Genomic DNA, 240,044 nt, shown 5'->3' on the forward strand with positions numbered 1-240,044 from the left:
AACTAACATATTAGTTTCTATGACACAAGTTTCGATGTTACCTTTCTTAGATTCTAGGTAGGCAGGACAGTTCCTCTTCCAGTGGCCGGTCTGCTTGCAGAAGTGACAGACATCAGATGCCTTGTTCTTTTCTGCTTCTTGGGTTTGGCAGCTTTCTTCTGGAGCTTTTTTGCCTTTCTCTTTTTCTTGCCTGATTTATTAGCTTCAGCAAGCATAACCACATGCTCATCCTTCTTTAGTAGATCCTCGGCACTCTTCAACAGCAAGTGGGAGCTGTTGGACAGTTTTGTATAACCTTAGCTTCAATCAGAATGATGTACATTATGAGTTTATTTTAAATGAATAAAATTACATATTTGATTCATGTTCCCTTGGTATGTTTCTGTATAATACCCTTAAACTGGACACTTAATGAGACTCGTGTTAGTTTAGAATGTTTACAGCTAGTGGGTCAGTCTAGGGAGACCTATCTTGATAAGGCGGACACTGATGTGCAACCAAGTCGGTTGGGTGGCTTGTCTCAGTTGCCAGGGTGAGACCCTAGGCACATGCAGTGTAAGATCAATTAAATCTTTGAACTAGACCAAATTTCCAGTATTGCCCTAGACCTTGGAGATTAATGGGCAAAACTGGAAAGTTACACCCGACCCCTAGACTCGATTATGATACTGCACTAGGTGTTGGATTGGGTTGTCTTTGATGTACCAATCAGTGAGATCCTTAGTGGGGTCAAAACCTAGGTATGTTGGGATAGTTTGAGAATTCATCTGAGTGGGTGATCATAGTGACAAGATCAGCCCCTTTGTCGGACAAAGGTAATGGTCGGGGATGCACTCTCTCAGATGGAAACCAAGAATTCCGACAGCCGATTTCAATCATTGAGATTTGTTTTGCAAAATATATTTTATATGATATATAAAAGTATATATATTATGGTTTCTAAAATGTTTGCAAAGGTTTTAATTCCCGGGATCCATATAAGTAGAGAGTGCAACACTGTTCTTTGCAACCAATGGAGAGGTCCTCTCTTGTCGGGCAGTGTATGATCATTATGGGCCGAGAGGTTGAGTGTAAGACCATTGAGGATAATACATGATGGGCTAATCTTGCATCTGCCCACAGTCCCTGGGTGTTACAAGGTGGCTTGGCCCAGGGACCACTTAGGGTAAGTGTTGGGCCCATAGAAGCCCATTTGATGGGTTTCAGGGGGTGCACTATACATAACAGTGTATTCGGCCAGGCCTTGTAACAAAGGCTGGGCTGAACCCATGTGACTGATGCGTAGATCAATGCTTGGGTCCTACGCCATAGAAGGAAGCCCAATTGGGCAGCAGTTAGGAAGGCTAAGTGAGCACTGGACCTTAATGGGCCTAAAGCCCATTTCGAACGAGGCTATTTAATTAGTTAAATATGGGGTGAATTCTGAGATGGATTAGTAGATAGGATAGAGCCTTAACCCTATCCACTCAGAGAGTCCAGATCTAAATGTGATTTGGATCTAGAAACCTCCTAATAAGATTAGGAAAAAGGCTGATCTAATCTGTAGATAAGATAAGGGCTTATCTGTATCACCTAAAGGGATGTCTAATCCAAATATGATTTGGATCAGTAACTCCTAATTGGATTAGGAGCTGATCCTTTAGGGTTACAAAAGAAGGAAGGGGTGGCAGCCTTTAGAAGACACACATTCACATCCTCTTTAGTGCTGAAATCACAGAAGAAAGAATCAAGCAACCCTGCAGAATTCTTTCTTGTCGCCTCCTTCTTCTTGCCGCCTATCTTGCCAGTTCGATCTCCAGTTCAGTAGGAGAAGTCAAGATTTGATCTTGATATCAGTTCTTTGTGAAAGGACTGATAGGAAGCTGTGCTCACGTGCCATTCTACTATTTTTTGCGAAGGACTAGGTTCTTGGAGAAGAACTCTACTGATTCTGCTCCATCCTGCACTGCGCCATCTTCAGTGGGAGCAGTCTTTGGATCCTTCCTTGGGCGTGAACACCTCCATTGGGAGATATTATTTCTCCGTATCAGGTATAATTCTCTCCTACTCCTTTTATTCCGATCTGGTTCAGTTTATGGTTCAAGATTGATCTTTGAAAATATGATTTTCCAAATAGGGAATTTGATTCCTAGTTGAAAGGGAGATAATTTTTTTTTGAAATTTGCCCACCTTATGCCGCAAGATTTGGGCATCCATACGATGGATCTCTCATCCCTTCATCCTTCAGTGCGCTTTAAAATCCTTTCCACTTAGTTAAACTCAACATTCAATATTTTTTTTGGTTTCAACAATATATAATTCAATTCTTTCTTGAGGACCTTGATAGCCATTGTTGATGTTCTTAACAAAATCCTACTCAACAGAATCTATATCTACAAAGATGTTCCACCATTCCCAACCCAAGCTCTGCTAAGTGCTTGGCCACAATTGTTGGTGGTCGGCCAAGTTGTAGCGTACTATGCTTGATTTGTGCAATGCCGCACGATGTCGTCGCCTAGTCTTTTATGCAAAAATAGCTTTATTTATTCAATGAAATAATTATAAAAGCTTCGACCACCCTTCAACTCATCGTCGTCCATCGGTAATACTTTCTCAGATTATCATAGTTCCAACTTCTCGGTAGAGGGTTTCCTTTAAGTTCTTCAAGCTTGTAGGAGCTTGGTCCCAAAACATTTTGCCCACTTTGTATGGTCCTTCCCAATTTGGTCCAAGCTTCCCCACATTGGATTTCAATACAATAGCTTTACGAAGGACGAGAACTACTGCCTTGAATTGTTTGTAGTGGACACGAACGTCATAATACTTAGCCATTCTTTGCTGGAACATCGCCATCTTGATCTGTGCTCGGTCTTTTGTTTCTTTTATGAGATCTAGTTTGACTCAAAGATCTTCATTATTGATTGCTTCATTATAAACTTCGGTTTGGAGTTTGCGAGACCCGATAAGCCCAGTGGATACTGAGGATCTCTTCTACCAACATGCCTTTGACTTTGTCCTACCGCATCTTTAGGCTGTGTGTTAGGGTGTTGTTCGTGTCCTCGAACTGGTCGTTATTCAATGGACTGTGGATTGTTGTGGTGTGATTGCCTTTTCTGAGGCTGACATAGTACTCCTTGAACTTTCTGAATGTGAATTGAGTGCCATTGTCGATGATCAATACCTTGGGAATTCTAAAGTGGTATATGATTGATCTCCAAGTAACCTTGGGTGCTCTGAATTGTGATCCACGACAGGGGCTAGGCCTCGACCCACCTTGTAAAGTTAGAGGGTAATCACCATCGATGTCCATGCCCCATTGGGTGAAAGGCCATGTTTTAGTGATCAAAACCCGGGTAGTGTTCTCTCTATCTCTCCAAAACAAAATTCTCTCAAAAGTTGTGCAAAAAAAAAAAAAGAAAAAACTCAAGAACCTAGGTAATTGAAATTAGCCCACGACCATCGCAATTTAACCCCCACCAGCACTAGCGTCTCTAAAAGTTGCAACATACCCAATAGAATGCTAAGGTAAATGTTAGGATAAAATTGGTTTTCTCTGTTCATTGTACTCATAAATTCTCCAGTATGATTTAAAATCCTTTACCCTCCCAGAGTCAACTCAACATTCAAAATTGTTTTCGCTTCGACAATAGATAATTGAATTCTTTTTTGAGGACCTTGTTAGCCATTGTTTACGTCCTTGACAAAATCCTGCTCAATAAAATCTATGTTTACAAAGATGTTCCACTATCTCCAACCCAAGATTGGCTAAGTTCTCAGCCTCGACCGTTGGTTATCAGCCATACTTAACCTAAGAGGTCCATGTGAACTTTAAAATCCTTTACACTCCCAGGGTAAAACTCAACATTCAAAATTGTTTTAGTTTCGACAATAAATAATTCAGTTCTTTCTCGAGAACCTTGTTAGCGATTGTTTATGTTCTTGACAAAATCATGCTGAACAGAATCTATATCTACGAAGATATTTGACCATCTCCAACCCAAGCTCGGCTAAGTTCTTGGCCGAACTTAACTAGAGAGGTTCATGTGAATAAGGGTATCAATGGACCGGTTTTGTATTTGACCTTGTCCAGGCCAAAATCAATTTGGATGGATTGGACGGACCAACAAGACATATTGGATTGAACCGATCCGCTCCAAAATATTTATTACATTGGATTGAACCTAGCCCGTCTATAACAAATTTATATTGGATTGGGTGATTAAGCCAATATCTGGTCCATTGATATAAGATAAGAATATATGTGTCAAAGAACCAGGTTTGTGTTGAAACCAATCTAAATCAAAATGAATTTGAACAGATTGGACGGTTCAGACATTGAATTGGGCCGGTCCAAATTGATTCAAAATATTCATTAGATTGGATTGGACCTGATCCATTTATAAAGAACTCGCATTGGACTGGATGGGATTGGACCAAACCCAGTCCAATTGACACCTCTTACATGTGAACTTTATGGTGAGAAAATCCCTCACGTCCCTATTTCCTATTTTCTAATATAGATATAGGTATGAGTAAGAACAAGAGAGAGTTGTTGTATTTGTTTCAAACATGGTTCAACCATCTATTATTTTCTAATTCTTCTAAGATGTTAATTGAGCATTTGATATTTGAATCATGAACAGGAAAATAACGAAGGTGTTATCCATAAATGGCATTGGTTTCTATTTTGTTAGCTGGAGGCTTGGAAATAGCTGAATCTTGGTGACTTGGTACTAATCCTTCTCATGTTACATGAATACATGCACATTTTCCTTCTTTAACAATAAATTGATACTCAGGCCTTATATATCCAGTAAGGTATGTTATATAAAGCTGTATGCAAAAAAACTTAATAAAGCAGCGAGCTGATAAGGGAACTAAAAAAAAGAGTTACATCTAAACATCAAAACGTTTCTTGCCTTCATGATTTAAGCTCTGTTTGGAGAAATTTTTATAAAAATATAAAAAATATAATATAGCATTTGTAAAAGTATTTTATGTACTTTACACTTTGATATTTTTAAATGTATAAAAGTAAAAATTTATCGGCTCATAAGTGGAAATAAGTCAATAACTCTAGTTTGGCCTTCATAGGCTGGGCCTGGGCTTTTTGGGTTCCAGCCCCCACGTGTTTATTGTTTATATTTTTTCTAGGCTCACGAATTATGCAACTCCTGGGATAAGGGTATTACCCAATTATAGAATTGTTTTACACTGCACTATCGTAGGTCCATTCAAATTTTAATAAATTCTCAACTCAAGTTCGCCCAAGTTGCACTCTACACTGGGATGGGAGGAAATGGGCTGTTTTGCAAATCTCAAAACTCCTTCAATTCCAAATCCAAAGAAGGCAACAATTAAACTCAGATCATCTCCGCTACAATCACTTCTTTTTAACTAATTCAACGTTGCCAAGTACAATATATGAAATCATACAGACTGCATCATGCAAAGGATTATGATTCTCTAAAAATCATTCATTCCCAGTTTAGTTTTCAGAAACTTTTGTGAGCTGGGATATTTTATCAATTTCCATGTTAAAAAGATTTTGATCAATTCCCAGGCATGATGGTGGTTGGTGGGTTTTCACTACAATTAATCTTAATCTTCAGTTCAAATACAAACCGCAAATCCTTGTATTCTATATTATTTTATATGCATACATATTTTTGTATTTATACTCCTTCCCCAACTGAAGATTGACAAAAATGGTCAGACCCAACTCTCCACTGTCCACATAGATGATATGGTGATGTCCTTAAAATATGAATGCATTTTAAATTATTACGTGGGACCTATTACCACATTGATTGATCAGTAGTAGAATCAAAAGAAAACCGGCAACTATATAAATATAAAGGACTGAAGGACAAGAGAGGTAGCAACATCATCCTACTAGACAAATAGTGGAGAGCTAGCTTGCTTATTATTTGGAGCGTAGGAGGGACTCTGTGTTTCCGATTCCTAAATTTGGCCAAAACAAAATGCTGCGTAGAAGAATGAAACTCTTCTTTAATTACAAGGCTTTATAAGAAATATAAGATAAAGAAATTAATGGGAAATGATGATTGATTGATTGATAATTCTCATTTAATTGGTAGGACACTAGGACTTTAAGTCATGAATAATGGCTGACAGAAGACTATATAAAGAGTGAAGAGCGAAGAGTGAAGGAAACAAAATAAATCGACCAGTCCATCATATCACAGCAATAAACGTACGTGTAAAGACAGCTTTGGTCAAGATTAAACTTTTGAGCGTAAGGAGATTATTTATTGCCAACGAGAGAAGGCATCTTCTTGTGCTGATTTTCATGTTAATACGAGGCAGTCAGGATATTTATTACTCCAGCATTAGATTTAACACCCCATGGCCCGCTGATGAGAGTGGTCCACGGCAGATTGATTGATGATTGAGACCCCCCTCCAAAAAAAAAAAAAATTAATGCTATATAAAGATTAGATAAGGTCTGATTGGATTGGAAATTTGATGGGCATTCAGTTTCTTTGTTCAGGGTCTAAGTTTCCTTTTCAATATGATGACATGGACCCCTTTGCTTTCAAGACAACGGCCTTGTAGTTGAGATATACGATCGGAACATAATTACTTCCCTTGGACGAGACACAGAAATGTAGTCCATCAACTCGGAAAACAATATTAGGGGCTAATAATTAGAAAATTAAATGATTGTAACCGTAGGTGAAGATCACTGGGATGTGTAGAAAACGGTGGATCGAGCTCTTTTCATTAATATTCATCCAAATCAGCCATCTATATTACACTCTTAGAGCGATGTTTCTGATACAACATGGACAAGTTGGTGCTTAAATAAATATTTGTGTTTTTCAATCATTATTTGCATACACAATAATAATATCCTGAGGCCTTAGGGATTGTTTTAGATAAATCTATACTACCATAATATTCTGTGGAATACCCCTATTTTTTCATATGGTTTCTGTTTAATTGTGAGGATAGAAAATGTAATTTGAATTATTATGTTTTATCTTATTTAATTTACTCTCATAAAGTATTCAAGATATTAATTTTTTATTTTTTAATTTGTCTCCTCTCTAATTTTGAGGGCAGAAAATGTAATTTGAAATACTTTTTTACCTCATTTAATTATTTCTCATTAAGTTTTATATTTAAGGTATTAATTCTCATTCTTTCTTATTAAATCAAATCTAATATTTAACTTATTCTTTTATCACTAACAAATTTTGTCAATTATATATATATATATATATATATCCAATACTTTAATTTAGCAATATAAAACCCATGTGCAAAACCAACCCAAATATGACACCATTCTTCCATCTTGTTGGTGTGTAAGTAATTCAATCATCCAAATCAAATAGGTCAACCCATATGCCATGGTTAAATAATAACACTTTTAAAATGAAAATAAATATAAAAAATTACAAGAAAGTAAAAAAAAATATTGTAGAAAAACTAGGTGCATCTTATTTTATATTAACCATATTAAAGGAAAACACATATGGAAAACAACAATTGTTTTGTTGATGTTGGAAATGAAATAAACATTTTAAAACCAGCCCAAAAATGAAATTCCTCTCCTAGTTGGTGGTGGGTCAATAGTTCAACCTTTTGGGTCAAATGTCTCAACCCTTGATGTCAGAATTAAATAATAATAATTTAAAAAATATAAAAAATACAAAGAAATAAAAAAATACAGAAATTCACTAATGTTTTATTTTAAACATATTAAACGAATTACAAAATAAAAGTGGATCCAAAAGTTAAATGGTTTTACCTATTTGATAGGGAGTCAACATTTTAACCTTTTTGGGCCAAATGTGTCAGCCCTTGATATCATAATTAAATAAAAAATAAAAAAAATAAAAAACAAAGAATACAAATGATGTAGAAATTTGGTAGAAAACATTTGGGCACATCTGTAATATTTTATTGATGACAATATTTTATTAATCATATTAAAGAAAAAATGTAATTAAAAAGAATTGTTTTTATTGATGATAGTAATGAAATAAAAAAAAAATTCAAAACTGACCCAAAAGTGAAGTTGGTCTCATGTTTGGAGGTAGGTCAATATATACTTCAACATTTTAGGCCAAATGTATTAATCTTTCATGTCATGCTTAAATAATAAATATTAAAAATACATAAAAAGTTAAAAAATGAATATATTTTATAGAAACCATTTGGGCACATCTCTAATACTATATATTCATTATATTAAACAAAAATATATGTGATAAATAATAATTATTTTTATATACAAAAATATAAAAAATATTAAAAAGTTTAAAAACATATCATCATTGTTGATGTCATCTAAAATTATCACATACAAATCACGTGCACAGTTAGTAGTTATTAATAATAGATCGAAACCATATTCAACTTGATTCACTATTCCATAATATCTTTTTCGCTTTTGGTTCGGACGATTGATTGCCTTTGATGACTAGCTCAAGAAATTTCCGGTTGTTAATTATTATTTGCTTGGTTGGAGAATGGAAACAACAGAAGAATTGGCTCCAGGTTTCACTACCACTCCCTTTTTTCTTTTTCATTTTTTTTTAAGAACACCATTCTCCTTCACAGCAGAAGCAACGCCCTTTTTGACAAGGTTATCTAGTAAGGGTGCCCATCCTGTAATTCATTATTCCAAAAATGGGCATAAAAGTTGTACTTATTGCCCAATCATCCATGAATGTTCTCCTTCTTCTTCATCCCTCTGAAGACTAATTTAGTATTTGCGTACATGTTTTAATTAATTTAACAAATTAAACACAGAATAAGGCATGCCAACTTCCTATTTGCCATATATCTACCTAACTAATTTTCTTTTAATTTAAATTTAGATTTCTTTTAATTTAAGTCTATCTGGAGTCAACTGGGGCATTGCATGGGGAAATCGTTAGAAAAATGAAATTACATATGTTTAATTGCTGAATTGTTTTTGACCTTTACCTTTTCTATATTCTTCTAATAGCTTGAAGAATCAGATTGTTGGTTGGATGGGTAGAACATTCAGAATATATTCTTGTCATTTTCAGCTAATTAATATATACCACAACACAACTCTCAATGCTATGGATAGAAGATTAACGTTATTGATCAATAGTTAAAATGCCCCCCTTCTTATGATTTGGAAGCAAACATTAAGTCTATTGGAGCTTCCTAGTATAGGACTATCATTAACTTTGGCATTGATCAAAATTTAAAACCTCAAATATCTCTCGGGAAGGATCATCTTGGTGCTGAAAAAACAAACAAACAAAAATCAGTTCAGCCCGATCGAAAAAGATGCATCAACTGAACGTTTCTGGTCAGGTTGACCGGAGTCAAGCTGTTGATAAGAGGGGCCAACCAACACTCTGCTGTGCGAGTCGACTTCAAAGTTCAAAACCAAGCTAGCCGATCACGGGCTACCTGTCTCTTGTTTCTGGTTTTTAATGGATTCTCGTTGCCAAAAAGTAAAAACTAAATTAAGAAAGTTGTCAAATATCAGATGAAATGACATAACTCTGTGCTGCAAATTTCTAATTTCTTATTTGTATGAATATAAACTACTACAAGCAAGTAAGCTTGATTTATCAATACTGGGCCAGCCGGAGAGAGAGAGAGACTTAACTGTGAACTGTCCCCGGATCACAGAGGTTCTGAGCTAAGACTTGTAGTCACTATGGGACTCCTAACAACATGTTTACCGCCAGAATCAGTCCAGCTGATAGAACCATGAACCACTTTCTCTTTCATCCTTGTTGGACCCTCAATACTGAGTTTGTAGCTTAGCTTCTCGTATTTTTCCCGGAAAACCAGTGTGTCCGGCACCACAGCCACCTGAAAACCATCCATCGGTGACAAATAAGCCGTATATGTTGACATCCCTTCTCCAACGTTAGTAACCGTCCTTTGAAATTCTTGCACGACTTTGGCATCTGAACCCGAATCCTTGGCATTGAAGAAGGCGATGAAAGATGGGTAGTTAAGATCCAAAGACGGGTTTGAGCAATTGAAATCAGAAGACCTTGTGATCATTTTGATTTCATTCATGGTGTAATTCAACGCGCAGAGGAGGCTGACGTAGCCATCTGTGCTTGCATCGTAGATAAGGCCGGGGTCCAATGCCTTGTTTGGATTTATGTGGCCAGCTCCCATGGCTAAAGGACTGGCTGCTTTGTTTTTGTATCCAGCAACTTGGATGGGGTTCAGAGTGTTATCTAAGAAATCGGCTGTAGTCATCAAAGCGGATCGAATGGCTGCAGGGCTCCATTCAGGGTGAGCCCCCTTCAATAGTGCTGCCACTCCTGCTGCATGAGGGCAAGCCATGGAAGTTCCAGATATGATATTGAAGCTGCTGTACAGCTGATTCCCTGAGTCCACACCCACAGGACTTGATTGAGCCCATGACGCCAATATGAAGTCACCAGGTGCCATAAGATCAGGCTTCAAGACACTTGGACAGCTTGGAGAAGGCCCCCAAGAGCTGTACAGAGCTAACCTCGGCGCTGGCTTTGTCCCAATAGACGTTTTCCGAAATTCCAAAGTTGCCCCCGTCTCGGAGCTCCCCTGAATGTAGTCCAGGATGGCTTGGCCGTCCCCAAGGCTTAAGAAAACCGCAGGGAATGAGGTTTGAATATAGAATTCCAAATCAGAGCTATTGGATATGAAGATTCCTCCGGGTAACTTTGCAGCTTCGACTTTGTTAACTTGATTGTATACAGATTCATTCTTGTCCACGCACACCACAATCTTGTTACCCACCATTTTTAACTCCTTCACACTTGCACATTCGTTCATTAAAACAAGCGATACATGGCTAAGAGACGAATTTCCAAGGTACAGAGACGCTCCTGTGATTGAAACTCCATTGTCCAGAGTTACAATTCCGTCAAATTGACGATCAACTGTACCGGCAGCTACAGTTAGCACCCACGGTATTCCATTGTGTAGGATCCCATACTCAGGTCCCTCGTTTCCAGCTGACGAGGCAACAAAAATGCCCTTCTCAGTGGCTGCAAAGGTGGCTATGGCTACAGGATCGGCGTACAAGGATAGTCCATCTCTGCCGAAGGACAAGGACAAAACATCCACACCGTCCAGAATTGCTTGGTCTATTGCAGCGATAATATCAGACGTGTAGGCACCGAGTTCCCAGATGGCTTTGTACATAGCCACGTGAGACCTCGGCGCCATGCCTCTTGCAGTTCCCTTGGCATATCCAAAAAGGGATGCAGCTTCAACATAATTACCAGCAGCCGTCGACGAAGTGTGTGTCCCGTGACCGTCGGTGTCACGAGTAGAATTCACGGAGAAGGTCAAATTGGGGTACTTACCACTAAGACCTTTATTAAAGAACCGAGCTCCAATGAGCTTCTTGTTGCACATGGAAGAACTGAACTGGGTGGCATTAACACATTCTCCTTTCCATCTGCTAGGAACTTCAGGCATTCCATCATCGTTAAAACTCTCGCTCTCTGGCCAAATTCCGGTGTCAACCAACCCAACTATGACATCTTGGCCGTAATTTGACGCCGGCCAAGCACCATAGTTGGGGTTGAGGTCAAGGAATTCGGGTGTGTGGGTTGTGTGGACCGTCACCGGAATATCTCGAGTGGAAGAAATATAGCCGGGAAGTTTTTTGAGTGAGTCAAGCTCAGAAAGAGAGAGACGTGCACTAAAGCCATGGATGGCATTGGTGTAGGTATAGACAAGGTTAGGGGTAGGGATGGTAGCATCAGTATTACTATTGGCAACAGAATTATTGGAGACGGAAGAAAGGGTTGCTGCATACCAGGTATGGTGGCTGGAAAAGGCTTTTGGCATAGCTGCCATATCCATGTGGATGATGTACATGTCTGATTGTGCCAACGTGGAGGAAAAACGTGAAACAGTAGTGATGAAGAGGAGACAGCAGACATAGACGACATAAATGGGAGATAGTGTAGCCATAGTCGAACAGTGGGAGATTGGGGGATTCCAGATACAAGTTAGCTAGCCAGATATATTTATAGGGAAAGGGAGGAGTGGGAAAAGAGAATGGATTCCTTCTTAGATTTCTATTGTTGACGTTAACTAAGTTTACTTCACTAATTTTATCTACCCGCTCGTTCTCTTCAGCTGGTAATTAGATAAACATTCTTCCCATTTTAAGGATTTCGTTATCAAGAAGCTTAATTAGCTTATGGGTTTCAACAACATTAAGAAGAAGCCCCCCCACTGTTTCGATATTTTCTTTCTCCTGCAGTTAATTGAGCGGAGGAGCAGGACCTTTAAATCAATGCATCCTTCTGTTTTCATCAATATAATTCATTAATATATATAGGTTGCATGCCAAAAATCTATATTAGTATACTCTAAAACCATAGATTTTACTGTATAATTTATTTGAGTAATTTGTTTAATACATTGTCTTAATTGATAACAACCGTCTGCAGATCAACAAATAGGGAATATGGCTTTCTAGCTAGCAAGTAATGGGCCAACTAAATGGAAGCAGAGCTTTCGAACTGTTTTCATGCTCATGGCCACGGGAATTACATGATTTGGGCTGTGAAAGGTCGAGATTTGGTTTGCATGCTCATGGGAAATATAATTCTGCCTTTTTACTTCCGGTTTAACTAATTAAATTAAGAGCAAAAAATTGCTTCTAACTTGGTGGAGTGCCAACTGACCCTATGATCAGATTATGTAAGTTAGAATTCAAGATGAATTGGGGCAACCCCCAAATGAAAAAATTTTATGAGGGGAATGCAGAATGGAATCTGTCCCATTTTGCCTTACTATATGAAATAGAAACAAAATCATGCTATTTTAATCAAATTTAGATCTATACTACTAAACTGACGTTGTTGATATAACATGCATATAGTGGGGTGAAACCGACTCATATTCCCTACATTACACTCTTGAGATATAGCATCTCTTATCCTTGATCATGTTCAATAATGGTCTCTGGACCACCATTTCATGGTCTGTAAATGTATAGAGTCATCATGCTTCTTCTATGAGACTAAAAGACAAATAACCATTTTCATTTTGTCTCTCGGTGAGTGACAAGAAGGGGAAATCAGTTTTTGTTGAAACTTCCACTAATTTCAGATCGCAGCCCAATTGTATTTTGTAAAGTATCTGTGTCTGTCTAAGAGAGAGAGAGATTCTGATATTAAGAAATCCACCTCAAAATTATGGTAGCTAGCTTGGACCTGGAATCATCAATTGTTTGGTCTTGAGTCTACTTCCACTGAATTTAATTTAGTAAAGTTAAAAGGAGTTTACAACCTAACCATATATTTATTATTGTCTTTTTTTTTTCAATGAAGGAAAAATACAACATATACGACGTGTTAGTCTAATAATTAATTCTATTAATAATGTGAAGCCTTTGCGACTAGGGAGCTTTCAGTGATCACCAATCAAATGATCTAATTACTTTTTAACTCCTTGATACATATATCAGCCAAAAAGAATAGGACCCACTGCATGTGCCGAGAACAATTTTTGTCCAATTGAGCAATTGGGTTTCACCTTTCTATCTCAATGAAGTAAAATCCAAATGGGATGGGATCTAGCTTCACTTATAGCAATGGTCCTAAGCAACGGTTTCCACTAAAAGCCTCAACACCGTTTGCTGATCAGCTGGGGGGGGGGGGGGGGGGGGGGGGGGGTTAACCCAGTTCGTTTACTGCGCATGTGATGTACTGTTATATGCCATCTGTCGACATGATCAGTTACATCACAATCAGTTTATAGTTCTATAAGTGAGATTAGAACTAGACAAAGACATGTTCCAAGAGGGCTTAATTTTCCGTAATGAGCTTCTGTTCTTGGTTAGAACATCGTTGGCTGTTATTACTTCTGAGTTAGGCTGTATTTGGTTGCAGTGCAAATTTTATTTGCATTACTATGAATGCATGGAAGTGTAAATGTAAAAAAAATTGTAAATTAAGTTCTTGTTTAATTTTATTTTGGATTTTATTTTATTTTGCTTGATGTCTTAATTTATTTTATTTATACTATAATCAAATAAAATAAGTTAAAATTTAAAATAAAAATGAATCAGAATTTACACTCAAATCATTTGCACCGTCATAATTTTGCATTTATACATTGCAACCAAACACAGCGTTAGTCATCTCATGCCCTGTATGAACAGTTGATCAATAAACCAGAAAATCTTAATTTGGCCACATGGCTGGACTAAAAAGTATGATCATGGGCCGTGGTCCTAATTCAACCCTATGACTTTTATGTATAAAATAATTAATAAACGTAATATTTCATATTATGTGTATAAAATTTGTTTTAAATATTATATATAATAGCATAGGTGTCATATTATAATGTTTAAATATAAATACAAAATATATAATATGTATAAATATATGCATGCCAGGCCTACAAAGTTAAAAATGATTCAGCATCCATCTTTCTTTTTTTTTCCAATTTTATTCTAAGCCAACAAAGGAATCTCACAGAATTTACATGAATCCCCACCGGGGGCGCCCCACAACATCCCAAAGCACATCCCAGCTGTATATTGAGAGCATCTCTCATTAATCTATTATCATTATTTTTTATACTATTATCAAGAGATGTTCCCAATGCAAGACTGAGATGTGTTGTGGGACATTGTGTGGCGCCCCCTTGTGAAGGACTGACGTGAACTCAACCTCACAAAGCCAAAACCAACACGTCCCATCGGATTGCCAATGCGACCACTGCCTTTGATAAAGTTTCTTTGCCTCCTGGACAATTCGGTGAACCATATTATTGGTTTATCTGACCAAGGAAATTTCCCAGAAATTAGAACATAAGTCCAAAAAGAGAAATGCAAAAATATCATGATGAGCTTTAGATAATATCTCTTTTTTAAAAAAAAAATAGGATAAATTGTTAAAACTTCCCCTGAAGATTATGACCATTGCTGAAACCGTCCCTAAAATTTTGTAATGTGATCATATTTCCTAAACTTTCATACATTTTGGCCAAAAGTAATTGTATGAGTATTTTGGACATTTTCATACCTTTTATTAGAAAATTCTAACAGATGGGTTTATCACAATTGGTTCAAAAACTTCAGGGGAGGTTTCAACAATTTATCCTTTAAAATAAAACCAAACATATTGTTGAACGCCCCTCTAATATTTCTACCAAAAATAGCTTTAGAGAAGAATTTTGAAGTTGGAGGTGGTCCATTTATCCCATGAATATAAAATAGGGTGAAGAGAAGAATCCAAGCACCTTTTCTTGAGCCCAAACAAAATGAGCTATCCTAATTTATGTACCTAATTAAACAACCCAACTAAAGACCCATTTGTTGGTCTCTTGCATCAATAATTGGTAATTAAAAAAAGGGAAAATTCCTTATCAGTACTTTGTACTTTGGCTCGAGTGACAATTTGGTCCCTGAACTTTAAAATGCGACAATCCAGTATTCAAACTTTCAAAATGTGACAATCCAATACCCGAATTTTCAAAATGTGACAATCCAGTACCTATCATTAATTAGTCTGTTAATCAACCGTTAATTGACATTTTAAATGTCAAAAATGCCCTTTGAGTGCCATCTAATTCTCTTTATCAACTATCCAAACATTGACAATAAAATGAAGTCCCAAATTCTAGATTCTTCTAAACAATCACCAACTTTTTTGAATAGAAGAGACTAGGATTTGGGACTCTTAAGTTTTTTGTCAACATTTGAATGGCTGACAAAGAGAATTAGATGGCATTCGAAGGGCATTTTTAAATTTTCAAATGCCAATTGATGGTTGATTAACGGACTGGTTAATGGTAGGTATCGAATTGTCACATTTTGAAAGTTCGGATACTAGATTGTCACATTTTAAAAGATTGAATATTGAATTGTCGCATTTTAAAGTTCGAGGTCAAATTATCACTCGAGCCAAAGTACAAGATATTAAAAAAAATTCTAGTAGACCCTTTCCCCTTCTGAAGAAGATGAAGCTGTTATTATCACAGATGTTTGGAAGGTGAATAATGATCAAGGTAAAAAAAAAAAAAGAATAATGATCAAGGTTCCCCAATTTGTACTACTTTCATTTTATGTGGTCCTTCCATGTGGTTTAGGTTGTTAGGTCATACAATATTCATAAATTTGTAGCCTTATCTCTTTTTTTTTTCACTTACAACGACTTTTTTATATCTGAGATGATTTTTTTCGGTCAAACTTAGAACCATTCATTAGATTGAGAAAGAGAGGATACATCACGCTGGACTAGGCCGTCAAACCAAGACAGCCCAAGAGGGGATGGGGCACTCGGCCCCATACCTAAAGCCCATTTAGATACAGCGTAGGCCAGCCCATTGGCAGCCCTCCGCACATGATTAAACAAATGGACGAACCTCATTGGGAGAAGAAGCATATGAGTTCAGCTTGATCCAACCATGAGAGGGAGCTCGACCAGAAGTCCAGAAGACGACTGAGAAGGATTGGGTGAGTCCCTCGGGCATCTGAACCAGTCAACATGGATATTTTTTATGTTTCCATCATGAAAAAAAAAATGTTTTGGACATTCCCATAATTAAGTGAAAATGTTTTGAGTTTAATTTGGAAAATAGTAAAAAAAAAATCAATAACCTTGTTTATGAAATCTACAAAAAAGACTTTTTAAAAATAAAAACATGTTTCACTTCCATGAGGTTGATCGAAAACATGTTTTAAAAACAAAAACATGTTTCCTATAGATCCTCCAACATATCATACCACTCAACATTTAAATGAATTTAAGTACAAAGTATAAAAACAAAAAAAAAAAAAAGAAAAGTGGACTAATTCCCACCCAATCACAATATCTATTTAAAGTAATCATGCTTTTGAAACCAGAAATTCAAGGAAGCATTTTCACAATATCTATTTAAAGTAATGATGATGATGATGATGATCATGATGATGATGATGACGATGATGGTGACGACGACGACGACGATGATGATGATCATGATGATGACGATGATGATGATGATGGTGATAATGATGATGACGATGATGATGGTGATGATGACGACGACGACGATGATGATAAGGACGATGATGAGGACGATGGTGATGATGCGACGACGACGATGATGAGGACGATGGTGATGACGATGATGATGAGGATGAGGATGATGATGTTGATGATGATGATGATGACGATGAGGATGACGATGGCAACGATGATGAGGTCGATGATGATGACGATGACGATGCGATGATGATGATGATGATGAAAGAATGAGAGTATGAAAGTATGATGATGACGATGATGATGTAAGAATGAGAGTATGAAACTGAACGTTGAATGCAAACCGTTTCAGCTGCCTTGGTTTATACCAAATAAGGGTGTCAGCCAGCTAGTTTTCATTAAACCAGATAAAGATCTGGTTTTGGTTCAATAAGATTCAATCATCCAATTGTATCTAGTTCTCAAAGCATTAATGTAAAACAGCTGAATTTAGTAGCAAAGAATGTGGAATGAAATAAAAATCTAAGAGAAAGTGATTTTGAGTTTGGATGACAATGGAAACTAAACTAAAATTGAAAAGAAAGTAAAAATAAAATATGGAGCGAGGTAGATTTTCTCTTTTATTTATTTTATTTGCTAAAAGGTATAAAAAGTAGAATAAAACAATGAAAGGAAAGAGCAAGCAAAGCTGGCTTGAATGTCGGTTAAAACAAAAGTTTCATTGCTTTATTTTCTTTTATTTCTCCTCGTTTTTCTTCTAAACCAGACACATACATAGGAAAGAGTGCTGTTCATTACTATCTAGAGTGCATACTGATTGATAAATAATAAGAAAACTATCCTAAGCCAATCAGCCAAGTCAAAACACTCTTCACAAGACTTTGCCCTTTGAGTTACTTTTTGGTACCACTGGATCTGTTCTATCCATCTACTCTCTCTCTTGCTGTTAATTTGGAAGCTATTCTCTAGGCATCTGTAAGCAACCCTTTGGAGCTTTCAGTCCTTTCACAATTGCTCTGAACTTTTGTCGTTTTTAGTCTTCTGACCTTGGGTCTGAACCCATGAACCATGAATAGATCTTGCCCTTGCTTAGAGCCTTAAATGCCTCCTCAAAGAGCTTCCACTTAAAGAGCTCTTGAGTGGGCTAAATTGGGCTACCAAATATATGTTAGTTGGATGGGAACTCCGACTAAGCCCACTACAATTTTTATGGTTTGGATGGGTTAGCGTTGTTGCAACCAGAGAATTAGCCAATTAGTTTTGACTTTTGAGTGAGTTACAGTTAATCATAAATTAAAAATCTAAGAACAATATATTTTTTAGATAAAATCTTTCGAGCACAGTAGTGATGAGAGGTAATTTAGTCCTCACGACATATGGCATGTTAGACGATACCTTAGTACCGAGTAAGTAGATTACCTCGGTAGAATGGCTAACAATACCTCGTCCAAGGCCGATTTATAGTACTTCGGCCTTGCTGACCTAAGGAACCTCAATGTGAGGAGCAACTCCATTTGAGGACCTACCGAATTAACTAGGGTACGTGTAGCGGCCTATGAGATGTATTCACCGACTTATTCTTTAAACCCATTGTCGAGACCAAATTCTTAAGAGTAACAACGCTCAACCGTTAAACCTGCCTACCTGTATTGTCTGCATCATAATTGATCAAACAGACCTTAGCCCTCTTAGCGGGAGCAATTCCCTGGGAATCTCAGACCCGTTCTTTCCGAGCTTCAAGTTCCTTACACTTATGTAAAGGCATAATTTTCCTAAGAAAATGTACACATGATCAGCTCTCGCATACTCTGATTATCTAACATTCTACCTCTCTCTAAAACCTTCAATTTGCTGACTTAAGCATCGGAGTATCCACCCCGGATAAAGTAACCCGGACACTAATACTATTAGCCTGCAAGTCACCCCCAAAAAACTATACAGCTCGCCTTTATTTAATTTGACATTGAGTCACCTCCCTAGCTCAGCATTGTTCAGTTCGACATCTGAATTACCTTCCAATAAGGAATTGCCCAACTCAACATCCAAATCACCTTTTAATAAGGAGCTACCAAATCATGCACCACCAAATAATATTTTAGATTTTAGTACAAAATTACCTATGACTGCAAATAAGTTGAATCTTATCCGTTAAGAACCAGATTCGAATCGAATGGAATCAGAAAATCAGATCCATTATCCCATTGAATTCGAATATACCCCCAATTCAATCCAATAAGATTTAATCTAATCTATTAATTATGAAATATTTATATAGATCAAGTTTCTTTTTTTTTTTATTTTTAAATCCAATTCAAATCAAATATTCAATAAGACAATCGTATTCGATTGCGAATCATAATCTTATAAATCTAACAAATTCCTTTTGAATTCATATCGGTCTAAAATTAAATTTTAGATGGCAATCTGACTGCTCCGCCAAGGACCACATCTTATCAGCCTCTTTCTCAATCACTACGTGTCATGTGTCCCATTACACAATATCTATGCCCACTGTACTAATGGAGCCTGGCTCCTTTAGAGATTTCATGTCAAAAGAAAAAAAAAAACGGCCCTCTAATATTGACGGGATTGTTCATCACAAATGTGAGCTTCACAGGCATTAGGAACATCTCTCGTGAATAATAACTAATATGTGAGGAAGGTATTCTCAATGCATGATAGGATAAATATGCGTGTGAGGTGAAGTGCCATGTGTGAACAACAGATCCGGTCTCCCTCAAAGACCCCAAACTAGGACAGGATTTATCTATTTTTTTCGTTAATATAGACACACAATTGATAACCATGTGATCATCCAATCATGCAGTGGCTCAGTTGATAGGATCTTGATTCGTCTGACGTGGAATCAAATCCCCCTGCCATAAGGATTTAAGTAGAGCCAAGTTTTACACTTGTATCTGCAGGACTTCCCTGTTTGGCTATATATGAAGGAATTGTGGCAGTTTAACTTAAAACAATATTTCATTTCTTTTTTTCTTTTTAAGCCAGATGAAGCAAATTCATTAGTCATATGCTCTGGTTATAGTCCCTCAATACAAGAGGGTAAAAAGGAAAGATAGAGAGAGAAGGTCTGAGTTTGAGAAACTGATAAAGCAAAGCGAGCTGCAGCAGAATTAATAAACCTGGGAGCATAATGAATTGAGCATTGAGACGTTGGGTTCAAGTAAGCTCTGCAATCAGCAATCACGTTTTTGTAGTTCCCAAGAAGGAGATTTGTCAGTCTCCAACAAAACTTGAACAATTTGAAGTACATCCCCCTCAAATTGGAAATATTTCACTACCCCCCGTGAATTGTCAGTACTCGGGATCTCCTGCCCAGGATAGCTCTCCCCACGCTTACCCACCCAAAATTTAACCCAAGTTCTAAGAACAATTTTAAAGCTTCAAGTAATACCAAAGAAGAATTTTAACCCAAGATCTCCTGTAGCACCATCAAAATTTAGTTTAAGCATGCCCATAGGTGTGCAATCTCTAACAACATTTCATTTCATTGTATGGATGTATATGTATTCCAAATCGAAATGGATTATATCCACTGAATTCATATTGGATTGGAATTGAATTCGAATTGCAATTGAGTAGTAATGTTAATAAATTAAATTAAAAATGATAAGAATATCATATATTATTAATAAGATGAACTGAAATAAACTTAACATTAATATTGGATTGTCCACGTTTGTATACACATGAATCAAAAAGCCACTTTTATAAATATTAATATATACAAGATAAATATGATAGATGAATATTGATTTGATAATTACATGCGGCGTTTTGATAAACGCCAATCACAAACACACGCATCATCTATAGTTATCGAGCCCACTGGGAATCTTTTTATTGAGCCCATCCATTGGACCATAAAATCATTTTAGGGAGGATAAGAATTGGGAAGTGACGGGCACCCAGAAAACAGGGAAATAGAGAAGGAAAAACAAAAAACAAAAACAAAAAAACAAAAGGGGAATAAATTGGAGCAACTTTGTCACGATACCCAAGGTGCCAACAGCACTCTGTAACCATCCTATTGGGAGGTATTATATGAAAGTGACGAGGATTCAGGACCGCGCGCGCATGCGGCATACGTTGTTGATAGGAGTATATTGTAATTATAGCCACAACTTCTGCCCAGATTCCTTCCTGCCGCTATTTTTCGCTTGTCGAAAAATAATCAGCCATTTGTACATATGGTCCATTCCACGTTGAATCCTTCCTACATTACAAGTTAGAACTTGAACTTTTCTGGTACACCTTTCATCTCGCCGCCCCACTTCCCCGGTCCCCGGCGATTACACTTTGAATTCAACTATCTGCAGGAACCAAGACCAAATTAATAATGAAAAGGGAAAGGAAGAGAGAAAGAGGGATTAATGGATTATAATCCTGATTACTAACTAGCAGTCCGCCTCACTTCCATCAATTCATTAATTATTGACTCACGGGCGCAAGTCACGGGATGATACTCAACCCCGTTTTGGTATTTGGAAGGGAGCGCATCTGTTACTTCTGCTGTACTGTCACCATGCCAACAAGTGAACCTGTGTTTTACTCAGAGGTAAATGAATTAATAAAAGCGCAAAGGCATACAAAAGTGCATCTGAATTACCTCAGCAACCGACCACCACATTTGATGATGGATATCTTATCTTACAAACGCATCGGATTTCCAACAATTTCCCTTTTTTTATTTATAGAATTTACACAACCGAGAGTGATGAATGAACTTGAAACTAATTTTGACTATAATCTATTACTTTTCCCAACTTAAAACAATTAATCCAAAGGAAACTACTCTTCCGGTCCTTAGTCATTTTTAAGGAAACTTGTGGCCACGATGGGACTTCTCACCACATGCCTGCCTCCTACTTCTACCCAGTTGAGAGAACCATGGACCACACCGCTTTCGACAGACCCTGGACCCTCCAATGTGAGTTTGTAGCGTTGTTTCTCGTACTTGTCTTTGAAAACCAGTCGATCTGGTTCAACTTTCAACCGAAAACCATCAATGGGTGTCAACTCCGCAGTATATTCTGCCATTCCATCACCCACGTTTGTCACCGTCCTCCGGAATTCTCTGATGACTTTGGCATCTGGTGGCAAGTCGTCCCGGAGTAACGCAATGAAGGAGGGGTAATTGAGATCCAAAGATGGGTTCAAACAGTTGTGACCAGAAGAAGACCTTGTAATCTTATTGATTTGCTCTCTGGTGTAATTCAAGGCACAGAGAAGCCTCACGTAGTCTTGTGCATTGGCGTCATAGATAAGCCCGGGGTCGAGTGCCTTGTTTGGGTTAATGTGACCCGCTCCCATTGACAGTGGAGTGGCGGGTCGTTCTTTATCCACAACTTGGGTGATGGGACCCAGAGTATTGTCCAATGAATCTGCCGTGGTCATCATGGCAGATCGAATGGCCGCGGGGCTCCATTCAGGATGGGTCCCTTTCAAAAGTGCTGCAACTCCTGCTGCATGAGGGCAAGCCATGGACGTCCCATATATGATGTTGAAGTTGCTAAACAACTGTATGGATCCCTCGTCTACTACTGGGCTGGTTGGAGCCCATGATGCCAGGACCAAGGAGCCCGGAGCCATGAGGTCGGGCTTTAGAACGCTAGGGCAGCTAGAAGACGGCCCTCTCGAGCTGTAGACAGCCACTCTAGGTGCCGGCTTAATTCCAACGCGCGTGCTGTGGAATTTGAAACTGGCTCTTGGGTCTGGGCTTCTCTTAATGTAATCCAAGATGGCTTGGCCGTGCTTACGCCCTACAAAAACCCCAGGAAATGAGATTTGGATGTAGGGTTCCAATTCAGGACCTTTGTATAAGAATATCCCTCCAGCTACCCCTGCTTGTCGAACATTGTTGATTTGTTCGCTTATGGCATCCATGTCTGGAGACTCATTGCGATTGTACCCAGCCGTACCTTCACAGACGACGATCTTATTGTGACCAACTGCCTTTAAGTCCTGCCCATTTGTGCAGTTGCCCATGAAAACGAGGGGCAAGTTGATCAGCGAATGATTTCCATGGTACAGAGATGCACCCGACACTGAAACACCATTGCCCATAGTAACAATTCCGCTGAATTCACGGTCGACTGTACCTGAAGCAACAGTTAGTAGCCATGGTGCATCGTTGTGAAGGGTAAATCTGAAAGGTCCATCATTTCCTGCCGATGCGGCAACGAAAATGCCCTTCTCCATGGCTGAAAAGGAAGCTATGGCAATGGGGTCCTCATACAGAGACAGCGAGTATCTGCCCAAGGACAATGAGATGATATCGACACCGTCCGCAATTGCTTGGTCTATGGCTGCAATAACATCAGATGCGAAGGTGCCTGTTTCCCAGAGAGCTTTGTACATGGCTATGCGTGCTTTTGGGGCCATGCCTTTGGCAGTCCCTCTGGCGTAGCCAAAGTAGGAAGCGCCTTCCACGTAGTTGCCGGCGGCTGTGGAAGAAGTATGGGTTCCGTGTCCGTCGGTATCACGAGGGGAATTCATCGATGTACTGAAACTGGGTGTGTTGGCAGCCAGACCTTTGTTGAAGAACCGAGCTCCAATGAGCTTCCTGTTGCACATAGAAGAATTAAAATCAGTTCCGTTCATACATTCTCCTTTCCACCGTTTTGGTACTTGAGTCATTCCGTCATCTCTAAAGGTGGCACTCTCTGGCCAAATTCCGGTGTCGACTAGCCCAATTATGACGTCGGCGCCATAATTTGATGCCGGCCATGCACCATAGTCGGAGTTCAGACCTAGGAATTCAGAAGTATGGGTTGTATCAGCTGCAAGAGGCACGTCTTGAGTGGAGGAAACATAGCCCGGTGAGCTTTTAAGCAAGTCGAGCTCGGAAGGGGAGAGAGTTGCAGCAAATCCATGGATGGCATTGCTGTAAGTGTAGATAAGTTTAGAGGCCTTGGAGGTCGTAGAAGCAACAGCATAAGTTGCTTCAGATACAGAAGAAAGCATAGCCATGTACCAACTATCGTGGCCACTGAAAGTTTCAGGCATGGCGGATAAGTCCATGTGGACGATGTACACATTTGATTGTGCGAGTATGGAGGAGAGGCATGAGAAGGTGATAAAAAGGAGCAAGTGATGCACAGTAGTGTCCATGAATGAGCGAACAATGAGAAGGGAGTATGAACTGTCTAATCTATCTAAGAACCCAAATGGGTTTATTTGCAGAGAAATGAGAGGGGGGATTAGATTAGTTGAAGGGTTCATCTTTTCTTTTTGATCAGACATGCAGATGCAATCATATAGGTACTTCGGTTCCGTGTGGTACAAGGGTTGAGTGTTCAGAGTCATGCTATGCTGGGCCGGTCATAACTCATAAGATTGATCAGGAGGATTCAGGACCCTCATTTTGGGCCTGCATGGCATGTGAAAGCCATCCAGCAAATTCCAAAAAATACCACCAATTGCGGAATATAATGGTTTAATTTGGTCTCTGCCATCAACACAGACAGAACCTTAATTAGGAACAAATGAAATGAAGAAAGCTTGGCAGTTGGCACCTTCCTGGAAGTAGTAGCCAACTAAGCTAAGGGAATCGCCCATTCTGTGTCCAGTGTCTGTGGATTAACTAGGGTGAGCTGCTAGTGCTAGGCCACCTCTCCCAGGTTTAAAGGAAACGTAAACTTCACATCATGATATGGGTTAATACATGGGCCTGGCTTTGATGTTCACCGATCACCGGCCGGCGGATGGTCAACCTCCCCTCCTTTCAAGGAGCCAAATTGAATTTCCAATCAAGTAAATCCTTCCAAATGTCTTAATTGCAACCCCTCCTTTAGGAAGCAAGAGGAACCACGTGATGGTAGCCACCCCACCGCATTTCTTTTCTTTTTTTAATTAGACCGTGCTTCGTTCGATTGTGGCCGGAATGAAAAGGTGAGGAGGTGAGAATTGGGATGTCCCGTGAAGCGGTGGAGGCGTGGACTGACTGTCGGAGCCGCTACTTTCCAGTTTCCATGTGCTGTTTGCCTCCCAAATTAATTGATGCGTGGAATACTGAAAGTAAAGTAGCGGATTTCAATTCATGCGCGTGATTGTGGACTGTATAGTCATTCCATTATCATCTTATCCACTAATTGCGGAGTTTCAAACACAGCTTAAGCTTAAGGCTCCTTTTCACTCACAATTTCAGTTAATTATATATGTGCTGCTTTATTTACCACCAGAAATTTGGATTTGGGCCCTGTTTGTTTGCCATTGTTAAGCAAGTAACAATTGTTAAATAATTTAAGACGTTAGCTAGGGTGTCTTGGCTTTCAATTAGGTAGTGACTAGTGTCGTAGGAATCGAACTGTGGCCCCAAAAAGTGGTTTGGCGTTTTTAGGGTTTTTATATTCTTTTTTAAAAGGAAAATTTGGGATAGTATTCTTGGGTGGTGATTGTGAATTTCTGACTTTTCTGATCATTTGGGTCGACAAATTACATTAGCATGCAATGCAAGATTCAAACTGAACCCTACAAAGAAAAAGCTTTTTGTCCATTTCAGGAAGCTTCATTTGATTGTCTTTCAGTAACAACTAGCAAGCAGCAGTATTGCGATGCCACATCAGCGCCTCATATGGCATTGGAACACCTTCCGCACTTGTCGATGTTCTCAATACATGATCAGGATGTGCTGTGGGGTGCACCCCAACGCTGATGTGAACTCCAGTATTTCTAACTGTTCAATTTTGGATGATATTCTAACGCCTAAAAATAAGGAAATCGGTTGGTCACATCTGTGCCCCATATACAGCATATCCAAATTTCAAACCGTACAGGATATCTTTCCGACGCATGTTCAGATGTGTATGTGGGGCGTGCTGTGTGGGGCGCAGATGTAATATCTAAATGGACGAGCATTAGCTGAGATCACACTTACAACTCACAAACATTCCACATGCACATCTCAGTGTTATAACTAAGCTGTGATTCAGTCAATAACAGCACCATTTTCCTTGAAAACGTCATTAAGGAGTGTTTGATTTGAAGGAAAAAGTAGAGAAAGGAAAGGAAATATAGAGAAACCTTTGCAAACTTTGTATAAACTTTCTTATATTTCCTTTCTTTTCCCTATTTTTTCCTTCAAAGCAAGCACAGCCGGAGGGAGAGAGAGCCATAAGCGTTTTATTGTTTGAATGGAATTACTCTAATTAAGGGCTTTTATTAAAAAAAATATCATTGATATCGTCGGTCAACATGCATAGTCCAAACAGAACCCAAACAACCCAACCTTATTGGATTCTCTTGGAACAAATTGGCTTCGGCTGCATGTGCTATGACCTATGGGCACATACATAATTGGACCGAACTTCATTTAGGTTCCTGTTGGATGAACATGGGGTAGAACTTAAATTCGTACCACTACCACTCATACATTATCCTTTCCATCTCTTTGATATTAACTGCAGCCATTCCACCGTCATTAAAGCAGCCCGGGTGCACTTCGAATCACAAACAAACATGTCTTGTATTCAAATTGTGGACCCTGTCCCATTAGATTAATCTTTTATTTTTTGAAACTTAAAAAAGAGATAAAAGTGAAAAGAATCCAAATTGTGGACCCAAAGTCTTGCCGACTTTCTACTCCAAATGAACTCATGATGAAACCCTACAACTATATACCATCAAGTATATTAACATTTGGAGAAGACCTCCTTTCTCAAGCTTCAACCAAGGGTGAAAAATCCACAATAAAATACTCATTCGCGAGTTGATTCCTTGAATCTTCGCAGTGGTAGGGAGTTGGATAAGATGACTAATTTGTTATGATTATGATAAAGATTGGATAGAGAGGTTAAAATGGGTTAGAATATATTATGATAGAGTTTTTCAATTTTTATCTTTATCTTTTTTATCTCCCATTCTTTATTTAACTTTGTTTGTAATCTTTTCAATACTGAAATGCAATTTATCATCATATTTTGAAATCTTTCATGGTATATGATGTTGCAAGAGTTAGCCGATCTCCCAATTTGAGGACAGTTCGGACGGACGGGCTGATGTGGCCGGTCTACCAAACTGCAAGAAGATGAATTCGGGCTGGGCACTCTAATACTTAAATTAACAATGAGAAAACAAAAAATGTGTAAATTGCAATGCGCTTACCTTAGGAATAGTGAGGTCCTTTTAGAGGCATCGAGGTCCATGTTTTATGTCCGAGATATCTGGGAACGGCCAGCCTTATCGGTCCATTATCTTCGGAGTGCATTTCTTCCACGTTGACGTTGATCCACACTTAGACTCTCCAAAATATGCAGGGAACCGGGGACATGTGTATCGAGTAGGCGTTGTGCCGTTTGATTCTGAACTAGACCTGTTCCTGGGCCATGCCCTGGCCAGGCCCTCTTTATCAACAGAAAATGTGTAAGCCTAAGCCCGAGTCCGAGCCTGATCCAACCATTGGGCCTAGATCTTGAGTCCGAAATCCGACCTGTACACAAAATGTTTTATTTTTAGTATACTTTTATAAATTAATATTATATTAATTTATTAAATTAATAAACTAATTTGTATTTCCTAATAGTCAATTAACATTTATTAATAATTTAAGAAATATATATATATATATATATATATATATATATTATATTTATTATATATAGCATAAATGTTTTTTTATTATATGTATAGAAATGGCAACGGGGTGGGTTTGGGGCGAGGCACCCCCTCCCCGTCCCCGCCCATAGTCAAGATACTTTACCTCGTCAATAGTGGCTAGGCAGGTTCGGGGTGGGGCATCCACTCCCCGTCAGGGATGGGTAATCCCCGAATTTTACCCGCTCCAAGACAATTTCTTAAAAATTATTTATTTTGTGGATAATTTACACATAATATAGGAATTTGGGAGTATTTTAGGAATTGGATTATAATACTTTGGGGGTACTTCAAAAATGGAATTATGAAATTCTAGGATTTTAAGAATTTAGGGAAAACTTAGAGATATTTTAAATATCAATATTAAACCTAGAGATATTTTACTAATTTTACCTTCAAGTTCGGGGAATTATATACAAAACCTGTCCCCGTTTATGGTCAGGGAAAACTTGCCTTGTTCGGGGTGGGGCCCCGGTTTTACAGGGGAAATTGCCATCCCTATATATGTAATAGTATCAAGCTAGGATTGGGCCTGGGCCAGACTTTTTTGAGAAATCCCGAGGCCGAGCCTGCGGGCCTGAAGTTTTGTCCAAGCCCAAAAAATAACAGGCTAGGTTGGAGCCCAGGTCAGGCTTATTTGAGAAAGCTCGAGCCCAACCCAAAAAATGACCGGGCTTGATATTTAAATCCCGAGCCCGAGCCCGCGGACTTGAAGTTTTGTCCAAGCCCAAAAAATAATGGGCCGAACTGTTGGGCTACCTGGCCCATGAACAGGTCTACTCAGAGCTGATAATTGTGTCATTCTGGATAAAGATGTTCTACCACGTAGGTCAAAAGATCTATACCCCGGAAGTCTTTATTACTCAAGTCTGCCCAGGTCGGAGGGGTCATGCCAGCCTCTGAGGTCACCAGCTTATCTCCTCAAAATGATATCTACCGCCCTGTCAAGGAGCGACCTGCTAGGCTCTCTCATGTGGTGCCAAGGTGTCATCGGATTCACCATGTGTTTCCTTGTGATTGATCGGCGAAATTACTCTTCATCAGTATTTATGATCTATTGTATTCATATTTATGAACTATTCTAGGTCCTACATTCAGTTTTACTTTTTTTTTTTTTCATACACAATGAAACATCCATTAAAACTACCCAGCAATCCATCAATAAATGGTTGGGTTGGGCAGGTTAGTGGGTTGGATTGAAAAATGCCACCCCTAATCTCACTACGGTTATTGAAAACCACTGAACTACTGTTATAAAGTTTCAATTGTTTTAATCAAACTTTGTTTTAACCACTGTTAATCCCTTCAACCACTTAATTTGATAAAAATTAACAACTGTTAATCCCTTTAATATAATACCAGTACTAACATTGTGTTTTACACTTTCAAACTGCATAAAATAACAACAAAAAAGAAATTCAGTTCCAGTATGGATGAACAAGGATCAGGTCAGCATGAATTCCAAATCCTGAAAATAGAAAATAGATGAAGGAAAGCCAGGGTGGTTCTGTTTGCAGTTGTTGTCCCTAAGCCCAACCTCTTACCATTATGTAATTTAAAAGGGGTTTGAAGGCTATTAAACTTATGAAATTTAATTTCTAAGGAAAGCTATGATGGTTCCCTTTGTAGTTGTTGTCCCTATACCCAACTTCTTACCCATTTAATTTATGGAATTAAAGAGGGTTTCAATGCTATCAAACTCTTCTGAACTTTTAGTTTTCCAATGTTTGTTTATGAGTGATTGAATTAGAATGAATAAAAGAATTAAGCTTTCTCTATTGAAATTGATTACCATAAAATGAGAGCTTGCAAATATGTGAACCATTTTTTAGTTTTTTAGTTGCTTATATATCATAGTCAACCCTATTATTTTAGAGCCATGAATTCTTGTCAAATTTTAGTCTTGCTTTGTAATGAATTTAGTAATTGGAAAATTTCATATCATATATCACAGATAATAAATGATTATGAACCCCACCCTATGCGTAGGCTCGTTTTTGAAACTGATGATGATATAGTGGCCACCACTTTACATGACACAAATGAAATGGCCAATCGTAATGAACTAGTTAAAGAAGAACCCATTGTTAGTGATTTGGCTACAAGTGAAGAACAACAAAGATTACATGCAAGTATAAAAAGGAAGATGAAAGAAAAATGTACTCTTACTTCTAAAGAGTTAACTCCAAGACTTCGCATGATATTTAGAATTATTGAATATGAAGCATACAAATTTTAGTAGAAATTATGGGGTTAGTACTCAAAAGTCAAATAGAAATATTTGTTGTTCTACTAGTTGTGAAGTGAGATATAGAAAATTTTATTGTTCTAAAGAAGGAAAGCATTTAAAAGATAAGCATAAGGCTAATGTCATGTGTCTTCGGCCAAAAGACAAAATATGGTTGCATGGTAGAAATGAGGATAAGTCTTCTTGCAATCCCCTGTAAATCACACATGTTGAGGTCTCAAAGAAAGATTTCATTAGCACAACATATGCAAGTAAAACTGGCAGATGATTTTGGGATAGATTCAAAAGAATCTGTGGAATTAATGGCAAGGGAAGTTGGTAGGCATCAAAATATTGATTTACTTCTATTGATTTAAAGAATTATTTGCGCTTATGTAGGACCGAGAAAATTGAAAAGGGAGAGGCAAGTGATGTTTTATAGTGTTTTCATGATAGGCAATATGAAGATTCCTCTTTTGTCTATGCAATTCAATTGGACTAAGCTGAGTTAGTGATAAAAATATTTTGGGCTGACACAGGAATGATAATAGATTATGGTCATTTTGGTGTTGCTCTGTTTTTGATACATCAGACAGATCAAACAAGGAGAACTAACCATTTGCAGCTTTTGTTGGAGTAAACATTTATAAGTAATCAATCATTTTTGGTGTTGCATTATTATATGATGAAATTATAAAAAAACATTTGAGTGGTTGTTTAAGACTTTTGTGAAAACAATGGATGAAAAAGAAAACCAAAGACGATTTTAATTGATGATGATGCAACTATGGCAAAGGCGATCAATTTGGTGTTTGGCATATGTTCTAAAATGCTGCAAATACCTCAATGATGTATTTAAGAAATTTAAGCCATTTTCCAATGATTTCAGCAAATGTGTATATGGGTATGAAGAATTCGAAGAATTCAAAGATTCATAGGAAAGTATGATTAAGAAGTATAGTCTTCAAAACAATGATTGGCTGCAAAAAAATTATATGGAAAAAGGCATAAATGGGCTTTAGTGTTTGGTTGACAAACACTTTCTATTGGCATGAACACTACACAAAGAAGTAAGAGTTTAACTTCAAACATAATTTGACAAGATTTGCTCAACATTTTGAGAGAGTGGTTATTGATAGGAGGTATGAAGAGGTAAAAACAGAATTTGTAGCAACGCAAAGTTTTCAAACATTGCTAGTGCAATTAGATATATTGAATTATGTTGCTCACATCCATACTCCTATTTTCCATGTTTATACTGAAGTGTTATAACTAAATTGTAGAATTGATAAAGATCATTTCATGTCTCGAACAATATTTGAATATGTAGTGAGTGTGTCTAGAAGAAAGCAATAAAAAGTTGCATTTGATTCAACAGATAATTCAATCAATTATAGTTGCAAAATATTTCAATATGTTGGGATTTTATGTGAGCATGCATTGTAAGTGCTTGACTACCAACATGTTGCTATGATCCCCTCAGGTTATATACTAAAAAAATGGACTACTGATGCAAATGTGAGATCTGCTAAAGCTTTATGTGGCTCTATTGCAAGTTTGGAACCAAATGCAAGAACAATGCGTTACAAAGAGTTTAATTTTACCCAAATAGAAAGTAAAGCTGCTCATGCTGAGGATGCATATAAGGCTGCTGAAAAGCTTTTTAAAGATGTAACTGAAGTGTTTGAAAAACACAAGAAATGACCAACTAGACCTGTTTATGGGTCAGGCAGGACCTTGTATATGTATTAAGAGAATACACTCAGGCCCGAGCCCAAGCCTAGCCCTCATATAAAGCCCGAAGCCCGGTCAGAAATTTGAAAATAGGATTTTTTTTTCCTTTTTATGTAATAAAAGAGTGATTTATTTATATTAAAAACCTTCAAAACTCAAAAATAATAAACATCTCATTATTACTTGGAAAAAAAGAAAAGAGGAACAAAGAAAAAAATAATGTGTATATATATATATTATTAAATAAAATATGTTTTTATTATCTAATATATAGTATCATGTCAGACTCGGGCTCAGGCTGGGCTTCATTGAGAAAGCCCGAGCCTCGCCTGAAAAAAGTCAAGCCCAGTGCTTTAGGCCTGAACCCGAGCCCGCATGCCTAAATTTATTCCCAAGCCCGACTTAATAACAGGCCAGGCCAGGCTACCCGGCCCATGAACAGGTCTATGACCAACCATGTGGTGCATCAAATAGTTCAAGAGCAAAGAACAATGCTATTATTATCAACTCTTTTTTTACAAATCTTGAGGGCATAGGTAACCATGGTGGTGGCAATACTGTCATTTCTACTAAAGGAGTTATATTAACAACAGTAAAAGGAATTAAACACAAGATTTCGAAAAGGGTACAACAAAAATAACAAAACAAAGAAGCCAAACCATTGATGAATGCTCTACCCCAACAACCTACACAAGTAACTTTTTTAATTCATCTTATCGGTTTGCTTTTATTTTACTTTTATCTTACTATCACTAATTAAATTGTGCAATGCATTGGAGCTAGGGGTGATAAAAATATGAAGAGGACAAAACAAATAAAGGCAAGAACTTGAGGAGATTCTATCATTTAGACAGGTATTTCCTTGATCAAATTATGATTTGTTTCTTCTTTTGTTTTAATGGTAAAGCTGGTCATCTAGATTATAAACTTAATTAGCATTTATCACTTATCAACTTCTAGATTTTAATTCTTCTAACCAAATTCTATGTTTAATGAAAAGTATTCAAGTAAGCAGAATTTCTCATTTCAGCATTTTGGCCAAAACTCAGTCACAGGAATTCTAATTGGTTTGTTGTACAATTCTTTTGCTATTTTAGCCAATTGTAAGAAAACCATACCTTATTTAAATTTCTCATCAGCTCAACTATTTGTTTAGGTGATTCATGCATATAAATATTTTTAATACCACTCAATTTAATTTTTTTGTTGTATGTTGTAACTATTCATTCACATGTTTATATAGGCACAATTATCAAACGATGGTTTCAAGAAATCTGTTCATGGTATCTCTCACATGAGCTAGGTTAAAACTTATATATATTCTTAAAGAATTATTTTTTACATTAAAGAAATTTTTTGATAATTTGGCTTTTGTTGAACAGTTGGCCTAATTACCAATATTCCTTATCGTTTATGGAGCAATCTTGTTATTCTTGGAAATTGAATATTCCTTGAATTGTGAAAACATTGTCATGAGATTTCTTTCCTTTCTTATACTTGTTTTCTCTTTAAAAGAGTGAAACCATGGTAGTCTCCCCTCATGACAGAATTGGGGATTACCTCTCATGGAGTAGGTGTTAAATTTCTGTGTTCTTTGAGTGGTTTCTATATGTTGTCCTTTTTCCACATAGTATCAGAGCTTATAGGAACAGGTCTAGGATCAGGCCTGAGATCCATTCTGTGAGTTCTATCGATTGAATTTTTTCTTAAGACATCACCACTGCCTTCGCTTCGCTACCAACAAGTGTTGTGCTCTTCTTTTTTGTTGTGATCTCAAGGTACTACTTGTTCTCATTAAATTTCAATTTGTTTAAAGTACTGCCTTTTTTTGTCATGAATCAACTTTCTATGCAAAGTGACACCTGTTTCAAGATTAATATCATACCATTGAATGGACTTAATCATTTGTCTTGGGCTAGAGGAGTTATAGTTGCTTTAAGAGCAAGAGGAAAAATAGGTTTTATAAATGGAGAAACACTAAAGCACCAAATAAGGGTGATCCTAAGTGTGTTGAATGGGAGATGAATGATCAATTGGTTTTATCTTGGATGATTGGAATTATGGAACCAAAAATATATAATATTTTTGCCTATGCTGAAACGACTATAGACTTGTGGGATTTTCTTCGTTATATGTATGGACAACAAAATAATGCTTCAAAAACATTTGAGATACAAGAAGAACTGGTTCAAGCTAAGCAAGGAGACAAACTATAAAGTTTTTCAGTTACTTGCTAGTATCAAGCCTGAATACGAGTTCTTGAAAAGACAGTTATTAGTGGGTCAAACTCCATCACTTCTAGATGTGTGTGCCACTATTCAACAAGAAGATACTAGATTACATGTCATGAATCTAGATACTAAAGGAGTAGGGGAACTGGTAGAAAACAACGCCTTTAGTGCTAAAAATGATTCAAAAAAAAAATTCCACTTTGTCTAGTGGAAAAGGTCCCAACTCTACCAAGGGGCATGGAAATGGGAATCGTATACTATGAGCATTGCAAAAAACTTGGACACATGAAGGAAAAGTGTTGGATCCTATACCCTCATCTTTGGGTCAACGAGAACAAAGCCTATAAGGATAACATAGCTGCTCAAGCAACTTCAACTAACTCTTAGAACTCTTTGGAGAGAATTACTCAAACGCTACAACAAATCCTTAAAAATTCTGGTCAACAGTTCTTGACTCTAGCTACCCAAGACTCTTCTACCTACTTGGCTCAAAATTCTGGTATTCTCTTTGCCTTTCTTTCTCTTTCTAGAAATTCTACTTGGATAATTGATTCAAGTGCAACATATCACATGTGCAATAACTCTACTCATATTTCTAATATTTACCTTTGTTAAACAAATTATCTCTATAGCCAATGGGGAGTGCATTCCTGTTCAAGGAATTGGAAAAACTCAATTACTTTCATCCATTTTTGATGTCATGATCATTCCTTCACTCTCTTCAAATTCATTGTCAGTAAGCAAAATTACTAGAGAACTGAATTGCAATGTTATATTCTCTCCTCATAATGTGACATTTCAGGACAAGGCCATGGGGAAATCAGTTCTCAAGGCTAATAACACTCATGAAGATGTCTCCCCAGTATGGCACAAAAGATTGGGACATCCATCAGATAAAGTGCTACATCTTTTGCATCTCAATCTTTTTATTTCTTTTGGATTCTAGTAGATGTGAAGTTTGTCATTTGTCTAAACAACATAGACTTCCTTTTGCCCGTAGCTTACATCTTTGTGAGAAACCATTTGAATTAGTACATTCAAATTTGTGGGGGCCATCACCTATTGATTCTCAGGAAGGTTTTCAATATTTTGTTATTTTCATTGATGATAAGTCCCGAACCACTTGAATTTATTTACTGAAATTTAAAAGTGAAGTGTTGAGTGTTTTCAAAATTTTTTTCCAAATGGTTCTTACTCAGTTTAATGCTCGAATTAAAGTTTTTAGAATTGGTAATGGTATTAAATATGATAACAAGCATTTTGCATCGTACCTCAAAAGTGAAGGGGTCATTTATGAAACATCTTGTGTAGGAACTCTTCAACAAAATGGAGTTGCTGAGCCGGAAAAATAGACATCTTCTTGAGGTCACTAGGTCACTTATTTTTCAAATGAATCTTCCAAAATATTTTTGGTTAGGTGCAGTTTTGACTAATTTCTATTTGATCAATAGGTTACCTAGCAGATTTTTGAATAATAAGTCTCTTTTAGAAGGTTATCAAAAGACACAAATTTAATATCTCTCACCTTTGGGTTTTTGGGTGCATTTGTTTTGTTCACCTACAAAATGCTGGAAAACGTTGATCGCCATGCTTCTAAATGTGTCTTCATTGAATATTCTTCTACAAAAAAAAGGGGTATAAATGCTATGATCCCAAAACTAAGAAATTATATATATCTCCCAAAATGTCTCATTTGTTAAGAATGAATCCTATTTTCATAAATCTTTAGGCCAAACTCAAGGGGAGAATTATGGTGAGTTTGCTCATTTATCCTCTTTTAGTGAAGATGTACATTTGGATGACATTACAAATCAAATAGGTGAACAAATAAGTGAGGACAGAGATGTTCATGAAGAAGGTCCTCAATCTCCACTCAAGAAGATAGTGTTGAACCTATGGAACCTGTGGTTGGACCTGAAGCTGATCCTATATTGCAATCATATACACCATTCAATGACCAAAATTTTCCTCGAAGGTCATCGCGTATTCAATAACCTTCATCTAGACTTCAAGAATTTTACACCTATCATGCAACTTCCTTCCCTATTCAAGACTATGTTTGCTATGATAATATATCTTCTTCTCACTTGGTCTTTCTAACTTCCATTGAAAAACATGTTGAACCATCTAGCTTTGATGAAGCTAAGAACCAACTGATATGGAAGAAGGCTATGGATGAAGAATTTTAGGCCCTCAACAAAAATCATACGTGGGATATTGTGCCATTACCAAAGGGAAAGAAGCCCATAAGATGCAAATGGGTCTATAAAATCAAGTACAAGAGTGATGGTTCTCTAGAACCCCATAAAGCAAGGTTGGTGTCCAAGGGCTACACTCAAACTTATGGAGTTGACTACAAAGAAACATTTGCTCCTTTTGTAAAAGTGAACACTATTAGAGTGTTTATGTCAGATGCAGTGAATTATGATTAGCCTCTCTTCCAAATGGATATAAAAAATGCATTCTTACATAGTGACCTCGAAGAAGAAATTTACATGGATCTCCCTCTTGGACACCCACAATAGTCTCATAATGGCTTGGTGTGCAAATTGAAAAAAAATCAATATATGGCCTCAAATAGTCTCCTCGAGCTTGGTATGCTAAACTTAGTTCAACACTTATGGCTCTTGGTTTTACAAGAAGTGCAGCCAATTCATCTATGTTCATTAAAGGGAGTGGTTCAACATCTATTATTGTTCTAATATATGTGGATGACATAGTTATTATAGTTGGCACTATTCTCGGTATCTCTGAACTTAAGGAACATCTCAAGAAAAGGTTTGATATCAAAGGCTTGGGAAAACTAAAGTATTTCTTAGGCATCAAATTGGCTCACTCAAGTAAAGGTTTGTTTCTTTCCCAAAGAAAATATACCATTGATTTGTTAAAGGAAACAGGAAAATTAGGAGCAAAGCCAGTTTGAACTCCTATAGATTACAAGGGAAAATGCAACCTTAATAATAAACATTTGAATGATAAGGCGAGATTCCAAAAACTTATTGGACGATTGATCTATCTAACTATTACTATACTGGACATTGCCCATGTTGTCAACTTTGTTAGCCAACTTATGCATGATCCTAAAGAGAGACATATGGAAGCTATAGGTCAAATTTTACGATACCTCAAAGGATCATCAGGAAAGGGAATTTGGATGAAAAAGAATGGACATATAGAAATACAAGGATACTTAGATGCAAATTGGGCCAGCCATCAAATAGAAAGGAAGTTTACCTCAGGATATAGTACACTTGTTGGGGGAAACCTTGTTATATAGAAAAACAAAAAACAAAATGTTGTATCTGGCTCAAGCGCAGAAGCTGAATATAGATATATGGCCTCAACGGGTACTAAATTAATTTGGTTGCAATATCTTCTTAATGATTTAGGGATTGCATCTGAGAAGCCTATGAAGATGTTTTGTGACAATAAAACAGCTATACACATAGCCACTAATCCAGTTTTCCATGAAAGAACAAAACACATTGATGTCGAATGTAATTTCATTTGAGAGAAAATTCAAGCCAAAATCATTGAGACTCCTTATGTTCGAAGTAGAGAGCAACTTGCAAATATCTTTACTAAAAATCATTAAGACTCTTTATGTTCGAAGTAGAGAGCAACTTGCAGATATCTTTACTAAAGCCAAAATCATTGGGCTCCATAGATATTTTTAGCCTCAACTTGAGGGGTAGTGTTGAACAGTTGGCCTAATTACCAATGTTCCTTATCATTTATGGAGCAATCTTGTTATTCTTGGAGGTTGAATATTCTTTGTATTATGAAAATATTGTCATGAGATTTATTTCCTTTCTTGTACTTGTTTTCTCTTTAAAAGAGTGAAACCATGGTAGTCTCCCCTTATGACAAAATTGGGGATTACCTCTCATGGAGTAGGTCTTAGTACCAAACCACATTAAATTTTTGTGTTTTTTGAGTGGTTTGTGTATGTTGTTCTTTTGCCACAACATTGTTATATTTAGTTTTTTTTATGAGGTTATGGATTAAATATACATCCATGTAAGGGGGCATTCTTTTTTTGGATTTTGAGAGAGGGTAAAATTGGTCAATGGAATTTCGGTTCCTATTGAACAAGAATCTCATGTTCATTTTTGAAATTTATGTGAGGACTTGGAAAAGTTTATTTTCCTGGGTATCACTTACCTTTCCTAGGTATCATTAACCCAGGTAAGTGATACCCATCTCCTAGGTGGATAAATAATTTTCCCACCTAGGGAGAAAGTTGCTAAGACTTGAATAAGACAAAAATGTCCCTTTTAAAAATGGATTTTTATAATTAAAATGGTCATTATCTTATTTGCATAGGAAATAAAAGAACATGGATAAATGCACTTACCACTCATTTATGTTTCCTTTTTCATTATTTTTTTATTGTTAATTATTTTGACAAAAATAATAAAATAATAAATAATTTTTGTCTAATATAATAATGTTTGAATTAAAGGCACATTAACTGGTACATGTCTCACACAACTATTACATGCTCACTCATTCTGCTTTACTAAATCGGACCCACTGCAGCATGCTCCAACTAAATCGGACTTACCTTCACTTAATTACACATTCCTACAGTCTCATCCTTGTTTCATTGACAAAGAAGCAAAAGACGATACATAGAACAAAGGATGAAGAATCCACTCCGGCAGTACTCCCTCAATCATCATCTACATCAATGCATCCATGAGCCACAATGGGACTTCTGACGACATGTTTGCCTCCAACTTCACATTCTTTGCCATGTTCCTTGGACCCTTCACAGTGAGTTTGTAGCTTAGCTTCTGGTACTTGTCTTTGAAAACCAATGTGTCTGGTTCCACTTTCAACTCAAGATCATCATGGTTGGCAATTTAGCAACATAGCAGGCCATTCCTTCTCCAACGTTTGTCACTATCCTGTTAAACTCTCTTACTGCTGCCATGGTATCCGTATCCGAATAAGGCAATAATATAGTAGCATCCTCATTGAATATGGCAACAATCGAGGGATAATTTAGATCCAAGGATGGGTTCAAACAGCTGGGGTTAGAAGAGGACCTTGTGATCTTCTTGATTTGATTCACGGTATAATCCAATGCAAATAGAAGCCTGACATAGTCCTCTGCTGTTGCATCATAGATAAGCCCAGGGTCAAGTGCCTTGCTTGGATTGAGGTGACCTGCTCCTATGGCAAGAGGAGTGGCCTGTTGTACATTGTCCACAAATTCAGTGATGGGACTGAGAGTGTTGTCCAGTGTATCTGCTGTTGTCATGATAGCAGATCGAATGGCTGCGGGGCTCCTTTCAAAAGTGCAGCCACTCCCGCTGCATGAGGACAAGCCATGGACGTTCCATATATGATGTTGAACTCACTAAACATTTGTGTGGATCTATCGTCGTCTACTATTGGGCTTATCGGAGACCATGAACCAAGGACCAAAGAGCCCGGAGCCATGAGATCAGGTTTTAGAATGTTGGGGCAAATTGTAGATGGCCCACGGGAGCTGGAGATAGCCACTCTTGGTGCTGGCTTTGTTCCAATACGCGTATAAGGAAATTTCATGGTTGCTCTTGGATCATGGCTTGTGTTTATGTAATTCAAGATAGCTTGACCTTCTTCTTCTTCCATGCTCACGACAACGGCTGGAAATGACAAGTGGATGTGAGGTTCTATCCTATTCCCTACGTATAAGAAGATGCCTCCAGCTGCCCCTGATGTGCGAACATTATAGATTTGATCGTCAATGTTGTCCGCCGACGCCCAGAATAAATATGTGCTTTCGCAGACAACGATCTTGCCCTCTACATTGTTCAAGTCATTGCAGTCACCCATGAAGACAAGGGGTACCCGGGTTAACGAAGAATTTCCAGGGTACAAAGATGCACCTGTAATTGAAACACCATTGTCCAGAGCTACAATTCCTTACAACTTACGATCGAGAGTACCGGAGACCACAGTAAGTAGCCAGAGTGCGACATTGTGCACTGTGGACAGGTAGGGCCCCTCGTTCCCCTGCTGATGCAGCAACAGAAATACCCTTCTCCATGGCAGCAAAGGAGGCTATGGCAATTGGATCATCATAGAAATTAGAAGCTGTGTTTCCCAAGGACAAGGAGAGGACATCCATACCATCACTAATTGCTTGATCTATTGCCGCAATAACATCGGATGCATAAAAAGTATCATCCCACGTTGCCTTATACATGGCTATCCGTGCTTTTGGGGCCATTCCTCTTGCACTCCCTCGGGCATAACCAAAGCAGGAAGCTCCTTTTACATAGTTCCCAGCAGCTATAGAGGAAATATGTGTCCCATGTCCATCAGTGTCACGAGCAGAATTCATGGAGAAGTTCAGGTCGGGGCTGTGAGCCTTGATACCCTTATTGAAGAACCGAGCTCCAATTAGCTTCTTGTTGCACATGGTAGAATTGAAATCCGTACCACTCACACATTCTCCTTTCCACTTGTTTGGAACTTGGGTCATTCCACCATCTCTAAAACTTGCACTATCTGGCCAAATTCCATTGTCAACTAAGCCGAATATGACATCTTCGCCATAGTTTGACGCTGGCCATGGACCGGAGTTAGAATTATTGAGACCAAGAAAATCAGGAGTGTGGGTTGTGTCGGCCTTAAGGAGCACATCTAGAGTTGATGAAACAAAGCCGGGCAAGTGTTCCAGCAAGTCGAGCTCCAAAGGAGAAAGGCTTGCAGCAAAACCATGGATGGCATTATTGTAGGTATAGATGAGGTAACTGGTTTTGGTGGTAGTAATGGTAGCAACACCATTCCCACCATCCCTAATGGAGGAAAGTGTTGCTTCATACCAGCTGTGGTGATCGGCGAAGGCTCTGGGCATGGCTGATAAATCCATGTGGACAATGTACACATCTGATTTTGCCAACAGGGAAGTGGGATATGAAATAACAGCGATCAAGAGGAGGATCCATAGGGAGAAGGGGTTTGCAGTGACCATGGCTGAATACACAGAGAGAATCGAGTGAAGCACTATGGAACCATGAGGATGTTCTTATACAAGTGAATATGGGACTGTTGAGTGAGTGACGACGATAAAGAAAATGATTTAATTTTTACGTTGATTCCTTTCACTTTTGTCGTTATGGGTGGTCCATGGATAATGGATATGGATGATTGCTTACGTTGATAATGGCGTTTCCCTTTTAACCTGCCCATGTGAATGGGCAATTTTTTGGGGTTTAATATCAACAAAAAGTAATATATTTAAAAAAATTTTAAAAATAGGTTAACTTTTTTTTTTAAATAATATTAATAAAGAACAAAAACATTGTTATCTTTTCCTTGCCATTTGTTCATCGTCCCCCGCCGTCACCTCCGCTTCCGGCAACATTGCTGAAGGTGGCCGGAAGCAGAAGTGGCGGCGGCGGACAGTGGCAGGTAGTACATGAAGTTCGTAGAAGAATAATTAATTAGGGTTCTAACTCCGCCTCCAAGCTATCTTTTGTTGGAGGCTGGGACCCTTTCTGATTGTCGTTGATAAATTAAATTCTGTATGGACCCTCACCAGGATAAATTGTCTGATATTTACTTATTTTTCATAATATGTTATATTTATATTCTTTTTTTATTATTGTTGATGTAAACCAATTTTTTTAATATTTAATGGCATTTTATACTAAGTTGTTCATTATTTTATTCCTCCTGATTGCATTTTGTAGACATTGTACTATCCTTGTTTGTAATATATCCGGTTCTCTCTTGATCGTAACCGAGGTTTAATATATGATGCCAAGTGAACTTATTCTACACAGCTCCCATAATCTGTAAAGCATACATGTAGTCCACCAGTTTAAGAAGTATTAATTAACCAACCTGACTCTTAGGTTATGTTTGGTTTGAAGGAAAACGTACACGTAGGAAAAGGTAGAGAAATTTATAAACTTTTCTTACATTTTCCTTCAAACCAAATATATGGTTATGCTAATTATAATAGGAGTTGAATACTAGTAATGGAGTTTATGCAACTCTCGAAACCTTTGCTCTTTGGACATCATGTATATTGAATATCTTTCCTCATCGGTCCTACCTTGGAATTTTTCTACAACTTTCTTTTAGGTAAGTTAGAACACATTGCAATTCACACTCACATTAAAATTAAGAATTGCAGATCATTGTCCCAGGAAAGCTTTGCAGATCATGGGCAGATGTTGTCCATTTCACCACAACTCTAGCTGTCAGAAATAATTGTTTATTGGCATAATAATATAGGCCCATTTGCTTTTTGATAAGTTATTTGTTCAGGTAAATGCATTTACACAAGAAATATTTATCCCGGTAAGTGTATTTACCCATATTCTTTTATTTTCCATGCAAACAACACAATGACCATTTTAGTCATAAAAATTCATTATTATAAGGGGCATTTTTTTCTCATTTATGTATTGACAACTTTCCCCCAAGCTGGGAAAGTTATTTACCCATCCAGGAGATGGGCATCACTTACCTACCCAAAAAAATAAACTTTCTCGGGTACCCACATAAATTTGAAAAAAAAAAAACACGGGATTCTTGATCAATGGAAATCAAAATCCCATTGACCAAAATCCCTCCCTCTCAAAATCCAGAAAAAGAACACCCCCATAGTATAGTAGCGGTGGAAATTGCAATATCTATACATTCATTCTTATTACTACCAAGTATCAACTGATTGTGGCTTAATTGATAAAGTAGAGAGATATTCTCAATGCATGGTTTTAAAGGCTATGTGAACAGTTTGAGCACCGAAGCCATTCTCTAAGTTTTCTAGCCTATTATAGTTGAGACTTAAGATCAAATCATATTGTATAGAATGTGGATCTCTTACCCACAAGACACTACATCTATACATTGAGAATATCTCCCATAAATGCTAAACATGTAAATAAGAAAGATATCCTAATGTATAACTGTAATATCCTAATGGTAGAATCCTTGTGGGTAGGAGATTATGTAACCCGTGAATCTAAAATTTTAAAAGGAAATAAGAAAAATCATTATGGGTATTGCATAACAGAAGTTAATGACACTCATGAGATGGGGACACTCATGGTCCATACGGAGAGAATGCACATACATGAGTTTGAATGTTTGATCCCAGATCTCCTCTTTCACAGAAACGCCAAGTGGCCATCCAAACTGGGAGTTCACTTTTGCTGACATGATTTTATATACACTGATACAGGGAAAAGACAGAATTACGGTCGTCAATTTATCTTTCATGTCGCTTCATCTAATTCAAGGTGGCGTCCTACTCCTACGCTCTTAGCATTATTCCATTACATCTAAGCCTTTGATTTTTGTCGTTTCAGCAGCAAGAGTGGTTTGCCAGAGTATTTGCTTTTTTTCTTTTTTTGGATAATAATCACTGGGTGACACCCCCACATGAGTACATCAATATTTTTTTCTTACACAGAGATGATAATAATGGGATTCAAAATTGCAACAATTCATCTAGCACACCAACTACATTATCCCTCAAATAGTGTTTACCAAATTATTGGATCATCGCATTTGAGTCTCAATCACCCACCAACAAAAGAGGGTCCAATGCCTACCAATATCATCTCACACCGCACATATCATATATGGCAACTCCTAGTTTTATAGTGAGATGCTTGGTATAAGATTATATTGGTAGGGTGTTGAAACGTGTTTTATTGGTAAGAGATCTCAATTCATCATATTCATTGTTGTTAGGAGTGACCACGAACCAAGTTCTTTATGAGTAATTCAAGTTTGGCTCGTCAAAAGCTCGACTAAGCTCAATTCCTACTGAAATTGGAGCTGATTCGATCCTAATTTACAGACTCGCTTAATAATCGAATTGAGCTCGGCTAGCTCGAATAGTTGTATATATATACATGATAATAATAATAAATTATAAAAAATAATATATATTATAAAATATTATATATATAATATTTTATTTTTATATATAATAATAACTAATTATTATAATTTTTAATTTTTTAAATATCAAATAAAAAATATTTTATATATATTTTTTTTATTTTTATAAAATTGATTTAAAGCCAAGACGAGTTCGAACTTATAAGTTTTTGACTTGAACCAAGCTCGAACCTCGTAGTATTATGCTCGGCTCATCTCGAATCGACCCTTAAAATTTGTAAAATTCAGTGGAATTATCATTAATGTCTCCCAAGCATTGGATATATGCATCATTAAAACATCTTTTCATCCTCGAGTCCGGATTGCCAGCCCATTGAGCGCATCAGACATGCCCCAGAGCACATCTCAGCGTGCGAAGGGAAGATAGATGTTCCCAATGCACGGTTGAGATGTATGTGGGGAGCCAATTTGACCACTTCATCGTGACCACACACGTGAAGTTTCCGATGATAAAATACTAAAAAGCAAAGGGCGGGCAGACGACGCCCTTGGTTTTTAATTAAAGTTTACGAGACTATGATACCAAGTTAGGCTAGCTGTAGCACATGCATACAAGATCATAAGCTATAAAGCGGAGAAGATGAGGTAGGGATTAACAATGATGAAAAAGGGATAATTAAAACCAAGTTGGGTCCTTTCATTTGATTCAGCTTCACCGACCAACTCAATTTATTTTTAACTTTGGGTGGTGTTGAATTGATGGTTTTCTTCGTGTTTCATTTGCTTTATAAACACAAACAACATTCTGTATGTTATTACAACTGCACTCGGATCTCAAAATCTATGGTTTTACGACCAGCAAAATGGCATTTTTCTAACACAACATTTACAGTTCTTTGCACCAAGAAATATGGTCGGCTGATGACCTGATGTAACCATGATATGCAGTATGATGTGTCTCACACACCAGTCATGCATGGTAAATAGAAATATTGCATCTTTAAATATCGATACGCCTGTGTCCGTGGTTTTTTTTTTTTTCTTATGTTTTATTTAGTTTTTTTTTTTAATCGGTTCAGAGGAGCTGGTTTAAGGTTCGGCTACCCTCTTAACCAATGGCTGACCCGATACAACCCCTGGTAGGGAATATATCAGGAAGCCACCAGTATGATACGTATCGCCCGATACGGGCTAATACATATATCAATACTTTGAACCTTGCATGTACACATGAATTATACAATCAATGTTCGCATATCATGGTTCGAAAATGAACTCTGACCTGAAACCATACCACCATTTTTCAGAGCCATGAACTGCACATCACCTTATGACCGCTTTAGCAACATATGCATGTAGCTAGGCCATTCCTTCAATGTTCGCCTCCATTCTGTGGAACTCTTTTATTACTTTGGCTTGTAAAGGAAAGCATGAAACTCGGTCACTCACAGAGTTTGGCAATTAACAAGCGGTAATTGAGATTCAAGATATGGGTTGGCTTAGAAGAGTGACCTTGTAAGCTTTTTGGTTTGATTCTCAGTACAATTCAAAGCACACAGAAACCTCACATAGTATGAGGACTTGCCAAGTCCACTTGAAGGGGTTAACAATCTGAGCACTGCCCACCAACAGATATCCTTACATTGACAAATGTAAATCTATGGAAAAATTAATTACAAGTTCAACCATTAATTAGAAACTGGTTGATTTGATTTGATCCAGCCACAGCCATTTGAACTCTGGTGCAAGTCAAGCAAGCCTCTCACGACTTATTTATGAAAACCTCAAACTTCAAAGTCGATGTCAAGTTCCTCTGCAGGCAGCAACTTCTTCGGTCACATACCAAAGCAACAAGTTTTCTGAAGGCTAGGCAGCAACTTCATCCTGAAACAGATGCCTCTAATGCAATGCCAAGACAAGACACCACAAGGAGCCAATGGCACCACATTGTTTCACTACCAATTTGGTGCTTTTGAGAAAAACCAAGGAAGCTAGCAAACATTTGTCGTTAATGGAATGGAATAAGCTTCTCTTAAAAGCAGATGCTTCACTTGAGTTTCTTACAAGTTATTTACCCACGTTAATAACAACTGTGGTTATCGCTAATCAATACTGCTAATCGAGTAAACAAGTTTCTGAACCTTTACCTCTTCTCTTAGACAAAGATTATGATAGGATTTGACAAACATAGCTACATATTTTGAACGTTATTATAGATCATACGTAAGTCAATATATCATCACCATTTATATATACGGTAATGGTGGAGCAGGATCTAAGTAGCTGACCCAACTGACCCCTACACAAGGCTTAGTAGTAGTAGTAGTTGGTGGTGGGTGTGTGTTTTAGACAAGGCATAGTTGAGTTCAGAGAAGGCAGTGATTATATGTTTCGCTGCTTCAGTGAATAGCAGTAGAAAGAACAAAGGGCCAAATGCCCCCCAAAGTCAAAATCGGGGCACAGATGGTAGCAGGCTGCCAGGCTTCAATCAAACTGTAACAATATAGATAGTACAACATCTCAGATAATTTTATATTTGGAATTTCGAATCAAAAGGCAAATAGATACAATTTTGACCCGCATAATATGTACAAAATACCTACCCCATACTTCTAAATACAAATATGTTCAATATTCAACAATCAATCTATATGACGCCATAAATCTGCTTCAGGGAAAATTTTAAAACAGAAGAAAAATACATGGGGAACGATGCCAAGCAACCAGAAACAATGAGCATTGCCATTTTTTAGGGCAATGGCAGTAATAATCTTCAGCTCCTTGACCTTCTCAAATAAGGAAGCCTTTTACCAATAATGAAGCAGCAGAGTGATCCCTTGCCCAGGGTCTATTGCTTATCCCAAGTATAATAACCAAGGCCGTGATGCATCAATGTGGCTTAAGCAGATGAATGAGGTGCAAATCCATCTTCCATCTTAAAGGGAGAAAATGCCAGGAGGAGATTGTGGTGAACCAGTTTCAAGTAAAAAGCTCCTGCTGCAATAGGATCTAGATGTACTTGAAGAAGAAGGGATGCACCTTGCATCTCCACTGTGAAATATTACCTCACTTCTGTGCACCTTCCCTTTGCTTGCCCTTCCCCTATCTTCAGCACTTTCATCTTCCATGGCCTGCACATAACCACTATGCATTGGATCCAGACTCTCATAGAGTAGTCTGAGGACCTGTTTAATTGAAGGCCTTGCTTTTCCTTCTCTTTGAGTACACCATCTGACAATTGTGACCAAAGTTTGGAGTTGTTCCAAGTCAAAAGAATCCCCTATTGCAGGATCTACTAATTCAGGTAGTCCAGATTCTGTTGCCATGAAAGGTTGGGACCATTCCACCAGGTTTCTGCTATCTTGTATTGCTCGCCTTGCAGTCACCAGTTCTAACAACAGCACGCCATAACTATATATATCACTCTTCTCAGTCAACTCCTGAGTAACAACATATTCAGGATCCATATACCCTGCAAGTCATTCAAAGACTTGGTTTTATTTTCAGCAACTGCAAGCACATTGTATTAAATTAATAGGAAAAAAGGTAAAAAAAAAAAATCCAAGCATTCCAAGGAGCTAGGAATGGTGTGCCAGAACAAGAATTAGGTATTCCCTTATAGCATATAACATAATAACTATCTGATATGTCATCGACTTGCCTGGAGTTCCTCGGATATCAGTGTTCACTGGTTCAAAACTAATTGAGCCAGTTTTTGAAGCATGTGCAAGGCCAAAATCTGCCACCTGGAAGAGATGCAAGGGAAAATGAACATTCTTTCCTCCAAATGCTCAACATTTAGTGCAAATTTACAAAGTTCTCATATGTAGCCAACCAGATCAACTACCTTTGCAACAAAATTCTCATCTAGTAGAATGTTGCTAGATTTGATATCTCTATGACAGAGAGGAGGATCACAATAAAAATGGAGATACTCCTGCAGATGGGAAAAATCAGATGGGCGATCCAGTAAGGAAAAAAAAAAACATTTAAAATACAAGCTTAAATGGGCTTACACCCAAAAGTTCGAATCACAGAAATTGGATTAAGTGGGACAAATAAAATATGATCTCATGGATTACCAGAGCATTGGCCACATCAATGGCAATCTGGATTCTAGTCGGCCAACTCAATGGAGTTTTATCAGGAGCTGAAAAGATACATGTTAATCAGGTAGTGAGAAGTTATTGGTCAAAATTAAATAAAAATGAAACAGAAGCGAAGTGAAGATGCATACAATGAAGATGATCCTTTAAACTTCCATTTTCCATGTACTCATACATCAAAAACCTACCCAGAAAGGGGCAAAATTTGTTAGATTAAACAAGAATATGAGATTGTAGGTAATATTACCAGTGTCATTACCTCTCATGTTTTTCAACACAAAAGCCTCTTAGAGCAACAAGATGACGATGGTGTAATCTTCCAAGAAGTTCCATCTCTCGGCAAAACTCATCCTCCCCTTGTTCAGAAACTTTGTTCATTCGCTTCACTGCCACCACACAACCATCACTAAATTGAGCCTTATAAACTGTTCCAAATCCCCCTCGTCCAATAATGGTGTTGAAATTGTCTGTTGCCTTCTTTGTCTCCTTATAGCTGAATTTCCGAAACATAGATGGACCTGCATTCATATAATACCATGTTCTATATGTTTCTCAATCATTGTGAACTATCTAAGATGAAAGAAGCTAAATGAACTGACCTTCCTGACATTTACGAATTGGCCTAGGAGGTAAGGATTTCCAAGAGGTCTTTTCAAGATTCTCTGTATCCTCTAACTCTCTGTTTTTTTTCCGGATGAGAAATATCAAAACTACAAGCAGAAAAACAGCAACCACTGTGACTGCAATGCCAACACCCGAGATTACTGTGAAGTGGTATGAATGGTGATGCTCTTTAGGAGGTATGCCTACTAAAAGTTGACTAGGGCTAGCAGAAGGTGATGGACCCGGAAAAGTCTCAGGTGTGAGAGTTGGCGAGGATGGCTGTGAAACTACCACTGTAAATGCAACGGAAATGTTACAATTTTACAAAGTCATTGATTCAAGAAATAGTTACGACTTATAAGTCATACATTGAAGAAGAGATGAGAAGCATCCAAGGATACCAAACTAAAGAAAAATAAACACCAGTTGAAAAGAAATGAGAAAACAAATAAGAATAACAATATTTGGGCATTATAAGTTTACCATATGGTTCCCCAAATTGGCATTGTAGTATTGTGCTTTTTATTAGTAGCAATGGAAATGATTTTATTAACTGCACAAAAGAAGTAGATCCTGCTGCTGGAAGAGTAATAGCAAACGTGCAAATGGTAACAAAAAAAATTCAAGCTCAAATAAGTTAATTACCAAGTCTCCAGACCCAAAGCCCCCATGCAAGATTTGATCTTGTTAGAGAATAAAAACCTATTCAGGGACATCACCTAACTGCTTAAGCTTTTAGGTTGAATGGTTCCTTGAGATGGTATCAGAGCCTGTTTGACCAAGTGGTCTAGTGCTCAATCCTCATCACCCTCCATTATAATTAATTAAATTTCAGCACAAGGTATGAGTGGGCCTGTGCTTGTTTACACTTCAAGCCTGATGGGATCCACTCTTTTTTATCAGTGTGGGATACTACCTTGCAGTCCCATTCAATTCATAACCTACTCCAACCTGAGGATTGTGCAAGTTCTGAGCCTTATAGGTTTTACCTAGGAGCCTAGCTGAATATCAATCTACACCTCAAGGATGATAGTCTTTCTTCTTCTTTTCTGAATGTTGTCTTTTTTGGTGGCTCTTAATCATGTTCATATCTACAGAATCTTTTTATAGTGAACTATCTCACTTGTATACTTTCTTTTGACTCTTTTAATACAAGTTTCACCTTACCTTCTCAAATAAAAAAAAAAAAAAAAAAAAAAAAAGTTCTAAGCCTTATAAAAGGTTCAATATTTCCTCTTGTAAAAGAGTTTCCTTTCCCTATGGGCCCCAAATAGATTCAAGAATAAATTTTCAGACCTATGCCCAAGAGGTGCAGGTTACCTACCATAAACCATCAAAATTTAGCTTAATGATATCAATTTCTAGACACACATTTCTGGGTAACAGGAAATCTTTATACTTTATGGAACAATGATTGCCACTATTTACCACCCACATAGAATTGAGTCCATATATAAACCTTTTAATTCATCTCTTATGTAGATCCGAGGACCAATCATGAGAATAATGAAGTCACAAGAGGGATGTTGCAAGGTAGTTCAGGGGAAGAAGGCCATACACTTGGTGTCTGACAGCAATGGCAACAATGCTCATAGGGAATACATGAGGCGATGTGTTGTAGGGAAGTTCGAAGGAAACCCAAATTGTTTGCTGCCGAAAGTGGGGGCAAAGCTATAAAGGAGTTGGGGATTAATCCTTCCAGCTACAATGCAATGGTTGGCAAATAGTATGTTGTTCCTATTGCCATCAGAGGTAGAAATACATAGAGTTTTGGAGAGGTTGAAAGTGGGGAGAATATCAAGGACAAAAAATTATGGATTCGAGCTTGCCATCTTGGCATGGAGGTAGTGATAGAAGAGGAACGGAAGGTGGATAGCTGTTTGATAAGGGTCTTTGGGCTTCCAATGCATTTGTGGGGTAGGGAACTCATTAGGATGTTCAGAGAACTGTGGTAGATTCATATGAGTGGACGATGCAAACACAGCCAAGGAAAGCTGTGAATGGATTCATTTGGAGGTTAGATGGCAACAACCAATTCTAGTGACAGCTGACGCACTTACTTCCAAATGGGGTATTGTATGTGATTGCTGTTGGCAAGAAATATTTGCCTAGTGTATTTCGACCGGCAGAAAATGTTGGTGACGTCCAAGCGGCACAATTGGTGGAGATTTTACAGTTGGTCCAAAAAAGAGGGACCAACTTCCCTTTGAAACTCGCCCTATGTTTCCATGAGAACTTCCCTTACAACCCTTATATTGAGTTATTGTCATGTTATCCTTTTTGTTTTGAAATTTGAAATTCCCTACTTGCAAGTGCCTACAATCCTTTTTGTTTCTTTTTTTTTTTTCTTTTTTTTGATCAATAACCACAGAATTCATTAATATTGGAAAAAAGTTACAGGGAAGAGGAGCTAAAGAATCTTAACTCCCCAGAACAGAAGTACATCTGAATTAAACAGTCAAAGGAGCTAAAGAATCCTTTTTGTTTCTTGAGGAAGGGTAGCGATTTCATTCAGCAAAAAGAGATGTAAATGAGAGGATGTGCACAAAATCACAGGGCTTTACAACAAAAAACAAAATCCCTAACACATTAGGAAATCTATCAGGACTATACAAAAAAAGTCCTCTCAAAACCTAATTTAGCTAAAAAAATCAGCTCTTTGATTAAGCTCTCTAGCAATCCATCTGAAATAACAGCCTAGCAAGAAGGTGAGCTTGCTTATTTCAAGAAGAAATTGGCCAAAGCGCTAAGGGATAATGTCAGAATTGGTGGCCCAACCAATTCTGACAAATGCATTGGAAGCCCAAAGACCCTTATCCAACAACTATCCACCTCCCATTCCTTTTCTATCACTACCCCCGTGCTAGAATGACAAGCATAAATTCATAATTTTTTATCCCTAATCTCCACCCTGCTTTCCACCTCTCCAGAATTCTGTGTTTCTACAACTGATGGCAATAGAAACAACAACATATTATTCGCCGACCATTGCATTGTGGTGGAAGGATTAACCCCCAAGTCTTTTGAAGCTTTTCCCCCACTTACTGCAGCAAACAATTTGGGTTCCTCTAGTACTCCCTACAAGTATTGTCACCATTGTCATCAGACACGAAGTATATGGATTTCTTGCCCTGAACTACCTTTCAACATCCCCCTTGTGACCTCATGGCTGTTATGATCTCCCCTACCCCGGCCACCATGCTTAAAAAAACACAAAAAAGTGCAAAAAAATAAAAAGGTGCATGCCTGCTCTGAGGCACAAGGCACACCAGGCACACACCATTGTAAAGGGGCTGCGTCTAGGCCTAGGCAAGGTGCAAGCCCTGAAATACACCTTGCTTATGTGCCTAGGCACACCTCAAGCACACCTTTTAAATCACTGCACATGTGAATATTCCATGTGTTTGACTGATGGAATGGTAATGCCAGGAGTAATGTGATCGTATCCTGAAGTACAGGGGCCTACTTTTTGTATTAAAAGAAAAAGTTTTGGGGCTAAGTTATACCCTCGAAGTGCACAGGGGGTTTACGTAATTCAAGGTTTTTAGAACCAAACCGAACAAAGAACTGTTCAGGGGTCTGGTTCCTGGGTCAAACAGTCCGACCGTTTGAACCGAACGGATGGCCTGTTCTGACCAAATTTAAACAAATTTAAAAATAAAAGATAAAAAACGGCCAAAAACCACTGGATGGTTCAAATGGTTCAACCGCCCAGGTCAGCAGTTTGCTGACCAAATTAACGGTTTTTGGCCAAAATGACGGTTCTGGAGTAAAACAGAACTGGTCAGGTGACCAGTTCCTGGTTTTTCCAGTCTGACTGTCCGGTTTTGAAAACCATGATGTAATTTAACCTTTTTTGACAAATTTGTGGTTTCATTGTTTGCACCATAGGCTTTGAGCATCGACGAAATTTATAAAGCCTATTATGTTTCACTATAAACTGTGTTATGACAGATCATCATCTAATGTCTATAAATTGAATCCATATTTAGAAACATCCGTACATCTCTGTACAGCTGTATCAATGTATAAGAAATTAAGAGTAAAAGAGGATCAACTGAAACTTGAAAAGACTTAAATAGATGATGGGTAGTTTTTTTTTTCCAATTCAAATTCACAAAATGCAGAATCAAATAAGGTTCAGCTTAAGAGAAATTTAACTTGTTAAGAAAGAAAATGTTTGTTACCCAATGTTGGTCTCGGGTATCTGGGGCCTTGGGAAAGGTAAGACAGGATACAATCCTAACCTTTGGCCTTTTTTTTCTTTGCACAAAGTGGCCACTCTCAGACTTGAACCCCCATTCTAACATTTTCTGGCCAGAAATTTTACCAGTACACCAAGTAACGGAGAGTTAAGAAAGAAAAGGTAAATGAAAATTTTCTTGGAAACCGAAAGCAAACTTAAAGTTATTATTTCTCACAAAGTTAACAATGAAGATTCAAAGCCATCAGCAACATAGCATACCTGGAAGAATGCTAAGTCCTTGAACTCCAAAGAAACAGCTTGCTATTTCATAGGTATACACATTATCACCCTGGCTTGCAAGAGCAGCAAAAGTTGCATCTCGGCATGTACTCAATGTAATATTATCTTCAGCTCCTATAAGGCGGCGAAGATATAAAATGCTGGCATTTAAGCATCTCCTGCATCTACTTCCCTCCGAAAGTGGCAATTTGCAGTTCTCTGTGACATCCTCAAATTTTGGTGATTGCAACATCTGCATAACAGTTGTTCGGCCCATGCACTCATAAGTAACTGGAATTTTTGTACCAAGTGCACAGAAAACTGTTGCATTCTGTGGAATTCCATATAGTTTTAGGGTCTCTGATATGGAGTGGAGACAGATGTCAGACAACTCTGAAGGAACACCCAGGTTGCTAGACACATTGGCATAGCGAGCAACAGAAACTGCCACAAAAGCATTGATATAACGGCAGCACTTTCCTCTATCTTCTTTGTTAGAGCACAAAGAGGATGCAAGAGTAAAATTTGACCCACTCAAATCAAGGGGACAATCTGCATGGATATCAGGAAAAAGGAGCATGTAAAGTAGTTCTGTGTTTCAAGCTATCAAGCAAATGACAATAGTAACAAAAACTACTGTGAAGTATGAATAACCAATACGAACAAATAATACATTAACAATCAGTCAAATGCAAACTGTTACACTAGCCACTAGGAGAACATTATAAAATGACAGGTGAGTGAAAATAGGAGCAATCGAACAGAAAAAAGAAAAAAAAAAAAAGCACTCTAATCAAGTAGGAAACAACCAAGAATCAACTCACCATGGACAAGTTAAGAGCAAACAGCAATGATAAATTTAGGGGTTCAAACCTACTGAAGCATATGAGGTGAAGAAAAATTGACAGCATTCACCTTTAAACATAGACAATATCACAAAAAAGAATTCAAGGCATTTCTCAACAAATTTGTCTCATTGCTGAAGCAAAATATAACATGGCATCCATCTATGACAAAGATAGCAGCACCAATATCAATTTCGGAAAATAGGAAGTCCATGATGTGAAAGATAGGCCATTGATAAGAACATTTACCAATGAACCAGACTACATAATAAGAGGCTCGGCAGACCTAGGGACTTCACGAGAAATGAGGACGACAGTAGGATCCCTCTTGTGAAAGCAAGGAGTTGCCATATTAAAGAAAATGCAAGGAATAAATGAGATAAAAGGCATAATGTTGTAATATAAGAGGGGGGAGATTCAAAGCATTGGGCCATTAGCCATGGCTAACACTGTAAATGAGCTGAGCCTGAGCCTCAAACTCTACCACCTTGTGTAAACATGACTGAGTCAAGCTTGAGTGGGTTCAGCTTAGTCCACTATTGTCAGATTCTGATCGGATGGGATGGTCGAACCATCAGACCAGGAACCTGCAGCCAAAATGGTCTTGGGGTGCTCTATTCTTACAAATGTTGACTTGGTCAAAGTTACTGCAAATATGTGTTAGTAGGTGTTGTAACATATAATATCTATTGTTCTAAGCTTATAGTGGTGTAAAATAGCTTTAAAAGATAATCTAGAAATGATTACTATTTTTTCTAAATTTTTTCCCACATTTTTTATTTGAGCACGTCAAGAACCAAATTCCTAGATTGTTTGACCTATGGATTATGACCCAACTAAACAGTTTTACATCCTATTTGATTCTAACAACACTGACTCAGTTAAGCTCATCCCCTTGAGATGTTAAATTATATATCTTACATAAATCATATTGTGCATATAATAAATACAAAAATTGTAGTTTCTTGGTTTTTACTCTTCTTTTAATATATACTAGTTGTAGGGCCCAAATCATGGATGGCATTTTGTTTGTTTGATAGTTAACTCTATACTTTCAGTATAAAAGAGATGGGAAATTACTCATCAAAAAAAAAAGACATGGGAAACTTATTTTGAAAAATCATTAACATACAATTGTTAATTGGAGCAAACCAATAAGATGCCCAGCAACATAGCAAGGACATCTATTTATATAACTTAGTTGCCTTTAGTTGTTTACCAGTTCAGTAGTAAACAGTACTGATTTTTTTTCCTCTTTTTGACAAGGAACAGAATTTCATTTATGTAAAAACAAGCTACCCCAATGGGAGTAGAAGTCCAATAGATACAAAGCCATTTTGGCTTACCCAGTACATATCAGATTTTTTTTTATCAGCAAAGTACATATCAGAATTTTCAATATATTACAGAAATATTACCCCACCCTTATTCTTCCCAGTCCAATAACTGTTTAACTGGTCCAGCTTAAAAAGACATCGCAAATTTACATCAAAATATTTCAACTATTATACTGGCCCCTTTTATGGTGAAAACTTTACTTCTGTCCTTTTAACTTTTTTGATGTACAAAACACAGGAAACAAAGTTTTTGCCTTAAAATGGGTGAAAATAGAGTTGAAATGCAATGCTATTTAAAACAATTAATCTTTTTTTAATAATTTGTTACAAAAATGATTTAGTAATTTAGCAATTTGGATTAATTATATTAATAATTTTTAACAAAAATAATAAATTACTGGTAATGATTTAATAAAATAATTATTTTCCATATTATCTTTTAGTCTTCTATTTTATTTATTTTACTTTATTAATGATTAAACGCCACAATTTGTTGTAAATATTACTTAAATATTTAAAATACTAAATATCAGTGAATATATAAAATTAGGTTCTAGTCATAATTAAATTAATCTAACCCCGAGATCAAGGTTTAAGACTTTAGGTTGGGCTTGGGTTGATCCTCAACCTGAACCAACCCGCCTAAGTTGCACCCCTAGTTGGGGATTTCCCTATGAAAGAAATCTGGTATAAGCCTATTCCCCCCAAAATTCAAGCTCTCTATTGGGAAATGTTCCTTGGTAAGATAAATACTTGTGATATGATACAAAGAAGAAGGCCTTATGCTTGCCTTTCTCCTAACATATGCTCTCTTTGTAAGGAAAGTGGTGAGACCCTATTTCGTTTATTAATATCCTGTTCATTTGTGCATTGAATTTGGGAATTCTTTTTGTATTCTCTTTGGCTGCAGGTGGGTTCCCCCTCAAGATGTGGTAGGCCTTTTCAACCGTGACTTCTTGAGGGAACCAAAGAAAAGAGGGATGATAATGTGGAAAGCCACGAAGGCAGCAATATTGGTATCATGCCTTTATCAAATTTGAACAATGCTGCTTTAGCTTTGTCCAACTCAAACTTTCTTTCAGTCTAGAAGAGTAGAAGACTCTTCTACTCTTTTAATAATAATTTTGTTTAGATTCACCCACTTTTCCAAAGACTTCTTTGTTCCATCTTTTCAAATTTGGTTTGATGTATTGGGGTCTTCTTCATGATCCTTAATCCCACCCAACTAGCCATATTCGTTTCATTTCACTGATAAATAATATGCGAGGATGGCCAATAAGTCATATGATCTTAAGCTCAATGCCGATGCCACACTCATAATTTTTTCAAAAGAAAGAACAAAAAGGCAGTAATATAGCATGTTCTTCTGTTTATTTACCAGTGGTAATCTCCCATGTTCTATGTTCTGCTTCTGCCTGATCAACATAACGCCCCCCACCCCACCCCAACCAAAAAAAGAAAAAAAAGAACTACCCAATTTGCAGCAAACAAGACAGGTTTCTATGTTATTGCTCATGAATAAAGTTGCCTTTTAGTCAAACTACATATATTGCTTACATCATGCCTAAGGTTTCCTCACTTGATTCTTGATGAAGGAAGATTTGGCCCAACCTCATAGTTACGCAACACGTGACAAAGGCAACAGCTCGGCACAAAAGCACGCCTAAGGCACGAGCACCAAGGGGAGGAACTAGCAGACCGAACTCCCCTACCAGCAGTCTGAACTCCCTACTAGGAGCCCGAACTCTCCCTTGGGCCCCAAGCCACTCAAAGGACAGTAACCCGAACTGGCCTACCTTATAGCAGTTCGGGACACACCTCACCGAACTGGCCTGCCTTATAGCAGTTCAGGACACACCTCACCGAACTGGCCTGCTTTATAGCAGTTCGGGACTCACCTCACCGAACTGGCCTGCACAAAGAATTCAAATGGCACATGGTGGCCAGCCAGCCAGCAACAGTGGTCGATTTCCTCAAGCTCGCGAACAAGTTCATGAGAACAGAGGAAGAAATCAACCAAAGAACCGAAGGCGGGGTCGAGAAAAGAAAAAGAGAAGGCGAGCCCTCCAACCCAGGCGATAGAAGAAGCCAGGCCCGAGAGGCGAAGCCAAGCCAGCCGTCCCGAGCTCCATTAGCAGTTCGGACGGATTACACGCCGTTGAACACAAGGCAGACCGAGATCTTGATGACGATCACGGTCATAGTACCGAACAATATAATAATCTCGGGGACGAGATAGAGGGACTCATCCGTCGCGGATACTTGAGAAATTTTGTACATAATGACAATAATAATAAAGTAGGTCGACAAGGGAAGAACGGAAAGGATGCCCCCGAGTCCAGCAGCAAACCGACCGAAGCCCTGCAACGACCTCCCCCAGAAGAGAGGCCAGTTCGGGGAACTATCCACGTGATAGTGGGCGGTTCGGTGGTAGCAAGTTGCACTTCGGCAGCAGCACGGATGTCAGTTCGCGAGGCGGCCCGAGAGGAGCAGAACCCTCCAAAGAGGCCGAAGACGGAAGAACCGATCTTTTTCACAGAAGACGACGCGCGAGATGTTCACTATCCCCACGATGACACGCCCGTCATAAAACTAAGGATCAGTGACTTCGAAGTCCGACGCGTACTTGTGGACTCAGACAGTTCGGCGGACATCCTCTTCAAATCGGCGTTCGACCAACTACAGTTGCAGAGAAGCGAGTTGAAGCCCGCGCACACTCCTCTGGTGGGCTTCAGCAGAGAGGAAGTTAGGCCCCTGGGGAAGATAACAGTACCTGTGGAAATCGGCACATGGCCTTGCGCGGTAAGACTCAACCACGATTTCCCGGTGGTTGCGACCCCCTCCCCATACAACACCATAATAGGGCGGCCAATTACGCATATTCTGTGGGCAGTGGTCTCCACCTACTATCTGGCAATGAAGTTCCCCACGGACTTCGGTGTGGGGGTAGCGCGGGGCGACCAGCTTGAGTCCCGCAAATGCTATGCTGCCACCCTAAAGGGAAAGACCAAGGCAGCCGACGACCTCAAACTGGAGCAGCCTACGGAGCAGGGCGAGGAACGAGCTTCGCCCACTGAGGAAACAGTCGCGGTCCCGACCTCAGCTACAGATCCGGCGCGAACGCTACAGATCGGTGCTTCCGTCAAGGAGCCTCTACGAACTGAACTGGTGAGTTTCTTACTTCAAAATTTAGATATTTTTGCATGGTCCGCGGCGGATATGCCCGGTATTGACCCTGGCCTTATAACTCACAAACTCAACACTGACCCTGTAGTCAGACCCATTAGACAAAAGAAACGCAACTTAGCCCCAGAGCGCTGGAGGGCGGTCGACGAAGAAGTCGAAAATCTCCTCGCAACGGACTTCATAAGGGAAGTTCATTACCCGAGCTGGGTACCCAACCCAGTGTTGGTGAAAAAAGCAAACGGCAAGTGGCGCATGTGCGTCGACTACACCGACCTGAACCGAGCTTGCCCAAAAGACTGCTTCCCCCTGCCCCAAATTGACCGCCTGGTGGACGCGACCTCGGCACATGAGCTGCTAAGCTTCTTGGACGCCTACTCAAGCTACAACCAAATCAAGATGGACCAGTCCGACGAAGAAAAAACCAGCTTCATAACCGAGTTTGGCCTGTACTGTTACAAGGTCATGCCCTTCGGACTAAAGAATGCTGGGGCGACCTTCCAAAAACTTGTAAATAAGCTTTCTCGGCCCTTAACTGGCACGAAAATAGAATGTTATGCAGACGACATGGTCGTCAAAACACAGTTCTCACAGGAATTAATAAAAGACTTAGATTCTGTCTTCCAAATTCTGCGTCAATATAGAATGAGACTGAACCCAAACAAGTGTGTCTTCGGTGTCACCTCGGGTAAGTTTCTAGGGTACATTGTCAACCGGCACAGTATTGAGGCCAACCCGGACAAGATAAAAGCCATCCTAGATATGAGACCACCCCGAAAAATAAAAGAGGTTCAGAAGCTAAATGGCCGCATAACCGCTCTGAGCCACTTCATGTCCAAATCGGCAGACCGCTGCCTGCCTTTCTTTAAGGCAGACAAAGGCAAAGGGTTTGAATGGACCCGAGATTGCTAGTTCGCGTTCGACGAGCTAAAAACCTACCTCGCCACTGTGCCAACCTTAGCCAGACCCAAGGAGGGCGAGGTCTTAGAACTGTACCTCTCGGCGAGCGACGAGGTGGTCAGTTCGGTACTAATAAAGGAAGTAGATCGGGTCCAGCGGCCCGTCTATTATGTTAGTAAAATTCTGCAGGGAGCAAAGACGAGATACCCGCAGATAGAAAAAATAGCGTATGCACTGGTGATTTCAGCTCGAAAACTCCGCCCGTACTTCCAAGCTCACACCGTCGTCGTCTTGACTGACAAACCTCTGAGACAAGCCTTGCTCAAGCCCGAGGTCTCCGGTCGGCTGACGAAGTGGGCCATCTAGCTCAGCGAGTACGACCTCCAGTACAAACCACGGACCGCCATTAAGGCCCAAGCCTTAGCAGATTTTATCGCTAAGTGCACATTCAGCCTCGAAGCCCCTGAGCAGGTTGAGCCCGAGATCCCCAGTTCGGGTGAACCCGGAGCTCCCAAGCCAATAGAGTCTGAACCCCGTGAAGTAGCAGCCAGTGTGGCATCTCTCCTGGTCAGGCCAAGCGCGAACTAGGATGAGGAGCCCTGGATCCTTCACGTAGATGGCTCCTCGAACTAGCAGGGCAGCGGGGCTGGAATAGTCTTATGCGGCCCGGGTGGCACAAAATTGGAATACGCACTACGCTTTGAGTTCACGGCATCCAACAACGAGGCAGAGTACGAAACACTGATAGCCGGGTTGAACCTAGCGCAAAAGGTAAAAGCAAAGCACATAGTCATCTACAGCGATTCCCAGCTCGTGGTCAACCAAGTTACGGGCGAGTACGAAGCACGCGAGCTCTCCATGATCGCATACTTAGCGAAAGTAAAAGAGGCCCTGCTCAACTTCTAGTCACACTTCATCAGGTAAATCCCGAGGCCAGAGAACACTACGGCTGACGCTCTGTCCCGGTTAGCCAGCACGAGTCACAACACCATGAGAACCGTGTACATAGAGAACTTACCTCGGCCTAGCATTCTCGATGGGGCAGAGGAGGTCGCTCTCGTCCTTGAAGCAGAGTCGAGCTGGATTGACCCGCTTGCGAGCTTCTTGCTAGATGGAACCCTCCCTACGGACTGCAATGCAGCCAAGAGGGTGCAGCGCCAGGCAGCCAAATACGTCATAATAAACGAACGGTTGTACCGACGGTCCTACACGCTCCCCTACTTGCGTTGCATGCGACCTGCCGAAGCCGAGCTCGTACTCCGTGACACTCATGAAGGTCTGTGCGGCAGACACCTGGGGGGCAGAGCACTCGCCCAAAAGGCACTTCGACAAGGATACTACTGGCCAACGATGAAGGCAGAATCTGTCGAGCTCATCAGAAAATGCGACAAGTGTCAGAAGCACGCCAATATCCACCATCAGTCTGCTTCTGACCTCAAATACCTCACCAGCCCATGGCCCTTTGCACAATGGAGCATCGACCTCCTGGGGTCATTCCCGCCAGCAACAGGTGGGAGAAAGTTCCTAGTGGTGGCAGTAGATTACTTCACAAAGTGGATAGAAGCCGAACCTCTGGCAACAGTTACAACCCGAAACATACAGAACTTCTTTTGGAAGAACATAGCATGTCGCTTCGGGTTATCTCGGGTACTGATCTCCGACAACGACAAGCAGTTCGAGGATATCAAGTTCCAAGAATGGTGCCAGAGTATGGGAATTCGGCAAAACTTCACACCGATCGCGCACCCGCAGGTAAACTGTCAGACAGAAGTAATGAACAGAGCCATCCTGCGCGGACTGAAGGCACGTCTAGACCGAGCTAAAGGGTTGTGGGCGAACGAGCTACCAAGTGTTTTATGGGCTCACCGAACTACAGAAAAAACCGCCACGGGAGAGACCCCCTTCAACCTCACCTACGGCACTGAAGCAGTAATCCTAGCGGATATCGAAGTACCTACACTGCGACTAGAAACATATGACAATCAAACAAACGGAGATAAGTTACGTACCAACCTCGACCTACTGGACGAGGTAAGAGACCTCGCACACATCCGGACAGCGGCCTATCAACAGTAGGTAGCTCAGTACTACAACGCCAGAGTAAAGAAGCGAAGCTTCCGAGTCGGCAACCTGATTCTCCGTAAGATTATGGTGCCCGAACCCGGCGTGGGCAAACTTGGACCAAATTGGGAAGGGCCCTATAGAGTAAAGAGAGCGCTCAGGGGGGGCATACGAGCTCGAAACTTTAGAAGGCAAACAAGTACCCCGAGCGTGGAACATCGTTAACCTAAGGCGATACTACCTATAAACCGCCAAGCGAAGTGGACGAAATCGCTACAAGAGCCTAAGGGCCAGGATGTCGAGCTAACAAGAGCAACCTCGGCACAGGCAAGCAAAGAAAAGTTGGGCATGTTATTAGTTCGGCAAAATATCAGTCAAAAGACTAAAGCGAAGCAGAGACTTAAAGTATTAAACACCGAAACAGGCCGCGCGAGTGCAATAACCCGGGCAAGAAACAGATCGGGCATATTATCCGTTTGGCAAAATATCAATTCGGAAAAAGAACAACACTAGACCGAAAAGATTGTCTATTCCATTGCAAGAAAAGGAAGAGTACATTTAAAAAATAAAAAAAAAATTACAAGCCCGAAGCTACTTCTTCACCATCAAAAGGCACTTCAACGACACCCGAAGGCCCTGCCTCGCCCTCGGAATCCGGCTCGCCATCAGCAGCGTTGGTCATCTCTTGAGTTATACGCAAAGTGGATATGGCACTAATATCGAGGTCGGGGTATGTGTTCCAGATCATCCATCGGCTCAGTTTGAACCCCCTTCTGTAAGAATCCACCATCAGGTCGTCAAAACGCGGCGAGGTGATGTAGTCCTCAACGGCCTTCTTCTTGGCATCTTCGATACCTTGGGAAAAGATCTGTGTTTTCTTCCCGATGTCCTCCTGAAGATATTCGACCTGATGCTGCAGGTCCAGCCTCAGATCCGCCATATGCTTCACAACTACCCCCATGGCCTCGGCAGCTCGGGTATTCACCTCGGCGGCATGAAAAGCCTCTTCGGCAGCTCGTTCCTGCCTCGATCTCCTCTCCACCTGGGCCGCTAAGGCGTGAATAGAAGAGTTCACCTACCAAAAGGAACAAATGATTAACGACAACAAGAAGGATAGAAAACAAAGAGGGCAGACGAAATCTAACTCACCACCATAGCATGAGTTACGACACGACAGGCGACCTGGTTCAAGGGAAGATCGGTCCACGCCGCGATCTCCTCGGGGAAAGTGGCCTCCCTACTCTTCTAAAGAGCGTAGTTCGGCGACAACACGCTCCTGAACTCCCCTTGAGCTCCCGAGCCCGAGGGCCCAGCTCGCATATGAGCGGACCCAAAGTAAGCAGGAGCACTAGAGTAGGCGGGAGCACCCGTGTGAGTGGTCTCGGTGTAAGGGGCCCTTGCCGCTTCCTGCATTGAAGGATCCACCTCGGGCTCCCTGGGCAAATCCTCCGAAGTGTGGTCTGGAACTTGAGGCTCCTCATCCTGGGGCAGCTCGGTACGAGTCCGCTTTGCGACCCGCTTCCTCCTCTTCATGCCTTGGAACAGGCGCCCCCCACGAGTCCTCTCTGAGTCCATCACACCTGCAGAAAAGAGTTCGGCATCAGAAAAAAACAAAGGAACAAAGCAAACAAGAAACCTCTGAGCAAGGAACCTACCCGAACTTAGGCCGGCCGCAATAAGCTTGGCCTCCGTTAGGTACTGATGGCATTTTAACCCTTGTCGTGCCCATTGCTGGAGGCCCTTCACCGTCTCTTTATCGAGAGTGACACCAGAATCAGAAGCGGCTTCCCCCCACCCGGTCTGAAAAGGCCACCCTTGTGCACTTCGCACCCCGAAGTAGTCCCGCTTCTATGTCGGGACCTTGTTGGGTAGTTCGTGCAAAAACTTAAAACCCGGGCGAGGAGATAGGTAATACGCCCGCCTTCCCCCGGGAAGAGAACCCGCTTGTTTCTTGAGCATTAAAATGGAGGAGAATATCTCCAAGTCTAAAGGGAAGCCCTGCTCACAAAAAAGGGAGGTTGTTCCCACCAAATTCCGAATGGAGTTCGGATGAAATTGGCCAACGGTAACGCCAAAGTGGTTTATGACCTCGACGAGAAGGGGGTGAAAAGGCAATCGCAGCCCCATAGCGAGCTGCTCCCGAAATATCACGATCTCATCAGGACCGTGTTCCCAAGGAAAGCTACCCAAAGGAATGAAATAGGCATACCCGCAAGGCAAATTGTAAGAAATAATAAGAGATTGGAGCTCCTCGGGCGTCATGGTCGAAGGACCAAGCCTATCTAGCATCCGACCTTGACGAGAGGTAGACGCCAAATTGCCCGAAGCGGCTCGGCCTACGGGTTCAAAGTCGTCCTCAAGTTCCACCTCAGGATCACTAAGGCCATCGGGGGATGAGACTCGGTTCGTAGAACCTACATCAGACCTACTCGAAGAATTGTCTAAGCTATCCAAGCTAGACATCGAGGAGAAAAGGTGGATTCAAGAAAGTATTCACCCGAAAAAAGTTTTGAAGGCTTCGAAAACTGAAACAAGAAAGAAAACCTTGGAGGCGAAATAACAAGACTAGACACGAAGTGAAAGGCCTGGACGCGAGCTGAAAAGTTGGACGCGAGCTCAAGAAGCAAATCGCAGAAATGGCAAATCGACTGGGGTCCCCTACTATTTATAGACACAGTAACGAAGAACCAACAGTGCAGATCAAAGCCAATCCGACGGCCCGCATTCGCGCTGAATGCACGTCTTCTGAGACCGAGACGTGATTGGCGCACATCCCTCTGAAATTGACGAAACGTCAACGCACGTCTTTCTGAAACTGACGATGCGCCGGCACACGTCTTTCTGAAACTGACAATGCACCGCGCACGTCTTTCTGTAACTAACAACTGCCAGCGCACGTCTCTTCAAAACAGTAGTGGCGTGCTTTTTTCAAAATCAAAAGACCCGCTGTCACGTCTCCCAGCGGCACGCTTATTTGAAATTTGAAATAAACGCGCGTCGCCACGTCTGTCAACATTTGTAAGTAGGTAGGCACGTCTCCCGCCTCTTTTGACACTCCAGAAAACCGAAGAACCCTGACAAAGCACCTCGCGCTATCAAGATTCGAAGAACGGGACAAATCCACCTACCACCTCGCAAACTCCCTGCGCCAGGGCAAGACCCTTGGCGCGAAGAGTGGGGGGCAATTGATGAAGGAAGATTTGGCCCGACCTCATAGTTACGCAACACGTGGCAAAGGCAACAGCTTGGCACAAAAGCACGCCTAAGGCGCGAGCACCAAGGGGAGGAACCAGCGAACCGAACTCCCCTACCAGCAGTCCAAACTCCCTACTAGGAGCCCGAACTCTCCCTTGGGCCCCAAGCCACTCAAAGGACAGTAACCCGAACTGGCCTGCCTTATAGCAGTTCGGGACACACCTCACCGAACTGGACTGCCTTATAGCAGTTCGGGACACACCTCGCCAAACTGGCCTGCTTTATAGCAGTTCGAGACTCACCTCACCGAACTGGCCTGCACTATGGCAATACAAGACATACCTCCGAACTAAAGATTTCACCTCGCTCACCACTCCAGCACTTCGCCTCCAGGACGCCAAACTGAACAAACCGTACCATGCCTGACACCGATGAAGTTCGTACCTAGGGGCGGCGCACCTAACTGACTTGGGATCTGACGCTTGACGGCCGCACTTCAAACGGCCACCTGCCACCACCACTTGACACCGCCATCTCCAGTTACAGAGATGGCTCCGACAAGGAGCAGTGGTGGTCCTGTCCCAGCAAAAAGGATGACACCCGAACTGGCAGAAACAGAGGTAATCATACCCGACCTGATAGAGGCCTCAAAGCGAGTGCACGAAGTGGTTATAAAAGGCCCCCTACCCCCAACAACAAGGTTTGTGAACTTTGCGCCATATGGTCTTTACTTTGCCTTTGAGAGAATACTAACTCGAGATTCGGAGTTATCTCACCGGGTTCCCCCCGGAGTTCCCTCATCTTCTCCGTTTCAAGCTCCCCGTTGCTCTAGTCAGAGGCGAAATCGTTGACAGCTAAGACCGGCCGGATTGCGCTCCATTAATTCTCTTAGTGTTTTCAGTGCTTTGTCATGCATAACATCATGAAATTTTAAAGTAATGGAGATATGTAATATCTTGGGGTTAATGTGTAGAAGCTAAGCAATATTTGAGTGTTAGTCACTTGGTCTCACTTTATGATTGAGATAGTCCACATTTGAGATACTGACCCCTAGTTGCGATTTGCCACATGTGTTCAGCTTATGAAGTTATGATACCTTAGCCAGAGGGAAGAGAAACCCTTCCCTAATAACACCAAGTCGATAGGTGTGCACAATTATGCCTTCCCCCCACCCCATCTTTAGGCTCATTGTCTGCAACATCAATCGGAAAGGAAAGCAAGGATGCCTATCATTTACCATTGGATTTGACCACATATGATCCTTGAAGAATTACCCCACAATGGCTGTGATTTTTAGTACATGAAACACAGGGGACCACTAAAATACGCATATTTTATTTTAGTGATAACTACAGCTAATAAGGACACTGAATTCCTGCGCTTGGCTGGAACTTATTAACGTTTTCTCTTGAAGGTGTCACCGATAATAATGGTGACTGGCTTAGAGATCGATTTCCTAGCAGCCTACCCAACCGGAAGCAAAAAACGTGATACTTCACCAAAGAAAAAATTGCGGAAATGGTTAATAATACCCGTTCGCTCTGGTCCCCGAACCACACAGACTGCCATTCCAAAGAAACCCAGTATAAGATTCACTACCTCCGCTGAAAAGTCGTCAAAGAAACTCAAAGTTTTCAGATGATATAAACATTTCGTAAATGCCCCCGATAAACCAAAATGCAAACAACAAAAAGAAAATAAAACTGTAAGTACAACATCTGGAATTTTGAACTTTGAGGAGATCTTCCAACACTCGACTGTAACCCAAATGATATTTCCCAGAACCCCAAAACTATACAAGAAGATGCATTTTAACAATTTGGAGAGTTTACTTCTAACATACAATCAAACCCAAACCAAGAATACTCATTCTTAGATTCACCATCCTCTGTTTCCGAAAAAAAAAAGCGTCAACTAAATCCAAAATACGATTGAGAATGATGGTCCTTGATCTGAAAGAAGAACAGCTCATGAATTGAACGGGTCTGAGAGTACACCTCTCACATTTTTTCCTTCACTCTCTGTTGAAGGGTAAGAACAAAGTTTAAAATGGAGAAAGAAATAAAAAGGACTCACCTCCCATGACCCTAAGCTGCACCTCAAGAAAAGCCAGTAAACACACGAGGACGGCTGCTCCGGACGCCATAATAGCTGAGACAGGAGGATCGCCACGCTGTGTGGGTTTGGCTGTTTGGGTGCGTCTGTGTGCTGTGTGCGAGTGCGAAGAGAGAATAGCAGTTTGTGAGAGTGGAAGGGAGACCAGACTCAAGCGGGTATACGGAGACCGCCCGAGTTTTCGAGTCTGCAGGGATCAATACACACGCTGACAAAATTTGGGTCCCGCGGAGGCCCCACGACAGACTGCCCGAGAGTAGGGAGTGGGACCCAAAACGTTCTTCGAGGCAGTTGAGAATTGAGACTAGATATAACAGATCAGACTGGAGATGAACGTGACACCCGGAAACCCTTGCAGTTGCAGGAGATGGTCATAGAATAGAATCTAGGGCTTGTAAATATAGGCATCCGCCGTTGGATAGGAATTTTGTGAAACATCTAAATGCACGAGTGTTGATGGATTTACCCGGTTCATCAAATGGTTTCGGATCCTCCGGAACCAAACCATTAGTTCATGGGGTTTTTATTGCTCAGTTCCACATGACACTATAAACTTTACTACAGCAGTATGTATATATATATATATATGAATAGTAGTTATTACATATAACTAGGGTTAGTGTAACAGCAGTATATATAATAGTTAGATTTAACTTTTATGATCTATACGAAACTCAAGGGCAAGTATCTGATTTATACGGTATACTTATATTACAGTATTAAAGACAGGGAAATCTATACGTACCTTTAGGCAATGTTTAAAGATAAGAAAATTTATACAAGATTTGTAGAGATTTTTTTATCTTTTCCTTTTTTTTCCTTCCTTTTCCTATCTTTTCTTTCAAACCAAATACTGCTTAATAGTTATAAGATGGCATTCCTCTCAAATCTTAAGAAGAATGTCGTTGAAGTCCCAGATGGCATTGGAAATTTTGCCGGTTGTAGGGAGTAGGGATGTCAATGGGTTGGGTTAATAGTAAACTAACTCTAACCAGACCTTACGCCTATCGGGTTAGGTTGAATCAGTGTTAATCGGGTTTTGAGCGAAATTGCCCGAACCACATCCGTTGATTTTGTAGTTTTGAAATATTAGTTTATATGTATTGACAAATTGGGTATAGCTTTGGATTTGGGTTAGATTCAAAGTTGAGGTTACTTTGGGTTGAGGCAAAGTTGTACCAAACTCAATCGGTGGTAATGGAGATTTGAGATCAAATCCCGCCAAAATCAGGAGATTGGTCAGATGAGGAATCAGAACAAGAGCAAGAAAGCCATGAAAATTTTGTCACTCTTGTGAAACTTTTTATCAATGCATCCATCAACAATGCCATAAAAAAAACAAAGAAGAGCAGTTTCTCACTGTCTTGAGATTGTGAAATATTGAAAACACATTAATTACATGGACCCCATTTTCTTGAGAAAATGGTCATACTTGGGATATGGGCCAACACTACCTACAACTCCAGGGACATGGTGTTTTGTCGTTGATGAAGAGGGCGTCCTTCTTGAATCTTGAAGAAAAAGAAGCTTAGTCATCGCAATAGAAAGCTCCCCTTTTTGCTTATATATTTGATCCATTTGCTGAATAAGTGAAATCTGGCAATGACTACAATAATGTTTTCGTTCCTGGTTCAGCTTTTTTTTTTCCCAGCTGCAATAAGTGGTTTAGTTTTAATCACCTTTTATTCGACTTCATTTTTTTGCATCAGGGATAAATGAAAAATATTATTGGCCTTTGAAGGAATATTTTACTTGCTAAAATGAATAAATTCATTGATCAACAAGTAACTTTTTATCTATTTTGTAATCTTAATTCAGGAAAAGTGAAATTTGCCAACTTTCAAGTAAAATTGCCTTGAGATCTCATATATAGGCATTGCACTATACCAAAATAGGAGCAAATATTCAATATTTATGATACCCTTGTAAGACTCAGACCTGACCTTATGGTTGGACTACAAAAACAGTAATGGGTGGTCTTTTTGGGCCTTGATTAAGGGATGTTTTATATAATGTAGATAAGAAATCAGTGGGTCTGGACTAGTCCACACCATCACTTTGGTAGGAACCAATCCACACCATACCATAGTCCATAACTATTTTGGATTGTGGATAGACAGTGTGGATTGGTCCAATTCACATCCACAATGGTGTTTTATAGGTGTGGTGTAGACCAGTCCACTTCACACACTTTGATTCTATGCATTCAATCATAAATGCCTAATTTTTACACCATATAATAAATAAATTAAAAAATATTGATAAATTAATATTAACTAATAAATATCTATTTTAATAAAATGATTTAAGAATAAAATAAAAATATTATTTATTGATAAAAACATTAAAGTGGGGTTCAGTTTCGTGGTTGTCCACGATATATTGCATTTGAAAACAAACTGCAGCTCATTTATGTCATTCTATTTTGTGTGGTGTGGAAATGGAGTCCACGATATATTGCATTTGTAATTTAAAATTTTTAATAATAATAATTTTTTATTGTAAATTAAAATGGAATATGAAATTTAATAATAATAAATCTTTATTGTAATTTAAAATTTCCACGTGCAATCCACATGAAGTCAAAATTTTTTGTTTATATTTACATACGTACATACATATAGTATATTTATTTATACTATTAAAAGCACAAATGAGGGTGTGAAACTTTACTAAACTAGCCATATTTTTGAATTTAGTCACTCTTTAATTATAAGGGCTAATAATGTAATATCATTTATAATTTTCACCATATTTAATCCCCACTCATGAAATCTTATATTTAAGGTATTAACTCACATTCTCTTTACATTAAATCTTGTATTTAAGGTATTTTTATTTTATGATTATAATAATTAGATCTTTATCAAATACATAAATAATTTTTAATAATATGAAACCCATGTTTTTAAAGGTTAAAATGCTAAAACATCACCTGAGTTTTCTAACCATTGCTGAAAACCTCCCTTGAAGTTTGGTAATTGCAATCATCACCCTTGAACTTTAACATAGTTGCAAGTAGAACCTTTCTCTTGTATTCTTCTAACAAGAGGCATGAAAATGTCTAAAATGACCATGTAATTACTTTGACTAAAATGTTTATTTTCCAAGTTTTCCCTTCATATCAATTACTACCTTAAACCCTTTCAACCTTTTCCCAAATTGATTTATTTTATAATTTTTCCCTTTATATGAATCCTTCAAAGGTAAAGTTGTAATTTTAAACTTTTTTTGTTATTTAAAGTTTGTATTGTTTTTTATCCAAAATCTAGACTCAATAGTAACCACATGGGTATTTTGGACATTTATGTAACTCTTGTTAGAGGGTTCTAAGAGAGAAGGGGCTACTTGCAACTGTATTAGAAAATTTAAGGGAGGCGATTGCAATTACAAAACTTCAAGGGAGATTTCAACAAAGGTCAAAAACCTTAGGGGAGATTTCAGTAATTTATCCTTTTTACAAATTAACCAAAAAAATAACCATTCTTCCATCCAAGTGGTGGTAAGCCAATTCAACCATCTAGGCCAATTGGATGGATCCATGATGTCATAGTTAAATAAAAAAAAAATGTAGAAAAAATGGATCATTTCTCTAATATTTTATATTAATCATATTAAATTAAAAATAAGTGTCATAAACAAGAATTGTTTTTTTTTTTGACAATGCAAATGAACTACAAATTTTAAAACCAACAAAAAAATGAAAATTGATTTCCTATTTGGCCTAGGTCAATAGTTCAACTTTTATGTCAAATGTGTCAATATTTGATGTCATAAATCTTAATTAAATAATAAAAATTGAAAACATGATAAAAACTCAAAAAGTGAAAAATACATAAATTTTGCAAAAAAAATTGTGTGCATCTCTAATATTGTATATTCATCATATTAAACAAAAACAAGTGATGTAAATAAGAATGATTTTTATACACATGGAAATATAAAAAAAATGTAATTTGAATTTAGTCCATTTTTAATTGTGTGGGTAAAAAAATAATTACAACTATTATTTTTCATCTCATTCAAATCCTTCTCATTAAGTTATATATTTTAGGAACATCCATTCTCTCTCATTAAGTGATATATTTAAGATATTTTCTCACCAATAAATTATGTTATTAGATCTATATCCAATACATTTAACAATATAAGTCTCTCTTTTTTTTTAATTGAACCCAAAAATGAATTTGTCCTTCTATTTAGGTGGTGGGTAAAGTCAACCATCTAGGTCAAATGGGTCAAGCCATGATGTCATAATTAAATAATAAAAAATAAAGAAGGATAAGAACACAAAAAATACAGGGTATTTGTAAAACATTTTGGGCATCTCTAGCTAAAGCTAATATATAATTACTTTATACACATAGAAATATATACAAAATGTAAAATAATTTGGATGTACATTACTATCATCTTCATCTAAAATTGTCACCTACAAAGCACATACAAATTTACTAGTCTTTTTAAAAACAAAAACACGTTTTGATTTCTAACCGATATGGAGTATTGGATACAATTATGTCTTCCATGTACATTACTAAATAACATTTCAATGGGCATGAGTCCAAAGTATAAATAACTGATCAACTCATGTCAAAAGCTTACGCCAACCGTATGGGATCAATTACATGAATCCTCTTCCACCATTTTACTATGTTTATTGCCATGTCCATTGCTAAATTATGAATCTTGAGATCATTTCTAACTACTTCAATCCATGCTTTTATTTAAGTTACCCCTAGCTATTCCAAATCTAGACCCTTCAAATTATAAATCACTTCTCACTAGTAATGTATAATTGTAAATTGATTTCTTTGCATGATATCAAATCAAACCAAAACATCCCAGCTCATTACCTATTCAGACTACTAGGTTTATACAAATAAGTCCATTTCCGGTCTATCTTTTCTTTTTATCAATACCTTGTCATCCACATTCAAATATAGTTGCTATATTGCACACCCACGGAACATTTATTTGTTCATAATTGTTCTCTTTGGTCTATTTATTGGTTCATAACCGTTCTTTTTTATCTAAGTGGTAGTATCTTATCATGCACAATGCTATGATATCTCACTTTTTTTTCTATGGATGACATATTTAGATGTCTTTCGGTCCAAAGTATAAATAAAAATAATAACTAAAAATAAGAAATATGAATCAAGATCAATCTTAATATTGTAGGCTATATGAAACATCTTTACCATATATAATGTTGATACTAGCTTGGGCTTCATGTTAAAATCACCATGTGAAAAATCTAGTTCATTTATTTATTTGCCTATTGATGAGGGCAGATTTGGCCCTTTAGTGAAATTGTAACATGTGGCACCTCGTGACAATTAGGTAAATACCTAGCCAACAAATTTACGAAGTTGGTGACGCACCCGGGCACAAGTCTGGTCGGCTTGGCGCGACCTGCGCGTGGCCTGCACGCGGCCTGCGCGACCTGGCCGACCTGGACCAGCCTAGCACATGATCTGGCCAAGCCGCCCATAAGACGCCCACCAACAAACTCGGCGGCGTACATCCCCCCCGAGCTCGGTAGCTCGCTAGGGAGCTCGCCAAAGAGCCAGGTAGCTTGGTAGAGCTCGCCACAAACAGTTCGGCAAAGCTCGCCACAGGGAGTTCGCCCCCAGATAGCTCGCTATAGGCAACTCGCCACTTGTAGAGAAGTTCGGTACAGGAGTAGTTTGGCGTATGGCAGAAAGATCTCATGCCTGACGACCTGGCCTAGACACAAACCCGCCGGCTGACACAGGCGCCAACCTGACAACCTGGCCCAGACACCGACCTGTCGACTGACGCAGGCGGCCCCCTAACAACCCGGCCCAGGCGCCGACCTGGCCGCCTGACACAAGCGCCAGCCTGACGACCTCAAGGAGTTCACCACCGTACCCCGGTTCTGACAGGATGTGACGAGTCTTACCGTTTGGAGGCTTTTCACCCACCTAACCCGCGAGGACTCCAGTATATAAAGACCTCACCCCCCAAAGGGGAGGATGAAAAAAGGAAAGTAACCCCTACTCTCTAGATCTCTCATATTATCTTCAAAGCTCTCTACAATAAGAGTGCTAACTTAAGCGTAGGAGAGCCCCTGCCGAGAAAATACCCCCAGGACCTCTGATTTAGTTCTCGCAGGTCCCTCAGCTCCTGCCACCTACAAAGATGAGGAAAATATGGAGTTCTCGCAGGTCCCTCAGCTCCCGCCACCTACAAAGAGGAGGAAAAGATGGAGTTCTCGCAGGTCCCTCAGCTCCCACTGCCTACAAAGGAAAAAAGACTACCTCATGCTGAGGGCAGTCGGATTACGCCGCACCAGGGAGCTCCACCATTCTCTAAGTCACCGGCCACCTAGTAGGAACTTCGCCACTAAGTAGCTCTCCGCCAGGCAGTTCACCACCGAGCAGTTCGCCACCAGGCAGTTAGCCACCGAGCAGCTCGCCACCAGGCAGTTCGCCACAGGGCAGTTCGTCACCAGGCAGTTCGCCACCAGGCAGTTCACCACCAAGCAGTTCGCCACCAGGCAGTTCGCCACCAGGCAGTTCGCCACCAGACAGTTCGCCACCGGGCAATTCACCACCAGGCAATTCGCCCCCAGGTAGTTCTCCACCAAGCAGTTCGCCAGTAGGCAGTTCACCACCAAGTAGCTCATCACTAAGGCACGTCACCACCGGGTCAAATGACGAGGTACTTAGCCAAAAAATTTTACATCACAAAACATTGGTACGTGGCCGAAAACGGTTACATCAATTGGCATCGTCTATGGGAAAACACTACAAAAAGCTATGTTCTCATCCTACAAAAGCTAAGTTCTCATCTTACCAAAGCTAAGTCCTCACTTTTTAGCTATCGCTTTATAGTTTACATTTTTTATGAACTCAAAAACTATGCAGGGAGCTAACGGACTAAGTAGCTCTACAACCTTACTTTCAATTCAGATAATGCCACATCAGTCATCTCCGCAAGTTCCCCCCTAAAAAGATGAGCTCTTCGTTGCTTCCGCGGGAGTTGGCGGCCAACTGACTACATAGGCGCCCTTACCAGTCGAGCCTTCCAAGGCTCCCGTGTGAGCTGGCAACCTAAAGTTAGTAGTGCTGCCCCCGAAGGTCGAGCTCCTAGTAGCTTCTTGTAGGAGTAGGTGATCGGCATTACAAGGCTGATGCAGGCCAAGCCTACGAGCCACATTACTACTTAAGACCCGGTCGCCTCTCCGGCACGGGCAAAGTTAGAAAAGAGTAGACCATTGGTCACTCCCAAAGCCTACAGGCCACATTACTACTTAAGACTCGGTCGCCTCTCCGGCACGGGCAAAGTCAGAAAAGAGTAGACCACTAGTCACTCCAAAGCTTACGGGCCACATTACTACTTAAGACCGGTCGCCTCTCTGACACGGGCAAAGTTAGAAAAGAGTAGACCACTGGTCACTCCCAAAGCCTACAGGCCACATTACTACTTAAGACCCGGTTGCCTCTCCGACACGGGAAAAGTTAGAAAAGAGTAGACCAGTGGTCACTCCCAAAACCTACGGGCCACATTACTACTTAAGACCCGGTCGCCTCTCCGGCACGGGCAAAAGTAAAAAAAGAGTAGACTACGAGTCGCTCCCAAAGCCTACGGGCCACACTAGTAATTGGATCAGCACTTACTAGCTCATCGACTTACGGGCCAAAAGAAATCTACTCCCTTCGCTGAGTTACTATCAGCTCGGGAGTGGAGGGCTATTGATGAGGGCAGATTTGGCCCTCCAGCGAAATTGTGACACATGGCACCTCGTGACAACTAGGTAAATACCCAGCTAACAAACTTACGAAGTTAGTGACCCACCCGGGCACCAGTCTGGCCGGCCTGGTGTGACCTGCGCGGCCTGACACGCGGCCTGCACAAACTGTGCGCGGCCTGGCACGCGGCCTAGCACATGGCCTGGCACGCGGCCTGCGTGAACTGCGCGCTGCCTGGCACGCGGCCTGCGCGAACTGGCCGACCTGGACTAGCCTAGCACATGATCCGGCCAAGCCGCCCATAAGATGCCCACCGACAAACTCGGCGGCGTACATCCCCCCCGAGCTCGGTAGCTCACTAGGGAGCTCGCCAAAGAGCCAGGCAGCTCGACAGAGCTTGTCACAAATAGTTCAGCAGAGCTCGCCATAGGCAGCTCTCCACAGGGAGTTCGCCCCCAAGCAGTTCACCCCCAGATAGCTCGCTATAGGCAACACGCCACTTGTAGAGAAGTTCGGTATAGGAGTAGTTTGGCGTATCACAGAAAGATCTCCTGCCTGACGACCTGGCCTAGACACTAACCCGTCGACTGACACAGGCGCCAACCTGACGACCTGGCCCAGACACTGACCCGCCGACTGACGTAGGCGCCCCCCTGACAACCCGGCCCAGGTGCCGACCTGGCCGCCTGACACAAGCGCCAGCCTGATGACCTCGAGGAGTTCACCACCGTACCCCGGTTCTGACAGGATGTGACGAGTCTTACCGTTTGGAGGCTTTTCACCCACCTAACCCGCAAGGACTCCGGTATATAATGACCTCACCCCCCAAAGGGGAGGTTGAAAAAAGGGAAGTAACCCCTGCTCTCTAGCTCTCTCATATTATCTTCAAAGCTCTCTACAATAAGAGTGCTAACTTAAGCGTCGGAGAGCCCCCGCTAGGAAAATACCACTGGGACCTCTGATTCAGTTCTCGCAGGTCCCTCAGCTCCCACCGTCTACAAAGAGGAGGAAAAGATGGAGTTCTCGCAGGTCCCTTAGCTCCCGCCACCTACAAAGAGGATGGAAAGATGGAGTTCTCGCAGGTCCCTCAACTCCCATTGCCTACAAAGGAAAGAAGACCACTTCATGCTGAGGGCAGTCGGATTGCGTCGCACCAGGGAGCTCCACCATTCTCTAAGTCACCGACCGCCTAGTAGGGAGTTCGCCACCAGGTAGCTCTCCGCTAGGCAGTTCATCACCAAGCAGTTCGCCACCAGGCAGTTCGCCACCGAGCAGCTCGCCACCAGGCAGTTCGCCACCGGGCAGTTTGCCACTAGGCAGTTCGCCACCAGGCAGTTCGCCACCAGGGAGCTCGCCACCAGGCAGTTTGCCACCAGACAGTTCACCACCGGGCAGTTCGCCACCAAGCAGTTCGCCCCCAGGCAGTTCTCCACCAAGCAGTTCGCCAATAGGCAGTTCACCACCAAGTAGCTCATCACTAAGGCACACCACCACTGGGTCAAATGATGAGGTACTTAGCCAAAAAATTTTACATCACAAAACATTGATATGTAGCCGAAAACGGTTACATCACCTATATTCTCACTTTTTTCATCCATCTCAATGCCTCCCCTCAAATATCAACCATCTCACTGTCTCCCCTCAAATATCAAACTTGAATTTTAGTGTTCGTATTGTTATTGACCATGATAGAAAGATTTGGAAGGAGGCTCTTATTAAGACTCTTGTTCCTGATAGTGTTTGGCATAGCAACAAACCAATATTGATTCCCTTTAAGTTATCTAAGGATAAAATTGTTTGGAGACTCACTCCGGGTGGAAATTTTTCTGTAAAATCGGCCTACAATGAAGAGTGTAGTCGGAATAGTGAAAGTGGTTTTGGTTCTAGTTGTCAAAAGTCTTTATAAAATCTTAAGATTCCTCCAAAAATTAAAGTATTATTATTCCTCTTGATCAATGACAAGCTTCCATCTAAAAGTAAGCTTATTTCTAGAGGCATGAATTTGAATCCCAAATGTGAATTCTGCAATGAAAATGAAACATATGAGCATTTGTTTGTTGTGTGCCCCTTTACTAAGCAGATTTGGTTAAGGGTGGGATCCTTGCTGCTGATCCCAAGCTCTAATGATAATTTGATAAATGACTTATGGTCTAGTGCTTTGAGAAACCAAGATTCTATTAGTGAATAGTTTGTTAAAGAAAAGTTGGCAATGTTGCTAGGGCTGTAAACAGTATTCAAGTATCTTATTTTGAATTCGACATCCGATGTAAACGAATCGAATTCAGATTATTCGATTAATTTAATGGTTGAATTCGAATTAAATTTTAATACCGGTTAATTTATTGAATCGAAATCGAATATAGGTTGATTCGATTTGATAAATATTTGAATTTGATTAAATATAAACATAATATATTATAATATAAAATTATATATAAATATATTGTAAAATAAGATTACTTGTCTTATACTCTAAGTATTATCGAGACAATAAAGATACACAGTCTTTTTCATAAAACTAACAAAAAATAATTAATGATACAATAGTAAAATGATTTTATATTTTTTTTCATTAAGCCATAACCCCTCTGTCTTCATCGAGGCTCTCTTCACTTACTTTGACAACACTTTTCTTCTCCCCATCTCCTAACCTGCAACACTCAGTATTTTTAACCTTCGACCCATTCTTATCTCTGTTTCATCTCCCTCTTTGTTGGTTATGTTATCATTCTTCATTTTCATTGCTTTTAAACTTGCAATCAGAGGTAGGAGAAAAAATGAGAAAGCAACAAATTTTGTCGAAGACAAATGAGCTTCATGGCGTTCTAAGTTCTTCCATTCAAATCTTAGCTTTCTCTATTACTTCTTTATATCTCTTTTTTATTTTTATATTTTTAGGTTCTTTTGCTATTATTTTCTTCTTATTCTAGTCTTTTGAGGTTTTTTCTTTTTTACTCACATGCTACAACAAAGGGTTCTTCTTGTGTAATCCGATTTCTAGATTTAGGAATTTTAATATTTATAGAATCAATCGAATTCGAATCGATTCGAATATTCAACATTTTAATCAAAATCAAATTCGGTTAGGATTTTTGAATATTCGAGGGATTTTGAATTGAATTCGAATAACTTACTTTGTAATCAAAATCGAATTCAAACATGGCCTGATTCGGTTCAAATTCACTTCGTTTACAGGCCTAAGTGTTGTTGTGACAAGTGCTTTAACAACAAATCTGCTCATCCCCAAATTATTGTAGAAAGGACTCTTACTTATTGGGGAGAAATCAAATCTTGTTTTTCTTCTGATCCCAATGAGATTTCTAAAAAATGGAATTTTATAAAATGGTGCAATCCCAATCCTAGGACTATCAAAGTTATTTTTGATGTGTCCTATAGGTCAGATAGTTGGTGCTCCATAGGGTGCATTGCTAGGGACCATATGGGTTTTATTTTGGACCTTAAAGCCTATTATATTGGGGTCTCTTCAATTAATCAGGATGAGGCCTGGGCTGCTTGGGGGGCCATCAACATTGCTTTGAATTTTAAGGATTCCCCTATCATTATTGAAGGAGACTCTAAGCTCGTGGTTGACTGCCTCAAGGAAAGAGTAAAACCCCCGTGGAGATTGGAAAGCATCATCAATGAGTCTCTCTTCCTCAAGTCCAAGTTTAGTTCAAGCATTTCCTTCTGGCATACATATCATGAAGCAAACTGGGCGACTAATTGGCTAGCACGCAATGCCCCGCCCTATCGCCCAGCTAGTTTAGGTCCAATCCCAAAGGATCTCAATCAGATTTGTATTTTTTTTAGGAAGGGCTACCCCCATCTTGTGTAGCCCCTCAACTTTTCCTATAAAAAAACCAGAAATTCAAAATTGCTATTTTGGCTTCAATTTTGGAAACAGTAAACATGCCTCACAACTAAGAATATGCTTTTGAGTTTTTATTTTAAAAATAGTTTTTCCCAAACCAGGTGGTCTATGGTCTTTGTTTTTGGAAAGTACTTCACAGAAACAAAAGTTCATACTAGAGAGCATTCCTTATATAATCTTATAATCTTACATTTTGTGATAGATCCAATACTCTTTTCTTTATTTCTTCCAAAGAAGTGTAGAGCGAACCTATTGATTGTCCACTTTGGATCATGAATCTTTGGACTCACCCTACTATATTTTTGCCACCTCAAACCACCTCCCGGCTGTTAAGTAATCAGCCCTATTCCACCTCTACTTTGTATTTGTTAAAAGATTAAAAAATATTTAAGGCTCCATTTTTTGCAATGCAATTTCATTTTGTACTCCTAGAAATGCATAGAAGTACAAAGTAGGAAGTTTAAATTTGGTTCACCTTTTCTTGGGTTTTCACTTTACTTTGCTTTAGGGTTTATTTTACTTCATTTACACTACAAACAAACAAAACAAAGTGAGATTTAAAACAAAACTATATCAGAATTTTCAGTTGACTTATTTACACTCTCACACTTATGCACTAGCACATATGAAATTGCATTGCAAATAAAGCCCTTCCACTCTTAAAGGAAGCTTTGGATTAAACCTCATGTTTTTAAGTGTCAATCCAAAGAGATATTGAACTGAAAAAATGAAACAAATTTCCACTTTGAAAGATGAACAATGATCCGAAGCCATATTTCCAATTCGAATGGCATTTGGACTCTACTCAAGAAATAATTAGTGTTTGCAAATTGTCTTGGCCGAACTGGTCAAATAATTAAAATCACCACTTGGTAATAATTTTGGTTTTGAATCAACCTCAAACTCACCAATAGCTTAAAATTTGTTGATTTGGCCAAAATTCATTCGACCCAAATGGTTGATCATTGACTTGCTCGATTCGGGTAATAGGTAACAGGTCACAAGTTACAACTTACATGCAAAATTTTAGAGATCATAACTTTATGTTCAGTTGTTCAATTGGGGTGATTTTTTTTTTATGTAACTTTTTGCCATTTATGTAATGCCACGCATCTTGGCCCATTATTTTTGCTAAGCTTTGTTTGGTCTCCGGGAAGATATGGGTAGGATGGGATGGGACGGGATGAGAAAGTGTGAATTTTTCACTTTCCATTGTTTGGTTATACAAAGGAAAATAGTGGGAAATTTCCTTTCTCCATGTTTGTTTTGTGTGAGGAAAACAAATATGTTCAAGGAAGATAGAGGAGAGGAAGAAGAAAACAAGTATGCTTGAGGAAGATAGATTTGAACCCCTCCCCCAAATCTTAGTATGGCTCCCAAAGTCAACGGCTTCAATTTGCAAAAAAAATGGGATAAAAAAGTTAAATCTAGGAACCCAATGGCTAATGTTAGATCTAATTGACAAAAGTGTTAGTTTTACAAATGGAAATCCCACTTTGTTTTATAGTTAGTTTAACTACAAAGAATGTTTTGATTTAATGTTAGTTCTACAAATGAAAAAATGTTAGTTGTTGGTTTGGTAGATTTATAAAGATGTTAGTTTTGCATATAGAAATGTTAGATCTAGGAATCCAATAACCGGATCTGTAAATTTTATAAATTTAACAATCATGTCGTTCTTAATTTTACAGATAGAAATCCCACACACATCAATGACATTTCCACATCCCAAATTTTAAGTGTTAGTTGTTAGTTTCGTCAGTTGGTAGATATGGAAAAAATGAAAATGAAATAAAATGGAGGTTGTCAGAGAAGAATGGAGTTTCACTCTAGCCAAGCCTTTGCTAGAGACATTGAAGGAAACAACTTGGGCTCCAACCATTGAGGCAGGGGCGGAGCTAGCCCCTTTACTCATGTTTCCTTACTTTTGGCTCCCCCTATCTATGTTTTTTAGTAGAAGATGGATTTAGTCTTACCTTTGACCGTAATGGCCATGGAAATCATCAGAGATCCAATCATTGGGATGGGTAGAGGTTGAACAAAAAGAGTCTCTCGAGATTTTCTACTCTGTAGACAAGACTCGAAATATTTTCTCAATAGAGTTTCCTCACCGGGGTCATACTATTTTTTGTACAATCCATCATACTTGATTTTGAGATCCGTATCCCACATTTTCCCTATCCCATTCCCCTATTTCCCTCAAAACAAATAAAGAAAAAAGGAATATTTTTGAAATATAAAATATTCCCTTTTTCCCATCCATCCCACGAACCAAACACAGCTTGAAAGCCTCTTTTTGCCTCAAGTCTCAATTTTCAGCTTTTTATATTTATACAAAATTAAAAATAAAAATTAGACGTAAGTATATATAATGGACCATGCTTAGGTTTTAAGCTAATCCATCAAATTGTCTAAAACCGGATTCCTTAATCCCCTATGCTGTTTTCGATTCCTTGAAAATGAAAAATTAGAGGAAATCATCTGTCGTTTATTTGCGTAAGGAACCAAACGCAGCCCTAAAAGCATTCAAAGTCATCATTAGTATCTAACAGGGCACGTGCATCCTACTAACTAATAAACAAGACTTACCTATCCAAAAAAGAAAAAAACAAGGGCCGACTCGTTCCACCTTGTACAACTCTATCAACCATCATGTAGCAGGTGTGGCTGGTCTGATCTGACTGATCTCTTTTCGTTTGCGTTTTCTTTTTTTCAAAATAGCGCCTCATTAACGAAAGCAGATGGAATCAAATTCGTGTGTTTCATACTTTAATATCAAAACAAGAAAGGAAAGGAGGATAATCCTTTCTATAAGACTCCATAACCAACCAAAATTGACTTCGAAATTTTCTCCCCCTTAGCGGTCAACAATGCAATGTTGTAATTCCTGTCCTGATTTGTACAAATCTTCACACTAATGGGGCACAATGAGTTATCTGGTGTCACCCAATTGTTAAATTGTTTGATCACGGTCTATGGGCAGGCGAAGGGGATTTCGTTTGTTTTGATTTTTCCGATTTGATTATTGTTTAATGATCTGTAACTCATCAAATTAAATTCAAACTCAAATTATTTATTTATTTATTCCCCATTCTAATTGCTATAGTTTAGTTATTGGAAGAAGTACCGGAAATTGAAAAGCTAACAACTTAAAAAACGGTGCCGAAAAGCAAGAAAGAGAACACTCTTCCCCTACATAATCCCCACTTAGTTTCGCTTATACGTCTCTGCTGTTTTTTTTTTTTTTCTTTTGGGCAATCCATTCCCTCTGCTTCTTCAAGGTTCAATCTCTGAAACCTCGAACGAGGGGAGAAACCCAGGAAACTAAAACAAATGACAAAATGCTAGAGAGACAGCGACAGAGATAGAGAGAGACACAGACAGAGAGAGAAAGAAAACCCTGCAACTAATACTCTGCCTTTCTGGATTAACAACGAATGCTAGAGATGAAGGCATGTAATTTTGCTATCTCCATGTCTCACCCCCTTCGTCATTGTGGTAATATCTATTTTTATTAGAGCATTCTAACTCTCATGAGTCATGTCTACTTGCAGACCAGAAGCTTCCTTTGCAATCTCTCCATTGCAGTTGTGTTTTTGGCCGCTTATCTCTTCGCCTCTTCTTCCGCTCTCAAGGTACTTCTTCTTTTACTTCTTGTACATGTTAACAACAAAAAGCTACTCGGATCTCTCTCTCTCTCTCTCTCCCCAAGTCTTACCATTGTTTCTCTTCATCAGCAAGGGCAAATCTGCGTTAAGGACAGCAATTGTGATGCCGGGTTGCATTGTGAAACGTGCGTCTCAAACGGAAACCTCCGGCCAAGATGTACTCGAGTCCGACCATTGAATCCGACATCAAAGGTGACTAGAAAACTTTAAGCTCTGATCTTTTGGTGTCAAATGTTGTTTACGATTCTTCATCTTGTATTATGTTGTTTTTTACTTTTTAGGTAAAAGGGCTGCCGTTCAATCGGTATTCATGGCTAACGACGCACAACTCGTTTGCTCTTTTGGGAGCCAAGCCGGGCATAGGATCTGTTCTTCTCGCTCCTGAAAACCAGCAAGACTCCATCACCAGTCAGCTCAACGTAAGTCAAATCCTTCCTCTTTTTTCATTCATGCTTCCTGGATATGCCACCCCGGGAACTGAATCCGCATTTGCTCCTCATATAGCGCTCTTCACGCCAAACTCATAGAGCACTTGAAAGTTAAGACAGCCGTGCATCGGGAAATCTACTTACATGTTGTCGTTAACGGGGATGAGGAGATGTTTCCAATGCACGGCTGCAACGTGCTGTGAGGAGCAGGTCCGGATTTCCGAGAATTCGCCGGAAAGTAGGTAGTTAGCTGGTGACGGTTGATTTGATTGCTTCTGAGATATGAGTTCTGTCCATCTGCAATTTTAGAGACGCTCTCACTCTGCCTTGCACGCTTTTCAAGTTTACCCTTTACGGAGCTACTGTCGAAACACCAAAACAAAGCTCCTGCCGTCCTTTTCCAATAAAGAGGAGAAAACAACACTTCACCGGCTTTCCCTACTCAAATAAAAGCCCATTCATTTTATTCAATATTTCAATTTAACCATTTTAAAATTTGAACCGTTCAAGAAGAAATCCGATAATTGGTATACGTGGAGGTGGAATTGCTTATGATCGCCCAAGCCATTGTTTTAGTTTTGTTTATCATTTACCAGAATACCTTCTGTAATTTCACAGATTTATTTAAACCTAACTTAATCACCTTTATTAAGAACTATTTATTTTACCATCTCAAAATAATAATATGATTACTTAAATTAAAGTAAAAAATGTTCAAGGGCATATAACCATGGTTTTTAAAACCGAACCGATGAGATCCAGTTATCAGTTCGAACGGTTTAACTGTTTGACTTGAATGATTGGTTCGTTCTGACAAAACCATTCAAACTGTTTGAACAGTTAACCGGCGGGTTAAACGGTTTGTTGATCAAAATCAATGGTTTTTGGGAAAAAAGCATTTTTGGGGAAAAATGGGGAAAAATGGAGGTGACCAGTTCCCGGTTTTTCCGGTCTGACCGTCCTGTCTGATCCGGTTTTAAAAACCATGCATAGAACTAGTTGTTTATTTCAACTACCTTTAAACTGAGTGAAAAATCTTCAAGGGTATAGATTCATAATTGTTTATTACAAAAGTATCCCTATCACCTTTTTGTTTAAAAAAACAAAATTGATAAAATAGAAAATAGAGTGATTGTTTCAGGGGCAAAAATGATATTTTCATATTTAATTTCTTTTAATTAAATTTAATTGAATGGATCTTAAGGTTAAAATTGTCATTTTTTTACTTTCATTTAATATGATTAAGTAAATTGATTGCAAATATAGGAGATATTTTAATAAAACACAAACGGGAAGATAGGTTTTAGCAAATTCAAAAAATTTATAAGGGGTATTTTAGCAAATGAATCAAAATTTTACTATCACATATTAAAAAAAAAACAATTGGTACGGGCATTTTGGTCAAATACAATGGAGTAGGTAGATTGAATGCAATTGGCACGACCCTTCCATTATGGTTTGGTTTAATGATGAACTGACATCCAGCTGGTAAGTTTTGCAGCATGTTATTTATTTAGACACTGGTATTTTGATTTGTGATCTTTGATCAAACAACACTCCTTTTCTCAATCCGTCTGGTATTGGATTTTTAGTTGGGTTAGAAAATTAAATTGGATTTGATTTGTAATTAAAGGGTATGTGATAATTTATTTATTTATTTTTTTAAATTCGAATAAAAAATAACGTAACTATAGAATTAGCAGTCTTCTACCTATGGTTTTATTTTGAATAAAAATTTATTTGGCTTTTTTAATGGAGGGAGGGACCAGCCACGTGTTAAAAGGAGAGCCTTCTTGTCTTGTGGCTCTGCTTTAATAATTTAGATATATTCCAAAACATCCCTATACGGGCTATAACCCATTGAATTTGTTTCATATTAATTATGTAAAGCTACTGTTTTTGTTTTATACTAATTGTGAGTGGGGCTTATTGGATGCCACATGGCCTTTGGCTTTTGTTTTTTTTTGGTTTCTCAAATCTCACCTGCTTCAGTTGACACGCATATAGGGGCGGCAATTTGCATTGATGTGTCGTGTTAATATAATGTCAAAGTAGGGATATTCAGATATTTGGGTCACTATGAATACAATATGATTAATTAATCGTGTCAATTTCACAAGTATGAACACAATTTGTTTATTACATATAAAATGATACAACCCGCATAATACGAATTAATATATTTAACCTGTTTAATTCTGCACTAAATTACACATATAACCTAAATTAACACGAAATCAACATATAGATTTAGATGGTAAAATAAACGTTATGATAATCTATTATTTAGACAAATTCATAAAAACAGCTCGGTTTCGTCGTCCCTACTACCCATAATAATATTTTATCCAAATAAACAAACATTATCTAATAATTGAAACTTTTGACACATTTATTAATTAGGTTAAAAGAATAGACATGATTTTAATAAGACAAATCCAAATTCACCAACTTTGTATGTTATTTAAGTTGTCTATCAAGTATTACCGGTCTTTCTCACACGCATGACAAAAATATATTATTGGTTGGACTTGCGTGCTCAAAAATGCCAACTTACTCAAAGGAACAAGCACAACTTAATGTTGTCGTAACCAATAGACAATAGTTTGCGTACTTTGGTGGATACCCACCCTTGGGTTTCAGGAACTGATAATGGAAAAAAGAAAACAATCAACGTCTCAGACTTAGTGGTTAGTACTAGAAATCCTGTACAAAGAAGACTATAATATTGATCTACCTAAAAAGAAAGAGTACTATATATCGGAATGTTTTTGGTAACTAGCTACCATTCCTCCGGTTCTCCAGTTGAGCCTCAACCCCAGAAATTAAAATCCCAGTCCCATTTGTTTTAGTTTTAGGTCAAGGTTGATGGCAGCCTCATGCCATAAAGAAGAAGTGTACTTTTCCAGTTTATCCCAAAAGAGAATTTATTAATAAATTATGCTTCTATCGATGCTCAACAAGTTTCCAAGCAAAGAAACGGTGGCATTGATGATGAGTGTAGTACCTGTCCCCACCATACAAGTGTGTACATGTTGGTTGCAGAGAGAACAAGTGACTCTGTAATGTCAAACTTAGCTGCAAATTAATATAATATGTCATGCAAACATGTGCTGCAACAGCACTCCGTGTTTCTTTGGTACTACACAACCAAAACCAATTTCAGCATCATACCATGATTTCTCACAAATCAAGATATCCATTTCCGCTGAACACAACCAAAACATTTCTTTTCTTTTCTTTTTCTTTTTTTTTTTTTTATCTTTTCATTTTGGTTGCTTGAATTGAAATAAGGTGCATTAATATTTAGTAGCACCGAGTTTGCTCTCTCTGTTAACAAATAACAACTGAGCTCTATTTGCAGAATGGAGTTAGGGGGCTGATGCTTGATATGTATGACTTCAACAGTGACATCTGGCTATGTCATTCATTCGGTGGCCAATGCTACAACTTCACTGCATTTGTAAGTGTGGCCTTGTGTTGTATGTGTGCCATTAAATTTTTAGAGTCGATTCTCTTATCTGCTTTGGTCTTATTTGTGGATAATTTGATTGTAAAACTGTTTAACCAGCAACCGGCCATTAACGTGTTGAAAGAGATTCAAGTGTTCCTTGAGGCAAACCCCACAGAGATAATCACCATCTTCATTGAAGACTATGTCACATCCCCACGAGGCCTGACCAATGTCTTCAATGCTGCCGGCCTTAGGAAATACTGGTTTCCGGTGTCTCGGATGCCTAAGAATGGAGGAGATTGGCCAACGGTTGATGACATGGTCCGTCGGAATCAGCGTTTGGTGGTCTTCACCTCTAAATCTGCCAAGGAAGCTTCTGAGGGCATCGCATATGAATGGAGATACCTTGTAGAGAATCAATGTAAGTCTTATTGAGCACCCTCCCTCCCCCAGAAAAGAATAAAGGAATTGAAGTTTTTATTGCTAAGATTAAATGACATAATTATCAAGATCAAAGCTGAGGACCTGATTCCGGTGGTGGGCTAAAATAACAGATGGCGATGGTGGGATGAAAGCGGGTTCTTGTCCAAATCGTGCAGAATCATCTCCCATGAATACAACGACGAGGTCACTTGTTCTTCAGAACTACTTCCCTAATAACCCAAATATTGTGGAAGCTTGCAAACATAATTCAGCGCCACTCGTTAGCATGATGGGAACTTGCTATGAAGCAGCTGGTAAACGATGGCCCAACTTCATCGCTGTTGATTTCTATAAGGTATTGATTTTACAGCATTCCACATAGGCACATAAAAAGTTCCTTCTTTCTACAAAAGTAAGGAATAATCAATGTACTTCTACCTTAATTATGGCCATTACTTATTTACAGAGGAGTGACGGAGGGGGAGCCTCAGAAGCTGTAGATGTAGCAAACGGTCATCTGGCTTGTGGGTGCACCAACATAGCCTATTGCAAGGTATTCTTGATACACTATTTGTTGTTGTTACTAGCACCACCCATTATATACGTGTTTTTTGTTGCATTTGCACAAAGAATCTGAAGAAGCCGTGGCGGTTAAATTTAAACAGCGTCTTCTTTCCTCAGCAATTGCTTTTAAACACCCTTGTATGACTATCAATTCACAAATGCTTGTACAGCTCTCTGTTCTTTCTTAATCAGTAAATCTAATTAGCTTTAAAGATTAAACAACATTTAGTAAGACTGGATTCTTCTAGTAAGCTAGAGTTGTACAGACTTTGTTTAAAAGAAAGAGAGAAAAAAATGTCTTTTATGCTATTAATTTTGCACCCAACTACCCAAGAATCAAAGCTGTCATCAGCTTATGTTGTGAAACAAAACTTGAACATATGAAACAAGTGTTGGTATTAATTTTAATTTGCACCCAACTACCCAATAATCGAAGTGGTTGTCAGCTTGTCTGGTCAAAACTTGAACATATATATGAAACCAGTGTTGATTTATTTTGGTGAGGTCCGATATTGGGATTTGACTTTGTCTCTCTGTATTTGTTATTGTGAACAGGCAAATGCGACTTTTGGAACATGTGAGATCCCTGAGGCGAGTGCTGGCCCTACAGCTGCAGCAGGTAACGAGACCGGCGCCGCTTCCTTAAGAAGTAGAGTATCGTTCCAGCATTGGGGGTTGCTAGGGACGGTCGTGATAGCTGCTTTCTCTTCCTAATTTAAAAGCTTTAATTATATGTATGGTTTGGCATGAAATAACTGTTCTTTGTAAAGGGGGAAGAGGGAAAGAATGTCCTAAACACGAAGACGATACATGACCCCCATTTAGGTTTGTCTTTATGGAGTTGGGTCTATTAGAAATATTGAAAAATATTAAATTAGCTTCCTTCTCGATGTATTTATGGACCTTCTGTACTGTACAAGTTATGATTTCTGTTTTCTTAATGGATGCCGTGAATGCACACATCATAAGCTGATTTAGATTTTAGATTGCTTCACGACTTGTCTTTTTAATTTTTATTGTTGGCATATTCCCTTGTCGGACTCGACGATTCGGACCACGCCATATTATAACTTAATAATCCCTTGAAGACAACAACAATGAGATTCGGTCTCCTATCCGGCATAGCTCCATCCGAGGGGCTATGGGTTTGATACTTTGAACATTTTTTTTTTCATGTCCACCTCATAACGTATCGTGATTGGACCGATTCTGTTGTTTGGGCAAGAAAGGAACTTTGTTTTTACCACATGAAACTTGGAAAGGGTAAAGAGGGTAATACCGTAGACCAATTATTGTCCTATATATGCAAATAAACTTGTGTCAAGAGAAAAAATGACCAATGCAATCTTTAAACAAAATTAAATTAGGTCATTCAAGAAATAAATACAATCCATGGTTACAACTTGCATGATTAAACAGGGAATGGACTCCGAGTCTGATTACAAATTGTTTTATAAATATACAGTATAATTATGTACATATATTTATAGATTCTGAAATGGTCGAAGCTCATGCTCTGCATCTCGCAGTACAGCTGGTGCCCAAGTTTCTGGGCAAGGATACATGCATGCGTCGTTGATGATTATTATCCCTCATGCAAAAATAAAGATAGCACATGTTTGCCTGTTTGGTTTGAAAGAAAAGGTATGAAAACCAAACAGACACAGACACCCCTTTTCCTTTTCATATAATACCTTTTCTTTCTAACCAAACACAGACACCCCTTGTCACCCGGTCTATCCGGCTATCCTCCCTAAATCCCTGAACCCTATTGAGGAGGAAGATCAGTAGAAGTGCCACTGCCTGCTGCCGCTCGCTCATTCCTTCTAAATTTATAGCTCTTTCTCAGCTTCATCATGTAAATAAACTCCAAAGAATCTGAAATGGGCTTGTTAATGGGCTTAACCAAACTAAAAATCAAACCAATTCGAATTGAATTTGACTAAATCGGTTCAAATGGCTTAACAGAAATGTCAATTGGATTCTTAGTTTTAATTGAGTCAAATCGAATCAATCAAATGAACACCCCTAACTTCATACTCATGTTAAAAGAGAGAAAATTAGGGTTATTATCTAAAACTCTCTTTCACTTTTATTTGTTTCTCCCATGACCTTTCAAAACCTTCCAGAGATTCCCTTATTAAAGAACTTTTGTTATCTAAAACTTACCTTCTATCGAGTCATTGTTAGTGACCACTAACAAAAATTGTCCGGGTAGGGCATTAGTTACTATTAATTACCAAATTAGCATTAATCCTGTGTTAAATGGTCATTAAAAAAATGTTTTTAATTACCAAATTGTTTTTTTCCCTACTACCCATAATCGCACAATTTCGGTTCATGGCAAACTCAAATGGGAGAATAGTGTAATAAATTTGCAAAAGCCATTCATCTCCTAATGTAAATTTCTGATGGGGAGATATTTGTAGGTTTTGAAAGGTCAGAGTAAATTTAAGAAAAATAAGAAAGAGCCACGAGGAGTTTTAAACAATAACCCAAAATCCCAAACAAATGGAATTGACCACTCTAACTAGTAACTCTAATACCATGGTCAGCAGCTGATTGCTAAGATGCAAAAAGAAGCTCTTATTACAATAAGATCTACTCATATTCCAGATGCATCACACTTAAAGACTTTCAAACAGCAACGACCGTTTGGGGAGGGAGTATCTCTTTCCAACAGAAACAGTCCCAATATGGTTCCAACATGCTTGGTATCCGCACCTCTTATCGTAGGACCAGGGCCATTAGGGGTGCAAATCGGGTGGATTGGGCTAGGTTTATGGTCAACCCAGGCCCGATCCTAAAACTTGGGCTCCTAAGGTCAAGCTTGATTTTTCCAACTCGAGCCTAGCCCGTATTATAATTTGATGCACTCGTGTTGGGTTCGGGCCCATGTATAATTGGGCCGGGCTTGGACTGGGTTCAGACTACCTAAGGGCTAAGGGCTAGGCCTGGGCCCAACCCAAAAAAACAAAAAAGCCTAATTTCTTGGGCCCAAACCCAGCCCGCGGACTGAAAATCCAAGCCCAGCCTGTATAAAATTTCGGGCTGCGTTGGTTTGGGCTCGGTTTGGGCCTGCCCAAGTTGTACCCCTAAGGGCCATCATATATGAGATGTGCAGAAATGGATCATGTTGAAACGTACGTGTTGAAAGAATTTTTGTTGGGAGGAGATCCGGTGGCCGGTTTAGGTCTGAACACTTTGCAGAAAGGAAATTGTACAATGGACTTAGTGAACTAAAAAATGCCTGTTAAACTTGAATCACAAAGGGAATGATTTATCATTAACTCTTCTGGTATAACGCTATGTAATAAACTTGGGTTTCCACACTTTTTTTTTTATGTGTTAAAAAAGAAAAATACAAGAACGAAAGGAAAAAACAACACAAACAAACAAACAAACTACAAACTAAGCACTCCGAAGAGTAGCCCTTCTCCAGACATCAACAAGACATAGGAAAGATAATACTCGGCCGCTCGATATATATCCAATGTACAGTTCCTTTCATGACCTGCATTCGCCAAACAATCAGCTGCTTTATTGGCTTCCCTGAAGACATGAGTGTACTGAACGTTTAGCCTCCATTCTCGCAGATATTGTAGTATTCTTCGACGATTGCCTTCAAACTTCATGGGTGAAGCATCTGGACCTCTTAGGCAGTCAATACCAGTTTATAATGTTTGAACCTGTAAGCTTTTTGGCAGTTTCATGGGCTTTTAGAGCAGCCCAAGCCTAAGCCTCAGTGGTTTTTATGGAGCATTGACCCACTTTTTTGCTTCTACTTGTCAATATCTCCCCCTTGTCACCTTTTGCTGTACATCCAATTGCAGTCCCTTCTTCAAATTTTCTCGAGGCATCAAAGTTTATTTTGATCGTTGATTCAGGTGAAAATATCCATGGTTCTATTTTAAGTTCTCTTTATCCTTGGGAATAAGAAGACTCTCACACTCTTCCCACTTTTCTCTAGCAATATTATACAAGGTGGCTGGAGGAAAGATTTTATTTTTGAAAATGTTACCATTCCTATTCTTCCATAATTCCCACAGAATAAAAGAAATGATCTCAATGCCCACCTGTTTACACTTAGGCTCAGTTTGGAAGGAGTACAAATACAAATATGTACCATATAAATACATATAAAATAATACAAAATATAAAGTTTTGCACTCTATATATTTGTATTTATAAAGGCTTAATTTGGAAAAAATACAAATACATACAAAATACAAGGTTTTACACTTTACATATTTGTATTTATACTCCTTCCAAACTGAGCCTATGTTTTTAATAATCCTTTCCCACCACAAGATTACATTATCCCCCTCTTGCAAAGGTCTTAGATCTTCCCAGTGGAGTAGATTCCAAACCTGTTTGGCATGATCACAGTTGATGAAAATATGGTTAGAATCCTCTTTCCCTACACAGACTACATTCCTCTTCTACATTCACCCCTCTCCTCCTTACTAAACTCTTAAGGGGAGTCTATTTAGCTATTAATAAGAACAACAAGTATTTTAGTTTTGGGGGAAGCAGTTCAAAGCCCACACTTCTTTCCGCTGTTTCCAACAATAATTAGTAATTATTTTGTTCTCTTTTACTACCAAATTATAGGCTGATTTAAACGTAAATTCTCTTTTTGGATTTGGGTACCACACCAATGTATTTTATTTTTTCCAATGTTTTTGAACCGCCGTTGATCTGGATGGTTGGACCGTTCGGTCCGGGAATCGTTCAGGTAATTAGTTCCGTTTTACCCCAAACCTAGAATCTGGTAAAAAAACATTGAAAAAGTCAACAAACCGTTGTTTCAGGCGATCAAACCATTGACCCCGTTCAACAGTTTTTGACCATTTTTTAATTATTATTTTTAATTTTATTATCAGAATGAAATGTCCATTCCAACTGGACAATCAAACCATCAACCCGAAACCAATGGCCAGAACGGTTTCATTTTTCCAGATGGCTTTTTAAAACGTTGGTTTTTCCTTGAAAGGAATAATAATAGTTCTTATTTTATTCTAGTTTTCAACTCCCATCAGTCGACAAATCTTTGCTTCATCCCATTCCTTAGATATTTGTGTTTCCACACTTAGATCGCTTTGAGCGGAACATTAGCCGTCCTCTCATATATTTGTGTTTCATGCTAAATAATAGGAAAATACAATATTTGAGTCCGTGAGTGCTTAAAAGAGTTGGGTTTCAGCCCATCATGTTTGACAACATGGAGAGCTGGGCAGCCTCGTTTTTATGAAAATGTTGATGTTGCTTCAGAGACTTTGAATTCAACATTGTGAAATTCAAGCTATGGTCGTTTGGTCGGTAACTCTTTTTTTGTCAATTTCTCTGTTAGGTTCAAGCAGAAAAGCAATGCCACATGAGTAATGCTGGCCTTACGGTACCCAATAATCCCGTCTGGGGCCTCCATCAGTGGCGAGGAACATTAATGTCCAGGGCCTCCAGCCCCAGGTCCATCATCCCTGATACATTCTCTCTGTGGTCACTGGTCAGTGACTCGTCACTTGAATTCAACATATATAACGTGTATTGTCAATTTTGTCATCTAGAATTACTCGCATTTTTTTTTTCTGGTAGAAAAAAGTGAGAAAATCGGCCCAATCTGAGGTCAGGTTAAGAACTTAGGCTCCATATTTGCTTTTTAAGAAGTTATATATATATATATATATATATATATATATATATATATATATATATATATATATATTTAATTTTCAGATAAATAAGATAATGACTGCTTTATTCATAAAAAACTAATATAAAAGGGAGTAATTTTGTCCTATCCAAATATTGGTAATTTTTCTCCCCAGATGAAAAAATTATTTATTCACCTGGAAGATAGATATAGCTTATCCAGGTAACAGCTGATATCCAAGAAAAATAAATTTTCAGTAAACGCAACATAAATTTAAATAAATAAATATATATATATATATATAGGTATCTTAATCAATGAGAACCAAAACCCATTGATAAATTTTTTCCTCTCAAAATCTAAAAAATCGAATGGGCCATTAAGATAAATTTGTTTACACTAAGTGTATTTGATTTGACTGGAAAATAGAGAATTGAGCGAAAGTTTTAAACCCAGCACGGACTAATGGAGTCTGAATATACTACTAGTAACAAAAACAACATTATATTGAATACATCACCATTTCGTGCCACCTATTGTCCAACACATAATGATGGGCGATGGCACGAAACAAGATATGCCTAGTGTTAACAATAATTAGAAAAAAATAAAAAGACTTGTTAAGAGTCTTCTTCTTTTCTTCTGTTTGCAACAACCATCGATAGGGATTAGGGAACAAAGCTGGCTAGATGTTCGAGAGTAATACAAAGCTAGCTCTAGCAGCCTAGTAAGATGTAAAGATTCCAGCTATAAGCACGCCAACAAATAAATAATTAGGAGGCTACGAGGAGATAGATAAGTATCAGCCTTGTTGGTAGGGCCAAGTGTGCGTAGCTAGCTGTCCATCATTCCATGGCCCAAGTTCAGTCAAGTGAGGGCTCACGAGTCACGAGTCACGCCTGATATTACAAAGATAACGTCACAAAACAAATCACAAAGCAAATGATAATACTATATATTAGCCTGTCACCACCTTAATTGGATGTGGATTTAAGTGGGCCCAAGTCCAAGCATATGCGTATGTCCAGAAATGCTTACTTGGGAGTCGTCTTCCCAAATGAATGGGCCCACCATGATAATGCACTAATACCCTGTGGTTACCGGTTACCACATGCTTGTGCCTTATGGCGCGGCCTTTCCATAATTCTATAATTCCATTGGCTGTTGCAATCACACCATATGTCTCGCTTCTTTGTTGTCAAGGGAATTTAAGCTTGTTGTTTGGTGGCCAAGCATCAGCTCGTGCTGTATGCATCCTCAGCGGCCTGCTTACTCTTCTCCTTATCTCAGTTTTGTTTTGTTTCTTTCCCCCTTTATAAAATTGTGTTTTCAGGGTGTATTATGTATATGCTTAACCGATTTTAATCGGGTCTCAGTGGGGATCTTTCGGGTGAGGAGTTTGGCTCTGTAGGTGTAGGGGTATCAATGGGCCGGTTTTGATTGGATGGATTAATAATACATATCGAATTGGACCAATCCAAATTTAATGGTCTAAGGTATTTATTGGATTGGACCTGATCCATCCATAATAAAATTATATTGAATTGGGTTGGATTGAGCCAATGTCTAATCCATTGATAGAAGATAAGAATATAAGTGTGTGCCAATAAATCAGATTAAGATTAAAATTAATTTAAAGATCGGTCCAAAATTTTCATTAGATTGAGTTGGACCTAATCCAATCCAATTAACACACCTGTGTGGGTGGAGCTCAATTTGTGCATTTTTCCAACTGGAAGGACCCTGTCAAGCCCAAGGGATTCAATCTATATGGTGCTGCATGTGCATATTGCAAGACAGGAATCATATGCCAATGCAAGGAGTGAAGGAGCCAAGGAAGGGTGTACCGGTACTCGACCCTTGGCTTTAAATTCCCATAATATCGTGTTGGTGCTTGGTGGCAATCCGATAATTTATGAGGTGTGGGGCCATATGAGGGCAAGTATTGAATCCTTATCACCCGGATTGTCGTCTTAGGTATATATATATATAGCTACGTGTTACCACCAGAATCCTGTTGTCAGACAGACTAATGCACTTCTTCCACTCTTAACTCCCATACCCACAAGGATATGGATGAGAGGAGGTGTCAGGTTTTAAGCCCAGCGGATGTAAAGAAATCCAAATGGATTGGGTGTAATTTTTTTTTTTTTTTAGATTTGAAACATCTTTATTAGGGTACTGATTTTATTAAATTTAATATATTTTTTCATTAACTCTTATATTTAAAATATTAGCTTTTTATTACTATCATTGAATCTTATACTTAGGTACATTAAATTAAATAAATGAATCTTGTAGAATTTTCTTAATTAAAATATTATTATTTATAAATTTAGTCCCTCTTTTAACCTTATAGGTAGAATATGTAATTTAGAGTATTATTACTTTTTATTTTAGGGGTTTTAACTGTTCAGTCCATTCCAAGAAATCTTAACTCCACCCTAGGGGTGGAATGAATCCTGACCATGAATTGATGTTAAATTCACGGGCAAGATGCAGTTTATAGGGGTGCTACTAGTATACTAGAAGGTGGATGTAATTTCAGATTTATGAGGGAGAGCATAGTCTACTTATCCCTTTATTTATTTTATTCGATTCTTTTCCGTTAAAGTATTAGCTTCCATTCTTTGAACTTAAATATTTTATTTAAATTATTTTTATTTCTCATCAAAAAGTAGTTAATGGGTTCTCTTATAAGGATATTAAAATTATTATTTTTATCTAAATTGCCATGTGTAATATGAACAAGGCTTAGTTGAATGCTTTAGTTGTTCAACGGGCTCTGTGAAACCAATGATAAGGTTCCACGCCAGTATTTAAATACATGGGGCCCACATCTTTACAACGGGGCCCATAAATTTATTACTGATATGGAACCTCATCATTGATTTCATAGCCTAGTGAACAGCTAAAGCGTTCAATTAATCGTTGTATAATGTAGTTATGTACATATAAATTTACTAGCATATATAAAGGGGATGTGTGGAACTGTGGCCATTTTTCAAAAAAACTGTGCCATGTTGGATCCACATTGGCGTTTCAACAAATGCCCATGTATCTCATTATTTGGTTCAGCCGATTATTAAAAAATCGGGCATGCCTCGAAAATCGAGACCCCACTAATGCATGAAATGCCATCGATGAACTGTTTCATGCATCGGTGAACCGTTACCCCCAATGGTTGACTGATGTGTATCCTATGTGGTGCTTACCTATCAGCACATACATGAAAAACGATGATGAAAATCACCTTACCAAACAGCATAGTATTGCTCACTGCCTACGTGGCAGAAGCTTTTTTTTTTGTGAAAAAACGTGTCTTAAAAGCATGAACATTTTTTTCTTGAAAATCTATCCCAAAAAATGCCCACTCTTCCAAACACCATAAAAAGTGTAAATCACAATTACAAACAAGTGTAAACTAGTGCAAACTTGGTATTTGGTTTGGATTTGCACCCGAAACAAACGAAGCCTAACTTTTGATTAAAATGCTCTTCTGGGTAAATAAAGAAAGATAAATTCTATCTTTCATAAGCTAAATCTAAGGAATGAATGATTTAGGAATGATCATTGTTAATTAGTAGATGGTTTAGATTTAGTGATTCAAGTAGACAGTTCCCCTAGTGAAATAACCAAAATCATTTAAAACTTAGGACCTAATCGGTTGGTTTGCCCACCGGGTTGAAAACACTGGTCAGTAGTAGAGGTAGAGTTTAATTAAATGGATGGTCATGACACTATCCCAAACTCGTATGCATTAATTTTCTTTTCAGCTTTTTGGGATCTATTGAGGCCAGTAGGTTCCTACATCCATACCCCGAAGGACACTACAGGTGCATTGAGAATATCTCCGCTTCATTCTTCACGGGAAGATGTTTTTCATACACAGCAGTTGTCTTGTGGGAGTTTGAATGTCCCCCCTCGATACTCACTTTTTCTACCCATTTTACAGCCACACATCAGTGGATAGGAAAAGTGAATAGGAAATTCCACCTCACCACGGGCTTGTGCCTCCAAAACATCCCACACCATTAGAAGTGGCTGTGTATCCTCCCACAGCATGCGCCCTCAGCCTCGTGCGGAGCTAATGGGACTCATCTCACCCAAAACGTGGTTTTCCTCACACCATTTGTTCCGGCAGATGCACTGGAGGTACATATTCCCCATCCCTCTTATCTCATCTATTCTCGAATCTATTTTTCTGAGGTTTTTTTTTTCAATAAAATAAGTATATAAGGGAAGAATCGCCAGCAGATACACGGGGAAAAGTATGGTGCATATAGAAAAAAGGGTAAATTACAAAGACCCCCTTATACTATGGGGTCAGTGACAAAGTCTCCCTTGTATTTTTTTTGTGACAAAGACCCCTTCTGTTAACGTTCTGTCAGTTAACTTCGAAAAAATTATCATCCGACTTTTTAAAGTTTTTAAATGTCCAAACTACCTTTTTATACTGTTCATTGTCTTCTCCATTGAAGTTAGATGAAATGGTTACAATAAAAACAATGGTTTTGAAACATTCAAAAAATGTTCCCAGTTAAGGAATTCGATTCTATAGACAACATTATGAGAATATGTAGATTCCCAATTTCTTTTGGTATATTTTCTTAAAGATGATTTTCACCCATTACTAGCAGAGAAAGCTGAGTTGAGAGATTACCTATCGAGGAGGGAATAGGACCAGTGAATTGGTTTGTAGCAACAGAAAAAACTTGTAGAAGGGTGGAATTTTGCAATGAAGTGATGAAATCCAATCCGTTTTCACCGTTGCTTACCAAACCATTGATCTCAAGATTCAGAATTAAAAGATTTGGAAGATTCCAGAGCAGGGGAACCTGTCCTGTGAATTGGTTGGATGAGAGATCAAGTCGTTTCAGGCTTGAAGCATTGGAGAGAGATGCGGGGATTGGTCCTTGTAGCAAGTTACTACCCACAAACAAGGTATCTAGATTGGGTAAAGTAGAGAACAAATTGGATGGAAAATGACCCGAAAACCTGTTCTTGGGCTCTTGGCCAAACTCATGATTATTAAAGAAGAAAGGTTGTATAGAGAGGTGGGAATCTCCCCTAAGAGATTGTTATTAGCTAAGCTTAATTGTAACAAGAAATGGAGCTGACCTAATTCATTTGGAATGAATCCCTGTAGATTGTTTGAGAGAAAGACGAGGTTGTTAAGAGAGGAAAGGTTTCCAAAGGAAGAAGGGATTGAACCCGTAAGGTTATTCTTTGCAAAAGTCAAATCTTGAAGGTTGGATAGCATACCTAATTCTGGTGGGATTGACCCGTGAAACTGATTATCAGACAAATCAAGAAGCCCAAGCTTAGAACAGAGGCTAAGCGAGGAGGGTATGGTTTCATGGATGACATAGGAAGCTAGAATGAGCGTCTCTAGCCAAAAGAGCTTGCCCAAGTCTGTTAGAAGGTAACTGCTGAAGTTATTGTTCTACAAGTCGATTAGGCGGAGGAAAGAGAGATTGGTGATGAGAGGGGTGATTGTTCCGGCAAGAGTGAGATTCCCATCCTTGTAAGTTGTAACTAGCGAATCCGGATTCGTGAGGGCGAGACCAGTAACTCGTTTTGGATTCAACATCAGCATCATCATCTAATGTGCTTGAATCACTCTGAAGAATCAAATATCCATTTCCTAGGTTAAATATGTTTTAAGAGAAAAAGGGCAAGAAGAAGAAAGTAGAAAAAGTTTAGTTGAGTATTTTGGTAACTGATGAGAGCGGATTTGGCCCTCAAATGGCATGGTGACACCTGGCACCTCATGCCAATTAAGTGTAGCCTCTTGACAATTAGGCAGCCCGCCATCAGGCAGTTCGCCATCATGTAGCACTTCATAGGTAGTTCGCCACTAGGCAACTCGCCATCATGTAGCTTGGCACCTTAGAACAACTAGGTGACACCCGGGACCACTTTGGCAACAACTTGTCTTTGGTAAGTTGGTGTCCCACTAGGCGCGGCCTGGCACAGGCACGACTCAGCATAGGTGCGGCCCAACACAGGCGCGGCCTGGCGCAGGCATGAGCTGGCAGTTTGGCCCTTGCACGAGCTGGCACGACCTGGCCCTGGCACGACCTGGCAGCCTGGCCTTGGCACGAGCTGGCAGCCTGGCCCTAGCGCGACCTAGCGGCCTGGGCCATGCACCAACCTGACAACCTCAAGGAACACACCATTGTACCCCACATTTTACGGGATTGTGACTTGTAACGGCATATTAGCTCATCCACTCTCCAAGTCAAGCGGAAATGGGCAACCTTACCAGTTGGTGGCTTTATCCCCACCTAACACGAAAGCAGGTCCCATCACAGCGGGAATCCAGGAACTGCTCCACTTAACCCACGAGGACTCCAGTATATGAAGACCTCACCCCCTAAGGGCGAAAAAAGGACGAAGAAAGGAGAGGATGGGTGGCCTATGCTTTCTAGCTCTCTCATTCTCTTATATCATCTTCAAGCTCTCTACTACTATATTGTGCTAACTTAGCCATCGGAGTGTCCCCACCGGGTAAGCCACCCCGGGTCCTCTGACATTTGGTTCCTTATAGGCCTCTAAAAGAGCAACAAAGCTCATCAAGGTAGCTCACCACCAAGCAGTTCATCAAGGTAGCTCACCACCAGGTAGCTCATCAAGGTAGTTCACCTCCAAGCAACTCATCAAAGTAGTTCACCACCAGGCAGTTCGCCACCAGATAGCTCACCACCAGGTAGCTTGGCACCAGGTAGTTTGCCACTAGGTAGCTTGGCACCAGGCAGTTCGCCACTAGGTAGCTCACCACCAGGCAACTCGGCACTAGGCAGTTCACCACTAGGTAGCTCGGCACCAGGCAGTTCACCATTAGGTAGCTCACCTCCAGGCAGCTCGCCACTAGGGAGTTCCACTTTAGCCTCTGAGTCATAGGCCACTTGGGAGCAGACTTCACTGATGAAATACTTAGCCAAAAAATTGATACATCATGAAAAAATGATACATGACCAGAAACGGTTACATCATTTGGCGCTGTCTGTGGGAACACGCTATGAAAAACCAAGTTCTCATCCCACAAAAGCTAAGTTCTTATCTTACAAAAAGCTAAGTCCCCTTCTCCAAGAAAGCTAAGTCCTCACCTTTTTAGAAACTGAAACTCTCGTAAAACTCTCGTTTTATAGTTTCCATTTTTTATGAACTCAAAGATTGTGCAGGGAGCTAATAGACTAAATAGCTCTAAGACGCCCACCCGGCAGCCTGGCGCGGCCTGCGGCCCGGTGGCCTGGTGTGGCCTGCGCCGACCTGGCACGACCTGGCACAAGCCCCGACCTGGTGGCCTGGCCTAGGCGCAAACTCACGAACTGAAAATGCACCAGCCTAAAAAACAAGTAAGCAAGCTCTAGATCTCAGATTGTGATTTCTAGCTCGCAGTCTTCTATGAGAGTACAAACTTAGCCATCGGAGTGACCTCACCAGGTTAGCCACCCCGGGTCCTTTAACATTTAGTTTCTTGCAGGTCTCTAAAGAGCAACGAAGCTCATCAATCTAGCTCGGCACCTGGTCAGTCTAGCTCCTCACAGGCAACTCGGTACCCAAGCAGCTCAGCACCTCACAGGCAGAGACCTCGGCGCTACAATAAGACCCAGTCGCCTCTTTGGCATGGGCAAAGTTCAGGAGTGGACTACGATTTGCTCCCCGAAGCTTAAGGGCCACACTACTGCTTAAAACCCATTCGCCTCTACGGCATGGGCAACACTGCTGCTTAAGACCCAGTCGCCTCTACGGTATGGGCAACACTACTGCTTAAGACCTAGTTGCCTCTACGATATGGGCAAAGTTTAGGAGTGGACTATGAGTTGCTCCCCGAAGCCTAAGGGTCACACTACTGCTTAAGACTCAGTCGCCTCTACGGCATGGGCAAAGTTCAGGAGTAGACTACGAGTTGCTCCCCGAAGCCTAAGGGCCACACTGCTGCTTAAGACCTAGTCGCCTCTATGGCATGGGCAACACTACTTCTCTCTACGGCATGGGCAACACTATTGCTTAAGACCCAGTTGCCTCTACGACATGGGCAACACTACTGCTTAAGGCCCAATCGCCTCTACGGCATGGGCAACACTACTGCACAAGACCCAGCCGCCTCGTCGGCATGGGAAAAATCAAGGAGAATGGACTACAAGTCGCTCCTAGAATCTAAGGGATAAAGTATCGAACTGGCAGAGACCTCGGCACCTCACGGGCAGCTCGCTTCCAAGTAGCTCCCAGAGCCTAAGAAACTGAATCAGCGCTTACGAGCTCGTCGAATTACGGGCCAAAAGGAGAAATCTACTCCCTTCGCCGAGTTACTTTCAGCTCAGGAGTGGGGGGGCAAATGATGAGGGTGGATTTGGCCCTCCAATGACATAGTGACACCTGGCACCTCATGCCAACTAAGTGCAGCCTCTTGACAATTAGGCAGCTCGCCATCATGCAGCACTTCACAGGCAGCTTGCCATCTTGCAACACTTCACAGGCAGCTCACCATCATGCAGCACTTCACAGGCAGCTCGCCATCATGTAGCTTGGCACCTCAGAACAACTAGGTGACACCCGAGACCACTTTGGCAACAACTTTCCTTTGCTAAGTTGGTGTCCCACCAGGCGTGGCCTGGCACAAGTGCAGCCTGGCACAGGCACGAGCTAGCAGCCTGGCCTTGGCACGAGTTGGTAGCTTGACCCTAGTGCGACTTGGCCCTAGCACGAGCTGGCAACCTGGCCTTGGCACGAGATGGCTGCTTGGCCTTGGCACGAACTGGCAGCCTAGCCCTGGTGCGAGCTGGTGGCCTGTGCCACACGCCTACAGGGAGCAGCTGGGTTGCACTACGCTAGGGAGCTCCACTTCAGCCCTTGAGTCACAAGCCACTTGGAAGCGGACGAGATGACGAGGTACTTAGCCAAAAAATGATACGTGACTAAAAACGGTTATACCAGTAACTTAACGCTTTCTATCATCTGAATTAACGGGCAAGGGGGTCTTTGTCTAACGACTAAAGTTCAGGGGGGTACTTATCACAAAAAAAAATACAGGGGACTTTGTCACTGATCCATAGTACAAGGGGGGTCTTTGTAATTTACCCATAGTACAAGAGGAAGAAAAGCGCACGACTATTCCACCTTCAAATACAATATGCCTAGTATAGAAGTTGATGGAGATGCTTTCCTATCGCGGATGGATTGCTTCTTTCTCGTTGCTCCTTGAATCATTCCTGATCTTCCAAAGACAACAAATATGCTCCGTCCTCAAGCTTGGATCAATTATACATCTAGTACACGAAATTTGAGTGTCTTTACATCATAATCTTACAACTTGAAGATATAGGGGTACTACATAACCTTTCTCATTGAACAAGAAATTTATGTTCTTTTTTCACATTTATATGGAGATAGGAAGTTTATTTTCTTAGGTGTGATATCTATCTCCTTAGTGGATAAATAACTTTTTCACGAGGGAAAAATCACTAACATTTGAATGGGACAAAAATGACTCTTTTAATAATGAATTTTTATGGCTAAAATGGCCATTGCCCTATTTACCTGAGAAATAAAAGAACATGAAAAAATGTACTTAACCGAGTAAATTTTTCTTAGGAAAACACGCACCTACCCAGTCCGATAAGTGCATTTACCTGGATAAATAACTTATGAAAAGTGAACAAGGCCTAAATCCCATGTCATTGAACCTTGGGATTTCAATTCAAGCTTGGAGATCAGCAACCTCAACAGTCTTGGTGCCAGTCCGGAGTCCAGTCCAAAGCATGGAAATTAAAACCAATCTGGAAGGAAGAAAATTGGCTTGGTTCTTGGGTTTGTTCTCGGTGCAGGTGTCTTCATAGGTGGTTTGGGTGTGATTATTTGGTTCATCCCGAAGAAAAGGAGGTGTACATACCTCCAATGTAACTACCGGAACAATCATCGACGTAGGTTCGACAAGATCGGATGGGAGAGGAGGTGAGGCAGTCTGAATTTCAAAAGGCGGGTCGAGAAGAGTGAGAGACTGAGTATGAACGGGAAAGAGGGAAACTCAGTTTTGGGTGAAATGGGTTCCATGAGCTCCGCACGAGACTGAGGGCACATGCACGTGGGAGGACATGCAACTACTTCTTGTCTTCTAACAGTGTGGAACGTTTTTGGGGCGCGACGCGCAAGCCGGTGGAAGGCAGATTCGACCTCGTCTTGTGGTAGGCATGTGGTAAAAGTTTATGGGTAAGATGATTAAGATCCCAAGTGGGTTTAAGAAAGTTGAAGGTTTTCAGATTTCATCATGGTTTTGAAAACCAGATTATTAGATTGGATGGTCAGACTGGTTGATTTGGAAACCAGTCATAGGCCTGGGTCTGGTTTTGGACCCAAAACTATCCAACCCGGGTTTGGATCGAATGGCCGGGCCATTTGACCTGGGGGCCGGTGGTCAAAAAGGTTCTATTTCTGGTCCGGTTTTCAAAGTCATGGATTTCACGGTTGGGGTTTGTTTTGGAAGTGTAACAGAATAACTGCACATTTTAATCTTTCAGATGTTATTTTACGTTTTTACATTTTTTAATAAATAGGATATTTACTCTTCCAGAAGATTGAAATCAGAATGAAGTTTAATTCCATGTTCATGTTCATACTTAAACTTTTTCTAAAACCTCAACCTGTCTTTATATCTTTTTATGAGATCATTTTATAGAAAATTAATAAAATGCAACAAAAATGAAAAATAAAGAAATAATAAAAAATGCAACAAAAATAAGAACAAGAGAAAATAAAACAAAAATACAATAAACCAAAAAATTGCAGGAAGTATAAGTATAACAAAGAAAAGGAGGAAAATACAAAAACACTGAAAATTGCAAAAGACAAAAAAAAAAAAGTGAAATTGAGAAAATAAAACAAAAGATTGCGAAAGAAAAAGAGAATACAGAAGAAAACAAACCTGGAATGGACATTTTCTACCTTCCAAGTCCAAACAACAGAAAAATAGTTGATATCATGTTTCAGCTGATTTTGGAGACACCAAAGCCGGTGGTTGATCCTGATTATTCTTCGCATTAAGGACCAAGTGGCAAGTAATTGATTAGTAGGGTCATAAAATCACCCTTCAAATCAGTATTACAATTTACCAACAGAGAAAAAGTCAAATAAACAATTATAACTTTGGGAAAGGTGCAGTAAAGCAGTGTGAACAGAGCCAACGCATGGAACGAACATAATGCCCTACTACTCCTACTACTGGTCCTCCTCTTTTATTAGATCACCACTGCACAAGTCAATCCAAACCAAGCAAGCAAAACGGGCCGACGCTTGATGTGGATTGATTGTGGACCTCTTCTTCTCAATCTCAGCCTCTCAGGGGAACAAAACCAAAGTCCTTCCAACCCAAAAACCAAAATGATGAGAAAGAAAAAAAAGGCTCCTCACGTCTGTCTTTCTCCCGAGACGACAAGGTCCACAACCAGCAATTAATGAAGGGGAGGGATCCAATAGACATTAGACATTTATACAGACGCTCAAATTCACAAGAAATTTACAGCTGTCAAGGTTCCATACCATGGCCTCACCTTTGTCCATGAAGGAGGAGGAGAGGCAGAGTATGCTGGCTCTCACAGACCCATGTGAGAAGAGCAAGATGAGGGGGTCCATATCTCATAAAATCCAGCTATACTGAATCAGAAAAACCAAAGTGCTCCATCTACTAGTCACTACTTGATCCAGAAGCGAATTTCTGCTAACTTGCTTTCAGGTCAAATGCCATGGAATGTAAAATTAATGGTCTCTTTCATCCTTGACTGTCAGAAACAGAAAATAACTTTTGATCTTTTTCTACATGTACTTGTGTCAGTGATCTCATAAAATACCCAGAACACTCTCAAGAAAAATCAATAATAATATAATCTATCCGTGATTCAAATCCAATAATGCAATTGTACATTAAGCGTTTTTTCATCAATGAAGTACACTAACCTCTTTATACAAAACAGGACGGGACCCCCCTTTATTCTAATTGATAAATAAATCAGGTCAGAGACTCAGAGTCGTTTCTGGCAGGTTAACTGTGGAGATTCACAAACAAGGATAAACAATGAAGATTCAGTGACCTTTCATGAATAGCAAGAGCACACAGCGAAACCCCAATATACACATTACAAAATACACATACATCATGCTACAAGGCTTCAAAAAACAAGCTAACGCAATTGAAAGCCAGCATATAGGGCTTTGGCTAAACATGTTACAAAAAGCTACAAACTGTATAAAATAAAACTAATGAAACTCAGTTATATAAGCATGGCTCAGCTCTGTATCGAGAGAAGCATGCAAGATGTGTGCCAATTTGTCTTCTACTCCATGCCTGATATTCATCTCTTTCTTTCTTGGTATTCTTGTTTTCTCCTCCACCTTGCCCTGTTGGCCTGGTTACCACTTTCATACCCACTACTATCTCCTGATACCGTCACCTGCTTTTCTATCAATTTCTCCTTCATACTATCATGATGTGCCCGTCCTGCATCCCGCCCACCACGACGATCCTGCAATGAATTGTTTACATGTTTTATGAGTAGATAAGTTAGAAACAGAACACAGATTGCAAAAATTATCAGGCCAACATCTTGCTGCTTTTAATTTCATGTGCAGGTGCAGGCATGCCTGCTTAGTTCAAGTTCTATACTTACAAGGTTATCTGTTTAATGCATAGCTTGACCACCAATGAGAAAGGAAATGACTACAAATTAATAAATGAAATAGAATTTGGAAAAAAAAAAAAAAGGAAACGGGAGATGCAAACATACATCTCGGAAGGGAAAATCATCAACTTCGAGCATATGTATCACATGCCCCATCTTTGGCCTTTTCTGTGCATCTGGGTCTACACATCGTAAAGCCACTAAGAGAGCTCGCTTCAATTCCTTCGAAGATGGTTTCTCGGGTATTTTAGGATCCAAAACTCCCTCAGAATTCCTGTTAGCAACCATCATTTTGAGCCATTCGACCAAGTTCACCTGGAAATCCCTCACTTGGAGTTAAAAGAAAATAACCAAACAGAAAAAGAAAGGAAAACACCTGTTGCAATTGCTTTTAAGCCAATGATCTTGGTAATGTATCACTAACCTCTCCTGGAGGCCGGCTGTAATCAACAGGATTCCTCCCAGTAATGACCTCCATTAAAAGTATCCCAAAACTATAGACATCACTTCTCTCATTCAACATGCCTGTACTAGCATACTCAGGAGCTACATACCTACATATAACAGATTCAGGAGGTTACCATCTCCCATGCCTTATCCACACTAATGGAGGTCAAAATACTTACACAGAGGAAAATATAGAAAAGGTAATTATCATTCAAAGAGAAATTGAACTGACCCAAATGTTCCCATCACACGGGTTGTGACGTAGCTTCTCTCTGAACCCAGAAGCTTAGCAAGCCCAAAATCAGAAACCTTGGGGTTCCATTGTCTATCAAGCAAAATGTTGCTTGATTTAATATCTCGATGAACAACTTTGGGTTCGAGTCCCTCGTGAAGGTATGTCAACCTAAAATTAGAAGTTCAAGTCATTGCTAAGAACTCAACAAGATGAAGAGGAAAAAGAAAAAGGCTAAAAAAATGACTTCTGGGTTTCTTAGAATTATACCCTTTGGCTGTCCCAAGAATAATATTCGTACGAAGTTCCCATGTAAGAGGACTGCAAGGACCTACGTCTCCATGGAGCCACTGTTCTAAGTTCCCATTGTCCACATACTCATAAACAAGCATCCTAAAGGAAACACCACAACAGGAAGGTAAGGCAACTTTCTCACTTCTGCTGCATTTAGAGGCATCTAAGAAGAAATAACCACCATCATTATTTTCTCTGTAATACCAGAACTTAGAAATGATGCTAAAGAAAAACAAGTATAATATATTAATATGGAAAGAAATGAATGGGGCAATTTACAGAGAGATGAGTACCTATGAGCACCTTCAGCGCAGTAACCAAGTAACCTTACTAAATTTTTGTGCCGAACACGACCAATTGCTTCAACTTCAACCTTGAACTCCTTCTCAGCTTGTCCCCTAATGAAAAACAAATACGAAATTAACCCATTGTGTCACTTCATGCTCATAATGTTCAGCAAAAGACCTCTGCCCGAAATTGAAATATATCTCAAATTTTTGTTTTTACAAAAGAATATAACTCCATAAGGCGCCTCCTGAAAGCAAATATAGACTAAAAAAGGGATAGATAGATAATTAAGTAACAAAGGACACCTGTTATTGAGCAAATTCTTAACAGCAACCTGGGTCTTGTCCTCCAAGACTCCATGGTAAACAATGCCATACCCGCCTTCACCGATTACATTCTCATCTGCAAAACCATTCGTTGAGGCCTCAAGCTCCCTGAGGGTATACCAGTGGCCCCAACCCAAATGCGAAACCTCAGGGACGACGACCGGAAGCTGATCAACGGAGCGAGTCTCCCCACTCCCATGCGAAGAACCACCACCACGTTCCGGGTAGGAAATCCTATGATCCTTACCGATCTCAATGTGAATTCTGTGAAGCCCCATTGGGCCTTCTTCCTCCTTTGGGAAAAGCAAGGCTTGGCGCTCAATTAAGCCATTTTGTTCCGCTTCGGGTAATGGGTTAGGAAGAACTTGGTGAGTCTTAGCATCTTGTTGATGGTGGATTGCGTGCCTGGCATGATCGATTTTGATTTCTTGAATTTCTTTGGAGACACTCGGAATTGTGGGTTTCTGGGAGAGCTTGTACTTGGTGGTGTTGTTCCGTTTTGAAGTGAACCAGAGGGAGATAAGAAAGAGAAGGAGAACAAAGGCAGCTCCGACACAGATACCCAGAACGACCCACAAGCGGAGACCAAAGATTGAGGTCCGTTTCGAGAGCTCATCGTTCAGAAACGCAGCTCTGTAATCAGACATTCTCCTCTTCTCTCAATTACTCCAGTACTTCTCTTAGTGAAGAAATTCAAGATCTTGTTGCAGATTTAAGGACGGAAAGATAAATAAATAAATAAATAGGAGAAAGAAATAGAGGAAGAAGACGAGGAAACAAGGAAAGAGTGGTAAATGGTACGGCAGGGGAGAGAAGCAAAGCAAAAGTGACGGGGTTAGAGAGAAGAAAAGGAAGTGAGAGAGGTGAGTGAGGAACACAGTAGCAGCTGTCATGATGGGACTCTTGGAATAAGAGGATGGTATCCGGTATCCCCACCAGTCTGTTGTTGTTGCTTCTGTACTTTTCCTTTTAATGTTTTATTGTTATCGACGCATTCATGATTAGTGAGGGTGTTCGGTTAGATTTGGATTTTGATTCTGTTAGTTGGTTTTGTTTGCTTATTTCCTGCTTACCTAAACAAAGCTTATTTATAGGGACAAACTACGAAGGGATAGAATTTTATAATGACAAAAAAACATTTATTTATGTGATTAAACTAAAAACTTGATTTGCTTACTGTAGTTTAATAGGAAAAGAAAGATATCATGATGAATGCATTACTTTGGAACAGTGATCTAGTTAGTGCATGGGTTTAGTGTCCAATTTGTAAGAATTGTATTTCATTTACCCTAACAAGTGCTGTGTAGGAGATAGCTTTTTTTCATTTTTATTTTCCTGTCAGGATATCATATGAATTCCTTTCCCCCCTCCCCCCTCCTTTTTTTTTCTTTTGACCAGTTATTGTAAATGGGAATTTGATGTATTTAATCAAGGTTCAAAGTATCAATACAATACGTGTTTCAGTTGTATTGTATCGATACTTAGAAACGGCCGAAACTTAAAAATGCTCCCTAACGAATATATCGTATTAATACTTTGAACCATGAGATTGACACGTGCAAATGTATGTGTTTTCTGCAAATGTAGGTGCAAGAGAAGAAGAAGGGAGAGAAAGATGAGCAGATTACCAAGAGAGAAAAAATGGATTAGAATAAAGATAATAAAAATGTGTTTGGCTCTGGAAGTCTGGAGGTGAAGTCAAGGCAAGTATCAGTGTTATATTTATTATAATAAACATAATAAAAATGTGTTTCAGTTAAGCTGTGTTTGGTTTGAAGGAAAAAAATAGGAAAAGGAAAGGAAAGGTAGAAAAACCCTTACAAACCTTATATCGGTTTCTTTACTTTTTCTTTTCCCACCTTTTCCTTCAAACCAAACATAACCTTAAAATCGACAAAACCCTAAAGTGGACCAACGGTCTATTAATATAGATTCGGCTTCATGAAACAAACCCACTAATCCAGGTCCAGACCTTACTTTTTGATTCAAGGGAAGTGTTTATTTGACTACAGGGGAAAAAGAACGCAATTGTGAACCTGTGGTGGGCCCAAGTTTAATTTGTAGGCCCCACAAACACCACTCTTTTCTTTTTCTTATGTAAATACTTAATGCTTTACGCAATATAATAAGGCCAACGTACTGATTCAAAGGCTTTTAGTAGAAATGTCAACCGTCTCTACTGATTCAAAGGCTGTGTTTGTCGCCTGCTGCTGCAGATCGAGAAGATCGAAATCCCCATTTTTTTTAATTTTTTTGTGGGTCCAATCCAATTACAATGCACAATGCAGCAAAGTTACAGACGTTCGTACCCAGTATAGAAACTGAGAAAAGAGAAAGGATCACATTTACGTCCACTATAGTTGGATGAATGACATCTAACGGAGAAAAGCTTACGTCTATTTCGTAACATAATTGCATAGAAAAGGATTGAATCCTCGACGGCAGTTTTCTCTTCGTTTTTATTGAAGGCGCAGTTTTCTCTTTCTTTGGTTGCTGTGCTTCACGAATTTCAAAATAAGAAAACGGAAAGTACGTACAGATCCAATGCATATTTCTGATTTCGACTGTACAACTATAAACATTCAAAATCTTGGGCTAATGCATCATTGCCCAAACTTTGAAAACATGATAATCCAACACCTACCGTTTAATCAGATGTTAACTTACCATTAAGTGACATTTGAAAAAGACAAATGCTCTTCACGTGCCATTTTTTTGCTTCAGTCGCTTCAAGTGTTATTTAATTAACATTTTAAAAAGACATAAATGCCCATAAAGTGTCATTTTTTTCACTTCAATCCCTTCAAATGTCATTTAATTTTCTTTATCAACCATCATCTAAACATAGACAAAAAATTAACATCCCAAATCCTTGCCTATTCCATTCAAAAAAGTTTGGATCACGTTTGTGTGGGCAATTCTAACATGACCCCAACTTTTTTGAACGAATCAGGCAAGGATTTGGGACTGTTAATTTTTTAATATTTGGATAATTGATAAAGAAAATTAGATGACATTCAAAGGGCATTTATCTTTTTTAAATGTCACTTAATAACTGATTAACAACTAGTTAACAGCAGGTACTGGATTGCCACATTTTGAAAATTCGGATACTGAATTGCTACATTTTAAAGTTCAGAGACCAAAGTGGCCCAAAGTACAGGGTACTTACTAATCAGAAATTTTCCCTATTTTAAATACAATGATCAAAATAATCCAAACTATCAACCCAATCCCCCTACATACAAAAACTTGAGGAAAATTTTTAAACCTCCCCTAGATTATTTGAATCAAGCTCAATTTTTGGTGTTTCGAATGTTTCTGCCAAAATAGATAACAAATTTCACAGAATATCGCTGAAATTTACAACCATGGCCATTACATGTCCTCAAGTTACGACCTTTTAGTACTATGATTTTGAGAACCATGTTTCCAGTCCCAACATCTTCATAAGTCAAATTAGTAAACATGAAGATGGTAAAATTCAATGCAAAATTTGAGTACATAGTGTTGGAAAAACTCAAAACGGACAGTTCATTGAATATTTTTTATTAGACAAAAGCAATATGTAATCCCTCACCACATTGAAGCTAGATATTGTATGATTTCCAACTTAAAAGGTCCCAACCTATGAGGAAGCTCCTTCGCACAATTGAAATCATTGCTTCCCCTTACAATCAGCATTAGGTGATGGTTACCATTAAGTGCTTCTTATCCACATCATCACTGCAACTCCCCAACGGGTGCCTCATTGAGCCATAAGAAGTGAATAAAGTCATACAACTTAGCACTTACACTCACCTGTTTACAGCAATAAAGTAAATATTAGTTTTAACTTTAAAGTGCAAAAAAATGATTTAATAGATAAGGCATACTCAGAAGGTGCCAGTTAGCTCAGTTGGCAAAATCTTTGGCTGGTTGTAGCTCAGGGGCGGACTCCAACCCCCCCCCCTCCTCCGGTTGTATTTGTATAGCCCAATGAAGCCAAAAAAAAAAAAAAAAGACAAAGCATATTAAAGAGATATCTGCGGAACCTTGTAAGGTGTTGGGTTCAATCTCCTCATGTGATCAGGCCGCATTTGATCCAACTGTCTGATGCAACGATCTCTAATCTCCTTAAGAGGTGGTAATTCTACTCTTGCTTTATCTTCAAGCAGAAAAATCCAAGTTTAACATTTGTAAGCAAAATGAGGAGATGGCACCCATTGGTTTCACCATGGATGTGTTCGGAATTTTTCACTAACAGAAAAGAATGGTGGATAAAAATGCAGGAACAAAGTTTGCCATTCTCAAGATCACAAGATTTGAGAAAACTGTGAAAAGTTTGAAATCCAGCACAACAGTAACCACCAAAAGATCAAAATTTTGTACAGTTCAGTTAGAAAAATGAGCTTGTTGCAGAGAGTTAAGTTTGAACTGCCTATATTTTTCTCTGTTTCACCAAGGACTGCAGGTTTTTTTTTTTTTTTTTAATGAGAACTTATCCTGTTGATGTGGATAATCATTGTAAGTGTCGTTTGTTGAGAACTTATCATATTCAGAACATAGACAAGCTAGGAGCACCTAATGTTAACAGTAGCAGCTTCCAATTATATACTGGTTATAATTAACCATACAGAAAAGGTTATACCTGAATCTCCAGGCCAATAGCACTTCAGTAGCTCCTCCACATGCTGTGGCACCACATATGCCCTCTTGGATTCATTGAAAGGGTGTCGGCATAAGATCCGTTCTGCTACCTATATGTTGAAAATAGAATATAATGCAATCTTGCTTATGCTATAACATATATACTTTACATTGCATACTATTTTTCTTAATAAAAATATGCAGACATGTAATAGCTTATGAGGAAAGTGTAGTACTTTGTAATTGGTAATATAATTGCTTGAACAACTTCGAAGGCAAAACCAGTTCTTAGCTTGTAATTGCTTGAATAATTGGTTATCTTGTAAATATAAAGAATTAGCTGTCTTGTCTTCTAGCTTTACCAAGATAGTGACAACTTTTATATATTTTTAAGTCATCTAGCCATTAGGCCATGGACACCCAGATTCTTATCTTCAGCAACAAGAATCTTTTACTAAATCGTAGGTACATACCATATTGTCCCCTTCACATTCCTTTTCAACTGCAAGATTCAAACCACTTCATGGGCAAAGCATTCATAGCAATTTCCAATAACCACTTCCTCATCAGTTGTCATTTGCAAGAGGTCAGGATAAGAGTCCAAGGTCTATTTTCATATGAATGTTGCAAGGAAATGGATATGGAATGATGGAAATAGGAAACTAGTGCATGTCAAGGAGTCTGACTTGGTAAGACAAGAAAAAAAAAACATGGATTTGCAGATACCATTAAAGGCCATTATGCAATGTTGGTACCATCCATCTGGGATCCTGGGAGGTAAGGGTGCCAATTGACTGGTTTTGGATTGGACCCCGTCCAAACCAAAATCATTTTGGACGGATTGGACGGACCAACAAGACATTGAATTGGACCAGTCTGGTCCAAAATATTTATTGGATTGGATTGGACCTGGTCCATCCATAATTAATTTATATTGGATTAGATTAAGCCAATATCTGGTCCATTGATATTAGATAAGAATATAGGTACCAATGGACCGGGTTTGGGTTGAAACCAATCTAAATTAAAATGAATTTGAACAGATTGGACAGTCCAGACATTGAATTGAACCAGTCCAAAATTGTCCAAATTATTCTTTGGATTGGATTGGACCTGGCCCATTTGTAATGGACTCACATTGGACTGGATCAGATTGGACCAACTCCAGTCCAATTGACACCCCTACTGGGAGGATGGAGTGGATAAAGACCAGACCTCCCATATTTTTAGCATGAAGTGGCCTCTCTCAGACATGCTTATAGGAAAATAAATACTATAAAATTTTATCATTGTTATGGCCATTCTATTGGAAAATGACATTTATCATGTACACTTCAACCATTTAGGATTTCCCATGCAACACAAATGTCCTAAAAAACAAAGTGACCCGCCACATTTTTTGATGAATGATAATAAATTGACACCCCTTTAACCAATGTTTTAAAAGGAAGATCTCATCTTGTTTTACCCTTTTCTTTTTAATGAAAGATGTCTTTAGTAAGAATAATGAAAATGCATAACACTAGCTGAAAGAGGGTCTTTTTTAATAAAATAATTATTATTCTCCCTTTTTAAATTTTAATATTTTAATAATTTTTTATTCCTATTTTTATTTTTGATTTTTTATTGTTTTCTATTTTATTGATGTCAATTATTCATTAATTAATTCAAATTCTAATAATAGCGGTAACAATGTCCATAAGTATACGTACCACATAAAGTACCAAACAAATTCATTCTAAGGGGTAAAATTGTAACATATACATTTCACAAAAAGTAAAAACATTCAGATCACCAAATAACTCCACTGCATTTAGAGATCATCAAAGCAGAAAAGCAAAATTTTCAAGGTTTGATACCCCCCTGAGCTTTTCTAGAGGATTTTTTGCTTTCTAGAGATCAAAGCTTAGATTTACTGAACCTATATTTTTTTATGAAGTTTATAGATAATCATCAATGAAAGATGGTTGCTGATTTCTATGGAACCTTGGGAATTACCCTAGGATTCACGGTTTCCATGTAAAAAATTTCATCGCCTAGGCAACTAGACAGTAAGGTGCCCCCCTATGGCCTTATTGCCTAACTTCACCTTGGTGCCTTGACAACTGTGCCCAATCTACATAGCCCACAAATCACGAATGTGAAACTAAATGAATACAACTTTAGAGAGTGGTCAATTTCAGCCAAGTACATTACAGACCTAGGTCTTTTAGGGTATATAAACGAAAAAATCAAAGAACCTAAGGAAGAGATGAGTACAAGACATGATGTAGAGAAAATGCCATCGTTATTACCTGCCTGCTGTCCTTACTGAATCCTAAAATGGCCAGGACTATTCAACACTTTCCTACAGCATTCAGAATTTGAGAAAAGATCTCTAAGATACGTGGACAACAGAAGAATAATGCATGGGCATAAAGACTAACACAAGACTTAGCTGCCTTTGAAGTTTGAAGCAAGGAGACACATCAATTGCCACATATTTTTGTCACTCTAGAGGGAACAAGTATAGGAAGAGCTGGCTTTCAAGTTCCTAGCAAGGCTTGGGAAGAGATTAGCTCCCAGACTTGCAACATGTCTATTACATTGTGAAGAATGAAGATATGAGGAAGGTAATGCAGATTGACGCCCCTATTCATCCTGTAAAGTATCAGCACTTGCTTCCACAGTGTAGTTGCAAGACTAGTTCAGAGCATGGAATCACACCAATATGTTCAAGAAAAAGAAAAAGGAGGGCCTCCTAAATATGGAATTCCAGTTAGACTGTTACATGAATAAATGACTTGTAAAAATTTAGAAATAGAGAACTGAAAGAGAAAAGGACTGGAAATTTAGAATGGAAGAAATGTGTTCTCTACAGTCAGACCAGATTCCATAAAAGGATCAAAACAAAGAGGAACTGAGCTGAGGCCTGCTAAAGCTAAACTCTAGAGAAACTTGATCTACATGCGTGCTGCACCCTAGATGCTATTCATGTAAAGGAAATTTTATACTCTTTCAGGTAATAAGCTCTTGATGGAAGTTCAGCAATAAAATATCTGATCCACAGGAAAATTGAACAAAAAGATTAGTTTTGTAGCATTAAACCATCCCCTTTAGTGCACTCTTGAAGAATTAATAAACAAAACTCTTAATTGGGAAATATGTACAACAAACTGAACTTTGAATCTATATTGTTGGAAATATGTGCATTATTATCCTTGAACTTATTTTCTATTCTGTAACTTCAATGCCATGATTTATTCAAGATTGCCCTAATTTGAAAATAATGTGCTTATGTGTGTTAAGAAAAAAAATACAAATGATTCAATCACAAAACCATATATAGTTCTGCTTGTTCAGACTGTAGACTACAAAACCTATTATCAGACAGGGAATATGAATGACAAAGTGAGAAATCTTTCCTTTTGAAGAAACTAAGGCAATAGAAGAAGATTAAGCATAATAATGATAAGTTGATGACATACCTTTGGAGGTGGTTCATTTTCTCCAGTCATAATGTCTAACAGTGGATAACCTTCTCTCCCATATAATCTATAACATCCTTTTTTGCATGGTATTGAGACCTAGGGCCAGAAAACAAATGAAACTCTTCAAAGGAGATGGAGAATGCTATTGGGAGTTGTTGGCAGAATGCTCAAACCTTAGAAACATCTTCTGACAGTTTAATGCGAGGCTGATTATTTATCTCAACCAGCTTGAAAACACAACCAAGAGCTGCTTGGGCATAGCATGTCACAAGGTAGGTACCAATTCCAAATGCATCAACTTCATGTCCCTGTGAAGAGAAAATATAATCCAATATGTGAATGTTAAAATGAAATATGTTGCTTACTGTTATCATAATCATGACGTTCTCTCTTCCTTCAGATTATTGGACAAAGGTATTGGAAAAAGGTGAAATGAAAAGTGCATTTGAGTGTTATATGATTAGAGAATACCAGTCAGATTAAAAGGAATTTTTTATAAAGTAGCTATAAGATGGATGATATTGTATGGAACAATGTTCAGTAGCAAAAAAAAATATCATGTCTAGATGTTTAAGAAGTGATCTTATGCAAGTTAAGGGTCTAGAAGAGTTAGGAAGAGGCTAAGAACATAGGTTAAGGTAGTGAGAAATTATTTGAGGGCTTACAATTCATGATGGATATAGTCCTAGATAAAGAGGAATGACAAAGCAGGATTAGTTTACCAACACCATGTAGTTGGGATAAGGCTTTGTTGAGTTGCATTGACCATTCTATTACTCCGGCATGGAGAAAAAAAATATGGGTAGTTCATATCATCCATCAGGTAGATGATTCTCTTGTTTGGTCATTTGTTACTGCCTTGGTCTACATTGGCCAATTACTTACCTTGTATTGGAGCTTTACCTAAATAATATTAGCCATGCAAAAAATAGTAGCATCATTTAGAAAAAGTACAGGGCCTACAGGCATACTAAGCAGAGATGGCAACAACTGAGTTAGGTACAAGAGAGTTCCATTTCTAGCCTCCGATTTCTCTCTATGCTCTAAACGTGGAAGGAAAGAAAAGAAATCTCTTCCTTATTAAAAATATAGGTTAAAGTCAATGACTAAAATGCCCCATGTTGGTAACTTGTTCCATAAAGCATATAAGCATCGAGACCATTGGAAATCAAATCTTCCTAACCCAATTAGGCAATACCAAACACATCCTAATACAGGCAGGGTGGGGACAGTTTCCAGCTATGATTAAGTGGTAAAGCTGCATTGACCTGACCCTATTGGGTTGGGGTCAGGTCAGCCTTGATCGGCTCACAGGTTCAGGTTGAGGCTGACCCATATCAAACCCAACTTATTGACATTGTAGCATTGAAACATTTGTAAATATGGCTTTGTTGACTATAGGTATACAATGTACTACGCGTATGGCAGGGCAGGGTTGATTTGGCATCCTGTTTTGTTTGGTCGTGATGGGTCAGGTTAAAGTAGCTTTGGGTTGGGTTCATGTTGAGAAAAACCTATGCCGAACCCAACCTGTTGGCATTCCTATCCATCCCTTATATTAAGTATTTTTATAGAATAAACCCATGGTAGGGGACATTGCTTGCTGCAATTGTATAGATCTTGGGCTGCCAAACATGAGAATGCAGATTATAGCCTAAAAGCGGTCACTTTGTGCAAAAGTGCCAAATGTTAGGTCCATATCCAGCTCACCTCCCAAGACCCTGGATAACCAGGTATGGCCCTTTAAATCCAGGGTCTACAAGCAGGATAATTGACCCATCAAAAAATCACTATGCTGGAATTTGTTCTTGGACTTGATACAACCAAGACAAAATGTTCCAACTAAATACATCATAACGGGTAGATTGTGAATTTCACTAGTCCCATTAATTTACAAAAGGGAAGAACCAAAAGTATGATTTCAAACGTGTCCCTATAGTCATACTGTTGACCAGAGTGTATTCCATCAACACTACATATAGATGGTACAGAGTGAATGGGATTTGTGCATGAGTGGGATAATAGTTACGAATGAATTATTACAAATATGTTACGATCTAAGCATAAGAGATGGTGATGTAGAACAGGGTCTTATAAATTTCAGACCCGGTGATAGTGGGCTTTGTGGGGTGAAGGAGGGGCTTTAGGTGCTTAATGATGAAGAATAGGGATAGAGAAGCAAGTAGATAGCTTGCTGTCCACCAAATGAGCAAGAGATTAGAGAAAAAGAGAAAAGCTCTTGCTGTTATGGTAAAAAGCAATGGGATAGGTCACTTAGAAGAAGAAACAAGTGAGAGAAATGTCCTTCTACAAACTCCAATTTGGACTAGTAAACTGACTCAAAAGTAACTTCTAATTGCTTAAGAACTAAAACAAACCTATAAATAACCAATAGGGACACTTAAGTAAAGACTCTAGATCCTAAATCAACACTAATAACACTTTCCTAATCCTACTAAAACTTTAGTACAGAAAGAATAGAACTATTAAAAATAGTAAATCACAAGTTTACTATAAATAGTAATTAAGAGAATTACTATAAATAGTGAGTCCAAAAGTATCATAAATAGTAATTTTGATTTACTGAAATCAATAAATATCTAAAAGACTTAAACCCTTATTTTTAAGGAATATAACACCCAAAAATTTTGAAATTGCTTTAGTAATAGGAAAACTGATTTATCTCTCCATGGATTCTTTCCTTGCTTCCTTTTCTGTGTCACATGGATAAATATATTGGGAAGAGAATAAAGATGCCCATGGAGAGGGAAGAGGGAAATAGTGCAGAGATAATTTTTAATTAACCTGAGTAAAAAAAATTACACAATGTTGGTCCCAGTTATCTAGGATCTTGGGAGGAGTGGACTAGATACAAACCTAACTTTTTGCAACTAACCTGAGTAATCTAATTGATAATCTCTCACTTGTAATGAAGTCATTAGCTAGAGAAAACAGACAGCGGAGAATATAAAAGAAAGAAGCTCAGGTCTTTTAATTAACCAAAATGTAGGGAAAATAAGGGTAAAAGTGCATAGTTTTCCAAGCTAAAATCCTAGACACAGATATAGGTATGGGTATCCCATGTAATATGCTTATAGTATGTGTTTATATTTCGTTTTCCAAACTAAATTTCATCATCAAGACTAAAATCTTGCCTGAAGTATCATTATCATTATATAGGAAAAGGTGAACAATTTATATGTACCATAATTTTTCCAATATGAAAAAATACTACAACCATACAAGCACTTTTTGGTGTGTGGAAATATTGAAAAGCCTAAAATGATAAGTCAATGGACTAGTTATGATGCCCAGATGTGGACATGAAGACTGGCACAAATACAGGAAACGCAGATACAAGACTAAAATCTTGCCTGAAGTATCATTATCATTATATAGGAAAAGGTGAACAATTTATATGTACCATAATTTTTCCAATATGAAAAAATACTACAACCATACAAGCACTTTTTGGTGTGTGGAAATATTGAAAAGCCTAAAATGATAAGTCAATGGACTAGTTATGATGCCCAGATGTGGACATGAAGACTGGCACAAATACAGGAAACGCAGCAAGTCTCCATTTCCTAAAATCCTGGACATGGATATGGGTATGGATATCCCCGTTTAATATATTTGTATCATGCATTTATATCTAGTTTTTGTAGCTAAATATTTTGTCTTCACCAATTTAATTAAATTTTTATCATGTAAAGATTATTTTTATAGTATAATTTGTTAAAATATGCTTATATCATACACGCTAGCCATGTACTGTATCCAGTATCATAATGGACAGCTGGTAATAAGATCCCAAATGGCTAGTTGGTTTATTAGTTGTTAGAAGGGCCATTGCTCAATGTTGGTACTGAAAATATGAGGTCTTGGGAGGGATGAACTGGATAAAGACCTGACCTTTGGGTATGTCCATTTTCCTTTGAACCAAGAAGGTTATTACAAAAACTGTGGGTTGTCATTTCAACATTTATTGACTTAATGTCTATTTATTTTATTCATGTTTATCAGACCTAAGTGATGCCTAGTTGTTTCCTGGGCAACAACTTGCCTTTCCAGGCCAAAACGCCCATGCATTGCCTAGCCACCTACTAAAAATGGTTCAGATTTGTTACCTGCTTGTTTAATGCATCCAAAGTTTCCTCGTTGAGGTCGTTACTAGCAGTAATGGTCATATTTCCAAAACCAGGCATTCCGAATTCCTTTTCAATTGCACGGAAGAACTTCCTAGCCTCAATAGACAAATATGCAAGGTCACCAGAGTCCAACCTAATGCCAACTGCTTTGTACCTGTACAAAAAAATAAATAATAATAATAATAATAATAATAATAATAATAATAATAATAATAATAACAATAAAATCTTTACTTGCTATTTGATAAAGTTAAAATAATTGCATGAATACTCATAAGCTATAGAGAAAAATCTAAAAAATAAAAATCTTAATTCCTCTTTTCAATACCATCCAAAAAAGGAACTTTTCTTGTTCTCAATAGTCAATACCACCACAAGTGATCAGCCAGAAGTGTGGGAGTTAGAAAAGTTTCTTTCTTGGATGGTATTGAGAAGAGGAATTAAAAATGTTCCTTTTATAAGGCTATGGATGTGTGGGACTGCCTTGTTAATTTTAGAGGTAAAAGTATAAGCTAGAAAATGATATCAATCATTATGTTCTAGATGATGTAGGACAGAGTGCATGGTGAACAGGTAATACCAATTGTTGTAAGATTTAGCACCCAGATTAGGTAACTAAATGATAACCACTTCTTAGGTTTAAAGTTAGGACTTTTGAGGATGCTGTTTGGTCTACAAAAGGTTTAAGGATGACGATTAGGGTGAACAGTAAAGAGTGATTAAATCTAGAAGTATTTTTATAAAATTAACAGGATTTGTATAAAAGAAACATGAAAGAAAACCTGGACAGCCCAAAAAAGGCAGCAGGTGCAGTACAAAGAAACAGCACAGAGCTCACAATACATAACCACTAACAACAATTCCAGTTACAATAGGGCCCCTGGACCTGGCATCCCCCAATCGCACCCTTGACTAATTACTATTGCCCTGGATAAGCTATCAGCAAGGAAATTGGCTGACCTGGCAACACCTGAACAAGCAGTTCAGGCTTCTACCCAACAAAGAGGCTTCCCTAACCAAAAATCTGAATCTCCAGGGAGGGTCCTCCTCTGAAATGAGCCAAATAATAACCACATTACAGTCTCCTTCGATGAGCACATCCTTCCAATTCTGTAAAGCTAGCAACTTGAGTCCTTTGATTAGGGCAGTCAACTCTGCTGTCAATGAAATACCATACCCAATAGTAGCGGTGGCAATTGGGCGGGTTGGGTTGGGTTTGGTTTGGATTGAGCTTCAACCCAACCCATCTAACCCGCCAACCCATTAATGACCCAGTTATATAAAATTAAGTGGGTTGGGTTCAACCCAAACCCACTTTAACCCAATTCAACCAGCCCAAACCCATTAATCTTATACTTATGGACTTAAAAAACAAACTAACTCTCTCTTAACAAATAAGTTGGTCATAGCTTGGTGGTAATTGTAGTTACTACACAAGTGAAGGTTCAAATCACATTACATGCATGTTATTTTTACACAAGCGGTGAAGCCATTTGACTATGTTTGGATTTTGGGTTTGACCGAACCACTTAGGTTCAAACCGGTCAGACCAACTTGAACTATCTAATTGGATTATCTTCGAGCTAATCACATCAAGGGTGGTTGAACCACTTAGATCTGGATCAGTCCGGTCGGACCAGACCAGACCGACCATATCAGGTTTGTGCACGGGTTTGGGACCAAACCAACTAGCCCAAAGCGGGTTGGCGTAAGTAAATCAGGTCGTATGGATTCGGGTCAGATTGGGTGGATATTGGCCAGGCGGACGGTCCAGACCGGGCAAAGCACACGGACACTAAACCATCCCACCCAAAACCGTTTCGGATTCGGGTTAACTCGAATCGACTTGTACCGGGTTGGGTAGGGCTGTGTGAATACTGGTTGGACCGGATTCGGGTTAACTCGGACCGGCTTGTACCGGGTTGGGTAGGGCTGTGTGAATACTGGTTGGACCGGACAACCCAAGCCAGGTAGAGCAAGCAGTACCGAACCATCCCGCCCGGGGTCCATTTCAGATTCGGGTCACCCCAGATCGGTATATGCTGGATCGAGTCAAACCGCGTTGAACTGGTCCAAACTCAGGTCAAATTGATTTGGATTTATGTTGGGTGAAGCGTATTGATTCAAGACAAAACTAAATTTAGTCAATAATTAATAGAAAATTAATGCATTAATTATACATATGTCTGTAATGGTTAACCCAATGGTTATCCACAACCCAACCCATTTAAATGGGTGGGTTGGGTGATGGGTTGATCACACAACCCACTAAGTAAATGGACGGGTTGGGTGGGTTAGATACTGGGTGGGTTCAGCAGGTTGGGTGAAAAATTGCCACCCCTACCCAATAGCACCTGAAAAACTAAATCCAATGTTGCACAGTATCAAATAGCACCTGAGAAATTTAATATAACGTTTCCAAACTCATCCCTTACCACACCTCCCACACCAGACTCTCCAGGGTTGCCTAAGGAGCATCCGTCAAAATTGAATTTGAGCCTGCCTAGCTTCAAGAGGTTGCCAAGTGATCATTCTTTGTGGTCTAGCAATAGAAAAATTGGCTATTATATGCCAACCTCTAAGAATATCATCCATGCCTACCCCACGGATTTCTTCGCATACCAATACCCAATGGGCAGCTTTAATTTCAATTAACTCAATAAGGGTTTCCACTGTCAGTTCTTTGTTTTCCAACAAATCCAAGATACTTTGTGGAGTATTCCACCTCTTCCAAACAGAGAGAAATGATTCCAGACCTTACAAGAGAAAGGGCAAGAGAGAATAAGAATATGAGATGTCACAGATTCATCCGATTCTCTCTTAAGTAAACCTTTCCTAAACCTGAAGTTCCAGGAAATGTTTCCTTGTGCAGAAAATATCACATCAGAGACTGTTATTGTGAAATCTCAACAAATTGCAAATTTGTCTAATAAGGTACCTAGGACCATCTAGGGTTTTATGAGAATCACTCAACAGAACAATAAGCATACGAATTCAATTAAAACATCAATCAATTGATTGCCAAAAATGTGAAAGAGATGCACACACAAAAGCACAAACCTATACATGCATACATGAATATAATTTAAAAATAAGCTATGACTAGAAAAAACAGACTACTAGGCCATGTCCTACAGAAAACAGTCCAAAATACCTTTCATTGACACAATCATCTGAGCTCTAATCCAAGAGCCATCTTGACTGTCCTTTACTCAATCAAATTCCTAGGTTGCTAATTCTCCTGTTGACAATTTGGCTACGAGTATTGTTGAGAGAAGAAAGTTGTATTTAGATTAGAGCTTTGATTTATTGATTATTTATTTACGTTACTTCATTCTTTGCATGATTGCATAAGGTTAATTTTATCTGAGAGGGGGAGTCTTCTTGGGTTACCCATCCCATTTAAAGATAATATTCATTTATGAAGCAGTGCAAGCTTAGATGAATGATTTGATATTTAAAAGAAAAGAATTGACTAAAACTAACAATACAGAAGAAACTATCTGTCAAAGCAAATCTTCACACCAACATTTAGGAGAGGGATTTTACTGATAAAAAATATTTTTTATGAATGTTTAAACATTCCAAACATACCCCAAATCAGAAAGTGCTAAAGCAACTGCACAGAAATTGGGAACACCGCTCTTCATAACCTGACAAGAAGGATTCCAACAGAACCATTATCAAACATGAAAATGAGATGCAGCTAGATCAAACATGCAAGTTCAAGTTGTAAAATGTGAAATAACTAATACCATTATGATGGTAAGAAATAACAGATATTGCCTTCTAAAAAAAATCTATAGTGCTTGAAATGATAACAAACAACATACTAATTGGTGAACACAAGCATCATTGTGATACTGTTGACCACATAATAACAATAATTAACTTTGTGGACCATACTGGGGGTATTAAACGAAGTAAGGATCAATATTGGTTTATATAGAGTACTAGTAATTAAGCACATGCGTTGCATGTGAGATATTTTTCTTCATATTAATTACTTGAATTTTAAAGATAGAAATTGAAAATTAACAAAAGTAACAATATGATTAAAAATAAATTTAAATGCTTGTAGTAATGTGTGTGTGCATTGAACTGCACATGGAAATTTTAAATTACAATAACAATTATTATTATTATTATTATTATTATCATTATTATTAAATTTTGTATTCCATTTGTCATAAATAAAAATAATCTTTATATTAACAATTATTTTATTTAATATGACCCATATATAACATTAGAAATATTCTCAAATATTTTTTACAAAATTCTGTACTTTTTCATTTTTTTGTGTTTTATCTTTTTTAAAATATTTATTATTCAATTATGACATCATGATTTTCCTTAAAGAGTATCATATCATCGATTGATTCATTTAACCCAAACACTAACCACCACCCAAAAAAGAAAAAGTTTGATTTCTAGGATTACATTAAAGTTTGTATTACATTTTCACCATTGATAAAATTATTTCTTATTTTTGAATTTCTATATTTATTTTGCATTTTATCTATTTTTGAATTTTACTATTTAATTGTGGAAACATGGATTGGCCCATTTGACACAAAATGGTTTAATTTCTTACCACCACCTAGATGAAACCACTATTTTTTTAGGTATATTTTAAAAGTACAAGTTTTTGTGTTATTGAAATTATTAATTTATTATGTATGGATTTAATTAATAGAATTTAATAACGACAAGAAACAAAAATGCCTTAAATATATGATTCAATGAAGGTAAATACAAGTTAATAACTTAAATGTTTGATTTAATGAGAGAGAATTCAATGCATTGAATATTTTAATATTACCTTTTTCGACTCATTTAATATCAATAACCGGTTACCTTATTTGCCCTCTAGTTTTATCAATAAATTTAAATATGGAGGGGTAAATTTTGTCTTGAGAAAATTCCAGAAATATTTTTATGGCTATTCATGCTTTTCAAAGTACTATAGATATAATGATAATGTCATGCAGTAGTGGGACCTTGTAACATCTATAATCATTGTCATAAATATTACTTTTAATAAAAAATGGCATTTTAGATAACACCAAAGATATAAAAAATAGAGATTGATTATGGTAGACTAAAGATTAAAAATAACAAAATGACAAGTTAATAACATAAGCAGATTCTTCGTATTCTGAAACAAGTTGGCTTACATCATATGTGTCCACAAGGGCTAGAAAGTTGTGGGGGAATGCCAATGCATACGAGGTAAAAGCTGCCAATTCACTTTGATTGGTCTCACCAAAAACACCACGCAATGAATCTGCCCACTGAAGATCATGTGCAGACAGATCCCATGAAAAGTCAAATGGTGAACTAAGAACAAAAGAAGACAGATAAACAGCAACATTACAACATATTCTCAATAGACAACCATTATCCATGTTCACAAATGGTTCAAATACAACGCACAGAAAAGAGAGGAGAAAAACAGAAAGTAATTCTGAATCTTTTTCAACAAAAGCATGGAGTTTCAGTATGTGCCATTAAGCTAAAACAGATAGTCTTGGCTTTAAAGGCCAAAGCAACATATCATGAGTTGATATAATATCAGTAAACGCTAACAAAAAGTTTACTTGAAAACCTGCATGTTTGAAACCCTGGTTTAGCTAAGATTCCCATATATGGATACTGGCATGGACTATGAGATGCGAAAGTAGCTTTCTATCCTAGATGTTGATGTTGTATTAAGGGTTCAAACTTGACATTATACCCAGAAGTCAAGAAAAATGTAGCAGCAAAACAGTAGAGAAAATAGGTGAAGCAAGGAGAAGTATGGTTGATTGAGAAGAGTAGTTCTCCTCCAGTCAGTCATTATCTATGGATTAAGTACAAAGACCATTGTGCCCCTATTTAAGTATGGGACACAAATTAGGATATAACAGTCCAGTTACATAGAATTAAATAGGGTAAAAGACTAAAATACCCTCACTAAGTTGGTACTAACAGATATTCTTTAAGCTACACTTGTATCTAGTTAAACTCAATGCAACTTCTAATGCTTGACTAGTTTCTTATAGTAAAATTTGTTGAAGCATACCAATTATCTACTTGTGTGAGAAAACAGAAACTTTGATTATAGGAGTTAAGAAAAACACACAAATACAATAAACTTATAACCTAGAAGTAACATGCAGCATCCAGCATTGCCATGTTTGTAATCATATCAGTGTCTTATAGTGTGACCAATTCAAATAGGTATGCAATGTTCAGGTATCCAAATATTATTACAGCTCAGAATAGAGTCCACACTGTTTATATTGGTACTGCCAATATGATACCATTTCCTATTACTCACTACATCCATACCTAACTCTGATTTTAACTTCTAAACCATAGGCATTTTCTCTCTGTGGTGTTTCCTCTTCTTACTCTGACTAGTTTACGTTGGTTGAAGAATACATTCTTGTCTTGGATGGGTCATCTATTTGGTATTGAAGGTTAAATTACTTTGGAAGTCCATAAACCTGTCATTGGTTGGAGCCTTTGGAAATATCATCCATAAATTTCAATCAATGTCGCTGCCTTACATATTGTACAATCGGAAAAAGCATCAGAATACATGGAAATGGAACCACTTCATAGTCTAGTCAAATATGTTGAATCTTTAAACAATGGTGCTAGCAAATTCCTATCAAATATTAGTATAACCTATTTAAAAGCTCAATCTTTGCTCTGCAACAACAAATCAGACACAATATTGTCAATATAGAAAAAAAAAGACAATAATTCTGGTAATTTGGCAGGTTTGCACAATTAATTGAATAATAGAGCTGTAAGCCAGTAACTGTAATTATCTTAAAGCAAAGGAAACCGCATGGCATCAATGTAGTAGAATGTAACAACTTAGCAAGATGCAAGTCTACTCAGTTGTTTCTAACTACAAATATAAGAAAACATCAACAAAGACTAAACTTAGTTAAAATGGACAAGAAAGAACTATATAGAAATCCTTTCAACAAAAAAACAACCTGAATTTTTCTTAGCCAGGTCTGCACCAGACTAACAAAATCTTCACAGGTACCTGTGCCATCACTACTACGAAGTGATTTGTCAATAATTTCATCAGGACTCTGCACATCAGTTGATAAGTGAGAACAAGGAAAAACAACTTACACAAGAAAATACAGACAGGTTACTGCAAGTATAAAATTGCGATAAAATGATTTACATAATATAATGATGAATAGAAGTTGCCATGTTGAATCATAGGCACTGATAAGCACATAAAGTAAACAGTTAACGACGTCAGTGTGTCCCAAATGTAAAGTTGAAAAAGTAACAAATATCAACGAGGAGAAATTTATTACTCACAAGAAAAAGAGGCAAAAAAAAAATTACAACCAATAGAAGAAAGAAGCAGCCACCACCCCTAGGCTGACCTGCCCACCAGCCACCCAAATAAACCCATGGCTAGCTCAGACAAACCAATCCCCACTGTATCTCCTTTATCTATACTTGTTGAACTAAGGAATCAGCAAAGACATTGGCTGATTTGGAACCAACTAGAACAGGATGTTCCTGTTGAGACACAAATAAAGGGAATACAAGTGTACAAGAAAAGGCCACGCCAGCCTTTAAAGAATGTAACTTACAGCCAACCACTAGAACAAACTAGACAAGTGGAGGCAGGCTCCCTCGAAAGAGTCCCAGAGTTAGGCAGTCCCTAACAGTTCCCTCTAGAAGCTAAACACCTATCCTCTCTAGCATGACAAAAAGTGCAAGGCGACAGCTCTGGACATATAAAGTATCCATTGCTTGCATATATATGCAGCATACCCTCCCATCTGCAGATCCAATCATTCTATTACACAAATTTTTTCACATGATAAAATAATCTCAAAGATGGCATCGGATCAAATTTGAGGATAACTTATTTCCCAACTAAAAAAAAAATGATCAAAATAAAAGGCCCTTCAGACCAAGTCATCAGGATTGAATATCTATTAGCACTTAAAAATGAAGATCAGGCCAAGAAAATGTATCCAATGTCTTTTTTGTAATCACAACATTGATATTACTTTATAAAATCCTGTCCACAAAAAATGTTGGTTAAACAAGAAAATCCAAGGTCGATAATATTGTTGGATCCGGCAATCCTTTTTCAGGGTAGTAGGGAGCGATCATTTCATCTTAAATAAAATCCTGTTGTTGTTGTTTATCAAAAGAAAAAAAAGAAAAAAAGAAACCACAATATTGATACAATGACAACAATGCAAACAACCTTAAATGCTGTCCTAGTAACAATATAACTACCAACCATGAATGAGCTAACAAAAGCATGAGAATGTGTTCCACGAAGTGGTATCCCAAAAAGCCTCCCAGCTGCAACATTGCTGTCAATACAAGATGCAAACATGGACATGAGAAGCATGCTAAAAGTTACTAAAATCAACTAGGATATAATAAGGTAAAAAGAATGCAAGAAACATAGCTAGGTTATACTTAAAATGACCATCAGAGCAAGGTATAAAAAGAAACTAACAATACTTAAGAAAAATTGTGAACCTAAATAAAATTCTCAATTGAATTTGTGGCCAAAGAGGCAAATCCAAGTAAAACTCACAAAATTTGAAAACACAGTTGTCAAGGCATTTAGTCATTTCTGGGAGACTGGAGCACCTAGTCACCTAGTCGCCTAGGTAGGTGCCTAATCATGGTTGCCCAAGGTATGTTCCCCCTCTTGTCACTTCTCTATTCCACCCTCTGGTTTTGTTTCTACTCAAGCTAATGCTGGCCAGTGGCCCCTCCGCTACTGTCTTTGCAGATCCAGCTATCTGTGTCTACTTGATATGAACTCTTACCCATAGGTGTGGTAAAGGGAGAAAGAGAAGTGAGGAGATCATGGATTTGGTATTCAGACAATTAGCAGGTTTAGTTGAATTGGAGAAGAGTGAGAACAGGTTAGAAATGCAGAGGACAACCTTAGAACCAACAGAGAAAGAGGACAACAATGACTTGAATAAGGAGAAGGGAGAAAAAAAATATAATGAGCAAACAAAGAAGAAGGAGAAGAAACCCAAGAGTTCAAAAGGAGAATCTGCCAAGACGAAGGTCTATCGTAGGAAGGAAATAAAAAGAGAGAGAGAGAGAGAGGAATGAGGGAGATTGAAAACCTAGATTGTGGGGTTTCGTATGAAAAATGTGAGAGACAGAAGAGGGAGAAAAAGAGGGAAAATCAGTAGATTGGGGAAAGGAATCCTAGGGCCTCATAACTGTCAAGACAGCACATTGGATAAAGACCATGGACTCTTTCCATGAGTTCTCAACCAATGACACTTTTTAAGGGCTTGAACTGCCGTGGCGCAATCAGATAGATTTGTAGAAAAGTGCAGATGGATTGAAGACCACCAGCTGGGAATAGCATGAAACTGAATTTTGATGGCAGCTTGATTAGCAACCCAAGAAGAGCAGGCATAGGGGTGTATTGCGAAATAACCAAGGAGAGGTAGTGGCCCTGTGTTCTGGTCATGGCTTTGGAGATTCAGTTCAAGCTGAAACATGGGCTCTGCCACAAGGAATGAGACTTGCTGCACAAGTTGAAATCAGGGAACTGGAAATTGAAGGAGACTCACAATTAGTAATTGCTTGGACAAAGAGAATCAATTCAGCCCCCTGGAAATACAGACAAGCATTTAGAGAGAGTAAAAAGATCCAATGTGACTTGTTAACAGCTGTTATTTTTCCTATGTATAGTACCGCAGGGGTACTATTGTACTTTTACTCTTTTTTATTTTAGTTGCTGTCGCCCTAGTATATATATTAAAAAATCTGTGCCGCCAGCAGCATCTTTTGCTCTCAGTTCTCTCTTCTCCCTTCTCTCTTCTTCTCTCTCTCTCTCTTTTCTCTCTTCTTCCATTCTTCTCCCCTGCATAACATGGTATCAGAGCGGGACTATCAGATCTGAAAGAAGTCGAGTGAACAGTTTTTTTTCTTCTTCGCACCAGATTTCCAGATCTTCCGCCCTCATCTACTGTTCGGCTGATTGAAGATCTCACACACTGAAGTAACTTTTCTCTGTCTCTCTTACCTTTTTTTTTTCTGGTTGTGTGCTAGTGCAGAACCTGTACTAGGTCTTCTGATTGTATGTGAGGTGATCAGCACCTCTTTCTTTCCCTTTTTGTGGGGCCGGCTGATCCCTGTGAAACTGTAGGTCGTGAGGACCTTTTGTGTGCTGCAACAATAGCTTTTATGGTGAACTGAGGGTCAGAAAGTGACCAGTACCTCTTGTGTGCTACAACAACAGCTTTTATGGTGAACTGAAGGTCAGAAAGTGACCAGTACTTGCTGTAACAGCAGTCCTGTTGATGCGTAGGTCAAGAGATGACTTGTATGCACTGTGGCAACACTTGTGTTGAGCTTGTAAATCAAGGGATGACCTGTTAGTGCTGTAACAGCACCTATGTTTTTACAAAAGGTGTGTTTCTGACAAAAAAATAAAAAATCCGTTCCCCCTCAGTGTTGAATTTCTTTAAGGCTGTGTACCCCATTTACGAGTTGTTTTTGAATCTGAAATCATGAAATAGTGAAGATTCTGCTGCATCCGATGTTTCCTCAATGCTGAATGGAATGAGTGGGGGTGTGGACCTATCCTTTCCCATGGCTGTTATTCCTCTTAATGGTTTAAATTATTTAGAGTGGTCAAGAGGGATCAAGTTGTACATCACTGCAAGGAGAAAGATATGTTATATAAATGGGAGAATCAAAGAACCACATTCTAAGAGTGCTGAATATAACAAATGGAACCAGGAAAACAGAGCGTAAGGAAGAGAAAAAGGAGGCGCAAGAGAAAGAACCCGAAGGGTTAGGGGACCAAATATGAGTATCAGGTTTAGATAGGGGTGCAAGTTGGGCGGGTTGGGCTGAGTTTATGGTCAACCCAGGCTCGACCCTAAAATTTGGTCTTAAGGCCCGAGCTCGAGGTCAAGCCCGATTTTCCCAAACCGAGCCCAGCCCGCCCTGTAATATGGTGCACCTCGGTTGGGCTCAAGCCCGGGCCGGGCTCGGGTTGGTCAATGAGCCCAGGTAAATGTATTTATGCAAACATATATACATATATTTATGTATGTATGTAAATATGTATGCAAAATATCTATACAAATGTTATATATACAAATATGTATGTATATATGTATGCAACATTTACATATATATACATGTATATGTAGAATTGTATATTTCTGGGCCAGGTTTGGACTACCTAAGGGCTAGGCCTGAGCCCAGCCCGAAAAATAAAAAAGCCTGACTTCTTGGACCCAAGCCCAACCCAAGGACCGAAAATCCAAGCCTAGCTCGTGTAAAATTCTAGGTTGGGCCAGTTTGGGCTTGGGCTGGGCCCGCGCAAGTTGCACCCCTAGGTTTAGAAGGGTCTAGACAGATAGAATAAAGCAAGCAAAGTAACTGTGTTGTCTGGTCAAGCTTAGAATCTCTTAAATCTCTCCTGAAACCCAAATCCTAACTGAAACCAGAAGAAGAGGAAAATGAGACAAATCTTTGAATAGGTTCATTTTTTGAAGTGAGAGAGGGAATGCAAAGGCGGAAAACGATCCTTGAGGGTTGAGTTTCCAGTAGTCGTACAAGACTACAGATTTGAACAGTAAATAAAAGAAATTAGAAGAGAAGAGAAGAGAAGAGAAGAGATGAGATGAAGAAGAGGAACTCGTGGAAGGGTTTTAGGAGAAGAGAGTGGTTGGTTGTGTTAAAACAGCCACCCCACCCTTTGAATTTATATACAAAGTTTCCTAATTGTAAAAGAACTTTAATGCTTACATGGCAAGATAAGATAATTAAAAACTAATCCTAGATAAGATAGAATAGGATTAAAACTAATCCTACTAGGAAAGCTGATCCTAATCAATGACTTAATTAATCTAAGTACAACTCAGGCTGTCACACCAGTACACTAATGTGGGGCCCACACTTCCTTACACTCCCCCTCAAGTTGGGAGTAGACATAGGTCTTCTTCTAACTTCTTTCTTGAAACAGCCTTGGTGAGAAGGTCTGCAAGTTGCATGTCGGAGGTGATGTAGGGGAGGCATACTTCTTGAGATGTAACCCTTTCTCTAATAAAATGCCGATCCACTTCAATATGCTTAGTTCTGTCATGTTGTACTGGATTATGGGCTATATTAATGGCGGCCTGGTTATCACATACAACATTAGGGGTTTCTCATAAGCAATACCCAATTCCTCAAGTAATGATCTTAATCATAGAATCTCAACCACACCATTTGCCATGGACCTATATTCAGCTTTAGCACTGGAACGAGAGACAACACTTAGTTTCTTACTCTTCCAGGAGACCAGATTACCCCCTACAAAGGCACAATATCCAGAGGTAGATCTTCGATCATCAACACACCCAGCCCAATCAGCATCTGTGTAGACTTCTATCTTCATGTGGTCATTTTTCTTGAACAAAATGCCTTTTCCTGGGGACCTCTTCAAATATGTTAATATCCTCTCAACTGCAAGGAGATGAGTAGTTCTGGGAGAGTGCATATACTGACTTACTACACTGACTACATAACTAATGTCAGGTCGTGTGAGGCAAAGATAGAGAAGTTTTCCAACTAACTGTTGGAACATAGCTTTATTATCTTCAAGAGGCTCTCCACCCTCTGCACTAATCCTATGGTTCTGTTTAATAGGTGTGTCCGTAGGCTTAACTCCCAACTTTCCTGTTTCTTCTAGCAAATAAAGGACATACTTTCGTTGAGAGATAAAAATCCCATGCTTGGATTTAGCTACCTCGATACCTAAGAAGTATCGTAGTTCCCCTAGATCTTTCACCTCAAACTTTTGTTAAAGAAGTTGCTTAAGAGACTCAATTTCACCAGTATCACTCCCTGTTACTACAATATCGTCCACATACGCAACAAGCAAAGTTATGGAAGAATCCACTCTCTTAATAAACAAGGTGTGGTCTGACTGGGCTTGTACATATCCGAACCTATCAAGGACTCGTCTGAATCTGTCAAACCAAGCTCTGGGGGACTGTTTTAGTCCATATAAAGCTTTGTTCAACCGGAAAGCCTTTTTTTTGTCTTCGTACCATAAAATCCAGGACGCAACTGCATGTAAACTTCTTCCTGCAAGTCTCCATTGAGAAAGGCGTTTTTAACATCCATCTGATACAACGGCCAAGAGTAACTAGCTGCAAGAGATAATAGGACTCTGATAGTGGTCAACTTTGCTACTGGTGCAAAAGTTTCTAAGTAGTCAATGCCATATGTCTGAGTAAATCCTTTTGCAACTAACCCGGCCTTATACCTTTCAATAGAACCATCAATATTATGTTTCACAGTGAATACCCATCCACATCCAACCGGTTTCTTACCTTTAGGCTGATCAATTATCTCCCAAGTATTGTTTCTAATGAGGGCATCCATTTTTGCTTTTATTGCATCTTTCCATTCCGGTACTTCCAATGCTTCCTGTATTGTTCTGGGAATGGGAATATCAGCAATGGATGCGAGAAAAAACTTATAGGAGGGAGACAAATGATCATAGGACAAGAACTGAGAAATGTTGAGCTGTGGATGTGGTACAACGATGCTTGCCCTTACAAACTACTATGGGAAGATCAAGATCATCTAACGAAGGTGAAGGCTCCATGGTGGGATGCCTCTCATCTGTAGTATCTGTGGTACCTGGATTTGGATCTGCAAAAGGAACTGGGGCTACTGTGGTACTGGGATCTGGATCTGTAGAGGAGACTAGGACTAACATGCACTACTGATGTCCGAAATCAACCTGTCTTCATCATTTGCGATAGACTCTCACATCCCTGCACCTTTGACAACCTTCCCCATTACACCCTTCTTCACTTAATGGGATTGGTAAAGGAACTTCTGATGAACTGCACTAACAGGTAAAGGTTGTAAAAGGCCAACAGGGGACATGGCTTCATATTTACTGTGTTGACACACATCACAGGCCTGCACAAACTCCTGGACAGAATGCCTTATCCCCCACCAGTAAAATTCAGCTACTATGCGCCTATATGTCCGGCAGATACCCGCGTGTCCTCCCACAACTTCCGAATGAAACTCCTTAAGTAAGAGGGGGATAAATGGGGAAGAAGCCGGCAAAACCAATTTACCATGATAACGTAGGTGTTCTCCAACTAAAGAATAGGCAGGATAGGCAGTCGGATCCTATTGTATGGTATGCTTGATGTTGGCCAGAAAAGGATCATCATCAATTTGCTCCTTAAGGTCATCAAAATCAAGAAAAATAGGTATTGTAAGTGAGTTTAAGTGCATTTCGGTAGAAACTCTGGATAGGGCTTCAGCTACGGTATTATCGGCACCCGGTTTGTACTGAATCTCGAAGTCATAATTCATAAGCTTAAGAAGCCACTTATGATGCTCACCTTCGACAATCCGCTGCTCCAACAGATACTTGAGACTCCGCTGGTCGGTCCGAACAATAAAGCGTCTTCCAAGAAGATAAAGGCGCCATATTTTAATAGCAAAGACAATGGCCATTAATTCCCTCTCATAGACAGATTTTGACTGTGCTGACGGGCTAAGCTTGTGGCTAAAAAAAGCTATAGGCCGATTATTCTGCATTAATACCACCCCGAGACCTACCCCGGATGCATCTGTCTCGATCAAGAAGGGCTGGGAAAAATCTGGAAGGGCCAACGCTGGTACAGTCGCCATAGCCCATTTCAACTCCTGAAATGCATTCTCAGCCTCCGCATTCCATGAGAAAGCATCCTTTTTAAGTTGTTGCGTCAATGGCCATGCTATTTTACTATAGTTACGCACAAAATGGCGATAATAGCCTGTAAGTCCCAGAAAACCGCGAAGAGCTTTAAGTGAAGATGGTTGAGGCCAATCAACCATGGCCTGGATTTTAGAAGGATCGACAAAAATATCAGCTACGCTAATAATATGAACAGGTACTCAATGCTAGGCTGAGCAAAGATACATTTCTTTGAGTTGGAAAAGAGACGGTGGGCGCGCAACACAGAGAAGACTTGTCGAAGGTGATCCAAATGGGCAGCTTCAAAAGCACCGTAAACTAGAATATCATAAAAAAATACCAGCACAAAGCGACGGAGGAAATCATGGAATACAGTATTCATTAATGACTGGAAGGTCGAGGGCGCATTGGTGAGACCAAAGGGCATGACAAGGAATTCGTAATGGCCCTCGTGGGTGCGAAATGCAGTCTTGGGAATGTCCTCACTACGGACCCGAATCTGGTGGTAGCCCGATTTAAGATCAATTTTGTTGAAAATAGAAGCACCATGGAGCTCATCGAAAAGTTCTTCGATGACCGGAATGGGGAATTTATCCGGAACTGTAGCACGGTTAAGGGCTCTGTAATCCACACAAAAACGCCAACTTCCATCTTTCTTTTTTACTAAAAGGACCGGGCTCGAGTAGGGGCTTGTACTTGGCTGAATAATACCCGCAGCCAGCATCTCAGAGACAAGACGTTCAATCTCATCTTTCTGGAATTGAGGATATCTGTAAGGACGAACAAAGATAGGAGAAGAGCCTTCCTGTAAGACAATAGCATGTTCCGTAGCCCGTGCAGGGGGTAAGCCCGTAGGCATGTCAAAAATATCTTTGAACTCATCTAGTAAGGCAGAGATTGGCGGGGATGTAGGCAAGACAGAGTTCAGCGGAGGATCCACTATCTACAATTGTTTTAATTCTATCAAAACCCCTTGTCCCTCATGTTGTAAGTTGTGCATCATGGCATGCAAAGATACCTGAGAGGAACAGAGAGAAGGGTCGCCCTGCAACTTTACCCGGACACCTCCCAAATTGAGCTTCATAGACATGTTGCCCCAATTCATCACTGAGTCCCCGAGGGATGCTAACCAAGGAAAACCAAGAATGACATCCGTAGAACCCAACTTTAAGGGAAAGAAATCAACAATGACATCCAATTCGGGTAAGTTGAGGCAAACCTGACGGCAGACTCCGGAAGTTCTCACCTCATCACCATTTCCCATCTGAACTCCAAATTCGTGTGTAGGGGCGCGAGGTAATTTCAATTCTTCCACTAAAGTTGCGGAGATAAAGTTGTGGGATGCACCCGAGTCTACCAATATGACCACCTCACGTGACAGAATGCGTCTGCGCACCTTAAGGGAATTTGCCGCACACAACCCAACAAGAGACGAGACACAAAGTGTGGCTGATTCTGGAGCCGGAGCAATTTCAGTGTCCCCGGAAGTGCAGTCCCAATTAGACGCATCAGAATCAAGTTCCTCCACATCATCTTGAACCCATAAAACTTGAAGTGATTTCTAAGCACAACGATGTCTCGAGCTGTATTTCTCGTCGCAATGGAAGCATAGACCCTTCGCTCGTTTCTGCTGCATCTCTTTGTCGGTCATCTTTTTGAAAGCAGAAGGTGCGACCTTAATAATAGGGGCTGATGCAAGAGAAGAAGGGATTGCGGCTCGTGTAGGTCGGGTGACAGCAGAAGTAGTCACTTGCGAAACCCGTGAGTTAAAGTGGGTTCCCGAGAGGGACGTTGCAGGCCCACGAGTATATGAACTGGACTGATAGGCCCATAAGGCCTTATTCTTTTCCTCAATTTTCTGAGGCTGCAACCATTTTTCTAATCAGCCCAACGGGTTCAATCTGTCGGAGTTCGGCCTGGATATCTGGGCGCAACCCATTCACAAAGGCTGCTTCAAGGACTGATTCTGGTAGGTCACATGTAAGGGGGCAGAAAGCACCTCGAATGGCGACGATATTCCTTGACAGTAGTGGATTGACGTAATGATAGAAGCTACTCCTGCAAGTTTCCCTCCTGAGTTGATCGGAAACGTTCAAGGAAGAGTTCCTTGAATTCTGCCCAGCTACGAAAGGGTCGCCAACCATCCTCCCAATAATACCACGCCAATGCATCACCCTCTAAACAGACCACTGCCGCCCGCAGACGTTCCACCGGAAGCAAGCCATTAATCTCAAAATAGCGCTCCGTGCGAAAAAGCCATGCGTCTGGATTTTCCCCATCAAAAATAGGTAGCTCCAATTTCCGAGGAAGTGAATCAGAAGTATGTTCTGGGGCTGTCATTGAAGGGGACGTCAAGAAAGCTGCACCTTTTCCTTTGTCAGCCGCACGACTTGATGCGGATACAGGAGGAACATTGTCAGTTGTAGACAAAGGAGCTGACAAGGACTGTTGTTGCAACAACAAATCAAAACGCCTTACCAAGTCTTGAACGCCTCCTTCCAAGGATGTGATCTTCGGCAATCCAGCTGTTATATCATCATGCAAGCCATCCACTTCAGAATGCAGAGAAGTCAAGCGTTCTTTGAAACCCTCCACCTGCGATGCCACTTCCTTAACTGTCACCATGGCCGAGGAAAGACATGCTCTGATACCACTGATATGTCCCAGAAATTTGACACGTAGTTCACAGACTCACAGCAGAATCCAAACCACTAGTACTTCAATAGGGAACTGATATTCATTCAGAAGAAAAGAAGATCACTTACAGTAGGTCGGTTCTTCGAGAGACTGTCGGCTCTCCCAACCGCTCTCAGAATTCTGTACTCAGCAAAAGTTTGTCTTCTCCATCCCCCAAAGCCCCTTTTTATACACATCTTATAGCATAACTGCCTTCCATAATAAATGCCCAGCTGGCCGAAATATAAATGCCCCACTCTTCTTATTCCCAACTAACAAGCTATAATGCTAAATGCCTATACTCTTCCTATTCTCAACTAACAAGCTATAAATGCCACAAAAACTCTCCTTATTCCCAGAAGCCATAAATTCCCCCATGTTCAATTATTTCCCCCCTTGGCCGCCAGCTGACCTTTCCCCTTCTTGGTGTATGTAAAATTAATTGGGGGCCTATCAAAATGGTATAAAAATCAAGTTCAAATTTGAGATTCAATGTAATTGAATCGAATTTGGATTATACAAATACCAGTAATGGTCAATTTCAAATAAGACATTTTATGGGTTAATTCATCAAATCGAATTGAATAAGGACTCATTTCAAAAAAGTTGAGAGTTCCTCTCTTCCCATATGGACCAACACACTGCCGCCCTAATGCTTCTCCACATGACCTTCCCTCTTTTCTTAGGCCATCTTGAGAACGAAGGAGAGATCAAGCTTTGCATACTTGTGGGGGGATTCCAAGTGTATCCAAAAAAGGAAAAAGCCCACTCCCAAACAGTTTTAGTAAGCGGACAAGTAACCATAAGGTGGTAAACCGTTTTCCCATCAGCTTTACAAAGAACACACCTATTGGGAAGTAAACAGGAATTAGGTCTCTTCCTTTGAAGCATGTCATTTGTGTTTATTCTTTCTAGGAAAGTTTCCCAACAAAAACTACCAACCCGAGGAGGAATGGGTTTGCTCCAAATCTCTTTAACAGGGAACGACAAACAACCCAAAGGTAGCAAGAAGTTGGACCAAAGTCTCAAAAAACGATGCACAAGAAAAGGAACCGGTGGAGGAGGGGGTCCAAATTCTGGAGTCATCCATACTCGGGTCCAAGAAAACATTTTCAAGGATGGCTAGTAAGGACGATAAACAACCCAATTTTGTATCCCTTATTGTTTTCCTCAACCCTAGATTCCATCCAAAGCTGGAAGTAGAATCAGAAGGAACTAAGAAAGAAGAAATGGGTTCATTTTTCAAATCTGACAAGGCATATAGGGAGGGAAATTGGTCCATCAGGGATGAGTCCCCAACCCAAGGCTGCTCCCAAAATTTTATGAGATTACTAGAGTTCAAATCATACCTTATCCAAGGGGAGAAAACCGGAAGCAAATCATGAATGCCTTTCCAAGGGAAAGCAGTTGTAGTCCTTGCCAAGATTTCTACTCCTATAATTACTACACTTGCACCTAATAATCAATTTTCTCTTGGAAACTAGAATAAAAAATAATAATAAAAAAAAAGGCTTTAAGAAGTCCATCAAAGTTCTCTAACTCACAGCAAATCATGCCAATCATGTATATTCAGCAGCATTCATTCTATGGGGGGTGGAGGGCAGGAGGGGGAGGAAATAAAAACTCAAATAAATCATGCATGTAGAATCTAAAAAAAAATACTTGGCTGCTATAAAAACCCAATGCTGTCATGAACTAACACCATGTCAATAAATTAGTAATGAATTTCCTAAATCACACTGCATCTATGAGATCTTGGAGTCATTAGAAAGATAGCTGAAACATATTTTCAAAGACAAGTATTAAAGTCAAAACTCAAAAGTATAAAAATTAGGACAGGTGAAAGTGGTGAACTTAACTTCCTACAAATAATTCCTTGGTAAAACTCTTAAAACTGACAACACTGAATTCCAATCAGCAAAGAATACAATCTAACTACTAGAGAACAAATATATAACTCCTGTTGATATGGCCTTCCTATATGAGGATCAGACATCAGAGTTGCAGACTTGCAGATCTCTATGGACTAGGGCTTCTCATAGGCTTTTCTTTGGGATGTCAGGTTTGAATGGGCTGGATGCCCCAGGATCAAATCCATAATCAAAAGAGTTAAGATAACTTGAGAGAGGGATATCCCCAATGAAAAGTACACCAAATGTTCTCCATGCAAGTGGAAATTTTCTTATCACTATCATTACAAATGATACCTGATAAGGTGACTTATATACAAGCAACTACAAATGAATTTGCTACATATCTACAGAATACAAACATCCACCTGAAAGAAAGTAACTTCTATGGACATCCATTTTAGAAGACTGATAAAGATCAAAAGATAGCAAAATTTAAGAAATTATATCCTAAAACTAAAATCATTGGTAAAGAACAATTTGTTAAGAGGAATAACCTTGTGGCATCAAATCCACCAATATAGCAATATTTTGATGCACTTATTCCACCATCAGGACCCTACATAAGAAAGAAGAGTAGATTTCCTCAAAAAGATGAAGTTGATTAATGACTTTCAAATGGAAAAAAGATCAACAAACCTGTGCCCTCCGAAGCCCAAACTCAAGTAGAACTTTGGACTTCCCTGCAACAAATCGGTGTCTTGCAGCATTTGTAGCCACTAATGATGCATAGTTGATAAGATTTACAAATGGAGTTTCCAAAAGTTGAACCACCTTAAAAAGGAGAAATATTTAGCTGTGATGTACTCAAAAATAAGAACATGTGAATAACTTTCAAACTTTTAGCTACCGTCTAGAAAATAAGCACAATTAAGGTTCTACATTCATAACACATGACATATGGTAAATGTAGAGAACACTGATGTAGACCCCACTGTGTTCATATGGCAGCATATTTCTGTTAGTTATGTCAGTGTTAATTGGTAGTTATTTCAGCTTGTTATTTCCGCTTTATTATTAGTTTATTTGCCATGTAAGCAATAAGGGCAATTCAGCCCTTTTACAATTAGTCAACATATATAAATATTAAGAGTGGGTCGACTGATGTTATGACCAACCCTCTCTCTTCTCAAAAATCTCTTTGTGTGCTTCTTCTCTTCTCTCCTTCTCTTCTTCTTCTCTTCTAAAATTTCTTCAATCTTTTTCTTTTGAATTCAAGACTGATTGTAGTCTTGATCGACTACTTGGTATCAGAGCCGACCTAGGAGCTATGATGTTAGTCTAATTAGATTGACTACATGAGAATCTCCTAGGTTTAGAAGTTTTTCAACAAAGAAGGAGGATCAGCTGATTCTTAGAGGTTACCGGTAGTGTGCAGCTGCTACTAAGAAGATTGTAGAAGGCTGGGAGAGTTCCAGTAGTCAGGAAGAATCAGAAAAGGCTTCGGATCCTCAAGATTAGGATTTTGCATCAAACAGAAGGCGGGGCGGCCAAAGATTTTTTTCATAAAGTAAGTTTTTCTTGAGAATAACTTTGAAAAAAATCATCTTGGTCTATTCTGAGAGGTGCAGCTGGAAAATATGTGTTTTTCCTTTAGAGTTTTGACAAAAAACCCTAAAATTCAGAATTGTTGTTGGTTTCAGATCAGATTTTGAATTGGTTTCGTACAGAATTCTGTTTTCTTTGTTCTTTGGAAGACCTAGGCCGGTTGTTATCAATTGTTTGGGTGCTGTTTTTCTAATATAGTAGTTTAAAAAATGGTTTTTTATTAATTCTTGACCAAGAATGGAGTTCAAAAATTAGGGGGAGTGTTTTTGGGACTAGCAATTCTGGTAACATGTCTTAGAATGCCTTTCAGATTACAACTATGAAGTTTGATGGATCAAACTACTTAGAATAGGCTCAATCGGCCATGATGGCCATTGGGGGTAGAGGAAAACTCAACTACTTGTTGGGAGATGTTAAAAACCAACCAATGAGGACCAAACTTATACCAAATGGGTTCAGGAGAACTATTTAGTTATGACATGGCTGTGCAACTCTATGTAGCCACATATCAGCTGGAACTATTTGTGGGAAAAAACAGCCAAGGAAATCTGGGATGTCATGAAAGAGACTTACTCCTAACTCCTTAATGTTGCTAGGGCTTATGAATTGAAGTGTGAGGTTAACAACCTTAAGCAATGAGAGAAACCAGTCTCGGTTTACTTCTCTACCTTGAAATCTCTATGGCATGAAATTGACCACCTAGAAACACTTGAGTGGGAAAGTCAAAAGGATGCACAAACTTATAGAAAGCAAGTTGAAACTAATAGGGTTTTTGAATTCCTAATTGGTCTGAATCCTGACTATGATATTGTGAGACAACAACTACTAACAAGGGATAGTGTGACCTTATCTCAAGTCTACTCCATAGTGCATAGTGAAGAGACTAGGAGAAAGGTTATGATGCAGCATCAGCCCTTACCACCAACCTTGGCAGCAATTAAACCTAAGTATGGGGGTGATACGGAGAGGGATATAAAGAAGGAAGATAAGCGGGATTTAGTGTGTGAACATTGCAAGAAACCTAAGCATACTAAAGACACATGTTGGAAGCTGCACCCTCATCTAGTTCTAGCAAAACTCAGGAACAAAAGGGGTAATGCTAATATGGTTGTTAATACTGATTGTGCATCCTCATTGGGCACAAAAGGCACGCCTCTAGACACCCTAACTGCTGTCCGGGCTGCCCTGACTCAATTGGAAAAGGAAGTAGGGAATTCAGCTCAATCATCTCAACCGCCATCAGCTCCTCCCACATCAGCCTTTGCTCATTCAGGTACTCGGGCCTCAGCTTATCGTGCTTCAACTCCAGGTAACACTGAACACTGTTGGGTAATAGACCCAAGTGCATCTGACCATATAACTGACTTGCCATCACTGTTCACTACCTATCACTTATCTTCTTGCAGAGATAAAGTGTCCATTGCTGATGGTTCCCTTGTTCCCATTTCTCGCAAGGGAGACATCAAGTTGTCTAATACCATTTCCTTATCTTCAATTCTGCATGTTCCTAAGCTTAATACTAACTTGCTTTCAGTTAGTAGCATTACAAAATATCAGAATTGTTTCGTAACTTTTTTCCCTGACCGATGTGTTTTTCAGGACTTGGAGACAAGGAAGGTGATTGGAACTGGCCGTGAGACGAATGGGATCTATCTGCTTGGAGAGTGTTCTCATTGGGAAGATAGTGAAGATAGGAAGTCCTTTGTTTCTCAGTCTGTTAGTCAGGTTATGCTTTGGCATAATCGGTTGGGTCATTTATCCTTTCGGTCTTTGAAGAGTTTGTTTCCAAATTTATTTGAGTCTGTTCAGATGTCCAATTTGAGATGTGAGAATTGTGAGATTGCAAAGCATTGTAGAACATCTTATTCATTGAATAACAAAAGAAGTAGAAATTCTCTTGATATTGTGCATACCGATGTTTGGGGCTCGTATCACATCACTGCTATGGGGTGATACAAATATTTCTTGTTGTTTGTTGATGACTATACTCGTTTTTCTTGGGTTTACCTTATGTGTTCTCGAGATGATGTACCTGCTTTGACCCAGATCTTTCATCAGATGTTTTTAACCCAATTTGGGGTCAAAATCAAAATCTTCATATCCGATAATGCAAAAGAATACTTACCAACTCATTAGCCTCTTATTTGCTTGATCATGGGATTATTCACCAGAGTACTTGTCCTTATATACCACAGCAGAATGGGGTTGTTGAGAGGAAGAATAGGCACATATTGGAGGTGGATAGAAGCATTATGTTTAACTCCAATGTGCCTATTCGTTTCTGGGGAGATGCTATTCTTGCAGCACTGTATCTCATTAATCGAGTTCCTTCACGGGTTCTTGACATGAAGCCTCCATTTACCCTTCTATACCCCGATAAAGAATTGTTTACCGTTCCCCTTAAAACCTTCGGTTGCACTTGCTTTCTTCAGATTCTTGGACCTCATCGTTTCAAATTTGATCCTAAGGCCTCCAAATATATTTTTCTCAGTTATGCACAAACTCAAAAGGGTTATTGTTGCTATGAACCTACTTCTGGGAGGAGATTTGTCTCGATGGATGTTACTTTCTTTGAGGAGGTACCTTATTATCCTAGGGTTTCTCCTCAGAGGTGTCAGGATTTGAGAGTATCACAGGCGGTGGAGGTAGGTTGATTTCGGTCATCAGCAATCCAGGCCAGCCCCAGTTCCTTCTGTGGATCCAAATCCAGGTACCACAGTCCCTTTATCAGATCCAGGTCCCACTGAGATACCTTCCACTGTTGCACCCTTACCTCCTTTGGATGACCTTGACCTCCCCATTACAGTCCGTAAAGGCAAACGGCGTTGCATCACATCCACAACTCACTGTATTTCCCAGTTCTTATCCTATGATCATCTGTCCCCCTTTTACAGGTCCTTTCTCACATCCATTGCAGATATTCCTATCCCCATAACAGTGCGGGAAGACTTGTCAGTTCCTGAGTGGAAAGATGCAATGAAGGTTGAAATGGATGCTCTTCTGAGGAATAATACTTGGGAGCTAATTGACCAGCCTAAAGGGAAGAAACTGGTTGGATGTAGATGGGTATTTACTGTGAAACATAATGTTGATGGTTTCATTGAAAGGTATAAGGCACGGTTAGTTGCAAAGGGATTTACTCAGACTTATGGTATAGACTACTTGGAGACTTTTGCTCCAGTAGCAAAGATGACCACTATTAGAGTTTTGTTATCCCTTGCAACCAGTTACTCTTGGCTCTTGTTCCAGATAGATGTTAAAAATGCCTCAATGGAGACTTACATGAAGAAGTCTACATGCAGTTACCTCCTGGATTTTATGATGCAGAGACAGGAAAGAAGGTTTGCCGATTGAATAAAGCCTTGTATGGACTAAAGCAATCCCTAGAGCTTGGTTTGATAGATTCAGACAAGCCCTTGAAAAATTCAGCTTTGTACAGGCCCAGTCAGACCATACATTGTTCATTAAGAGAGTGGACTCGTCCTTGACTTTGCTTGCTGTATATGTGGATGATATTGTAGTGACAGGGAATGATAGCAGTGAGATTGAGTCTCTTAAACAACTCCTTCATCAAGAGTTTGAGATGAAAGATCTAGGAGAGCTACGATACTTCTTGGGTATTGAGGTAGCTAAATTTAAACATGGGATTTTTTTCTCAAAGAAAGTATGTTCTAGATCTATTGGAAGAAACTGGAAAGTTGGGTGTTAAACCTGCAGATACACCTATTGAACAGAATCACAATATCAGTGCAGAGGATGGAGAACCACTTGAAGATAAAGCTATGTTCCAATGGTTAGTTGGAAAACTCCTATATCTTTGTCTCACACGACCGGACATCAATTATGCAGTCGGCGTTGTCAATCAATATATGCACTCTCCTAGAACTACTCACCTCCTTGCAGTTGAGAGGATATTAGCATACTTGAGGGGGTGTCCAGGTAGATGTATATTGTTCAAGAATAATGATCACATGAAGATAGAGGTTTATACAGATGTTGATTGGGCTGGGAGTGTTGATGATAGAAGGTCTACCTCTGGATATTGTGCTTTTGTAGGAAGTAACCTTGTCTCCTGGAGGAGTAAGAAACAATGTGTTGTTTCTCGTTCTAGTGCTGAAGTTGAATATAGATCTATGGCTAATGGTGTGGCTAAAATCCTATGGCTGAAGTCATTATTTGAGGAGTTGGGTATTATTTATGAGAAGCCCTTAATATTGTATTGTGATAATCAAGTTGCTATTAATATAGTTCATAATCTGATACAGCATGACAGAACTAAGCAAATTGAAGTAGACCAACATTTTGTCAGAGAAAGGGTTTCATCTCAAGAAGTGTGTCTCCCATATATCACCTCCAACAGGGTTTAGGGTGTACCAAGGCTGTTCGAAGGAAGAAGTTAGAGGCAAACCTATGCAAATTGGGAAAGACAAATATCTATTCCCAACTTGAGGGGGAGTGTAGAGAACACTGATGTAGTCCCCACTATGTTCGTATGGCAGCATATTTCTGTTAGTTATGTCAGTATTAGTTGGTAGTTATTTCAGCTTTATTATTAGTTTATTTGCCATGTAAGCAATAAGGGAAATTCAGCCCTTTTACAATTAATCAACATATATAAATATTAAGAGTGGGTCGGCTGATGTTATGACCAACCCTCTCTCTTTTCAAAAATCTCTTCGTGTGCTTCTTCTCTTCTTCTTTTCTTTTGAAATTTCTTCATTTTTTTTCTTTTGAATTCAAGACTAATTGTAGTCTTGATCGACTACTGTGAATATTTGTCACTAATGTTTCAAACAATCCCAAGATAAACAGAAATTTGATAGTACTCACTGCAATTGGTCCTTCAACCCTCAATAAGGGTATCTTTGGAAAAACAACTGACCCCTCAGAAATAGCATAAACTTCAACACCAGAGCAGTCAATTCCTCTAAGATAATCAAAAAAGCCATCCTACAATGGAGAAAGAAATGTGATTAATCAATGACATATAAAACAGCTAAAGAAGAACATATTGAATTAAATATACCATATCGCGTAATGTGTTTTTCTAACAAAGAGAAAATCATTTAGGGTATCCACATCTAGTAGGCACACATGTTAAGACATGCATCCCCATATTCTTAAATACATAAGTAGATGAAGATATCCTAATAATGTATATAAATAGGTACATACATAAAAATACATATACATATGCTTCCATACAAACAAGAGAATGCAGGTTCAAGTCCGAGAGCGACCACTTTGTGCAAAAAAAAAAAGCCAATGGTTAGGTCCATGTCCTGTCCAGTCCACCCCTCCCAGGACACCCAAGTAAATGTGACATTTATTATCCTTGTTAGCAATCTGATTTTCTTTAAAAGTTGTCTATATTGCCAATGTTCATTCGCTTATTCTTTTTACCAGCCCACCACCACCTTTGAGTCACCTTCCACTTGTATGCTTCTGTGGTTCAAGAATTGAGTTTTAATCCTTGCAAGGTGCCAAGGCCACAAGCAGGTCAGCCTTTATGGAGATACTGATTCTTATAGGACCAAAGTACATAGCTAGAATAGCCCTGTACTCGTCCTGAAAAACTCCTCCAACACTGGTAAGCGCCTAAGTTTCCGAATCTGCACCCATCAAAATTTAACTTATTGATAGTTGTAGGAATACCTAGCCTTTTCACTTATGTTAGTAATGAGGGTCAGTTTTGTAATTTGCACTCATTTAAACACATAAATATAAATAAAGAGGGGAGAATCAATCACTAGGTCATTTCACTTCCTCTCCTTCTCTTCTTCGTATCTCTCTTCTCTTTCACCTTACTGTTTTCTCTCTTATTTTCTCCATCAAATATCACATCTGCAATCCTAATATGGTATCAGAGCCATAGTAGGATCGAAGATTCTGGTGTTCCCTTAGAGTTCTCATCAGTTTCAAAGAAGAGAAGAAAGGACATGAAGTGAGCCATGAATAGGATGAGATGACCCAGTGAATAGCTCACCCACTTTATTTATACTTATGAGTTTAAATGAGTTCAAATTACAGAACTGCCTCTCAGCACTAATATAAGTAAAAATGCTAAGTATTCCTACAATATAAAGAGAATTTTTCCATAAAATAAAAAGGGAATATAATTTAGTGTTAAGATGAAAGGAGACTACAGAAATACAAGGACTGATCCCCTAGGCAAAAAGAAGAACCATATTTCAATAATGAGAGAACCCATGTCTGTTCTTCCCCAGCCTATAATCCCTTTAGTTCTCCAGTTTCTTTTTAAGCAATCCTGCCATACAGATTGGATCAAATCAAATGGCATGCAATTGCCTCAAACACTGCAATCCGGTACATGATGTGAGGCCCAATTCCATATCTTCTAGCATTGTACATAGGGGAATGACTCCAAAATGTCTTAATTTTAGTAGCACCAGAAAATATGACCATAACGAGAATCTCCTGAGGGTGCTACAGATTGAAGACTCCCTCCCCCAAAACATTTTATTAGCAATTGCATGTTCCTTACTCCCCCATATTCTCAAAGAACAAAATGATATCATCAGAAAATTGCAGGTAAAACCATTGTTTCCCTGTTGTTAATCCCCCAACCTCTAATCAAACCCAGATTGTCTGCCTTGGATATTAGTCAACTAAGGACATCAACAATTAGGGTAAACAGGAAGAGAGTAAGGAGGTCACTTTGTCTTAATCCTCTCTTTGCTGGGAAAAAAATCCTTCACTTCCCCACGACTAAAACAAAGTAATGAACAGTTTCCAGGCAACCCTTAATCCAAATTCTCCACTTATTACCAAATCCACATCTTTCAAATACCTCATCTAAGGACCAAACCACATGATCATAGGCTTTCCCTATATCTAATTTGCAAACCCAGGCTCTTCTTCCATTATTTTTATCTCTTCCAAACACTCAATTTGCAATTAGATTTTGATGAGTGATCTGTCTATCCTGAACAAAAAGCTCCTAAAACTTTGAGATGAATGAGGGGAGTGCTTCTCTCAGTCTTAACGAAAGTACCTTTGCAATTATCTTGTAAAGGCTTCCAACTAAATTGATTGATCTCTTAAGTTACAGAAGTAGTAAACCCTATAACAGGTCTTTGTTGTTGATGCTTTCTTCTCTTAAATTACAGATTTCTGTAACGGGATTATGGGAGGGGTGAACTGATTGGTTAATCACATTTGGTCTTTTACAGGTCCCTTGCACAGTTCCTTGTTCTACAAAGGGTCATTTGTATCTGTTTTCTTAATCAATACAATACTTGTTCAGAAGAGAAAAAAAAGATTCCACTATGTCTAGAGCCACATCTGTTAAATGAAAATATATGGACCTTAAGGAACTAAAACATAGATACTTCTAGGTGTTTCTTGCTCCAACAGAAATATAGAATTTAAACAACTTCAAGTTATAAATTTGAACCAGAACATACTCAACTCAGCCTCAAGTAACCCCAACCATTTGAGGTGAGCATAAATTTGAAACAGAACATCACCAAGATAATTAATGAAATTACTTTACCTCACAATTAGGAGGCAAGGACGAACGGAGAAATGAAATCTCATCCTCTGTAAATTTAAAATTAGCAATGAAACGAATGCATTCTTCTAGACCAGCAAAGACAGTGTATTCACCACCAAATGGGTTCTTACGGAAAAATAAATCAAACCTGAAACATACCCAATATTAGGAAAAGAAAATCACTTCTCAAAGCGAGATACATAAATAGTTCATAGGGCATGTGAAAAAGTTGCTAGAATCACCTTTATTCATGATGCTAATTATTACCAAATAGGATGAGTAAGTACTGTTTTATACATATATAATCAATCCCCAACCAAACCTTGATATAAAATGGAAGGGGAAGAATCATTATCGGCTTATTGCACTGCAGAAAACATTGGGATTCTTCAAATAATACATGCAAGAAAAAATAGACGTGACTTAGCAACCCAAGCAACAATAAATGTACCCAAAACTACACATCCAAAATAAATAAATAAATGTACCCAAAATTTGTGAAAACTAACATTGTAACCATTTAAATGCCCATCACAAAAACTCTAAATATTGACTGGATTATTTGTGTTATATGTTGACCATCATCAAATTCCTTGTCAAGCTTATAAAGACTGAGAAAAAACAAATAACTTATGCATGCAGATCTAATCCAAGCCTACTGTTTAAGCACAAACACCGACCCCGTGGGGACGAAATATGTCACCTTTAAAGCCAAAAGGACATCCAGCTCTGTATAAGGACAACCAATAAAAAGTTTTTTATAACCTAAATATAGGGCATCATTGCTCATTCACAACCACGAGGATGTAATGAAGAGCATTACGCTCTCAGTGTGAAGTTGAGCTCTCATTACATCAAAAAAATATATATGTTGCAATGGTGGTGATTGTATAGCCAATTTGGGATGAATAAGTTGTCCGCCCTCAGACAACAAGTACACACTCTTGTTTGGCAAAGGGAGTTCTCAGCCAGCCAACCTCCAAAAAGAACAAAATATTCGTTAGTCAATCCTGACTTGTCTTACAAGAATTCTACAATACAAAACAACTGAAACCATCTCATTCTGCCCTAACCGATTAATAAAAGCATCTATATGAGTCTTCTTTTATTAACAAGTTTAATCCAAATAATAAATTCAAGAATACTTGTTCCATTAGAATTGAACAAGAAACGGAAAGAAGTAAATAAATGAAAAGAATCAGGCAAAAAAAAAAGAAATAAAAGGAAAGAGGAAAAGGCGGAACAGAGAAAGATAATGAAAGCCCACATACACAGCACGTTCGAGATGCTTGCCGGCCTTCCAATAAGCATAAGCCATGGTGAATTGATAGAGATCTGTAAGGAGAGGCGTAACCATGGAATTTGTTGGTCCATCGATTTTGGGACTCGACCGTTCTTGCTTGGACCCGTTTGTAGTCGCCTCCATTGTTTGCGCAGAAAATCTAGGGTTATTTCTCACTCTTGCTCGCTTTCAGGTTCCCCCTGGATTGGATTTTAAATTTGCCGCAGAAGGTCGTTATATCATCATACACATGCATATATTAATTAATTAATTAATTAATTTTATAAAATCTATATATTCGACAGATACAGACATGCATATAGGTAGATAAGAGTACGAAGGAAACCCGACTGATGGAAGGGAAAACCGGAAGAGGAGAGGAGGCTTTTATCTTAGGTGTTTATAGTTAGAGAAGAAACAAGAGGCCGCCTTGGCGTCACTCGTCTGTGGAGTCTTCATATAAAAAAAAAGAGATGTCGAGGCCGTTAACCACGAAGATCCCTCTGGCTACACTTGCCACTCGACGGTTAATTGGTCCGGGGTCGTTCAGGCTTCAATTAGCATCCCCGAACGTGCCCGTGGTAGGAATCTATCACGATTCACGGGCAGAGAGAATCGTCCAGCAAACGTTTTCTTTACTCTCTCTCTCCCTCTTTTTCTCTTCCGATGAAAAGGTTGATCGAAAGGGAAAAGACAAAAGTTACCGGTTGACGCCCATACCGAAAAGGTACGATACTGAAAAGCTTTTACTTGACTAATCAAAAACCCATACCGACCAGTTGATTGATTGGTTACCGGTTGACGCCCCGGCCCCCCGGTTCATTTCTTATAAGCTTTTTTTTAGGGGTTATAACAGATAATGGAAATTTTAGGGCCTTAATATAATAAAAGTAATAATTTAAAAAAAAATCAAAAAATAAATTAATTTTTTTAAAAATAATATCAATTAAGGACAAAAATACTGTTCTTTTTCTTTTTCTTACAATCCATTCATCATCCGCTGCGGCCCCTTGCTGCCTATCCTTAATTTTTTAAAAATAATATCAATTAAAGCATTTGTGAGATGCGGATCTCAATTCAATATCCTTATTTGTACTTGACAGATATATAAAAAGCGAATTGGGATATGCTTCTCACACTAACTTGGCAAACACATCCCATTATGCATTGAAAATATCTCCCATAAATAATAATACATAAATATATAAAATATTCCCAATACACAATGGAATGGTATTAGGCGCCATGTGTGAGCCGGTCTCATAAAAAGAACACTAACACAGCTGTAGTTCCATTTAATTGACTATATCATAATATGAAATATGAAGGCTTTCAACCCGTCCACTACGTTAGGTAGAGAAGCATCATATTAAACTACATATATAGACCATCAGAGAATTCAACCGATGGTCATGACATGAGAAATTTCTTTTGCTAATGTTGAACTGCAGTAGAGATCATACGATCATAAATCATAAATTAACTAAAAGAGAGATTTTAGCTTGTCTAAATATGCATTATTAAATTGGTCATCCATTAATTCATTCGTTGGTTTGATCGGGCATGTCACCTTCTTGTGGGATAAGTTTCGCTGTTTGAAAATAGCAGCCTCAGCTGTTTTGAAACTTCCATGTGTTAGTAATGGAGTGGCTTATGATTCCTGGCTGTTTTTTTATTGTTATTATTTTTTTTCCAAACAGCCGAAAAGCCAAAAGCCAATGCGGAGCCAACTCTCATAGTTGGCTCTAGTGGAATTCTGACATCAACCATAGAAGGTGGCATGACACCATTTTATGACGATTTTTATTTGATGAATATATAATTCATGTCTCATAGTTGATATATGCTTAATATATATGAAGTAAAAGCTAATCAATAGAAACACATAATGATAGATAATTGTTTATATTTTATTTTTTAATAATTAATAATTATTTATATTTGATATCTTACTTTTAATTTTTTTTTTGTAACATAAAAATAATAATAATTAATTTTAACTAGGTTGTTCATCAAACAATGAAACCAAATAACTCGACTTGAATTCTGGTTGGCTTTAGTTCCGCAACTTTCTAACCTAACTAGTTTGGGTCAGTTTCAGTATATATACATATATATAAAATACAGGAAAGTGAGAAAATTTTAATATCTAAAATATTTTTAATTATAAACTTAATATTTTTATTTTATTTTTTAATAATATCATTGTAATTTTTTAAATTTAAACTTACTTTTTTTAAGTTTAAATCTTTTGAACCAACCAACCAATTTGAAAATTGACCCAAATTGATACAACCGAGTTGGTCGGTTTTCACTAATGGTTGGTTGGTTTCAAGTGATCAATTCCCCAACCCGACCAGTTTGGTTTGGTTGGCAAAACAATCTACAATCCAACCAAACTGACCCGTGAATACTCTTAATTTTGAATAAGTTAAAAGTTAAATCTCCAATAAATAACAATAATTTAATCTCCATTAATTATTGATAATTTATAGCAAAAATACATAATTATTGAAAACAAATTTATAATGAAAATACAATAAATAATTAATAAAAATACAATAATTATGAAATGAATACAATAAAATTTTTAAAATTTTTCATTATTTATATTTTATTTATTTGAAAGTTATTACATAATATTAATAGTTTCTTATATAATTATTTAGCTATTTTTAATAGTTTTTATGTAAAATATTTAGCTATTGAAATATCTAAAAATATTTTAAAGTTTAATTATTTAGAAAAAATTTAAATAATCTTGTTATTGAATTTTTTAAAATAATATTTAGTAATTATATAATATCAAATATTTTGTTATATAATTATTTATTTATTGAAATATTTAAATAATATTATAAAAGTTTAAGTTCTTTTATTTAAATAACTTTGTTATTGAAAATTTTAATCCATAAAATTATAATTTATATTGTTATTACATAATTTTGTTAGGACTTTCATATAAAATTATTAATAATCTAAACATTATTAATTATATTATAATTATTTTTTGTGTTTTTAATAAATATTTTAAAGTTATTGCATATCTTTTTATAATTATTAAATTTTTTAATTCAAATTTTCCTTAGATTGATATAGATGAAAAGTGGGAGAGAGAGAGAGAGAGAGGAGGAGGAGAAGCTAGGATTGGGGTAATCGAGAAAGGAGAAGGCTATTGACATGGCCTGTGAAGGTCGGTTTTGGCCTTGATGGTTCTAGAGTCTACCCATGGAACATGTTATTTAAAAACTTGATTTTTAATAAATATAATATAGTTTAAAACTTATATTATCTTTATTGATTAAATTGGATAACTTAATATGTAGATTATAATTATATGGTTAAAAACTTATAAATTAAATTTAAATTTTGTAAATATTACCTTTTACACTACTTATTGCACACATTCAAATATTAAAATGAATACAAATGATCAAATCACTTAAGTAATTTAATGGTCAAGTGAGACCATAGCCTTTGTAACCACGAATGCTTGGGTTCAAATCTTCACATACATCCCCAAAAGTATCTAGGGGTTTATTTCAAGGCAAGTTTCAACAAGGTCGGTTCCACGAAGGCCAACCAAGGTTGGTTCATGTAGCATAAACCCAATGTTTTAAAAGGCTGAAGGCATAGTTGAGGGCCTTGAGGCATAACGACCCAGAAAGGTGAGGAGTAAGCCTCAAGGTTTAAGGAAAAAATAATTGAAGTTTGTAAATTGATGAAAATAGCATATAATATGCCAAATTAAAATGATAGAAAGTACACAAATCCATAAGCTATAAGTTTATAAGCAATAAGTTTTAACATTTAAGCATTAAATAAAATAATAACTAATCAACTAACAATATAAACATTTTACATTTCATGTAAAAAACCAATTTAGAGAAAAGGGAACAACTTAGTTAATTTGATTTATAATTATTATCATTATCATCATCATCATCATCATCATCATCATCATTATTAATATTATTATTATTAAAAAGAAAAAAAATATCCATTAATATAAGAAATGTGAAAAATAACAAACTTGAGGCATTATAATTAGAATAATATGAAAAACCTCACTTGATTTATCCAAAAGAAACTAAGAATAATTTGTCCTTTTTGCATTGAACTCTCTTAAAACGCTAAGAAAAACTAATAGAATTTGATTTTCCTTATTTGTTTTTCTTTTTTACTTTTTTATTTGGCTTATAATTATTGAAGCATTTTTCTTTATGTTTTAAATTGTAAAAATTTATATTTTTTGCATTAAATAATTATGTAATCATTGATATTTGAGGCTTACGCCTTTTTATGCCTCAAGCTATGCCTCATGCCTTGAGGCTTGAGGCTTACACCTTATTCTAACAAAGGCTTAAGCCTCATATCAAAGTTGTGGGGCTTAAGCCTTGAGGCAAAATTTGTGGCCTCGCCTCATGGTGTACGCCTCACACCTCAAGGCTTAAGCCTTTTAAAACAATAAGCAAACCCTTAGACCCTAAAATCGGCCTGGGTGGGGGATAGTTCCAAGAATTTGAAACCAGACCCTATTTTGTAACAAATTGGATAGAGTCGGTTCAAGGCTGGTTTGAGGTCAGTTCCATTTGGTTCCAAGTAGAATCTACCCATTTGCTCACCTCTATCAGGTACATTGTCATGTGGACCCTATGTGCATAAAACATGGTGTGTTTGTTCATTAATAATTATGTAGCAAGTGATGCATATAAATTGCAAAAGCAGCAACTCCCAATGTGGTATCCTTTAACGTATTGTAAATCTATTGCAAACAACATATGTGTACAATTAGCTACATAATCCAATCATGAACAATATTCTCAGATACTAGTATATACTTTCTTACACTATTTTACCATCCTTCCATCTAATACCACATATGTTCCATCACAGCTATATTCTAACATGAATGAGTATTTACTAAGGTTAAAGTGAATATTTAATTCATAAATTGAATGAGAGTGAGGGAAATCGAGACCTAAATTGCATAGCAAGCTGGTCAAAAAAATTGCACAATCAACTTTTTGGGGGGTGTTTTGCTTCGTGGATGAGAAATTGGTAGGTGTGGACTCGGCCACACCACACCACTATAGCAAGGACCAATCCATATTCCACATCACACCACAATCTATAGCTATTATGAATTGTAGATAGATTGTGTAGACCGAATCAGTCAACACCCACAATTGTGGTTATGTAGGTGTGGTTTGCATTAATCCATTGTACACTTTTTGATTCTATGCATCTCACATACAGTTTGTGAAATGGTTACACAATTGATTATAAATAAGTAACTATACCCAAATTAATTTGCAAATATCATCGATAAAGTCATATTATTTAATAAAAAATTATTTTAACAAAAAAAACTAGTAGAAAAATAATTAAAAATAACAAAAAAAAGTATTAACAATTTTTTAAAATAATTCAATAAAAATATTGAATTATTTATTAAAAAATAATTGTTTTTTAAATAACAGTAAAAACCGAAAAATACTAGGGCATGCAATGTATAATATCACATGCCCATTTTTGTCTACTTGTAGATGGGGACCATCCATAAAAAATAACTATTGCCAAGAAATTGGTCTGGAACAGTCCCTGTCCACGAGTTATTAGGGAGAAGTACCATCTCTAGTGAAATGAACACCACTTATTGCCGTGGATGGGACCAAAATGGGCCCATGCACAATATAAACACGATATTGAAAACCCCCTTAGTCTCTCTCTCTCTCTCTTTAATTTTTTGCATGCTAAAACTAAGGGGGTGTTTGCCAATATGCATGATTTTGTTTTTACTAGCATGGCAATTGTTTCTTTAAAAAAACAAGACTACAAACGATGCCAAATGCAGCTTAAGTCATCATTTAATCCAAATCCATTTATTAAAATGAGCTTTCCCATTTTTTAAAAAATGCACTTCTTGTTGATCATGTAAGGCATGTCCATACGATGCTTTAAAAAAGTGTAATGTTCTTATAAAACACCAAACCCCATTTTGATGTATTTGAAAACCGTGATTTTTTATTTCACCATAATCCGGTGGCATTCTACATGTTCATGTAGTGATGCATTCCAAAACTCACCATCCAAATTCCAAAAAGTATGTTCTATCATATGCCACGTGTTTAAAAATAAATATTGAGATTATATCAAATAACGACAACTTTTGAGCCCTAATATCAATAAAAGTAATATATTTAACAAAATTTCAAAAATAAGTTAACTTTTTAAAAATAATATAAAAAGGGGCAAAGTTACTATTCATCATCTTCTTCTTGTAGATTATTCATCAAAGCCACCCGCCGTCACTTCTAGCATGCCTCCGGCTGTCATCTTCGATTGTCGCCTGTAGTCACAGAAACATATTCTCAAATCTTTCTCAAACTTCATACCCTTTCGCCTCTATATAAAGAAAATCTCACTACTCAAATGGGAGTGAGTGAGAAAGAAAATTTTACTCATGACTCTCCCTAAACCATAGACGGTGGCCATGTCCAAATCCACTGGTTTCCCCAAATCTAGAAAGTAGGGTTTATGTGGTTTGGAAAAACCATTTGAGAATGACTATGTTGTCATCGAACCGATTCTCCTTGACCATGATGTCGCTATCCCCAGATGACCACTCTGTTTCTAGCTTATACTACGGCGAAGGGGACGTCATTTCCTGGGATGCCGACACCTGTAGCCCGGACACCCCCATAACAACTAACACTTATCTGTTGACGACCGATGATGATGATGGCCAAGACAGGGACCGCCTTTTTGTGACACTCATGGATTCCGAACTCCACCACTTGTTGATGTCTGACTATTAGGGATGCTTTCTCGATCGTTCGATTGATGCCATCGCTAGATAGGACGCCATTAACTGGATGTTGAAGGCATAATATTTGTCTGTCTACTAAATTACTTTTCATTAAATTTGAGTCTAGCTTTCTGTTTCCTTATCGTTTTTTGCAATTTTGTTTTTCTTCCATCCATGACTCAGGTGCATGCATACTACCGCTTCAAACTTGTAACAACGTATCTCTCTGTCAATTATCTCGACCATTTCCTATCCTCTCATAACCTCCCGATACATAGTTGCTTTCCCTTGTTTTCTATGGGTTTGTGGCAAAAAATGTTGCTTCTCATGTCAATGAAATCCGACGCCTGATTTATATTGTTTCATTAAACAAACAACATGAAAATGGGTGGCCTTTATAGCTATTGTTGGTGGCGTGTGTCTCTATAGCAGTGAAAATGGAGGAAACGAGCGTTCCCCTCCTCTTAGACTTACAAATGAAGGATAGAGGTGGAGGCAGAGGTGGGCGGAGGCGTGCCAGAGATGGCGACGGGCGGCTCTGATGAATAATCTATAAGAAGAAGATGATGAATAGTAACTTTTCCCCTTTTTGATATTATTTTTAAAAAGTTAACTTATTTTTGCAATTTTATTAAATATATTACTTTTATTGGTATTAGGGCCCAAAAGTTGCCCTTATCTGCTATAAGTATTTAACACAACACATTAACAACTCACAGATACTAGTGGGATTCAAATTCGTATGTATCAACTTCTAGGACTATGGTGTGGTGCATTCAAGAAAACGTGTATTTCAAAATCCATGATATTTTACATCAAGAGAATCAAGCATGCGTAAGTTCCAAGGCATGCCATGAATAGGGATGTTTGGTTCCATTGGCATTTATTGAAGAGGCATCATTACATCAGTGCCATATAGGCGTTGGCGTTTATTGTAGATGAAACAAAATGAAAAAATTGTTTGGTTTCACCGTTTATCAAATAAATGATAGAAAACTGAAACACTTTGATTTTTGTGCATGGGGCATTTAGGGAAACGTCAAATTCTTGTTTCCTCCAATGCCTCAATGTTTCTTGAAACCAAATGCTGATGTGGCACACTTTAATGGATATTTATTTGAGGTGGAGAGTAAAAAGCATTTAAAGTGAAGTTCAACCAAACAACAAAAATAAAACATTTAAAGTGAAAAAGTATAAATAAACGTTTAAAGTGAAAAAGTGCAAATAAACGCCAACCCTATCCATAAACGCCTAGGAAACTAAACACATACTGAAAGAACATCTTTTTGCCATGGGGCATTCCCAACCAACTTAAACAAGGTCATAACGTAGTATAGAGGTGTAAATCGGCCCGACCCGACTCAAAGGCCTATGAGCCATGCCAGGCCCGACACGAAGGTTCGTGTTGTGCTGGGCCGAGGGTTTGAGGCTCATGGGCCGACACGACATAGCATGACAGCTCGTGCTAGCGTGGCCCACGGGGCCCGTAGCAGGCCGCGCTCGGCCCGCCCAGAATATAGCCGTTGCACCCCCCCCCCAAAGGGGCCCAATGGCTAGTTTCAGCTTTTTTTTGGGGGGGGGGGTTTATAGAAATACCCTCCCAACAGCTATAAACAATCATATTAGGAGGGTATTTGTGTATTTTGCTTATGGGGGTTGAAAAAATGATATAAATGCCCCCCAACAGCTATATAACAACTAGTTTAAGAGGGCTTTTTGGGTAAAGTTATAAATAACTTTATAATAATTGAAATACCACTCGTAACAACTAAATAACAACTAGTTTTTTGGGTTATTGAATTATGTTGAATTCCTATAGATAGACTTATCATCTACCATTCTCATCACACCAATTCAACAATTCTCTTAATCTCTTCTCTCTCTCTCTCTCATACTCATGCATTCACAATTCTCTGCAATCTGAGTAATTTCTGATTAGTTGATTACCTGATTCTGCATTCTCCAATTCTCAAGTCTCAACTTGATTGAAGTTTCGACTTTCAACAAGAAGAATGCTTGCTCAACTAGATCAAGTATCTCAATTTGGAAGGCTTGGATGTTAAAATGCTTCAACCGTTGAAATCAAGTTGGGATTTTGAACCGATAACTCGGGTAAGTCGAATTAGATTAATTTTTATCTTTTTAGAATTAAAAAAAAAGGTCAGCTCTTTTGAAAACCGATTCCCCAACATGTTCACCATTGAAGATATTCAATCGCATCATGATAGTGTTAGCACTAATGCGATTAATGTCGATGGAAGTGGAACTTTCACCCCCGATATTGATACTAGGGGAAAAAGGAGGGCCTCTAAGCTGAGTAGCCCGGTTTGAAAAAATTTCAAAGTAGAGGATATTGAGGGGAAGGGGAAAAGGACCGTTTCCCAAAAATGTAGGAACGACTTTAATTATTATAGCAAGGGTGGTATGGATCATTTGAGCAGACATCTGCTCACACATGAGCAAGAAGAAGATGAAGGGAGAGAAACAACCCAAACAAAAATTTGGAGGGGGAGTAGTTTTGGTACTTTTAAATGTTCACAAGAAAAGTTTGAGACAAGAACTTGCTAAGTATATCGTACATGCAGAACAACCATTTATATTAGCTGAAGACCCAAAGCTAGAAAAATGGTTGCGTAGTTCTGTAAACCTACAATATAATAAAGTTTTTGAGAATACTATAAGAAATGATGTTTTAAAATTTTTTTATTCATATAACCAAAATTTAATTTCTTTGTTGGCAAATCTTAATTCTAAAGTTGCAATTACTTCGGATGTTTGGACATCCAAATTTAATATTAGTTATATTTGTGTTACTGACCATTTCATTGATGAAAATTGGCTTTTGAATAAAAGAATTTTAAGTTTACTAGGCTTGAATGGCTACATAGTGGTCCATAGAAGTTTTGACAATGCCAGCAATAATGATTCTGCATTAAATATTTTAAAATCTCAATTAAGACCATGCTTAAATGGTAAATTATTTTATATTAGATGTGCATGTCATATCTTAAACTTATGTATTCAAGATGCCTTGAATATTATTTTTACTTATATTTCAAAAATTAGAAATTGTATTATATATATAAAAAGTTCAGGGGGCAAAAAAATAATAATTTAAATATTTATGTCAAAATCATGGTTTAAAATATAAACATTTTATATTAGATGTAAAGCATAGTTGGAATTCTACCTATGCTATGTTAGAAAGTTGTATATCTCATAAACAAATTCTTTTTTATTTTTATAATTTAAAAATGCCTAATGATATGATATTTGAGGAAGACTGGGAAATGGCAATCTGTATAAGAGATTTTTTAAAACATTTTTATGATGCAACAAATGAATTATCTAGAATTTATTATCCAACTAGTTGTAATTTACCTTATCAATTAATGGTAATTAGTGATTGTTTTGCAAAATATAGAAATAATCCACAATTTCAATGTATTATTAAAATTATGGAAAATAAATTTAAAAAATATTGGGAGAACATTTCTCCCCTTTATTTTTTAGCTACAATATTAGACCCTAGAATTACGAAAGATGGTTTAGATATTTTACTTGAATCATATTGTGAAAATATGAATATTGATATAGGAAATAAAAAAGAAGAAATTAATAATTTATTATTTGAAATGTACAGTTTGTATGAATCTAAAGTTTGTATCAAAATTAATATTCCTATAACTTGTTCATCATCTTCTTCTACTTTTGATCTTGAGCCCAATAGTAGAAGAGAAAAACTTTTTATTTAATAAGTAGAAGGCATAAATCTACTAGTTCTACAACAAGTTTGATATTTTAGCCTGGTGGAGTGAACATTCAAAAAATTATCCTGTTCTTGCCGCCATGGCACGTGATCTACTAACCCCTCTGATGTCTACAGTTCCATTGGAGTCTTGTTTTAGTGTAGGTACCATAGTATTGGATGACAAAAGAAGTTGCATGAATGATAAGAGCATAGAGATGTGCATCTGCTTCAAGGATTGACTAGATGCAGAAGATAGATTACAAGACAAGGGAGGGCATGATACTACACCAGATATTTCACTAGAAGTAGATGACGAAAGTCATGAATGATGATTCATGAATTTGACTACTTGTATAGAATTTTTTATTTTTTCAAATTATTGTAATTTTTTTAGTTTTATTTAATTTATTTGATATATATTTTTTAAAATTTTTAACAATGTAATTTTGTATTTTCAATTTGTAACCGTATTGTATTTTTTATATTTTATTAATTTATTCCATTTTCATATTTCATTCATCCAAGTATGCAATAATCCAATAATTATATTTGTAATTTGTACCATTCAAATTTAAATGAAATAAGATTCCTATTTTCTTCCAATTTGTTATTCTATCATTCTTAGTTCAATTTGGTTAAGTATTTTTTTCATTTATGTTTTAGATAACTTAGATTTCTCATTTCTTAATTTTTTAAATAGTTCCCAATGCCCAAAGTTCAAATGAAAGTTAAATATTTTAGTTTTACAATTTTACTTAGAAAAGAAGTCAAAATTTTCAAAAAAAAAAAAACAAAAAAAAAACAATACAGTCTGGTTCGGCCCAGGCCCAAGGCCCGCCCTATGGCCCAGCCTAGTATGGTCGAAACCCACGGCACGGCCTACAGCCCAGCCCGACCCAGGCCTGCAACATGGCACAGGCCCACTTGGGCTTGGGCCGTGGGCCGTATTGGGCCAACTCCCAAAATTTTCATTGGGGAGGATGGCACAGCCCGTAACGGCCTGCAAGCCAACACAGCACGACCCGCCTTTAGTGTGGACCACCCACGGGCTGGCCCAGAACGACCCACTTTACACTTATAACACAATACCAAATACAAGAAGTCGGTGATATTTTGTAACATAGCCTACAATAGCACATTTTTTCCATAATGCGTTTCAAAATCAGGTGGCACATCTTTGCCTAGACTCCCTTGGGAATAGACTGCAGGTTGAGTCTTCAGCTGAACTTTCTGAGGACCTGAGGCCTAAAGATGGAAATCCTTTCTATCCGTTAGCTGTTCGGAATATCAGTTAGCTGTTCGGCCATGATGCCCGGTTCATTTCACAAGCTTACGCTAGAAGCTCTAGTACAAATTAAGTCTGATGCAGATTGAGATAGTTTATTTTCGAACTGTCACCATTGAGGTCTTGATCCAAGTTGTAGAAAAATCCATATATCTTATAGTAGCCAAACCTTATGATAGAAGAGGTTGTAGTATTAGAGGAAGAGGTAGACTTTCTACCATTATGTCACGGGGGTAGTTCTACAGCGGAAGAAACCCATGCAACGTCCAGGCCAAGGTAGGCCAAGACAAGACTTTGTGTGCTGCAAGGCTAGGAGTTGCCTGATGAGATGGCTCCACCGAGGTCAGTAGCACTGGATCATGACCTCAAGTCGCATGGTCGGGGCACTCGACTGGCTTTGGCTGGTCCATGGGAGGCGCCGCTTACGTGCTAAAGGGGGAAGGACATGATGTGAGGCGACTGTGCGCCGAAGAGGTGACTGAGCACCAATGTGAGGGGTCTCCTGTATGCTGATGATGTGGGCACCTGTGTGCCAATGATGATAGGCAACCGCTGGGCCGAAACACACCCGTGCGCTAGGGGCAATGGGGTAGCTCACTTAGCTTGGGCAAGGGGCTAGCGTGGTGAAGGGTCATGCTTGAGCTAGGCTCACATGCCAAGCCTCCCTTGAGTGTCAGCAGCGCAATGCCGATCTAGCACTATCCCCATGAGCATCCATGCACTGTCCCCATGAGCATGTGTGCACCCATGAGGAACCCTGGTAGCCATGCTAGCCATTAACCAGGGCCACCCCGCAAGGGAAGTTGGTCTGGGAGTGCCAAGGTTAGGCACCCAAGGAGGTCGACCACCCCTCCTCAAATAGTACATTAAGTTTTTGGTGATCTACTTGAAGATAACATCAATTCTCCCAAAAATCTTACAGGCAAAAATGACGGTGATGTCCCTTAACGTAAGCAAGGCTAAGCTTGTGTTAGATCGTAGCAGGCTCCCCCACTCAATCCATTGTCGACTCGACAATGGGTCTTCTTGTGAATGGGCGTTTGTGTCCCGTGTCATCCACTTGTCTGCCAGTTCCAGGGCTCGTCTGGCCAACCCGAGTCTCGCCTATATTGGTGTCCATTTATGGGGATGGAACCATTTCACCATGTCGTTCTGCCTGGACTTCACCCCCTGTGTTGAGGTTACTCAAATCGCGCAATGGCTATGCCATTGAATTATGTGAGAAGGGCCCTCAAAGAAATTGGATGTGTGTGCTTCGCAGAGGTCCACCCCATGTATCATCTTTACCTCAAGGCTTGACCGTCTTCTTGGTAGCTTTTCGGTGGTGCTACCGAACACGCTGATAGGTCTACTCCTGCTGTTAGTGGTGTGTGCTGGGTGTACCCTTTCACCATGCTGGCCTGCGGTCTTCACCTCGCCATGTGCAAGTTACTCAAACCTAGTCATGGCTTATGCTCTTGGCCCTTGAAACTACACTTCACCTTGCCAGTTCGGGCTACATCTTCGCTCTGAGGGCAACTTTTACCCATGATGTTTCCGAACATGCACTCGCCTTGTGATGAGCGGTTGTTGCTGCAAGTGTTCTGCCTTGTTGATGAATTGAGCATGTCCTTCGATGCATTGCCGGTGTAGGGATGCCATGCTCCAACAGATAGTGTACCCACCTTCCTATCATTCCAATACTGAGGCTTCAACCAATGACCCAATCTGCACAAAACTACCACTTCAGCGGTATTCCTTAACCAACCGTCGGCACCAATCAATTTCGGACTACTGTCCCTACCTTAGTGGTGCCTTAGACAAAGCTACGGAAAAATGGCTCATATGTCATGAAACCAAGATGTAGGCGCACCGCCCACAACTCACTAAAATGAACAACAACTGATGTCCGTGAGGAAGCATGGCACTCCCCCACTCAAACCGCCACAATATGCCTTCCATGAAAAGGCTCACGTGTTTTCCCCCGCATGAGCACAACAACCAATGCGTCTGCCCCTGCAAGGGAAACTGTTTTGGGGTCATTGGAATGGGGACACGAAGAATGGCCTCTTGCTAGGCCTGATATGCACTGTTGCTTGAAACCGAGTGGAAGTGCCTAGGGACCGCACCCCACGATGTGCTGCTTGTCGAGATTACTGCTTCAATTGGCTTTGGGCTAATCTTCTTGACACCAACTATGACAACAATTGGCTAGTTCGCTATGATACCAACTGTCACGGGGGTAGTTCTACAGTGGAAGAAACCCGTGCGGCATCCAAGCCAAGGTAGGCCAGGACAAGCCTTTGTGTGCTGCAAGGTTAGGAGTTGCCCAATGAGATGGCTCCACCAAGGTCAGTAGCACTGGATCATGACCTCAAGTCGCATGGCCAGGGCACTTAGCTAACTTTGGCCGGTCCATGGGAGGCGCCGCTTACGTGCTAAAGGGGGAAGGCCATGATGTGAGGCGGCTGTGCGCCAAAGAGGTGACTGGGCACTGATGTGAGGGGTCTCCTGTATGTCGATGATGTGGGCACCTGTGTACCAAAGATGATAGGCAACTGCTGGGCCGGAACACACCCGTGCGCTAGGGGAAACGGGGTAGCTCACTCAGCTTGGGCAAAGGGCTGGCGTGGTGAAGGGTCATGCTTGAGCCAGACCCACATGCCAAGCCTCCCTTGAGTGTTGGCAACGTAGTGCCAGTCCATGCACTGTCCCCATGAGCATGTGTGCGCCCATGAGGAACCCTGGTAGCCATGCTAGCCATTAACCAGGGCCGCCCCGCAAGGGAAGTTGGTCTAGGAGTGCCAAGGTTAGGCACCCAAGGAGGTCGACCACCCCTCCTCAAAGAGTACGTTAAGATTTTGGTGGTCTGCCTGAAGATAACATCAATTCTCCCAAAAATCTTACAGGTGAAAATGACGGTGATGTCCCTTAACGTAAGCCTGCCAAGTGTAGGCAAGACTATGCTTGTGTCAAACCGTAACAATTAGGTAGTTAGGCTTGGTTGTTTATTTTCTTATTGGATTCACTCACAGTTGCTCCTCTTCTTCTGGTTTGATTGTAGGGAGGTCTTGTAAAGGGTTTTGTTTGATTCTTGTTCCTGAGTTGAAGCTTGTTTGTGGTTTGCTTGATTTATAGGATTCAGTCTCTTGGTGGGATGAGTCTAGGCCTTTTTTTTCTTTATCTTTTTTTTGAGTAGATTAGATATAATCTCTTTAAATACTGGAGTCAAGGTTCAAGTAACTAGCCAGCCACCCCTACAAAGTTTTGTAATGCATTAATAATCAGTACTCACTTTTTGAAAAATGCTTGTTTCCCAAAACCATTTTCACTTGCAGACAAAATAATGTAAAACAGCAATCCTATAACTCAGAACCACAAGGAAAGTGAATGATTCATTCGGAAAATGCTATTCAATATGAAAACAATTGTGTATTAAATTAATTATTGCTTTCGCTTAACTTAAATGAACTTGTATAACTCAGAAGCACAAATACCAATAAGGAAAATAATGAAGAGATGAAAATTGTTCAAAACTTCAAATACCTTAAACGATGCTGCTTTGTTTTGATGCTTACAGGGATGATATTGGTGGAAAACAGAGTAAGAAGAAGAAGAAGAAGAAGAAGAAGAAGGAAGAGGAGAAGGAGGAGGATATATACATCTTTTGTGTGCAGCTTGAGAAGGAGATGAAGAAGAAGAAGATGATGAGAAAGAAAAAAGAAGAAGACGAAGAGAGAGAGAGAGAACTTACCTTGGTTTGAGCTGTTTGGATCGAACTTAGCTTTAGGACTTCAACAGATCGAGCTCATCGTTACCCTCGATACCTCAGCATAGAGAGAGGGACTAGGGTTTACCTTGTACGGGAGAGAGAGAGAGAAAGAGAGAGAGAGAGAGAGAGAGAGAGAGAGAGAGAGAGAGAGAGAGAGAGCTCGAACGAAAAAAGAAAGAATTAGTAGGATGTTATGCCCCAAATTTTTGCCGAGACCCAAATTTCATTATGGGAAGAATGAATTCTATGGCAATAAATGAATATCCAAACACCTATATCTCATTCATTCTTGCTCATTCTTTTCTAGAATCGGCAAGAATTAAAAGAATGAGGCCACTGGCAATGAACCAAACATGGCCTTAAGTTCTAGCCATACCCAACCTTAGGGGGTGTTCGATGTCGTGAATGTAATGTGGATGGGACCGTTTTGGTTCCACCCACAAAAGAGTGGGGTGTTCAGTTTCGTGTGGACCGTCCTTGCCCACAAAATAGCATAGATAGGGACATGCCACACCTCAATTTATCAACAACAACATTTTATCGTGGATGGGCCACATCATGGTGTGGACAATTTGTGGGAAGGATTTAGTGTAATGCACCGGCCCAACCACCCTCATTTTTGTTAATCTTTTAGCATATTTTCATTTATAATTAAATTTATTTTAAATTATTTATTGCTTAAGATAATATTATAATGATTTTTTAAACATTGAACCATTTTTAATTATTTTTATCACTGTTTTTTATTCATCAAAATGGTTTTATATTGTTACATAAATTCAAATTATATATATTTTATCTCTTAATAATTGACATAAACGGCAATTGCATTTATTTTATATTTATTAATAATTATGTATTGGTATTTTATTTTATCTATTATTATTTCAAATTATTTTTGGATTAAATTATGATTTGTTTTTCATTCATAATCAACCATGCATCTCATAAATTGTATTTGAGATGTATGTAATCAACAGGTGTGGTGTGGACCAATCTAGTCCACACTGGTCTACACCACACTTGTAGAACACCCATGTGGGTGTGAACCAATGGTGTGGTGTGAATTGGTCCACACCCACTAGTTTCTCATCCACATTATAGAACACCCCCTTAATCGGCTTTTTTATTACAATGGCTTGTCTCATGACTTCTAGCCCAATGAGTCACATATACAATTCTCTATGGGCTTGGTGTAATTGCATCTGGATCTCTTCCCAACAAAAAAACGTTCCAATATAATTTATGTCCGCACATCTCATACATGATGGATCTTAGTGGTGAGATGTGTGGACACAGATCATATTGGTTGGAATGTATTGAAATTTGGCCTTATAGTAGTGTAAGAAATTAATGCTTTAGTTTGGGGGGTTATGTCTTTTTATCCAAAAATGGTGCACTATATCAATGTGAATGCTATGTACAATCACATTAATAAAGATTCTCCAAATACAACTTGGATGTTTTTGTTTCCATTTGTTTCTAAAATTGCTATGCCAGCAAAGAAAAAAAGGAAAAGGTGTCCTTGAACTGTGTTTTTGTTTTGAGAAGGAAAAACAAGTTGGTGTTGTTTAAAAAACAAATCATAAAAACAAGTTTTATAGTATAGAGATTATATAATTTAGAAAGCATGATATTTAATAATGAAAACATGTTCTTTAAACTAGAAATCTGAGAACATATTTGAAAACAAAAAGCACATATATAACCAAGAACATATTTTCCATTTTCTTAAGAAGTAATTTCTATTCAAAATATCTGATTTTGTGAGGACTGGAGGAAACAATGTTATATAAAAGTAGTAGTATAATCAATTTATCATGCAGATACGAAATAGATTAAAGAACACTTCAAATTATTTAGATGCCTAAATAGAAAATCAAAGTTATTGAATAACAGCGACAGAAAATTACAAGCGTGAGATAAGTAATAAATAATACTGATGGTTTGTTTATCCATGCCGCAATTAATGGGCCATCCTGTTATAGTCATGAGCCTGGAATGTTACGAGTAGTCCATATTTGGGTTGGACCTGGAGGCCAAGCGAAGTAGGTTGGAGTGGGCCGCAGGCCCTCAGCCTAATCCGTCGGCATGAGTGGGGAATGAATGGCCAATTAAAGCGTAGAGACAGACCAAATCATACTCTCATGGTCCCGTATTCGGTATTTCCCATGTAAGAACTAAGAACAGCTGGACTAGAGATTTTCACATCGGAGCGAATAGCAACATTTTTAATTTTCTTTTTCTTTTTGAACCGGTACCAAACAGCGATTATGACAAAGAGAAAAAGGACCACCCATCATCATCCTCATATTGTTGACTCCACTGTCCATACTCCAAACCTTCATTGACACGGTAATCTAACCCTTACGACACGGGAAATTTTCTCCTTCTTTCTTCTTCTTCAGTCCCACATGGCCACATACATTGGACCGCTCTTTACATTGAATAAATCGGAAAGCCCATTTCCACGAAATAACCTGGTCCAAAGCATCAAGTCATTCAATTAATCCAGCCACTTCTCATTTGATCAAGTTCCAGCTATTGGGTTCTTTATATTTACAAGAAAATGTGTGCGTCTGTTGCATGTGAGAACTTCAATAATAGCTAAATATGATAATTTCAATATGCTTATGTAAAATCATTATAAAAGGATATAATTAAGTAATTAAAGGATGGTGTGTTTGTGAATTTAAATTATGTATTTTCATTTTGATCGTTAATAAAATACTACTTATTTAAGACTTTGTTTAATATGATAAATGTATGATATTAGATGATTGCATTTTTTTTTGTATTTTCTATATGTTTTGTTTTTATCAATTTTTAGAGTTTTTATTACATAATTATGATATCATTTATTGATCATTTGACTTGAAAGAAAAACGATTTCATTTTTGGACAGCCTTAAATTTTCTCTTTCATTTCATAATTTATTTATAAAAATAATTATTGTTTTATCACACTTATCTTTGTTTAATATGATGAATTTATAATATTTGAGATATGTTAATTTTTCTATAAGTTTCTTTTTTTTATTTTTTTTATTTCTATGTATTTTAGTAGTTATTATTTAATTATGACATCATTACTTTACCTATTTTATGCAAGTAGTTGAATCATTAGGGGTGCAAAATGGATCAAATCATGATCTGATTTGAATTCGAATATGATCGGATTTAAAAATAGGATCAGTTATATATAATAAAAATGGTTGAAACAAATGTTTGTGCTTTTTGTTTTTCATTGTATAGACTATTTTATTTCTTTTTTTTACTACTAATAATTTGTTAAATCTTACAGACCTATGGGCAATCAGATCATATCAAATCAGATTTGAAAATCCAGTATCGTTAGTAGATTCGAATTCCAAATGTTCTTTGTGAGATCTATCAAATCATCGAATCGGATCAGATATAAGATTAACATTATTGTGATATACCCCTATCTGAATTCAATATGATTCGTTTGCATTCATAGAAAGTTGGGTGGGTTAGTCGTAATTTAAGCTCAATCCATGCCCAACCCTAAGAATTGGGTATAAGGCTTGAACCCAAGATTAATATGTCCAATCCTAGCCTAACCATGCTGGAATTTAATGCACTTGGGTTAAGCTCAGGCTAGGGACCAGGCTCATGTTGCTAAATCAGCCCTGACTATAATTTGGCATAAATGTATATGTTTTTGTATACATATATGCATGTATATATTCAAATATGTCTTTATATGTATATAATTGGGTTGGGCTCAAACTACCTAAGGCCTTGGTTCAATCCCAACCCAAAATATAAAAAGGCCAAACTTTTGGGCCACCCAAACCAAGGACTGAAAATCCAAGCCTAGCTTGTCTTAAGAGGGCATGTGACAACGAGCTAGTGAATGGTATTGATATAAGCGGGGAATATCAGATGCAACCAATTAGGGGTGTGTGGTTGGATCATAGTTGAGGTAGATAGGTTGCTTTAGATAGGAAATAGGTAATAGGAGAAAAGGCTTACCAGATAGAAGGGTTAATCTTAGATTAGTTGAAGACTTTAATGGAAGTGTGAGTTACATGATTTGTAATATGGTGATTAATACAACCTTAATTGTTTTAATTACCACTTCTTTATTAAAACATTAAAAATACAAAATTATCCCTTTAAAACCTATAGATGAAGGGCAATTTATCTCCAATAAAAATTCCAAAAATAGAGACTCCATTCACACTTTTATAAATGGTATAGATAGTCATTTGTATACTTCACTAGAATAAGGAGAGCGGATCTGATCCTCACCACCAACCTCACAGTATGTACCAGCCACACATTAGGAACATCTCCCATACTTGTGTGCTTTTAATCATGGGTGATATTCCCATTACATGGTGGGATGTGGTTGTGAGGAGTGTTTTATGAGGGGCAGATGTCAATTCTAGAATAAGCTGAGTTAGAGCTTTTGGCTATAGGAAGCTACAATATGGATACTATTAGCCATTTTAGGTTGTTTGGTTTGGGGTGGAGAGGAAAAATGGATTGGAAATAATCTAGTAATGGACTTAGGGTCCATTTGGTTTGCAATCGGAATCAGAATCAAAATCCCTTACAATTGGAATTAGAATAGTTCATTCCTCCACCTACTGGTTCAAATGGGAATTGGAATTGGAATTGAAATTAGTTGGAATGGATTCTCATTCCCAGGGGAGGGAAAGGGAATGGCCATGCCCTCAAATGCCATTCCACTAGGAATGAGAATGGGATTCTGATTCTGTCCAACCAAATGGTTGGAATAGGGTCTAATTCCATACCCCTATCCCCATAAACCAACTGGACCTTTATTTGTTGCATTTTGTAGTTTGGCTCCAAATATGTGCAAACAATGTACAAAGTAACGGATTTATTGCCATTTTTTTTTTCATTTGATTATATGCATTAAGGCCCCGTTAACTTTTCGGTAAGTTATTCGGGTAAATGAATTTACCTAGGTAAGTGTTTCACGAGGAATAGTTACTTGGGAAAGTGCATTTACCCATATTCATTTATTTTCCAAGTAAATAAGACAATGACCTTTTTATCCATAAAAATCTATTATTAAAAGGGGCAATTTTGTTCATCCAATTATTGACAAATTTCTCTTCCAAGTGGAAAAGTTACTTAACCACCTAAAAGATGGGTAAGTGATACCTAAGGAAGTTAAACTTTACATACACCCCACATGAATTTGAATCTAAAAAATAAATCTTTTTAATTAATGGAAACCAAAATTCCATTAATAACCAACTTTCTCCTCTCAAAATCTAAAAAGCGAACGAACCCCTAACTTTAGGGTTGCAAGTGTCATGCATCCATTTATCCTGACTTTGAAATTGCATTTAATCTAATATAAAGAATATTATATTTTCCCATAACTTTTCCTGATGGCAAGTGATAGAATCAGGAATAGTGCAATATGGAAATCAATAGGCCTGATTTGTGACTTGTGAGTCTGGTTAGAATCAGTTGAACTTAGAATAAGAAAGCAGAAGTTGCAAGTTGGTTATCAATTGCTTGGCATGCACATGTTGCGTGCTTTCACGCCTAAGAGGATTGTTAAGCATATGGGGTAATAGTCAATCAGCATGTATTTGAATCTTGTTGGTCATGTTTGGGTCCCACATGAGCATGATGCCCTGGCCTGGACGACCCATGGCACCGTACTCAGAGACGGGTTTGGCAAATTTGTATACTAGCTAGCTAGTCATGCGTTAATTGTTCGATCAGACCATTTATCAATCCATTTCATGGTTCGGATGGTTTAATGAGAGAGTTGGGGCCCTTAATTGATGAAGCTTGAGTGCAGCTGGGCCTGGCCTGAACAAGATAAAGATGCAGTCATCGTCTGGGTTTCACGGGCAGCAAAAATTGACCACACTCCAGAGTCCCGACCATAGTACCATAAGCAACAAACAGCTCCTGACTTTATACGTATGCAGAATCCTAACCCAACCCATAACTAGGTTGGCTCCTTTATACAATCTCACCCACATAACAACAGTCTTGCCTTTGTCACCCACTCGCCCACTCTCCACTCCATTATATGCATGGTCTATCATCTATGACAATTGACATCAATTATATATAATTTATATATCAACTTCGTCATCTATCTATCTATATAGGTTTTAATTTGTGAAGTAGATAAAAAGAAGTGAACAACGTAACTCTGCTAAACAACATTAAGAAAAGCGATGGAACTGGTCCAACAAGTAAGCAAGCCTGTTTGTAGTGAATCCTCAACGAATAAAAAAATTAAAAATCAATCTATATATTCTTTTCTGGGATTACTCCATCACCCTAATTAAATTAAAGAAAAAAATACAAATCCAACGCAATCGATCTGCGATAATGAAAGGAATTGAACGTGGGGGCAAGAATACGACTCCCACGCAGAAAAGTGGATTCTTATTAACAGGAGGACCACAAATATCACGTCCTAGGTCAGAATCACAGGCCCAAGACCCAAGTAGGCTTGGATTTCTCTGAATGTTCACAATAATAAGTGCGTCATAAAAAGTGAAAAGCCAAAGAATAAAATCAAAACCAAGTATCCAACTACTCTATTCCTACTGGGTCTTATCCTCTAATATCGATTTTAGAGGTGGAGAACGTCTGTCTCATCCTTTCCGTTTTCCATCCCCTGTCCCCACCACATGAACATTGACATAGACATAGTTCGAGTCCAGTTTACTTTTAAGTCTGATTTAACTGCACTAACACCGGGAGAAAGAAACATTGGTACAAGCTTGGAGTTTGGACCACCACGGCACACAGACAATATATTCAGTTTCAGCCTATCGAGGTGCGTCACTTCTCTTCCCAAGATTTAAATCCAGATTCCTCTCGATTCAAATAAATGAGAATTACCGCCATCTTTTTATACCTAGTCCGGATCAAATCAATTGCTTATTGCTGCTGCACGTACGGTTTATCATCTTGCATCCCTTGCCATACTTTTCCTGTTTTCCAAGGTTTTCGATATCAGCCAGCAGCATTAAAACTAAAAATAAAGTTTAACAAGTAATAGTTTATGATATGGTCAAAACCGACCATTAATTAGAAACCGTCATATGATTGGGCAAAGTTATCAATTGACTAGCTGATTTGGTTATGATGAGTTATGAGCTCACATGCTTCTAACGAGCTGATCTGAAATCAATTCATAACATGTATAAACAATATGAGGCCAAACTGATTACAACATTAATGTAAATGCATTCTACCACGTGCATATAATATGTCAATTGAGAATATGACAAATGGACTGAGCTCCGACCTGTTGGTTCTTGAATAAAAGACCCTCTCTTATAAATAGATGAATCCCCCATTCATTTAGACAATGGAATATGGTAGTACGTTACTATGAACAAGGCACATTGGGTATATGGTCACACGGAGCTCACTAATTCTCCCAACAAGCTCTTCAGCTCATCATATGGAGCTCACCAGCTCCACCTACGAGCTCAACTCTTCAATCCATTCATACAAGCTCCCAGAAGAGCCCTCTAGCTCTTCACACGAATTCTTATCTTATCTCATTAAACCCTCTATTTCACTTTATTTTTTCTTGTCATTACTGACTTAACCGTTGAAATCCACGCCCCTTGTAATCATCCAAAGCCTCCAACATCCCTTTATGGTTATAGGTCTCTCTTAACAGTCGACGTGCGGAAAAATAGTGAGCCGATATGACATCTTATTCCGGCAACTTTCCATTATTGCCCTCGTGATCAATTTTCATCCTCATCGATTTACAAAGACAAATATAATAATTTAATGTCCAAATAGAAATGAAGCCTTCGGCCTCTCTTTGCTGGGTGTAGCACAACTTCCTGCGCCGATCATCCCCATCCACAGTCGATCCAGGAGCACCGTGATGCGGAATTCTACAGAAGAACGAACATAAGGGTAAACGAGAGATGAGAGAGAACCCGGTGGTCAAAGGTATAAACGTGGAGTGGTGCGAAGGAGTTAAAAAGCACGTGCAGCGGGGAAGCATAGCAAGGTGCAGGCTGGCCCCGGCAATGTTGCCTGGTTGACCGGGGACAAGAGGGACGAAGGGGCATGGCTCGTGGGGCGCACTGTCGCACCCCTCCCGCACGCGTGTGTGCGTCACTACAAAACGACACCACCGGCTCTTTCCTTCTTCCCCCGGATCCCCCGACCCAAAAGGGCAAAAGGTCCTATTCCCATGTGACAGATTCTCCTGCCCGGCCGCGTGCCCGTGTAGGTTTCGGTGACGGAAATTATCAGTGAAGTAGACGACACCCCGATAGTTTCGCTCAATTACTGAAACGCCCCTTTTCGTTTGCGTTTTATTAAGACACCTCAGCCTCGCCATTTATATTTCCGTATGGAAATTGTCACATGAACAAACAGCACATAATAAGATCCATCAAAGACAATCATGAATCCTTAATTTATCCATAGAATTAAAATAATTAATTGAAAATATAACAATATAATTTTTAGCTTTGAGCAAGAAATAAAAACAACGGGAAGAGATGACGAAAATGTCTACCAAAACGAGCTCATTTGGTTATTTACACAGGAGTATGAGGTAACTTTAATATTCTTTTCTTTCTTTTGTAATTTCTTTAATCTCTCTTTATGGTAGTGGATTTATTACTTTTAGTAACGAGTATTCAATCTAGAACCTGATTTGATGATGAACAAACACTAGTTATTGTCATGTATTCTGGGGTAGAATGGATGGAGGAGTTCTATAACAGATTGGGTGCTGAGCTTTACAAACTTAACCAGTTCAACAAAATTATAATGCTCAGTTTGAAAAGAGTATAAATGCAAATATGTATAATATAAATACATACAAAATATAAAGTCTTATACTCTACGTATTTACATTTGTATTTCTCTCAAATTTAACCTAAAGAGTGAATTTATAAAGAGAAACTGAGAGGCGGAGAAGCAAATAGCTTCCAATTCTTCTTGGGTTGAAGCAAGTAACTAATGAACTTCATCGGAAGAATTTCAAATCAAAATTGGACCTCGGAGCACTTCCTCTCCAACTTTGGTATGTCTGAAGTTCACGTTATTCAGATTTTTTTTATTGCTCTCCACCTTTGTTTCAATATATTCATCATCATTAATTAGCTATATTTAGTGAAGAAATTGATTAACTAAGCTAATGTTTTATAGTACACAGAGATCCATACTGAATTTGAAGAGATATTGCAATTACAACTGATGACATGATCATTCCTGGAGAAAAATAGCAAGATTTAATGGTAGATAAAGGTATCATTGAGGATCGATATTCCGGCGACATCTCCGACAAGAGCAATCATGGGTTAAGTCGATGCTTTAGTTATGGGCAAACTCGGTATTTTGGTTCTTTCTTTTCTTTCTAGTTTCTATTCAATTAGTCAAACTGATGCTAATTGTCAAGGTGAGAAATGTCATTTTACACTTCTATTTAAGAAATTCAATAATAAGTAAAACGCTTGCAAATAGACCTGTTTATCACGGACCTGGCTTTGCCTCTACATTAAACAAAATATATTTAGACTCTAGCCTGGTCCGACTATTAGGCCTAAGTCTTGAGTTCAAATTTGACCAGAAATTTGGAAAAAATATTTTTTCCTGTTTTATTCAATTAAAAATTATTTTATTTATATTTAAAGACATCAAAACCTAAAAATATAATGAAAAATTTCACTATTACTTAAAAAATAAAAAAAAGTATTATATATATTCTTATTTTTATTATATAAAATATATTTTTATTATATAATATATTATTAAATTAAACTCGGATTCGGGCTTAAACCGAACTTTTTCGAAAAAGTTCAAAACCAGACCGATAAAAATCGGGCCCGATGTTTTAGATCCAACCCCAAGGACTTTAAATCCTATCCAAGCCCGATTTTGATCGGGCCAGGCCGGGGCCAGCTCGTCAGGCTACCCGGCCATGAACGTCTCCTTGTAAATTACAATTCACAAGGGACTTATAAGTAAAATGCAAACGAAAAGGAGTATTTTAGTAATTGAGTGAAATTTCAGGGGTGTCCAAAAGTAAATGACCCAAAAAAGAAAGAAACAAATTAAAGCCTGAGCACCAATAATGTAGACGGTGGACATAAGGGGTCCACACATTCTGGTGATCCTCATTGACCTTTGACCGCCATCACCGTAGTAAAATCAAGTCATTAAGATTTCTGACCTAAATATATTTATGAAATTAATTAATGATGGTAATGTGGTCAGTACTGGATCAGCCCGGGCAGGTAGAAGGTTTTCCATTTTAATTTTTGATTGACGTAAACGTGACTACTGACTAGGATTTTAGGCCTAAGTGGGGCCGGAGGAACAGGATACGTTTGCGATTTGTGGCTTTGACCAGAGATGAACTCGGGTTAGAGTTTGAGTAACGCTTAGCACTTAACAATGGTCGACACACGTGTAGGGAGTCAGATAAGGGCAGTGCTCTTCTACGACAGTTGGTATGTCTCGTGTTCCTCCACTTCCATCGTATAAAGAGAAGAGAAAGCTGGACTGCTGGAGTGAAAGCAAAGGGGAGAGAGAGAGAAAGAGCGTTAGCAGTGGGCATTCAGAGGAAGGCAGAAATAGAAGAGGAGGTGTCCTGTAAAAGTGAGTTGTCCTTTAGAATGTTTCAAGATTAAGATTAAGGGGAGAGAAAAGGAGAGAACAAGTAAACAATTACACCAGAACAGAAGGAAACAGGAGAATGCCAGGGAGCCTGGAGCCGTTGGACGTAGCGGTACAGATCCCATACCATTTCAGATGTCCGATTTCGCTGGAGTTGATGCGGGATCCTGTCACGGTATGCACCGGTCAGACCTACGACCGGGCCAGTATCGAGTCATGGGTCGCAACCGGCAACACCACCTGTCCCGTCACCCGCGCTCCACTCTCCGACTTCACTCTCATCCCCAACCACACTCTCCGCCGTCTCATCCAGGATTGGTGCGTCGCTAACCGATCTCTTGGCGTTGAGCGCATCCCCACCCCTAAACAACCCGCCGATCCTGCTCTCGTTCGCGACCTACTCGTCCAAGCCTCTTCCAATTCCACCCCTCCCCACTCACGCCTCTCCGCCCTCCGCCGTCTCAGGGGACTCGCTAAGGACTCCGACAAGAACCGCTCCCTCATCTCCACGCACAACGTCCCGGAAGTTCTCCTTCCCATCGTCTTCGCCGGCCCGGAGAGCAACGAATCAGACGAGCTGACTCACGAGTCGCTCGCACTCCTGGTCATGTTCCCGCTCGACGAGGCACACTGCGAGTTCGTGGCTTCCGAAACGGATCGAGTCGCTTTCCTCTCTTTCCTCCTCTCCCACTCTTGTATCGAGGTCCGAGTCAACGCAGCTGCGCTCATTGAGATGGTGGTAGCGGGTACTCGATCTTTGGAGAACCGGATCCTAATTGGCAATGCCGACGGGGTATTGGAGGGGATAACGAGGATACTGAACCACCCGTTAGCATACCCGAGAGCGCTCAAGATCGGGATTAAGGCCTTGTTCGCATTGTGCCTGGTGAAACAGAACCGTCACATGGCAGTGTCGGCAGGAGCGGTGGAGGCACTGATTGACAAGTTGGCTGATTTCGAGAAATGCGACGCAGAACGAGCTCTGGCGACCGTGGAATTGCTATGCCGGATCCCAGCGGGTCGCTCAGCATTCGCGGAGCACGCTCTAACGGTGCCTCTCCTAGTGAAGATTATCCTCAAGATATCGGACCGGGCGACGGAGTACGCAACCGGTGCACTTGTCTCGCTCTGCTCCGCGTCAGAGCAATTACAGAGAGATGCAGTAACGGCAGGAGTCGTAACGCAGCTGTTGCTGTTAGTGCAGAGCGATCGCACAGAGCGAGCGAAGCGCAAAGCTCAGCTATTGCTTAAGCTTTTGCGGGACTCGTGGCCCGAAGATTCAATTGCCAATTCTGACGATTTTGCTTGCAGTGATGTTGCCCCATTTTGATTCTTGTTTTTGTTTTCCCATCTTCAATTCGACCGACTTCTTTATAATTCTATCTGGTTGCAGGTCGCCCCCCCCCCCCCAAAAAAAAAAAAAAAAAAAAGGAAAAAGAAAAAACCGATGATCATGATCTACAGTTGGGTATATAAAACATCTGTATGTAACTAGGAATCTCATTGTATGTAAGAAACATATGTTTAGAACTAGAAAATCCAGGGAGAAGATCTCAGAAAAGAAAAGGAAGGAGCAAGAGAGGAAGTTGTGATTGTAATTTTGATAGAACTACTATATAATTAATTAATTAATGACTGAACCAGATACCACCCTTGACGAATTGACGAAATCAATATGATTAGTTAGTATGTGCGTGTGTGGTGTGAAAGAGAGTGTGTCGAGTAGTTTTGTTTGATCAGCGGTGTCTTAAAGTGGAGCGAAAGTGATCCCATTTTGCAGACTTCTGAGACATTTTGTTCTTGCAATTATTTTATTTGTTTGCTTTGAGGAGGGAAGGTTAGAGGCATTTTTTCTGATGTGGGGTATTTATGTATGTACACATGGAAGTTGTTGTAGGTTGACGAAACGAACATAAATAAAGACTGTTAACTGTAACACTGCAAGTGCATAGGGCCATGGGCTGATAACGAATCATACTCAGAGAAGGCTTCATTGTAGTTCTACAACGGTAGAATATACAAGAACCCTAAATTTTACAGCAAAAGTCTAGCGTGCTTGTACTCAACACTAAGACTGTAAAGCGGTCCCCAATCCTCTAAACCCAGTTCCCACAATAGAGGAAAAAAGATAAAAGCGACCGAAAGTAAATATAGACCGAAGATGCAGAGAGATGAAAGTTAGAAAGAAGAGAAGAGGTTGGTTTGGACCGTTTGGTGCCGTATCTCTCGTTTGTTGTCAGTCACATGTTTAAGGAATAGAATGTGGAGAGAGAGAGAGAGAGGAGGTGTCAGTCTGCAAGTTGTATGGATTGGAATGAATGTCCCAAGGGGATCCCATCAAATCACATGGTCTGGTCTCTTTGTAGATGGACGCTGATTCACCGATCACATGCTACCCATTTAATTAAATTAGGAAATTGAAAAAATGGGCAGTGGTCACACATTTGATATCTGCGGTCCTCTCTGGGTCTGGGTAGAATACAACCTCAATAATTTTGCGGTCTGCCAACAACTAGGTATATTTAAAACTCCTACCTCAAATGAAAAAAAAAAAAAAAAAGATAGGGACCATATATATATAGCAACCTAGTAAACTAGTTAAAAGCAAAATTTCTCTACTTAATTTTGTTAACCTGATGAGGTGGCCGGTTCAAGGTTGTACCTAGAAAATTAGGCAATTTTGCAATTAAGGGAAAAGAGTTGGCAAAATTTCAATTCCATCGCCCTCCATTTTCCCTAACAGATAAATTATATTCAAGAGGCGTTCAATTTTAAAAGGAAATTAAAGAAAGCATAATGTCATATATATGGCACCATCATCACTCTCGTTGGTGGGATATATAGCTCCTTGACAGAGAACAATATATATCATAAATCTTGTTGTTATTTCCATGGGAATTAACAACCACAAATTCCCTTGGTCACTTGATCTTGCTATATATTAGATTTTTAGAATTTATTGGAGATGATGGGTGATTTGGCCCGATCTGATGAATTAAGTATACGTGGACATGACTTATCAGTTAGATGATGTCTTAGTGTGCGCTTCCGACCACTTTGGCAGATTGATCACCTCGGGTGTCCCATTCACTTTGGATTGCTCCAAGGGTAGGGTATCTCGGATGCCTATATTTGTCAAAGTGACACGTAGTAGATTCTATAAGCTCGTCAACTCTTTCTGAGCCCTTTGGGATCATGCCATGCGACCATAGGTCTTATCTTCATCTCGCCTAATTCGGGTGGAAACAATGAGGCTTATTAGCCGGCACATTATCCATCTTCCTGAGCAGAACGAACTCCTACTACTCGGCTCGGGAATCTTGGAGAGGTTTCGTGAGGCTCACGACAGCCCAACTGTATAAGGGCACTAGCCCCTTTGACCTAGGTACATGCGATTACTTGCTCACTAGCTTACTTGCATTCAAGCTTTCAACTCGTTATCAGAACACGGTACTAACTTATGCATCAGAGTGGCCTCGCCGGGTTAGCCACCCCGGGTTCTCTGATCCCCTTTCTTGCACTTTGAACCAGCTCGCTAAGCAGCCAACATCCAGGTAACCTTCCAGCTCGGAGCTTCTAGATCGTGCACCATCAATTGGCGTCGTCTGTGGAAAAAGATCAAAAAGCTAACTTTCTTACATTACTATTTTACTCACTCAATGGCTTCTACAAGCAAAGCCATGAAGAGTGTCGAGATGATTGTCTTGAGGATCCCTACCATATCGACATAGCAGACTCAGTATCGAGCACAGCCGTTGAACGTCCTGCTGCCCTAGGTAAGCACTACCTTCTCCGTGCCGGAGCCCTCTGTGTCCGAGTTATGCAGTTACAAATGAAACAAATGCAGTTACAAATGAACCATGTCGATGCATTTTAGTCTCAAATGCACCTTGCTGGAGCAGATGAGACGTGCATGTGCATGGCCTTTTCCACCACCTTCAGAGGATTAGCCAGGCAGTGTACAGGAACATAGCTCTGGGCTCGATCTAGAGCTACGCTCAGTTCGCTGACATGCTTACTGCCCACTTTGTCACTACTTAGAAGTGTCTGAAATCATAAGAGAGCCTTCTAAACGTGGTCCAGAGGAAGATTGAATCAATAAGCGCTTCAATGAGGAGTGTTTGTAGATACCAGATCTCGATCCAGCCATGCACCTCAATGCGACGCAAAAATGAGTTAAGCACACTGAGTTCGCATGGTACCTCAGAGTACCATCCGAAGACAATCGAGAAGTTCCTCGAGAAGGGTGAGAATAGGAAGAGAGAAGACGAAGGGGCCAGTAGCAGCAAGTACTGGCGGAAGAAGAGCCAATCACTGAAAAGAAGCAAGTTTCCTCGTAAGAGAAGTAAGTTACCACCTCAGGGCTCTAGGTCAGGTCGGCGAACTAGGACCCATTTGTTGAAAGGACATCTTATACCCCCTCAATGCAAAGCGAGGTGAGGTTCTAATGAAGATCAAGGATTCTTCTTATGTCAAGTGGCCACCTAGGCTGCGGGGAGATCCGACAACCAGAAACCCGAATGCCTATTACCACTTCCATTGTGACATCGGGCACAATGCTGAGAACTGTCGGAACCTCTGCGACGAGATTGAAGAGCTGATCTGCCATGGATATTTGAAGAAGTATATCAAAGATGAAGGCAGAGAGTTGGCAGACCACCAGGCCAACCAAAGGAGAGAAGCTCTAGAGATGAGCAGAAGGAACGACCAGCCACATCGACAACCACGACCACTTGGGAACAGGCCGATCCGCGGGGTGATTAACATGATCATTGGTGAGTTAATTGTTGCGGGGTGCACTACAACAGCAAGAAAGACCACAATCTGGGAACTGGAGCATGAAGAAGAGAACCCATCAAAATGACCTCGTGTATAAGAGCCCATCTACTTCACTGAGGATGATGCGTGTGGGATACATTATCCGCGTGATGATGCCCTCGTCGTCAAGCTTGTGATCAACAACTTCGAGGTGAAGCGGGTCCTGGTAGACTCAGGGATTTCGGTGGACATCATATTCCTAGAAGCCTTCGACAAGTTGCAGTTACAGTGAAGTGACATGAAACCGGCAGATTCACCCCTGGTAGGATTCAATGGCGAAGTAGTTAGGTCCCTCGGCCAAGTGATAGTACCAATCACAGCAGGAACATGGCCTAACTCAGTGCGCTTCGAGCACACATTCCTAGTGGTCACAACTTTGTCCCCTTAGAATGCAATTATAGGTCGGCCCATTCTACATGCCCTGAGAGCAGTAGTGTCCACCTATTATCTATCAATGAAATTCCCAACGAGCTGCGGAGTGGGGGTAGTATGAGATGACCATCTAGAATTGCGCAAGTGCTACGTGGAAACATTAAAAGGCAAAGCAAAAGTTTGTAGAGGATGTCGAACTAAAGCCTCTACCCAAGCACATAGAGGAATGACTTGCCCCTATGGAGGAAACAATCCATGTACCGGTCTCCGAAGCTGAGCCATGAAGTCCCTCCAGACCGGCGCTCTGCTAGGCGAACCTCTTCGGTCGCAACTAGTAAGTTTTCTGCTCAGTAAGCTTGGTCCGCGGCAGAGATGCCTAGTATTGACCCTAGTATAATTACTCATAAACTTAATGTGGACCCCTCAGTCAATCTAGTTAGACAAGGAAAAAGAAACCTCGTCCCAGAGCATTGGAGGGTAGTTGACGAGGAGGTTGGGAACCTCCTCGCAGGAGACTTCGTTAAGGGGTTCCATTACCTGAGCTAGGAGGCCAACCCCATGCTAGTGAAGAAGGCCAACGAAAAGTGGTGCATGTGCGTCGACTACACCAACCTCAATAGAGCCTTCCCGAAGGACTGCTTCCCACACCCTAGAATAGACCGCCTGGTAGACGTGACCTCGGGGAACAAGTTGCTGAGCTTCATGGATGCCAACTCCAGCTACAACCAAATTAGGATGGACATAGCTGACCAGGACAAGACTGCTTTTGTAATCAAACTAGGGTTGTACTACTATAAAGTGATGCCCTTTGGATTGAAAAACACTGGAGCAACTTTCTAACAACTTGTAAATAAAGTTTTTGAACCTCTGATTGGAAATAAAGTAGAGTGCTATGTTGATGACATGGTCATGAAGACCCAGTTTTCGAACTCTTTAATTGACAATCTAAATGTGTTTTTCAAATACTAAGAAAATTTAACATGAAGCTCAACCCGAACAAGTGTCTTTGGGGTCACGTCGGGCAAGTTCCTTGGCTACATAGTAAACCGACGTGGCGTCGAGGCCAACCTGGATAAAATAAAGACCATATTTGATATGAAACCGCCCTTAAAGATAAAAGAAGTTCAAAGGCTAACTGGCCGGGTAGCCGCCCTAAACCGATTTATGTCTAAATCGGCGAGTCGATGCCTACCTTTCTTTGAGGCAATAAAGAAGAATGAAGACTTTGTGTGGACTGAAGAGTGCCAGCTATCATTCGACGAGCTGAAAAAATACTTAAGTACACCACCGGTTTTGACCCGACCTGAGGAAGGCGATGAGCTAAAGTTGTACCTCTGTGTGAATGACAAGGTGGTCAGCTCGGTACTGATCAAAGAAGTAGACCGGGTCCAACGACCTGTCTACTATGTAAGTAATGTCTTGTAAGTTGTAGAGACTAGATACCCTGACATTGAGAAGCTAGCATACATGCTGGTAGTAGCAGCTCAAAAACTACACCCATACTTCCAAGCCCACACGATTATCGTCCTCACCAACAAGCCTTTGAAGCACGTTCTGCTGAAGCCCGAGGTGTTTGGTAGATTGACAAAGTGGGTCATCAAGCTGCGAGTACGACATACAGTTCGAACCATGTCCCACGATCAAATGGTAGAATGTACGTTTAGTGCGCCGACCCTTGAACTGATTGAACCCGCTAGCACGTTGGAGGTGTCAACCAACGCGGCATTGGTTTCGGTCAGAGTTGGACTGACCGGGGACGAGGAGCCCTGGATCCTCCATGTAGACGGCTCGTCTAATTAGCGAGGAAGCAATGCTGGACTAATAATGTACAGGCCGAATGAGGTGAAGCTAGATTATGCTCTCTGGTTCGGATTCGAGGCATTGAACAACGAGGCGGAGTACGAAGCACTCATAGTTGGACTAAACCTAGCAAAGGAAATTGGAGTGAAACACCTAGTAGTGTACAACGACTCCTAATTGGTGGTGAACTAGGTCAATTGTCTACGAAGCTCGAGACCCAACTATGGCAACTTATCTAGCTTAAGTAAGATAGCTCTTGCCGAGATCCGAGAATGCTGAGGCTGACGCCCTGTCGCGGTTGGCAAGCACCAGTGACAATACGATGCGAACGGTGTACATAGAGGACCTGCCTCGGCCCAGCATTCTCGGGGGGGGGGGGGCAGAAGAGGTTGCTCCCATGTTGCAAATTGAACCAAGCTGGATTGATCCACTTGTCGATTATCTAGTGTGCAACGATTCCCAGTTGGTGGTGAACCAGGTCAATGATGACTATGAAGCTCAAGACCTGACTATGGAAGCCTATCTAGCTAAAGTAAGAGAGCTCTTGCCAACCTTCCTCTCTTGGTTCATCCAATAAATACCAAGATCCGAGAACACTGAGGCCGATGCCCTATTGCGGTTGGCAAGCACCAGTGACAACACAATGTGAACGGTGTACATTGAAGACATGCCTCGACCCAGCATTCTCGGGGAGGCAAAAGAGGTTGTTCCCGTGTTGCAAGCGAAATCGAGATGGATTGATCTGTTCATCGATTATCTGCTCCATGAGACCCTACCAACAGAACGCAATGCAGCCTAGAGGGTAGAGCATTAGTCAACTCGATACATTGTTATCGACGGGCAGCTGTATAAGATGTCCTTCATGCTCCCCTACCTACATTGCCTGTAACATTCAGAAGCAGATTGGATACTTCACGAAATCCATGAAGGACTTTGTGGAGGACACTTGGGGGGTAGAGCGCTAGCCCAAAAGGCACTAAGACAAGGGTACTACTAGCCCACTATGAAGGCAGATGCACTAAAGTTCATCAAGAAATGTGACAACTGTCAAAGGCATGCCAACATCCTTCATCAATCTACTGTCGATCTGAAATACTTGACCAGCCATCAAGACTGCAACAGGGGAAATGCTTTTCAAATTGACATACGGAACGGAGGCTATAATCCCTACGGAGATCGAAGTACCGACTTTGAGGCTTGATGCGTATGACAAGGATGCAAACGACAAAGAGCTCCAAACTAACCTGACTTGATCAAAGAAGTACGTGACCTGGCCTATATTCAGACTGTGGCCTACCAACAATGGGTAGCTCAGTACTATAATGCCTAGGTCAAGAGACGGCAGTTCCGAGTTGGCGACCTGGTGCTCCGTAAGGTGATGGTACCTGAGCAAGGCATAGGTAAGCTTGGCCCAAACAGGAAGGATCCGTACAGGGTGAGACGTGTGCTCGGAGAAGGCACACATGAGCTAGAGACGATGGAAGGGAAGTAGGTACCCCGAGCATGGAATATTGACAGTCTGAAAAAGTACTACATGTGAGCTCAAGAGTTAGACATCCGCCAAAATTAACTAAGTCTAGAATGTCACTGAGCTAGCCAAGTTACGCATTAGAGAGTGGACTATGAGTCTCTCTAGAGCCTAAGGGCTACGATGCCGAGCTGATGACCTCGACGCAAACTAAGACCTAATCGCTTCAGCATGGGCAATATAAGACCCAGTCGCCTCTTCGGGATGGGCATGTGAGAAGTAGTTCGTGTGCAGACAGGTCAAGCACATACCCTACAGTGTCTGCTCACTTTGGCATACATTAACATCAAACTATTCTTATTTAAGATTTTTGCACGAGAGGAACAAAATGATTCAATTCATTGAAGAAGCAATTTTAGTACATTTAAAAGAATACACAAAAAACACAAAAAGAAAAGTTACAGATAGCTAACCAAGCTCAGAGGCTCGGGGTATTACATATGTACAAGAGGTCCAAGAAAAGAGGCAAAAGTCAATCATGATGGGGCTCTTCACCCCCTTCTTCAATGAGTTTGGGATCTTTTGTCGGGTCCACCCCCATGGATGTGCTCGTAGTAGCAACCTCATCGGTCTCCATGACCTCGTCGACTGCTACGTCAGAGTTCCCCCACTTCTCTCCGGCTTCCAAACCAACATCATCGTCCCCATCCTCCTTAGAATCTGGATCTTCGTCTGTTGCTTGGATTAGTCTCTGTAGAAATCCCAATGGTTGTGAGTGGTTGAAGATCAAGCTAAGGAAATGCACGCCTTGCCAACTAGCAATAGACTTTGAAGCCCTTATGGAATTCCGAGGTGGCTGTCTCATTCATGAAGTTGCCAAACTCTGAAGAAGTTTTATAAGTCTGAACAGCACGAGCGTTGACCTCCTTTAGCGCTTGAGAGAAGATAGCCTCGCGATTAGCAAGGAGAGCCTTCTTCTCTTCGACCTCCTTCACTAGTTCGCAAATGCGCTCATCCTTCCGCTTTGCCTCAGCCTCCCACTTCTTTGCCGGCTCCACGACCTTTAGTGTTTTGGCCTGGCACTCCATCGCTTTAGATTCAGCAGCTAGAACCTTAGCCTTCGACTCTGAGATTTGTAACAACTCCATCTGACGATTAGACTGCTCCACCAACGAGTGAATCATCGAGTTTGTCTACAAGAGAATTGTGCCAATCAGCAAGGTAGGAAAAACACAAAGGACAGAGAAGTGAACTCATAAATGTACCACCATTAGATGACCCCACGCCATGGCAACGAGCTTGGAGATACTTAGAAACCTAGGCTGGAAAAACAACTTCCTTGCTTTTGAGAGTGGTTATCCGGGCATCAAATATGCTATGGCCCTCCTCGGGAATTGTGTTGGAAGCGGCGACCTCGAGTTAGAAGGGATGGGCTCAGACTCTTGGGCCACCTCGGGTTCACGAGCTAGCTCCCTAGTCATCCTCAACCATGTCAATTACAGGGGCATCTTCCTTCCTTCTTGGGGCAATAGGGACGGTGGGAGTAGCGACGGGCTCAACGGTTGGGGGTTCGACGCGAGATGCCTTCCTATTCTTCCTCTTCTTCATGTCGAAGAAAAGTTTGGAGATAGGGATATCCACCATGGTACTTGTAACATAGACACCGACATAGTAGAGAAGATGGTGGGAAAGATCTAAGTGTGTGAAACCAAAGTGGAGACCTACCCGGACTCAGCCCTACATTAACTAACTTCTCCTCGTCCAGGAAGATGTCCAACTCCAACCTGAGCTTCGCCCAGGCGTGGATCTATTTCTTCATGTCCTTATCTAGCTTAATGTCGGTGTCATTGATGGCCGTTCTCTAGTGCACCGGAAATGGCCACCCCCAGCTATAGTAACAATGAAATAGTGCCTCTTCCAGGCCAAGACTTTGTTGGGAAAATCGTACAAGATCTTGTATCCAAGATGGGGGTTTAGGTAGTAACTATGATGTTAAGAAGAAGGAAGACTGGTAGAGTTTTTCTTGATAGAGCAGATTGAGATAAAAGTATCCATAGTCAAAGGTCTATCGAAGTGATTAAATAGGGAAATGGTGCCTACTATAGAGCGAATTGAGTTCGGGTTGAACTGGCCTATGGTGATATTAAAAAACTTGAGGATCTCTACAATGAGCGGGTGAAGTGGGAAGCGCTGCATGACTGTCAACTGCTCTTCGAACACTACGACTTCGTCAGGATCGTGATCCTAGGGATGCCCTTCTAAGGAGATACTCCAGCCATGGTCCTTAGGAAATTTATAGTGCTCAGCTAATGTTTGGAGTCTCTCCGTAGTCATCATGGAAGGATCGAAGCAGTCTGGCCCCAGTCTCCGAGAACTATAGGAGCTCGAGGCTTCCTTTCCAGAGTCCTCCCACTCCTTTGATTGGGAGTCCACCTCAGATGGACTTCGAGGTGGGCACCTCAGCACATGGCTTTGAGCCTAGTCCACCTCGGTCCCGATTGACTCGCTATTAGCATCTAGTAAACTATTAGTTCTAATACTCGACACTGTAATTGAAGGAAAACAAGTTAGGAACAAAGGAGACTTACCTAGACCGGAGAGAGGAGGAGATGACTTCGAAGACAAGGATTGGTGACACCGACCTGGAAGCAGACGTGCGAGCTTAGACCATGAATGCACAAATCACGATGAAGAAAATGGGGACCCCAAAGCCCCTATTTATAGCCATTGTAGTTGATTTTGGATGGGCAAGATCAACATAATCTGACGGCTCCTAGGAAAACCAGTTGCACTCCTCCCGAGACTGGAATCAGTTGAGTGTGCATTTTGACATCTGCAGGGTTAAATAATCCGTGTGACATCTGCACATTCCTAATACGCGATCTGGCTTCCTGATCGAGCTGGGCGGGTCATTGAGGTCAAACTGCCAGATCAGCCAAGGCCAAATCCACCTCAACTCGTCATGGAGTCCTCACACCGGGTCGTGACCCTTGCACGAGGCGTGAGGGGCAATTGATGAGGGGTGATTTGATGGACCTGATGAATAGAGGACACGTGGACATGACTTGCTAGACAGTTGATGAATCAGCGCGCGCTTCTGACCACCTCGGCAGATCGGTCACCTTGGGTGTTCCAGTCACTTTGGATTGCTCCGAGGGTAGGGTATCTCGGATGCCCGTATTTGTCAAGGTGACACATAGCAGATTCTAGAAGCTCACCAACTGTCTTCAAGCCCTTCGGGATCATGTTGCACGACTGTCAGTCTTATCCTCATCCCGCCCGATTTGGGTGAACACGATGAGGCTTATCAGCTAGCACGTTATCCACCTTCTAGAGCGGAATAGACTCCTACTACTCGGCCCAGGGATCTCGGAGAGGTTTCGTAAGGCTCACGGCAGCCTAGCTATATAAGTGAAAGAATGGTAAGATCCATCATATGGACGCCAAAAAGGTTGCGTAATGGGTGGGCGGATTTCAAAAATTTCTTGCCATTCTTCCAATTAGGAATCATATTCCCTGAATTTTCTAGGATTTATCTTGAATCAAAACCAAAACAATTCTGAACCAAAAGAGAAGGGAAGGGATATACCTGATCCGGTGAAGCAGTGTCTCCCAACGTTGGTGTTCACGCCTAAAGAAAATACCAAGAACTGCTCCCACTGAAGATGACATAGTGATGATGGAACAGAACCACCAGTGTTCGTCCCACGAACCAGGTTCTTCTGAAGAACTCGATGGAAGTAGAGAACACCACACAAAATCAAGAACTTTTCTTGATCTTCCTTTACAGAGAACTCGAACTGGCAGTGGATGGCGACGGCTGCTGAGGAGAAAGCTAGAAAAGAAGATGGCAAACCGCTTTTCTCTTCTCTAGGGTTTCTGAGATCCTATCTCAAAATGCAGTGTAATCTGCGAAAAACCCTTGGGGTTCAAATTCTTGTAATTCGAATTAGGGTTTTTTCCTCATTTTTCTTAGTGATTAAGAAACCTCCTAATCTCATTAGGAGTTATCCTAATCCAAATCTGTATTTGGATAAGGAGTCTTCTTAATCCTATCTATAGATTAGATCAACCCACTCTTGATCTTATCTGAAGATTACCAAATTCAAATTCTCCATGAGTGGATAGAGTCAAGACCCAATCCTTTTTGGCTTGACCTAATCTCAGATATGCTCCTTTAAGTGACTGATCAAATCAGCCCAGTTCGAAATGGGTTTTAGGCCCAATATGTATTAAGTGCACAATAGGCTTCCAAACAGCTGTCCAGTTGGGCTTCTTTGTAATGGCGTGGGACCCAAGCATTGATATACACATCAGCCACATGGGTTCGGTCCAGCCTTTGTTGCAAGGCCTAGCCGAATTCACTTGAGAGCCCAATGAACCCCCTGAACCCATCACATGGACTCTATGGGCTCAACACTTACACTAAGTGGTCCCTGGCTCAAGCCATCTTATAAAAATCGAGGGACTGTGGGCAGATGCAAGATTAGCCCATCAGGTATAACCCTAAATGGCCTTATACTTAACCTCTCAGTGCATAATGATCAAACACTACCTGACAAGAGAGGACATCTCCCTCGGCTGCAAGGAACAGTGTTGCACTCTCTACTCATATGGATCCCGGGAATTAAAACCATTTTTAAACATTTTGAAACCGTATATATCTATATATCTTATATATAAATTTTGCAAAACAAAATTCCAACGATTGAAATCAACCGCCGGCTGTTTGGTTTCCATCAGAGAGAGTGCATCTCCGATCATTACCTTTGTCCGACAAAGAGGTTGATCCTATCACCATGATCACCCACTCAGATGAATTCTCAGACTGTTCCAACATACACAGGTTTTGACCCCCGCTAAGGATCTCACTGATTGGCATATCAATGACAGCCCAATCGGACACCTAGTGCAGTATCATAATCGAGTCTAGGGGTCAGGTGTAACTTTCTAGTTTTGCCCATCAATCTCCAAGGTCCAGGGCAATACTGGAAATCTGGTCCAGTTCAAATATTCAAGTAATCTTACACTGCATGTGCCTTGGGTCTCTCCCTAGCAGCTGAGACAAGCCCCCAACATTTGGTAGCACACTAGTGTCAGCCTTGGCAAGATAAATCTCCCCAGACTTATCCAACGACTGTGAGCATTCTAAACTAACACGAGTCTCATTAAGTGTCTAGTTTAAGGGATTGAAACAGAAACATACCACACAACATGAATCAAACATGAACTTTATTTATTCACACTAAATGTCAAAAGTACATCAAAACTGATTGGAGCTAAGGGCATACAATCTGTCTAACAATAAGGGCACCAACCCCTTTGACCTAGGTACTCGCGATTACTTGCTCACTAGCTTATTTGCATTCAAGCTTTCAATTTGCTATCAGAACACAATACTAACTTAAGCATCGGAGCAACCTCATCGGATTAACCACCCCGGGTTCTTTAATCCACTTTTTTGCAGTTTGAACCAACTCGCTAAACGGCCAACATCCAGATAACCTTCCAGCTTGGAACTTCTAAATCACGCACCATCAGCAACCAACATCTACTCCATCTTTAGCTCAATTTCTTCTTTCCCAAAATTATACTTGGAATAAGCTTTTTTGCTTAAATTGCTCCATTGGTATGCTAAAAGTTTGGTTACATTTTAGTCCTGTTCCTCTTCGGATTTATGCATCTTTCTATAATTCTAATTTTGCATTTATTTTAGTCCCGTTTTGGTTCTGCTAATTATTTTTATATTGTAGGTAAACAACATATATAACGGGAGCTTTCATACTATATATCAACCTAATTAATTCATACATATATGCCCTTAATTGGGTCAGTGCTGCATGCACCAAACCAATCAAGGATTTCTCTCTAAAATCCATATAGAATTCTCACTAGTATATATCAATTAAAAATGTGTATGTACATCAATAATTAATACCATTTAGAATTTACTTACCCTTCCTAAACTAGGCATCTAACCACATTTCCTGTTACAGCAAGTTGCTTTACTACAAGCATCGAAGAACTTGTATCTAATGAAGATTAGGGAACATGAACACCAACCTGTCATGGTACACTGCTGAGATGGGCTTAAAATAGAGCATAAGAGACAATAGGCTGGCCCAAGCCCCGGTCGGCCATTATCAATTATAAACCCCACCAACCTATATATACATCTCTTCATCATCTCTGACATGTCAATAGTATTAATATTCCATCCATTCAATTCCCTTGATGACTGTCCCTCAAAATTCAGCTTCTTTACTATGTATAGACTAAGGGACATTGTTTTTGTCATTCAGCCCTGGCTATGGAAATTGGAAACACTTTGGATTAAAGGGGTAGTTGCTGATTTAGCAAAGTGGAGCCGAGTTTGGAGCTTTATTTTTTTTTTTCAGTAATAACTAGTAAGAGGTAGATGAATGAGCTGCAAGTACGTGCTGGTATTACTGGCAGCCTGGAACGCTAAAACTTTAAATTGGGTCCCAACTCCCAACCCATTGAATATCCGAGAAGCCCCTGTTATTTTCACTGGTTGATATTTGCACCGATCACAACCAAAATATATATCTTCGATTTCAGTGATAGTTGGCATATTTATGAACTCATCTGTAGTAATAGATGTGACAATAAGTTGAAAATATGTAGGTGTTGGTCTAACCGGAACCATAAGTTTAGGTTTTCGGTAGGTTCCAACCATGCAATTCATCATCGAGAAGATCGACCTTGCAATAATCTTCATTATTGAGCATCTCTAAATTGCGCGCAGTTAGATGATAGTTATTTTAAAGCAATGGTCAATGGATATAACCAGTTGGAATCGTTCATATATGGTTCTATTAGTATTACTATTTATTAATGCTGGGCCAATAGCTATGCAGTATGCACCACACGAACGTGGGTCCCACGTATGAGGCTGATTTGGCGTATAATGATCTGATTGGCCCACATTCAATAAATAAGAAACTGTAAATGGGAACTAAGATACATGTCACTACTCAATACTCAGAATATAATCCATGCAATGTATATACATTTCAGTTCACCTCCTAGAGCCCAATTTCAGTAGAAAGTAGAAACTAAACTATTAAATATTGCAGCTGCTTAAAAAATAAATTCTTTCTCCATTAACAGCTGATAAGCAAATATAATTAAGTATGTCATGTTGCTACTATCCTCTATTGCAGCCAAGATAGCAAGCTACCCAGACCATGAAGAGATATACGCACACTCATTTCTTTGGAAAATAGCAGAACATCTAGCCCATCTACAAAAGTAGCGCTAGTATATCTCTCCTGTTTCGATCACTTCATTCATGGTTCCTTCTACATTTAATTTTCATTTTCGGAAAATAAAAGCAAAGAAAGAACCATCTTTTGTTCACTTATAACTTATTGTTCATGAGGAAGAGAGCCAGAATATCATCTCTCCGACTGCAAGCTTGTATATTTCCTCCATCGGCAATACCTCTGAGAATTGATCGGCAGTCCCGTTTGCCTGTTCAATAGCCCATGTAAATTTATAAACATATAATGGTAACCATATAGAGTTTATAACAACAATTCTTTGCTTAGACCACGACTCAGCTTTTAGCATACTGGAGCCAAAAAACAAAAGTTTTAGCATACCATTTTTTGTTCATATATTCATAGCAGTGGCTTAAACTGTTAAGTGAGTTATCTGAACACTGAAGCTAAACAAGCACAGTCCTTTAATTGGGTAAATTGCTAAAACCTCCACTGAAGTTTTTGATTGTTGCTGAAACCTCTCTTAATGAAGTTTGGTAATTGCAATCACCTCCTTTCAACTTTTTGACACAAGTAGACTCCATTATTAGAATCATGGTTTTCAAAATCAGACTGGACTGGATGGTCAGACTGGAAATTTGGGAATCGATCCCTTTTACCCCACAACCATTATTTCACCAAAAACCATTGATTTGGTTAGAAAACTGTTGACCCAGGTGGTCAAACCATTCAAAACGTCTAACAGTTTTGGCCATTTTTATTTTTATTTTTTGTCAGAATGGACCGTCTGTTCGATTCTAACGGTTAGACCGTTCGACCTGAAAATTGGACCCCTGATTGGTTTGATTTTAAAAACCTTGATTAAAATCCTCTAACAAGAGACATTCCGACACAAAAGTATCCAAAATACCCATTCATTTACTTTTGACCAAAATGTTTATTTTTCCAAATTTTTTCTTCATATCAATCCTCTAACAAGAGACATGCTGACACAAGAGACTTGCCCTTCCAATATCTTTTCAAAAGCTGAGTGGTTGAAGATGCCTCCCAACCTAACTTTTAAAAAATGATTTGTTGGATTTTAGATCTTGAATTAACTGTTTCATTTTGAACATCAGAAAACATAGTAAATTTTTAGTATTTTAGTAAAATAATTAATTTAATAAATTAAATAATAATAATAATAATACTAATAATACTAATACTAATACTACTAATAATAATAAGAATAATTTTAGTTACACAATATTATTGGGCATCTAGTGTCATATTTATGTTTTTGAAATCATATTTAATGTGATTAATATAACATTATTTACAAATTGAGAATTAATTAAGGGGGTGTTCTTTTTATGGATTTTGAGAGGGGGGAAAGTTGGTTAATGGGATTTTGGTTCCCATTGACAAAGAATCCCATGTTCTCTTTTCAAATTAATGTGGGGACTAGGGAAAACTTATTTTCTTAGGTGCCACTTACCCAGGTAAGTGATACCCATTTCCTAGGTGGGTAAATAACTTTTCCACCAGGGGAAAAGTTTCCAACACTTAAAAGGTCATTTCATTTTTTACTTGCGAAATAAAAGAACGTGGGTAAATACATTAAGCTGGGTATGTGTTTTCCAGGAAAAACTTACCCAGATAAATAACTTACCGAAAAGCGAATGGGGCCTAAAGGCTAAATAAATGGAATCATGCATATTAAATAAAGATAAGTGATAGATTAAGACACTAATGCAACTTAGGCTGAGTTTGGAAGGAGTACAAATGCAAATATGTAGAGCGCAAAACCTTATACTTTATATTATTTTGTATGTATTTGCGATGTACATATTTGCATTTATACTCTTTCTAAACTGAGCATTAAGAATAGGGGATTCGCTTGGTTAAAACCCAAAAAATGGTAATAGTAGTTGGTAGTAAATTAGTAGCAATTCGACTTTATATTTATTTTCAACTACAACTGCAATTAGTTTAGTATATTAAATAAAATTACCATACCAATATATATTGTAATAAAGAAGCATTAATTGAATAAGTTATGGAACAAATAAAAATCATAATCATGTTCGTTGGAGAGCAATAAAATCATAAACATTAGCATTAAAACTGTTTACTCAAGAATGGGATGACTTCACACCAATAAAAGCAAGGATAAGTTCAATGTGCCATAAGTGAAGAGAATCCTAAGATAAAAATTGTCGATTTATTATGTTTATATATACACACTCTAAATTTTTAAGAAATTTTAGTGGTAACAAACAACATTTTTATCATCAACAGCCAAATCTTTTTGGTCTCGTTCATTTGGAGGTAAGTTACTTACCTGAGTAAATACAAAAGTCCTAATAAGTATTATTTGGGAAGATGTTATTCGGATAAGTACAGTGAATGAATTTTCTAAAAGATCCCTAACTTTTTTCATTATAATACAACATTTTAGTCTTACACAGTTGGCCAATTTTCCTCTTCCATGGATAAATAATTTACCCATCTCTTAGGTAGGTAAATTTTTTCAGATAGATTGCCAAAAACTTATGAAGGGAAAAATTTATTTCCATAAGTTCCACTCTTCATTAGTAAAGCAACATGAGAACTTTTCCATTGACCAACTTCCCCCCTCCCCAGACAAATGGGCCTTAGTCTTTTGTTATTAGGTCAATATAATTGTTTGTTTTCATAGTATAATTTTATTTCTCTTGCAATTCCCTAAATTTATTTTCATAAATAAATTCTATATTTTTCTTAATCAAGTTTTCTTAAGCCTCCCCTCAAATTCTCTATTCCAAGTCATTCATAGGATGGAAAAGTTGATACCATATCGTCGTAGTCCAATAGCCAATCAAGCTATGTCGACAGAAAAGTTATTAATTTTTTATGTGATTAACTACTATCTTTGGTCTGGCTTCCATATACAGGGCCTTAAAACCTGTTTTATTCATCAGCATCCTCTCACTTTATCTCCTTCTTTTCAATTTTGCTGCTTTTGCAAGAGAAAACAAAATCAAATATTGTTTTTTTTTTCTGAAAATAATTAATTATAAAATTCTAAATGATGTGGGAAATATGAATGCTATAAAGACGAGGAATTAATGTACTATTTAATTTAGCAGAAAAGCTGTAAGAAAAATTTTAAGAGAATAATTAATTATAATACTATTAAAATGAAATCATAGTGGATTTTAATGTACCATTTATTAAAGGACAAAATGAAATACCTGATTTGGGTGGGGAATCAAATGCAAAACAATCAAACGGGTGGTATTGCTGAAGATTCACTTCTTTTTTGGGCAAGTCCTCAAGAAATCAGGAAGCAGTTAATTGCATACAGACACCTTCTTTGATTAAAGTATTTACAAAGAAATTATCCCAAAACAGGACCAAAACATTATGTTTATTAATTAGTTGTTATATTCAATTCAATGTGTAAAACTGAATGACCAAATAGTTTCATAATTTTTTCCAGTTCAACGTATTCAGAGAATTAGCATGAGACCTTGAATAATTAAGGTTGAATGTTAAGGCTGCGAACCCAACCCGAAAAAGTTGAATTAGATTGGGTCAGGTTGATGTTCGGGTTAGGGTTGGGGTTAAAATTCGTGAACCTGACTTTACTTTGAGAAATTCTATGAGATTTTAAAGGATGGGAAGAAGGTTGGGTTGGGCCCAACCCGAGCTCAACTCAACCCGAAATTAACTTCGGGTTAGGTTGGGTTAGGGTTGAAGGAATTTAGTTAAGGTTAGGGTTAGGGTTAAAATTCGTGAACCTGACTTTACTTTGAGAAATTCTATGAGATTTTAAAGGATGGGAAGAAGGTTGGGTTGGGCCCAACCCGAGCTCAACTCAACCCGAAATTAACTTCGGGTTAGGTTGGGTTAGGGTTAGGGAAATTAACCCAGCCCGACTTGCAGCTCTATTGAATGTGTACCAAGGTTATTCTCAACAAATCAAATAGTATTAGTTGTTCCAGTAAGAAGAAAAAAAAAGAAAAAAAAAAAAACAAAACAAAACAGAAAGACAGTAACAATGTTTCTATGACTTACTTGAACATGGATCATACACATGGTTCGATAATAATCTGAAGAAATATGAGCAGTTATGACCTCCAACTTATGCTTCTCCAGAACGTAGAAGATAGTTGGCAATAACCCGGGCTTCCTTGGCGAGCACAGACTGATTTGCGCCTCATCTCCATATACACTCAAAACAACGTTTGGCGAAGACCATGTTTGAAAGCATGGAGGAGAGCGAGGTACCAGCAACGACGAATGCGTAGAGGTAGTGGCCTTGGCCAAGCCGCTGGCTGATCCATGGTCAGCAAGGAATGACTCCCTCGAGTCGAGAGTCAGTGCCGGTGGCGCCACATTTGTTGATGATCCAAAGTCCACAATTGTCGCTCCTTGTATCATTTCTAGCCTTTGTTTCTGTAACTTTTGGAGAGATTGTTGAAGGGTTTTGATGTAATTCACTGCTTCGTCAACAATTGTGGACTTGTCGGCCTGTACATTAATATTATTATTTAATTGTTAGTGAAGGAGAGAATCAGAGAAATGAAACGTAAGCAAATATTAATACAGTTACGATTCATACAAAATATCAACCAAGATATGAAATTAAAGCCATTAATGCATGCATTACAGTAAATAGCAGATAAGTGCAGAATATTTGTCTCACTCAATTCAATTCCCATTCTAAACCCGGTTATAGGTGTCCCTCATCCCTGTCTATATATAATTTCTTTGGGAGAACTACCACTGTTTTCTGTTCAAAAAGAAAATCTGTTGCAAATATTCCCTTTATATAAGCCATGCATGAGAAGAAAGAGAAAAAACTCTTGCCTTTTCACTACTTTCTAACTTTTTTTTTGATACATAAGTACTTTCTAAACTCTTTTGGGTACCTTAATTAGATCTGGGTCCCAAGACCCAAGTCCAGTTTGTGTTAAACCAAACATGAATATTGAACTAGCTAGCGAAGGGTTTACATGCTAGGGATCGATCGGCCAGAAATGGTGGTTCTCCGGACCTGCATAGCATTACAAATTCGACCACGAAACTTCTGATCATTTATAACTTGTTATGAAATGGATTCATCAACGTTCAACGGCTTCGGCTGGTAGGTAGAAGCAAATAAAAAGAAATCTTTTCTGGTAACCAGGCAACCAGTCAATAAAAAAATTAATGAATAAACTAAACTAGGGATAAAAAAAAAGGTTAAACCCATTATCACTCGTTGGATTACCACTTACCCATGAAGGAAAGGTAGGTTTTTTCTCTGATAATGACACTGATCTAAAAAAGAGAAAAGGAAGATGCCTTTCAAAAATGAAACTTTTATCTGGATAACGGGGGATTAATGGGAGAAAGAGAGAGAGAGAGAAGGAGTGGGAAGATATATCTTGTCCTCAGAATTGATTGTAACAATTGTTTTTTACCTTAGCAGGGAGATGAGGAAGCAAAGCATGAAGATTAGAGAACATGTTCCTCATCTTTTTCCTCCGCTCTCTCTCCGTCCATATATGTATCTCATGGTCGGGTTCACCAGCACTACCTTTCCCATTTTTCGAAGCCCCGTTACGACCTCGTTTTTGACTTCCCATGGGGACTGTCATCGTAGCAGTGGGGCTTTGTGAGTTGGAACATTGTGGTGGTTTATTTCCTGACTTTTCTTCGCTGCCACCCGAGTTATCAGAATTTGCGAAAGCCCACGAGTTTTCCCAGAAGTTGGTATCGCCTCTCTCTTCAGACATGGTGATCGAGATTACAGAAGAAGAAGAAGAAGAAGAAGAAGAAGAAGAAGAAGGTTATAGGAAAGGAGGTGACGGACGCGTTTAACAAAGGTGGCAATGTTAGGCGTAAAGAAAGATGATTCGCCTGCAACAAAGTAGAAAGTAGAAACAGCCCAATCATCAGACGATGCCATTTTTAGCGTGGAAACAAAAACGGCCAGCAGTCCAGCCTGCCCCAAAGATTTCTTAACGCGGGCCCCGGCTGAGGAAATACCTCTCTAAATAAACCCTCTCTTCTCTGACATTTACGACATTGCCACTGCATCACTAAAATTGCCAAAACTAAATTTAAATCTAATTAATTAATTTGTTTGAGAGTTGAGACTTTGAGGTAGGGCTGCTGCCGAGTTGCCGTTTCAGACAAAGCAAAGCTCAGCCCTACCACTTGGATGTGTGGCGGCCCAAACCCAGTCCATGTGGTGATATGGAGAATGTCCACAACAACACAATAAGCTGGATTGCTTAAAAGCTCAATCTCCATTTCAATGAATGTCATTAATCGCAATTAATTAATCTTGCAATCCTGACAAAATAGAGAGTAACTTTGGTCGTTTCATTTTTTTTTTCTTATAGGAAAATGTTTATTTATCTTTTTATATTTTTTCTTTATTGAATATTTGATTTTTTTTTCTTTTTGTGGGGTAACAAGAAAACCGTATATCCAGTCATGGGATCATATTTATCTTTTTGATATTCTTAGACAGAAAGAAATAATGGCCATGAAGCGCATGACAACTTTGAGTCCAGCCATTCTTTTCCGAGTAAAAACAAGCAACTGATTAAACACAGATCACTCGCCCTAACAATACTGTAGAATTGATACATGAGACAACTGTTACAGTTGATATGCAGTGTTTTTTTTTGCAAGAATTAAGGCTGTATACGTGCGTAATTTAATGCATATACCATGGTGCTTCCATGAACTAACCTATGGTTAAATGAAGTTAACCTAATGTGATAATTAAAAGACAAAGATTCTAATGCGTTTATGTCAAGACTGAAGAAAAGGTTTAGAATATTACCAATGTTGGCCGTGAATTTGGATCTCCATCTCTGTTAATTATTCACATGGGAAAGTTATGGGATTCAAATTTTAGGCTGCGTTTGATGGACTGTAAAAGTACACCGAAGATCATTGTAAAAACCAATTTTGAAATTTATTTACTTTAATTATCGATGTATTTTATCCATCGAAATTCAATTGAAACAATAACGGTGTAAAAATATAACGACTCTTTGTCTCTTCTTCTGATCCTCTCTCTCTCTCTCTTACAGTCGTGCACCGCCGACTAGCACCCTCCACCACTATTTGATCATCTCTATATCACAGCCGAGCACTGTCGACTAACACCCTCCACCACCGTCTGGTCACCCCTTTCTCTTCCAATCCTTCCCCCTCTCTTGCTCTTTCTCTTCTTTTCTCACAGTGTATTCTCTTTCTCTCACAAGTTCAAACTCATCTTAGAATAGAGGACACACTCAGGCATTTCATCATCTCCATCTCGCAACAAACAGAAGGTACAGATCTAAACATTGGCATTCAGATCTGGAGGGAATGTTGTCAACTCGTTTCAGATCTGGAAACAACCCAAAAACAGATCTAGGATTTGTTTTTCTACTCTATTTTCTTAGATCTATGATTTATTTTCTAGTGCTTAGGTCTGCAACTTGTTCTTTTATTATGGTTCTTAGATCTAAGATTTGGCTTATCTTCTTCATCTCTCTGCAACTTGCTTAGCCTTGGGTGTGAATTCCAGTTTTACGTTTCTATAAGACAACCTTTTCAATCGAAGGATTGAAAACTCTGACCCGATGATGTTCTACCACATGTTAATAGTCTCATTTCCTGAAATGCATTTTAGGACCATTTTTTGAGATCTCTCTCTGGTCTCCCCAACTTATGGAATCAATAGAAAGGTGTGCCCTTTGATCGACAGAGTTTGACGCACAAGCAAATAGGATAGAGTGGTGGGATTGACAGAACAGGAGAATACACGTACAAGAAAAATTAACGGCTACATTTTCAAACATGGGTGTAGTTTTACACCCATGTTAATTCCAAACAAATGTTTAAAATACATTCATATTTACACTGTTCTTCCAAACGTGCATTAGTGTAAAAACAACACCGAAGCGGTTCAACTTTTGTATTTATAGATCTGACCGTTTTTCATTTACACTGGTGTATTTTTGTATTTACATCTCAAACAAACGAAGCCTTAAAAACTTGTATTTTATTTTTTATTTTTGAGAGTGGAACTTTTAATTAGATTTACTTATATTTTACTTTTTTACATTTAATACATTAAACACATTTAATTTTGGAGTTTTTAAATGTATGATATCAATCACAAATACACATTTGATTGATTGATATATGTTTTACAATAGGGTTTTTTTTTTTTTAAATCTAAAACTTCTCCTCATTTTTCTAGCATTCTCTTAAATTTTCCTGGACTTTTCAATACTTTCAATGACCCACATGCCAAATATTTTTATTTATAACATACTTGTCTTCTATTAGGTCATTGAGGTCATTGTTAGTGACCATAAAAGAAGTGGTTCACATGCACCATTAATAATTTAATATTAATCTGATGACGAAATTAACCTTGACCAACCATTCGGCTTTATTAAACAAATACACCTAGTTAATTTCTTTAATTTCTCCTATTCTAGGTTCTTCGTTTACCTCACAACAGTCAATGGTTCACTTCAATTTCTCGTTTGTTTCTTATATGAAATTGGTTTAAAGGATAGAGATGAATAGAGGGGTATTATAGTAATCTTATAGAGTATTTGTCTTTTAATGGAAACTGGCATGTAAACGTCAGGGTAAGTTTGAGAGAATCCTGGAAAAGTGGGGGAGCTTTACATAAAAACCCTTTACCATATTACATTGATGGTGTGGTTCAGTTGTAGAGATTGTTTGTGGCCTTGTTTTTCGTTTTTTATTCCAAGTTGTATAAAATGTTTATGATATACACCTATTTAATATGGTTCTAATTAATGGGTATTTTACCAATTGATGGTGGCTCAGTTAATAAGTTTTCTGGGTATCAATATTTATAACAGAGACGTAGGATCAAAACCTGTTACCACCATTTTCTATCTCTTCTGTCTGATATTATATACGCCTTGATGTTAGACGAAGTGTTGTTATTATTTATATTCAGGATATATATTACCCACAAGACATTACAGTCAAACATCAAAACATCATCCCATCAATTCCATCAATGATAACATACAAATACAAGCGATATTCCTGATATGTGGATGTAACATCTTATGAGTAGCAGATTCGATCACCATTATTTATTCTCAAAAATGATATTTTTGGTAAATTTTACTTAGTAATGGGGGTATCTTATCAATAAACCGAATGCATCATACTGAGCACCACTCAGACAAAAAAGAAATCTCCAAAGCAAGTACAGGTAGGGATTTGCTATCAACAAAATACTTTTAATACTCCCCCAACCAATTATTATAGCCGTACATTAGAAACATCTCCACAACTGAGAGATATTCTCAATATGCCGTTGCAGTGGCTACAGGTTGGGACATGTTGGAAGCGTCTGATTGGTAGCAAATGGGTGTTTCTCCCATAAACACTTTTATTGAAAAACATCAATTCAAACATTTATTGTTTTTTTTTTTTTTTGTTTAGTTCATAAAATCATCTGCCCTGTTTGGTTGGGGGCATTTCAAGCAATACCCTATAATTGATCCAATGTGACATTGTTTAGCTACGTTGGAATGGAGCGCCATCATGCACACCTAACGGTCTACTAGAGTACCCATACATGTATTTAATGTCTGAAATTGACATACAATAGTCGATTCTTACATGCAAATCACACCCAACAGCTCATAATCGATGTCCTAACAGGGATAGAATGATAAATATCAAATAGGGGCAAGATGGGTCCGCGATGCATCAGATCATTTCTAGGCCTTTTACGTAAGATGCCACATTGGCACTAACTCCTCTAAGTAAGCATTGCTGTTGGGAGAAACCAGTTTCCTTCTACTGTTCATGCACATAAATGCAAGTACTTTATGTGCATGATAAATGATCATCATTTTAAAACCAAACAGTGATTTCATGGTCAAAGAAAGTGTATAAGAGACAGTTGGTTAGCAATATTTAATAAACAAACACAGAGGTTAGCAATTCATTATCATAGACGGTTTTTCAGCTTCAGTAATTTTTGTCAAGATTCCCTTTAAAGGTGTGTAGGAGACAGTTGGTTAGCTATATTTCCTGCCAGCTGATAAATGATCATCATTCTAAAACTAAAACATTGTTCTTCATTTGATCAATCAAACAAAGTTGAAAGTTAAGTGTACATTTGGTGGGTTCCAGCAAGCCAAAAGATAGAACATCAACCAAGAATTTAGATAGCAACTGGGACAAATATTGGATAATGACCCTAGTGTTAGATAGGCTTCATTAATTGGCAATACATAGGAAAAACCTATTTGTTATAGGCTAGAATTGAAATAATGAAGTATTTCAGGATAAGCAATTGTTGCTATATGATTCAATGTTTTAAGCGACTGCACTGTATCAATGCATTAAGATGAGTAAAGAGCTCTTGTATGAATGACTATTTGGACAGATAGATTCTTGCTGAGGGGTTATTGCCGGCCCACATTTGAGCCAGCTGGCCACCACCATAGACGAAGCTAATAGACCAGACACAATTAATTGTGATTTGACAAGCTACAAGTAGTAAATATTGGTAGTAAGCCTACAAAGGAGGCTGGAGGAGGTATTCTAGCTTGCAATTGAAAACACAGGTTGGCCGAAGGATGATGGAAGTCGGTTCTCCCGTTCCCCCTCAGTGCTGCATCTTTGACTTTCGAGAAAACAACAATCTACATGGATGGGGTAGCAGAAGGGTTTCGCTTATCCTAACCCGATCCATTCTCTTGACATTATTAAGGGTTTGTTTGGTTCGTAGTTGAAATTGAAATCAAAATATTTTGTAATCAGAATTAGAATAATCCATTTCCATAGTTTGTTTGGTTCAAACACGAATGGGAATGGAAATGGGAGTCAACAGGTATGGGATTTTATTCCTAAGGGAGAGGTAGGGAATGGCATCCCCTAAATACCATTCCAGCAGGAATTAATGGGAATGGGATTCCAATTCTGCCCAACCAAACAGTTGGACCTATTCTGATTCCGATTCAAGACCTCTATTCCCATGAACCAAATGGTGCCCAACCATTTGGAAGGTTGAATTACAGTGGATTGGCTTTTCCAAGTGGATCGATCCTACATGAACAGCCTTTTGGACTGTCCTCTTTAGATAGTTTCTCCGGAGAGAGCCCTGACCATACTGGGTTGGGTTTAGCACCTATGATAACTTGATAAGGGCTATAGCCTAAGCCCAGACCAAGTCCGGCAAGACTTTCAGCCAATAGCATATAATAATAAAAATTCTACTTTTGTATGGAAAGATATGATATCTGAAAAACTTTTGAAAAGTTAACTAGAATCACAAACGTGGTAGCGAATCATGTGTTATTTATCAAAATTCATGGGTGGGTTTATATATATATTAGTGAGGACCCGTGTGATGCTCGGGTTTTGTTAAGGAAAGTTAAACAATAGAAATACATAGGAGTATATAATTGTTTTATATTTTAACTTTTTAATAACCAACCCGATCAAACTTGACCCGAATTGGTCGGTTTTCTAGTATTTTCAATCAGTTTTGGTTTAACAATTTTTCAACTCGACCAACTTAGGTCAGTTTCGATTTGGCTATTAGTAAATTGACCAAAACTAAATTAACTCAACCATAGATATATATTAATATTTTATATTTTAAAAATAAAATTTTAATACAGAAAAGTGGGAAATTCCCATATTTCTTAGTCTAAAATATTTTATATCATGAATTTAATTTTTTTAATAATACCATTGTAATTTATTAAATTTAAATTTAATTTTTTAAGTTTAAATCCTTTGAACAATCAAACCAAACTAAAAGTAGACCCAAATTGATATAACCTGAGTTGGTAGGTTTTCACTAATGATTAACCATTTCGGGTGACAAATTCCTAACATAACCAAGTCAATTTGTTTGTGAAACAGCCTACAACTGAATTGAACAAATCCTTGAACACTCCTAACTTCAGCTAAATTAATAGCATAATCTCTAATAAATAACAATAGTTTATTCTCTTATAATTATTGAAAATTTATAGCAAAAATACACAACTATTAAAAATAAATTTATAATGAAAATACAATAAATATCTAACAAAAATGCAATAAATACTGAAAATATATTAAATTAGTCAATAAATAGTGTAATCTAAAATAATAGTTTAATCTCTAATAAATATTAATTAATAAATTATAAAAAATACATAATTACTAAAAATAAATAACAAAAATACAATAAAAATGATAAATTAAATTCCAAGTTTTAAACAACAGTTGTTTAATCTCCAATAATTTTTGACAATTTATTGTTAAATAACAAAATAAAAATATATTTATAAATAATTAATGAAAACATATTTATCTAAAACATAATAAATAATTACTGAAAATAAAATAACTATTAATTTTAGTATGTATATAGATAAATATATAATGAATGTACACTATTATTAAAAAATCATTACTAATAAATATTATTTTTCGAAAGTTGTTTTCTATAATTATTAATTGATATAAGTGAAATTAGTTATTTACAATATTATTTAGAAAGTTGTTTTCTATAATTATTAATTGATATAAGTGAAATTAGTTATTTACAATATTATTTAGTTATTTAAATAATATTTTTATTTAAATTTTTAAATATTTATTGAATTTAATAATCTGTAAAATTATAATTAGTACTATTATTACATAATTCGTCATTAATTTTGTAAAATAATAAGTAACTATTAATATGAATATTATGAAATCTATTATAATTATTTTTCTTCTTTTAAGATTTTTTTTAAATTAATTACATAATTTCGTTTTCTAACTATTTAAGATTTAGTCATGTTATATTTCGCTATTTAAATATTTAAATAATATGTAAAATATTTAAAAATTTTCATAATTTGAATTTTATTTATTTTAATGTTATTATGTAATATTAAATATTTTGTTATATAATTGTTTAGCTATTTTTAATGTTTTGTTATTTAATACATTTAGTTATTGAAAATAATGTTTTATTTTTTTTAATATTAAATTTTTCTTAGTTTAACAGCATTTAAATTGAATAATTCATAAAATTATAATTTATATTGTTATTACATAATTTCATGATAAATTTTGTAAAAATAGAATTGTCAATAATATGAATATTATTAAATCTATTATAATTAATTTTTTTGTTTTGAATAAATATTTTAAATTTAGTATATAATTTTATTATAATATTTAAATAATTCTAAAATTTTTAATTTGAAACTTTTTAGATAGATATAGATAAAAAGTGGGGGAGAGAATAAATTGAAATTAGAGATAGTTTCGGAATTAGAAGAGAATTTCTCTACTAAATTAGAGATAATTTAAGAGACAAATAGGAGTTAGAGATAATTTAGGACATAAATAGGAATTAGAGTCAATTTAGGAGAAAGTGGTGGGAAGTGGTGCCACATGGCGAAACATTAGAAAAGCAAATCCTTCTTTCCTTATGGTTGTTAGAAATAGTTAAGCCCAAAGTTCAAAGTATCGGAAATGCCAAGTGTATCGGAAAGGCAATTTTAAGAGACATATCAGGATACGCCTTGGATACACATGCGTATCGGAGAAATACTAAGATATGCATAGATACGCTTGGAAACACTATAAATACTTTAATAAATCATAAAAATACATCAACAACACTAAATAAAGTGTATATACATTAAATTAATATATTTTAATGTTTTATGAAGAAATATATTGTAGCTAATTATAATTTCATTAAAAATCCTATGCTTAACCATAATTTATAAATTATAGTTCTTAAGTGTTATGGGATGGGAAAAACCCAACTCTCTTATCCAACCATAAAACATGCATTGGCACAACTTCTATGTGAAAATATAATTAATAATTATTTATTATTTACTATTCATTTCCAAAAATTATAAAAAATAAATAAATATTATATAATATATTCAAAAAATAGTTATTAAAGAAGAAATTTTAATTGATTATTTTTTTAATTTTAAAAATATAAAAATAAAAAGAATATTTATTAAAGAAGAAATTTCAATTGGTTTGTGGATATGATAGATCATCCATAGAATTATAATATATTCAATTGTTGTGATCAAATGATAAAATATAATTAATTATTATTTATTTTTTAATTCTAAAAATATAAAAAATCAAAAAAAAAATTGAAGAAGAAATTTTAATTGCTCTATGGATATGATAGATAAATCCATAGATCTAAAAGTTATTTAGTCTTTATAGGTAGAGAAAAAAATTACATTTTCAAATTTTTTGTTAATTTATATTTCCCTAAATATCTTCATGAAATTTCCATAAATCTATTGATAACACAAAAAAAATGTAATTTTAAAGGCAAGAAATGTAGATCAACACAAATTTAAACATTCAAGAAAAAAAATAAATCACAAGATATTATAAAAAAATTGAAAATTTTTACCTATTTTGCCATATTTTTTCAAAATTTGAAAAATCTTTAAAAGAATTAATGATTCACACTTGTTTTTTGTAAACTTTTGCAAATCTAGCACTCTAGGAATGAAATTTGGAGTTTTAAGAGTCATTTAGGGGTGAAAGAAGGCTTATTCTGGGGAAAAGAAGCTTACTTTCCCCCTTTAATTTTTTTTTAAGTTTTTTGCCGTATCTTTTTCGTCGATACGCTACCAATACACCCCGATACACCCCCAATACGCCCCCAATACACCCTCAATACGCCCCAATACGGGTCTAATACGCATGAAAAAAGGTGAAACGTTCGATTTCCATGTGTATCCCATATATATTTTTCAAAGATACAATATGATACCCCCCACATCGGGCGTATCGTATCGAAATTTTAAACCTTGGTTAAGCTTATGTGATTTTCTTATTGGCTTAGTGGGTAATTATGTGGAATAAAAAAATAAAAATTAAAAAAAAAAGTCAATTAGAAAGGGAAATTTGGAGCAAAGAGAAGTATGGTGATGTGGAATTTGTTATATATATATATATATAGATAGATAGATAGATAGATAGATAGATTACAAGCCCAAGCTAGGTTGGGCTTATGGCGTAGAAAATAAGGTATGGAAAAAAAAGACCCCAATACAAAACCCCATTACTTTTTTCTAAATTGGTCGTGAAGAGAATGAGGAAAAAGACCGGAATGATGGAAAAGAAATAAAAAGAAAAATTATTTAAAAGAAAAGAGGAAAATAGCAGACTCCTCAGTTCTCTCCTAGTTGTATCTTGGTATCCCTCAAACTCAAAAGGTAATAGGGTTAATTATTGAAACTCCCCTTCACTTATTAGAATGTGCTAAACTCCATTCCAGTTGGTACTTTAAGCTTTTGTCACTGAAAAGCTTAATTTGGATACCAACACCATGATCAGTAGATACCTTATCGGATCATACGGGTTAAATTCTAGGCACTGCCTTTGAAATAATACCCGACTATAGTCTCAACCTTGATCCAGATTTGACAGATCCCAATTGATTAATTGCTAGGTTCATTTCGTCCTGCTAAAATCTCTGCAACATCTATGCAGTTCTAACTTATCGCTAGTTATGATGCCCACCATTACGTCTCCAGGGTCCATCCTTCTCCTAAAGAAGCTTTGTTGCTTACTCTCATCTCTATGATGATGTTCAGGGTACTGAATCTCATCTCTACATTTGAGGGACCAACTCAGCCCTGTTTGTAGATCTGGACCTTCTTGCCCCTTGGGATCATCAGTTTTCTTTTATGCTCTCCCCTGATCCCAGGTTGGCACAACGGGCCCAGCCCACATTACATTCCTTGATCCTAGGAGTTAGGAGGCTCCACTTTCCAGATTTTACGAGGCCCAGCCCACTCATCGCAATTGGAATTATGGCATCGAATTTTTAACTCTAAACCCTGTATTTTAAACCATGGGAAAAATCAGAGAAATATAATTGATATAAGCCGTGACTGTCGGTCCAATTGGTTCTAGCTACAAATGCAAGGACCATCTACCCGGATCCAAAATTGGTCCATAATGGTTCAGGCCGCCATCTTTGTCCATGCCATAAACATCAAGAAAGTTCTAACTCCCCAGGTATAATTTGTTTCCCTCTAAGAATCATAGAGAATATAGGTGAGGGTTATCAGTTTATCACCCCGCCCAAAGAATAATCAATTTACATAAAAAAAAACATCACCAATTTCCATCAAATTTTCCACAAACTTGTGCCAAACACCACAGAGTGAACGCCGGATCTCTGCTCATCACTCCACTTTGAAGTATTTGAATACAAAGTACTTCAGGCGTTCCTGATCAGCATGGAGAATCATAATTAAGCTACAACAAATCAAGAGTCGATGAGATGCTTGAAGTCTGGTGTGACCAACTTCAGTAGTTGGGCATCTTTGTATTGCCTTTGTCATTTGACACAATTCTTGTACCTGTGCTGTATATCCATACAAGGAAACATATAAGACCGAATGGCTATGATATACGAGGTAACACCTGTTTCACAGTAATCCCTTACCCATGTGGACGTTGAATGAGAATCTTGTTATCGTTTGCATCCTTGGAGAGCAGATCTTCTGATCTTTCGGACCGTGACATGCACCCTACTTGAGAGTTGTTCCCCAAGCCTTGTGCATCAAAATGCCTATGTGCTGCAGTCATGGATTGCATTTTGAATTTAGTGCAGAAGTAGCTACAGAATTGTGAAAAGAATCATAGTTTTAAGATAGATCATCTGATTAGTAGCCTTGTGGAATTATCATTATACCTAGACATCATCAGAAATGCAGCAATTTGACTTATGTTTGAACCGTCTCAATGAAAATGACCAATATATACTATGTTATTTATGCTCGCATGGTTTAAATGGAATGAATTTTGAAATCGATTTATGACAGTGGCCAGCAAAATAATGTCTTCTATCTTAGGGAAATGAATGCAAACATTCTTGGCTTCTTGGCTAAGAAGACGCACCTGATAGGTTCTTCACAGAACGACTTGTACTTGTTTGTTGCGGAGGCAATATACTCTCCCTGTAGATTTCCTTCACTTGCAAACAAAATGGTGGGCCTTACTCCCATGAACCTCTCTCTCTCTCTCTCTGATATATATATATAACAGTATCCGAGGTGTCAAACTCAGCCTATCTTGGAGGATGTGGAGAGCAGAAGTGGTCCGTGGTAAGCTTGAATTGATGATTCTGTTGCAAATGAGGTTTCTGAATTAGTGATATTGGCCATAGTGGACAAATCAATTGGTTGGTAAGAGGAAGTTAGTTGGTTAGACATTCTGGATGTACTTCCCTCATTTATGTCGATTGGCACCTGAGGCAGCGGTATAGGCTGCAATACTCCAGGCAGGTACATTGGATGTAAAACCAATCCATTTTTCATTGACAACATCTGCAAAGCATGTCATGATGAAATAATGTCAGAATAATTAATTCATTTCAACTTGTTTTCATTCTTGCTTCACTTGCTCTTTTTTCCTTTATTTTCTTCCTTTGTTCTTGTCACCCCGTTTATTGTTTTACTGGTGGTGGTGGTGGTGGTGGTTGGGGGGAGCTATTCAGATATAGCCTGATTACTAAAAACACAACATTCAAACCAACTAAAACTATGAAATAGGAACAGGGCAGCTCCTACAAAAATAAGGGGAGAGGCGTCAACTCATGAAGGAGTCAGGAATCCTAATATCTTACTGCCAATCTGGCAGGGAGTTTCCATGATGTTAAACTGGTAAAAAGAAAGTTAGATTTGGATAGACACAACTCAAGTGACAAAATTGCAGTCGGTTTGCTCCAGCAGATTGACAGAAAACTATGCAAGGGTAAAAAAAAAAACATACTTAATAATCCAAAAGTACAAGTCATTTTGATGAGAAAGTTAGATTTGGATAGACACAACTCAAGTGACAAAATTGCAGTCGGTTTGCTCCAGCAGATTGACAGAAAACTATGCAAGGGTAAAAATAAAACATACTTAATAATCCAAAAGTACAAGTCATTTTGGTTGAAAAAGGTCACAACCCAATGTTAGTCCCTGCTATCTGGGGTCTTGAGAAGTGGACTGGATATAGACCTAACCTTTGGCCTATTTTCCAGCACAAAGTGACTGCTCTTGCACTAAAACCCACATTCTCACACTAAGCCTGCAATTTTACCATTACACTGAGGTGGCTGCAACTTCTAGGAAGCATTATAGCATCAAAGTCATTTGGCCAGATTAGTGATTGACAACTTGCTACTGTGATGTATACAACCCTAATTTATCTAATTGTTCTACCTTTGATTATCTGAAATACCTTGATCTAAATCTTGCATCTTACATTTTGAGGCTAAATTGAATGATGGAAATCCTTGCTCAGAATCAGCTTCCAGAGGCATTATTGAGGTCCCGTTTGGTTTGCAGGAATAGGGGTCTGGAATCAGAATGGGCTATTCCGATTCCAACTGTTTGGTTGGGCAGAATCGGAATCCCATTCCAATTCCTGCTGGAATGGCATTCCCCATTTGATGGAATGGCCATTCCCTGCCCCTCCCTTGGGAATGAAATCCCACTCTTGCTGATTCTTATTTCCATTCGCATTCCTGTCTGAACCAAACAGACTATGGGAATGGACAATTCCGATTTTGATTCCGGTTTTGATTCTGAGGGTTCATTTGGTTTGCAGTTGAAATTGAAATTGGAATCAAAATCTTCCAGAATTGAAATCGGAATGGTCCAATCCCATAGTCTGTTTGATTCAAACAGGAATTGGAATGGGAACTGAAATCAGCAGGAATGGGATTTCATTACCAAGAGAGGGGCAGGGAATGGCCATTCCCTCAAATGGGGAAATGCCATTCCAGCAGGAATGGGAATGGAATTCCGATTCCATCCAACCAAACAGTTGGAATCAGAATAGCCCATTCCGATTCCAATTCCAGACCCCTATTCCCATGAACCTAACGGGGCCTGAGTTTTCATTATATTAAATTGGTAAATCAATGCCATGCACAATACATGAAAGATAGTTGCTACTTGCTAGCAGGTGCTATTTAGGGGTTCCTCACCAAACCTTTCCAGTGAACAAATGTATCAAAAGTAAGAAATGCATGACTATCATTCTCATAGTAATTTCTGATTTTATCTTTTGCTTTGAGGGGGAAAAAGAATAAATTCTGGCAAACTTCTGTCCCCTCTACTACTAAATTAATTTACCTGTTAATAAATATTAGTTCTTCAGTAACAGTATCTAAACCTTCACGATAAGAGGCAGAAAGTTTTCAGAATAAGACTGAGGTTTGGTCAAGACCTTCCAGTTGTTACCTCAACATAGAAACACAAATGGAAGATGGAAATGCAGAGTCAATAATGCAAGACCAATATGTATTCTTGCCATATAACTAATACCAATCACTAGATTGATCTATTAAGAAGGACAGCTGCATCCCGATTGATAAAATCATACAAAATCATTGATTAACATATCAAAAACAAAATCTAAAGTAGATCTTAACAGAATCCATTTGACACTTGACAGCTCTGAAGAGTAGTAGTCTCTCCTAGGCATTCAATTCCATGGCACTTGGAAGATTACCATGTCAACACAAATTTTCCTGGAGTTCTGGTTTACTTCCATCACCAAAAAAAATTACATTTCATTTTATTTTTCTGTTTTCCTTTTGCTCAGAGAAAGAAATATGTTTAGGAGCCATTGCTTGGTGCAATGGTGAAATCATGGGTGACAAGTGTGAGAGCTTGGGTTCAAGTCTGAGAGCAACCAATTTGTGTACAAAAGAGAGAAAAAAAAGTCAAATTTTAGGTCTTTATTCAGTCTATCCCTCCAAAAACCCAAATAGCCAGGACCATCATTGGGCAACATAACAATTAAAAAAGAATTGCATTTCATGTTTATTATAAAAAACACTAAGAGCTAGTTGTGTTACAAAAAAAGGGATTGATTATTGACTGATAAAAAACAGGATTGATTGTTGATCCTAATCTTTCAAATTTCTATTGGCAATAACTTCCTGATGCACTTTAAACATGCCAAACCCAAACCCCTATAGAAACTTGATCCACAGTTCATACCATTTCAAAGTATTTTAGACCTGTGTAATACCACTAACACCCAGCAGTAGATAAACCACTAGACACACAACTAGTCTTTCTGGAAAATTCTCACTCTGGGTATTGTGGTCACTGCTCTTGAGATTTAACTAGAAGACACATTTAATTTCCCATGTTATCTTTGTCCAAATAAGACTATTCATTCCTCATAAGCTGCTAGAACAAACCCCAAGATTTATAGCCTTGAAAATAATCTTTCACATATTTCCTAGTTATAGAGTCGTCCAATTAAGTCTTTTATAGGTCTCACTACCAAATAACATGCAATTATGCAACCAAACACTTTAAAAAATGGACATAAAGAAAATGAATAAATGAATAGGATAGGATATGGTAGTTTAACTGAACTGTCCCACCAATTAAAAGATAGCATACCCATCTGCCCAAAGAATTTTCAAAAGGGTTCATCCATAAGTAGTCCTTATTAGGATGCCAAAGAGCACCCGAAAAATTCATCCCTTAAGAATTCAAACATAATTTGGTTGAGGTTTCCTCTACATTGTTAACCTTCAGATGCACATTGAAGGCTCAACAAGTGATCTTATACCAGAAATAACTTAAAAATATATTATAGAATGCACATTTTCCCATGGTTGAGAAAAAGAAAGCTTTCAAAGTATGATCTGACTAAAAAAACGAATATGGTTTTACTTAAGGTATAAAAAGAACTTAGATTTGGTGGGTCATGTGCATGACCTTTGACAGCACCCATAATAAGAAGTGATTTCTTGCAAGTTGAAGGAGCTAGAAGGGGTAGGGGTAGACCAAAAAGGACATGGGTCAAAATAGTAAGAAATGATTTAAGTGCTAATAATTTAACAATGGATATGACATTAAACAGAACAGAATGGTGAAACAGGATTCATGTAGGCGACCCCATATAGTTGGGGTAAGGCTTGGATGATGATGATGACGATGAGATTTCAGTAGCAATAAATGTTAAATCCATGAAATGTTAAGCATCAAAACCAAACTAGAATGAAGAAAAACAAGAAATCAAGATAAGATATTGATCCTAGTCAAAATAGTCAGCCAAACTCTAATTTCAAAAGTAAGATCCATTGTTAGTTTTCCAGTTAAAACCTACTGTTTCTACAGTGGATGTTACTTCATAAAGCCATCAGTCCTAGTCAAAGCAATTAAGGGCAGCTTCCCTTAGATCAATTTTGTTCATGCTAAGTATCCATATACTTCAGTCAAATTAAGCATTTAACTGGGAGAAATATTGCTGCTTATAGCCATTTCATCATTTCCCCCTTAGCTAAAACCTTATGGGGGAAAAAAGTGATTAACCCAACCTCCAATCCACAAGGACCATAACCATCAGATAAAGATGGAACGACTTCTAATACCCCAGTTGCATGTCAACAGCGGCAAGACTATGACTTCATAATTACAATTGGCTTAGGTTTGCTTGAAGTTAACAATTGAATCTCATGCCATTAATAAGTGAATAACCTAAAACTGCAATCACCTTCCTAAAATATTCTGAGGTTACTATTTTGAGTGCTGAATCAAGATCAGTTGACCAAAATGGAGAATTTCATTCCCTAGTGCCTTATAATCATTATATTAGATACAAAAGGACTTTTTCACCTTTGATTAGCACCAAAGAAGATAAAATACTTTTTTTCTGAAACTACATATGTTCTAGGCACTTATAAAGAAATTTCCCTTTTGACCTTCCTTCAGCGTGCAATAATACATAAGCCAGAAACGAAGAGATTTTTTTTTCTGCCTTTATTCTACCTTTGGGGGGGGGGGGTGTTGGGGGGGAATTAGTTCAAGACAGGGGACGCCGCAGCGTCCAAAGAAGACGTACTCACCTGTACTTGAAGCTGAAGCTGCTTAAGATATTCAATGGCTTCATCCAGCATTGAAGCCTTATCCGTCTGTCACAAGCAGAAAATCAGATACCGCTCATTCGAGCATTCAAGCCCCAAAAGGCCTTTAACCCAGAAAGCATTACAAAATAAAAAAAGAAAAAAAGAAAAAGAACGATACCTTGTTAGAATTCGGGATTAGATTCTGCAATGCTTTCAGTTTTTCATTTATCCTACTCCTCCTCTGTCCAACATTTTTAACACTTGAAATAAATTCGCTATGAAATGTAGGAAAGAAAAGAAAAAGTAAGGCATGAGGGCATACTTTGAATCAACCTTTTCAGACAAATTGTGAACTTCCGCCGCTCTGCTTCTCTTGGAAGAAGAATAAGAGGAAGAGGTACGAGGTGGCACCGGCTTGGACGGTCCCTCCGACGCTTCAAGACCCTCCTACGTTCAATCGGTTCATCCCCATCGAATTTGATAATTAAAAAAGCAATGGAAATAACAATTTTTACAAAGAGCAAGAAATACGGATGCAAACGAGAATAAAAGAACCTCGCTTTCGCATTCATAGTCGTCGAGATCATTGTCCAACGGGGACTTTCTTCGCTTCACAGTTGCAATCACTGCATCGCAGTCTCCAGTCCTAGCGGAAGTCGTAGTAGTTGCGGTCTCTTTGGCCTCGTCCGGTAAACAAATGCCGGAAGAAGAGAGAATGAGACTGAAAAAGTCGGCTGCGCCGGAGGATTCAGCCGTTGAGGTTTCATCCCTGACTCGGAAGTCACAGGATGGGGGAAGAAGAAAAGACGATCCGCATGGTGGGAGTTGATAGCCGCCAGGCAGAGCATTAGATGTACTCTGCGGATGAGAAGAAAAGAAACCGGGGGGAGGAGGGTGAGGAAGAGGAAGAGGAGATGAGAAGGATATCTCTTTGGTCCTGTCAGGCATGCAAACAGAGGATGACGATGACTGAAGGAGTTGATGAAGAAAAAGCGAGATTTCGTCTGATTTCTCAACTGCGGGACGAGAAGGTGGAGGAGGAAGAGAATGAGAAAAGGAAGAGGGAGGAGGAGGGGAAGAGCAAGCTTGATCATACGTGTCCACCATACAAATGAGTCAGAAAGCATAGAGAAACAAAGAAGCAAAGCTTAGCTAAAGATTAAAAATAGAAATCCCAGGTGAAGAGGTGGTGCTGCTTCTGCAAAACCATCTTCACAGCCTTCCTCTGCCTCTATTTTCTATGGATTTTGGTTTCTTGAGTTCCTCACTTTCTGGGTTTATTTATTTATTACTTTTTTTCTGGGCGCGGAGTGATGTCTGTAATAATAAACAACCACCCCGACTACTAAGAGTTAGCAGAAAATGAGACAGAGGATTCAGGAAGCGCAGGGAAAAGAGAATACGGTTGCTTTGTTTGTATGTGTTTCCGTGGAAAGAAAGTACGGTTCTCATAAAAATCGAATTTTGGTCTTTCTCTCTCTCTCGCTTTCGGAGAGTAACAGTCAGAGGCCCATATTTAAATTAGGGAAATTTTCTAAAAATTCACCATGACGAAGAAAAGATATGATATCCCAAAAACAATCGACCAATAAATTGGAATGATAAGCGTAGTACGTGTTATTTATTAAAATTGAAGGGTGGGTTTTGATCGATCAAAACTATTTTCATATCATATCTTTTCTTCGTCAGATTATTTTTTTAAAATGTTTAAAATTCACCATGTCACTAACTTAATGTTAAACAGACAAACGAGTGTTAATATATTATCATTTTAATTTTCATAAAAAATATAAAATATATACAAAACAAATTAATAGATGTTAATATATTACCATTTTAATATTTAGACATGAAAAAAGAAAAAAATTCAAAAAAAATATTGTCAAATATAAAATACATAAAAACATAGAAATTACAAAAAAATATAAAAAATTATAGAAATTGCAAACAAAATAAAAAAATATTTTCAAATTATAGAAACTAGAAATTGAAAAACAAAATCAGAAAATAAAAATTGTAGAAAAAACAAAAATTATAGAAAAACACAGAAATTATAAATAAATAACAAAAATACAGGAAAATTTATAGATTGTAGAAAATAGAAAAATGTAAAAAAACAGAAATTATAAAAAAACCATTGGAAATTATAACAAAACACTAAAAATGCAAAAAAAAAACTAGAATATTGAAAACTGAAAAAGACCATTTTCCTCTCTCACCATTCAAGGGTAATTTGGTCATGAAATTTGTTATTTATGTTGATATGGACACCTCTGTTAAGAAGCATTAAGCGTGCACTAACAGAACGTGAGTTTTGGAAAATAAAAACTTAATGTCTTGATGAGTTTTAGACATTTTGAAAAGTTGTGAGTTTAAGAGAAATGTTAAAAACCCATGGAGAATTTTAGACAATTTCCCTTCAAATTAAGGTTAGAAATCATTCACTCTTTTTACCTGCACTGTAGATCACTATTCACTAATCGGTAATCAGATGGTTAAAATCCCTATTCAATGTGGGTTCTAGAAAATGCATGAAACAGTTGAAGGAGGGCAGGGAACCTCTTTGATATTGCACTAAGGTGGTGTTTGGTATGATATGGCTTTCGTTTATCAAATAAATAGTGTTATGTCATCGTCAAAACAGCATTTGTCCCATTATAACGTTTTGGTGGACACATATTTTTTGCTTTGTTGAGGTGGTGGCTAGTGGCATCTAGTTGTCAACAAGTTATGGCAAAATGTTTATCAAGTATTGTTTCTCGTTTTTGAAGACAAATCAAATAGAAACGTTTATTTAATTAATGGAAGCTATGCCAAATATATACTAAGTCTTCCAAATGTTTGGCTAAGTTTATGTAAATAAACCCTTTGGTGGTCATTCGCTATTTTTGATGAAACGATATTGGATGGGCTACACATTGTTGTTATAATGTGGGCTGCACTTTCACTGCATTGTAACACATTACGCTTTGGGGAGATGTGTAAAAGTAGCGGGAGGTGGGGTTAATACTCTTGTTACTCTTTTTTTCTTTTTTTCTTTAAATAAAAAATGAAAAAAAAAAACATTTTCATCAAGTTCTCTCGGAGGAAGACTTTGAACAATGAAGAGAGCATCTCAAAATTAGAGTCTAAAGAGACAGATACCTAAGTAGCAGGAATGTCAACGGGTAGGGTATTTATGCAAATTGTCCTATCCATTCCTAAACCCGTCTATGTATCCCTTATTCCATATCCATATAACTTTCTTTTCAATTTCCTAAACCCAACCCGTCCCACCCGTTAAACCCTTTAATAAACTTTTTCTACTAAAAAAGTTTCTTAATACTTATAGTGTGACTTGAACCTGGATCAATTAATGATGGTACCAAATCTCTTAGCACTACTTTAAGAAATAATATTTAAAATTAGCATTTTATAACTAAATGAAATAAACAATCTATTAAATCAAAATTTACATCAAATAAAGATTTTAATCCCAAAAAAATTATACAAATAAAATATTAATAATAGAATAATTATCTTAGTACTTAAAATTTATAAATTTATGCATGATATATAATATAATAGGTTCATATTTATGCATCTCGGATATTAGGTATTGGATACCCTAAAGTCAAAACCCAAACCCTATAGGGTTTTAATCTAAAATCCCAAAACTTATAGGGTTTTGATAAACAAGTCCTATTAGGGTTGGGACAGGTTGGATAATTGAAAATTCCTGTGAAATTGCCATTCTTACTAAGTGGTGGAAAAAGACTTAAAGAACGGTGGTAGAGAAGAAGCTTTTCAGCAAGTCTTGTATGCTATATACATCAAATGGAAGACATACACTGATTACTCTCTCTCTCTCTCTCTCTCTCTCTCTCTCTCTTTGTGTGTGTTCTCGGGAAGGTTTTGAATAGGGTGAAACTTTATAAATAGTTGCTTGACCAATTATTATAGTCCCCTCGCCCCTTTAATACTATCGGCAACAATGTTGAACCCTTGAACCCTCTTCCTTTCCCCCTTTCTTTTTTTGCCCAGTGTCTCATTTTTTTAAAGACTTTTAGGCTGCGTTTGGAAACAATGCAAATGGAGTGTAAATCCTAGTTCAGGGTAAATTTGCACTCTAGTTCACTTTTGTCTTGTTTGGCAACATTATATTTATGCATTTATAAATGACAAACCAATGCATATTTACATTGATAATAAGATGTAAAAGTACATCAATAAAAAATAAGTAATACAGCATTCAAGTGGGCTTTTGATAAAAAAAAATCACATACTTTATTGAAATTCATGTTTGCATCCATTACAGTAAAAAATTTGTTGGTAAGAAGGTAAATTTGTCGGTGCAAAACTAACCCAGCTATGCAATTTATATGAACTGTTTTACACTACATATTTGCATCATTTCCAAACATAGCCTTAATGTATCATATTGCACTAATTGAAATCTCTCCATTGTGCAACATACTTTATAAAGTATAAAGATTTTTTAGTAAAATCTAATAAGTTTAATTAATACCATATAAAAAATCTATGACATTTCATAGATATTTATAGACATCTAAAGCCTTCATGTTTAATTAATAGAGCATAGGGGCTTGTTTTGAGCAAGAGGGACAATAAACTATCAAGTATCATGGAATCGGTGTGATATTTTTTAATACGGTCTAATTACTACTGTATAAGAAATTTGAAGCCTTTATGTGATTTTAGAGAATTTCAAAGACATTTGAAGCCTCTATGCTCAATTATTAAGGTATAGGGGCTTGTTTTGAGAAAAGGGTGTAATAAACTATCAAGATTTATGAAATTAGTGTCGTATTGTTTAGTATGGTCTGATTAATACCATATTAGAAATCTATATGATTTTAGAGACATGAAAGACATCCAAAGCCTCCTTGCTCAATTATTAAAGTATATGGGCTTATTTTGAGCAAGAGCCATAAGACATCCAGCCTGATTGCTCTGCTTTCAGCATCCATAGTTGAGATACAACAGGCTTTTTTACTGGCTGCAAACAAGAAGTTACCAGAGTGATCCTGATCATGGTTTTTAAAACCGAACCGATCAGGGGTCTCATTATCGGGTTAAACGGTCCGATTATTCAAATTGAATGCTCAGTCCGTTCTAACAAAAAAAAATAAAAATAAATAAATAATGATTAAAATCGTTCAAACGGTTAATTGCCTGATTTAGCAGTTCACTCATCAAAATCAACGATTTTGAGAGGAAATCTGGTTTTTGAGGAAAATAGAACCTATCACCCGACCGGTTCTCGATTTTTCCGATCTATTCGTCCGATCCGGACCGGTTTTGAAAACCATGATCCTGATAGCACAAGCTAAGGTAGCTTCAAAGGAAGATGATATATTGTATGTTGCATCATAGTTACACTTAATCCACCCAAGAGGAGGAAGCTTCCAAGTTGTGCTGATGGTCAGTGGCAATATCAAGGCTTCATTTGGATGCCGTGTAAATACAGAAGTACACCGATGTATTTAAAAAACAACCCACAGGTAAGTGCAAAAGATGAACCGACCCTGTAAAAGTTTTACATTGATATTTTTTAGGAAGATCAGTGTAAATTATGCGCCAATCAAATAATGCCCCAATTTCTGAAGCTAACGAGTCGTTGGTGGCCAAGAACAATGGCCAAATTAGCCTCACACAATTGAATCCCATTGATACAATCCTCTTGGATATCATGTCCAAAGGCTGTTTGCTTAGGCCCTCCGCCACCATGGCTTCGAGGTGCGTTGCCCAATTCATGCATACCAGCTTCACTCATTGCCCATCTTCATCAATGATCCACCGTGAATTGGTGTAGAGAGGTAGAGCAACAACAGGAGAAACGATCAGAAAAGCAAGAATGACAAACGATCAGAAGAGCAAACCCAAAGTCCTGTGGATGACGAAACCCTTCTTCAGTAAATCCTCTCTCCTCCATCGTCGGATGCTGGACAACACCCCGAACATTGGCGTCTCCTGGTTCTCGATGTCAGCTGGCAAAACGGTCATCAGAGGTGGACAAATGATTGGATTTTTCAATGATGGATCCTGCGAATTTGCCATTTGCCTTTTTCCAGTGGCAGAGCTGTGGAAGTCTGTTTTCTGGTTCGGAGGACTGGACTCTGTCTCGAGAATTGACTGCCATCACTTGATGACAGTTTCTTCAAATAAAACTTTTGATTTTCTGAGGGGCCTTAATACACCAAATGTGATCCCACACCTAGTGATTTTGAAAAATACTTGCTTGGCGAGAGAGGGGTTACGGGAATTAAGGTGCAGACCCCTGAAGAGTGAAGACCAGCAAAGACGATAAAGCAAATTTCACTGAAAACTCCCCATTTTCATTGAAACCCCAAATGATAGTGCTTTATTGTTTGATATAGAAAGCGGAATGGCCAAGATTGCTGCAACTTCAACAGAGGAGAACAAAGATCTGATTAATCTTACATTCCATTGCTCTGGGAAGCCTATCATCAGCTCTGTCACTCTAGAAATATCACAGTTAGGGGGGTCTAACTGATTGAATTTTAAACCCTGGAAGACAAGGGATCCATTGGCCCTCCCAAATACTGATCAAACTATCATCTCCAACCCACCGAGAATTCCTTTAGAAAGCAGATTTCTGCCTCCACTAATATTACTCCTGCCCATGAGGGATTATTCGAGCCTTAGCAGCCAGAAATTGAACATTTAGATAATATTTGTCACTATAGAATTGGTTATTTACCCAACAAGAAAGGGGTTGTATCAACTTTTTCAGCTATTCCTTTTAACCCTAAACCCCAAAAAGTAGTAAAAAAAAAAAATTCAGTTATGTTGCTATTGATCACTTGATTTGCCTTAGAAAAATATTGATTATGGCCCCACAATGTGCCCTAGTATGGCAATCAAGCCTAGTAAAAAGAAAACCGACATGAAGAGTAACACGTGAAAATATAAATTCAAATTTTGACTGAAATGCTTTTATTTTGTTGAATATATTTAAACGATTCCAACGACAGCTACCAAGATATATTTTTACATTCTACAAACGATTCCAACGACATGAAGAATAACACGGGAAAAAAAAAACTTAAGATATTAACAATGTTAAAGGGTGACGTATGGCTTTATCACGACTTCACGAGATCGGCTTCAGTCAATGGAAGGCCGTTTGAACACCAACACCGTTCGAACAGTGTTTACAGTCTTGTATCGATGGAGAATATTTTTATACTTTTGTGCTTTATTTTATAGAGAGATATTATCAATATAAAGTTATATGATGACTGTTTAAATGGGTTTTGCACCAATTGAATCCGGTCTCCTTTATCACTTGTTTTATTCATCCAAACTTTGAATTATATTGCAATAATTTTCATAAAATGCCTATTTTACCTATAAAACAGTGCACATAACCATGAGAAATTACATCTCGTGAAATATAGAATATTTCATTATCATTCATGAAGAGATGTTGAAAATACACGTGGTGCTTTGTAGGTAAGGATGTGGGAATAACTTGTGGGTAGCAGATCCTGAATGCCACACATCCCTAATTTAGCTTATAACCACCTCTCGAGGTGAGAGCTATCCAATGGCCTAATCGTCAAAATATGCAATACGTGGCAAGTTAACAGGCATGGATTGAAATTCCCTACTTCCCTAGTATTAAACACACGACACTAAAGAAAAGAGATGGAAAATGACATGGATTGCAACATATTTTGGATCGCGATTGAGCCCAAAGGGAAACCTTTGCTCGCACCCAAACCACTCAATTGTCAAGATTAGGCTCTGGGATTCATTTGTTAGATGGGTTGACCTAAAAATCTTCCTCGCAAAAAAAAAAAAAAAAAGAGTGTGAAAACTGAAAAGGAAAAAAGAAGAAGAGATTGATCAGGTGAGACTCTGAGTTGAAGAGTGCGTGGCTTAAAAATGGAGATTGAAGGGTATAAAAAAGTTAGGCCGTGTTTGAATCGTGGTGATAGAAATTAATTTGTTTTTATACCTTCCCCCATTTTAATTCTAATCCAATCCTATTTTGTTGGATTCAGATATATTTTTGCATCTGATCAGATTGAAAAATAGGATTCATTTTAAAATTTGGATCGTTTAGGTTGCATTTTTGTGATTTGACTTTTAATATTGTTTATATTGTTTTATAAAAACAATTAACAAAGTACTTGTGTGTGTATGTTTTTCTTTGTATAGACATTTAAGTTTTTCCTGAATTTGTTAAATTTTAAGACCTATGGGTAGTCAAATCCAATCGAAACAGATTTGGACATCGAATATCTTTAATGGATTTGTATGTGAATTGATCTTGGTGAGATCCATCGGATTGGATTTGATATAGGATTTATAATATATACAAATATACCTGATGGTGCGCAATCTGGCCGGTCCTATCTGTCAACGGCCTTGCCTCTGAATGGAGCTACAGAGAACCTGAAACGGAGAAGATGAGGAAACTCTGGGGGGAACCCGGTGATATTGTTTCGAAGCTCAAGTTAGAATTCTCTCGAAGGCAAGATAAAACCAGATAGCGCAAAGTTCACATATCTTGTTGTTGGGGGTAAGGGGCCTTTTATAACCACTTCGTGCACTCACTTTGAGGCTTCTGTCAGGTCGGGTATGATTACTTCTATGCTTCTACCAGTTCGGGTGTCATTCCTTTTGCTGGGACAGAACCGCCACCGCTCCTTGTCGGAGCCGTCTCTATAACTAGAGATGGCGGTGGCAGGTGGTGGTGGCAGGTGGTCGTTTGAAGTGCGCCTGTCAAGCGTCAAATCCCAAGTCAGTCAGGTGTGCCGCCCCTAGATACAAACTTCCTCAGTGTCAGGCATGGTACGGTTGTTCAGTTTGGCGTCTTGGAGGCGAAGTACTAGAGTGGTGAGCGGGGTGAAGTCTTGAGTTCGGAGGAGTGTCCCGAACTGCCATAGGGCAGGTCAGTTCAGAGAGGTATGTCCCGAACTGCCACAGGGCGGGCCAGTTTGGGTTACTGCCCTTTGGGTTTGGCTCGGGGCCTAAGGGAGAGTTCGGGCTCCTAGTAGGGAGTTCGGACCGCTGGTCCTCCCTTTGCTGCTCGCGCCTTAGGCGCGCTATTGTGCCGAGCTATTGCCTTTGCTACGTGTTGCGTAATTACGAGGTCGGGCCAAAAGGTGGGAGACGCACCTACTTGCTTACAAATCCTAATAGACTTGGTGGCGCGCGCTTATTTCAGATTTCAAAAAAGCGTGCCGCTGGGAGACATGACAACGAGTCTTTTCGATTTTGAAAAAACGCGACGCTACCGTTTGAAAGGCGAGGAGATGTGCATTGGTTGTTCTGTCAGTTTCAGAAAGACGTGCGCTGGCGTTTTGTCAGTTTCAGAAAGGCGTGCGATTAGTGTGAATGCGGGCCAACAAATTGGCTCTGATCTGCACTATTGGTTCTCGGTTACTATGGGTATAAATAGTGGGGGACCCTAGTCGCTTTGTCACTTCTGCGTTTTGCTTCTTGAGCTCGTGTCCAAGTTTCAGCTCGCATCCAGGCTTTTAGTTCGCCTTCAAGGTTTTTTGCTTGTTCCAGTTTCCGAAGTCTGTTCAAACCTTTTTTCGGATGAGTACTTTCTTGGAATCCATCTTTTCTCCTCTATGTCTAGCTTGGATAGCTCAGATGGTTCTTCAAGTGGGTAGAACTTGAGGAAGAGTTTGAGCCCGTAGGCCGAGCCGCTTCGGGCAATTTGGCGTCTACCTCTCGTCGAGGTCGGATGTTAGACAGGTTTGGTTCTTCGACCATGACACCTGAGGGGCTCCAATCCCTTATTACCTATTACAATTTGCCTAGGGAGTATGCCTATTTCATTCCTTCAGGTAGCTTTCCTTGGGAACACGGTCCTGAGGAGATCGTGATATTCTGGGAGCAGCTTGCTGCGGGGCTGCGACTACCTTTTCACCCCCTTCTTGTCGAGGTTATGAATCACTTCGGCGTTACTGTCGGCTAGCTTCACCCGAATTCCATTCGTAACTTGGTGGGGACAATCTCCCTATTTTGCAAGCAGGGCTTTCCCTTAGACTTGGAGGTATTTTCTTCTATCTTGATGTTTAAGAAACAAGCGGATACCCTTCCCGGGCGTACTACTTGTCTCCTCGCCCGGGTTTTAAGCTCTTGCACGAACTTTCCAACAAGGTCCCGGCATGGAAGCGAGACTACTTCGGGATGCGAATTGTACAAGGGTGGCCTTTTCAGACCGGGTGGGGGATGGCCGCCCCTGACTTCGGTGTCACGCTTGAAAAAGAAATGGTGAAGGCCTCAGGCAATGGGCACGACTAGGGCTAAAATGCCATCAGTACCTGACGGAGGCCAAGCTTATGGCGGCTGGCCTGAGGTCGGGTAGGTTCCTTGCTTAGAGGTTTTTCTTTCACTTTGTTCTTTCATTTTTTCTAATGCCGAATTCTTTTTTGCAGGTGTGATGGGCTCAAAGAGGACTCGCAGTGGGCACCTATTCCAATGCATGAAGAGAAGGAAGCGGGTCGCCAAGCAAACTCGTGCCGAGCTGCCCCAGGATGTGGAACCTCATGTTCCAGTCTACACGTCAGTGGATCCGCCCAGGGAGACCGATGTGGCTCCTTCAATGCAAGAAGCGGCAGGGGCCCCTTATGCTGAGACTACTCACACGGGGGCTCCCGCCTACTCTAGTGCTCCCACTTACTCTGGGTCCGCTCATACGCGAGCTGGGCCCTCAGGCTCGGGAGCTCAAGGGGAATTCAGGAGTGTGCTGTCGCCGAACTACACTCTTCAGAAGAGTAGGGAAGCAACCTTCCCCGAGGAGATCGCGGCTTGGACCGATCTTCCTTTGAACTAGATCGCCTGTCGTGCTGCTACTCATGCTATGGTGGTGAGTCAGATTTCTTGTCTGGCTTCTTTGTTTTTATCCCTCTTGCTGTCGTTCTCTTAATCACTTGTTCCTTCCTTTTGGTAGGTGAACTCTTCTATTCATGCCTTGGCGGCTCGAGGCAGGTGCAAGCTGCCAAAGAGGCTTTCCGTGCCACCGAGACGACTACCCGAGCTGCTAAGGTGGCTGCTCGTGCTGCTAAGGAGGCTGCTCGCGTTGCTATGGCCAGGCAGGCGAGGTCTCAGAGGGATGCCGAGGCCATGGGGGTTGTTGTGAAGCACATGGCGAACCTGAGGCTGGATCTGTAGCATCAGGTTGAATACCTTCAGGAGGACATAAGGGAGAGAACACAAATCTTTTCCCAAGGCATCGAAGATGCCAAGAAGAAGGCCGTTGATGAGTACATTGCCTCGCCGCGCTTTGATGACCTGATGGTTGACTCGTATAGAAGGGGATTTAAACTGAGTCGGTGGATGATCCGAAACACGTACCCCGAGCTCAATATCAATGCCATGTCCACTTCGCGCATAACTCAGGAGATGGCCAATGCTGCTGATGGTGAACCAAATTCCGAGGACGAGGCAGGACCTTCGGGTATCGTTGAAGTGCCTTTTGATGATGAAGAAGTAGCTCCGGGCTTGTGAATTTGCAATTTCTTTTTATCTAATGTATGCTTCCTTGTCTTGTAATGGAATGACTTTTCTTTTGGTTAAGTGTTGGTTGTTCTTTCTCCCGAACTGACCGTATTTTTCGAACTGACCATATGTCTAATCTAGTTTTCTTGCCCGGGTCACTGCACTCGCACGACCCGTTTCGATGTTTACTATGCTTTGCCTAAGTCTTTGGCTGACTATTCTTTTCTTGCCTATGTCGTGGTTCCTTCGTTAGCTTGGCATCCTGGCCCTTAGGCTCTGGTAGCGATTTCGTCCACTTCGCTTGGCAGTCTATAGGTAGTATTGCCTTAAGTTGACGATGTTCCACGCTCGGGGTACTTGTTTGCCTTCTAAGGTTTCGAGCTCATATGCCCCCTCGAGCGCTCTCTTTACTCTATAGGGCCCTTCCCAATTTGGTCCAAGTTTGCCCATGCCGGGTTCGGGCACTATAATCTTACAGAGAACCAGGTCGTCAACTCAAAAGTTCCGCTTTTTTACTCTGGCGTTGTAGTACCAAACTACTTTCTACTGGTAGGCCGCTGTCCGGATGTGCGCGAGGTCTCTTGCCTCATCCAATAGGTCGAGGTTGGTACGTAACTCATCTCCGTTTGTCTGATCGTCATATGCTTCTAGTCGTAGTGTAGGTATTTCAATTTCCGCTGGGATTACCACTTTAGTGCCGTAGGTGAGGTTAAAGGGGGTCTCTCCCATGGCGATTTTTTTGTAGTTCGGTGAGCCCATAGAACACTTGGTAGCTTGTCCGCCCACAACCCTTTAGCTCGGTCTAGTCGTGCTTTCAGTCCGCGGAGGATGGCTCTGTTCATTACTTTTGTCTGATCGTTTGCATGCGGGTGTGCGACCGATGTGAAGTTCTGACGAATTCCCATATTTTGGCACCATTTTTGGAACTTGATATCCTCGAACTGTTTGTCGTTGTCGGAGATCAGTACCCGAGGTAGCCCAAAACGACATACTATGCTCTTCCAAAAGAAGTTTTGTATGTTTCGGGCTGTAACTATTGCTAGAGGTTCAGCTTCTATCCATTTTGTGAAGTAATCTACTGCCACCACTAGGAACTTTCTCCCACCTGTTGCTGGCGGGAATGGCCCTAGGAGGTCGATGCTCCATTGCGCAAAGGGTCATGGGCTAGTGAGGTATTTGAGATCGGAAGCAGGCTGATGGTGGATATTGGCGTGCTTCTAACACTTGTCGCATTTTTTGACGAGCTCGACGACTTCTGTCTTCATCGTTGGCCAGTAGTATCCTTGTCGAAGTGCCTTTTGGGCGAGGGCTCTGCCCCCAGGTGTCCGCTGCACAGTCCTTTATGATTGTCGCAGAGTACGAGTTCGGCTTCGGCAGGTCGCAAGCAACGCAGGTGGGGAGCATGTAGGACCGTCGGTACAACTGTTCGTCTATTATGACGTATTTGGCTGCCTGGCGCTGCACCCTCATGGCTGCATTGCAATTCGCAGTGAGGGTTCCATCTAGAAAGAAGCTCGCGAGTGGGTCGATCCAGCTCGGCTCTGCTTCAAGGACGGGAGCGACATCCTCTGCCCCACCAAGAATGCTAGGCCAAGGTAAGTCCTCTATGTACACGGTTCTCATGGTGTTGTGACTCATGCTGGCTAACCGGGACAGGGCGTCAGCCTCAGTGTTCTCTGACCTCGGGATTTGCATGATGAAGTGTGACTGGAAGTTGAGCAGAGCCTCCTTTACTTTCGCCAAGTATGCGATCATAGAGAGCTCGCGTGCTTCGTATTCGGCCGTAACATGGTTGACCACGAGCTGGAAATCACTACAGATAACTATGTGCTTTGCTCTTACTTTTTGTGCTAGGTTCAGCCCAGCTATCTGTGCCTCGTACTCTACCTCGTTGTTGGATGCCGCGAACTCGAAGCGTAGTGAGTATTCCAATTTCGTGCCACCTGGGCCGCATAGGACTATTCCAGCCCCGCTGGCCTGCTGGTTCGAGGAGCCATCTACGTGAAGGATCCAGGGCTCCTCATCCCAGTTCACGCTTAGCCTAATCAGGAGAGATGCCACACTGGCTGCTACTTCATGGGGTTCAGACTCTATTGGCTTGGGAGCTCCGGGTTCACCCGAACTGGGGACCCCGGGCTCAACCGGCCCAGGGGCTTCAAGGTTGAATGTGCACTCGGTGATAAAATCTGCTAAGGCTTGGGCCTTAATGGCAGTTCGTGGCTTGTACTGGAGGTCATACTCGTTGAGCTCGATGGCCCACTTCGTCAGCCGACCGAAAACTTCAGGCTTGAATAAGACTTGCCTTAGGGGTTTGTCAGTCAAGACGATGACGGTGTGAGCCTAAAAGTATGGGCGGAGTTTCCGGGCTACAATTACCAGTGCGTATGCTAGCTTTTCTATCTGCGGGTATCTCGTCTCTGCTCCCTGCAGAATTTTACTAACGTAATAGACGGGCCACTGGACCCGATCTACTTCTTTTATTAGTACCAAACTGACCACCTCGTCGCTCGCCGAGAGGTACAGTTCTAAGACCTCGCCCACCTTAGGCATGGCTAAGGTTGGCATAGTGGCGAGGTAGCTCTTTAGCTCGTCAAACGCGAGCTGGAAATCTCGGGTACATTTGAACCCTTTGCCTTTGATTGCCTTAAAGAAAGGCAGATAGCGGTCTGGCGATTTGGACATGAAGAGGCTTAGAGCGGCTATGCGACTGTTTAGCCTCTGAACCTCTTTTACATTTCAAGGTGGTCTCATATCTAGGATGACCTTTATCTTGTCTGGGTTGGCCTCAATATCGCGCCGATTGACAATGTACCCTAGAAACTTACCCGATGTGACACCGAAGACACATTTGTTGGGGTTCAGTTTCATGCTAAATTTATGCAGAATTGGAAGATAGAATCTAAGTCTTGTATTAATTCTTGTGAGAACTGCGTTTTGACGACCATGTCGTCTACATAGCATTCTATTTTTGTGCCAATTAAGGGCCGAAACAGCTTATTTACAAGTCTTTGGAAGGTCGCCCCAACATTTTTTAGTCTGAAGGGCATGACCTTGTAGCAGTACAGGTCGAACTCGGTTATGAAGTTGGTTTTTTCACCATCGGACTAGTCCATCCTGATTTGGTTGTAGCATGAGTAGGCATCCAAGAAGCTTAGCAACTCATGTCCCGAGGTCGCGTCCACTAGGCGGTCAATTCTGGGAGGGGGAAACAGTCTTTTGGGCAAGCTCGGTTCTGGTCGGTGTAGTCGACGCACATGCGCCACTTGTCGTTTGCCTTTTTCACCAGCACTGGGTTGGCTACCCATCTCAGGTAATGAACTTCCCTTATGAAGTCCGTTGCGAGGAGCTTTTTGACCTCCTCGTCGACCGGCCTCCAACGCTCCGGGGCTAAGTTGCGTTTCTTCTATCTAATGGGTCTGACTACAGGGCCAGTGTTAAGTTTGTGAGTTATAAGGCCAGGGTCAATACCGAGCATATCGACCCCGGACCATGCAAAAATATCTAAATTTTGAAGTAAGAAACTCGCCAGTTTGGTTCGTAGAGGCTCCTTGACGGAAGCACCGATCTGTAGTGTCCGATCTGGATCTGTAGCCAAGGTCGGGATCGCGACCATTTCCTCTATGGGCGAAGCTCGTTCCTCACCCTGCTCCGTAGGCTGCTCCAGTTCGAGGTCATCGGCTGCCTTGGTTTTTCCCTTCAGGGCGGCAACATAACACTTGCAGGACTCAAGCTGGTTGTCCCACGCTATTCCCACATCGAAGTCTATGGGGAACTTTATTGCCAGATAGTAGGTGGGGACCACTGCCCGCAGAATATGCGTAACTGGCCGTCCTACTATGGCATTGTATGGGGAGGGGATCGCGACCACCAGGAAATCGTGGTTGAGTTTGACCGCGCAAGGCCATATGCCGACTTCCACAGGTACCATTATCTTCCCGAGGGGCCTGACTTTCTCTCCGCTGAAGGCCACCAGAGGAGTGTTTGTGGGCTTCAGCTCGCTTCTCTGCAACTGTAGCTGGTCAAATGCCAACTTGAAGAGGATGTCCGCCGAATTGCTTGAGTCCAAATGTACGCGGCTGACTTCGAAGTCGCTGATCCTTAGTTTTATGACAAGCGCGTCATCGTGGGGGTAGTGGACACCTCGCGCGTCGTCTTCCATGAAAAATATCGGTTCTTCCGTCTTCGGCCTCTTTGGAGAGTTCTGTTCTTCTCGGGCTGCCTCACGAACTGACGTCCGTGCTGTTGCCGAAGTACACCCTGCTAACACCGAACCTCCAACTATCACATGGATGGTTCCCCGAACTGGCCTCTCTTCTGGAGGTTGTCGCTGCAAGTCATCGAACAGTCTGCTACTGGATTCGAGGGCATCCTTTCCATGCTCCCTTTGCCGACCTGCCTTATTATTATTATCATTATGCTATACAAAATTCCTCAAGTATCCGCGACAGATAAGTCCCTCTATCTCGTCCCGGAGATTATTGCATTGTTCGATACTATGACTATGATCTCTGTGAAAACTACAGTACATATTTTTATTTCTCTCGTTTGGATTACTCTTTAGGCGAGGTGGCCACTTTACGTATGGGGCATCTTTGATCGTCATCAATATCTCGGCCCGCCTTGTGTTTAATGGCGTGTAATCCGTCCGAACTGATAAGGGAGCTCGGGACAGTTGGCTTGGCTTTGCCTCCCGGGCCTGGTTTGTTCTTTGGTTGATTTCTTCCTCTGTTCTCATGAACTTGTCCGCGTACTTGAGGAAATCAGCCACGGTCGCGGGCTGGCTGGCCACCATGTGCCATTTGAACTCCTTGTGCATTACTCCTCTCTTGGCCGCCGCGAGCTATACTACGGGGTCTAATCGCGGTATCTGCAAGCATGTTTCATTGAACCGCTTGATGTAGCCCCCGATGGATTCCCTTCCTTCTGGACTACTCCGAAGATGCTTTCCTCGGTTCTGAGGCACCGCTTGCTGGTAACGAAGTGTGCGGTGAAGACCTGCATGAACTGGGTCCAGCTTCTTATTGACCCAGGGGCTAGGTTCCTGTACCAAGTGTGGGCCACCCCCCTAAAGGTGGTGGTGAAGTCCACGCACATGCATGATTCACAGGCCCTAGCGAGGTGCATTTGGGACTGGAAAGCATCGACATGGTCGTTGGGGTCAAAGGACCCATCGTACTTGTCCAAAGGTGGGAGCTTGAAGTCTCTTGGCATGGGGACTACCAGGAGTTCTGGTGCGAGGGGGGAAGGAACTAAGAGAATCGGGGCAGCTTTTACCTCGTCCGAGCTTGTCTCTTCCTTACCTCTAAGCTCGGGCAGGACACGGGTGGCAGTTCGGCGACTTCGTCGATGCCTTCGTTGTTGTGCAGGCCTGGTACTGGCGCTGCTGGCCTCTATGTTACCGAGCTCGATTAGCCCAGAATGTTGGTAGTCTGTTGCTAGGGCGCTGAACCGGTTCTCCGTGAGCGGGAGCTCAGGCTTGGAGCGCTGAGGTGCTGACTTTGTGGGCGAGGTTCCCGACCCGCCCGCGAGCTACGAGGTGGGGGTGATTTTTCTTTCCTTTCGGCCTGGGGATGAGGCCTAGCTATTAGGGGGTTCTGGAGCTGGGAGGCTTCTCCTCGGTGAGAGCGTCCACCCTGAGGGGAGGCCTTAACCGGCTTCTAAATAGGGTGTCGAGGTGGAAGCAGTGACTGGTTCAGGGGTAGCTGAGGGAACTACTGTTGATAATGGTGTTGAGAGAGGTGGTGTAGAACTTGGTGCTGTTGGAATTGCTGCATTTGGGCTTGCATTGCCCGCATGCATTGCATTAGGTCATCCAACTGGTTCTGGCGGGTCGCCAGTGGGACAGTAGTTGGTTCAGCAAAAGTTGTTTCGATAGGGAGTGGAAGAGGGATGCTCAGGACAAGAAGGTTTAGGTGTGCCACTACTTGTGGCGCATTCAAGCTGGGGATCCCATCCACCAGGAGGGGGATGGTGAACTGTCTGATACACACCACGGGGACTTGGAGCTGTTCCCTGGTGGTGTTCATTTCTGTGCCATGTCCGACATTGCTGGAAGAAGCCATGGGTGTTGGAGTTTTTTGGAAGAAGAGGAGGTTATGAGAGTTTTAGAGGGAGGCTTTTAGAAGCGTTTCTCACAGACGGCGCCAATTGATGGTGCATAATCCGGCCGGTCCTAGCTGTCAACGACCTTGCCTCTGAACGGAGCTACAGAGAACCTGAAATGGAGAAAATGAGGAAACTCTAGGGGAACCCGTTGAGATTGCTCCGAAGCTCGAGTTAGAATTCTCTTGAAGGCAAGATAAAACCAGATAGCGCAAAGTTCACATACCTTGTTGTTGGGGGTAGGGGGCCTTTTATAACCACTTCGCGCACTCACTCTGAGGCTTCTGTCAGGTCGGGTATGATTACTTCTGTGCTTCTGCCAGTTCGGGTGTCATCCCTTTTGCTAGGACAGAACCACCACCGCTCCTTGCCGGAGCCGTCTCTATAACTGGAGATGGTGGTGGCAGGTGGCCGTTTGAAGTGCGGCTGTCAAGTGTCAGATCCCAAGTCAATCAAGTGCGCCGCCCCTGGACACGAATTTCCTCGGTGTCAGGCATGGTATGGTTGTTCAGTTTGGCATCCTGAAGGCGAAGTGGTGAGCGGGGTGAAGTCTTGAGTTCGGAGGAGTGTCCCGAACTGCCATAGGGCAGGCCAGTTCGGAGAGGTATGTCCCGAACTGCCACAGGGCGGGCCAGTTTGGGTTACTACCCTTTGGGTTTGGCTCGAGGCCTAAGGGAGAGTTCGGGCTCCTAGTAGGGAGTTCAGACTACTGGTAGGGAGTTCGAACCGCTGGTTCCTCCCCTTGGTGCTCGCGCCTTAGGCGCATTGTTGTGTTGAGTTGTTGCCTTTGTCACGTTTTGCATAATTATGAGGTCGGGCCAAATCTTCCTTCATCAATACCCCTATGCAAAACTGACTAATTATACCTCTACTATTTTAGTATTGTCTTAAAATTATTCTTACTATCTTTGACAATTATTCCTACCATTAAATCATAATGGAAAAAATAAAATATTAATGAAAAAAATAAAATGTTGAATTTGCCCTCTATTATTTTTCAAAATTTCAAAAAAAAAAAATCACTGCCACCCCATTGCTACATCCATCATCGTCAACTGCTGTCACTACTATGAATCTGTGATAGTTACGAAGTCACTATTGTTCGGCCCCTCTCTCACTGATATCTTCTTCGACCTAGCTTCATTGCCTCCAGCCCCTCCGTGGAGCAGAAATGACCTAGGGTGGAAGGAAATCTTTTTCGTTTTTTTTTCTTTTTCTCAAATATAAATCCCCACTATCTAAGATGACCATGTTCACTTTTTTATGTGTTAGGGGTAGTGGAAGGAAGGAAGAAGAAACACATGATGAGAAAGCAGTACCATATTCTGTCAATAGTTCTTTTTTTTTGTTTTTGCCGAGTTCCAATACCTCAAACGTGAAGTTGTGAATTGATGCCGAATATTGCTTTGTCGACAGGAGTACTTTTGTTTTTGAATGTCCAAAAAGGGAGAGAGGGAAATGAGATTAGAAAATAAGTTGGGGAAAAGGAGGTGAGGTTAGGGTAGAGGAGGAGCGAATGGAGGAAAAGCGGTGGTTGATTAACGGCTCCACGAAAAATCAGATTCACCTTACTTGTTGTTTTTGTGATTTTGTGAAATAGTTTGTTTTTCACTTTCCAGAGATGAAAGGTTCCCAAGAGATAACAAGAGAAACAGGAAAAAAATCCCTTTTTTTTCTCTATTGATATTACGAAACTCATGTAGACTAACAAAAGAGAAGCAGCGGTTTAGTCTTCCTGTATTGATATTCACATCTTTAAAGGATGAAAACGAAACTCATATAGGATAACAAAAGAGAAGAAATCAGATTTCACATCTTACTTTTTGTTTTTTTGGTCATTCAAACACCTTCTCTATCCCCTGTTTTTCTTTTCTTCTCCATCACCGCCACTACAACTCTTGGCGGCAGCGGTTTAGTCTTTCAATCTCCCTCTCTTCTGATTTCTTCTCTCTCTCCTCCAAGCTTTCTCCTATTTTCCTTACCTCGGCAACTTCATCGAATCTATCACCAAACCGGAATCTAGACCACCCACCGCCATCGTAACTTAACTATCCCCTCCGCCACACCTCTGCAACTCCATTGAATCTGTCACTGAACCAGAATCTAGGACCGCCCACCACCATCGTAACTTAACCATCCCCTCCACCACATTTTTAGTCTTCCTAGCACGATAGCAGCCACCCAAACCCCTAACTATAATCTTGCCCCTAAGTACCAACGGCTTCATCCAACCCAACTTGAACCTTCGACAAAGAAATCATAATTTTTTCCTATAGGCCGACAAACACAGGGTGGAAGTATATATTGCTAGGAATAATCCCTATATTTTTCTTTGTGCAAATTAGGGATATCTTAACTAATAAATAACAAGTATGCAATAATGAAACAAATAACCAAAAATAGAGCAAGTAACATTAGTAGACACCAAGTTTTTACATGAAAAACCCCTTCCAATGTGAGGGTAAAAACCAAGGGACCAAAATCCAAATCATCCACTATCAACAATAAAAATGGGATATAATGTTTCTCTATCTAGTGACAACTAGATGATGAACATCAAGAAAGCTCTTGTGTTCCAACAACAAAAACATTGATAAAATAGACAACAAATAGGAAATCTCTCACCAAATGTGGAAACACAGCAATAGAAGCAAGAAGAGGTGTTAAAAACATATTTGTCTTCTTCATTTCAGCCCTTGTAAACCTTTTTCTTCTTCCAAACCCTTCTTCTCAAAACCCCTTCTTTGTTCTCTATTGTTTCCTAGAGAGTTGTTGAAGTTGAGAGAGTGGAGAGTGAACTCTCTCCAATTCGTTGATAGCCAAAAGACGTGTTGGCTTGCAAGACAAGCCAAATAATACAAAAAGACCATTTTAGTTGATTTTCCCTTTTGTCCTTTTCACTTTACTTCATTTTTGTCTTTATTTATTTGTAGGTCCCACCTCATGAGGAGGACAACCCAACAAATCTCCCCCTCCAACTCATGAGGAGGTCTTCTTCATACTCAAACTTGCTAAGCCTCTACAGAAATCAAACTTGTTCTTGGATAAACATTTAGCCTTCATATCTGAACCATTCTTTTTCGTATGGATCTTCTTTAGCTACAATTGTTTTTCCTCAAGAACATCCCTAATCCAATGATACTTGACATTAATGTGCTTGGACTTGAAATGAAAAGTTGGATTCTTAGCTAAGTGGATAGTACTTTAACTGTCAACAAAGAACAACATATTTATCTTATTGTATACCCAATTCTTTAAAAAACCGCTTCATCCATAAAATTTCCTTGCAAGGTTCAGTTGCAGTAATGTATTAAGTTTCTGTAGTAGATAAAGCAACACATTTCTGTAGTTTGGATTGCCATGATATTGCTCCCCTTACAAAAGTAAGTAAAAAACGTGATGTCGACTTTCTAGAGTCAGTGTCTCCAGCCATATTTACATCAGTATAACATTGTAGCACTGTCTTACCAATACAAAAGCATAAACATAATTCAGAAGTTCCCCTGAAAATACTTGAAAATCCACTTAACTGCTTTCCAATGCTCTTTTCCTGGATTGGCAAAAAATCTACTAACCACACCAACTACATATGCAATGTCAAGCCTACTACAAACCATAGCATACATCAAACTTCCTATGGCTGAAGAGTATGGCACATTCATCATTTCTTCCTTTTCTTTCTCACTTGAAGGACTCTATTTAGGACTTAACTTGAAGTGACTTGCAAGTGGAGTGCTAACCCACTTGGCTTTGTCCATGTTGAACATTTCCAACAATTTCCCAATGTACTTTTCTTGTGATAGACATAACTTTCCAAAATTTGTTGTGTTGAACTCTAAGTCTTCCATAGCAAAATATTTGCTTAACTCTTTCTTCAACCTGTTAATCTTGCTTATATCCTACCCAACAATCAACATATCATCAACATAGAGCAAGAGAATGATAAAATTATCATTAAAAAATCTTAATGAATACACAATGATTTGTAGTTGTTTTCTTGTACCCATTGTCCACCATGAATGATTCAAATTTCTTGTACCACTGTCTAGGTGCTTGTTTTAACCCATACAAGTTCTTTCTTAGCTTACAAACCATGTGTTCTTTTCCCTTGACTTCAAACCCTTCTGCTTGCTCCATATAGATGTCTTCTTCCAAATCACCATAAAGAAATGTGGTTTTAACATCAAGTTGCTCAACCTCTAAATTCATACTTATTAATAGGCCCAATACTACTCTAATTAATGACATCTTCACAACTGGAGAAAAAATTTCATCAAAGTCAACACCCTATTTTTTTATCAAAGCCTTTCACAACCAACATTGCTTTGTACCTTGGCTATGAGCCTTTTTTTTTGTTTTCAACCTAAATACCTATATTTTCTTAAGTGTCGTTTTGCCTTTTGGTAAATCCACCAAGTCACAAGTGCAGTTCTTATGCAATGAGTCTAATTCTTCTTGCATAGCCTTTAACCAGTTTTCTTTTTCTTTGCTTTCTACAGCATCCTCATAACATTGTGGTTCACCTACACCATTGAGCATAACATATTCATGAGGAGAGTATTTCTTTGATGGCACTTGTTCCCTAATAGATCTTCTCAGTTGTGGTTCTTCTTTTTGAGTTTGAGGTTGCTCTTGTGGTACTTGAGGAGCTTCTATGGGTTGCTCCCCCTCTTCATAATCAATTTCACCTAGGTTGCCACCTAAAGCACTATCATCATCAACCACATTATCTTGTAAATCTTCTCTATTTTCACCATACACGACAGAGGAAGGAACTGGATCCAAATCAACAAAGCTTTCAGGCTTTGATTGTGACTCTACAATGTTTTCAAGCCCAACTATTTGGTTTTCAAGAAAGATCACACCTCTGCTTCTCATTATCTTCTTGTCAACTGGATCCCATAACCTATACCCAAATTTTTCATCTACATAACCCAAGAAAATGCATTGCTTGGACTTTCCATCAAGCTTGGACCTTTTACTTTTGGGAATATGCACAAATGTCTTGCAACCAAACACCCGTAGGTGATCATATTAGACATCTCTCCCTATCCATACCTTTTTTAGCACATCTCCTTCCAAAACAATTGAATGAGACAGATTAATTACATAGCAAGCAATACGCATTACCTCTCTCCAAAAAGATTTTAGCAAACTAACATGTGAAAGCATATACCTAACTCTTTCCTCAATGGTGTGGTTCATCCGTTCAGCCACACTATTATGTTGTAAAGTCTTGGGAACTGATTGTTCATGCCAAATACCATTGTTTTTGTAATACTCCTCAAATGGACCAATGTATTCACCTCCATTGTCTGTACGGATGCATTTGAGGAGTTCTCCTGTTTCTTTTTCAACTCTAACATGAAAATGTTTAAATATTTTCAAGACCTCATTTTTATGTTTCATGGTATATGCCCATACTTTTCTAAATGCATCACCAATGAATGTAACAAAGTAAGAGGCACCACCAAGAGACTTGGCTTTCATGTCAAATACATCGGAATGAACCAATTCTAAAACATTTTGCTTTCTATGAAGAGGATTTCTTTGAAAACAAATTCTATGTTGTTTACCAATAACGAACACATGAATCTAAATGCGTACCTTTCAAGCCTATGAGTTGTTTCTTGGCAAGAACTTAAAGTCCTTTCTCGCTCATGTGACTAAGCCGCTTATGCCATAGGTTGGAGGAGTCCTTTTTTGTAACATCCATCTGCCCCTTGCATAACTAAGCTTTCATTCTGTAAAGAGTACAACATCTTCACCCCTTTGCCACTACAAGAGATATTTTAGTAAGCTTCCATTTTCCTTCACCAAAATTGTTGTTGTATCATTTTTCATCTAATTTTCCTACAGAAATTAGGTTGAAGCGAAGATCCGATACATGCCTTACATCATTGAGAACCAATTTACAACCCACATCGGTCTCTATTTGTACATCACCTAACCCCACAATTTTTTATTTGTAGTTATTGCCCATTTTTACTACACCAAAATCGTCTGATTTATAAGTAGCAAAGAGTTCATTGTGTGGAGTAGCATTGTATGATGCACCAATGTCAATAACCCAATTAGTGTCTTGGCATGTAAGGCTAAAACAAGACTCTTCACATCCTGCAAAAAGTATAACCTCACCATCTGAAACAACTGTAGTCATCTCCTTTCCTTCTTTCTTTTCACCTTTTTCTTTCTTTGTGTCACGATTTTAATTTTCTGCATTCTCTCTTGAAGTGTCCCATCTTATTGCAATAATGGAAAGTGATATCTTTTATTGACTTGGATTTACCTCTAAATTCATCATGGCTATATGAACCTTGACTTTGACTTCTACCCCGACTTTCTGCAAGAAGTGCATCTGATTTACTAGTGTCCAATGATTTTCTCCTAATTTCCTCATTGAGCAAACTACTTCTTACCATACTCATTGTGAATTTTCCTTTGGGTGCAAAGTTACTAAGAGACACCACAAGCATCTCCTAACTTTTTGGCAATGAACTTAGTAACAGTAAGGCTTGGAGTTCATCATCCAACACCATTTTCATTGAAGCCAACTGATTTACAACATCTTGCATCTAGTTCAAGTGTTCGATAATGGATGAACCCTCTTTGTACTTCAAATTTATGAGCTTCCTTATTAAGAAAGGTTTATTATTGGCGGTTTTCTTCTCATACAACTCTTCCAACTTGTTCCAAAGAGGAACGGTTGAAGTTTCATTTGCCACAAGATGATAAATGCTATCATCCAACCATTGTTGAATGCATGCAACAACAAGTAACATATCCTTCATCTTTGATTTCCAAAGAGATCAATTGCTTTCATTCAATGAAGTCATCCTAACTAAATTTCCTTCCATGATTTGCACAAAAACCAAGAGCTATGATACCACTTTGTTAGGAATAATCCCTATATTTTTCTTTGTGTAAATTAGGAATATCTTAACTAATAAATAACAAGCATGCAGTAATGAAACAAATAACCAAAAATAGAGCAAGCAACATTAGTAGACACCAAGTTTTTACGTGAAAAACCCCTTCCAATATAAGGGTAAAAACCACGGGACCGAAATCCAAATCATCCACTATCAGCAATAGAAGTGGGATACAATGTTTTTCTATCTAGTGACAACTAGATGATGAACATCAAGAAAGCTCTTGCTTTCCAGCAACAAAAGCATTGATAAAATAGACAACAAATAGAAAATCTCTCACCAAAGGTGAAAACACAACAATGGAAGCAAGAAGAAGTGTTAATAACATATTTGTCTTCTTCGTTTCAGCCCTTGTAAATCTCCTTCTTCCAAACCCTTCTCCTCAAAACCCCTTCTCTGTTCTCTATTATTTCCTAGAGAGTTGTTGAAGTTGAAAGAGTGGAGAGCAAACTCTCTCCAATTCATTGATAGCCAAAAGACATATTGGCTTGCAAGATAAGCCAAAGAATACAAAAAGGTCATTTTAGTTGATTTCCCCTTTTGTCATTTTCACTTTACTTCATTTTTGTCTTTATTTATTTGTGGGTCCCACCTCATGAGGAGGATAATCCAACATATATTGGCCACCAGTGTTGTTGTGCATGAGTTGGAGCTGAGGTTAACAGTCATTGCTCTGGTCGATGGCAACAAAAACCACATGGATGGAGGGGGCTATCGGGGGTTATTGTTGCCATTGGGGGTTATCGGGGGTTATCGCCACCATTGGGTTTGCCACTATTGAAAGGAAAAAGACAGTAAAGAAGGAGGTAGAGGGATGAAGGGTAAAAGTGGGTTTTGAAAAAATTATACACCACGTGGTGTTACATATAAACTGTTTTTGAAGTAGAGCTAGTTAATCGTTAGAAACGGCAAGAGTAGTTTAAGAAAATAGTCTAACAATAAAAGCAGAGTTAATCATTTAGCTCAACCTTAGGGATACTTTAAAAAATTTGCCCTTTAAAAAATTAAAGCAAATTAGATTAAATCTTAATCCTTTAATCCAACATATTGAAATCTGACAGAATTTTGGATTAGATTCAAATACAAAATTCCTATAATCAAATCTGATTGGGATTTACAACCCTAATTAACAATCGTTTACTTGTCTCCGTAGTAGATCACTGGGTTGCTAAATGCTAATCCTGATAGGGCTGAAAATCTTGACCCTAATCCATTTGACTCACACAACCCACCCATACTCATCCAATCTATTGGCGGGTCAATATGGGTCGAGTAACACATTAGGGTCAGTGGAAAAGGGTCGGGGTGGGTTGGGTCAAGGGTACCCATTAGGGTCAAGATGGGTTGGGTCGCATAGGACAGGATGGGTTGGGTCAAAGTCAACTCTATCTATACTCGCCAAATCTCAAAAAACCAATAGCTAAAGTAACTCGAACTTAGGCCTCCTAATGCGTCCACATTTCATTACAATTCCAAACCACCATACCACATTTCATTTTGAGACTAAAAGTGAAACAAAATAAATTTTTATTAACTTTCGTGTTCACATGCAATTTTACACAAAAACACTTTTACACAAAAGCACTTTTATGAAAGCATAAAATCAATTTTATAGAAGTACTTTTACGAAAGCATTTTTACAAAAGTACTTTTACATGAAAGCACTTTTATAAAAGTACTTTTATGAAAGAAATTATACAGAAGTACTTTTATAAAATTACTTTTGCAAAAGCACTTTATAAAAGTTATGCATTTTTTGCAATTTTTTTGGTATTTTTTGCATTTTTTTGTAATTTTTCTACTATTTTTTGCATTTATCTACAATTTTTACATTTTTGGTCATATGGGTTAACCTGACTTGTTTTTGTCACGTGGCAGTCTTGAGAGAGAAATTATTCTATCAAAAGTTATTATATTAGGTATACAGGCCGTCCCAACCTATTTTTGTATTTATAGGTGAGGGTAGGTGGATTAGTATTAACCAAACCATGGGCAATTTTTGCAAACCGAACCGATGGTACCGGTTTTTCCATTTCTCCAAACCAAAATTGAACCAGTACCACCAATTAATCGATCTGTCGGTTTTGGTTTTTTATATTTATAATATATATTATGTAAATATATGTATAATATTATATTAAAAATGATAAATGATATATAATATATTATAAATATTTTAAAAATATATAATATATTTATAAATATAATATAAGTATATATTTTATATATATAATGAATATATATTTATATATAATATATAGAAAATATGTGACACATATTAAAAATATATAAAATATACATAAATATATATACTGGTCAGTTCGATTAACTACCAGTTTTTTTGTAGGTTAACCGAAAACTGAACCAATCCTTCAGTTTTTCTAAAATTCCAAACCGAAACTGAACTGGTCGGTTCAGTTAAACGCATTTTGTAGTTTGATATTCTTGGTTTGGTTTGGTTTTTTGGTTTTTCATGGACACCCCTAATTAGTATGGGTGAGGGTGGTTATGGGTAAATGGGTCAAAGTGGATCAATACGGGTATCTCAGTGGTGATGATTATTGTTATGATGCCATGATGGTGACAATAATAGTAAAAACAGTCAGTGACTTTGAACAGTGATATTGGGATGACCACTGAGCCTAAACGACACTAAACAAGGTAACTGTGAAACTGAAAGCTACAAAACCTCTCCTGCTCATAAATACTGCAATGCAATATATATTGAACTAGTGGGGACCTATGTGATGCACGAGATTTATTAAGCAAAGTTAAATAATAGAAAGGGTCATTTACTAAAATACCTCTTATAGTTTCATGGATTTACTAAAATCTACCCTATAGTTAGCATTTTACTAAAATACCACTTATAATTTGCAATGGATTTACTCAATCTTTCATTAGATGACAGTGGAAAATGATAGTGTTGACCCTGCTGTTCACTTAAATAAATTTAATCAAAAGAAAATAAAAATTAAAAAAATACCATTTTTGCCCTTAATAAGACACGGTAGCCACTCTATTGGTTATATTTGGTCAATTTTGTTTTCTATACAAAAAAGTGTTAAGGGTATTTTTGGAATAAAAAATCATGGGTCTAATGCCAAAACAAATACTCCTTAATGAAAGGTTGATTAAGTAAATAAGTTGTAAAATATATGAGATGTTTTAGTAAAATGGAAACTATAAGGTAGGTTTAAGTAAATATGTAAAACTATAAGGTGTGTAGGAATGGCAACGGGGTGGGGATCATATTCCCTATCCCCGACCCCGATTCTAAAATTA

General features: G+C 38.9%; 7 protein-coding genes and 3 pseudogenes across 11 annotated transcripts; 2 read left to right on the top strand and 8 right to left on the bottom strand.

Moving 5' to 3' along the window:
* Positions 1–9,439: 9,439 nt before the first annotated feature.
* Positions 9,440–12,071, bottom strand: LOC148877185 (subtilisin-like protease SBT3 pseudogene; annotated as a pseudogene). The gene has a single exon (XR_016112318.1). The product of XR_016112318.1 is annotated as a subtilisin-like protease SBT3 pseudogene (transcript).
* Positions 12,072–21,513: 9,442 nt separating this feature from the next.
* On the bottom strand, positions 21,514–25,212 carry LOC148877186 (subtilisin-like protease SBT3). The gene has a single exon (XM_088982425.1). It carries the CDS (start codon positions 24,273–24,275, stop codon positions 21,774–21,776), a length of 2,502 nt encoding a protein of 833 aa, XP_088838551.1. The 5' UTR covers positions 24,276–25,212; the 3' UTR covers positions 21,514–21,773.
* A 12,962-nt stretch (positions 25,213–38,174) lies between these two features.
* On the bottom strand, positions 38,175–40,823 carry LOC148877187 (subtilisin-like protease SBT3 pseudogene; annotated as a pseudogene).
* Positions 40,824–46,124: 5,301 nt separating this feature from the next.
* LOC148877188 (putative receptor-like protein kinase At1g49730) lies at positions 46,125–66,788 on the bottom strand. Its single transcript, XM_088982453.1, has 9 exons — positions 66,388–66,788; positions 52,791–53,342; positions 48,322–48,618; positions 47,982–48,240; positions 47,854–47,906; positions 47,699–47,766; positions 47,464–47,553; positions 47,278–47,362; positions 46,125–47,088 (listed from the first exon to the last, which is right to left on the bottom strand). The coding sequence occupies exons 1-9, from the start codon at positions 66,455–66,457 to the stop codon at positions 46,553–46,555; spliced, it is 2,010 nt and encodes a 669-aa protein (XP_088838579.1). The 5' UTR covers positions 66,458–66,788; the 3' UTR covers positions 46,125–46,552.
* Positions 66,789–80,818: 14,030 nt separating this feature from the next.
* On the top strand, positions 80,819–87,539 carry LOC148877189 (PI-PLC X domain-containing protein At5g67130-like). Its single transcript, XM_088982485.1, has 9 exons — positions 80,819–81,470; positions 81,573–81,653; positions 81,756–81,878; positions 81,968–82,105; positions 85,479–85,577; positions 85,686–85,989; positions 86,123–86,346; positions 86,458–86,544; positions 87,111–87,539. The coding sequence occupies exons 1-9, from the start codon at positions 81,456–81,458 to the stop codon at positions 87,267–87,269; spliced, it is 1,230 nt and encodes a 409-aa protein (XP_088838611.1). The 5' UTR covers positions 80,819–81,455; the 3' UTR covers positions 87,270–87,539.
* A 16,736-nt stretch (positions 87,540–104,275) lies between these two features.
* LOC148877190 (putative serine/threonine-protein kinase At1g01540) lies at positions 104,276–107,475 on the bottom strand. Its single transcript, XM_088982496.1, has 7 exons — positions 106,452–107,475; positions 106,152–106,256; positions 105,835–105,957; positions 105,565–105,735; positions 105,310–105,439; positions 104,991–105,200; positions 104,276–104,729 (listed from the first exon to the last, which is right to left on the bottom strand). The coding sequence occupies exons 1-7, from the start codon at positions 107,117–107,119 to the stop codon at positions 104,559–104,561; spliced, it is 1,578 nt and encodes a 525-aa protein (XP_088838622.1). The 5' UTR covers positions 107,120–107,475; the 3' UTR covers positions 104,276–104,558.
* A 2,456-nt stretch (positions 107,476–109,931) lies between these two features.
* LOC148877191 (nicotinate phosphoribosyltransferase 2-like) lies at positions 109,932–164,223 on the bottom strand. Of its 3 annotated transcripts, none has more exons than XM_088982546.1 (16): positions 163,978–164,223; positions 148,387–148,597; positions 147,116–147,263; positions 144,430–144,549; positions 138,691–138,825; positions 138,549–138,610; positions 127,010–127,085; positions 125,721–125,822; positions 123,903–124,019; positions 122,317–122,375; positions 118,702–118,876; positions 114,745–114,879; positions 114,569–114,667; positions 111,103–111,211; positions 110,507–110,619; positions 109,932–110,273 (listed from the first exon to the last, which is right to left on the bottom strand). In XM_088982546.1, exons 2-16 carry the CDS (start codon positions 148,539–148,541, stop codon positions 110,196–110,198), a joined length of 1,683 nt encoding a protein of 560 aa, XP_088838672.1. In that variant the 5' UTR covers positions 148,542–148,597; positions 163,978–164,223; the 3' UTR covers positions 109,932–110,195. The 3 variants fall into 3 exon arrangements, with proteins under 3 accessions (XP_088838672.1, XP_088838659.1, XP_088838666.1); XM_088982533.1 differs by lacking the exon at positions 163,978–164,223 and adding an exon at positions 148,711–149,125; XM_088982540.1 differs by lacking the exon at positions 163,978–164,223 and adding an exon at positions 148,744–149,040.
* A 10,086-nt stretch (positions 164,224–174,309) lies between these two features.
* On the top strand, positions 174,310–176,278 carry LOC148877192 (U-box domain-containing protein 26 pseudogene; annotated as a pseudogene). Its single transcript, XR_016112357.1, has one exon. The product of XR_016112357.1 is annotated as a U-box domain-containing protein 26 pseudogene (transcript).
* Positions 176,279–190,151: 13,873 nt separating this feature from the next.
* On the bottom strand, positions 190,152–196,131 carry RGE1 (basic helix-loop-helix (bHLH) DNA-binding superfamily protein). Its single transcript, XM_088974785.1, has 3 exons — positions 195,776–196,131; positions 194,385–194,840; positions 190,152–190,593 (listed from the first exon to the last, which is right to left on the bottom strand). Exons 1-3 carry the CDS (start codon positions 196,088–196,090, stop codon positions 190,495–190,497), a joined length of 870 nt encoding a protein of 289 aa, XP_088830911.1. The 5' UTR covers positions 196,091–196,131; the 3' UTR covers positions 190,152–190,494.
* A 10,074-nt stretch (positions 196,132–206,205) lies between these two features.
* On the bottom strand, positions 206,206–213,657 carry LOC148877194 (uncharacterized). Its single transcript, XM_088982580.1, has 7 exons — positions 212,791–213,657; positions 212,569–212,682; positions 212,414–212,476; positions 212,236–212,301; positions 207,270–207,697; positions 206,815–206,947; positions 206,206–206,728 (listed from the first exon to the last, which is right to left on the bottom strand). Exons 1-5 carry the CDS (start codon positions 213,340–213,342, stop codon positions 207,434–207,436), a joined length of 1,059 nt encoding a protein of 352 aa, XP_088838706.1. The 5' UTR covers positions 213,343–213,657; the 3' UTR covers positions 206,206–206,728; positions 206,815–206,947; positions 207,270–207,433.
* Positions 213,658–240,044: the final 26,387 nt, after the last annotated feature.

The sequence above is a fragment of the Nelumbo lutea genome, chromosome 1 (assembly GCF_056320005.1).
Source record: "Nelumbo lutea isolate HS-2025 chromosome 1, American lotus-T2T, whole genome shotgun sequence".
Lineage (NCBI taxonomy): Eukaryota > Viridiplantae > Streptophyta > Magnoliopsida > Proteales > Nelumbonaceae > Nelumbo > Nelumbo lutea.

Excerpts from the sequence above, each read along its gene's own strand:
- LOC148877186 (XM_088982425.1), bottom strand. The coding sequence starts at position 24,275 with ATGACTCTGAACACTCAACCCTTGTACCACACGGAACCGAAGTACCTA.
- LOC148877188 (XM_088982453.1), bottom strand. The coding sequence starts at position 66,457 with ATGGCGTCCGGAGCAGCCGTCCTCGTGTGTTTACTGGCTTTTCTTGAG. Across the intron at positions 47,907-47,981 it reads TGTGTTGAAAAACATGAGAG|GTTTTTGATGTATGAGTACA; the intron begins GTAATGACACTG and ends CTTTCTGGGTAG. Across the intron at positions 47,363-47,463 it reads ATGAGAATTTTGTTGCAAAG|GTGGCAGATTTTGGCCTTGC; the intron begins GTAGTTGATCTG and ends CATCTCTTCCAG.
- LOC148877189 (XM_088982485.1), top strand. Across the intron at positions 85,990-86,122 it reads ATACCTTGTAGAGAATCAAT|ATGGCGATGGTGGGATGAAA; the intron begins GTAAGTCTTATT and ends CTAAAATAACAG. Across the intron at positions 86,347-86,457 it reads TCGCTGTTGATTTCTATAAG|AGGAGTGACGGAGGGGGAGC; the intron begins GTATTGATTTTA and ends ACTTATTTACAG.
- LOC148877190 (XM_088982496.1), bottom strand. The coding sequence starts at position 107,119 with ATGTCTGATTACAGAGCTGCGTTTCTGAACGATGAGCTCTCGAAACGG. Across the intron at positions 105,958-106,151 it reads TGCGCTGAAGGTGCTCATAG|GATGCTTGTTTATGAGTATG; the intron begins GTACTCATCTCT and ends TGTTTCCTTTAG. Across the intron at positions 105,736-105,834 it reads ATTCTTGGGACAGCCAAAGG|GTTGACATACCTTCACGAGG; the intron begins GTATAATTCTAA and ends TTCTAATTTTAG.
- LOC148877191 (XM_088982546.1), bottom strand. The coding sequence starts at position 148,541 with ATGGAGGCGACTACAAACGGGTCCAAGCAAGAACGGTCGAGTCCCAAA. Across the intron at positions 127,086-138,548 it reads GGTGGATTTGATGCCACAAG|CAATGTTGCAGCTGGGAGGC; the intron begins GTTATTCCTCTT and ends TTGTATTGACAG. Across the intron at positions 125,823-127,009 it reads CTTTTGTTAGCTCATTCATG|AGTCCTGATGAAATTATTGA; the intron begins GTTGGTAGTTAT and ends ACTGATGTGCAG.
- RGE1 (XM_088974785.1), bottom strand. The coding sequence starts at position 196,090 with ATGTCTGAAGAGAGAGGCGATACCAACTTCTGGGAAAACTCGTGGGCT. Across the intron at positions 194,841-195,775 it reads TTCCTCATCTCCCTGCTAAG|GCCGACAAGTCCACAATTGT; the intron begins GTAAAAAACAAT and ends ATTAATGTACAG. Across the intron at positions 190,594-194,384 it reads TGTGTATGATCCATGTTCAA|GCAAACGGGACTGCCGATCA; the intron begins GTAAGTCATAGA and ends GCTATTGAACAG.
- LOC148877194 (XM_088982580.1), bottom strand. The coding sequence starts at position 213,342 with ATGGTGGACACGTATGATCAAGCTTGCTCTTCCCCTCCTCCTCCCTCT. Across the intron at positions 212,683-212,790 it reads ACTATGAATGCGAAAGCGAG|GAGGGTCTTGAAGCGTCGGA; the intron begins GTTCTTTTATTC and ends GATTGAACGTAG. Across the intron at positions 212,477-212,568 it reads TTCACAATTTGTCTGAAAAG|AGGAGGAGTAGGATAAATGA; the intron begins GTTGATTCAAAG and ends AATGTTGGACAG.